The following is a 220,119-nucleotide window of genomic DNA, read 5'->3' as shown; positions in this document are numbered from 1 at the left end:
CTCCCTTTCTCAAACAAGCAAACAAACAAAAAAAAAAAAAACCCAAAATCAATAAGACAAAAAATGCTAAAACAAAACAAAAAGCCAACCCAAAATAAAACCAAAAACTATAAAACAGTGAGTTTCTTTTGTTTTGGTTTAGTCTCCAACAACACTCTATTAAAGAAAGCTGATTTTTCTTTGCCAGTGGGTATCAGTTACACATAGCTTCTTGGTTAAGGGCCAGACTTTGTGATCAGTTCTCCCTCTCAGTGCTAAAACCTCCTCTGGCTTGAAACTATGGTTTGCATCTGTGTGGCTCCTATGAATGTCACCATGGTCTCTGTGAGCTCACATATGTATCTGTCCTATTGTATCTGGAGTCATCCATCACCCATGGCTCTTACAACCTTTCCCTCTCCTCTTCTGCATAGATCTCTGCACCTTCAGAAGAGGGATTTGATGAAGACATCCCATTTGGGACTGAGTGCTGTAAACAAAGTCTCTTATTCAGGCTGTGAAGAGCATCCAACATCCCTGGCAATAATACCCTGTGATTTTTTTTTTTTTTCTGGAGAGGTCAGGAGTGTCCATGGGACCTCTTTGGACAATGATGTGACAAGATGTAACTCACTACTGGCACTGGAGATTTTACTTGTTCATGACCAACTTTTCATGTGGCGCTGAAGAGCTAAACTCCAGTACACTTGCACAGTAGGCACCTGACTGATGGAACCAGCCCCCCCAGCTCTCTAGCATAATCTTAATTGTGGTTATTACAGATCTTCCTTTTAAATACCCATTTCTTTTCCCCATAGAAACAAACTATTATTTAAACTGTCATGGGAAATATAGCATGCCACATAGTAATTCAAATCCCATTTATACTATTAATATCAAATCAAAAAATAGATTCATTGGGAGGGCTGGTTCTGCAGCCAGGCCAAATGTAAAAGTATTGAAACTAAGGAGAAGCCTGGCAGTGGTGGTGCATGCTTTCAATCTCTGTTCTCAGGAAAACAGAGCCAGGTGGATCTCTGTGAGTTCTAGGCCAGTATGGTATACAGAGCAAGTTCCAGGGCAGCCAAGGCTACACAGTGAAACCGTGTCTCGAAAACCAATAATAATAACAATATTATTATTATTATTATTATTATTATTATTATTATTATTATTATTATTATAAGAATAAATGAAATAAAATAAAACTAAGGAGAGAGCTACTGTGAGAATTGAAGTTGAAAGCTGGTCAAGAGAGACTGAGCTGCTCTTTAGGGATGATGGGAAGAGAACTAGACAAGCTTGAAATACCACCAGAGCCCTACAGCTTACTCTTTGGTCTAACCTGGCTTCCCTTGGAGGCTTCTGGCCCAGCCCTTAAGAATGAGACCAGAGTTGTACTTAAAATCACGGCATTCAGAAATTGCTACATAACAGGATAAATCAACCCTCACTTCCGTCTCTCTCCTTAGCACCTTCCCATGTTTCAATCTTAAATTTGCAGCTTATAGAATAACCTCACTAGATATTTACATTCTTCACAGTCATAGTGCAGCCATAGCTAGATAAACTGGAACACAAAAGTCAAGCCACCTTGCATCCTTACGGTCCAGTTCCGGTTTATACAGCATATGCCTCAAAGGACTTCTTGTACAGGAAGGTGCCAGCTCCCTTGAGCATGAGCTTGGACTGAATCTTGGGACCTGATTTATGAAGCATAAAAACTGGAGGCTATGGGGTGAGGAGGTGAGGAGGGGTGCTGAGATTTCAAACTTGCTTTTTTTTTTTTCTTCTAGAAAGACATGGAAACAGATTTGGGACAAATGAATCCTTTGTTCTTGAAATTTTGTTATGTAAATATACAATGATGACTGTATACACAATTAACAAAAGAAAAGGTTTGTTTAATTATATCAAGATGGATGGCTTACTTACTTGGTAGACAGGAATTTTTATACCCAAGACTTCCTCCCTGGAGGAAGTGTGTCCCTAGAGACAAATCCTCTGCATCTTGGTTCCGTTACTTTGCTCAGAATAGTTGAGGGCATTGCTGAAAGAAGATAAGGACCTGGGGCCAGAGGTGACAAAACTGTTTACATAAGGCACATTCTAAGCCCTGGGCAGGAGCAGTGCATCTCCGAGCTCCAGATGGTGAACTGTCACGTGGAATTGAGGAAGCAGTCTCCTCTGCCCAGAATCTTTCATCAGCTACAACTCCTGAGGAGTGTTCTCAGTGTTTGAACTTTCAGAAGTAGAAGCAGCATTGACTACCCCCTTCCTTTCTCTTCCTCTTTTTCCCTTTCTTTCCCCTTCTTTCTCTCCCTCTCTTTCTCCTTTCCTCCTTCTCCCCCTACCCCCATCTCTCCTCCTTTTCTCCCTGACCTTCATCTGTTACCACTAGTGGTATTATTAGCTTCCTGCTGAAAGCAAGCATAGAACTACTAGCATCAAGTTTCCCAGACTTCTGATTCTATTACTCAAAAGCAGTATCTTCCTTGCTAGCTCCTTCTGCAGCAGCACTGGTGAGGTGGTCTGAGGAGAGTCACAGGGCCTACATTACCTAGAACAAAAAGCAGATCCTCGTGGATCTGGTCAGAGCCTCAGTCCAGGGATTGGCTATTTGTCTGCAGAAAGGATGGGAGTCAGCTGATGGTCTGACCAAAGTACCTGGCAGCTAAAAACAATAGCACTTGCATTATGTGAAAAGCTGAGTAAGATTTTATTCAGCTCTTGGCACGGACCACAGCTTCAGAGCCCCATCTGGGCTGCTGCTCTCAGACAAGCCCTTTAAGGAAGGGAAGAATCTGACACATCAGAACATAAGCGCTAAGAAGGGCACACGAGTACTTGTGAATGAACATAGGATGAAAATCTGGTTTGGTTCAGTGAGGCATACTCTCACAATATAGTCCTGGCTGGGCTGTAACTTACATGTAGCCCAGGCTGGCCGTGAATTCACCTGCCTTTGCCTCCCAGGTGCTTCATTAAGAGTGTGTGCCACCACACCCACTATGATAAACTTTTACTCTTTAGTATTTTTGTTTAAAAAATAAAAGCAACAGCAGTGCTATGGAGGATACCAGGCCTCAAGCTCAGCACCAGCCTGGGCTACTGTGGAGGACTGAGTAAGAAATGTCCCCCACTGGCTCATGTATTTCAACACTCTGTCTATGGCTGCTGGTGGAGTTGGCAGAGACTTGCTAAAGGCTGTACCTCACTGAAGCAGGCTTTGGGGGTTTACCAAGTCTTCATTCTCTTCTAGTTCCCTGCCTGCTTTGTATTTACAGTGGAAATTAAGGGCACCCAGCTACCAGCTCCTACCACTGTTTCTGCCATACCTCCTAACTATGGTAGACTCTTATTCCTCTAGCAGCATAAACACAAATAAACCCTTTCTTCTAGAAACTACTTTCAGTCACAGTGTTTTATCACACCTACTAAATGTAACAAAACCAACTACATACCAAGACCTCACCATATTTTTTTTTCTTATCAAGAAAATTAACTTGAAAAGGGAGAGAAATCAGTAAATACTGTCACCTAAGAAAGGGTCATGGTGTTATCAGCTTGCCAGACAGAACATTGAACTAGGAGGCGCCATGCATACACTGACAGCTGGAGACACTGACTGGGGCTGAGATCTGAGAGGTGAGTGAGACCTGTCTTCCAGAACGTGCCCTGTATGTATATGGACCTCCTAGAACCAGGCTGACAACTGAGCTAGGCTGTAGAAATAACAGAAGGAATGTTGCCAACAATCTGCAAGGAGACAGCCTCGATGGCCTTCAAATGAACGGAGCTTCCTGCGGCCATTCTCCTCCGCTGTTGAATGTGGTTGGGTATCTAGAGCCACTGTGTTCTAGATGCTGAGTTCCGGGTATGAAGAGAAATTTTACAGGCCAGTACTAAGAGGAGTGTGAAGACGCAAAAGAAAGAAACTCATATACATGCATTCATTTCTGTTTATTTATTTATTTATTTTTCCTCCCAGTCTGGAGACAAAACCCAGGAGCTGACTAGCTGTTAGGCTACAGGCCGTGACTGAAGTGTACTCCAGCCTCCTCACTCATTTTCACTTTATTTGGAGTGTGTGAGCACATGCGTGTGGATGTTCATAGAGGCCGGAGGAGGGTTTGGGGTGTTGTACTTTCACCCTCAAACTCATTGCCTTGTCTCTAACCAAACCTGGAGCTACATGGGTGGCAAGAAAGCCTCAGAATTCCTCCTGTTTTCTCCCCAGCAAGGCTAGGGTTACAGGCACTCCTGGCTGCACTTAGCTTTTTCCTTGAGGGCTAGCATCTCATACTCAGCCGTCATGAGTATGCAGTAAGAGCTTCCTTCTGAGCTGTCTGTCTTTAATGAGCACATTTCTGTGGTAGAAAATTATACTAAAGAACACAAGCTGGGGTGAATTCCTGCATCTACCATGGTTGCTTTCTCGGGACCAAACCAGGAAGACGTATAAATGGTAACATGTTTCATGTATTGCTCATATTTATACGGGTTTTTTTGGGGGGGGGGCGGGGAGTTGGCTTCAAGATGTTTTTGAATACAAAGAAAAAAAAAACAGGAAAATGGATAGAGAGGAATGACCTAAGTGATTTAGTGTCAATTTTGTGCAAATCACCTTCTACAGGACTCCCAGAAGAACCCATACCACAAGATTCCATACTTATATAATGGGTGGGATTATGCTGGGTGTCACGTCAAGAGGCTCATAGAGATTTCCTCTAATGACACACACAACATAGAAAACCTGACTCAGTACATAGCTCTTCATTCATGTTTTGTTTTATTTACTTTTTTACACAGATAAGGATTGTACACAGGACTTGGAACATGCTAGACTAGTAGTGTTAGACTACTGAGTTATATCCGTAGCCTTTTGTGTTAATTATTGTTCTAATTCCTCCTGAATTTTCTCCAAAAACAATTTTCTCATTTTATTTTTAATTTCTATGCTCAAACACCCTGACAAATGCGACTTAGGGGAGAAAGGATTTACTTTAGTTCATGATTCCAGGTTACAGTGTGTCTATTACTGTGGAGAAATCAAGGTTGCAGGAACCTGAATCATCTAGTCACATCCGCAGTCAGCAGAGAGAGAATGAATTCATGCTTAACACCACTTCATTCACGTTCTCTATTCCTGCAGTCTGGGACCTAAATGCATTGAGTGGTGCTACCCACAGTGCCCAAAGGGGAGATGTCATGGTTTGTCCCATCTCAGTTAAAGCAATCAAGACAATTTCCCATAGATGTGCCCATAGGCCAACCTAACCTAGGTAATTCCTCACTGGGACCCCTTTCTTGGAAATTCTCCATTGTTGCCTATTCTATTTCAATTTATGATTTGAATTTCAATTTATGATTTATGATTTGAATTTACTTGTGATGAACTTTTTACCATGTGATCATGTACTCTGAAAGACATAGAGAAGACAAAGAGAAAGGTCATTTTGCTTTTCCCATTTTTCTTAAGAGAACTTTCATAGGAAACATTTTACAACTTAGAAATAAACCCAAAATTCACTTTTCAGTGTCCCCTTTTCTTCCAGTGCAGGTTGAAATTAGAGCAGCACAATTCCTGCAGAGATAGAATAAAGCCTACATTACTTAATCTCCTGTTGTTTTAGGATCAGGTGTTAAATGCCAGAGACTACAGTTTCTGGCCTCAAAGGAACATGGAAGACAGGTCAGCTATAGTAGCAAAATAACTCAGACTTAGATAAGTAAACTTTTCATTATCAAACGGCAACCCTATATATCTCGTAAGACAAAGTCTTACCCCCATATCTTATAAGATAAAGTTTGTCCCCCAACCTCTTCCCCTCCACTGCCTCAAGAGGAATCAAGAACAAGAAAGAAGACCTGCCAGGGCTGATCCCAGGCAATTTAGCTGAATATTTTTGACACTTTTCTATTTGGTTGACATTTGAAATCACTATGAAAAGAACAACAAAATGCAAACTAATCAAAATTATGGTAGCCACTTAAATGTCATGAATGGTGTTGAATGTCATCAGCATGATTTTCCACAGTGAGAAATTACTCTTGGTACATTGTAAAAGGAAAAATTATACAGTTTTCCAAAAATATGTCCAGTATTTGCATTCCTGAAAAAATTCCAAACATATTAAAAACACCATGGAAGTACTTCTGAGTATATGTAAAAAGCTGTCAAGTTCCAGGCTCAGAAAAATCACAGACGGTCCTCTCAACTAGTGGATATACACTATATATATCTAAAAGCATTGCAGGTTGTTGAGTGTAAAGCTGGGAAGCACCAGGTTGAGCCTGGCCTCTATGAACATCATATAACACTGGGGTCACATTGCAGACATTACTGAAGACTGAGCAAGCCAGGTCTGTGAATCATACAGCCTACTGCACCACAGAGCACTCACACTTGGACCGACCAGAAGGTGAGAGCACCTGTCAGAGGGCAGACTGTCCTGATGTGACCTTGTGCTGGGTTCCTGGTGTTCATTTTTTTGTGGAATGGGCCCTGGTGGCAAATGAAGATAGGGTTCAAAGAGTGGATCTCAGAATGGGTCAAAGAAAAGAAAATGTTGCTTTTAGAGGCAAGAGAGCTTAGGGGCCTGGGCTTCGGGAGGGCAGTGGGTTATTAAAGAGAAGCAAATGGCCGCTGAAACACAGTAGCAGACAAGCTGGACGGAGAACAAAGGTCTGCCACAGTAGAGCAAGCCAGATATGAAGAGAAGCTCTGTGGGTGATCCCCATGAAAGGACTTGAGCCGGCTCACCCTTCTTGTTTTCTGTGGCGCTACCAAAATCCAGTGTCAAGTATCACAGCTTAATCATAGTGGTTATTTCGGGGTGTGGTGGAAGGGGAAATGTGCCGGAGAGCTGAGAATGTGAAATGTGTCAGAGGAGAAGCCTGACGCTCATCAGGAGCAGACCTTAGAACCCTGCACTGACACTTCAAACATCAGTATCTTAATTCCCATTTTGCAACTACTGAAGCAACAAACATATAGGATCAGACAATGAAGCATTTTCATTGGCTCCTCTATGTAGAACCCCTGAAGACCCCTTCCAAGCATATGCTCCACAGGTAGCTCGTCCTTCCTGAACTAGAGCTAACAGTTTGGGAGATTTAAAACATCTCTTGAACCTCTATCAGTTAGGTCTTTGATACTGAGAAGTGGAAGGAAAGAGGGCAAAGTCACATTAAAAGTCATCCAATAGCTTCTGACGTTGTACCCAGACCTTAAACAGCTTTTGGATGGGGGGGGGCAGTTAAATTGTGGAATTAAAACCTTAAATATGGTTTGTGAAGGAGGCTCAGTCATCAAAATGCTTATAGCATAAGCGATGAAGGATGAAATTCAACCCCCCCAAACCCCCACAAAAAGGCCAGACCGGGCGGCACACACATGTAATCCCAGAACTGAGGGAGGGAGGGCAGAAATAAGAGGATGCAAATCAGACAATTCAGTGAGTGAAAAAATAAGGTAGGGAAGAACTGGGGAGGTCACCTGACATTGACCTCTGACCTCCACAAACATGTGACACCTGGATACATACATATGCATACATGTGCATCAGCCTGTGCACACACATAAACTCATACATTCACTTACACACATGCAACCAACTGAACTCCTGGATTGAATACAAAAAAAGATAAAGTTTGCTAAGAAATAAAGACATTCAAAACATAAGAGGTTTTGAATAGAAATAAAAACTAGAAATCAAAACAAGATATATCAAATTCCATCATCAGATTGGTTAGAACTTGCAACCATAAAAGAAAAAATGACAAGGTCTCTGATAGCATATTCATATTGAAAGTAGACAGAAACATACATCGTGTGTTGAGCACAAACTATATAATTTCTACAAACTTTCTAGGCTCAGTGAGCCTCAGTTATTGGCTAGGACCCACCCAAAATCTAATTTTGCGGTGGGTCAATTCAGAGTTTTGATTCTGGGCCCGGGTGGCAGCTGAGCTGGTCGGCCTATCTGCTCATCCTTATCCACACCAACAAGGTGAGCCCCCAGCTCTCCTCCAGCTAGGCCACTCAGTGCCATCATCAGCCTGAGGCAGGGTCAGCTCTCTTACTCTCAAGCCCTCGGGTGCCAGCTTATCCACAGCCACACCTCCAGAGCCAAGTCCACTGTGCTGCCAAGCCAAGATGTATGGCCCACTCTCCCATGTGCAAAAGGCTGGGCCAACTTACCAGTTCTCAAGCTCTCAGGCCGCAAGGGACCAGAGGGCAGAAGAGAGCAGAGGGCAAAGGGCAAAGGGCAAAGGGCAGAGGGCAGAGGCCCTTTCCCCCAACCCCCAACCCCCAGGCTACCTTATGACAGAAGGTAAAAGATGGCTGACCTACTCCCCTAACCACCAGGGTCAACTCTACTGTGCAGCTTAGATGAGGTACAGGGCCCAATCTACTCTCATGAAACCTGAGGGCAGCTCTTCCAACCCAGGTGGTAAGGGGGGAATTTCCTTCCTCCGCCCTCCCCTCAGGCTGCCTCACAGCCGAGGAGTGACAGGGCCAGCTCTCCCATACTTTTGTTCTCGGGGCTGGCTCACCCACACCCCTGCCACAATGGCCAGCTCCACTTTGCTCCCTGGCCAAGGCTCAGAGCCTACTCTCCCCGGTGCTACCACTACGGAGAGATGGGGTCAGCTGTTCAGAGTGCCACATCCAGTGAGATGTAGAGCCAGTTATGCACCCTGGATATTCACATGGTTCCCAGCAGCTGTTCCAACCAGGGACATCTCCAAGTTCTCTACATCTCTAGTTGTAATTCAAACCATGGACATTGACACTGATCCCTGCATAGACTCAAGACATGGCTCTCAGCAGCAGCTCAGCCTGAGACCTCACTATGGTCCCAGGTGATGGGGCTGGCCACTCACAATAGATAACTTTTCTTCCCACTCAAGTCTCCCATTACATCTCTCTGCAGAATGCTCAACCTGCTCCACTTCTTGTTCTCTCCCACCTGACCACCACATACTCACATTGTGGTATCTACCACTGCAGGCTGGCCATGTAGCTGGCAGGCTCCTGGGTGACATCTTCCATTACCACCTGCCTGTACCATGTGCTGGAGGCAGCTCTGTGGGTAGCCTGGCAATCTTCAGGTCTCTGTTTTCCTCTTCGCATGGATTTGATTTGATTATTAGTCCTAGAAATAAGACAGTTTTGGCCACAAAGCTAGGCATCAAGCTAGGATGAACAAAGAAAGGACTGCCATCAGCTCTGCCCCCAACTGTTACAAGAACAGCACCACCACCATCAAGGTGTCACTTTGCCCAATGCCAGGGAGTGTCTTACCAACTTTTACAGCCTTCTCAGCAGTGTCTTTCTCAGTGGACCACCCCCAATTACCCCACACTTTCATACTGCCTGGGCACCTTCCCTGTTTTCTCCATTGCCTCTTTTGCTTCTTCTTAATATATAATGCCACTTGATGAATTAATAATGTATTTACTCATTTATTAGTGCTGATGTGGTGTGCTTGCACATACTCACGCATCCACATGAAAGTCAGAGAACAACTTTTGTACGTTAGTTCTTTCCTTTCACCGTGAGTTCTAGGGGTCAGGGCAGGAAGTCCTGGGCAGCAAGGGCTCCCACTCCCTGAGCCAGCTCATCAGCCCATCAGGTGTCTCTGCAACACAGTTGTCCCTTTGCAAGTGAGTTCTATGACAACAAAAATCTTTATTTTGCCAGCTGATGCATTTCCAGTATATGCTATAGCATCTGACATAGAGAAGGCTGTGGTGTTTTTGCAGTAAAGGCATTCATCGATGGTTTATAACAAGAAACCCTGATTAGTAGCACAGAGCCTCTGCATTGTTTCATATGAACATCAGTGCTACCTCTGCTTATTTTTAGAAGTGGCTGTTTTAGCACCAAACACTGTCTTTTCATAAAGTCTCAAGCTGAAGAAAGGGCAAAGGGAGGAGGCAGCGCTCCTGCATGTGTGCTGTCAGAGTAGGAAATCCTTCCCAGATGCCTTCAGTAGACTTCTAAGGTCCACTGGCCAGAATGGTACCAAGCTGTCATTTTCAGATAAATTATAATTAACATATATATGAATTAGGATGTATTCCAGGGGCTAGACAGAATGCCACTTAAACAAAATTGGAAATCCACTAAAGAATTAGTGACTGGAAGGAAAGATAACTATACTTACCTGAGTGAAATATAGTTAAGTATTTATTACAAAATTATAATATACAAATAAAATATATAATGCTACTTTTGACTAATCAGTATCCTAATAACATATTCTCTCGGTGCTGAATGAATAGACAAAATTCCAGATGATGGTATTTCAATGAAAGTCGCATTTAGTACATGTAACAGAAGCATAATTAAAATTGATTATCAAAATGTTACTTTGCAAAAAGAATTTGCAAAGTAAGCAGTTGAGGATGGGATGGACAGAATGTCCCCATGATGCCACCAGGAATCCAGGCTTCATTATACTAGACTGCATACGATGTTTTTTCCTTTGTTCAACAAAATGGTTGTGTTACCTCTAGCATGTCTGCCACTCCAAGCAGAAAAAGAAAAAGAGAAAAGATTGCTATTCAAGTTAACTACATCTCCAAGCATGCCTATACAAGATTTCCTTCTTGTATTGCTTTGCCCATGTCTTGTCTGTGTTAACATTTAGTGTGTGTGTGCGTGTGTGTGTGTGTGTATGCAAATATGGTGTGTGCTTGCAAGTATATACAAGGGCCATGACACATGTCAAGATCGGAAGGCAACTTAGAGGAATTGATTCTCTCCTTTTACCATGTGGATTTCAGGAATTGAACTTGGGTCTTCAGGCCTGGTGGCAGGTGCCTTTACCAGCTGAGCCATCTCACCCTCCCCATGTTGGGGGTTTAGTTTGAACCATATAAAATTTTGGTTCTATTATCAAGAAATGCAGGGAACAATTGTAGTAGATATCTGGCAGTGTCTGAGCTTATGCCTACCAAGGGTGTTAACACTCACTACCTTTGGATGGTGAGATTGTGGTTGATTTTCGTGTGTTCTTAAATTGTTTTAACTTTTTCAACATGTGTTCTCTAATGTGAAATGAGCATAATAAAACTGTTTCTATTTTTCAGCAAGAACTAGAAAGTTTAAAGATTCACCTTTATAGGTTTCACCAAAATATCTTTGACATTAAAATGTCAGTTTCAAATGATTCTGTCAAAATATCCTAACTGAATGCAGAACATTGAGTATAAATTTGTTGAGTTTCCATTGACTTAAATATACATTAAGGACATTTTACTTAACTTCCAAGTTTACTCATAAGGAGATAAAATTCAGGCAACATGATATACATAAAATAACACAATGCTCACTAAACACTAGGGATTTTCTTCTTGTTTGTTTTGGGATATTTATTTTTATTTTGTTCTGCTTTTAATTTGTTTCTTTGACAGAGTCTCATATAACCAAGGCTATCCCTGAAGTCCCTGTATAGTTAAGGATGGCCATCCTCCTGCTTTCACTTACTAAGTGCTGGGATTACAGGTATGCACCGCCATGCCCAATTGACAGAGCATTGCTGACTGAACCCCAGAAGTCTGTTCATGTGAAGTAATCATTCTATCAATGGAGCTACATCCCACCCTAATGTTAGGTTCTATTGTAGTGCATAGACACAGTACAAGTCAGATGATTCTTTTAATTATCTCCATGATTTATTGATTTCATTGAGCTCTCTTCCACATCCACTCATCTTTACTGAGCATTTACTATGCAATAGAAACCTAGAAAACGTTGCCTCAGAATAACCAATGAGATGTGTAATATCATTATCTACATTTTACAGATAAGATACATCTTTAACTATATAGGGACTTCAGGGGTAGCCTTAGCTACATGAGATTGTCAAAGAAACAAAGTAAAATCGGAAGACAATAAAAGTAAACAGAACAAAAAAGGCTGAGGAAATGACTCAAGATTTTATAAGGGTAGAACAGAGCTTAAATTAAGATCCAGGCAGTCTGACCTACAGTTTTCATCCTTAGCTGGTCCACAACACAGATACAAAATTCCTCTATTGAGAAATTATAGAAACATCATCAGCCATGTTAAAAACTGATTTATATGCAAAACTGCTTTAGCCATTTTAATTTGCAAGTCTAGAAAAAGACAATTGTAGAATTAGCTAAATGCATTTTGAAACACACCCAGACATTCAAACATTATCTGAGTTTTTCTAAATGACAGTGTCCTGTACTAATTTCTGAAAATTCTACTCTAAGTTCTTCTCAAAGTATATTTGCTCATATTTTTTACAAGAATATGTAAAACTGTACATTCTCAAGTGAATTCATGAACTGATTACAATTTTGTTAAGTCAGCCTAGAAAAAAATCAAACAGCTGTGCTGTAAAGACAGCTTTGTTGGTAAAGTGCTTACTGCACTCAGTCCCAAATGGGATGTCTTCATCAAATCCCTCTTCTGAAGGTGCAGAGATCTATGCAGAAGAGGAGAGGGAAAGATTGTAAGAGCCATGGGTGATGGATGACTCCAGATACAATAGGACAGATACATATGTGAGCTCACAGAGACCATGGTGACATTCATAGGAGCCACACAGATGCAAACAGGGCTAGAGAGCTGGGGGGGCTGGTTCCATCAGTCAGGTGCCTACTGTGCAAGTGTACTGGAGTTTAGCTCTTCAGCACCACATGAAAAGTCGGTCATGAACAAGTAAAACCTCCAGTGCCAGGAGTGAGTTACATCTTGTCACATCATTGTCCAAAGAGGTCCCATGGACACTCCTGCCCTCTCCAAAAAAAAAAAATCACAGGGTATTATTGCCAGGGCTGTTGGATGCTCTCCACAGCCTGAATAAGAGACTTTGTTTACAGCACTCAGCCGAACATCTCGGGGTTTTGACCAGTCACGAAGGACCCTGTTGGCTCGCAGAGGATTCAGAACTGACGGCGCGGAGAGTCTAGACGCTTTTCTGCAAGGAACTCCAGTAAGCGGGATACAGTGGAAGACACCCTGCGCTGGAGAACCAGTGAACTGACAGAGTCTCAACGTTAGAGCTCCAGTAAGTGGGATACAGTGAAGGACACCACGGGAATTGGAAGCGGTCATCCTCACTCCTGCGCTGGAGAACTAGTCGACTGACGACTGACGGAGCTGGCTGAATTCAGAAGTGAAACAAAGGTGATTACATAGTAACAAAAATGGGGCAAGAAATAAGTGAGTAAAAACAGATGAAAAAGGCTTTAAAGACGTGAGGAATAAATAGAAGGCTGCTCTAGACAGAGCTAAGCAGAATGATAATGTTAATTGATTTAACTTTCAAAATGGGTGTGATTCTGAGTTGTATAATATTTTTCTGGATAAAAACTCAATGTAAAGGTTTTTCTGGTTACTGGCTTAAGAAAAGGCTAATTTGGAAAAAAAGGTTTTTCTATGAGTTTTCTGATGAGGTCATTAAGGTAGTAGTTATGTCTTCCAGAATTATATGGATCAGACATGACAGAGGTAGGCCTCCAGAACACTAGATTTCAGAGAATCAAAATAATTATCTTGATACTAAAACTTGTTTTGAGATTTGTATATTACAGAATACACAGCCTTGGTGAATGAATCTTCTTATCATCTGCATGTTCACTGATGCCCTGGACTTCCAGCTGGATGCAGTTAAGACAGACTTCAGATGCTTATCAATTTACCCTTCCCCTCATTCCTCTTCTAATATCTCAACGCCCATGTTCAGCTTGAAGAAGTTAATGAAGAGTCGGCGCCACAATTCCCTGGACTTGGGGACTGAGGTGGTTAATATTAGGCTGTCTTTATCTGTATAATTGTTACTAAGCTGATGCAAAATTCAAGGATTTCATTGGTATAAATTTGTGGGTACAAGGCTTAGACCTTTCACTTCTCCAACAGGGGAAGTTGTGTGTTGCTTTTATATCAACGGTTTAGATATTAAGTCTCTTGTCTCTCGGGTTCATGCTGTTCAAACTGATGGCTTTGGTAGAAAGTGGCTAGATCAACTTTGCAGCCATCTGGAACCATATACCCTGATGAAAGACTTGGTTGTCAAAAGCCTATAACAGCTGAAGCACACTCTGATAAATATATTGTTTATCCCACATAGCTTGTTTTGCTATTTAGTGACCTCAGCTGTATAGTGCACGTGGTAAAGTGTTTTCACCTGTGTTCTCCTGCTTGTGTATATACTTCGATCTTTTCTTACTTTAAGGAATGGGTGGGGGTAGGGTTATTTGGCTGCATGATCTTTGGGGGAGTGCTGCTTACCCTCTGGTTGCTCTGCAAATTCAAACAACAACATCAAAAGGATAAGGTGGTGATCACGAAAGCATTGTTTGCCGTGGAGCAGGGAACATCCCCTCAAGCCTGGTTGAATCTGCTTAAACAATGAGACACCATCACTTAACAGGATATCCTGAGGGCTCGTGTTCCCATTGCACCAGGTATCCTAGTGGTGGTCCTCCACACTTCCCGGGGCTCAGGTTCCTATTGCACGGGATAAAAGGTGTGGAGGGTCTTGTACTGTTTAACTGCCTTGAACGCCTATCCGTAGAACGGTGGGCTAGATCAGCAACCTAACAGTCCTCGATTGTTGTTGCAGTTTAATAAGGAAGGGGGAGATGTGAGGAGCCGCATTCGCCATTAAAAGATGGCGCAGGCTTCTGCTTCCTGGTTCTTCAAGGAAGCTTTACTTGAGAATGGGCCTGCGCATGGCTCGAAAACTGAGTATGACAATTGGATGAAAGATTTGAGCCAATGAGGGATCTGCACGTCTCCCAAAGCTCTATTTAAGCAGCAGGCTTTCTGAGCTCGGCGTCCTTCCCCTTTTCACCATCATGAGAGCTGTTCAATAAATGCTGTCAGAAGAATCCTGAGTGTGGCGTTCTCCTTATCGGCGAGGCTGTGCGCTACACATACATATACACTCACATACTTATATATACACATACATACTCACACACATACAATCACACATTCACACACACACATACTCACACATTCATACACTCATGCACAAGTGCGTATACACATACTAACTTACACTCATTCATACATGCACACTCATTCATACATACACACTCATTCATAGATGCTCATGCATACTCACACACACACAAATCAAGCAATCTATAGCAAAAAAACAATATGAATAGATTTATAGATGTTGTCCTGGTGTAGTAATAGTATCTGCTACTTACATGACTCCAATTAATAAAATCAAAGAGTTATGAAATGTTATTTTAAAATAGAAACCAAAATTATATAAACAATTTATAAGTTTGTAGTTTATATAATTTATATAGTTTTTAAGAGTGCTATATTTATTGGCAAATCATACTATGGGAAGATTAGGCAATTTTATGACAAGTAATTCTGTAAATAACTGCATTTACCAACACGTATAAATTAATTTCACTAAAATTTGATGAGTACCTACTGTTATCTTCCTGACTAGCTGAAAGGCATAAGTTATAAGAAATGATTCTTTACAAGTGTTTGTGAAGTCGGTACAGAGAAATACAGCTGAGTGAAGGACCGTGTGCAAGAAACGAGGTGAGTGTAGATAGAAAGAGCAGAATACAATGTTTTAAAAACTCATTTTAACAAAGTAAGTCACTGGCCGGACTGGTAAGAGCAGAAAGCACAGAATATAGAAAGAGTTGGTGATTTTGCACAGCTGTGCATTCTTCAGTGCCCTTAAGGATAAAATGTGAGGCAGAAGTGATAAGTTGTTAGAGGCGATGCAGGTGATGTGTGGAGGATCTCGTTCATCACAATTGCTGTCTGAGCTTTATCCAAGGTCAATACAAGGACGTTGGAAGAGACGCTGGGTGATTTACATCAGCAAAGTAATATCATCTGGTATTCCACTTCCACCGTTCCGCTTTAAAGTCTGAAACATCTTCTTTGCTTGTAATGGCACACGCTGCATTAGAATCTGTTTGACAGTAGGGCAGCCATGCCACTCTTGCTGGAACACAGTTTTTTATGGTCCAGACTATTCAACACTTATCTTTAGCTTCTCACCTCCATACATTTAAAATCTCTCCTTTGGAGGCTGAAGATGCAGCTGACTTGCTTGTAATGAATGTATGGGGCCTGGGTTTGGTCCAAAGTTTTGCAAACAAACAGATAAATCAATGTTCTTTTGCAACATTGGAGACTTTCTCTCTCCCTAACAATGTTAGTCTTGAGTAGGAATATTTGTTCATTTTTATTAATGTAATTTCCTGTTGCTGTTGTTTTTAACCCACCTGTGCTGTATTTTTCTTTCAATTCTCCTACTTCTTTGCATTAGTCAAGCAATTTTTACTCATTATTTTCCTCCTTTCCAACATTGAGTTATTAGTTATACATTTTAAAATGTTATTTAAGTTACAGATTTCTGCATAGTAATTTCATATGTTGCAATTGACTTTTTTTTTTATTAACTTTTTCAGCGCTTGAAATTAAAGTTCAGGTTTTGTACATGCTAGGCAAGTGCTCTACCGTGAACTATATTCCCAGATTATGGACAGTTTAGACAGAACAATTCTTCATTAGGATTAAGAAAGGGTGATCCATATGTACTATAGGATTCTCAGCAGCATATGTAGCTCCTGCTTACTAGACATCACTAGCATCATGCCTCCTCTGAAGTCAAGATAAGCAAAAATTGTCATGGTTTATTGCCACAAATGTCCTTGGGTACAAAATCCTCCTTCCTGAGAACTCTGATCAAAAGCCAGGCTGTCCAACATACCAGCTAGTAGCCATTTGTGAGAATGTTAGTCTATTCTAACTGGAGATGGTACAGTAAGGGGTAAACTAGAGGTCAGATTTTAAAGACTAATTAAAAAACAAACGTAAACAGAGGCCATTAAGTCTGTTGAGTAATTCTCTCTTCCTTATGCACCATTGCTGTCAAATATCTTCATTCTCAATTATATATAAGACTGATGATAGTATTTAAACAGTCAATACCCCCCACACACACATGACCCACTCTATACTCTTTCCTACTTTCTGTATTTCCAAGCACCCACTCCAAAGCATCTCTCTAACTGAGAGCATGCCCCAGTGTCCACCCACTGAATATCCACTAGAATGCTAACTCAAGTTCACCTCTCTGTGTCTTTTGATGTAGCTAGATTTTTTTTTTACTTATAAATACTATTATAGATTTGATCTGATGTGCCCCCTAAAGGCTTGGTATCAGAGGTGTAGCACTATTAGACACTGGTGGGACATTATAGGAAGGAACTTGAGTCCTGGCACCTCCTGTGTCTGTGCTTCCATGAACCTCATGCCACATTTGATTGCCTTGACTTGGGCCTCAAAGTCACAGCCAAACATGAGTTAAATGAATCTTTCTTCTCAAAAGCATTTAGCTTGGGTGCTTTGACACATGAGCAGAAAGCAGGCTAACATAAATGCTCTTATGTAACTGGAACCCAGAATAATGAAGTATATATAACACAACAACAACAATAAAACCAACAACCACCAACAAAAACAAAACAAAACAAACAAACACCCCTCCTTTTTGCAATTCCAAATCTATCCTAATCTCTCTTAAATTAGCATTGCCTGCTTTTGTTACTCACTTAACATGGTTCATAAAATACATATTTTGTGCAAAGTTTCTTTGACACAACATTGTGTCTCTGAGATTCACTGATTTTGTTGCATACAGTATCAAATTTTTGAATAATATTTCATTGTATGGATATACTACCTTAGGTTTCTCTGTTATTAGACTGATATAGATTTGGGTTGTTTATAGATTTTTGCAATAATAAACCTGTTATGATCATTCTTTTTTTTAAACAAATGAAAATTTAATTTTAAAACATTTAACTTTTAGTATATATGTTCTAACCCTATCTCAAACTAATGAAAACCCAAGAGGTATAGTGAAACGGACCACCAATGAACATTCTACACAATGACCATGAAGGGATGAGACCTCATGGACTAGGGGCAACCCAGCCTCCATTTCTCTGGGAAAAGATGTCAATCTCAGTCTTTCCAGGGGAAAAAACTGGATCCAGAATTACCCAGATGCCTTTCTCAAGTGGGGTTTCATGTGTTGCTTCCAAGTCCCCTGCTGTCAAAAAACCACATTACACTTCTTGCAGATGTAGGATCTCAAATCACGATGGATGCAGAAATGAACAGTGAGGTTGCCCTTGTGGCAGAAGCATCACCCACAATTCTTATACACATAAGGCTTCTCCTTCACATGGACCCAATTGTGACCCTGTAGGGTGGACCAGTGGGCAAATTCTGTTTGGCAGACTATACACGTGTAGGGCTTCACCCCAGTGTGGACACACTGGTGGACTCTCGGATCCGATGACTGTACAAAGGCCATGTTGCACAAGTTGCACTTGAAGGGGCTCTCACCTGTGTGTGACCTCTGGTGGAGGTTAAAGTGAGACCTGTAAAGAAACCTCTTGCATTCAGTACACTGAAACCAAGCCTGGCCAGCAAGAATGTTAACTTGTTCTACAGGCTGTGGGTTAGCAGGCTGTGGGTTAGCAGCCTCTAGCCCATCTTCTGTATTGCTCATATAGGAGGCCACTCCTTGGGAAGTGGGTAAGTGGAAACCACAAATACTCTGAATATTCCTATTCAAGGCTAAATCTCTTTCCAGAACATGGGTGAATCATGGTACAGCATCCACAACAGTGTCTTCTTGGGGCAGCACAGCACCCTTTACTCTGAGAGAACCAGCTGGCTTGCAGATGGGTCTTCAGTCTCTGAGAGGTTCTGCAGTTCCAGGCTGGCCTGGCCTTTGTTGAGAGACTCCTGGCTCTCATCTGATAGGTGCTCTTGGGACAAATCCATATGATCCCATTTATCCTCTGGGGCTTCAGCCTTCTCAACGCTGGGATCCTGAAGGAGGTATGCCTGTCTATGGGAGTAGATTATGGACCACTTGTGGGATTTCCCTTCCCTCGGCATCTTTTCCAGGTCTTTGCAGCTCTTCACTCTGCTCTCCTTCACTAAGGCCTGCAGCTCTGGTGGCATACAGATTATGAACTGCTCCAACACCAGGATCTCCTTCTTGCTGTTCAGGTTCGGCTTCAGCCACTGATAGCATAGCTCAGAGATCCTCCTCAGGTTCTGGTTCAAAGGGTCTAAAACCTCAGAACTTCGTGTGCCAAAAATCAGGGTTGTAGTTTTTCTTTTCTCCATATTTTACCTGGGATATTAGTGATAGTGGTTACCCTGATCTGATGAGGCTATCTGATGGCACATAGCCATATCTGTGGTGAATATTCCCCTTGGTTTAGGAAAACTTTGAAGTGACTCCTATGTAAACTGGCCTATCCATTTTGCCACAGAGATAGGCTCAATGTTGGTCCAGATACCTTGCTAGTCCTGTTTTCGAGTCCACAGTCTCCTGTCTTCTCAGATCTCTCTGCAAAGTGCTGGTTCTCTGCCCTGTTATGATCATTCTTGAGTGTGTGTGTGTGTGTGTGTGTAATACAAGTATATATAGTATATATAATAAAAATAGCAATATATAATAAAATAGTAATATTTAGTAATAAACTGTCTGAACTATATAGTAAACCCATTAAAAGAAACTGACAATTTTGAAAGTAGTTGTACCAATGAACATTCACATAGTCAGAGTATAAGAGTTCCAGTTTCCCTGTGTCATTGCTAATACTCAACTATTGTCAACCATTTGATTCTTAACCAGCCTTGTAAACTTATCTTTTGATAAACATTCCATATGATGTTATTAAAGTCATTGTATCAGTGTCCAGGTCAGTGCAATCACTTTGAAACTTTGTCAATATCTATTTAAGTGTACTATGTAAACCAGAAATTTCATTATTTTGACTTTGTTTTCATTCATCTTTTATCTATTCTTTCACAATTGTATATATAGATACAGTATATCTTCACCCCATCTACCCCAAACTCTGCCCTCCATGCCCCCTATACAATCTGTGCACCTCCCACCTCATCTCCTATCACCTTCACGCCTTGGTTGGTTGGTTGATTGTTTGGTTGGCTGATTGTTTGGTTAGCTGGTTGGTTAATTGTTTGTTTCTTTGGTTGGTTGGTTGGTTGGTTGGTTTTAATCTTTGTCTCTTCTTTCACTCCTTAATAGTGTCTTTTGGTGGGCATAAATTCTTAATTTAAAAGTAGGAACTGAGACATCTTGGGTAGACCAGGATGGCCTTAAATTTGTGTTGTAGATAAGAGTCACCTTGCTTTCAACTCACAAATGATGGTATTATAGATATGTGCTACCATACCTAACTCTAAACTCTACATTTTAATCTATTTTTCAGTGCTATTGTAGTTATGATATCTTGTTAAAAAAATGGTTGCAAACCACAAGACCATGGAGATAATTTATTATTACATGTCCAGAGATTTTTATCATTCAGACTCCATATTTATGCCTGTGACTTATGGTATTGTAATCTATAGGGCTGCCTTTTGCTAGCTCGGGATTCTAAGGTATTGACTTTCACTTGTCTGGAGAAGCTATAGAAAATTCGAAGCTAGGATAGCTGCCCTGTCATGTCAAAATTCAATTGGAGGTGGCAAAAACACTCTCTATATTATTCAGATCTTGAAAACGTGCATTGCTCAAACAACTGTAATGTGCAGGGTTGTGCTGTTTAGAAACAGCTATACCAGAGGTTTCAACTAGATGACAGTTGTTATTCTTGTTATCCTTCAGAGTTCTCTCTACGGTCTTGCTCTATTCCTCGTCTCTCTGAAAGGAAAAGGTGTTGATCTTACTGCTATTTTAACACATGATCATAGTCTTTGTGGTTTAAAACAACACAAAAGTGGTGCCTTCACATTCTCCAAGTCAAAATTTCAAAAGGTGTCCTGTGGGGCTATGACTCAAAGAACAGGCAAAGCTCGCAACTTCTAGTTCATGGGAGAATCTAGTCCTCCCCTCTTCAGAGGGCTGAATGCATGTGTTGACTTGCAGACACACCATCCTAATGCTGCTTCTGTTGGGGTCCACACTAGCCCCACGTTGGGAGCCAAAATAATGTTGGGGTCCACACTAGCCCCACGTTGGGCGCCAAAATAAATGTTGCAGCCCAGGCAAAATGTTGAGGCTCGGGCCAACCCACGTTTGGGCGGCCACTGTATCCTGGCCCAAGCTGCTGCTCTGGCCTGCAGGTCGGGGGTTCAGCAAGAGCAAGGGTCAGGGCAGATTCTACCTAATGTCTGATGTGTATGAATCTCTCTCTCTCGTCTCCCTAATGTCTTAATCCTACTGTCTGCCTCTGCATTTTATGTCTTACTTCTAAGCCACGCCTCTAAGTTACACCTTTAATCATGCCTTTAGGTCTTGTCTCTAACTCTGATCTCTATACTTCTAAATCATACTCTTAAATTACACACCTTTAATCTCACACACCTTTAATCTCACACACCTTTAATCTCACACACCTTTAATCTCAAGGTATCTAAACCAAGATTATTGGAGTGTTCTCAGCTGTTGTAGGCTATTGTAATCCAAGTCTCATGTCAGGGTATATGGCTCAAGATGGCTGCAAAGCTGATAGCCGCTTTCTGCTAAAAGTCGGCCCCCAACATGCTTCCACAGTTTTGCTGCCTTTTGCTCATCCCAGTATCTGCCTTGCTTTTAATAGGAGGCTGATTATATCACGACTACCAAGAGAAGTATCCACACAATCTAAGATACTCTGTCCATGTCAACACCAACACAAAACAAGCTTGAAAAGAGCTCTTGAGTAACATGCTCATCCCTAAAGCCTTCACTAAGGCAAACAGAGCGTCTGCCTGAGCTGTGAAGGAAATGTTAGAGCGATGGCCCATGATGGCAGCAAGTATTTTGAGAGGGATGCTGTCTAAATGAAGAGTTGTTAGCAACAAGCAGAACACTCTCGTCAGAGCCTAAACTTACTGGCATGAAATGCAGAACTGCAGCTTCTCTTAGATGTAGCAGCAGCATTGTGTACACTTTCTTACTGGTTTCTAGGTCAAGGTCCTGGCACAGGCATCACCTGGGCAGAGAAGGGAATTGGCATCACCTTCCTTAAGATTCTGTGGAATAATTTCCCATCTGTGTCTGGCTCCACAAGCCTCCAACGACATCTAAACGCTAAACAACAGCTTTTTTTTTTTTTTTTTTTAAAATTCCTTTTTTATTTAATTGACAAAAAGAAGTGAGGTTTGATTCCATTGTAATTAAATAAAATAACTTATTGCCACATAAAGCAGACTAAAGTCCAGTCTACGAATATTCAAATTATACCTGAGAAAAGTTTATTGGGGGAAAAACTCAGAGAGAAGAGCACAACACACACATACAGGTAACCTGTTGTATTGCTAGGGTAGCAGAGAAGGCTGGTACCTCTGGCATCATGCTCGAGAAGAGGTTTCCCAGTCCTTCATCTGTGGGTCTTTAAAGCACATCAAAGAAGTCTTGACCCCTAGCCTCAGGTGGTCAGGGACCAGAATCTTGTAACAAGATGGAGAAGAACCCTGGCTCTATCCCTAGTGCTGTGACTCTGATTTACATTTACAGGAACTATGAGTCATTTCTTGCATATGATCAGGAGCTTAAATGCAGGTTGACCAGGCTGGACTTCTTGAAGATTTAGCTCTGGCCAATATGATGGTTAATCTTGACTGTAAACTTGGTCGGGTTTAGAATCACCTACTAGACATACCTCCAGATGTGCTTGTGAAGAGTCTTGTGATGCTATTTACAGAGAGGTTTAACTAAGGAGAGAAAAACTACACTGAAAGTAAATGACACCATCCCATGGGCTTGTAAATCAAATTGGGTAACAAAGAGAAATGGAGAAGAAAGGCAGTCTTACCATTTCTAATGCTGTAATGGAACACTATAGCCAAAAGCAAGTTGGCATAAAACTAGCCAGGACAACAGACCCATCGACTACATGACATAAATAAATTACTGTTAATTCACTAGCTTTCCTTTCTTGTTCATCGCCCAGATGACACAGTAACATCAACATCACAATATAAAACGTTTTACAAGCTTAAAAAGTCCCACAGTCTACAAATTCAAACACTTTAAAATTCAATCCTTTTAAAATGTAAGATCTCTTTGAAAACCTAAAATCTCTTTAAAAAACCAAAATCTCTGTGGGCTCCTATAAAATAAAAAATAAGTTAAATACATTTTTACTTCAAGAGGGAAGAAGCATGGCACAGTCACAATCTGAACAAACCAAAACCAACCCCCAACAGTGTAAATAACTCAGTGTCCAATAGCTAGGATTCACTCAGCATCTTCTGGGCTCTGACAAAGGCCTTGGATCATGCTCCCAGCTCTGCCCCCGCAGCACACACAGGCAGGTTTTACTCCCCACTGCTGCTGTTCATCCCATGGTACAGGCATCTCCAAAATGCTAGAGTCTTCTGCTGCAACCGGGATACATTTTCACCAATAGCCTCTCACAGGCTCTCTTAATAGTGCCAAGCCTCAGCTTCTCTGCATGACCTCTTCGATCCTGGGCCTTCAACTATCACTGAGGCTGCACCATCACCAATAACCTCTCATAGTGCCGAGCCTCAGTTGTTCTCCATGAACCTGTCATTTCTTCTACCTGGGTGACTCTTACACTACCAAGTTCAGCTGCCAGCAGGAGGTACAGCCTTGGCTGCCTCTGGAGCACAATTTCTGTGTACCGACTGTTCAGAAACAGTCCCAGAAGATTTCATCTCAGCAATGCTGGTCTCTTTCTAATCACCACTAATTTCTTAGCTTCATATAACCAACATCAAATGTTCCATCAATGAGAAGGTTTCATTTCAAGGGTGCCAGTTTCTTTTGTTAATTATAGCTGACTCTTGAGCCACACATAACCAGAACCACAGATTCCCTCTGAAACTCCACAATCCAGGCCTTCATCTTCTGCAATACTCTCAACATTCTTGCCTTCCAAGTTCCCACAGAACAGCCCACTGAGGTCTCAACATTCAATGGCTTTTCTAGTCTGAAATTCCAAAGTTTTTCCACAATTCTCCTCAAACCATGGTCAGGTCTGTCAAAGCAATATCCCACTGTAACTTGTCTTATAGTTTCTCTTGCTGCAACAAAACATCATGACCAAAAGCACACTGGGAAGAAAGGGTTTAATCAGCTTACACTTACACATCATAGTTCATCATTGAACAAAATCAGGACAGGAACTCAAACAGGGCAGTAACCTGGAGTCCAGATCTGATGCAGAGACCATGGAGGGATGCTGCTTACTGGATTGCTCCCCCATGGCTTGCTCGGCCTTTCTTATAGAAGCCAGGACACCTGGATACATTGTATAATACAATGTAATATAGAATCCTGGTGAGCACAAGAATGGCACCACCTACAATGGGCTGGGCCCTCCCCCATGGATCACTAATTAAGAAAATGTTTTACAGCTCATCTTACGGAGGCATTTTTCTCAGTTGAGGCGCTCTCCTCTCTGATGACTCTAGCTTGTGTCTAGTTGACATGAAAGTAGCCAGTATAGTTTAGGAGAATCATTAACTTCTGTTTCCTGACTGAAGACTCAATTCAGCCATCTCCCTTCCACTTCCAATTCTACAGTTTCCCCACCACTGTGAACTCTATCCTTCAAGCTGTGAGCCGAAATGAACCTCTTTCCTTCAGTTGTTGCTATCAGCTGTTGAGTTACAGCACTGTGACAACCAACTAATGGGAAGCTCTGCAGACCTTTGCTCTTATTTCTTGGAGGATAGGCTGCCCAGAATCAATCTGGGGCAAGTGGATCTTACTTCTGGATTAAATAGTGCCCTCCTCCAAGTGTACATCCACTCAGAACTTGAACTTATTTATTCTTATTTGGAACTTTCAGATGTAACCAATACCAGTGAGACCAAAAAAAATGAATGAATGAATGAATGAATGAATGAATAAATAAATACAAAAACAAGAAAGGGCCAGCTTTCTGACAGTATCTTATTGCAAATAGCATGTGTCTCTTCCCAAGCTTGGGGACTTTTTTTGAAACTGAGAACTTGTTGCACACAAATCACTCCAAAGCAGTAACCATGAGGGTTAGAAGTGGGTAAATGAGGGTCTGCAAGGCTTTCCACTCTCACGCAAGGTGATACTATGGCATCAAGAGACTGAACACGCAGACAGTGGCCAGACTCTAAAGACTCTTACCTGTAACCTGCTGTGACCAGCCTAGGAGACCAACCCATTGTCTACAGAAAGTCATTCTTCTATTTGAAAATTATATGGTTGAAAGTCAAACAAAGTCTACCATATTTATCAAACAAACCCAGAAATTAAAATAATTCTCATAACAGTCACAGTAAATGAGCAGAGCTCAAGAAATAACTACAACTTTCTTACGTTTTCTTCCCATTTCCAATGTAGGATCAGTCAGAGGAAGCCAAAAATACAGACCTGATTGATCCCAGAGGACAGTCCCCATTTAGTAGTAGGCTGCTTATAGTTTTCCTAGTCCCCTAGCCTCCACTCAGAGCATAGGCCTTCCTTTTTCCTAACTACACTGTTTTCCTGCTCCAGTACTTCCTCTAAACACAAGTGATGAGTCTTTACCAAAAAACCAACAGCCACAGCTGACTCCCTGGCTACGCCAACCAACATCCTGCTACAGCCCTTGTTTTGTCTCCTGTATCAGTCTTCATTTGCTCCCACACACAGAATACCATTTCTCTGGACTTCCAACATAATTGATCCCCAGCAGCCTGCTGCTGAACTTTGCTCATCAACATTCCCGTTATTGGCATGTCCCCTTGGAGAGATATTGGTCTGTCTCGGTTTGGCCTCTTCACTTTGCCTTCTGCATTGGATCATTCCCAGTACACTGTCAGCATCTAAGTACTGGCTCTTCCGTTGGAAGAACTCAGTGGAGACAGATCATATTGAAGGAAGCCCAGTCTTAAAAAAAGAAAAAAAAAATCCACTCTGAACATTTCAGAGGCATTTAAAACTACAATTCCAAATGCTTTAGCCATTGCTTTCTTTATGTCAAAGTGTTAAAATATCTATTTTCAACAGAATTATTTATCTATTTTATGTATATGAATACACTGCAGCTGTCCTCAGACACACCAGAGGAGGGCATTGGATCCCTTTACAGATGGTCGTGAGCCACCATATGGATGCTTGGAATTGAACTCAGGGCCTCTGGAACAGCCATCAGTGCTCTTAACCACTGAGCCATCTCTCCAGCCCCACCTACTTTTTTTTAATTGTGAGACTATTATCATGGCCTATCATTTCATTAATGTAGTTACAGCATATTATTTATTTATTCAGGAAATTAGCATATTGTAGTGATTTGGATGAGAAATTGCCCCATAGGCTCATGTATTTAGACACATGCTGCTGGTGGTACGGTATGAAGAGGCTGTGGAGGTTTCGGACATAGAGGCTTCTTGAAGGGAGTATGCCAGTGCTGCCATACAATGCCTTCCTGGCCATTATGGACTCTCCCTCTTGAACAAAAAGGCAAAATAAACTCTTTGTTTTACAAGTTGCTTTTGGTCATGATATTTTATCATAGTAAGAGTAAAGTAACTGATACACAATTATAGTCATCCATTTTGCTTCCCACAGAGCTAAGAATTCAATGTATATTGCACTGAAAATACTGAAATTTGACAAGGTATCTAAAGGAGTATTATTCATAATATCCCAACTGTACTGAGTGTGGTTTACAAGAAAAGCTAATTACTTTTACACAGCAGGTGAAAACCTCATGCCTGGAATGTGTGAATGATTTTCATTTGAGTAAATTAAGAGCATTAACTCATCTTTGTTGCAAAGTTATTCATTTACTTTTAATCAGGGAATATTCACCAACACTTGGGAAACCAATAAATAAATAAATAAATAAATAAATAAATAAATAAAGCAAGCACATTTTCCCTGTAGGCTCTTACTTGAAAATTCAATTAAGATTTATTGATAAAAGACTGCTTCAGCTAAAATATATTACCCTAATTTAGGAATCAATAAGTATTTCTCTGAGTTTTATGCACTATAAATTATTTAATATGTCTATCTGATGTCCAAGTGTGCTGGCAAATGGGAAGCCTGAAGCAAACATGTGGGCTAGAAAGTCATTTGGTTAACGTGAAAGAGACGGCATTTGTATTCTAATCGTAACAGAACTCAAGAGCAGTTTTAGCAGCCTACCTCCATACTACCTCTGGCTTTATATAGTGTTCCTTCTGTCTGCAATCTTCAACACCTGGCTCAACCACCCACACACCAAGAGGAACTTCAAAAGCTTTAGACAGTTATTTACACACAGTCCCATCTCCTTTTGATTTTTTCGTTGTATGTATGCAGTGTACACGTGTTTGTATGTATGCATGCAGTGTATGAATTTGTATGCATGCAGTGTATGTACATATTCATGTATGCCCATGTGCATGTGAGTGTAGAGACCTGAGGATGGCATCAGATATTTTCCTCAAGAACTTCCCACCTTTTTTTTTTTTTTTTTTTTTTTGAGATCACTAAACCCAGAACTCATCAGTCACCAACCCTGGCTGGTCAGCATGCTCTGGGTGTCTGCTTGTCTTTGCTCTCCCACTCCCAAGCACTGGGCTTGCAGGCGCTCAGCTCAGTGTCCAGCTTTTTATGTGGGCACTGGGGATTTGAACTCAGGTCCTTATAATGATGTGGCAAGCACTTTACTCATTGAGTCATCTTCCCAGACTCTTTCGGTTTTTGCTTGTGTGACAGAGTTCCCAGTAAGGCTGAATCTAAACACTAGTGACATATAAGCAGTACCTTTTATTTAAGTGCCTGTCGCTGGTCTCTTTGGAGATCTTGTTTTGCTCTTGGTTGTGTAAGATGCTCAGGGGCCTATTCTCTTGGGGTAAGTCTCATATCCTCATGTTTGCCCAAGATCTTCCTGGTATATAACGCTTGCCTCTAGGGTATAACGAAGGGAATTTTTCATGCTAATGAAGGGAGTCTCTTGAGGAAAAAAAAAAAAAAAAAAAAAAAAAAAAAACCTGACTCAGGAGCTGAGCAACTTCTTGTTGAGATTTAGCATAGTCAACAGATTTCTAAGTTTGGGATGATTTTGTCAAAGGTTTTTAATTGGCAAATGGCATTGCGGTGCTAGCTTTTCTCATTGTTTCACTTAAATGCCTGGCAGCAAGCACTTGAGAGAGGAAGGATGAAGGATTTATGTCAGCTGACAAGACAAATCTGAGATGGTACAGTCCAAAATGATGGGAACAGCATGAAGCAAGTACTGTGGTAATTTCTTACCCCAATAAGCTCGTATAAAAAAACATGCAACTCAGCTATTTTATTGATAAGCTATATGCCTCTATTCCCCAGCTAGGAGACCCCTTGCTATTTGTGGCTTCTCCACATGGTTCTGCTTCATCTTTCTTTCACCTCTTCATCCTCCATCCTCTTCCTCTCTTGTCTCTTACCCTTCCCCCACTCTCTAAAACCTCCAGCCCCACCTTTCCCTTCCACTGCCCAACCACAGCCTTTATTTGATCAATCAAAATGGGGAAAAGGTTTACATGAAATCACCTGAGTATGTGATCCACTCCTCCTAGGGGCAGCCACTCTCGAGGAAGTAGAATTAACATCAGATACAAACAGCACCAGGGCAACGCACAACAAGCAAGAGTTGAGCCTGCTGGACACATTGGATCTGCAGTCTGGAAACAAAGAGCAGATAGGAAGTAGAGCCTGCCTACATAACCTTAAGACCCACCCATATTAACCCACTTCCTCCACTGATGCATCAGCTCATGAAGCTTCTATAACCTTCCAAAACAGCATCACTAGTGTCCAAGCACGGTAACCTATGGTGGGGTGGTGGTGGTGGGGTCCACATTCAAACTATAACACTACAAGTTATGATGCAGAAATCTCTTTTATGGGATTTGAGCTTATGAACCAGGCAATTCAAAACTTCTGGCTATCTAGAATAATCAGGTTCTACTTTAGTCATTCCTCCTAAGCAAGCCACTGTGTGAAAGGAAAGGACAAGGAATGCATAAGTCTAAACCTGAAGACTGACTATGATGTATCTGCAGGGTGGAAAGACATAACTACGTCAAGATTAAGTAGATGTCTTCATATCGGTCCTGACTCCCACTTTTAAGTTAGATGCATTCCTCTAATCCTTTTGTGCCTGGTACCCAATAGAAGGCAACTCGCCAGACAAAAAAATACGTTAGGAAATAAAATGAGAGAATGATTCCATTTTCAAAATAAGATTCTGTGATGAACATAGGAATAAACAAGAGGGAAAAAAAGGTATTGAAATGGCTTGAGAAATGTTGGAAGGTTTATTTTTAAAAATGAAAGAACATGCTTTGCTTTGCTTTGCTCTGCTCTGATACAGAAGGGTGAAGCCAGAACCAAATTCTCTCACAGTTTACTAAGTTAGTTCAATGTCATACACAATAAAATTTCGAGGTTTCTTCCTGTCTTTTTGAAGATGAAAATAATGTCATAGTTTGACAAACAGCAAAACCACACCTAACCAGAATAACTTATAAAAAACACGTGTATGAAGAGAACCAGAAAACATCTGTAAACCAGAGTTCAAAAATAAAGCCACACATAGGAAACCAGCACATGATGGATATAACTCTTCATATTGTTTAACAAATAAATTAGTCAGTAAGGTAGTTTGACTAATTGGGCTAGCGTTTTAGAATAAGCTCAAAATAAATTTCAGATGTGTAAATATTTAGTTACATTTTTAAAAGAAATAGAAAGGGAGAAAGGGAGAAAGGGAGAGGGGGGTTGTCTTTCTTATTTTATTTTCCTTAGAGTAGAAGACTTTTTGTTCTGCTTAGCTTTTTGTGTGATGAGATACCGTCTTACCACATAGCACAGCCTGCCACAAACTCACAACCTTGCTGCCTCTGACTCTTGGACTCCCAAGTCCTGCAATTACAGACACATGTCACCATGCCCTGCTGAGCACAAGAATTTTTTCAGAATGACTTGAAACTCAGATGTCATTCAGAACACATTTCCCTGCACTGAGATCCCAAAAGACAAACACCACTACACAGTTACAAGTCAAGACAAAATACAACTCACTGAAAGAAAAAAATATTTAAAATACATCAGCAAACTTCATTTCTTTAAAATGTGAATAGCTGGAATCAATAAGAAAGGAACAAACAAAATAAAAAATGACACAGGCTAGCCTGCCTATTTTAAATACAGTTAATAAAGAACTGATTGATGTACAAAAGGAACAGCCTCCCAATCCTAGCTATGATTGCTAGCAAGCAGGACTGCTACCTAGCTGGAGAGCATCTGAATAGTCATTTTTACTGCTTGTGCCTGCGGCTCAGTGACAGGTCTCTTCCAATTATCTTAAGTGACATCTCTGCAAATAGGTGAAGACAACAATCCATAAAAAAAAAAAAAATGTGTATCAGAGCTTATCAACCTCTGCAATACTGACATTGTGAAGCAGACAAGTCTTTGTGAAGTGACTTTCCTGTGCAACAAAGAACACACAGTAACATCTCTGGCTCATAATCACTGGATACTAATAGCAACTTTTAAAACCCAGTTGTTAACAGTTCTAGACCAGGGGTTTTCAACCAGGGGCTTGCAACCCCAGGGAATCAAATGACTTCATAGGGTTTATCTGAGACAAGGAAACATAGATATTTATGTTCTGATTCATAACGGAAGCAAAATTACATACAGTTATGGTTGTGGGGCACCACAATATAAGGTATTAAAGGGTCACAGCATTAGGAAGGTGGAGAACCACTGTTCTAGACACTGCCAATTGCTGCCCTGCTGCTGAGAAGTGATGTATTTATAACATTCCAGGCAGGGTGTTATGAAGAAAAATAGGGCTGGGTGAGAAGGGCAGAGCGGAAGAAGCAAGCACTGCTTTTCACCAGGGTAGTGAGGTGAAAGCTTTCTGCAAGGACAGAAAAGAAAGAACTGAATGTGCGAACCCCTGCTGACACACAGCCCAAAAGAATTCCAGGCAGAAGAAGCAGCAAGAGTGGAGACCCTGAAATCTGTACTTAAGGAGGACCAGTGGATGGGTTCAAAGAGGAAACTAGGGGCCAGATCTTGTAGGTTTTTGGGGGTCACACAAAAGAATTCTGAATATTTATATTAGGCAAAACAAACGTCCCCGGGGGCGGGGGGGGGGGGATTTTGGAGAAGATGAACAGGATCTACCCTGTGCTAACAGGGGGAAAATGAGTAAAAAATAGCCAAAGATCTTATGAAAAAATAATCAACTTCAATTTAATTAATTCAAAGAACTTTTAAAAATTGATGTAGTACTTTTTCCACTTGGGACATTAAGAAAGATTAGAAAGCTGAAATATCAGAGCTTCTTTAGGGAAACAAATGCCCTTTTCTGCTTTCCACGGATGTCAGAGCATCTGCTTGCAGGACAATTTGTCAATACCTATTAAAATTTAAAAATCGATGCAGTAATTGAATTAGCAAGGAACTTAATGCATAATTCTATTTGCATATATGTGCAAAAACATATCATAAAACTGACTAAAGCATTACATTAAAGTAGCAAAACTAGTATTTTGTTCATTGCCTAACATTGCGCTGATTGTAAGAACCATATCAAGATAATTAATAGAAATTGTACAGTCAGAAATTTAAGGTAAATCTGTGTAAGCTGATGATACATCAAGATCTCCAAAAAGTATTAGGAGTTAAGAAAGACTAAGCTATGTCCAAAGAGCTTATAGTATGAAGCCACTGTTACTTTATACACATGTGCTTGCTCTAAAACGACTCATGTTCTTCACTGAGCATAAGAAAAGTATGTTTTCTAACAAGTGATTTCTTTTTTATGGAAGCTTATTTTTTCATTTGTTCATTTTTTTAGATGCACATTGGAGAACTCTGCTTTTTAATTTTTTTATTCTATGTATATGTGTACATCCTGTAGGTATATATGTGTACTACATACGTGCATGCCTGCTTCCGAAGGAAGACAGAAAAGGTGTCCGACTGACTGGAATCAGGATTACAGTGGTTCTGAGTCGTTGGTTCTGTAGACAACCCAGCTCCTTTGCAACGCTATCAAGTGCTCTAACCACTGATCCTTCTCTCTAGCCCTTAGAACGCTCCTTTTTAAAGACATTATAAAACACTTTGTTTTAGTATAATTTTCTAGTTAAACATAATAACTTTTCAAATACAGTGTCAATGTTTCTATTATAACTAGAAGATTCCCAGAAGGCTGTGTAAGAAGGAAGCCATTACTCTTGAACCAGGCAGCCTCAGCCGTGAACAACGCAGCAATGGCCAAGATTAAGGCTCGGGACCTGCGCGCCAAGAAGAAGGAGGAGCTGTTGAAACAACTGGACAGGTGGAATTCTCCCAGCTTCGCATCGCCAAAGTGACAGGCGGCGACGCTGCATCCAAGCTCTCCAAGTCGTATGCAAATCTATCACTCGTGTTCTCACTGTCATTAACCAGATGCAAAAAGAAAACCTCAGGAAATTCTACAAGGACAAGAAGTAGAAGCCCCTGGACCTGCGACCCAAGAAGACTAGAGCCATGCAATGCTGGCTCACCAAGCATGAAGAGAAGCTGAAGACCACAGACCAAGAAGCAGCAGCGGAAGAAGCGGCTGTACCCACTGTGCAAGTATGCAGTCAAGGCCAGAGACGACAATGACAATAAAGTACAAGACTGACTGGCAAAAAAAAAAAAAAAAAAAAAAAAAAAGGAAGCCATTAGCAATGCTTGTCTCTGGAAAGTGTAAGGAGAAGTTCCTGAATCAGTTGCTTTAAGCTACTTGTCTCCTAGGATGACCTGCAGCAAATCCTAAAGCATTTGGCTCTCCTGGTCATTGTTATTTCTCTAAGGCTTTCCCTGCATGCACTCTGGCTTCTACTCCTCCGAGAGCTGTGAGCAACTACTCTTAGGCTCTGACCCGTGGTCCCTCTACACGCCTAGCCTTCTACCAACGTTAAAAAACCCTGACAAGTAAGAGCTAGAAGAGCCTGTGGGAAATGCTAGTGTGATGTTTACAAGGAGGAGAATTCATCAGAGAGCTAGAGGATTAGGGTACCTGCTGTGGGATAGTGTCTTCTAGATATGACAGGGGTGCTGCACCCACAAAATGTCAACAAAAGTTTGCCTAACAGAAGGCTGAAGATTTGATGCTCCAACAGTCGGTAGTATAGGGGCTTTCCAGGTGTTCAGCGGTCTCTATAAATTGGCTAAGTTTTAGAAGCTATGCTTAATGCTTCCCATAATTTCAGTTATCTCAGTCATTCTAGATTTCTGACGGGGTTGAAGACCTATAGTCTCATAGCCAATACTGGCTATTTACTTTGAGAGAAAAGATCTGAGTGGAAGATTTTCAGCTGACATTCATTCTAAGCCAAGAAAAAAGCCAGGTTCAAAACTAAGTGTTTTAGTTAGGAGAGACAACAGAGGTTCTGGTTAGTCAACAAAATGATGGGCTGAGTATTAGGACTATCTTGTACCTCACTGGTACAAATAGGAATAATTATGCTCTAATTGTATTTTGAGAGAAAAGTGTTATTTTAACAGGAAGGATGATATGTAGGAGGAGCTAAGGGGGAAGGAGTACTGAGAGGAAGAGATGGAGTAAGGAGAGGAGAAGATGAAGGAGAGGAGAAGCAAGGTGATGAGAGAGAGAAAGAGAGAGAAAGAGGGGGGGGGGCATGGAGGCTGATGTCCATGTGTCTCCACCAGTCAAAGACAGTTTATATATCTAGGTTGGGTATTGGGTTACACTTCTGATTGAGCATTACCAAACGTATAAAGCCTCTGACTAACACTTTAAAAAAATTGTATAAAAGCAAAAAGGAAAAGGGGACATGGGATAGGGGTTTTCTAGGGAGGGGAAATGGGGAAAGGGGGTGGCATCTGAAATGTAAATAAAATTAGAATAAAAAATGAAAACAAAACAAAACAAAAAGTTTGCCTATGCAAAACCTGCATAATGACCACACTAGATACCATGTCAACATGGGTGAGAGAAATCTCACAAGGCCCCACCAATGTCTGGAGAGCTTCAGGCTCTTGGCTAATGGCTACTGAAGAAGAGAGAATTCGTTTTCTACAGGGATGAGACCACTGAGAGGTTATCCAGTCCCAAGTGGTCAGCTCTAAACCCACAAACATACAAGAGACTCAAGAGGCCATGTGCGAAGAGGGGAGGGTGGAAGCGACGCAAATACAGTTTAGTCATGTACGATGTTCTCAAGAAAAATCTTAAAAGAAAATTCTCAATAAAAGCTGGGCATGTTGGCAATTGTTTATAATTCCAGTGCTGAGGTGACAGAGGTGAGCACATCCTTGAGGCTTTGGGACAATCAGACCAACCTATTCAGCAAGTCAAAAAACAAGATGGACAAGCACCTGAAAATCGACAACTATGGCTGTCTGTTCTTTGGTCTCTACATAGCACACGTGCACGCACACACATGAACATTCACACAAGACATATATTTTTAAAAGATGTTTAATAGCTGCTCTTTGCTTCTGGCTTTCGGACCACCGCCAACCTCGTACCTTCATTACCATCAAGCTAGGTGGCGCGCAGCACAGCCTGGTGGGAGGGATCACCAAGCGCTTCGAGCAGGAGAGATTCCACCTGGCAGCCATGAAATTCCTTCAGGCTTCTGAAGAACACCGGAACATTGAGCATCCTTTCTTCCCGGGGCTGGGGAAGTGCACGATCTCAGGGCCCATGGGAGCCATGGTCTGGGAGGGGCTCGGTCTGGTGAAAACAGGCCGAGTGATGCTGGGAGAGACCAATCCAGTTGATTCTAAACCAGGCACCATTAGAGGGGATTTTTGCATTCAAATTGGCAGAAACATCATGACAGCGATTCATTGGAGAGTGCTGAGAAGGAGATCAGTCTATTGTTTAAGCCCAAGGAACCGACTGACTACAAGTCTTATGCCCATAATTGGTGTATGAGCAGACATGAATAAACCGGAGTCCTTATTGGCACTACTCATGGCTTCCCAGACATAGATCTTCATCCCACTGACTGGATGGACCATCTTTTCTTAAACAATAAAGACTTTGGAACTGGGGGAAAAAACATAACTGCATTGCATCCTATTTATAAATAAATAAATAAATAAAAATTGGTAGCAGTTGTGATGCTACAGAGTTTTATTGTGTTATTGTAAGGCTATTACAGGTTTGCAACAGCCTCAGGCTTTGTGAACAGATGTGTCCTTAGCTTACAAGATTTATTCATCCTATAATTAAGTAAGTAATACTGTATAAAGTAAGTTATACTTTGTTACTGGTCTTCGGGGGGGGGGGCATTTTTAACAACGTAGGTCAGAGAATATGAGAATATTACTTTAGATCAAGATGAGTTAGACCATGTGCAGTTTGGGAGTTAGGAAGGGTGTTTTGTTCTGTTTTGTTTTGTTTTGGTTGAGACAGGGTCTCACCTTGTAGCCCTAGCTGTCTTGGAACTCACTATGTAGACAAACTTGTCCTACTATTATAGAGCTCTACCTCCCTCTGTCCCCAGATGATGGAATTAAAAGTGTGTTCTGCAATACCTAGCTCATCTATAACTTATAAAGACCTTACAGTCATGTGTTCCTCAACATTCCTAATGTTGTGACTCTTTAATACAGTTCCTTATGTTGTGATGGCCACCAACCCTAAAATTGTTCCATTGCTACTTTATAACTATAATTTTGCTACTGTTATGAGTTTTAATGTAAATATTTTTGGAGATAGAAGTTTACCAACAGGGTTGCAACCTACAACTTGGGAGCCACTGTCGTAGTTGGTTTCTCCTCACTGTTCTTAAATATTGCTTTCCTGACCACGACTTCCACCTCTGCCTATGTATTTGTCTCTACTGTGAGAGGCTAACCTGGGCTCTTAACATTAGGGTGTTTTCACAAGGAATAATACACAGTCTAGAGGTATGCCTGTCAGGTTTTTCTGATGTCCAAACTCATTTCATGCTTTTTCTAACCTTTATTTTCTGATTTTTATTTCTAACGTCTATTTCAGAGCAATTTTCTAGCTAAAATATTTTCTGATTTGTTGACATCTTCTGGGTGAATAACTTTCAGATTCCCATTTGGCCTTTCTACTTCCTTCAGCTGCAAGCAGATAAACACTGCAGAGGAAAAAACAGATGTTCACAATGAGCCTAATAACATATGGCTTTGGAGTGTGTGTGTGTGTGTGTGTGTGTGTGTGTGTGTGTGTGTGTGTGTTCTTATGCTGCCAGTGTCAGTAGTGGAATGGATGTACAAGTTAATACATGTGACTATCTGCTACTAAACCCAGTTATTCTTCCCATAACTGTATCAAAGCAGTATCAAAATGATTATTCAGGCCCCCTACTCTGTAAAGACTCATGGGATCCTATTGGATGTTCTGAAATGCTAATTTGGCAAAATCCTGTTTTCCATTGTATTTAAGGAATTCGATAAATATTACCATACCAAAACAAATTCTTCAGGTGGTTAAGTCAAACGCTTCATGGAGAAAACAGTTGTTGTTGTGAACACAGTTGAGCCTGGAGAGCAGTAGCCATGGATAAGACCATTGCTGCATCTAGCAAACATCTGTGTCTTTTCCTTTGAGCAGACCTTAGTGATTCTCACCTCACGTCCATTACTTCCTTCCATTGCAAAGTCTTAGAGAGCTCTGCTTTGCTGAGTATGTGCCAGTTCTACATAGACGTCTCCTTCAATCTGTCCTGTGCTTTCAAAACATACTAACTGTATTAGCTTCTCTTTTCATTGCTACAACAGAATAACTGGGGGTGGGGGATGGAAGCAACTTAAGAAAAGTTAATCTGGCTCACAGCTTAAGAGTAAAGTCCACCGTGCCAAGGAGTGCAGGGCCACAAAGATTTGTGACACAGCCAGTCACATCGCTGTGGCACAGCCAGTCACATTGCATCCCCAGTCGGTGTCTTAGTCAGGGTTTCTATTCCTGCACAGAATATCATGACTAAGAAGCAAGCTGGGGAGGAAAGGGTTTATTCAGCTCACACTTTCACGTTGCTGTTCATCACCAAAGGAAGTCAGGACAGGAACTCAAGCAGGGCAGGAAGCAGGAGCTGATGCAGAGGCCATGGAGGGGTGCTGCTTACTGGCTTGCTTCCCCTGGCTAGCTCAGCTTGCTTTCTTATAGAACTCAGAACGTCCAGCACAGGAATGGCACCACCCACAATGGGCCTTCCCACCCTTGATCACTAATTGAAAAAAAAAATGCCTTACAGCTGGATCTCTTGCAGGTATTTCCGCAAGGGAGTCTCCTTTCTCTGTGATTACTCCAGTTTGTGTCAAATTGACACACAAAACCAACCAGCAGACAACAATGGCAGCAGTGACAGCATGCTGTTGCTCAGCTAATTTCCTTTCTACTTAGTCAGGGACCCCAACTAACAATACAGTTCCACTGGCATTTAGAGTAGGGGCTCCCTCCTCCAGTACCCCAAACTCAAACCCCTCTTTCAGCTACATCTGGAGGTTTCTCTCCTAAGAGATCATAGATCCTGTCACCTTGACAACCATCATAAACCGTCATATTAACAAACAGGAACTAATGCATGTATAGCTAGGTATAGGGTACCGTTCAGGGAAACCTCTCAGCCTCTTTGACATGTTAATCCCCTACTTGAGTAAGGCTGAAAGTTTGGAGTTTTTCATATATTCAGCTATACGAATGATATCTCTTGGTAGTTCACATATGAAAAACCAATATTAATTGTAGAAACATGAGGTAGTTGCAAAAAACTCCAAATTAGTATCAAAATAGTCTTAGAAGGACTGATACTGTTGCTCTTTGTGTGAAGGCCTATTTTTCTCTGCTGGGAAAAGGAAAACATGCAAATTGTATGCCTTATCATAAAACTATTGGAAAGTGGTAATAATGATGTCATCTTTCTGAAACCTTGAAAATTCATGATTATATGAAAATTATGCTCTTTAGCATTCTAAAAAAAAAATAGGTTCTGGAAGTTAAGACACGTTTTTCCAAAATACATAGGAAGTTTCTTGAAATCTAATTTTAATTCATTACTTTGTGATCAAACCTAATAACTGGCAATTACCGATAAATATGTAATCCATCATGACCTGTATCACATTATCTGCTCCAACCAAACACAGTTCTGCACATTCGTATGTTTCTTTTCAAATCAGGCAGGCTCTTCAAAGCCACAAACGAATAAATCATTCAGAGCCAGATCTTTATCTCTGTACTTTGAACATGTTCTTCTTCTAGAACTGCCTTTGAAGTGACGACAGGATGAAAAATTGAAGAGGGAAATGGCAGAGGGAAATCAGGAATTTGCTGTTGCTAGTTAACATTATTGGGAAGTCAGTGTGCCGGCTTCAAAGAAGGATGACGGAAATTGGAGAGGAAAAGATCGGAGAGAAAAAGTAACAGCTTTGAATGGAAGATCAAGCAGCTTAATTTAATTGCACAAATTAGAAGCCAATGAAGCTGAGCTGCAGACTAACATCAAAATCTTTAGTGCTGCAAAGATGACTCAAAGTGTGCCACAAATAAATAGCAGTCAAGAAAGAAGAAACTGAATGGCCTAAGAATCTGATCAGAGTAGCCATAGGCATTACCGAATGCCTGGAGACAAGAGAGCTGTGCCACAGGGGGAAGGGAGCAGTCAAGAAACACTGCAAAGATGCTACAGTTTAGAGACAGATCGGCACAGATGAAAAAATGACAATCCCAGACTGTGTGTGTGACCAGGGAGCTGTGGGACACAGCGGAGCGTGCCTGGAGTGATAGTGGGGTCGAGGCTGTCTGAACCTGGGAAATTTCATACTAAGATCAGCTGGAGTAGAATCAATTCCCCCTGCCCTGAGTCTGTACGTTCTGGACTAAGTAGCCCTGTGCCCCCGCCCTCGCCCGCCCTTGTCTCATCAGAGGATGTTATGCAGCCAGTAGCCAGGCTAAACTTCCTTAACTTAAGGTCATGTGCTGCAGCACCTGGATTTCTTCCTCATGCAAATGAGGCATCCCCAGTACTCTGGCTCTGCCAATGACATACCCTCACCCTGATCACGATAGCCCCTACTCACCCCCAAAGGCTTAAATAGCCTTTGTTTCTCCCCATAAATAGAACCAGTTCTCTGAAGCTTCTGTCAGGTATGTGTGCTCTTAACCGTCACACTCACCGCTGACCGAGATCCCACCTGCACCCACCCATCCTGGCTAAGCTTCTCGCCCTCCAGTTCAGTCTGGTGCTCAATGGACCTGGCTACCCCAGTGGGAAAAGCAGACATAGTAAGAATGACTTTTATTAATGTGCTATTTTTGTGTAGGGACTTTTGGGGGGGGTGAATCATAGCCAAGATAAAGTAGAGGATAAGAATTATCTCCTCTACTACAAAAGTTTCCTAGGGCCATTATAACAAATTCCCATAAACTTTGAGGGTTTAAAACACCAGAAATTTATTTTCCCACAGTTTAGAAGGCTAAAGTCTGAAATCAAGCTGTCAGTATGGCCTGCCCTTCCTGGTGGTTCCAGAGAAAAATTACTGCCAACCTTTCTCAGCTTCTGAAGACTCTGAGCAATCCACAGCGTTTCCTGCCCCTCCTCGGCCCCCGCACATTGCTCTGATCCTCACCCCTGCCCCCCCCAACACACACACATACCACATCCTTTCTTTGTCCATTCATCTGCAGTTCTTATTTAAAAATCTGTCATTGGATTTAGGGCTCCCCTTGTCTGTCTGATCTCCTCTCAAGATCATGTCTGAACACATCGACAATTCTAGGCAAAGTTAGAGTTGAAAGTCTGAGTGGACATGCATATTGGGCAAACATGGCTCAATCTGCTCCCTATACCCATGGGACCAACCCTACCATTTCACAGCTATGCTTCTATGTCTTCTAAGGAGAATGCTACCATTTTACAATTTCTGGGTTTTACAAAGATGCAGAAGGAATCTATCTTGGTTCTAAGGCTCAAACAGGAAAATAACCGCTTCAATGCTTCAATAAGGATGTAAAACAGAGTGGCTTGAGCACAGTGACACAGGGCATAGAAGAAGGTCAAGAGCTCCAAGTTCTTCTGCACTTAGCTCTTCGGCACAAACCTTCCCTTGAGTAATGATTTTTGCCATGCATTATTCTGACATAGTTTTCCTTACTTCTGATAAACAAAGTCTTGCTTTTCTTATGAAAAAAAAATCAATTAAAATACAATTATATCATTCCCCCTTCTCTCAAACTTTTCCATTTCCTCACTCTCTCCTTCTGAAATTAATAGCCTCTTTTAAAATTATTATTGCTACATATAGAAAAATGCATAAATATATAGACACAACCTGCTGAGTCTGTTTAATGTTGCTTGTATGTATGTGATTTCAGGGCTGGCCACTTTGTATTGGACAACCAATTAGAGAGTTCATCACTGAGAGAGGCTAATGCTGTCTTAGTAGTCATTAGTTGCCTATGGTTTCTGCCTAGACATGGGACCCTATGAAATTTCCCCCTTCCTGTTAGCAAGTCTACTGATACAATCACTGTTTGGGTCCTGTATAGGCAGCCATACTATTGAGGCATCATGGGTAAGGCTTCTGGGTCATTTCTAGGAGACATAATCTCACAAAAGATTCTCTGGCCCTCTTGCTCATACAATCTTTCTTCTCTTCTTCCATGATTTTCCCTGAGACTTAGGCACAGGAGTTGTAGATATATTGGTTGGGACTGAGTCCACATGATGTGTTAATCTCAGCATTATGAACTATTGTGGTTTTCTGTAAAGGCCTCCATTTGCTGAAAAAAGAGGCTTCTTTGATGAAGTATAAGAGTTACACTTATCTGTGGGTCTAAGGGGGAAGTTTTACAATGTAACTAGAAATTATGGTGGTTTAGGAAAGTGATGGTAATAGGTTCTGCTTTTAGAATCATAACTTCACTAAGGCTGGGTAGTTGGCTAAGTTTCTACTACCAGACATTATTTCCCTCCTATTGAGTGAATCTTAAGTCCAATCAGACAGTTGTTGGTTATTACAAAGTATGAGTACCACTATTGCACAGTTAGGGGTATCTCGCCATGGACATCATTATAGACACATAGTTCATGGGCATCAGAGCTGGATGAGACTGTTGCTTGCTTTCTCCCTTGGCTGTTTACGTACCAATCTCTGGTACTGAAGGCTAGACTGAAGGAAGGAGGCTTTGGGATTACTTCCAGCTCAGATCTCTTTGTGTCCTCATCACTAGGGATTTACGTTCAACCTTTTAAGGACAACCAAGGACAAAAGCAATAGACTACATTGTTTCAGAAGTCCCTTGGACTACTCGGAGCACTCACTCAAATGGAAGTTTCTCAGGTCAGATCTGGAGGTTTTGTTAGGTAGTCTATGGCTCTTGGCGGAGCTTTGTCAACTCATGTGGCACACTTCATTTATGTATGAACATTTGTTGAGTATAATTTTATATAAATATGAAACAATATGATTCCTTGAAGCTTTATGAAATATCCTTGGTATTATTCATCATGGAAGAAAAACTATGACAGAAGATAGGCTATAATTCCACAGACACGCTATCTTTTTTCCTAAAACAAAAACTTTTTTCTTAATTGATGTTTAAAATGTATAGTTATCTCTATCTTTCCCTTATTCATTCTAGTTTAGCATATCTAATCATAACTAGAATATTTTCTCTGAAGCATTCTAATTGTTTATTAATGTAGAATAGAGTCTGGAGGACTGTTAAGATTTGAGTTTATAATTCTTTTTGAAGTTTGCATAAAATGGTGGGTTCTTTAAAAATTCATCACAATTTTTCTATGACTTGTATTTCTTTATTCTTAAATAAAAGGGGGAGTCATTACAGGAAGGGATTTTAGTCTTTAGTCTTTTAGTCTTTAGTCTTAAATATTTTAGTCTTCTTAGTCTTTACAGCTCTCCCACTATCATGTAGCACACACACACGCATGTGTACACGCACACATCACCACCACCACCACCACCAACAAAAACCAATTACATCACTGTAAAAACCAAGTAAGCTTTTTCAAAGTGAGGTCATACTTGTTCTACTGTCTTGGTTAAACAAGATCAGAGGACACAGAATACCAGGGGCTAATGGTGTAGACATGAGTGAAACTCTGGCCCTAACACTCAAGTGTTGAAGAAGGTAGGAATAAACAAAGAGTTGCAAAGTGCATCACATGAGGCTCACCATAGTGTCTGTGTTTACATATTGCTGTCATAATATTTGCATATTACTGTTACAGATAAGGTGCCAGAAGAAGGTGTCACTGGGAAGTGACATTTCAGCTAAATCTGAAAACATAAGAAAAACTTGGCCCAGCAGAGGGTAAGTTGGCAGAGAACATTCTAGACAAATAGACTGCTATGTTAATGAATGCTCTATGCTGTGCTCAGAAAATGGCAAAAATTGTATTGTGCCAAAGAGCAGGATCTGTGCAGGTAGGATATATATAAGAAGAAAGAGGGTACAAGAGCTAAGCAGGTTGAGTTGAGGTTTTAGTGTGATTTATCCATTTGGTAGGGATATTTTACAAATACCAATCCACTGCAGCATCTCTATGAAAGCATTTTTGCTTACATTCCCCGACTTCCAAAGTCAAACCGTAAGACCTCTCAACTCAAGATGGTGGAAACCCTACAGATAAAGTGGCTTTGGTTAGCTTTGAGTCTCAAAGTTGGCTTTTTTTAAAACCTCTTTTGGAAGATATTATTTGAGAGAGCTGTGTTTTGTAAGAGATATAAAAGGGTGTGCTGAATTCTCTGACCTCTCTCCTTAATACTTCAAAAGATCACCCTATGTAGTTTGGGTGTGAAAGAGCTCATTTAAGCGTGAAGCCTCAACTAAAAGAGTCTGTGCCTGTTTCATCTCTGTGGGCTAAGGCAGAAAGGAAAGAGACAGGAGGCAAGAAGAGGGCAGTGCCCAGTGAGTGTCTTCTCTCCCAACCTACTCACTCTCTGATGCAATAGAGGAACTGGAAGAGTGGGGGAGAAGGAACACTTGGAAAAAGAGGCCAAGGACATTGCCTGAGAAACAGCGCCAAGGAGGCCACAAGGTCTAGAAGAACCCCACTCATGTCTTCACTGCAGTGAGCAACATGGTATGAGATCAAAATACAGATGCCACTGTATGACTAGTTGACATGAGATCAATACAAACATTACCAAGAACCAGTTATGTATGACTAGTTTTCACTTTGTAGGAAAATAGCAAAAAACATGGGTAACAGAAAGGTAGTCCACATCTCAGCATGCTGGAAGATCCTACCAATTGCCTCAAACACATCAAAATGGGTAGAAATTAGGAAATCTCAGACGTTCCTGGGTGCTTTGGAGAAAGAAACTGGCTGAGGAGGCCACCAAACCAGCCAGCATAGTCTAGGTCACAGAGAGAACATGATGTGGGAAGATTCTAAGATTTAAGGCAAATGCCAAGACTTGAGCAGCCAGTGTCACCACACAACCACCGGAATTGTGTGCTTGATGGTCACCGGCATGGGGGAATATCCACAATAGATTAGCCAATCTGCCGATGCACTGATGTGGAGCTAGAGAGATGAACAAGACCAGCAGGGATTTCAGAAGGGACTTTGTCATCAGGCTCAACGTGGTAAACAGAGGGTGAAGATGTGAAGACGGCTCTGAAGTGGAATAGAGAGGTACATATGAGGAACACAATGTCAGGAGTTGACAGCAAGGTAGACAGAGGCCAGAAGACATTGTACCCTGCAGGTCATGGTGACAAGTTTTATGTTTTATTCTGATTACAGTTAGGAGTCAATGAAAAGGTGCACATGAAGGGGTAACACAACCTCATTTACCCAAGAGGAGGATAATTTTGGGTGTGAGGTGAATGGTGGCCCGGAAGGAACAAAATGGAAAACAGGGAGACAATGTGTGAGAAATGAAAAAAAAAAAAAGGACATTTATAATAAAATAGTATATAGTTTAGTATATCAATGCTTGAGTTGCAATTATGCCTGGAACACACACTTGGGAATATGTACACATCGCCAGCCATAAATACAGGCATTTATTTTGTCTAAAATTTTATTATATATGACGCAGTTATTCTTTCTAACTAATAGTTGGAAAACTCAGCATCTATATAAACTTCTGAACTGTTTTTTCCTGATCCAAACCATAGCTAAAAGCCACATGCTCCTCCTTCATTGAATAGAACAAATATAATTCAGGGTAAAGTAGAAATAAAAAGTTTAATATCTGATTATATTTTTAAAACACCTCAGAACTAAAGGATCAGAGTTTATAGAACTCCCAAGCATCTTCCAAAGGCTTGTAGCTCTGTTAAGAAAATCTTAGAGCTAACCACTCAGTATTGGCTAACCACCTGGAGGCCTCTTCCCTGGGAAATACTATTTCTCCCACTCTCAGAATTCCTTAGTCATCTGAAGTTCAGGTCATCTCTGACATTACATATATATACAAGTAACATTATACAGACTGAGCAGGTTATATTTTTATATTTATGAATATATATGCGCACACACACACACACACACACACACACACACACACCTCAACCATTCAAAAAAATGAGATTTGAGAGAGACAGAGGAGGTGCCTGGAAGGGGTTAGAGGGACAAAGGGGAGGAATGATGTGACTATATTTTAATTTCAAAAAAATCTTTTTTTGAAATTAAAAAAGAAGAAATATAAAATCTAAGTGATTAAGATATTTTGAGGTTTCAAATAACTAGAGGTGGTATGAGAGACAGAGAGACAGAAAGAGAGAGAGAGAGTGCATGAGAGAGGGAGAGAGAGAGAGAGAGAGAGAGAGAGAGAGAGAGAGAGAGGATAGTTTGCATCTGTCTCTCTCTGCAGTCCCATCTGTATGACAACTGGATACCTGCTTGTCTTGGTAGAACCCAGAGTTTATTGGGCCTCTCAAGAATAATTCATTTATTCTGATTGATGTCTAACTGATTATGGGCTATACTGCTCCAAGTGTTTTAAAAGTAATATACTGCATGCATGATTGAATAGATGAACACGTCACCTTTCTCTATTTTAATTATAATAGAGTTATATTTAGGAGCCTTCTCGATAAGATAGATGTGTTTTCAAGAATACACATTGTTTTAGTGTTAGCAAAAATGATGACTGGACAGGATTGGATTACTTTGATAATTGGGATCAGAAAAGGGATGACAATAATGGATTCAGATCTTAGTGTGTGTATTCAAACCCAAAATATTTAGGTAATGAGATCTCATTGTGAGGTTTTATTCCATTGCTCAGATATGGGCACCTAGGAAACAAGGCTGATGCAATTCTCAGAAAAATCCACCAGGGAAAATAACATCTCCAAAACAAAACAAATGAGTTGAGCCCAAGAACTTAAACCCAGTGTTAGCTCTAAAACCAATGCTGGGCCATAACAATAAAATGATCTCATGGTATCCATGTTAAATCACTCTGTTTGGGCTCTGTAGTGATTACAATAATATATTCTTTATCTGAAATTTGAGAGCAGTAGTTATTTATCTCTCTTGGTCTAACAAAGTAGTATTGTTTTTCTGTTAGCATTTGGGTCAATAAGGTATTAAAAGAGTCTGCAAAGGCTATATTGGAAAACTCCTGCTTTGGCTGTTCCCACCTAAAAATGTTAATGCAAGATTAATGTTCACAATAAATTCCACAGGATTGGAAAAGATGTTTATGGGTTTGTATAGTAGTGATTTTCTGAGAAACAGTCACACTTCTGCTCCTGCCTTTTAAAGGAGCAGAACAAAAAAATGTGTACAAGGTAGAGAAAAATTAATTAAAAACCTTTCACTAAATCGTATTCTTGAACATCCACCAAACCATTACGATGAAGTGATCATTCACTAGTTATCATGGAACGAGGGTTTTAATTTGAAGTAGCTTTCTAGAAGCATAAGGAGTTCTCAGTCTAACTTTGATCTCTAGTTTAAAATGTTAATATATGTTAATGAATCCACTTTCTGAATGACTAACAGTAAGTAATCACTCTGGTATTTGTCCCTTTTAAGGCATATGATAAAAATTTTGTTCTGTGAATTTGGCAGGATCTAAAAATCCTGGGAGACTTTCTGTATTTACAATTTGTATGCATAATTTAGTACATATATACTGTCTTCTTACATAGATACGGATAGCAACTGCACAGAGGACTAAGGAAACATGGAAGCCTTACTAGAACATGGAGAACTTTATAAGTCGTTTACCAGAAAACCTGTATAAAACTGACTTCTGAAGTATTAAGTCATGCTAAAAATAAGAGAAAAACATAGCTGGTGTCTGTTCATTTCTCACTGACCTGGAGCTTTAGACAACTGATTAGACTGGCTCCCCAGGCAACCCCTGGGGTCCTCCTAGTTCTAGAATGTACTACTAGACTGTTTCATACATGGGTGCAGAAGAATCTGAACTCTGATATTTCTGCTTGTGTACATTGTACCAACCAAGACATCTGCTCAACCCCTACAACCTATTTCTTTGACCTCCATTTTGGTCTGTTTTTAATCATTCTTTCACTTCCTCTCTCCTTTCTTAGCCACTATAATCACTGCTATATATTCAAATAGACTCTTCTCGGCATCCACAAATGAAAGGGGTTATATTCTGGTTGTCTGTCTAATGTATTTCACTAAATACAATGACCCTCCAGCTTCATTCATTTTGCTACAAAACATGAGTTATCATTCTTTTCTATAGGTGAATAATATTTCACTGTGTATATGTGCCTCACTTTCTTTAATTTTATTTCTACATTTCTATTCAGTCATTACAAAGTATCTAGGCATATTCTGTACATAATACTACATCATAGGCTGCTGCAGTACTTGGTGAATCTGTACTCAGACTACCAGAAATATGGCAGCCATACATACAAGCATATATTTCTCACATATGCACATATATGACACAGTTAATCCTATCTAACTCTTTATAATATTTGCCCCTCTGACTTAAAACACTAAGACTTGTTCTGGTAGATAAACAGTTTTATATTCTTATATTAGGATCCTATAGTAGAATCCCCCAAGGTCCTAATCTCCAGGAATTATAAATATGTTTCATCACATATAATCTGGGAATTAAAGATTTGTCTTAATTTGGGTTACTATTGTTATGGTGAAGCACCATAAGCAAAAGTAAGTTGAGGAGGAAAGGGTTTATTTGGCTTATGTTCCATATCCGTCATTCATTAATGAAGGAAGTTAAGACAGAAACTCAAGACAGGGCAGGGACCTGCTAGCAGAGCTGATGAAGAAGCCATGGAGGGGCGACTCTTTCTGAGTTGCTTTCCATGGCTTGCCCAACTGCTTTCTTATAGACACCAGGACCATCTGCCCAGAGGTGGCCCCATCTACAGTGATCTGGGTTCTTCCACATCAATCACTAATTAATTTCTGAATTGGGCCTCCCTCCTAGATGATGACTCTAGCCTGTGTCAAGTTGACATAACATTGGTCAGCATAGAACTGAAATGGAAGGAAGAGCCCTGTTCTCATGAACCTGTAATCAAAAGAATATTCTGGATTAGCTAGGTGAGTGCAACCTGTAACAGGTGTTTATAAACGAAACAGGGAGTCAAAAGAAGAAGAGAAGAACTTGACGATGCTCTCTGCTGGTTTTGTTGATGGAGGAGGAAGTTACTAGAAATGGAATCCAGGAAGCTTCTAAAGTTGAAAAAGGCAAGGAATTCTCCAATAGATTCTCCAGAAGAAGGAGCAATGATTGCCCACATCCTGATTTTAACCCAGTGTCTTAGGGTTTTACTTCTGTGAACAAACACCATGACCAAGGCAACTCTTATAAGAACAACATTTAATTGGGGCTGGCTTGCAGGTTCAGAGATTGAGTTCATAATCATCAAGGCAGGAGCATGGCAGCATCCAGGCAGGCATGGTATAGGCAGACCTGGGAGTTCTACATCTTCATCTGAAGGCTGCTATGAGGAGACTCACTTTCAGGCAGGTAGGAGGAGGGTCTTAAAGCTCACACCTATAGTTACACACCTACTCCAACAAGGCCACACCTCCTAACAGTGCCAGTCTCTGGGTCAAGTATATACAAGCCATCACACCCAGGATATCTATTTTGGACTTATGATCCTCAGAAACATTTCAGCTAACCAAATAAGCAACAGAAAAATAACTGAGACATGAGACAACTACTGTAGAGTCCAACATGGATACAAGCATCATGGCAGAAAACCCTAAGACCTGAACAACCTTGTCCATATTTTGCAAATAATTACAAGCTGAGAGTTCAAGAGTACAGTGGTCATATTATGTCCAGAGGACAGCATTCACACTCCACCCTTCCTCCAACTTATATGTTCATTCTTTCCTCTCCTCCAAGCTGTTCCCTCTCCCTTCAAAGTATCCCTTTAGGAATGAGCTGTCAACTATCACTTGCTGTCTACACTTTGACCAGTTAGGAATCTCCAGAGTGATTGTTGCCTGCCATAGGGAGAAGATTCTTTGACCAAAGTGGATGGAAGCACTAATAATGCATGGGCATTAAACAGAAACCTTTAGAAGGAGTTTTACAGCATGGCATGCTTTCACAGCAAAACAAACAGCAGTCACTTTCGCAGCAATGCCTCTGACTGCCCCAGCCATAAGATTTTTGGGGGGTGGGAGCAGGGTACAGTATAAGATATGACTCCCTTCCTATGGAGCAGACCTCAAATCCAAATAGAAAGTGGTTGGCTGCTCCTTAACAGCCATGCCACTATTGCACATGTGAACACAGCTCACGTAGCAGGTCAAGAGCATTGTGTTCAGAGCCCACACTGTTGTTGACAATTCCCTGGCACTGTGATAGAACCTTCCAGCAGTATGAAACCACACTAGCATAAGTTTTCATCTTGGTTCCTGCTTGATCTCTTTATGCCCTGCAGCCATAGCCCTGTATGCCATTATTTTTAAACAAATACATGGTTATTTTTTCTATGTGAAGGTTAGACAGACTAACTTTTCATCCCAGGAAAACTGTAGTCTAAGCAGATTCTTTCTAAACGTGCTTTCTCGTCTAACCTCTCTGGCGCAGGAAGAATGTTAATATTAGACTTGAAAAGATATTTGAGACATTTGTAGTCAAAACAACACTGAAAGTGTTGACTTTCATATCCCCATGCAGTACCAAAAATGGATCAGCAATAGATAAAACATGAAGAGAGGAAGCTAAAAAGATCTAGTCAGACTAAAATGTAAGATGAATACCCGTGGATGAAAAGCTGAAGTTCCACAGGTTCCCATGGACTTGAGATATAAAAATAAATGGTTGGAATTTAGCTTCTGAAGGTTGACAAGGACAGAAACTATCCTGGAGACATAGAGAGCTAAAGGCGTGCTTGCTGTTCAAAGGTGGTGTGTCATGAAGAACTCAACTCTTACTAAAAAATGAAAATTTAAAAAACAATGTTGTATCTGCTACTCTGGCCATAATTCATGTGAGGTTTCAGGCTTAGGCAGAAGAGAAGCCTCATTATAGATCCCTGTCTATGAAGTAAGGAAGCCAACAACAACACTGCCAAGTCAGCAAGTAGCGAGGATTCCAAATTAATGTGATAAAAAACCCTAATGTTTGTTCTTGAAGCCAAGAAATCTGGGCAGAGATAACCAGGAGACTGACAGATAAGCAAGGATGAGCACAGACAAGAAAATGTCAGCACAACACAGAAGCTCAGGGCAACACAGATGCCAGTATCCTGGGGGAGATCCCCCTTGAGGATTCCACTCTGATAAAGGCAGATATGCGACCAATCGGCAGAATTTTAGGAATCAGAGAAAAGTGGTGAGTTTATTAAGTAGAGATAAGAAAATAGTATAAATTTTATATTTAAGCACAGGAATGGGGGGGGGAGGGAAAGATACTGAGACAGTTGCATTCTATAAATGCTGATTTTTTTTGAAAAAGAGAATAAATGTTGTCAACTCACCTACTAATTTACCTGTAATATTGAGTGCTTTGAAATGCTACCTTCCGGGTGTGACACGGTGGTTACGTTCATGAACACACAGCCATCATGGCTGCCTACAGAAGACCCACAAACAAAAACAGACATGTGCTTAGGGGGACAATCTATTGAGGAAAGGAGACAGGGACATGGAGAGGAGGTGAGAGAGGGTAATTCGGGGTAGTGAATGGGATCTCAATGGTATACATGCATGGGAAAAAATATCTCACCGTGCAGGCTAGTTTTATGTCAACTTGGAACAAGCTAGAGTTACCTGAAAGGAGAGAACCTCAATGAAGAAAAGGCCTTTAGTAGATCTGGTGGTAGGACATTTTCTTAATTAGTGATGGATGGGGGCCAATCACTAATTAGCCAGGACCAGTCACAAATGTATTGATTGCGGGTGGTGACACCCTTGGCTGGTGACCCTGGGTTTTGTAAGAAAACTAGCTGAGCAAACCATGAGGAGCAAGCCAGTACACAGTCCTCCTCCATGGCCTCTGCATCAGCTTCTGCCATTTGAGTTCCTGTCCTAACTTCCATCAATGACAGACCATCATGTGGAAGTGTAAGACAATTAAACCTTTTCCCCCCTTGTAGAGAGAATCTCAAATGTACTGTGTGGAAGCACCAACAGCCAATAAAAATCCAGTGGCCAATGATCTGAAGCAGGATTAGAAGGTGGGACATCCGGCAGAGAGAGAAAAAGGAATTCTGGGAAAGAGTCAGGTGTGGGAAGGTTTGTCACTCAGACTCTGGAGAGATGGATGCATGTAACTGAGGAGTTATGGAATCATGTCATACACATAGAATAAATGGGTCCTATTAGTTAGAGCTAGTCATGGAACAAGCCCAAGGTTATGGCCTAGGCCTGCATTCATATACAAATATACACAAATAGACTCTAAGTTGATGTTTGGAAACTGGGGAATGGGTGGAAAAGAACCACAGTTACACCATTCCAACTTGCTTGTGGTATTTCATCACAGCCATAGTAACCTACCTAACACAGCGGTCACTGTCAGAACAGCATAGTGTAGTCACACAAACCCTAATGGTGTAGTCCACCACTCACCCAGGCTAGGTCACCTGCTCTTAGGCTACCAACCTGTACAATGGGTTATTGTGCTCAATAATATAGTCAGGTATAACATAAATATACTGTGTAAACATATGTAGTATTTATATATCTAAACATGTCTACACAAAACTGTTGAAGGAAAATATGGTATGAATAATTTTTTTTAAAGAAGTAAATATGTCCTGGGGATCCAGAACCTGAAACCCACTGCTCATCTTGTTACCAAAAGAAAACCAGGAGGCAGGGACTGGCAAAGGGAAATGTGTACATTTACAGTTTGGTCAGAACCAGGGGGGGAAAAGTTCTTTGTTTATCTCTGCCTTTCCTATAGAAAAGATGGAACAAAAGTCAGAGACATGCATATGTGAGTTGATCTGTAAGATAGGGAAGTCTCCCAGGAAATAATTTCCCTCTCTCTAGGGTCATCTCATTCTCCTCCAACCCCAGTATGGGATGTCTTGGGAAAACGTTAATCCTGCAGAGTCCATGTTTGCAAATCATGCCTTCGCCTCTGAGAGGGTGCCCCCCTTACATATCCCTCTACCCTAAGGCATCAATTCTCTGCAGGATTAGGTACATCCTCTCCCACTGAGGCCAGACAAAGCAGCCCTTTGCTACATATATGCTGGGGAAGGAGAGTCAGGGGGAGGGATCTTGGTCCAGTCTGTGTATGCTCTTTGGTTGGTGGCTCAGCCTCTGAGAGCTCCCAGGGGTCCAGTTGACATTGTTGGTCTTTCTGTGGGGTTCCTGTCCCCTTCAGGGCCTTCAATCCAACCCCCAGCTCTTCCATAAGGATCCCCAACCTCCATCCAATGTTTGGCTCTGAGTTCCAGTCAGCTGTTGGGGAGAGCCTTTCTGAGGACAGTTATGCTAAAGTTAAAAATTAAGACACAGCAAGCATACATCTTAGCCTAAGCCTGCATCATCAGCATCACTGACTTCTACCTCCATGTCATATCCCAAAGGAAGTTCTCTAGGCAACCACACGTGGAGCTGTCTTCTAGGGCAGCAGCATCTTCTGGACCCTTCATGAAGGACCAGCCTGAGCTCTTCCCAAGCATAAGTCTCTCTAGAGTGGTTTGCTTGTTGTGGTCTCCTTCTCACAATGGGTTTGCTTGTGATTGGATTGTGTTCCATGAATACCCAGGCCCGATTAGTGCAGACTGTGCTTGCTTCAGCCAGTGTTTCCAGACTCTTCAGTACTCAGCTAGGGGTCTGGAGAAGTTTCTTCTGAATTCTTCCTGTAAATTTTCCAAAAAGTTAGTTTTCTCTTGATGGTTATTTTTATCTTGGCTTTCCATCAGCTATACATTCACCAGGCAAGAAGAAACTGTTCTATTCTAAGAGAAACACCATTATATTCTCATGGGACCACCATTGTACACATGATGTGATCCATTGCTGACCAACTACTAGAATATGGCTCATGGCTATGCAATATAAATTCATAGAGATAGAGATATATCACTTCAGAGATATATGAACATTCTATAGCCTATGTTTCTTTAAATAGATCAAGGAATATTTCTGTCCCCACAGCATTCCAGGGCAGGCAGATTTATTTGTTCCATGAGGTTATCCAAGAATGGTTGTTTTGGTTACATCTCCAGCCAGTCAGGACAGGAAGAATTCCAGTGCAAGCATATTTTAAGAGGTTACATCATTTCAACTTAATGCAATTGTCCCAGATTTAGTCATGCCTTGCTGCATGGGAAGCTGAGAAATGTGACTAATCCACTGGCTACATGCTTAGGCAGAAAGAACTGAAGGCCTATTAAGGTTCTGGGACCCCGCTGGCTACCTCCATGTTGCTAAAATGTTTCCTTTGGGGAGACATGTAGAAATATCTACCCTTCCTTCTAAAGTTTCAGTGACAAACTGAGGTACAATTTCATCAAAATTCACTGCATCAAAGTCCATGCGGGAGGAACCAATGAGTTTATCAGGCTTATGTGCAGAATGAGTGATGGGCTGGGATAAGTGACCTTAACTTAGCCACTCTGGAAAGTCTTCATCCTGCAGAGACTAGCTTTACCATGGTTGTGTCAGTGGTACCCACTTCCTCTCATCCTTCCCCACCTATCTGCTCTAGCTCCTCCCAGAGACCCTGAGCCGGTAGACAAATAGGGTAAATTGCATATAACTGGTTCGGAAGGGTGGCCAGATACTCAAGTGAGCTCCCATGACATTGCCCATCCTCTCCTTCCAAGAGGGAATGTCAACAGTCAGCAAGCACAGCTGTAATGGTCTTTAGCCAGCAGGCTCACATGGACTCCTGAAAATGGTGGCAGTTTGGCCCATGGGATAGTCCAGTGCCACACTCTGCCACAAAAGTAAAAGGATAAATCGATAATAATATGCAAAAAGACCTAAGTAAATAGATGAAAATGTTTATAGATTTGGCAGCTATAGTTGCCATATAATACATTTGTCTTCTAGATTCACAGTTTACTAAGTATATTGTAACAGCTCAACGAATCAGGCAACATACTTTTCAAGTAATGGCCTATACTTACTTAAAACATTATAATCACAACACTTATCTAATTCTAGCTCCTGAATGAGCAGAATGAGCTCTGGAAGTTTGCAGTACACTGAAAAAGTTGTACCTGCACAAAAAGCCACCGCCCAGCCTGCCCTTGGCTTTATGGCCTTTTTGAGATTCAGTTGTTTAAGACGTCTGAATGCAAGGAGGCCTGGATGAAGAGAAGAGGGCTGGTTAGATTCTCATCAACCCGACACAAGCTAGGATTGTCTGTGAAAAGGGCACTGCAATTGAGAAAATACCTCCATCAGATTTGGCTATAGGCAAGTCTGTTGAGCATTTTCTTGACTGGTGACTAATGTGATAGGGTCCAGCATAGTGTGGGCTATACCAACCCTGGGGAGGTGGTCCTGGGTTATAGAAAAAGGCAGACTGAGCAAGGCATGAGGAGTGAGCAAGGAAGCAGCTTTACTCCATGGCCTCTGTTTCAATTCTTGGCTCCAGGTCCCTGCCTTGAGTTCCTGCCTTGATTTCCCTCGATGACAGACTACAAACTAAATGAAAATAAACCCTTTCTCTCCAAGTTGCTTTTGGGCATCATGTTTTATTTCAGCAACAGAAACCGAACTGAAACAAGGAGCTAGGAGAATATATCCTGTTGTGTGACCTATTGATAGAAAAAAAAAAAAAAAAAAAAAAAAAACCCTCCGTCAAACACATGCATTGTCTCTGCCTGGATTCAATTCATAAAGGTTGATTAAAATGCAAGATTTATACAGTTTGATCATCAGCACTGTTTTAGGAAGAAATCGATAAACTAGGGAAAAATACATCTGCTTCTCTTTCTCTATTGTAATCAGTGACAATATAAGCTTTTCAAGCATGTGTGAACTTTAATCATGAAAGTACTTATTTACATTTAGAAGAAGTATAAGCCTCGGGTAGAAGATGGATCTTAAAACACTAACATAAGCTGTGATAAGTGCTGTTATGCAAGCAATTGTCTCAAAGTATTAAAATCTGCATCAACAAACACATTACTGCATATCGTGTGTTTGTGTGTTTAAAATGAACAGTAAGGAAGCAGGCTACTCTAGTGTCTATATTATCTACAGCTCTAATGATTTCTCTGTTTTTCATTTTGTGTAGGGATATGCGTTTTCTATTTCAGTGACAAATTCCACATACATCATTGCGATTCTACAATCCTGGTGCTATTTTGTGGTGAAGGTCTTCCTTAATCTGCATGAGGTTCTGGATCCAATCTCCAGAACTGGGTGGAGGGTGGCAATTCTGGGCTCACGTTGGTTCAATCCTTTCCATCACTGAAATAGAAACCAAAAATGTATGTAAGAAAAAGACAGAGAAAGAGACAGAGAGAGACAGACAGAGAGAGACAGACAGAAAGACAGAGAGACAGAGATATATATAGAGAGAGAACTCTTAGTTCAGTATAAGTCAATTGTAAAAGAAATGATGAAAATATTAATTCATCTATAATTCTTTCCTTTGGACTGGATAATTAGGGTGATAGCTTAAATACAGTGGGTGAGTTGGTGTCAGGACTATGCAGACCTGACCTTCATCTTTTAAGCTAAAGCCTTCAATCTCAACTAACCTTAGACTGTTGCTTTCATCGTCTCCACAGGCTGGGAAGGGGGTAATGACATGTTATTGTTTTTCACTATGTTATTTAAAACTGAAAGAGGAGCTGGAAGGCATATACTAAATCCTTATTCAGAAAGCATGCTCTAGTCAGTGCTGCCTAATAAGCTATTAGATCTAGGTGACTATTTAAACTTATTGTAATTTACATTTTTTAGTTAATTATTTATTGCATCTTTGTGTGTGGAGGGGTATGAGTGCCACAGCATGGCCTGTGGAGATCTAAATTTCACCACTATGTGGATGCCAGGGATTGAAACTCAGGTCATCAGGCTTGATAGCAAGTGTCTGTATCCACTGAGCTACCTCTGCTGTCCTTAAGGTGTAGTTCAGCTTAGCCTTGAACTCATGATCCTCCTGCTGAAAGAGTTAAAAATTTTAAACCTTCCACAGATGGAGTCAAGAGTGCAGATCAGCTTGTTCTGCGCTCTGGGTCCTAGGAAACTAGCTATCCACAAGACAACATAAGTAAGATAAGAGTTCAGAGCTGGGAGTTCAGGACAGCATGACCAAGCGCTATGGGTACCAGGAACTAAAAACTGACCATAAGATAGATTGAATAGGGTTTGAGCTGGGAGTTCAAGTTAGCGTGCCTGTGCACCCTGGATACCAGGAACTTGGCTGATTACGTATAGGCTCTTAGAGAATAACCTGTTCCTTGTGCCCTGTCACAAACTAAATAATGGGCTGGGACTTTCCACAGATGCTCTCCAATAGCCCTCCCTTACTCCCCCTGGGTTGTGGTTCCCCCCTGAGTTGTGGTTTTGGGCTTTAAATTCACTCTGTCTCCAAAGCCCCAGGGTCAGACCCCATTGCCCCTGCGTGGGCTATAGGTCTTGACCTCAGCATACTGATTAAAATGTGCCTCTTGCTGATTACATCAAGTTTGGTGTCTTGCAGTTAATGGGTGGTCGCGAATTCCCGAGGCTTGGATGAGGTTCTCCATTCATAGGGGCCTTACACTGCCTCCATCTCCTCAGTATCTCCTACCAGCAGGGGCCAACACAACCAACTCAATTTAAATTAAAAGTCTAATTTTTCATTTTCATTTGTCATCATCCAAATTCTCAATGGCCACCACTTATCATTTTAGACAGCAAAATTATAAAACATGTCTACCATTGCAGGAAACTTGGTGGATAGGACTGTTATGTACTTTGCTTTTGTTTTTCTTTATCTCCAGAAAGACTCTTAACTTTGAAAATTTAAAAGTAAAAAAAATTAAAATTATAAATATTTTCTACAAAAAAACTAGGTATGTATATTGAACGATTATCTTGAAGACAAAACAACTTCATATATAACAGCTGGTCCATTAAGGAATCGGAGAAGAACTTATCTTAAATGTGATGGGGTGGATTGAGCAGGCACTGCAGGAAAGGTCAAAGCCGAATTTTGAGAGAAATTGAGCATGAAGGTAAAATTTTTAAATAATAAATTTTATCCTTGTGATTTAAAAAGAGAAAAGAAAAGTGGGTACGGAGACCTAATGAAAAGATTAAAAAAAAAAAAAAAAAAGTCAGCCTTTGTCACTCTGAGTGCTTACAGAAAAGCCAGCATGGAAAATAAGAAAATTATTCTCAGGAACACAGGCAGGGAGGGCACTGTTGGAATTGTGGCGAGCTTGCCTTACCATTTTATAATAGAAATTCAAAATAGAAAGTATAAAATTATAGGACAGAATGAGTCTTTTATAGCAAGCAAATCAACCATGACTTAACGTCCAGGAAGTGCAGTGTGTTTTTAAAGCATCTCTGAAGACATATGGCTGGCATCCTAAGCCCCGTTTCCCAGCCAGCTGCCATGCTTAAATCCCACTGAGCATTTCAGGCGAAAGCTCTCTTGACTGTGTGCTGGTTTGTTTCTCACTCTGATAAAATACATTTAAGCTGCACAGAAGCCTCAAGGACTCTTGCCGGGCCCCTTATCATGAGACCACATCAGAGGTGGGCCATCACTGCTTCTTCATAGCCTTCCAAAACAAGCAATGCCTAAAAACCCATTCAGCCTCCATCTCCTTATTCAGTGACAGAAAAAAAGGTGCAAATGAGGTGCCAAAGGGGTGGAAAGGCAGAAGAAAGCTAGAGAACATGGCTCCAATCCAGTGTGCCATTGATACCCCTGACCTCTTGCAGGCTCCTCTTCTTCCAGGGCAGAGAAAAAAGGGATTTTTTTTTTTTTTGGTGGGGGTTGTTTTTTGTTGTTTTGTTTTTTGGGGGTTTGTTTGGTTGAGTTTTTTTTTTTTTCGTTTTTTTTTTGTGGGTGTGTGGGGGGGGGGTTGTTTTGTTTTATTTGATTTGGTTTTTTTTTTTTTTTTTTTTTTTTTTTTTTGTCATTAGGAAAGACAGACAAACTACATCCATCTCCAAAACATCCCTGGAGTCAAGTGTGATAACCGTAGATGATCTATATTTTTAGAGGAGTTGGTGAGCAGCTTATCTGAATCTTGCCAGCAGGAAGGAGTCTGTTGGAAATCTAAAGATAGGTGTCGAGCTGGCAGATGTGATTCAAAGTGTTCACAAGACACCGCAGGAAGCAGAGAGGTGGGAACAGGGGGGAGAGCACTGGCTCCAGGGACAAGCAGGCAAGCAATACCTTGGAACCTGGGTATCACACAAGCTCTACTGAGAGATGCTGGTCGTTTAATCAGATACATCACGTGATCTGCAGCTCCTCTATGGATATCTATCTTGTTGGAAAACTGAGAAAATAAAGATGAATAAAAAGAACTTGGTGAAAATTCCAAGTTACCAGTGTTGGGATCCAAAGGAAAAATTATCAAAGTCTCAAGTAGCCAACTCTTATTAAAATAACAATTTTACATACTCGTTGACAAATTGCTACAAGGATGAGGAGAGAAAGTTAAAGAATCGAGTTGGCTACCGCCTAGCATATACCGACAACTGACTCCTTAAGGTCTGAGCACTGAGCCTGCTTGTGGCTATCTAGTCTAACACATGGTGTGCATGGGGCCTAAGGATGTGGGAAAGCAAGCACTACTATTTTCTCTGAAATCAGTTCTGCTGGCTACTCTTATGTCAACTTGACACAAGCTTCTGAGAGAAGAGAGCTTCCATTGAGAAAATGCCCCTCATAAGATCTGGCATTTTTTAAACTAGGGATTGATGTGGGAGGGTCCAGTCAATGTGGATGGTGCCATTTCTGGGCTGGTGGTCCTAGGTTATTAAAAAAAAAAAAAAAAAAAAAAAAAAAAAAAAAAAGCAGGCTAAATAAGCCATTGGGAGAAATCCAGTAAGCAGCATCCCTCCATGGCCTCTTCATTAGCTCCTGCCTCTGGTTTCCTGCCCTGTTTGAGTTCTTGTCCTGACTTCCTTTGATGATGAACAGCAACATGGAATGTAATGCAAATAGACCCTTTCCTCCTCGTGTTGCTTTGGTCTTGGCATGTCATCACAGCAATGGAAACTCTAACTAGGACATTGGTGTTAATAAGAACCAGCTTACTATCCATCCCATGTCAGCCCCACTTATATTAACCTCCAGGAAAGATGAAGAGACAACATTACAAATCCAGAGACAAAGTTATAGACAACAAAATGAAGAGCAATCCTTCCTGAAACATTCCAATTCCAGGTTTAGCATCAGAGCCTTTAGAACACAGGAAAAAACTGATTCAGCTTTTCGCTTTGGACAGTTTTCTATAACAAATTACCGGGAACAATTTATCTTCAAGGGGGGGGAGGTCTTTTTGAAAGGCTCACGGCTTGAGATGTTTCAGTTCACGGCTGCTCTGTTGCCGTAGGTCCGGTACATCACAGCAGTCAGCATGTGATGGCAGGAGATGTTTCAGTTCATGATTACTCCCTTGCTGTAGGTCTATGATGAATCCAGTACATCACAGTAGGCAGCATGTAATGGGAGAAGCTTGTTCAAGACATGATAGATGAGGGCAAACGTAGAGAGAAAAGAAGGAGCCGAGATTCCCCATCTCCTTATCAAGGGTACAGCCTCAGTGACATAACTTCCTTCCTTTAAACTCCATCTCTGAAAGGTTTTACACCTCCCTATAGTGCCAAAGGCTGGGTCAAAGCCTTAGTGTGGTGGTTTGAATGCTTGGCCGTAGGAAGTGGCACATTAGAAAGTGTGGCCTTCTTGCAGGAGGTGTGGCTTTGTTAGAGGAAGTATGTCACTGCACAGGTGGGCTTTGAGGCTTCCTTTGCTCAGGCTGTGCACAGTGTGGAAGAGACATTCCTCCTGGCTGCTTACAAAAGATAGGCTCCTCCTGCCCGCCATCGGATCAGGATGTAGAACTCTAGGCTCCTTCAGCACCAGGTCTGCCTGCAGGCTGCCATGCTTCCTGACATGGTGCCAAGGGACTGAACTGAAACTATAAGCCAGCCCCAACTAAATGTTTTCTTTTCTAAGAGTTGCCTTGATCATGGTGTATCTTCACAGTGATAGAAACCCTTCAAATCATGGTGTCTTTAAGAGACACTCAAGATCCCAGCTACAACATTTCATAAACAAAGCCAAACCAAGGCAGCCATAGTCTTTTGGTCTTTTCTTACATTTGTGGCCTTGGGTTTTCTCTTTGGGGCATATAAATTTGAGGTTGAGGGCAATTTTAAACCTTCTGCCCTGAAGAATACTATATCCTTTTTTCCTTTTCTTCCTCCCCTTCCCCCCTCCCCCGCCCTTTTTTTTGGTCTTTTTGGCATAGAATGGTAGTGAGAGCTCTCTATGTGGGGCTAGGGAACATGCTTGGGGCTTTATCATCATACTAGGCAAGTACTCTACCAACTGAATTACATCCTTGGCCCAAGAATGCTTCTTAAAGATACAAGGAGAGAAAACATAGAGCACTAACGATTCAGGATTGATTCTAAATTTAAGCCAAGTAAGGAAGGGGCACTTGCCCATGTCTTTCTAAATTCTCATAGCAGGTACTTGCTGAATGGTTTGGCAGTTTGGCTTTTGACACCTTTTCTGGATTTGGGTGTTCTATCCTCTGAATCTTGATGGGAGACAAAATGTTCCTTTCCAATCCAGAACTGTATACTCTCTTTGGTCAGTCTTTCCCTCCCTCCCTCGCTCCTGCTTTTCCTCTCTCACTCCTTCTAGCTATCATCTGTATATTTCTATCTTGCCCTTTCTTTGATTTTTTTTTTTTTTTGAGAAAGTGTGTTTCTGTGTAGCACTGGCTGTCTTGGGACTTTGTAGACCAAACTCTGGCCTTGAACTCAGAGAGATTTGCCTGCCTCTGCCTCCTGAGTGCTGAGATAGATGGCTATCTGTGTACTCTATGTTTGATTCTCTTGTTCTTCTAGAGACTCTGATATCCCATATCCTTTATGATATTCATGTGGTGCTATGCTTAGCAGAGCCAACTTCTGTTGTCTGTAACCAAAAATCTCAATCTACCAGGAAAGTTCATACAACATGCCTGCCCTATTAAAAAACAAATGCTCTGCTCTAGTGCTGAGGTACAGGTGATCATATCATATAGTACAGAGGTTAAGGAATAAAGAACTGTGTCTACATATGCTGAAACCCCTGCCTTTCTGAGGTCACCTTCTAAATCTAACTGTCCAGTTCTCCTGATTAACCTTTCTGTTGTATTCGAGGCTTTGTACTTCTTTCTTGGTGATGCCTGGGGATAAGTAAAGTACACCTAGGAGGGTATCTGTTATGCCATTTCCAAAGAGAGTTGGACTATAGGAATCATTCCCTGGCAAGTGGGTTAGCTTGCGGGTTTCATTAGATGGTGACATAACTGAGAAATAGTGAAACACAGGAAGTAGATCTGAATCTGAGGAAGCAGGACCATGGGGAGAGTGTTCTTCCTTGGTGGTTATTTCTTCTCTGGTCCATTCCTATGTGCTCCCTTTCTCTACCTTCTATCTTTTGTGATGGAGACTGCTCTACTTCCTGGCCACTATGAAGAACTGAACCCAAGAGCAAAACACAACCTTTCTCCCTTAAGTTGTTTCCTCAGGTATTATGGCCTCAGTAATGCAGACTTTCTTCCATGGAGATCTCTACTCTCCTTTGACATCTAGGAGGTTAACAACTGAACAGAATTAGTGTTGTATTCTCAGAACATCTCGTGTATAACTCAATAAGATTTCTATGAACAAATGAATGAGTGCATATTACGTGTTTACCGCCCCCCCCAAAAAATAAAGCACATAGGAAATATTGGTCAGAAAAAAGTCATAGTAATCCATTTTATGAAGCCTGATTTAATTATAATGATTAATAATCAAATTATATTGGTTAAGCCATGTATTTTAGCTTATAACTTAAACAGATCATCAGTGACCTTGGTCTGTGTGGTGGTTTGAATAGGCATGCTCCCCAAAGATTCATGTATTAGAATACTTAGCCCCTAGGGAATGGCATTATTAGGAGGTATGGCCTTGTTAGAGTAGGTGTGGCCTTGTTGGAATAGGTGTGGCCTTGTTAAAGGAAGCGAGTCACTGTGGAGGTGGGTTTTGACATTACCTATGTTCAAGCTCCACCCAGTGTGGATCACAGTCTCCTTCTAGCTGCCTCTGGATCAAGATGTAGAACTCTCAGCTCCTACAGTATCACGTCTGCTTACACATTGCCATGCTTCCTGCCATGTTGAAAAGGGAGTAAACATCTGAAACTGTAAGACCTCCCCAGTTAAATGTTGTCCTTTATAAGAGTTGCCTTGGTCATGGTGTCTCTTTACAGCAATAGAAACCCTAACTAATACCATTTGTTTGTTACCATGTTGATTAATCCATTAAAATCAAGACTACAAAAACAAAAACAACACAAAAAACCAAAGGGGCCACAATTCATTTGGCTGTCAGAGCCTAAGGAACTTCAGAACTCCCATGGCTACACAGCTACTTATACAGGTCTTTGCCTCAAACACTCAAAAGGCAAAAGTTTAACAATTCCATCATTCTTTCTTTGGCGTTCAAAGGTCACTGGGTTGATCCTTATCTCATAGAAAGCAAAATCTAAAATTACAAAGGTAGTTTTACCTAGACAAATATGCTCAAGATCTGTGAATTTATAATTAAATAATACTTGCATCAGAACTGGAGAGATGGCTCAGCATTTAAAAGCCCTGGCTGCTCTTCCAAAGAACTGGGGTTCAATTCACAGCACCCACATGGTGGTCCATGACTGTCTGAGACTCTAATTCTAGGGGAATCCAATGTCCCTTTTGGCCTCCTCGGGCACTGCCTGCACATAGTGCATAGGCATACATGCAGAGAAACGTTCCTACATGCAAAACAAAACAAAAAACTCAAAAAAAAAAAAAAAACCCAAACCTCATATCAAGATCAAATTTGTCCCAACATAACCAGATATGAATCTCATGGGCATCAATTTATTGGAAATGGATGTTGAAGAACCTTAGCCATTTTATTGGCTATTCCAATTTATTGGAAATGGATGTTGAAGAACTAAAAACAGTTCATCATCTGTTTTTACTACAATTTTATTGAATAAAACTGTGTCCATCTGTTCAGGTATTGTCCATGTGTGGCTGTTTTTGCAGTGTTGCTATGAGTTAAGTAGTTAGGGAGCATAGCTCACAGGAGACCTAAAATAGTTACTATTTGTTCTTTTGCAGGAGATGGTTGCTGATGCTTGCTGTCAAGAAAGCACAGAGAAAGCACAGCAGTCTAACTTCTGGAGGAAGACACTGAGAACCGTGAATGGTTTGCCCCTTATCAGCTTCAGAACTAAAACTTCTTGGTCCTTCTGCTTTCCCAGCAACATGACTGCAGTGAGGACTTCTGACTGTGCCGTTCGCATACATCCATCCCATGGCACACTATGATCCATAACCACTGGTAACTCAGCCAATTCCTTTTCCCCTGAAGTCGTTTTATTCTCATTTTCTGAAAATAATAGTCTTCTTTTTATTGACAGCCCTTCTCACAATTATCAACCCATTTATCTACCCCCCCCCCACACACACACAATCTTAAGTACAGTGGAACATACCAAAGTTCTTCCAATACATTTTCTTCCCAGCTTCCTTACTTGGTTGGGTCTCATTTATCTGCTTCCATGGCTTTCTTTTTTCCCTATTATTAATATAACATTTATTTACTTATGTATATGAGTGCTCTACTTGCATGTATGCCTTCATGACAGAAGAGAGTATCAGATCCTCTTATTGTGAGCCATCATGTGGTTGCTGGAAATTGAACTCAGGACCTCTGGGAAAGCAGCTATCGCTCTTGACCATTGAGCCATCTCTCCAGCCCCTTCCATGGCTCTCGTACAACTAATTCTTTCACTTGAACCTCCCCTTTAAAACCTTACAGTGGCATTTTCTAAGGCTGTGCATCTTCTCGTGGGTATTCAGGGTTCTGCTCACAGTTGTCTGGTTTGACATCTAAATCATAATCTAAACTAAACACTAAACAACTCACAAAATACACAGCACACTAGGCAGCTATTTATTGTTCATATTCCTAACTTAGTTGCATCGTACTCCCACAGGTTGCCAAAACCAGAAACAAGGGAATCTCTCACCAACTACCTCCCACCAAACTTGAAACTGTAAATGTTCTCCAGTTTGAAATATATTTAGCAGTTGTCTCCTCTGCACCATTTATGACCTTTTATGTCCTTGCCAACGAATAACCTTAAAATAGTTTCGCCTTGTGTTCTTGTCCTAGTTGGCTATTTCTCCATTTTCCTTACTCTTTCTAGTCTTAAATTTCCATAATATAAACTTGATCCTTTAACCAATCTCTTCAAAAATCTCCATGATTTCCCAGTGCCCTACAAAGCAACGATCATTTGGAGTGGCGTTAGAGGATAGTTATGTGCACAACTACTCTTTCAGATTTGTTTCCAGCTAAATACCATCATGAAACTTATGCCCAAGCTGGATCTTTCTCCCCCAACACACCAAGTAGGATCGCCAGCACAAATGCATTTGAAGGACAATGGCTAGTTACAGTTTGGTTGATGGTGTGTGTGTGTGTGTGTGTGTGTGTGTGTGTTTGTGTGCGTGTTGGTTGAAAAGTTTTGGGAAGAAACCCATGAAAGTTACTTTCACTTTGAAAGAGAAGCCAGAACAACATTATTAGAAAGTCTTCTGAGGATATTCTGAGTCCTAATCAGAAGAAATAACACAATTCCAAGAGACAAATTTTACAGAAAGAACTGCATTTTAGCCTGTTTTTTTTTTTGTTTGTTTCTGATTATATATGTAGTATGCCTATATTTTGAAGCAATACTTTCATAGCTGAAATTATTGAAGGACTAAAGATGAATGACTTGCGTAGAAGGTGTGCATGCAATAAATTCAAGACCATAGACTTCTTTTCAGGTAAGATATGCTTGTCTCCATCTTTATGTTGTCAATTCCTTGAGAAGCATTAATCATGTCGTACAGAAACTGACTTCTGTTTGTGCAATTGATTTGAATTCTACCTTGCTTTCTCCTGCATTTCTCCTGTAATTGCTGTTTTAATGCTGCCTCTTTGCTCTAGTCTACCAATCCTTCGTCATACAATCAGCGGAAGAGAAGAGCTGGCCCCTTTCCACCGTCCTTATCTCTACACAATCCTATCGCTGTCCACAGCATAGCACTTGCTCAGACGAGCTCCCTGAGCCTATTCATTCAGTCCCTGATCAGAAGTCTAAAGCTATTAAGATTCTTTAGAAACAGTTGTTCCATTAGACATTGTTCCTGGTACCAAACAGCTGATGCTGGATACGGCCCTTTCTCCCATTAAATAGAATTAGATATGAGATACTTTTAATGAGGCTGCTAATATTCTGTCTTTAAAGCTCTCTCTTCCACAGCAGTCAATTAGGCATGCAATTGATGTTTGAAAGGAAATCATGTCAGGCAATTGTCCTAACAGTGCTAGTCAACAGGAAAGACACAATCTTCATTATCATTGTTGTTGTATTCTAGGGCAGGAAGGAAGCACACAAATACACAAAATAACATATCAAACAACAAGACATGGAGAAAATGAAACAGGGTGATATAGTGCCTATTTTAGATTGATTTGTGCTCATTATAGAAGAGAAGCAACTAAATTCTTTTCTCAGATGCTTCATCTGTGACCTGAATGATGACGGGGCTATGAAAATATCTAAGGAAAAAACATCCCTGGCTGTAGGAAGAGCCCTTTTAGTGGCTGTAAAGCAGCAATGAACCTGGCATGTTAAGGAAACAGAAAGGTGGCTCAAAGCAGAGGTATTTCAAAAGCTGACACAGATAGAAGCAATAGGATAGATTACTTGGGGTCTTATAAGCAGGGTACAGAGTTTAGAGTTTCTTCTACGTAAGGTGGGAAATATTTGAGGGATTTGAAGCGTTACAATTAGAGGTCTAATTTACGTTTTATGATGGTGATTACCTGGTATGTTGTGATCTGATTGTGGCTGGTGTGGGTGATAGGCGAGAAAATGAGAAAGAACATCTAGGATGCTCTCGAAGTCTTGGGGTGAGGAGACATGGTGGCTTGTCTAAAGATAGCCTCGTGGGAGATATGGATGTTGCAGAACTAGTTTGAAAGGTAGTAGATTAGAGGTAGGCAGAGAGAACAAATAATGAAAGAGAAGAACCAACAACTTCCAGGTCACTGTCTGAACAAAGTGATGTCATTAAAAACTAGAAGAAGAGCAGGCTGGGAGGTAGGAAACAATCAGACTCTCCTTTTGGACCATGTATGTTTTGAATTTTTAGTATCTAAAAGAAATAGCAAAGAGATGCACATGGAGCTATGTTTGGATCCAAGATGCCAAGGCCACCAGTATCAGAGGTCAACACACTAGGTACCTGGGCTTCTGAGGAAGGAGGACGCTCCTCTACCGAGCCCCGACATTTATACCCCCTGCCACTTTTATCTTCACTCTAGACCAGCCAGAAAAATCTTCTTTCCTGTGCTCCTGTTGGTAGAAATTCTAGAATTTGACTGGGAGCCACTGGTCCAACGTGTTTGTTTATTCCAGAAACAAAAATGGTTCTGACAATTTCCTTCATGTAAATGATATTGCCTGAGCTGCAAACCACCCACCTGTCATTTCTGAACTCAGCATCGTACTGTTATCTGACTTTGGAATCTGGATGTTCAGGGTGTCTCCCATGGCACAAACCCTGTTGTGCCATTTCTTTAGGGATAACACGCGTGTTTTCTTTTTGTTTCTGGCATTTTGAACCTGATTCAATTCCATCTCAGTAATCTGAAATGCTTTATTAAGGTGGGTGTTTGGGTAGAAAGCTGGGGTGCTTGGCTTACTGGCACCCAAATACACAATAAATCTTGATGAGTGTGTGAAGCTCATTTGTCTCACTTTAGAATGTACACAGGCAAAGTCCTGGAATAACCAAGTGTGTAAGTGGGTTCCATATGTTTTTGAGTTTTTTTTTTTCACCTAGAGTCTTATCAACAAGATGTGTGTGTGTGTGTGTGTGTGTGTGTGTGTGTGTGTTTGAAGATTGCCCTTTTATCATATATATATATGAAATTTCATATATATATATATATATATATATATACATATATATGTTGTTTTTGTTTTGCTTTTTACATTTTAAATGTTATCCCTCTTTCCAGTTTCTCCTTCACAAGCCTCTTATCCACTCCTCTCTCCTGTACCCGCCCAACCACTCCTGCCTCAGCACCTTAGCATTCCCCTATCCTGGGTCATCAAGCCTCCACAGGACCAAGGGGCTCCCTTTTCAGTGATGCCAGATATGGCAATCCTCTGCTACATAACCAGATGGAGCCATGGGTCATCCCCCCCATACTCCTCGGTTGGTGGTTTAGTCCCTGGGAGCTTTTGGTGGCTCTGGTTGGTTGATATTGCTGTTCTTCCTATGAGGTTGCAAACCCCTTCAGCTCCTTCAGTCCTTGCCCTAACTTCTCCATTGGGGTCCCAGCGCTCAGTCCAATGTTTGGCTGTGTACATCCACATCTGTATATAAAATAAAGTTTTGATCAAAGCCACTCCCCAATCCCTGCCCCTCCAATTCTTTCCCTATCCCTACCGCCATTTTGGCTTCATCCCCGAGTTCATATGTTCTTTGTTGTAATTGTTTCTTAAGACTTCTTAATTCACTCGGTGTACATGTATGTACATGTGGGGCATGGGTGTGTCCATGAGGAGCATGGGTAGCTTCTCAAGAACCATGTCCCTACAGAAAACTGATTCTCTCCCACCTCCTCAGAAGCCATCAGTTGCCAATAGCTCTTCAGCAAAGGGTAGGATGTCATGAGCTTGTCCCCCCAAAATGCTGAGGTTTTGGCTTGATCTCATACATACCTTATGCATGAAGTCACAGCCACTGTGAGCACTGTCGTTTCTGGCAAATACTGTCTCACTGCAGATGTCTACTAATTTAGCCTTTACACTATTTTTTGCCCTCTAGTCGACAAGGACCCCGATCCTTGCAGAGAGAAGGTGTAATATAGATGTCCGTTTTAGATCTGATCAGTCCACCGTCTCTTATTTTCTGCATGATGACCAGTGTGAATCTCTGGCTTAACTGCTATCTATTGTGCAAAGAACCCTCCTTGAGGAGGGTTGAGATATTTACTAATCTGTGGGCATAAGGTTAAGAACGTAGAGGGCAGCTTATTACCATGTCCATGTAGCCAAATAATAGTTTTAGGTTCTCACTTAGGGACTATAACCTAACCATCATGAGTTCTTGGCTCAGATATGAGACATCTTGTGAAACAGGCCTGACATTTAATCCAAAAGTATTTGGTTACTCCTATAGCATTTATCACACTGTTGTACCAATGGGCATATCTTGCCAGGCGGTCATGATTGTAGCTTACAGGACTCACAGCTGGGTAAGACTGTTGTTTTTCTCCCATTGCACCTTACACCACTATGAAAGCTAGTCAGTGGAGCTGAAACTTTTTGGGTCAATACCAGCATGATTTCTCCATGTCCTATGACTCAAGTATATGATACCTTCAGCAATAGTGTCTTAACATTAAGTTTGCACAGATGATCAAAAGCAGTAGCAATGCCCTATAATGTTTGCAGAAGTCTATGGAACCCCATTGACCAATAGATTGAGAAAAGGTAACCCCTACCTAACACTGGGCTTTTTATTAGGTAGCCTATGATGTCTGGGGAAGGCACTGTCCCCTATTATAGTGCATTGTCACTTAAATGTCTGTTATATGTGTTCATGTATGTATTTTAGGAAGCTTCTAGAGTGAAAGGTTTCTACATGGCATCTTCAAAGATCTTTCATGTTAGTGTTCCCTCTCCAGACCCAATGCCCTACCCGACTCTCCTAGCACCACCCCATTTAACACCCTGTTCAATTATTCTTCTTTGTCCATTCATTCTACCTGTATTCTGTCTCCTTTCTCTTGAGATGCCCTCCCACGCTCCCTTACTAGTTTCCTGTTCGTTAAGGATATTCTAATATAAACATACATATCCAAAGATTCAGAGCTAGCACCCACACGTGAAAGCGAACATGCAGCGTTTGTCTTTTTAAGTCTGGGTTACCTTGCTTAGAATGGTTATTTCCAGTTCCACCTATTTACCTAAAAATTCTGTAATTTCATTTTTATTTACATAATTTACATTTTTTTCTTGTAGTCCATTGTGTAAATACACCACATTTTTATTATCTGCTGGTCTGTTGACAGATATCTAGGCTATTTCCATGTTCTGCCTATTGTGAAGAGATCAGCAGTGAACATGAACAAGCAAGTGTCTCTGTAGAGAGCGGAGTCCTTTGGGAGGATGCTTTAGAATGGAATAGCTGGATCGTTCAGCAGATCTCTGTCTAGCTTTTGAAGATGTTCCACACTGATTTCCAGAGTAGCTGCATCAGTTTGGAGTCCCACAAGTAATGAGCAAATGTTCATCTTTCCCTACATTCATGCCAACATTTTCTTTCTCTCTTTTATTCTTGGCCATTCTGTCTAGAATAAGATGAAATAGCAAAGTAGTTTTGATTTGTATGTCCCTGATGGCTAGGGATGTTTCCAAACGATATTTCTCAGCTATTTGTATTTCTTCCTTTGAGAACTTTCTGTTCCGTTTCGTGCTTCAATTTTTAATTGGATTGCTTTCTTGGTATTTAGTTTTTTAAAGTTCTTTGTATATTCCAGATACCAACCCTCCCAAACCTCTGTCACATGTATAGCTGGCAAAGATATTTTCCTATTCTGTAGGCTACCACTTCCCTCAAATGATGGCATCCTTTTCTGTATAGACACCGTTTAGTTTCATGGGATCCTCATTGTTATTTGTTTGTTCCTCTTAGTGTCTACTCTACCAGAGTGTTGTTAGGTAAATCCTTTCCTATACCAGAATTGAACCATATTCTGTACTTTCTTCTCTGTATTATATTCAGAGTATCTGCCTTGTTTGTCTTTGTTTGTTTGGGGCAAGATCTCCCTCTGAACGGGAAGCACTTAGGTCTAGCTGGACTGGAACTCCCAAGATCTGCCTATCTCTGCCCCAAGTCCCCAAAGCTGGGGTTACTGACTGACATGGCCATGACAGGTTGCTTTGTGTATGCTGGTGACTCAGACAGGTTCTCTGGCTTCACAGTAGCCATAGCTACCCACTGAGGTGTCTTCTCAGAGCTCAACACTAAGAGTTTCTATTCTCTCTTATTTGGTAGATAATAATTTTGTGTGAGAAAAAATACACTGCTGATACACACACAGACACACACACCTAGATTTCTGTCATTTGGTGTAAAGTCATTGTTAAAACCATTGCTTACATATACTTGATATCAACTAATCATTCTGCTCTGAGGCTCTTTGGTATCAATCCCCCACCTCTCCAACTGTCTCCAGAAGAATTGTCACCTTGAAGTTGTGCCTAAAGCCACAATCATCACTAGTGCAATGCATCCACATGCCTTCCTCATCCTCCTCAAAGAATGTAGTTTGCAAAACAGACTATCTAAAATTAACGATGGGAGCCAAAGGGGGAAAAATATACTTTACATTGATATTTGTTTACATCTGCAAGAATGAACTTATGCTTCACCAAGGCTACTAAAGATATGAAAAACACTGCTTTCCTCACTTGCTCTGGAACTGAGTATATAAAATAGCCTCAAGAGAGCTGGGAAGCAACACCTTCACAAATCTATCACCTCTGTGCATTACTGTGCTGAGCCGTGTGTGCTGCAGGGTGTTGCCAATGAGGCAAATGTTTAAAATAAGACGTACTCAAATAATAGCAGAGGCGTTGTAGAAAGACATAGGCTGACGGAGAAAGTCACATAGTATTCATCTCACTGACAGCCTATAGACAGGATTCCCAAACTCAAGGCGGGATAATATCTATATTTCCTGAGAGTTGACATATTCCCAGTATCCTGACATTTCTTATGGATGCCATATTTTTAAAACAGTAATATTCTTACTCAGTTCCTTTAGCCAAGGGTAACATTTCTAACAAAGATGAAGAAAACAAATGTTCTTCAGGATACTTATGCTATAAAAACAGCATTTTAAAAACAAGAATGTTCCCCTCATTGTGTAATTTTGTTGTTGGAAACAGCCTAAATATAAAAGTCTTTTAATATCGACATAATGAAAGTCTTAGAATGGCATCTTTAAAACTTAAAAAAAAAAATCCTCTGAGTACTTTCATCGGATTTAGAATCTACTTCCTTAAATTTTTTCTTAAACAGCAGTTTCTGATAAGTTGCAAGAACTGGTATTAGGATTAATACATACATATTCATTTGTTGGATTTCAATATTTTCATTGTTGGTTGATGAACTTCCACCATGAAGATGAGACCAAAAAAATGATTGTTATAATTTACCAGTGGTGCCTCCTTCCATCTAGACATACTTGTTCTGTGAGATTCCTCTTTCAACTAAACCATTCATCAAAAATGGCATGGCCATGTATTAAGCTTTAAATCAGACCTCTGACCTGCTATAACTCAAAGTATTTAAACCAAGATTTTTTTTTAATTGATGAGGCATTTTTAACTAAATTGTTTTTCCTAGACAGGTCAAAAATTATTATGCCTTTGATAAAAATAATTTCCTTTTTCCATTTGTTTTACAAAGCACATTTTTTTTTACAGCAGACCATTCCTGAGCACAAAATTGAGATTATAATTACTAAACTTAAGGAGTGTTCAAAATGTTTTCATTAAGAGTACATGATTGGAGTGGGATTTGGAGATCACTGCTTTAGTAGAGCAAGTCTCCAGTCCTTGTGGTTCCTTTCTCATCCACTACATCTGCTCTTCCACTGTCAGACTCCTCCACAGCCTTCTAAACTGGCTGACACTCTCCACCTCTGTCTTTCCACTCTACCCTGAGACACTCAGTCACAAAGAACAACAGAATTCCATTTGTCGATAACATCCTTCTATATGTTCAACAGGTCCCCTTCCTATTATCTTTGTGAATTCTGCTCAACAAATATGTTCTGACCCTTGACTCACTTTATAAGGAGAAAGAAGTACAAATGCCCTGTGCCAACACTAGGTTAAGGTTTAAGAGGGCCTGGTAGCTTCTGCTCTTGTACTTATCAGGATGCTAACGTGCCAGGTAAAATGCTCTGGCGCACTGTTAGTAAGTGTAAAAAAAAATCTAGATAATGTGGGGAGGGAGAGGCCCCCAGGAGGAAGAAAGAGAAAGCTGAGTCTTCTCAGAGCCACCAGACAGCAAATGACTCCTTCCCCAGCCCAATCACAGGCCCATATAATTTCAGCTGCATTTGAATAGTATAGCTCCAAACCCAGTCCAAATCCAGCTGGACCCAGTCAACCTACAGTATTTTGAGAGATAAATAGTTGTCTGTTATGGTATCTTAAAACTGCAATAGGTAAGACTCCTCACGTGTATACTCAATCTTCTGGGAACCTATCTTGAGTATAAAGTAACTTTCCACTGAAGGGCATTTTATCCCATACTCCATCGGGTGACCTGTGCTTCGTCCCGCACAACCCACAAGACTGATGGAGCGAGCAGCTGTTCCCCTTGCTCCCCCATCGTCTTCTTGCACAGACCTCTGATCTCTTGATGTTCATGCCATCTGGCCACCTGGGCTTCTAAATCTTGTTGCTGCCGTCTGCTAATTTCTTGGCCGTTCTTCTTTACTCCCAGATAACCTAACTCTGGTCACGCAGTCTGCTCCTAACTTCTTCATCTTGCTCTATGGTTTCAGTGATCACATGAATGACAGCCATGTATAAGCTTTCTCTCAGTCTTCTCATTGTGCAACCGTCCCTCCACACATCCCGCCAGTCACCTCTCCTACTGTCATCATCCTTTGGGATTTATAAGCCAAGCCACTTCTGCAGTACAGTTGTTAGATTTTGATGCTCTCTGTTTACATGTGCTATTATCTGTCTCCAACTCTTCTTGAACACATCAGGCTCTTGTATAAGCAAAGAATGTCATTGAAGATAATGATATAGCCAGGCTAAAAAAGCTCATGTTTTAATTATTACAAACCTTGGATGGATAGTCAATATTGTCCAGTCACAGTGCTTCAGACTTTAGGTCTCAATTCATATTTTTTCCTCCATTGATTGATGCTCTTCCCTTCCCTCTCTCTTATCCACATGCACTTTGAGATGAAGTTGTTATTACATCTTCCACCATTAGCTTCACCAACCCATCTCTACCTGCACCATCTTCCCACCTGTGACAAGGTTCATACTAGTTGCTCTTCCCTTGGACCAGCTCCCCTCAACAGTTCTTAGTCACCATCCCCCTTGCCTTCCCACAAGTTCAGTACCTGCCATTAGTCTATCCTCTTAAACCAGTGTATCACCCACTTCACTGTAAGAACAAGCTGTCAATCATTACTCCCCTCACCCCCATGTCATTCCTCTGCTCACTTCCAAAGTAAAACTTCTCTTGTGTATATAGAAATAATCCTCAGAAGCCTTCTTCAGATTCTAACCCTGACTTCCCTTCTCATTAGTCACAGACACTATTCTTGCTGAATCACCTACAGTCTTTATTTATGTTGCCAAATCTAAGGTGTAATGATTCTGTTCTTGTCTTACTTTTCCCCCCATACCTTTATATCTCACTACTCCCTTAGAGAAAAAATCGTATGCCTTGTCTGAATTCCTCCTTGACTTTCTCTTAAATCCAGTCCATCGAGAGAACCCATCCTTTCTCACTGTTAGATACCTATATCTCTTGCTTTTCTTTTCAGACTGCCCTGGCAAGAACCTTCTCGACGTCATCTTCCCATCCCTTTGTCTCCACAGCAGACTGTTCTTTCAAATCATAAATCTGTTTCTATCACTCTACCACTGATAATATTTCATTGTTTGCAGTTATAATTAAATACAAAGGGTTTCCTGACACGGAAGATTCATATCATGGAAATATCAGATCAATATATTTCTCCCTCTCTGTGCACTTCCTAAAAAGGAGAGAACGCTCGCTATAGGAAGAAAAATCACAAAAATATTTCTAGCTTCTCTCAGCAACTGTGTTCCCTCTTTTTATCCCTTGGGACTTCCATCTTACTCTAAAAGGGAAGGAGAGAATTCACATCGGAAAGAAGGGAACTGAAGCAGCACACATGGCTCCCAGATGCCTTAAATTCTCTTATTTATTTACTTAATATTTTTTCTTTTATCATTTTTTACAGTCCAGTCTTTATCCTCCTCCTGGTCCACCCCCTGACTGTTCCACACCCCATACCTCCTCCCCCTGTCCCCACACCCCATTCCCACCCCACCAGACACCCCCCACTTCCTGGGGCCTCAAGTCTCTTGAGGGTTAGGTCCATCTCCTCTGATTGAACCCAGACCCGGAAGTCCTCTCCTATATATGTGTTGGGGGGGCTCATATCACCTGGTGTATGCTGCCTGGTTGATGGCTCAGTGTCTGAGCAATCTTGGGGGTTCAGGTTAGTTGAGACTGCTAGTCTTCCTATAAGGTCTTAAATTCTCTTAAAGGGTTTATCTCTCTTCAGGCATAGCTGCCCCTGGAAGTGGTGTGGGTGAGTATGTAGTTCAGCTCTGCCTAGGTGAATAGAGGAAATAAATTATTGATGGCAATGAACTATGTATCAAGAAGACTATTTGGCTATAGCTTTTCAACCAGCAGAATCAATGCTATTCTGATTTCCATCCACTGACTCCCAAGTCCCATCTTTCTCATTGGTTATTTATTGGCACACACAAACACCCTCACCTCTATGTTATTTAAGTCTGTATTACTTCTGAATTTGTCACTCGTCCATGTTTAGTAGGTCTCAGTTACTCTGGTCCTCTCCCACTTCCCCAAACAGCCACGTTCCTGATGTATCCATGCATACAGTTCAATCTGCCCAAAACAGTCCTCCATAGGTTCCTCTCATAACTGACTCTTGAGCTGCATGCCTTGGATGGAGTGTGGTCATCTGAAAGTGGCCTTTCCCCTCTCGGTGTGACAGTGCTTCCTAGGTACTGTTTTGGTCTCATTGTCTGCATCCCTTACAATACTGATATTTTGAATGTGATGCCCATTTGCTTGTTGTTCATCATTTAAATGGCTGAAATGAAGAAAAAAAAACTGGTTCACTAGTGTGCATCCATCATGTTTAGATCACAAGTCAGAATGAATCATTACATGCAACTAGCTTGCTGGCTTGGTGATTACAAAGCATTTGCTTCAATTGATTTCTTGTGAAACGTTCTCATTCCCATAATTGTTTTGTCCTCTCTGAAAAGCTCTGGTGGCCCTGAAACTTGAAATGTAGAACAGCCTAGTCTTGAACTCACAAAAGTCCTCCTGCATCTGCTTCCTGAATGACAATACAGTGCTTTTAAAACCATAAAAGCGACTTTCAAATATGCAAGTGCTCTAGAAAGATGTTCATGTTAAGAATCCTTACTCACTGAAGTTCAGCGAAATGTGAAGTCTTTTGTTTGCTCAACTTCAGCATGTGATGATTTTTTATTTCCAAGTTCCTTTATCGTAAACTCACTTTAAAAGGATACTTAATTGGGCTGGGATGTTACTTTGTGTCAAGCACTTGCCTGCCGAGCACCGTAGCAACAAGAATTGTACCAGTGCGATGATGTTTACTGATAGTATCTGCACTTACGACTCTTTTCCAGTAGTGGGGGTAGAGCAAGCACTTTGCTACTGAGCTGAATTCCCAACCCCACATAGACCTTTATAATAGAACTTTCATAAAAGACACAAAGAACATCATAAATAAATTTATGGTGGATTTGAAAAAATAAAAATGTGTATCAATGAAATGGCTAAAGGTCACATATAGAATGAGACATATTTTCTAACTTGTCAGAGAACTTTATTTTTATCAAGTAAATTTGCAAGTATGTTACTTGGGTATCTCTATACATATAGGCTCTTAATTTTAAAAAACATGTAATGAAACAAAAATAAGTTTAACATTAGCTGCTGAGATAGGTGGAATCCTCTCCCCTCTTGGCTTATGTTCAAATTAGGCTGTCTCTGCTCTAAGTTACTCAATATTGTGAAAAACAATGGGTTTTCAGGCTGTACCTTGCCCTGAGAGACTTTACAAGCAGCATTTGAGTCCATTTTGGGATCTAAGTTCCTATTATTAATTTAAAATGGAATTAAATAACTTACATTACCAACAGTCAGCAATTAAGGGAAATCAGAACTACTTGACAAATTGCAGCTAATGAGACTGCTATAACTTGCAAATTTATTGTTACTCAATAAATTCTGATATTTTGGAAAGAAATAAAGATGTCTGTCTATATTTTGGACATAACATCATGCCCATACCCTAATGCTTGGAACCTGTGACTATGACAACCTTATAAAAGGAATTCTTGAAGATTTGTTTAAATTAAGGATCATTAGATGGGAAGGTCACCCTGGATTGTCAGAGTATATCTAACATGACCCACCACAGAGGCTTTATAATGGAAAGAGGAAAAGAGGCTGAAGAGTGAGGGGGGTGTGGAGACAGGAGAGGGCTTGAGCAAGCTGGCTGGAAAGCAGACACAAGGAATGCCTGTAGCACCTAGAAGCTGCAAGACACAAGGCCACAGATTCTCTCCTAAACCTCCCAAAAGAATACGGCACTGTCTGATTTTCGAGATTACCCCAGGGAGATTCATTTTGGACATCTTACTTCCATATCTGTAAGATAATAAATCTGTGCCATTTGAAGCCATTAAATGTGGGGTCATTTGTTACAGCAGTCATAGAAAGCTACTACAGAGGCATTAAGCGAATTTTATATAGTCCTTAGTACTTCAAATGTCTGTAGCCCTCCAGGGTCATCATTATGGGATTCAATTATCAGTGAAGTGTAAGTAAACAGACATGCTAGTCACTGAGGCTTTTTGGTTCAGAAGGTTGAGTGAGCCAGTCTTTATTACAGAACATTCATAGGTACCATAAATAACTTGATAAGGCCAGATAAGATTAAATTAGAATATAGCTGTAAAATGCCAAATTCATACAATTAGTTTCACATATAAATAACCGTAAAAGCAACAAAAACTCATTTAAACTACTTCTCAGTTATGCTTTAGGCCAATCCAGGTCAGAAAGAATGGGGAGTTTTGAGATTTGAAGAAGTGTTTTAAGTGAGTCTGTATGCACATGTGTAGGGGTGGGGCAGAGAGAGGAGATACCTTTAAGAGGTAGAGAGATAATCTTTCTATCCCCTCGCCCTCAAAGGCTCTTCAGTCTTGAGGGGAGGACTCTCACCTAGGCTATTTTAAGTTTCCCAACAATCTCCCAACTTCCTGTTTGGATTTTTTTTCCTAGCCATTTTCTTCTGGAAACAACTTAACTATAAATTTAACAACATTTTCAAACTTAAAAACTCTCTGGGATGCCAAGGATGGTGGTGTTCACCTTTATTCCCAGAGCTCCAGAGGTAGAGGCTGGGGAATCTCAGTGAGTTCAAGGTCAGCCTAGTCTACGGAGTTCCTTTCTTCCAGAACAGCCTAGGCTACACAGGGAAACCTTGTCTTAAAAAGACAAACGAAAAGCCCAACCAAACAACAACCACAGCAAAAACATCTCTGAAGATGGCTCTCTGCTGCATTCAGGTTAATATCCTCTACCTTAGCTACCATGGCCATACAAGATTGGCATCTTCTTGTCTCATGGACTCTCCTACATCTTTGCTTCCTTCACTGCAGCTATGGGAACTTCCTGCAGGTCCTTGTGTCTAGGCCTGTGCTCTGGAGCCTTCTGCCTAGTTAACAGTAACCAGGTTTTCCTTGGTAGAGTTAAATATTCCATCTATTAAGAGTTCTTCTGTAGGAGTAACAAGGGAGCAAATATGGAGACAAAGTGTGGGACAAAAACTGAAAAAGAGGTTGTCTGGAGACCATTCCACCTGGGTATTCATCCCATGTGCAGTCACCAAAAATAGACACTGATATGGATGACAGGAAGTGCATGCTGACAGCAGCCTGATATGGCTGTCTCCTTAGAGGTCCCTCAGAGTCTGACATACCCAGAGGCAGATACTCACAGCTAACCATTGATCTGATCAAGGGTTCCCAATGGAGAAGTTAGAGAGAAGACTGAAGGAGCTGATAGGGTTGGTGGCCCCATGAGGAGAGCAACAATACCAACCAACCAGAGCTCCCCAGGGTCTAAACCACCAGCCTAGGAGCACATAGGGAGGAACCCATGACTCCAGCTATATATGTAGGGGAGGATAGCCTTGTAAGGCATAGGTGGGAGAGGAGATCTTTGGTTCCATGAAGGCTGAACACTGAGGGGGTGGGGAATCTGAGGGTGGGGAGGTAGCAGTGGGGGGTAGGTAGGGACACACCCTCATAGAAGCAGGAGGAGGGGGGATGGGATAAGGGGTTCCTGGGTGGTGGGGGGAATGGGGTAAGGGGATAAAATTTGAAATGTAAATATTATATCCAATAAAAAAAGGGAAAAAAGAAAAGTTGTTAGAACCATCATCTTTAATAAAATGTCAGTCCTCTAAAAAATTATCTTGATACTAAAATTTGTTTTGAGAATTGTATAATGCAGAATACACAGCCTTGGCGTATCTACTCATCAAGCAAGCTGAGCAGACCTGCCCAAACCTCTGATGTCCTGGAATTCCATCTGGATGCAGTGAAGACACAGCATCAGAGGCTTATCAATTTACTCTTCCCCTTATCCCTCTTCTAATATCTCAACGCCTGTAATCAGCTTGAAGAAATTAATGAAGAGTCAGTGCCCCTATTCCCTGGGCTTGGGGACTAAGGTGGTGAATATTGGGCTGTCTTTCTAGAGAAAAGTAGTGGTTTTGTTGGAAAAGGGAGGATTAGCTAGGATTTATTTCATAGTCATAACCTATTGGTAGAAATCTGTATTATTATTATCAAGATGAAGTTATAATTTCTTAAATGGTACAAAATTTACTTTGATTTCAAATTTAAGGTTTTCATTGGTACGAGCTTCTTACTGATATAAAAGTGAGATGAATATTGATACTCTCATAGGCATTGTGCCTGTATAACACATTTAGGAATACAAGGCTTAGACCCAGTCCTTCTTTAACTTTTTTAACTGATTTGAGATGGTTAGCCTGTGAGTTAAGGGACTATAGCAAATTCATGGCTTTGAGTTTATTGTTAGGGTGTTTTCTATATTTTATTTAGAAGTAGCTGAGAGGAGTTAACAGACAACAGTCCAGATTACCTTACATGGATAGTTGGTTTTCAAAACATCAGAAGTCCACAGAATTGACGTTACAAACATTACTATATTAATGTTCATTTTGATTAGAGACCTGTCTGCTCCTGACAGCTTCCTGTCTTGGATTCTAAGAAGAAATTGAGCATCTTTGGAGTTACTCCAGTTGTGGTGAGACAGCCACTAGGCAAGAATTGCCTCTTTACTTCTACAGACAAATCACTGTCCAGAAAAGGACACACTTGCAGAATAGTCGACTGATTATATCTGCCTAGACAGAGTAATCAGCCTTTAATAATTCTGCATCACTAAGGTCTGTCAGATGATCCTGGGCCAGAAGGCTGAAGATCAGATGCTCCAATATTTTGTAGTATAGGGACTGTCCAGGTGTTCAGTGGCCTCTATAAATTGGCTAAGTTTTAGAAGCTATGCTTTGTGTTTCCTATAATTTCAGTTAACTCAGTCATTCTGGATTTCTGACGGGGTTGAAAACTTATAGTCTCATAGCCAATCCTGGCTATTTACTTTGAGAGAAAAGATTTGAGTGGATGGTTTCTAGCTGACATTCATTCTAAAGCCAAGAAAAAAGCCAGGTTCAGAACTAAGTGTTTTAGTTAGGAGAGATGACAGAGGTTCTGGTTAGTCAACAAAATGATGGACTGGGTATTAGGACTATCTTGTACCTTACTGGTTCAAATTGGTTATAATTATGCTCTAATTGTATTTTGAGAGAAAAGTTTTATTTTAACAGGAAGGGTGATATGTAGGAGGAGCTAAGTTGGGAGGAGTACTGAAAGGAAGAGAAGGAGTAAGGAGAGGAGGAGAAGGAGAGGAGAAGCTAGGTGATGAGAGAGAGAAAGAGAGAGAGAGGAGGGGGACATGCAGGCAGATGTTCACGTGTCTCCACCAGTCAAAGATAGTTGATATATCTAGGTTGGGTATTGGGTTACACTTCTGATTGAGCATTACCAAACTTATAAAGCCTTTGATTAACATTTTAAAAAAATTGTATAAAAGCAAAAAGGCAAAGGGGGCATGGGATAGGGGTTTTCTAGGGAGGGGAAATGGGGAAAGGGGATGGCATCTGAAATGTAAATAAAATACCCAACAAAAAATAAATTAAAATAAAGAGTTCTTCTGTATTATCCTATTGTAGCACTTGTAGCTCTGTATATGTAACTGTTTGTCTCTATTTTCCTGTACATTCTAAGATCAAGGCTTTGTTGTGCTCATTCTGTGTACTAATCCCTAAATAGAACACACATTCTCAGTAAAACTTAAATGATACCACTTGTCTTTTTTCCTCAATAGTTTTAACCATACTGTTGCATTTCTCTGAATCTTATAGTGGTTCCTTATTTTCAATTTTATCAAGTTAATATTTTTCTGTCCGGTTTTCTTCAGTCCTTCGAAGTTTGTCTCTTAAACTGAATTCCAAATCTTATTTTTCATAAGCTACTCTTTTAATGTCTCATCGGTATGATATGTGTTTTGGGTCATGATGTATCCTTCTGTTGGGATGAAATTATTTTTCCTCACCATCATTTCCCAAAGAAAAAATTCTACCCTTCCTTTAAATACCTTCTTATGAAGTCATCTTTGGCTTCTTTTCTTTCTGTTTTGCATTCACAGACTTAGGAGATTTTTGAACAGGAAGAGACTTTTAAAATAGACTGGTCTTACCCTCACTTTGCATAATACATACCTACAGTTATTTGAGCCTGTGATTCTTGCATTGTTATCTTGATGGGTTCTAGGATCACCATGGAAACAAACCTCTGGACCTGCTAGGAGAGCTTCTAGATTCACTGAGGTGGGAAGATCCACCCTAATTGTGAGTAACACTGTTTCATGGCCTGGGGCCCTGGACTGAAGAAAAGAAGAAAAGTCTTCCAGTACCAGCATCTGTCACTATGTTTCCTAACTGCAGAAGCAAATCCCTAGCTGCCCCATGCTGCCAGCATGCCTTCAATGCCACGGCAGACTGTCTTCTTAAACTATAAGCCCAAACACAAACTCCTTATCTCCCCTAACAGTAACAGACACATTAACACTGAGCTTAGAAGAGATGCCTGTTATCCAGGTGAACTTCTTAAGTCTTACGTCGGGTCTCAAAATGTAGGTCCATCATTTTTTGAAACCTATACCTATCAGTTTGAGTTAACAGACTATGAAAAAGAAAATTTAGATTCCATAGGACTCAGGAAATTGTTAATGCTCACTTAAACAGTATAGGGAACGATGAACAGGGTGTAAAATAACACATTCCAGTAGTTCAATCTGGAGGAGCCTAATTTCACTAACGAGGACTTTTAAAAAGAAAGGGTTTAGGTAGAAAACTTCCCTGTGAAATCACTCATTTTATTGTGGTAAAGTTCAGTTGATTCCTCTAGTGAGATCCCTTCAAACAATACTCCAAGCATCGTGGGGCAGAGGCAATTGACTCCTTATGACTGCTGTGAAGACACCCTCTCTTCTCTTCTATTCTCTTTGCAGGCCCCTCCCAGCATGCTTCCTTTAAGAGATTTTAATCATCTAATAGGCATTACTTAGTGAAGCTTTATCTTTCTCACTGATATTTATTTCAGTGCTTTTCCTCTCAAATAAAAACCATTTCTCAGGTCATGTCAATTTCCAAAAAAAAACTTGTTTATCCAAATGAACAGGATACAGACAGACAGATTTCATGAAGGAATCCGTAAACCTCTAAGTTGAGGGTTACAAACCTCCTCTCCACTTTCTAACAGGCCTATTCAAATCTTGCCACTGTCTATCTTGCAGTAGGGGGAATCGAACTGACTTCTGGGAGGGCCTCTTAAGGTAAGGAACATCTTCCTGGTTGTTGTGTGTGATCATGGTCAGTTGTAAGCAATTGTTCTAGTCTTTCACCTTGTTTGAAAGCAGGGACATCTAGGAACACAAAGAGTGAACACGGTGTTACACTCAAGCCAGTAGAGACCTCGATGCCTGAAACAGAATAATACAAAGTGGCTGTTATGGTTATTGAATAACTGGAGAAGTTTAAGCCTGGTTCTTCCTCTCAGCCCCATGCTCCAGAAATAAGACTCAGACTCACAACATATTTACAAACGCCTTGGCCACACAGAGAGGCTTCTATTTTATTAGATCACAACTTTTATTTATACAGTAACTTCCACTAAACATTTGCTCTGTTAGCTCCGTTCTCAGCACTGGTGATCTGATGGCAAAACAGGAAAGGCAAAAATTACTGTCTTTCAGGACTTATCTTAAATGTGATCACTCAAGAGCAAAGCACACACCATTCTAGTGATACTTTCATAGTGATACTATGAAAGAGAAATTAAGTATAGAGGTGACGATAGAAAGTGGGTGTAGGTGAAAAAGTATGTATGGAAGGGCTCATACAGATAACTTTAACTCAGAGGTTCTCAGCCTTCCTAACTCTGCCACCCTTTAATATAGCTCCTCATGTTGTGGTGACCATACATTTATTTTGTTGCTACTTCATAATTTTATTACTGATATGAATCATAAATTAAATCTGTTTTTCTGATGGACTTAGGTGACCCCTGTGACAGGATCATTTGATGCAACCCCCCAAGAAGATATGACCCATAGGTTGAGAACCACTGTTTTATCCAAAAATATTTTAAAAATCATTATATTCCTATAAAAGAAGAAGAAAGAATTGTGTATGTTGGTATAGTCCTTAATCCCATCATTGGAGAGGCCACTGGAGAACTGATATGTTTGTGAGGTCACTTGGGCTACACAGGGAGTAGGCTAGCCTGGACTATTTAGCAGGAACATACCTCTAAAACAAACAAACAAACAAACAAACAAACAAAAAGCCAAGAGGCATTACATCATTCCTTCAATGAGGCACTTCTAGGTGAAGTTCTATAGCGTCTCACTGTAGTTACCTGCTAGCATACTGGAGTTCAACATAAGCGCTTTGGCTGACCTGCCCTGTGCCTTTAACTGGTTAGAAAGTTGAAGGGATGACTTGTGGATGCAAGAGGGGCACAAATCATGTTTAAGCTAATGCCAGGTGGGAGGAAAAAAAAAAAAAAAAAAACCAGCTGCTTTTCCAATTTCAACTCATACATGCAAATGAAAGCTAAAAGATACCCTGAAATTATTGTGACATATAATTAGCCAAGGAAGTAACCGGAAACTTAAAGCAACTTGAAATCAAGAATGTAGAAGACACTTGTGAAAATTAAGCAAAGAGAGATCAAACATGTGAAGTAACAGAAAGGCCTCGGGTGGTCTTTTGCAAACATTTGGGGAAAAAAAGAAGCAGGACACGGCACATGTATGTTTGTAAGGTCTCACTGACTCAACTGTACCCAGTCATCACGCTGAAATCCCTTACACATCGGAATGCGGCCTTGTTTAGAAATAAGGTCAGTGCAGACACCAGACTCGATTGGGAGTGGTCTTCCCAATCTTCATGACCAGTGTCCTTATAAATAAGGGAAAAGTGGACACATAAACACACAAGGAGAATATGCGAAAGTTGGAGTCATAGTGCCACGAGCCAAAGAAATTACTGGAAGTTAAAAGGTGCCCTCAGAAGATGCATGGTCCCGCCCTGGTTTGTCTTCTGCCCTCCAGAAAGTCAGTAATTTTCTTGTTCGAACCCTGTTTATGGGGATTACCACAGCAGCCCTAAGAGGCTTCTGCAAGATGACTTATGGGCAAATACGAAGAGTATTTTTCTTCCAAGAACGAGGTGCTTAACGTCTGTATCAGTCTATGCCTGAGCGACTGTAAGTAGATCACACCTGTCTCTAATTATGTTGCATTTTTATCTCAGAAAAATCACATAAAATCCCAGTACCAAACATTTCGAGAGGCTCTTGTGACTGTGCCTGCAGTACTAGACTGGGTCTGTGAGAGTCACAGATGAAGAAACGGCCCTATCTGACAGAAAGAGCTGCAAAAGGAAGAGAGTCCTGGGCTTTAGCGATCTTCTTCCTACAGATCGCCATACCCCTGGGATAAAGTCCAGGTCCTAATCAACCACACAGGGGTCAGGACACGTGCAGGTCTCCTACTGCCTCCTCTTAGTGCAGAGAGCCCAGTCGGGGACCCCGAGCCCCGCGAGCATGTGGGAGTATCTCGGTCACGGTCCCCGGGCGGCTCATCCTCCACCAGGTTACCCTGGACCGTAGGTGGACTTTCAATATTTACGATCTGGGCGCCGCTCTCTTCCCGGGAACAGCGGGAGTGCGGCGGACACAGCCTGGAGGGTCCCGCCCGACGGCTGCCGGGTGAAAGGGCTTTAGGCACGCGCCCGCCGAGGGTGACCTTGCGGCCGCCGTCCGCCGGATCCGCTTTCCCGCCAGCCCCACAGGACATCCTGATGCGCCCAGGGGACACGCCCGCGGACATCTACGTCCTCCGGCTCCGCCGCCCCGCACGTGCTCGCCTGGGGCGTGCGCTGCTAAGCAGGCTCAGGGCAGAGACTTCCTCCTGGGGGGTGGGGGGGGGTCTGTCCCTGCAGCCTGGCGACTTCAACCCCTCGGGCGACAACCACCAAGCTGCACCGCTAGGGTCCGCAGACGCACGGACCCCGGGCGGGCTCAGCCTCGCCAGCCGTGGGCAGGAGGCAGAGCTGGCCGCACTGAGCATGCTCGGCGGGGAGGGCGGGGCGCTCGGCCGCGCGTCGGGAGGGCGCTCCTCGGGACGGCTCGGCGCCTCCGTGCCCGCCCGCCCGCACGTTCGCTCGCTCGCTCGCAGCCGCGCCCGCCGCAGGCTGCGCCCGGCCGCCCCGCCCCGCCCCGCCCCGCCCCGCCTCCCGCCGCTCGTCCCCGCCGCGGCCGCGCCGCCCGCAGCCGCAGCCGCTGCTCCTCCCCGGCGGCCGCCCCCCGCGGGTCCCTCCCTGGCTGCGGGAGACGCGGAGGTAGAGGGAGGACGCCGCCGAGCCCAGCCGCCCGCATCCGAACCCTTCGCCTCGCCCTGCCGGTCCTCACTCTGTGGGAGGAACATGGGTGAGTCCTGCCCGCCGTCATCGCCTGACATTTTTTTTTTTTTTCCCCTCAGCGCGCTGCAGGGTGGCAATGCATCTCTCCTGCAAAGTTGCCGGGGTCCCCGGGTCGGCGAGGGGCCGGGCGGCGGCCCTCCCCGGGGAACGCGGGCGCACGCGGGGCAGCCGGGCCGGCGGGGTCGCGCACGGGGTGGGGTCGGCGGCGGGTTCCGCGCTCGCCTCCCCTCCTCCACGCTTCCTGCCGGCGCCGGGCCGCGCGGGGCGTCCCCGGGGCTGGGAGGCCGCCGTGCTGCAGGCTCGGTCCCACCGCGAGCCCGACCACTTGGCGGAACTTCCTTCCCGTGGGCGCGATCGCTCCCTCCGCAGCCTGCCGGCGGCCGGCGCCGGTGCGGGAAGAGCCGGCAAGTAGTTTGAGAGGGCGATTGCCAGCCGAGTGCCGGAGCGGACAGCCTCCAAGGTGGAGGTGACGACTCGCCCGCCACCGTGGGCAGCGCGAGGCTGGCGGGAGCCGCTAGCTGTTGAATTAGTGTTGAGAGACAGTTCCGGTCCTCAAGCGGGTTTTCTTGATTTCTACTGTAGCTGGAAACTGTACCCTGCAACACATTGTTAAGGAATTTGCATGCCGGTTGTTCTGCCCCAGCTGCCCCTGCCTAAATCTGCATAATCTGATTCTAGTTCCATTGTATTTATAGTTAATCCTAAAAGAATGGATATTTCAGTGCACAGGTTTTATAAAACTGTTTCTGTTTGAACGTGAAATTCTCAGATATTGCCAACCTGCGCATAATTACAAAAGCACCGGATACATTCTCTTCTGTAATTAAGAGCGAAAAGTTTTTCTTTGATAGTAACAACTTGCTTCTATTCCGGTCTATCGTAATTTCCCCTTTTAAAAACTGGCTTCTTCGGCGTCCCTCCACTCGGACTTTACCCACTCCTTTTGTGCAAGTTATTTATGAGTGTGGTCCTTTCATCTGTCAGTACAGTGCTCAACGCTTAGAGTTTGGTCATGGCAATACAGAACCCTCAAGGAAGTATCTGAATCTAGAAATGATGGGGTAGCGTTTCCCGGAAGACCAAATGCTTTGAGCTTTGAGTCAGATCTTTGTCACTTAGTAGGAAGAGGACCATTGGGGGAGGAGGCGGCGGTTTTAATGAAACAAAACAGAACAAAACACCCTGAATTTTATTTTCACTTGTTTGTCTTCCAAGTGAGTACTACTGGCAATTGGAACATTTCTATAAAAGAAAGTCCCTTTCTCTAGGAATAGAATTTTTAACGAATACTAATCCAGATTACAGATTAAAATCTGTGGATTCAAAGGCTTTTAATTACAGTTTCGGGTTTGGTGTAGAAACAAGTCTCAGTTTTTTAAAGGTGAAATTTAATTAAAACTCATTTTAACTAAAAGTTCAAAATGTTGAATCAGTATTTTTTTCAGTGTGGGGGATATCCAAGATCTGTTGTTAGGGAATAAAAAGAAATTAGGGAATAAAAAGACCCAAAACAGATTAAATTACTTAATAATCTTGCAAATCTTTAATGCTGTTGGGTGATTTAAAAAGAGAAAAAGAATCCAGTTAAAAACCCATTTTATTTTGAAGGTTCTCAAAATTCTTCAGCTCCTTCCTGTTAGCACTTGGGGTACCCTGTTAGAAGTTGTTTGTTTGTTTGTTTGTTTTTGTTTTTTAAATAGCACTCACATAATGTCTAATGGAGTAACTTGTATATTTAGCTGTTTTGGACATTTAACTTTATGTTCAAGAAGATGACTTTTATGTCTTTTGTAGGAGTTTTCACACAGTAGGTGTTTAGTAAAATTTGGTCAAATTATTATTTACACTGGTGTGTACTTCCAGCTCTTAAACTTGAAAATGTAGGTCCTGAACAAATACATGAATTGGTAGACAGGGAAGTATAGAAAATGTCTTACTGTAAGGCCTTTCATTAAAAAGTGGTTACATTGTTGCAGGGTGTGGGTTTGAAGGCAACCTTAGGTATCTAGTTTCCTTCTATAATGCTATTTGCAGTGATTAATATGTTTTTGTATGATTGGGAGGTATATAAAATAATAAAACATTGAAACCTTGGAAGATAATTTTATATCTGAACCACTGAAGTCATGACAACTCCTAAGATATACTAATTAATGGCGGGGGTGGGGTTTTGTTTCTGTCTTCTTGGGTATTGAAACCCCAGAACCTTGTGCATGCTTGAGTCCCAGCTGGAACCCTTCAAAGGTATTTTTATGGCAATGGCTTTTCTCCATAAGAAAAAGAAGGATAATTTCTATGTAACCTCTCAGATCCCAGCTATTACTTTATGTGTATATGTAATCCAGTATTGATCAAAAAGTCCAAGAGAGGCAAGAATGAGTGAGACAGACACACTTCGGGTTTCCTATAATCTTCAGAATTTTATGAGCCACAAATAACTATACTAGAAATAAGTGTGTGAGTCGCATGTATGAAGGCACACATCTGTATTCTCACCACAATGGAGGAGAGGCTGAGGCAGGAGGATCAAGAGGACCAATGAATTTGAAGCCAGCCTAGGCTGCCTGGCTGGATTAAAAAGAAAAGTTATCCTGTCTCAAACAGCAACATAAAATCTTTATTCAAAAAGAAGAAATCTGCAAATGATACAAAGTATCTTTGCATATATTACAAAGATATTGATGATGCAGAGCTTTTAGAGAAATGTTTTGTGAACCAAAGGTTAGGCTTCTAAAAGGTAAAAATGAGACTGTCCACTGGGAAGAGGGGGATGGCGTAAGTTGAAAATAGAGAAGATTAGAGATGTTTCTAGAAAAGTTTACAAAAGACCTCATTTAGCTAGAGAAAAATACAGAAACGTTGGGAGACAGACGTGAAAAAGTGTTAGCAGTCACCAAATAGTGGCAGGTCTGAAATGCCCAGCTGAAGTTTGCACTTGTTGAGGGAGTCAACTGTTAAATGTATTCATGGAGCATAATGTTGCTGTTCTCTTACCTGACGACAATGGTAATTTCACAGTACTGCCTCACACTTCTTTGACATTCCCTTCTCTTATGTCTATATCATAGGATAGTATAGTTTGTTTTTTTTTAAACCTTTGTTGTATCTGTTATTGGAGATTTTGATTTAATGTTAGTTTTAAAGAGAGCAAAACCATCTAAACCAAAGTCTGTTGATTATAAATTTTATGATATTTGGAATTCAGCTTTGAAATGTACCCAGTATCTCAGATGGCTTATAGTTATTCTGTCTATGTATGATGTTTTTCTTTAGTTTTCAAATGGCAGTTTCTCCTTAACAAAGCGACTTAAGTATTTGAGTTAGTTTGTTAGCTCTACTAGGGCTGAGATAGGGACTGTATTCAGACTGTAGAGGGATAGAATTTGTTGAGTGCATTTATTTATACAGGATTGTTACTTGAGGAATTCCTGGAGTTAAGCCAGGGATGAGGATAGTGAGAAGGAAATGGTTATAAAGTGGCTGCAAGCTGTGACCAGCTGTATTTGTGAAGTTCCGAGACCCTCTGGTGATCTTTTACCCCTCTTTTCTATCCAGAATGACTTTAGATACCTAGATACAAGTTGTTTCAAAGGATCACATGACATTTAATTATAGTTCTAACTCACAGGATTATCAGGATTATAGATATTTATCAGTTAATGCAGAGCTCTAATCAATTGTATGATTTTTGTCTTTGAAGTTTTTCACATAGGTGTTGCCAGGTACAGATACATGTGACTCACACACTTATTTCTAGTATAGTTATTTGTGGCTCATATAGTTCTGAAGATTATAGGAAACCTGAAGTGTGTCTGTCTCATTCTTGACAGACGACAGACACACACACCCCAAAAACAAAAAAATCAAAAAAACTTGCTCCAACTTTGTATCTACCAGAATATTAGACAACACTATATGAAAAGTTAATTGAAATTCATTTAAGTTCAAAGTTAAACTAAATATATAATTGAGATTTAATTTTAGTGATTATCAGTTTTCTAATGTGATTATATTGTGAACTCACCATATGGAAATAATAATTTTATGGACACAAATAATAATAAGATATAATGAAAAAGTGATGTTTTGCATAATATAAGTACCCATTTTAATGTGTCTTTCTAAGTGCGTATCATTTAATTTTTAATAATGGTTTTAATAACTGTCTCAGATATTCTAAAAATTAATGAACACGTCTCATGGGCCAGTAGTCTTCAGAAGACCACTGAAGTAGTAATTGCCCACTGTGGATGCCAGTTATTATGTTACACTTTATAGAATTTAAAAATTAATCATCTTAACAGTTAATAACGTGGCACTCCCTATTTTACTGACTCAAAGAAATAGTTTGTCCAAGAGGATAAGACATTCTAAAAATCTTGATTTTTAAAGTAGTAGTTTTCAAATTTTAGCTTGCATAAGAATCACCTAGAGAACTTGTTTTAAAAAAAAAAAAAAAAACGATTGGGGCAGCTCACAGTTCTGATTGAGTAGGTTTGCAGTCTCAGGTGAGGGAGTATTAGGACCAACACCTCCATACAGCAGAGGTTAGCAGGCTTTTTCTGTGAAGGACCAGATGTTAAATGTTTTAGACTTTTAGGCCAGGAGGCAAAGTCAAGACTATTAAGCAGAAAAAAGAAATACATGACGTAGGAAAACAAACAACTGCAATCCTTTGGTTGAATTCAAAACACAGTAACATTGATTGGACAGTTTGTGTGGTACAAGTTGTTTTGAAGGATCACATGACACTTAATTATGGTTCTAACTCACCGGATTATCAGGATTATAGATATTTATCAGTTAATGCAGAGCTCTAATCAAATTTTATGATTTTTGTCTTTGAAGTTTTTCACATAGGTGTTGCCAGGTACAGATAATTTCTTTCTTATTTTGGATATGTTGAGGGTTAAACCCAGGGATATGTTGTGCTCCTCTGTTCTTAATGAGCCTAGCTCTTGTACAGGAGGCATTTAGAGAAGTCTTCTGTGTTCTTGGTAGTTCCCAACTTGCATTCAAATGAATTACTTTCAATTGAAAACTCAACTCTTAGTGTGCTTGTGAAAGGCTCTAACTGTAGTTTTAGCTTGAAAAATCTGTATTGTAGTAAATATTATTTGGGGTTTTCTACTCTACCTAGATCATTTAGTTCCCAAATCAAAGACGTAAAACATAAGACATAAAAAATAAGACATAAAACAAAAAAAAAAAAGACATTAAAAATGTATAATAGGCCTTAAAAGCACTAAAGCTGGGCAGGTACCAACCCTCTGTGCTACCTTGTCTACTTTCCTGTCAGTAACCTTGAGATATAACGTGCCACGTTCCGTCTGGGCCACTCCTACTCCAGCCAGCTGGCCTTTATTGTTATGTTCTCTCTATCCATCTACTTCATGGTATCTTCTCTCTGCTCTCTTCATTGTCTCTGTGCTCAGCTGCAGTCTGGTCATTTTTATTCACCAATCAGGGATAACTTGGGAGGCAAGGTAACATAGCATCACTTGATGTATATCCCTGGGGACAACCAGACCTTGGGGGCCAGTATTTAGCCTTACAATACATAGCAACGGATGAAACCTCAACAAATATACCTGTTAAGTTTTCTATTTTCATGGCGATCTTGTTTAACAGATGACGACACAGCAGTTGCACAAGATAGATCAGGTGATTCTTTCTAATTTGTCCAGATGACATTATTGTACTATACATTTCTCATATGAAAATAGTTTTACATTGACTTTGAGACGAGATGCATTAGAGACATCAAATGTGTAGGGAAATCTAGTTTTCAAAGACATGAGCTTGGTGGGGTGGGGTGGGGGGTCAGTTGGTTTCTTTCTTTCTTCTTTTGTGGTTTGTTGTTTGAGCATTACCTGTGTCCTAGTTTTTTTTTATTTTTTTTATTTTTAAATCAACTATAATCCTACAAATGCTAACCCGCTGGGCTCCCATGTGGTAAGGCAAGTTGAGAGTTTTCAGTTTCTACTCTGATAAGGATAGACAGAACCATGGTTAAATCTGGAAGTGCAAATGCCAATCAAGTTCTCTCCTTGTGGCACAGTTAAAGGATATGTACGCTTGAGGATTAAATGCTTTTCTCCCTAAAAGCCTGCTAATGAAGAACAGTAAGCTTCAAACACTGTATGTTTGGCAAACATAGTTTCTAAGCTGGTTAAATCAGCCTCTTTGTGTTCCTTGTGTATGTTTGATTCCACTTCAGGTTATACAAGATTATATTTTCTTAACCGAAAATACTCTTTCTAATCATTGTTTTATGTAAAAGCTTTACAGAACTAAAAGCAGTTTGGGATTGAATTCTTGAAAACAAAACAAGCAAACAAACGAAAAACCAACAAGTGAAAACAGATGACTTATGACCCAGGGAAAATCTTGCTATTACTTTTTGTTGACTGTCAGTAGACTGTATTGCAAGCCCCTGACCCCACACTCCGAGTTTTTAAGTTCTCAATTTTGTCGAGCAAGCACTTGCCAACTGAGCTGTTCCCTGTTGCACTTTTCTTGGGAGACACAAAGGAACATCTAATCACCGCAGATGGACATCCAGGATAGACCATAGTATGATTTAACCAAGCCCGACCTAGTGAGACCTGTGAGTTTGTAGGGCTTTCAGATTGGGGTATGTCTTTCAGATTGGGGCGCATGCATGACCTCCCCCACCCCCAAAGAGCTGCATCACTGCCAAGTCCAACCCTTGCAGCATGGCCACAGTATGGAAGCTGCACCATGGAGCCCTACTTTCAGTTAAGCTTCTAATTCCTATATGCTCCTGGCATCTCCCAAGATCACTTGCAGTTGGGTGCTGAATGGTGAATCCCAGGTGGGGCTCCCTTGTTTCTGTCTTCATCCACTCCCTAGGGAGTCCCAATGGCTTTAGTACCATAGTTAGTACCTAAGAGCTGGCTGTATTATTCTACTCTAGTTACCATAGCTACCAGGGGCAAGGCCCAAGATGGAATGCTGTTATGTCTAGCCCCAGACCATAAAGGGCTATTTATTCTTAAATAAGCTTGAGATTTGGCTGTGTTACAGTCAAGTATAATTAACTCACCATGGGTAAGTGATTTTTCTTGCCTGCAAAAGAAGTGTGCCATTTAGAAACTTGCTTCGTTTGCATCTTTGCATCTTTATTTTCTTGAAGGAATTCTGCTGTGACAAGATATTCTGTTACCTGTTTCATCATTTCGAGAATTGCTGTCCTGTGAGTTGAGAATGTGATGAATACCAAGATTATACCTATTTTTCTAGTATAGCTACAGTGTTTTTAATGTATAATACAACGATATGCCAACCACTCAATGACAGATAATCTATGTAACACTTTAAATTTCTTAAAAGCAAGATACTTGAAGTTAATTGGTCCTTAACTTACAATGCAATTATATTGGTTTGCTGAAAGTAACTCTGTTTTAAGTATTTCTATGTACATTAATACAGTAAGTTAGTTCTTCTAGTCTAACTTACCTACAGTATACCATAGTAATCCAGTAAACTATAGACTATCTCTTGTTAAGTTTTAGACCCATGGTCCTGAGAATAAATATTGTACTAAGGTTCATGGGTATGGGAACAGATCAAAATTAATTTATCCACAGCACATATTCCTTTTGTAATATCCTCATGTTAAAAAATATAAATTGGGGTCTGTCTAAAACTTGATTTGACATGCTGGTCAGAATGAAATGTTGACTTCTTAAATAGTTCAAAAGTGTGTCTTCACTGGGCCTGCATCCTTGCATGACAAAACTAATAAGTATTGAGTAGAAAATCCATCATCTTTAAGAGAAAGACCACTTTAAATTTCTTAAAAGCAAGATACTTGAAGTTAATTGGTCCTTGTGTAGATTTACTTTCAGCTTTTTTCTAAACCGTAGTACAGAGATTGAAGAGAAGGCTCAGTGGTTAAGAACACTTGCTGCTGTTGGAGGAGACCCGGTCTAGTTCCCGGCACCCACGTGGTGGCTCACAGCAATCAGTAACTACAGTTATAGGGGATCCAATGATATTTTGTACTTCTGTGAGCACCAGGCATGCACATGGTACATATATGTTCATGTAGGCAAAACATACACATAAAATAAATCTTAAAATAAAAAATGACATCTCTAGTATAGCCTTTGACAAGCTACTTGTATTCTTTGTGCCTATTTTATCTAAAGCCTAAAAATACTACCACTATTGACTAGAAAAGCTATGACCCATTACAAACAGGACCTCCAGGCTCAAGTGCCTAGTGAGAACAGTGTTATGTCAGACCAAGTGCTGCTATAGTCTCCCTTTATTTTTGGCTTTTGAGATTAATTTTAATTTCTAGGGAAAATAATGGGACCATCAGAGTGCTATTAGATATTTTATTATATATAATATAATCTAATAGGGCTATTAAACATTTTATTATATCTTAGAAAGCATTCACTAACATGTAAGGCAACATAAAACTGTTATCTATATAGGAATTACAAAAACAATAATATCATATTACTTTTATTTTTAAGTTACAAAAAAGACTTAAAAAATTATATAAAATAATCCCAAGTAACTACTGAGTTTTCTTCATTTTTCCTGGGTGTTTTGTTTGTTTCTTTTTAATAGAATGAATCAAACAATTCATGACCCTTTCACAAACTGTAAGCTGTGAGATATGTATATTGTCTTAGATACTCTGAAACCAACATCTTGGTCAGGTTGAAAAGGCTATTTGCTGCAAGTCTTGAAGAACATCCCCGTGTCAAGATTCACTAAGTATGTGAACCCATTATGAGCAAAGAAAAAGTTGATGAATGTATGCCTCACAGGAATGGGAATGCCAAGCGACTTTCATAAAACTGAAAAATAGGTTGGTTTAAAATATAATTAGGACAGATGTTGAATTTCATGTGAACTGATTAACTTCCTTTTACCTGCAAAGATTCATTTTTGGAAAGGTTACAATGTTAAGCTGCAAGAGGGAATCACACCGGTCCATTAAGATGTGCTTCTGGCTTTTACACAGTTTGTACAGGCGCTGTCAACAAGTCAGAGACAAGACGAGATCAGCACAGTAGCTGTTACTAGAAAGCTACAAAATAAGTGGAGCAGACAAGTCACGTCTCACTTCTGGAAAAGCTTAAACTCTTAACTGTAGATAATAATGTAAAGGAAATGGATAATAGAAGGTCCTAACTGAATCCTCGGAGGAAGCACAGACGCAGGATGGAGACGGTGAAAGATCGCAGTTTAGCACCCAATGCTGTTTCTACTCATTGCCAACATCTGGACTTCTTCCCTCGAATTTATTTCCTTTATGAATTAAATACCTGTTAAAAGCTAGAGTATACCATCCCTTTTGATACTGTGGCAGAGATTGTCCCCTGAGATATTCCACTATTTTTTGTTTTTAAATACACATTCAGGCATCTAGACAGTTGCTACCTAGTACAACTGGTTAATTGGAAATTTCCCTTCTCGAGGAGGGTCCATCACACAAAGCAGCATACAGAAAGCTCCAGCTTATTGCACAGCTCTGATCCTCACAGAATGAATTTATCTGCTCAAAGTGTTAACTGGCTGGACAGAAGAAAGGCCAGAACTTTGAATCATCCCCTGGTTGATGAATCCCCTGGTACATAGTCTAGGCATATTATTCAACTTCTGAATTCAACTTGGTTGACAGTTACTTCACAGAAGATTTTCAGGTGTTACATAAGATAATGCCCATGTGAACGTGAATGTCCATTTCCAAAACTGAAAATACAGTCATGTTTGTAAAACTTGGTCTTATATTCAGAAGTTAAACCAACAAAGAGTCACGTTTGTTGTACTTACATAACTGTGTAGTGAACATGGTTATTATAGCAGATTCTATTTTTCAAAGATGGCTGTAATTTCTTGCTCTGCAAAACTGTATACAGCTTCTATCCCCTCTGAGAGTAAGAAGCCACTTCTGTTGAATCTAAATCCACCTATGATTTGTTGTTAACCAGTAGAATGTAGAATTCAGCAGAGGTGATACTGTGTGGCTTTCTTGTCCCAGTGATCAAGACGTTGAAGCTGCTTATTTCCTTCAGCAGGGCTCTGTCTGAAAAGCCTGAGAAGTCTGAGCACTTGGAGGCTGCCATGGTGGTAGAAAGTGAAGCCTTGTGGAGAGACATTAGTGTTAGGACCTAGGCCGACAGTTCCAGGCTATCTGCACATGGAAGGGTGCACTTCAGAAGAGAAACCCCAAACTTAGGACTCTAAAACATTATACAGTTCCCAGCCAATAAATGTACATACATACCCTTATTTATTACATAAATGTTGGGAGCCGACTTTTAGCAGAAAGCAGCTATCAACTTAGCAGCCATCTCGAGCCATATACCCTGATAGAGACTTGTTTTTCAACAGCCTACAACAGCTGAGCACACGCTGACAAACATCTTGTTTATCCCACATAGCTTGTTTTGCTGTTCAGTGACCCCAGCTGCATGGTGCACTCAGTAAAATGTCTTCACCTGTGTTCTCCTGCTTGTGCTTATAAATACCCAGGATTTCCTTGTAATAGAGTCAATAGGAGGTGTGAATATAGTCTATGGGAGACAGTAAACGAGACTTGACCACACACCCTGTCTTGTCTCCATTCTTCAAGTCTCTTGCCCCTCCATCCCCACTCTCTCTCTCTTGACCAGAGCACTTAGTCCCAAAGCGTGGGGCAGTGCGGTCCTCAACACATAAATATTTTCTTGAGGAGAAGAAATCATCTCTAGTGTATTGCCTTAAAAAGAGTTAAAAACAAATCTCCAGAAAGAAGAGGGTCTTATCCAGATATGGAGTGTCTTCTGTGAGGGAGACTTACTTTTATTGTACCTTTTTTTTTTTTTTTTTTTTTTTTGCTCAGATAATTATAATGGTACATAAATGCCAAGAGTCTAGGGGAAATTATCTTTATTATCACAGAGTAAATTTTTGACATGTGCGTGTGCATGTGTGTGTAGTAGTGCATATGTGTACGTGTGCTTATAGAAGTCACTGGAAACCTCTGGCATCATTGTACATCTGCTTTCAGACAGGGTCTCCCATTGATCTGGAGTTCACCAGTCAGGCTGGAGCCGCTGGCCAGCAACCCTGAGACCTTTCTGGCCCTGCCTCTCACCTCTAGTATTAGAAGTACAAACAGCCTAACATTTTGCACATGGAATCTGAGGACTGAACTCATGTCCTCACGTTATGAGGTAAAGAACACCAGCAGCTGAGGTGTTTTCTCAGCTCAGCACCCCGTAAATTAAACAGAATATTTACTGTTAAATTGCTGAGCAGTGATAGACCAGGGAATTCTAAAAGGCAAGATAGACCCAAGAAAGGGTATCCAAGAGAAGGGAAAGGGTTTTCTAACCTTTCAGGTCAAGAGGTCAGACCCAGAGCCTGCATATACTATGCACTTGTGTATGCTAACACTAACTGTGCTGCCAGCCATCAACCAGCCTTCTGAGGTACAGTTCATTCGGGTTTGTCCAGGCCAAAGCTGATCCGTGGTCACCTGACCTGTAAGAACAACTCTGAAGAAACAGGCAGTGCTTTGGTGAGTGCACAGAGTCTTGTAGGAGGAATCGAGGAACTTGGAGCTAGAGAAGCATTCTGCAGGAACCCAAGCACTCTTGTGTATAATGGAGACAGAGACTCAGGCATATGTTCGTAAAGGGGTTCAGGGCGCTGCAGAAAACTCTCTTCTACACTGAGGTGTAGATGAGCTGTGCACTCTGTTGTGCAGAACTGTACAGAAGAAGGAGAAAGGGACAGGGAGAAGGGGAAGGAGAAGGAAAGGAGGAGGAGGAGCAAGAGGAGAAGAGGATGTGGTAAAGGCCATAGACTGCAGGCTTTTGACACTGACTGTAAGGTGAACTTGCATAGGAAATGCAAATGAGTTAGTTGATGCGTGATGTAATCTGTTAAGATTTTATTCTTTAGTTTTCAACATGTGATGTTGTTAGTGTTTTAATCAGGCATGCCTTCCATTTTCATGTAGACTTAGGGTTTCTCTGAACGTATTCTGTGGTTTTCCTCTGCTGTCAGACACATCCTTGAATCTGGGGCAGAACATGGAGGTAGGATATCAGTTGCACCTAAACCTTAAGTGCTAGGAATCAACAATGCATCTTAAACATGCACTTGAGTTGATGCTGAAGGAGTTGGTGCTCTCAGCCTCAGTATTAAGCTTAACCTCTGTGCTAACTTTTGGAGCTAAGTGGAGTGTGAGAGTAAAGAAAAAAAAATGGAGCCTTGGACAGGGCACAGGATAAAAGAGTCAACTACGGAGACATTGTTCCGGATGAATCCCAGTGAAAGAATGCTGGCATTTCGAGGTTGTAGGTGGCCTTACAGGCATCCTAGGTGTAAGGAACTGTAACAGGGTGGATGTGTTTCAAGTGGTTATTTTACCTTTGTGTTTACACAACTCTATGCTGTGAAAGCTAGCTTAACAGTTTATAGTTTGGAAGTATGCCTCTTCTATCTTGTATCCTAGAACTTCTCCCCTGTGTAGAGGTCATTTCAGCAATTCACAGAAACTTGGAAATGGCAGATTACATTCCACTAACATTGTTCCAATATGCTTCTTGGGTTTCTTTTAAAAATTTTAACATGCTGTCAAGCTTTGTTCATTTATCTGCATTGATTTTTCTTCAGTGCCTTATAATATCTTGGGTCTTGGCCACTATTTGATATGGAAGTGTAGTAAATCTTTCCATTTATAAACCCGTGGAGAAGATATTAGCCCAATATTTTTCTTGTTCAGTTCTTAAAGCATTAAGCCTGGATTTTTCTGTGACTTGCTCTGTGAATAAATACAAAAGACAGTTATTAATTTGTAATTTGTATCATGCTGGATGCTAAAACCGTATTTGACAGCTGTAAAACAGGAAATGGATCTTGAAATCTTGGTGTGTGTGAAATAAAATTTAACTGCCCTGCTCTTACATATTAAAGTCTAGTATTGAAATCATGAGGATCGGTGACATTCTTGGCCCTCAACTTACTTAGTAAGACAGCAGTATTTCTCCTTCAACTGAAATAGACTCTTCTTTTCTGATGAGTGAGGCCCGGGTTGTAGCTCAGTGGTGGAACATTTACTCAGAGTAGCTTGACCTCAAAGCCCTTTGTGAAAGCATGACAAAGAAAGGGAGGGACATTGCTCAGAGTGTCTTTTTGTTAGAAGATTGCTAAGAACCTTTTGTACCAGCCTTCCACAATAACAAGAGAAGCAACTCCACAGTGATTGGAGTCATTACCTTTTTCACAAGAAAAGTATTTCTTAGTCAAGGCAATTTACATCATAATTTGTAGCAAAATTTAAGTAAAGGTGGTGGGAAAAGTGATGTCAGGTTGTCAGGATCTATTACTATAACTTTTTCTTTTCAAACCTTATTTTTAATGATGGTTCTTAAACACTTTAACCTCCCTTGTAGCCCACCACCCACCAGAGGTAGTGGAAAAGGAAGGAAGTGGACCTGTTTTGAAAGGTTCTTTGGAGCAATTCCCATCTGTGTTGTCTGGAAATCGGCAGTTCACTTCACAGGTTAGCAGGCAACAGCAGCTCGATCCACTCACAAACACCTCACGGATACACCAGCAGTCCAGTTTGTTAGAGTCAGGTTAGCAGTAGTGGTGACATGACCTAGCAGAGACAGCCAGGCCTCTGCCTCGGCTCCAGTCAGCAGGAGGGACCAAAAGGAACACCAGAAGTTCTCAGCTGTGTCTCTCTCAGGGAAGTGAAGATCAGCGAAGACTTGAGACTTACAAGCATTGCACAGCTCGCTATACCAGCAAGCCAAGCTCTCTTCTCATCGCTCCATGGAGTTCTATTTATGCCCTCCAAACATCCATGTCCTCCATGTGCCTTGCCTCAGCCCGCGCATCCAATCAACCCGAGTGTAAAGAGTCCTGACAAATGGAGCTCAATTTTACAGTGTAAGGCAGACCAATACACGCGCCTTGTTAGCAAAGAATCTCTCGTCACCTGTCTTTTTATGTGTTTGTTTTAGTGTGGGACCATGGAAAGATGGCTTGGTTTCTGGTAGAGCACTGGCTAGAGATAGCCAGAGACCCAACAGGTGTCCATGCCTGTGAGGGATGGCACATATCTCACCATGCTCCCAGACTATAGGCTCCATTGATCCACCCCTTTCAGTCACATAGAGCAAAGCCCCTACCAGCCCCTCCACAGGTAGAGGGCGTGACTACAGGCATCAGCCCCAACAGATTTCCATATTAATAAGATACCTGAAGGCCAGAGGGTGTAGCCAATTAAGCATTCCTTCCCAGACCCTCTTCCCTCCTTCCTCCCTATTTAACTCAGGTCTGCCTTGAAAAATGGGGGGTGGGGGGGGGTGGAGGTGCGGCCACAATCATCTACTTTCCGCCATGACAATAAATCTTGTAGAACCATGGACTTCCTCTGTCTTTGGGGCCCTGCCGTGGGGAACCATGTAGAAGGCCTTTAACTAATGAGCTGCTGCTGCTGCCTAATCTCCCGTGGAGGACTTCTCTGCCGGCAGACGTCCGCCATCTCAGCCGAGCTAGCGGACCCAGCCAAGTGAGTGCAGCAACAAAGAATCTCTACCCACAGGGCACTGTCAGAGCCTCTCTCGCCCTCATTTTTTTCTTGGCTGTGGGCTGGTCCAATCCTTATGCCCCCAGTCTCTCTTCTTCCGTGGCTTCCAGCAGCATCCGGGAGCCCCAGGACAGAGACCAAAAGCCCTGTCCCCACAGGAACTTCAGGCTGAGATGGCTCCACGCTCGGGCAGAGCCCTGAGCAGCTTCTTACTCCAGCATCCACCTGGTGCCGAGTGGAGAGAACTCAGCCAAATTTCCGCACTTCTCCCCAGCAATGTCCAGCAGCCTGGGGCGGCAGACACCACGCGGGAATCACAACTCTGCCCAACAGGACCCACGCCCACCCACACGTGCGAGTTCTCAGCCCTGCACTTTAGCAGAACATCCTCTCCTGTGTCTGCTTCAGTGAAACGTTCCTTCTCGAGTCCACCTTAGCCTTTCACACCTGTGTCCACTCTAACGAAATGTTCCTTCACGTGTTTGCCCCAGCAAAACACCACCAGACCGACTTTCCAGCGAATCCTTAAGTTTCTACTTCAGATTACATTTCACTTGGGAGAGAGTGATGTGAAGATGTTCAAATGGCCCATCTAATAAAAACATATTAACAAGAGTTTTATGTAAACAAAAATATAAAACTAGGGAAATGAAAAAAAGATGCAAGATTGGAACTGTGTGAATTTCTACAAAAATGGTATGCTGAATCAGTTTACTTAGAAAGTTACTTAAGTTTCAGAGTCCGGTCACTTGGCATGATGTTCAAACTCTGTAGAAGTTGACTAGCTTTACCTGAAGTCTTATTTTGTATAGAATCGTAGCTTGAAGTGAAGAGTATAATTGATAGGAAATAGCAATTACAGATAGTTTAAGAATGAAGGAGCTCTACCTTGGAGAGAAATTAAAGATGTGCTAGTCTCTGACTGTCCTCAGACACCTGATAGAGAGCAGCCTGAGAAGACAGTGTATTTTGACCCTAGTTTGAGAGCACAGCCCATCATTGCATGGCATTGAGAGTGTTTCTCTGTAGCCCTGGCTGGCCTGGAATTCAAGCCTCATCGCTGACTGGCTTCCTCTCTTTCATTTGGACCTAGACTCCAGCCCTTGGGTTAGTGTTAGGTTCATATTGAGTCTTAGTTAACCCTTCGTAGAAACACACTCTAGAGAAATCCTTGGGTCCAGATGATTTTACATCCTCCTAAGTTGACAATCAAGATTAACCATTAACGTGGACAAGTGGCGAATGGCCATAGGGTTTTGGTGTTATTACTGCCTGCATGCACATGAATAGGTATGTATGTGCCACAGCATAAATCAAAATAAGAGGATAATTTATGAAGTTTAATTTAGAGTTTTCATTAAATGACCAGCTTATTAATTTTTTTGATAACAAGCATCTGTAGTAGGTATAGAAAAAAGAAACGATTTTCTACTAACTGTCCAGCTTGCTGTTATAGAAGTTCCTGCTTTGCAATTCACTTACTTAGCTTTCCCATCCTCAGACTCTTGGAGGATTGCAGTGGTGTTAGGAGTATGTACAGGCCAGTTTTCTGTCAACTTGACACAAGCTAGAATCATCAGAGAAGGGGGAGTCTCAGATGAGAAAATGCCCCCCAAAAGACCGGGCTATAGGCAAGTCTCTAGGGCATTTTCTTAATTAGTGATTGTTGTAGGAGGGCCCAGCCCATTTTGGGTGGTGCCATTGCTGGGCTGGTGGTCCTGGGTTCTACAAGACAGCAGGCTGAGCAAGCCATGAGGAGAGCAAGCCAGTAAGCAACACCCCTCCGTGGTCTTTGCATCAGCTCCTGCCTCCAGGTTCCTGCACTATTTGAGTTCCTGTCCTGACTTCCTTTGATGTGGAACTATCTTGTTTTTAAATAGCACATGGCTTTTTAAAGGAAGCTACGCAAAATTTTGCCTAGTCCTAAACTGTACCTCAGTGACTGTACCATTAGCATGGCCATTCTGAAGCAATAACGTTTTGCTCAGGATTGTCACTTTAACTATTATGTGCTTTCTTTTCATTGGATACATCATACTTGGTCTTATATGAAAGAGATATCTTGGGGGGAAATGTTTTGCTATTAATACTTCTTCAAGCTGAGGTATAACTCAGTGTTAGAACGTTTACTTAGTATATACTACACGCCCTTGGGTTTGATTTCTACAAAGCAAAAAATTTAAAGAATACTTCTTTTTACTGAAGGGGATTATCCATCTTCTTTCTTACTATAGTACCTTGTCAGCAGAAGGAGGTTGAGACATTTTTACTGAACAATTTCATCATGTAAATTATCAAATATGGAATTAGGATTTACACCAACAATAATTTGTATGGTAAGGATTCACACCTGAGATTTCTTATCGTAAGAAATAAACTGGGTGGTTACGGAGTCACCTTTAATCTCAGCATGCAGGAGGACAGAGGCAGATGAATCTCTGAGTTCAGGGCCATTCTGGTCTACAGAGTTCCAAGACAGCTCAGGCTGTTACACAGAGAAATCCTGTTTTGAAAAAATAGAAGAAAAAACAAACAAAAAGACCAGAAAAGAGGCTGAAGTGTACATGTCCTCTCCTCTAGCTCGGTAACTAGCTGTTGAATCAGACTCTACTGTTAGGGCTGGTGTCTTGAACTCCTGGGCTCACATGAGCCTCTCTTCTTAGCCTCCCAGTTAGCTGGGCCTACAGTGTATAGCACTGCTCCTGCCTCTTCTCAGTATATTAACCTCATCCATTATTCCTGTCCAGCCAGCAGAGGGGATAAAGGTAGCTGCCAAGTGAGGAGGCAGAGAAGGCTGGAGGTGTCACTGTGATAGATAATGCTCCATTAGGAAGCTCGAGGCCAGAAGGAAAAAAGTTGTTGGCCTAATCATTTTATTTTCCAATATGTGCTTGTAAAATTAAGAGATAACTCACATGTCCTCAGATGTACAGTTTTTAAATTACTATTAGGTGAGTTTTGACAGATGTGCTCTCGTAATCGTTACTTAAATCATGATGGGAAACATTTTAACACTGTATTATAAATGGATTCACAATAAGATTTCTTTTAAGCATTGACCTTAATTTATTTGAAGTGCTGAAATCCAGCTTAGCTTGAGCTACCTCAGGAGTAGTGGTTTTCAACCTCCCCAGTGCTGCGACCTTTAATACAGTCCTTTATGTGGTGGCGACCCCCAATCCTAAAATTGTTTTATTGCTACTCCATAACTGTGATTTTGCTACTGTTACAAGTTGTAATGTAAATATCGGATATGCGGGATGTCTGATACAGCACTGGGTCAAACCCCTCGGTTGAGAACCAGTGTTATGGATGAAGAGTTTAGCGAGTTTTTCCTAAAATGTTTTCACATTACTATAGGGCAATAGTTATTTCAATAGAGAGACTGATTTTTTAAAATTAATTAGGATTGTTTGTTTGTTTGTTTAACAGAGCCTCTCAGTGTAGTCCAGGAGGTCCTGGAACTCTCCATGTAGACCAGGCTGGCCTAGAACTCAGGGAGCCATCTCCCTCCCAAGTGCTGGGATTAAAGGCATTCACCAGGACACCTGGCCTTAATAGGAGTTCTTAAACAAACGGATTGCTCTGTGAAGAGTTTAGTTACTTTATGTCTTCAAATGCTTAAATTGTGTTGGAATTGGTGATGCATACCTATAGCCAAGATTTGGTTGGCTGAGGCAGGAAGGTTGAATTCTGTACCAGCATGTGACCTATCTCAACAAAGCAAAACAAGATGCTTGAGAGTTTCAGTGTTTAAGAGTGCTTACTGCTCTTGCAGAGGACCTGAGTTCAGTTCCTAGCATCTAGTTCTAGTGGTGCACACTGCCTGTCACTCCAGTGCCAAGAGTCTGACGCCCTGTTCTGGCCTCCAGCAGCATCCCAAACATGCAGCATGCACCAGCATATAATTAAAAGTAAAATAAATATTAAGGAGTTCAAACCCCCAAATCCTTAAATTGGCCTTGTTGCTCTCTTCTGGTTTTAAACTGTAAGATGCTATATTTTATTTCTGATAATATGGACTATATAACAAGTACTTACTAGCATCATTAACCTTTCCTTTCCTCTTGGTACACTGTAACTTTTAAGTGTTTGAGACAAAAGTCAGTAACTAGATAGCTTTCTGGAAGTAGGAGTGTGCACCTCCTTTATGCTGACTGACAAGTGTAGTGTATTAACTAACAAACAAGGTGCTGGTACAGTGTACTAGAGAGTATGTGTTAACAGTTGAGAAGGCTGTGAGGTGGGGCATTTTTTAAAAGGACCCTGCAGGGAGAAGACATAAGTCTGGGCAGGGATGGCCTCTGAGGTGATGATGGGCAGGGATTGCCTCTGAGGTGATGATGGCAGGGATGGCCTCTGAGGTGATGATGGGCAGGTGTTGAGGCCCACATTCTGCCTCAACGCTTTTGGGGCTAAGTGCTGTGGTCAAGAGAGAGTGTGGCTCTTGGGGCAAGAGACGCGAAGAATGGAGACAAGACAGGGTGTGATTCAGTCTCTTCTATTTTCTCAAGTCTCCCTTCTTGAAGGGAATTCTGAGGTATTTATATACACAAGCAGGAGAACACAGGTGAAAACACTTTACCACGTGCACCATACAGCTGAGGTCACTAAACAGCAAAACAAGCTATGTGAGATAAACAATATATTTATCAGAGTGTGCTTCAGCTGTTATAGGCTTTTGACAACCAAGTCTTTCGTCAGGGTATATGGTTCCAGATGGCTGCAAAGTTGATCTAGCCGCTTTCTACTAAAGTCGGCTCCCAACAGGCAGGGATTGCCTCTGAGGTGATGATGGCAGGGATGGCCTCTGAGGTGATGATGGGCAGGGATGGCCTCTGAGGTGAGATGATGGGCAGGGATGGCCTCTGAGGTGAGATGATGGGCAGGGATGACCTCTGAGGTGATGATGATGGGCAGGGTTGACCTCTGAGGTGATGATGGGCAGGGATGGCCTCTGAGGTGATGATGGGCAGGGATTGCCTCTGTGGTAATGATGGCAGGGATGGCCTCTGAGGTGATGATGGGCAGGGATGGCCTCTGTGGTGATGATGGCAGAGATGGCCTCTGAGGTGATGATGGGCAGGGATGGCCTCTGAGGTGATGATGATGGGCAGGGATGGCCTCTGAGGTGATGATGATGGCAGGGATGGCCTCTTAGGTGATGAAGGGCAGAGATGAACTCTGAGGTGATGATGGCAGGGATGGCCTCTGAGGTGATGATGATGGCAGGGATGGCCTCTGAGGTGATGATGGGCAGGGATGGCCTCTGTGGTGATGATGGCAGGGATGGCCTCAGAGGTGATGATGGGCAGGGATGGCCTCTGAGGTGATGATGATGGCAGGGATGGCCTCTTAGGTGATGAAGGGCAGAGATGAACTCTGAGGTGATGATGGCAGGGATGGCCTCTGCAGTTATGATGACATACACAATGGAACTTGATGAGAGGGATGTCAAGCATGTCAGTGAACACAAAATAAAAGGATGTCATCAAGAGGACATAGGTTCCCATAGCAATTGTCTGTGTAGTTGGGCAGCCAGGGATCTGTACAGAACAGGTTGGGAGAATACATTTAGAGAGCAAGCTGTGTATTTAGTTTTGGATTACTTAGTTTGTTCTGATTGTAAAATATGTAGCAGACTGGATTGAAGGCAGGAATATTGATATTTGTAGTCACGATCAGTTAAATCAGCAAATTAGTGTTTACTGAGTGGCTCTTACAGCGTACTGCACGGCTTTGTTTTGTTATTTTGAGCTATTTCTTTAAAACCATTTTTACTGGGTAGGCACAGGGTTGCATGCCTTTAATCCTAGCACTGGGAGACAGAGGCAAGGGGATCTTTCTTACCTCAGTGCCAGCCTGGGCTACATTGTAAGGTCAAGGATACCTAGGGCTACTTAGAGAGAACTCCAAACAAAAGAAAACAAAAGCCCTGTTTTTACTCAGAGTAGAAATGTTCTATTTACTTATTTTTAAAGTATTCTCCAGTACAATCTAATGTAACAACCTCTAAGTGCTTGCTTGGTATTAGGGGAGCGGTAGTACACAGAGGTCAGAAGAAAATCTGGTCATTAGCCAGAGCAGCAGTTCTCGGCCTCTGGGTCTCAACCCTTTTGGGAGTCGCATATCAGACATTTAAATTATGATTCATAAGACTAACAAAACTATAGTTATAAAATAGCAATGAGAATAAGTTTATGGTTGCTGAGCACCACAGCATGAGGAACTGTATTAAAGGGTCACGTTAGGAAAATTGAGAACCACTGAACTAGAGCTTGTTCATTTTTCTTTAACGTCTTGATATAAATGTTTTAAATTCATCTTTCCCATAGAGCACATCATCCTTCTTTTTAAAATAGGGATTCCATATTTCTAGAATTTCCATAAGCTTGCCATGTATGAAACCTGGTGAAGATGTATACCACTGGGCTGGAGACCTAGCTGAGTAGAAGAAGACTGTAGAGACTGCTGATGTGTCAGTATATATTAGTCAGATTGTATTAGTATTACAGTCTTTACCAATGAATTTTATAAGCCTTAGAAAAACTTTAAGGCTGTTCATGATAGAGTAGGTTTTTATCATCTTATGTGTATGGGTGTTTTGTCTGCATGTGTGTTTGTGTCCCTTATGTATTCCCAGAGTCTGTGGAGGCCAGAAGAAAGATTTAGATGCCCTGGGGCTGGAGTTACAGCCATTTTTGAGCTGCCATGTCAGTGCTGGGAACCAAACCTGGGTCCTCTGCAAGAGCAGCCAGTGCTGTTAACTCTTGATGCAGTGCCATCTCCCCTGCCCTAGGAAAAACATTTATTAAAAGCAGCCTTTTAGGGTACGTTTTAGAAGTTCTGCAAGAGGAAACGAACTTCACATAAGGCTCATTTATTGTGAACCGTGGTGCTTGTGCAGAGTGAGTGCAGCCATGAGTTGTTGGAAGTCCCTGTCACTCTGTGGAAACCCTGTCTCCTTCTTTGAACTAGAAAAGAGTTGACTGTCTTTAATGTGTCTACTTTCTCACTGTTAACTAGTTTGTCACTTAAAGGAGGGAAAAAAAAAACTTAGGTATATTTTTTGTTGGTAAAATAAAATTAAACCATTGGGAAACTTAAATCACATTTGATACATTGATAGCTTCCCAATATTTAATATACTTGCTTAACAATAAGATTAAATAAATTTAATAATTTGAAATAGTAAAGTCTGTGAGCACTTGGAGAGAAGCATGTCCGTGACTAATGCTTTTAAATGACTAATGAAGAAATATAAACAGCTTGTGTACACGGAAGATTTAATGGGCAAGAGACCAACAGATTTTAATATCATAGTTGGAAATGATCAAGTGTATAGGTTCTGATTTTACACGGCAGCTGTTGAAGAAGTGCAGCTTGACTATACTATCAAGCACATCCACAGTTATCTGAAGGGAGCGTAAAATACTAGCTTTTCAACTATACATACAAGAACAGTCTTTTCTGCAGCTATTCAGTCAAAACAACACACTATGAAAGATTGAATGTAGGAGATACGATGATTCCGCCATCCTCTGATAAGCTGCACATTGAGCCTATGAAGACAATGCCACTCTTTGTAGTTCTGGTTTTTATACTTTTTTTTTTTTTTTCATTTAAAGTGCATATTTAGATTACTTACAAAATAAAACCTTAAAAGGCTTAGTTCTTATATTTGTATTTTGAATAAAAAATTTTTGTTTTCCGTCTTTACAAGGGTACAGAGCTAGTGAGTTACTGGTGCTGGCCTCTGAACCTTGACAACCTGAGTCTGTAGGGTAGGAGGAGAAAACTTACCTCTTCAAAGCCACACAGGTACCTGGCATGAGTGAACACACACACACACACACACACACACACACACATATTCTCTCCTCCCTCCCTCCCTCAGTAAGTAAATGTAAAATTAGAGAATAGGAGGAAAATAGGAAAGCAAACATAATTTGTTAAACTGCTTTTATGACTAATTTTCTCACATGTATTTATTTGGTTTCTTCAGTAAGGCATAAGAATATTGGGAAAGAGTCATTGATAATCTGTAATATTTGTGGTATCTTATAAATGGAATTGCTATTTCATATTTGACTTAAATGGACAGTTTTAAAATTTTGCAGTGCTGCATCCAGGGCCACTTGAGTGTATCTGGAGGCTAATTCTTTTTGGTTTTTTCGAGACAGGGTTTCTCTGTATAGCCTTGGCTGTCCTGGAACTCACTCTGTAGACCAGGTTGGCCTCGAACTCAGAAATCCGCCTGCCTCTGCCTCCCAAGTGCTGGGATTAAAGGCGTGCGCCACCACCGCCCGGCTCTGGAGGCTAATTCTGCCCAGTGGGAACTTACACACTAGTAGCAACTGTTTACCCTCTACCGTGGTTCAACTCCTAAGGGTTCTGATTTTCTCTCTCTGTTAACAGATAATCTCAGTGACACCTTAAAGAAGCTGAAGATAACAGCTTCTGACAGGACAGAGGGCAGTTTGGAAGGATGCTTGGATTGTCTGCTTCAAGCCTTGGCTCAAAATAGTAAGTTTCATTGTTTATTCAAATTTCCAGACCAAGACCGGATCAAGTCCACATTGTTTAGAAATCGGTATATAGTCAGGCACATAACTGGAATTCACATAGTTTGTATTCCTTTGAATCTCTTTCTTGAATGTTGAAATTGTTTGGAGTATTCTGTCCGCCTACCCACCCTCCACCCGAAAGTAAAATACTGAAAGCCCAACTGATGGGCAAAAAAAAAGAGAAGTTGATTGGTGGTGGTGACATTTATACCAGCCCCACAGAGGAGCCATTATGGCTACTGCCCTACAACACCTACATTAGTGCTTTTGTAACAGGGCAAAAAATAAGAGACAAAACTGTTTCTGTGTGAGGAGGAGACGGGAGAAACTAAAGGAGCCTTGAAATACTTACCATTATTCTTCTTAACACTTCTCTTTTAGAAGAATGTTATTGTAAGATTATATATTTATGTATAGATTAAATTAGAAAGAACCATCAGCAGTCATAACAAACATTTCTCAAAACCAAGGTCCAGGCTTGATGCTCAGTGTCTAGTAAATAATTCCAAAGAGAAATCACGTAATTCATTGACTATCACAATACATGATTGCGTTTGATATAACAGATCTACTCGCACTAATTTCTGTCTTATCATAGTGAGTGGATTTGACTTAAATGTATAAAATGATCTTCAGTTGTTTCCATAATCCGACTTCATTGTACTATACTTGTATATTTGTATTTGGTTAGTCTATTCTCCTCATGGACTAACTATGTAGCTTTTGGAGAGGTCAGAAAACAATATATTGTTACAGTTTCAATTTCAAGCCTTAGATGCGATCTTTCTTTTTGACTTTAGTTTTTATTAAACTGCCTAGAAAATGTAAATTAATAGATTATAGCCATGTGCTTACCTCATCAAAAAGAACACGTTTTGAAGTTATCCTGTATTCACTGTGACAAGAACAACTTAGAGGAAGAAAGACTTGTTTTGGTTCCCTGTGTCAGTCCATCCTGGCAGGTAGTGATAGGGCAGAGTTGTTCACTGACTAACAACCAGGAAGTAGAAAAAGGAAGGCACTGGGGACCTTTAAAGGAAAACCCTTCACAATTGACCTCATTTAGGTAGTACTGACTAGAAGTTTCTACCATCTCCCCATAGCGTTGCCAGCTGGTGGCCAGGCAGCATCCACACACGAGGCTGAGGCTGTAGGGCATTTCAGATTCATACTCTAAATTATCCTTTAAAGTTGAGTTTCAGTTACCTTTCCTTTTGATATTGTAACTGTCTGTTTAATACAGAGGTTACTCAATGAGAATATTTGTACAGTGCTCAAGATGGTAAAGAAAAAAGAAAGGAAAGGTTGACTTCTGTACTGCCGCCACAGTGGGAGCATGGCTATTCATGCTTAGTGAAAGTAAGCAAAACTTCAAATGAGCTTCCTGTTTGTTTTTCAGTAGCCTGCCAGCTGACGACTTGGGAAGTTCACAGGTATAAAAGATTGCCATAACCATAGGAAGTTCTTTTGAATAGCGCTGGTCTAGGAACGAGAAAGAACATGGTGACCTGATTTTACAAGTGCTTATGTAGGCAGCTTTACATAATAACGTACTTCTCTAAGGAAACTGAGGATCAGTCTTTGTTGTTGTTGAAGAGTTGTACTGTTATAACCTTCGCTTGCTTCCCATTGTCAGTTCTTTTTTTTTTTTTTTTTCTTTTTCTCTATGTTTTTTTAGGGGAGGAAAAAAGAACTTTTAAAGAAAACCATTAGCTTTAGAAACTGAATGATATAAAGATGGTTTCCTTGGCAACCTGTGGAAAGTGTGAGTCTTCCTCTGGAAAGCATAAAAGGCCAGAGTTGAGGAAGGAAAGTGGCTAAGGGAAGCAGAGGTTAAAGCCCTTGTTTGTCAGGAGTCATCTAGGAAAGGCTAAGGCAAGCAAGTGAGTTTTCTGGAGATGGTCCACCTTTTTACATGGGTGTGATGGTTGAGCTCTGAGATGCAGGGTCCTCAGAGACTTCATCCCAGGATTGCTTCTCACTGCAGATATGCCTCTCCTGTCATTATTACACAGCCTAATAACTCCTGGGCACCAGCCTACCCTATTGGTCAGATTTCCTACAGAATCAATGTGAAGATGTACTTTCATATAGTAATGGTGTATAGACCAATTGATGAAATTGATACAATATCAAGCTCCTAATAGAATAAAAGCTGCAAATGGAGCCCTGTAATCATGTGTCACAGGCTAATTATTCTAGGATAAGAAAGTAGACTTAGAACAAATTTACTATCAAGGAAAACATTCCTTCTAGGTTAAGAGCGAGGTAACTATCTGGTAACTAAAGATTATAAACTGGGGATGGACAATGTATTGTAGGTGCAAGGACAGAAAAATAAATGGGACTAGTTTATCTATACAAAACTTCAAAACTAATAAAACAGAAGACAGATGATTTGTCTCTTGATAAAACTGGGCTAACTTGTGCCATAAAAATTATTGCTTTAAGCTTATAATGAACTTACGGATCTAGAAGATGGATAATGAATGCTTAGTCAGATACTAGTCTTAATAGAAAGACATGTAAACATTGCTGTTGTAATTTAAGCCTTATGATATGAACTATTGCCTTAATTTCCTATGAACTTAATGAATATAAGAATGTTTAGGAAATCATGTAATCAATTATCCTGTTGTGGTGGTTCTATCTAATAGTCACATGAGGTAATTTTTAGAGAAAGTATAAGTATTGAGAACAGAAATAAAGGTTTGTTGGAGCTTCTTTTTTCTGCTTCATCCAGAGTGAGTGAGTGGTTTTGTTTTGGTTTTTATTTTTTATTGTTATTATTTTTTGCATGCCTGACTCTTTCTTTTCTTTTCTCTCTTTTTTTCCCCTTTTCTCTCTGGTTCACGAAGAGTTAACAAACTTTGAGCCTCTTGCTTGGCCAGAGAAGGGGTCCATGAGCCAGAGAGAAAAGAGCCAAGTAACTTAATCTTTTTTTTTTTTCTTAATCCCTTGCCTGCTAGGAGCAGAAGTTAATTACCACCAACCAGTGGCCTTAGAATAGCAAGAGTTAAAGAAAGAGAAAAATCGCGAGATAGTAAGCAACATTCACCCTGCAGTTGCAACTTTTGCCCTGCAATCACCAACACCACCTTTTGCTGCCTGCCTCAGTCTACCCTGTGTGCTGGGCTGGTCACTGGCACTTGACCAAGAAATATTGCCATGTATGCTTGTAGGGTTAAATAAAAAACCTGCATGTTGGCTTATCTGGAGTTATTTATTGAAAATAGTGTTAGAGTGTGTAACTCAGACTCTTAAGGTCACATACCTATAATGTGTTTAACAAAACCAACAAAATAGGAACTAATGGCTTCCTAGGAAGATCATGAAAAAAGTGTTTCATTAGCTGTCTAAGGTAAAGTTTATAATGTTCTCATTTCTAACACTACTGAGAAAATCTGATGCAGGAAGCAGTTCTTACAGATGATGTTCAGTATCTGACATTTTCAAATTACGTCTTATATAATTACATCATTCTCCCCTTTTCCTTTTCTTCCTCCAGCTCTTCCCTTTCCCTTCCTGCTCTCTCACCTTCATTCCTAAATATATAGATAAAACATGTCTTGTCTGTATGTTACTGATTGTATATGATTTCCGGGCTGATCCCTGGAGGTTGCTTAATAATATGGGTGCTCCACAGTGAGGACACTGTTTCTCCTGCTTTCAGTATTCCTTAGTTGCCTCTAGTTCTATGTCTAGGTTTAGGGCCCTGTGAGGTTTTCCTTTTCCGAGTTAGCATGTCTGTCAGTGTTGTCTTCTACATGTCTTGGTTCGGCAGCCATGTTGTCGAGACATCGTGGGTGTAGGCATCTGTGACATTTCTAGGAGACATAGTCTCACAGCAGACTCCTGCTTCTGTGCTTCTTAGACTCTTTCTGCCCTTCTTCCACTGTGTTCCCTGAGCCTTAGGTTGCAGGAGTTGTGTTCAGGCAGTTGGGGCTGGGCATCACACCTTCATTTGTTTTTTTATGTCTTTATTGGTTGTGGTTTTCTATGGTGGTGTCTGTCTATTGCAGAAAGAAGTATCTTTTTTCAGGCATGAAAGCTCCACTTACCTGTGGGAATAAGGATAAATGTTTAGAAGGCATTCAAGAGTTAGGCAGCTTAGAAAAGTGATGGCTGTAGGTTCTTCCAGATTCATGACTCTACCAGCCTCAAGGAGTTGTCTAGGCTTCCAGTACAAGGTGTGATTTCCCAATTGTTGAGAAGTCCTTAAGTCCAGTTAGAGAACTGCCATTGTCACTATTACAACTTTAGGGTCATCATGCTGTGTCAGCCATTGTCGCAGTTCATAGGCATCATAGCTGGGTAGGACTATTGGTGGCTTCCCTCCCCTTGGAAGCCTGCCTGCTACTTCTGATACCATGAAAGCTAGTTCTCAGGGTAGAGGCTTCTAGGTTAGATAAGGCTCAGATCTACTGGGTTCTGTGTCCAAAGCACATGGTGTCTTCGGCAATAAGAACTTACCTTCTTCCTCCTTCCGTGTTCCCTGAGCCATGATGGAGGGGAAGTGATACACATGTCCCATTGGTCTCCGGGGAATCCCTCAGTCACTTGGTTTCTGTGCTTTGGCCAGTTATGAGTTTCTGCATTAAAATCTGTTTGCTTCACAAAGAAACTGCTTTGCTGAGGACTAAGAGCTTGATGCTGTGTCAGTTTAGCAAGATAATAGTAGTTCTCGGTCAGTTAACTCATCTCTGGGGCCTAGAAGGCCCACAGAATTGGGTTCTAAGTCAGTTAACAGTTCCACACATATGCTTTCTTCTAAGTATGAGGCCGTAAATCTAAGCAGAAAGCACCTGTTTACCCCATAACCTTTGTGCCATTATTCCCACCTTGGGTGTGTCTCATCATGCCAGGCCAGTCTTTATTGCAGCTCACAGGGTTAGTAGCTGTTAGATAGAGGACAATACTCTATTGACTGCCTCTACAATGACTTTACACTGGCTGTCTCATGCTACTGAAATTAGAATTTTTTTTAACCTTGATATATGATTTTAATGTGCATTTCTTCTTGTTTGCTTTTGTCTTTCATTGGTTTAGTACCTACGTCAGTTTTTAAAAGTAAGAATTAGAAGATATGGATGCTCACTAGAATACATTTTGCTTAAGCAAGTATTCTGTATAAATCTCTGATCTAAATTAATAACATTCACTCATATAAACACTTTGATCTCACTTTTTAAATATTTTTAGTAAATATAGGAAGGCCACCAGCCAAGAAATCAGGCTGTTTGTTCTGGTTTCGTTTTGATTCTGCTTATAGCTTCATGACCTTCATCAAGTGTTTGCTGGGTTATAGTATGGTTACACTGTTTCATTCTCATTTGAGAATTTAAAACAGTGACTAACCCACAGTATCCAAACATTTTGGAGCCTCCCGCATCTTGCAAGAGAAACTACTAGTTTAAAGATGCAGAAGTGAGAAAAATTAGTATTTTATTCATATTTTTGAAAATCCTGTTAACTTTATTCCATTTTAAAACATGAGACTGGTACTTCTCTGCTGGGTTTGGGGGTGGGGCTGGGAGAGCATGTAGGGAATGGTCGGTCGTCTGTAAAACAATCTCAGCCTGGTCTGAACCCTTATCCTGGGTAGTTCGATTGTCTTCACCTGCTTCATTCTTTGGTGTGTGTATTTTCTTTTCTAAAATATCTCAGTCACTTACCTGATGATAAATAGTTCATAATATAAAAAAAATCACAAAGTTGTTTGTTTAGTATTTACCTTTGTCTTCATGAGTCAACAGCGTTTGGCTCCGTGTTACTAATCTCACTGACTTGGTAAATTCTCAGATTATTTGGTAGCACTTGTCCTGTAGCTCATTCTACTGTTTCTTGACTTCCACCCAGGCTGTAATTCTAAGCACATGCTTTTGTGCACAAGTTGTTCGTGTAACTTCTCTAAATGTATGTCCTTTATGTCTTTTTGGTCTTAGCCTATGGTGTGCCTTTAGTAGTAGCAAATCTAGCTTCTGTATGAGGAACTGAAACATCAGATGTATACCAAAAGCCCTACGAAATTTACTCTTAATAAAGGTAGACTTGCTGCTATTTGGAGAAATGAAAAAAAAAAAAAAAAAAACTATTGTCTTACTTCTTCATAGCATTGTCTAGAAAAGATTTTACTCTTTTTTTATCACATCAAATGCAGAATAGAAGCTATTTTCTGTGCAGGCTAAATTCAGTTGTTTACTTTTATTTATATTACATTTCTTAGTTGTTGTTTCCATGGCTCATTATAAGTTTATGACTAATATTAATGATATACTACAGTTTCTTAATAAAGAAACTGAGCATTTAAGAATACGTGAGGAACTGAAGAGGTGGCTCAGCAGTTAAGAGCAGTGGCTGCTCTTCCAGAGGTCCTGAGTTCAGTTCCCAGCAACCACATGGCAGCTCCCAACTGTCTAAAGTCCACTTCCAGGGAATCTGACCACCTCAATCAAACACCAGTTCACATCTTTAAAGAGAAAAACATGTGAAAGAGGGCTGAAGAGCTGATTCCGCAAGCCAAAGCGCGTGTTGCTCCCGCAGAGGACCCATAGTCAGTTCCCAGCACTCACAGAGGCCTCATAATCACACCAGACTCCAGTTCCATGTTCTTCTGACCTCTGTGAGCACCAGACATGCACATGTGTGCATACATAAATTTAGGAAAGAACAAAAGAAAAAGATAATGTATGAATATCTCAACTAAAGTAAAGTAGTCAAATAAAAAGACATTGGTAGCTCTGATGAAGTGAGTCTTTAAGACTTCCACTGAATAATAGTCTTTAAAACTCCATGCAGCTCAATTAGGAAATAAGATAAACCAATTAATCATATCTTTGCCTTATTCAAGACTAGGAGATAGAGTTCATATTATTAGGGAAAAGTCTAGCCCAGAAAGCATGCAAGGTTCTGCAACACCCTTTCCTGACAAAGAACGTGCATAGATCTCATGTGCCAATCAAGAGGACTATTATGGGAAATGAAGAAGTTACCTGTAACTCTTGGATACCTGGTGAAAAACAGGAAGCAAGAACTCGGAGAAGTTAAGCGTCTATAGAAATAAGAGCAGCACAAAATTGTAAGACATGCTATATTAATTAATTTTGTGTTACCATGACCATAATACCAGCCTGAAACAAGAGAGGAAAAGTTGATTTTTGAATCAGGTCTCAGAATGTTCCGTCCATCACGCTGAGGAAGAGCACAGTGATGCACACGTGAAAAGCCAAGCAGCCTGCAGGGCCAGCAACAGGAAGGGAAGCAAGGCAGGGCAGGGCTGAGGAGGGAGGGGAGGCGAGGCACACTGGCCTAGGGCTGGGAACAGGAGGGGAAGCACACTGGGCTAGCTTTTTCTTCTCCCCCACCTTTGTTCCTTCTGACTCCCACTTATGGAGTGATGCCACCCTCATCCAGAATGTGTCTTCTCACGCTGCCTCTGTTGTCTCTTGAAGCACCCACTCAGACACCAAGGGGTGTTCCTCTGAGCTTCCTTGATCATTGCAAATTCAGTCAAGTTGTCAGTGAAACTCACTATTGTATGAAACTGTACACTAGTGTAGATATACACTACGTACTGCTTTTGGTTTTGGTTAGACATGAGAGCTTATGAAAAAGTCTAGGTATTCATCTCAAGTCTTTACCTTTACTGTATATAAGTTGTATTAAATTACTCATTGAATCGAAGTTTCTGCTGAGGTATATAAAGAAGAAAGCAGAAAACAAACAAAACCCAAATATTTTAGCTGTTGAAAACATTTTTTCCAATAAAAACAATTTATGAAGCAGTCACCGAAAACAAACCACCCACTGTAGCCTTTACTCATATCATTAAGTAAGCTCTTAGAAACGTAAAAAGGAAAAAATGAGTCAGAAACTTTAAAACCTAAGTGTGTAAAGACCAGGAAGATGTAAAGTGAGGATTGACCAGAAGAAATGAAAGGACATGACAAGCATGTTAGCAACTTACAGTAAATTAAATGTGGCTGAAAATATGAGAAAGAAAGGTTGAAAATAAAAGATAAAAAAGAATAAATCAGAAATGATTAATATCAAAGATAGATCTGTATTGTATCTGTAAAGGTACATGTAATTAAAATCTTAAAGACAAAGCAGTCAAAGAAAACAATACGAGATAAACTTCCTACACATAAAGGACTATCAAAAGGACTCAGCAGGTACTTGTAAAAATTGACCTATCATGTCATAGTGACCCATAGTACAATTCTTAGTATTTTTAGATTTTACTTTATTTTTTTTTTATATTGCTCATTCCGGCACTAAGTTGTTGTCGGCAAAGAGTCCATGTATCTCTAGTATTCTACAGCCGTGTGTTTGAAGTTAACTGACATCTTTAGTTGTGTACAAGAGTCTTGTTATTAGCAGATCTAGTGGCTGGTGGTCATGGTACACAAATATGAAAGCTCTATAAGTAAAGAACTCGTAGCCTTTAGAGTGCTGACTACTCACGTTAACAGTACAAGGTGTTGCTCCATTCCTCCCGGCGCACAAATCACCTGTGTGCTACCTGCTTCACCTGCTTGTCCTGTAGGAGCCGACTCAGCTTTCAGTGCCGTGTGTCTGATGAGCTTGTCCGAAAGGTTGACCCTGGTAGTATCTTATTACTTGTGCTCCAGTGACCCTTATAGTACTTAGTAGTGGCCCCCAACTCAAAACTGGTAATGTTTGCCATCTGATTATGCTTAAGAGAGCCCACAAAGTACACCCTTTAGATAAAAAGGAACGGGTTCTCACTAAACAGAAAGAAAAAAAATGTGTGCATAGGTTACAAAGGTCTGTGGTGGGAAAAACAAAACAAAACAAAACAAAAAACAAAAAAAAAACCTTTTTCACCCATAAACTGCAAAGAAGGAAAGACTTATGCTGGTTGTGCTGCTGTACCTTAAACTAGGCAAGAGAAGAATACGTGATAAAAAATAAATGACATTACATTTGTTGGTGGAATCGTGAACAGAAACAGTTCTAATGGATCAGAGTGTATGGTGGCAGATAGTGCTAAGCCTCGCTTTATCTGCCATGTAGGCAAGGTTTTATCTCATGTCAGAGAGAGAGACAGAGAGACAGACAGAGAGACAGAGAGAGACAGAGAGAATTGAGCAGCAAGATATTGTAAAAGGACAAGAGCACATCACACACCTTTTGCTTTAACTCTTCTGTCATTGTTTATTGCTAATCTCTTGCTTATAAGCTAACCTTCACCTTAGGTGAGTGTGTTTAGAGGAAAATAGCATATATTATATATTAATTACATTTTAATATAAATGTTTATACTATATCAGAGTGGCTGTTATAGTATTTCACAGCTTGTGTTAGGATGGCCTTTATGTTAACAATGGCCCCAATGTGCTAAAGTCATGATGCTAGGTAGCCATACACGAAGAAGTTACAGGTGTGTGTGTGTGTGTGTGTGTGTGTGTGTGTGTGTGTGTAGTGTAGTCTGGTACTGTCTATAATTTCAAACATTTTACAGGTCTTAGGACTTATACTTTGCACAAGGGGACAAGCTCCTGTAAGCACTATCTTAATGTGTCAGTTTGTTTTGCTCTATAGAAATATAGGTTGGTTAATTTATAAATAGCTGACCAATCCAAAATGAATTTAATTTGTGTTTGTGTGTGTGTGTGTGTGGATGTTTGTTTCATTTTGTTTTGGCATTCCTTTTATTATTCTGTTTATTTATTTAGTTTTGGTTCTAGCAAGTGAAAAAGAACAAAGTTAGGTACAGAGGGAGATGGGGAGAATCCAGAACAGGAGTTAGGGGAGGGAGAATATGATCAACATACATCATATGAAGAACACTTAAGGGTCAAGACTAAGCTGCAGTTGTTGGAAGAGGCTAGGGACCTGCTAAGACTTAAGAGCTGCGGAGACAGACATCTGAGGCTTGGAAGTCGCGTCCCTGACTGCCTGGTGCAAGTGAAGTGGCTTGAAAGCCTAGAACTCTCTCCAACTTGATTCGCCAGAGCAGTAAGCCAGTGGCTTTGAAACCGTGCAGCCGTAAATCTCGAGCTTTCACAGGCTTGGGATTATACGATGCTGAAATATGAAAACCTGGCCTTCAAGCCTGTGGCACTGCTGAGCAGTGCAGGAAGCCAACATTGAAGAAGCGCTAACCCTTGTCTATTTATGATTCCGTCTTGATAGAATGAATGTCTCTCTACCACCCAACTGTTGGTGGTAACATTGTTGTGGAGACAGAGTCAAGTAAACCCCAGAGTCAAGGTACCGGCAGGTATGGAGACTACTGAACTATCATATAGTCTTAATATAGTACCTTGGCACTCAGGGGATGGAAGACAAGTAACTCAGAGTGAGAGGGTGTTCAGCACCCTAAAGATGCGGTTAATCCACTCATGAAGACTAAAACCTGTGGTTTTGTTTTTCCTTTCTTAAAATTTGAGACATAGTGTTACATTGTAGCCCAGGCTGGACTAGAACCCACTATGTAACTCATGCTAGCCTCAAATGTAAGAGTTGTTTGTCTTGCCTCAGCCTCCTGAGAACTAGGATTGCAGGGAGATTATATTTATGAGGCAGGGCAGCTGGTTCTTGGTAATTTGATAGCTTCTCCAAAGGCAATACTGTCATGTTGCCTTGAAAATCTGGGTAAAATGCATTGCTTTAGTAATTTTGTTAGTCTGAGACAGGTTGCTTGAAACCAAAGACATTTATTTTGGCTCATAGTGTAGGGGTCTAAAGTCAAGGTGCTTCAACTGGTGATGTCTTTTGTTGACAAAGACCTGAAGTGGAACAGAGTGTCACATGGCAACACATGGGGAACATGAGCTCATCTGTGTCTTTACTGCTTATATTGGGCTGCCTAGTTTTATGTCAACTTAACACAAACTGGAGTCATTTTGGAAGACATAACCTCAACTGTGAGCCCCCACCAGATTGGCCTATAGGCAAACTTGTGGTATATCTTCTTGATTGTTGATCAGTATAAGAGAGGCCCGCTCACTGTGGGCAGTGCCATCCCTGGGCTGGGACACCTTGGTGCTATCATAAAGCAGACTGAGCAGGCCATGGTGGGAGCAAGGCCAGTGAGTAGCTACCTCTGTGGCCTCTGCTTGAGTTCCTGCCAAGAGTTTCTGCTCTGACTTCCTTTGATGTGGTACTGATGTGGAACTGTTTTTCTCTCTCCGCTGCTTCTGTTTATGGCGTTTTAATCAATAGAGAAAAAAAAAAAAAAAACATAACTAAGGCAAATCTCTCTCAAAGTACCAGGAGTTTTTCTACTCTCTGGAATTATATTTTCTTCGGAAGTTTCAGCCAGAACTCCACAAAGTGATATTCTTACGTCTTTCCCGTAAAACTAACATTGGCTTGAACTTCCAAATTAGTAATAAACAGGGAGATGGCTGGTGCTGATTTTAGTTTCTAGTAGTATTTACAGTCTTTATTAATGCTTCACCTTGATTTCATGTAAAACTCTCTTTTGGTTTTAAAAAAAAAATCAGTCTGAACAGAGTGGATTTGAAAAAAAAAATCAACTACTTTAAATATTAAGACCTTCTTAGCCAAATCAGTTATTATCAAAAATAGTAAAGGTCTAATGTGTTTATTATTTTGAGCTAATAAAATTGTTGTTGGATAACACTAACAAAAGGGGAACTTTTTTCTTAAGAGAAGAAAGTAGAAAATTATACTGACTGTAATAGAGAGGTTCAGATAATTTCCATGACCTTCATTCAAAAACAAATGCTGACTTAAATTAGTACAAAATAATTAAGATTGATAAGAATGTAATAGAGGAAATGTTTATTAATTAATTTGCCTAGGAAGCATAGTTTATGTTCCCAAATAGTAATATGTACCTACCACAGTCTTCAAAACTACATTAAATAAAGGATTAATTTTACCTGGCCGGGCAGTGGTGGCACATGCCTTTAATCCCAGCACTTGGGAGGCAGAGGCAGGAGGATTTTTAAATTCTAGGCAGCCTGGTCTACAGAGTGAGTTCCAGGACAGCCAGAACTACACAGAGAAACCCTGTCTCGAAAAACAAAAAAACCAAAACAAACAAACACACAAAAAATTTACCCAACAATTCAAGACTGAGGATAGCATCTAGCCTGGGGCTAGGGGTGGGGGAGGGAGAACTGGGGAGCTCTGGCTTAGCTCAGCAGTGGTGATTGTCCTTAGCTTGGTGGCAGTTGTGGCTGGAAGCACAGAGAGGCCTTTTACAGGAGAGTTAATTGGCAGCTTAATAGTCTAATGACTTCTCCATGACTCCCCATGGTGGATCTTGATGAAAGAGACTGTCCGTGGTTCTAAACTGTTTATCATGGAAAATGGACCTGAGATTAAATACCTTTTGCTGGGAGGAATGTCTGGGAAGGGAAACTTATTTGGCAGGGAGCAGGGAGTTGCCTAAGTCTCAGGTGTGTACCTACTGAGTCTCCAGGTGGTTCTACCTTACCAAGCTTTCTAGCATGGTTTTAGCATCCCACGGTGAGGTGACTGAGAAGGTAAGGGTGCTTGCTGCCAATATTAATGTCTGGACTTTCATCTCTAGGACTACATGGTGGGTGGAGAGATTCAACTCCACCAGATTGTCCTCTGGCTTCCACATTCATGCTTGAGTATGAACATACATTCATGCATACACAAATAATATAATTAAAAATTGAAAGTTCTCCAGCATTTAAGCATCCAAGTTAAAAAATATTTTATAGTCATTCATGAGCCTTTAAAATATACCTCTGACTATGAATTAAGCACTAGTTTATATTCAACATTGTTGATTACAATTTTTTTCATGCTTTTAAAAATGTTATTTAACCTAGATTTTCATAATGAATTTGTAATAATCATGTGAGTTTAGGTATTTTTAAGATTTAGTAAATGTAAATAGAAATCATAGATTAATGTGGAATTATTTAAGGTTCATAACATTTGCCCTTAAGAAGACTTTAACCTAGCTAGAAAAGCTGGTATTTAAACTGTTCCCCTTTGGGAAAAAAATTTGGTCTTTGCCTTAATTAACACAAAGGTCTAGATTTTTCATTAAGTAACTGAAGGAAATGCTTCATCATAAACACATGCTTCGTGCTAAGTCATTGAGAGCAAAGCCTCTTCATTTCCCTTGTTTCTTATTTACTATGGTTTTAATTCTCTCAAATTATAAATGTATGCAGATATTATCACCAGTCCTTAAATTGTAAAAATGGGAAAATAATGGAAACATTGAAGATGCAATAGAGAAAGAAATGAACTTTGGAGTTGGGAATGGTCGCACATAACTAATCATAGCAGTCAGGTATCAGGCTGGGAAACTGAGTTGGAAGTGAGACCTCACTGTTATTCCATGGTCTTTTCCGGAAAGAAAAAGAAAAGGAAGTTAACTCTTTCCCTAAAGTAGTCAAAGTGAAGGAAAGCTAGTTTCTAAATGGGAAGGACCCAAAATGACAATTGCAGGAGTACACCTTCATAGGGTGATTTATCTAATGGATGTATGAGTTGGATACATATTTTTAACTGAATATAAGATACACACACATACACACACACACACACACACACACACAGAGCCACACATGCATGCTGGGGGGCATATCATAAGATCTTGATGAAAACTGCTAAGGCCAAAGGCATTATTATTTTTTATTATCTTTCCCTCCTTTGTCTTGAGATAGGATTCATGTATCGAGGGTCAGCCTTGGACTTGCCTTGCAGCCAAGAGTGACCCTTTAACTTCTGATCCTGCTGCCTCTTCCTGCCATGTGCTAGATGAAAGGCTTCATTGTCCTGCTTAAGTTACAGGACTGGATCCATAACCTTACGCATGCTAAGAAAGCACTTGTAGCAACTCAGCTGCATCCCCAGGCTTACATGACTGATTCTTAACTCCGTGGTTGAGGTCATTCTGCTGTATCATAGGTCAGCCATAACTGAAGAAATATAAATATCCCACATATCCCCTTTTGAAAATAGATATTTTTTTCTCACATAATATATCCTGATTAAGATTTTTTCCCTTCCTCCTCCCCTCCCAACTGGATTTTTCTCCCAGCTCCTCCCCTCCCAACTGGATCTACCCATTTCTTTCATTAGAAAACAAACAGGTGTCTATGGGATAATATTAAATATAATAAAACAAAAAGTAACATGAGAATTGGACAAAACAAACAGAAGGAAAAGAGCTCGAGAGAAAGCACAAGAGACAGAGACCCACTTGTTCACAGACTCAGGAGCCCCATAAAACACTGATGTAACAGCAAATAAATAATAAGAATAAAACGGGGGACCTGACATAACATTGTGAGTCAGGGAGCCTCCAAACGTGCCATTGAATATCTCATATTTTTAGTAATCTAAGGGTCAAGTGCAAATATCTAGGCTAACATTTATGTTGGGCCACTTAATATGAAAGATCTTTAGTTATATTTCTTTTTCAAGTAGAATAGTATTTAATCTTATTCATTGCCACTTGAAAAGCAATGTCTGTTTCTCTTGTTTAAAGAAAGCTAACTTGGGTAGAGTGAAGCCTATTTCCTTTTTCTTATTCTGTTATTATGGGCTGTCAGGGAAGCGGGAGAGAATACTGTGCAGAATGTCATGGTCCTGCACATCAATTATTCATGTCTAGAATAAGAAGTAGTCTGCTTCCTGAATGTAGGAGAACCCATTAAAATATTAGGAAACAATTCAAATATAGCTGAGTTCATTTTGTGCTACAGTACTGTGGTCAAATTGTGAGCACATATGCTAAAGCTAGATTCAGAACATTTTTGTACAGTCATATTGTGCTTTTATGAAGCAAATATGTACATCCATAATCTGCTCCCCCTTTTCAAGTTTCATAGCACAGTGTTTGATGGAGCTAAATGAATACTCTTTCTGTCAGAGGCTAGAAGTTGGATTATTTGACATAGAAACTAATAAGTATGTGTAAAATGATAATTTGTCATCAGAAATGCTATGCTTGATATAGGCTTAAGACCTGATGGAGGTACACTTACTAGCTGCTGTTAAAGTAAAATTAATTCAGATCAAAAGGGAATACTCATCAAAGAATGGAAGGCAATTGGAAATATTCTGACTTTTGTAGTTAGTTCGGCTTAATAAAACTTTCAACTCGTCAGCCTTTTGAGTTTCTTTCTTTTAATCCTGTTATATAACAGTAGATGTAGTTGTTCTATTTAACACAGAATAAATTCATTTTTACTCTTTTTATATTCTAAATGACTCTTATAATGCACATACTAGTTGAACCAGTGCTTTTGGTTCATAAACTTTTTAATTTTTTTATATCACTTTATTTTCCCCTTGTGTTAGCCACAGATTCTTTTCCCATACTATATAATATGAATACGGTTTTTCCTCTACTAGTTCCAGTTCCTCTCTTCCTCCTCTCCTATCCAGACCCACTCCCTTTTCATCTCTTAGTAGAAAAAAAAAATGGGCTTCTAAAAGATAACAAGACATAACAAAATATAGTAAGATAAGACAAACCATCACATCGAAGTTGAACGATACAAACAACAGAAAAAGAAGAAGGCACAGGAGTCAGAGAGACCCACAAGTCTACCATCCAGGAGTCCCATAAAAGCACTTCCTGAAATCTGTGGGGTATGTGCAGAGGACCTGATACTGATGTGTGCAGGCTCTGTGATGGCTGCTTCAGTCTCTGTGAGCTCATAGGAGTTTGCTCAGTGATTTTAGAGGGCCTTGTTCACATAGTGATGGACTTCTCTTTTAATAACGTGGTTTAAGATTTTTTGCTTAACAATCCAGTAGACATTATGACACGTGGTGATTGGGCATTTGACAGGATAGACAGCTAACTATTATTAGAAGTTAGCTCTCATTTTAAGAACTTAGTTATAAAAACAGATAGTTACTTATTGGCTTTGATCATATAATGAAGCAGTTAACATAAATATCTATTAAACTTACTTGCCTGCTTGAAAACTTAAAGTTACTTATGTAGCTCATGTTTTTATTGGAAAGTGTGGTGGTTTACATGAGGTTGTCCTCTCTAGGCTCAAATATATAAACAGTTGGTCCCCAGTTGCAAGTGCTAGGCGAGGTGGCTCAGTGGTGACCTTGCTGGAGGAGGTCACATGGCTGGGGGCAGGGTTTCAGAGTTGATTGCTTGGCCCCATTTCCAGGTCACACAGTGGGTTTCATGCTTGTGATTGAAGAGTTGTGATCTGTTAGTTACTTGATTGAGCCACCATGTCTGCCTGTAGCTGTCATGCCTCATCTACATATTCTTCTGGAACCATAAGGCCAAACAAACTACAGTCTATAAGTTACCTTTTAGCTATGGTATTTTATTACAGCAGCAGGAAAGTAGTCTAGACTGAAATCAGTGTCCTGGACTGATGGGTGCTGCTTCAGCATTCTCACGCATGTAATTATTTGGAGATATTGATAATACACACCAGGACCTCTGGCTGTAAAGAATGATAAATAAATAAATACTAATTATTAAGTGTTAATATTAAATACTAATCAGAGTGACTCGGTGTTTCTCATATTAGAGCCTAGAATTTGCATTTCTATCTAGTGTTAGGAGGGCGCTGGATCTCACAGTCACAAGACTAAAATGTAGACAGTTAACTTTCAGTAGGAATGAAGGTACAGCTGCATAGCCATCCTTATGTAAAACATGTTGTTCTAGATATTTTCCTTCATTTGAGCATTTATAGACAAACAAATAAGAAGCCAGAGGCCCTAGAGCTTGTAATCCTGGCACTAGGGAGGTGGAGACTGCCCGGTTCCTCCTGGAGCTTGCCGGCTAGCCAGTCTAGCTGCTTGTTTGGCCAGCTCCAGGTCAGTGACAGGCCCTTCTACTAACAAACAAATGTAAACCTGTGGATAGCACTCAGTGAACTCAGTATTCATACCTGCACATAAGAACACACAAAGCAAGGAATGATGACATTGGAATGGAGAGACAAGTAAAGCAGTTAGAAATCAGAGTGAGAGGCGGAAGAATGCACAGCTGTATGTAACAAAGAGATGAAAGCACATAGGAGACACAGGAGTTTACTGAACTGGAGAATGGGCTCATGGATGTGACCATGGTGGCTACAGGGCTGCCTCATATTTGTAAAGTCCTGGGATTAGCTTGAAGCATCACATAAACTAAACAGTTCAGGTATGGAAACAAAATCTCAGTGTCTTCTAAGATATAGCTCTGTTTGGGCATTGTCCTCTCAGTTTTACCTAACTTTACTGTTTTAAAATAACATACTAACCCAGCCTCTTGTTACTAATTCTCTCCGGAAGTCTCATCATAGTCTTTACGAAAAGCATCATTTAAAGATGTTTAGTTATATTTATTGTGTGTGTTCACACAAGGGCCATAGCATGTGTGGAGGGGAAGGGAACCTCTTTCCATTATGTGGGTCCCAGTTGTTGAATTCAGGTTCTTAGGCTTGGCAGCCAGTGTCTTCACTTGATTCATCTCAAGCTAGTTCCAGCAAACCGAATGCTAAACACTACCTTCCTTGTTGCTTTTGAAACAATGTTTCTTGTTTCTGCTCATTGAATAGCAGAGTACTCTCAAATCTCTGATCAGCCTGCTTCCAACTCTTGGTGCCATCATACCTGGTTTTAAAAACATTTTTCTTGATATTTCTATTTATTAATCTTCTTCCTTGTAGTTTTTATTCATCTGTCCTGTTTCTAGCTCTTGGGTAAATGTATAAATAATGCATTTTTTTTCTGGCCAAACTTCTGTGTTGGGGATTCACAACCAAATCCCTTATTTTTTCTGTTGTAACACTAGAGTATTGTTTTCCAAAGAAAGGTGCCAGTATGTTTTCTTGATCTATCTGTGACACATTTGCATTCTTACTTGAAACTAAGTGCTGGAAGGACAAAGGTGATGTCTTCTCCAGAGCATATTGAATTCACAAGGAAAAGGGAATTGACGTGTGTAGTTACAAAGGCAGCAGATCTCAGTTGGCAGCGTGGGACCAGAGCTGGAGAGCCAAAGAGGAGCTTGTGTTCTAGTCCAGGTTTAAAAGCAACTGACTGAAGTTCTTCTTACTAGGGCAGCTGTTTGTGTCTCTCTCATGTCTTCTGCTGATAATATGAGTATACCTACATTGTAGAGAGCAAATGTGTTTTCTCAAAAGCCACTGATTTAAATGTTAATGCTCCAAGAGCATGGTCATGGAAACATCCTGGATAATGCTTTACTAAATAACCTGGACACTGGTTAACTATGACAAGTAGAATGTACATTTCTATTGAAATATTAAAATGAATTATGCAGCACAATAGATAGTTTGGAGTAATTGCTAAGGAAAAAATGTCATTGAAGTGATCACATTATATGTAAAATCTATAATTGATTTTTACTGAGAATTATTCTGACCCACTTTTCAATACTTACTGTTAAATCCCAAAATAAGGCTCCAAAGACAGGGTAATTTTTTAAAGTAGGAACATATGGATTTAGAGTCTAGATTTTAGCACACAGTGTTCTTTGAGGTGAATTTATTTTAGATGCTTGTAATTTTCTCTTCCCATAGTTGAATGTTCCATATCTTTTCATTATACCAAAGGAGCAAACAGAATGTTTTCCTTTGACTCATAATAACTTAGTCATGGAGTGATTATCTTTTCTTTGTGATGTGTGTATGTGGGAAGGATAGCATAAAAGCAAGGCAGTTTTCTACGGTGATTTCTAAAGGCATTAAGAATATTTTTGCATATGTTTGCATTTGAAAAATATGATCTAAGACCTGAGTAGTCTAATGCAAGCTAAAAAGTTCAGCCCCTGTGTGAGCTAATGACTGGTAATTCTATGAAACTTCTGTTCTTGACTTCAGAATTCTTAACGAGCTTGATGGCATGTGCAAGGCTCTAGGCACTGGGAAAAAAACTGATGAGTGAATTTCTAAAATGGAAGGTAATTTCTCTGTGAGTTCAGTGAGAAACAATTACATAATAATGGCATCAATAAAAGTAGCTCATTTGTTTGATTTTTAGTGCTCCTTCCCATAACAATTTATACATTATTTTATTGACATTTTAATGCCAGTATGTAGTCATTATTTTTTGTTCCTTTTTCATTTCTTTAATTGAAAATACTTAAGAGAGTGGATACAGTTCTTTTTATTTACCATTCATTGGGTACCACAATACAGTAGTTGGTAAGATAAGTAATATGAAACAATTCTTACCATGTAGCATTTGCTGACCTGGAACTGTGCTATCTAGCCCAGGCTGGCCCCAGATACTCTTGTCTTCCTGCCTCAGCCTCTAGTATGCTAAGATAGGTTGTGTGTCACGATGTTCTGCTCTAAACAGTTTGTTTCATTTGTTTTGTTTTTTGAGACGAGGTCTCATATATCCCAGGCTGGCCTAGAACTTGTTATGTGGCTAAAAAAGGCCTTGAACTTCTAGTTCTTGTGTCTCCACTTCCAGAGTGATGGGATTATAAGTACGTTGCTACTATATCCGGATTACGCTGTGCTGGGGATCAAACCCAGGCTCTCATGCATGGCAGGAAAGCATTCTACCAACTGAGGTGCATTCCCTCCCTTCCTCTGGTTTAATGTTTCTGTCGTTTGCTTGTTTTTGAGATAGCGTATTTACTATGTACCGCTGGCTGACCTGTAACAGTACAGAGACTGTGCTCACCTTGAACTCACAAAACTGCCTTGCTCTGCCCGAAGAGTGTTGACATGGAGGGGTGAGCTGCTTACATTACTAATGACATTAGGAAGCTCTGCACAGAGCTGGATTCAACTCACAATTTTAAGAATTTGAAGACTCATAATTTTAAAAAATCTGTGTCACAGAAGGAATGACATTTTACCTGTGTCTTGATCAATAACAGGTGTCGTGTTCATAAACTTACTCTTTTCATTCTGCTTGAGTTTCCTTCCATCCTGGACAGTGCCAGCCTTTGCTTCTTACGGCTTAGATGCATTCAGAGCACTGGCCAGCTGCTGGGGAAGAAATCACTGGGCCCACAATGCTGCTATTTCAGATTTAGAGTCTCTAGCTTGTGTTTTAGTCAGTCCTAAACATCCAGGTGTCAAGACTGGCAAAAGCAGCCTGCCTTGTGGAAGCCAAGGAAACACCAACTGTGCTGGCTCCTCCCATCTCCCTCACTCAGGCTAGCCCTCCACTTTGTTAGATGATACCACCATGCACATCAGATCAGTTCTTCCTGGAAGTTTATCTTTTTTTTTTTTTTTTTTTTAAAGATTTACTTGTTTATTTTATGTATATGAGTGCACTGTAGCTGTCTTCAGACACACCAGAAGAGGGCATCAGATCCCATTACACCATGTGGTTGCTGGGAATTGAACTCGGAACCTCTAGAAGAGCAGTCAATGCTTTTAACCACTGAGCCATCTCTCCAGCTTCCTTAGTTCTTCCTGGAAATGTCCTCCAGATACACAGAGATGTGCTTTTCTATTCTCATAGGAATGTCTCAATCCAGTCAAATGATGTACTACCCACTTCAGCCTCTTCTATATTCCCTGTTAAAACGTGTCTTTCTTCTTTTCTACTTAGAGTATATCTCACCATCCTTAAAGCCTCACCCGTGGCTGGTCAGATGACCAGATGGGAAAAGTACTTGTGTAAACATGAGCCCTGAGATTGGATCGCCAAAAGCCATGTGAAAAGCTAAGCATTGTGGAGCCCTGCTGTCTTCCCTGCTCTGATGGGCGAAGACAGGGAGACTCTACCCCTAACTGCTAGTTCCGGGTTCAGTTAGAGACCTATCTCAAAAACTGTGGTGGTATGAGGAGGTAACTCAGAGGGTAAGGAGTTTGCAGCTGAGCTTCATGGAACCCACGTTGTAGAAGAGAATCCACTCCCTCAGAGTTGTTCTCCGATCTCCACATGTGTGCAATGACAATGTATGTACAATAAATGCATAAATAAATAAATGTAAACGTTATTTTAGAAAGTAAGGTTTCGAAACAGTTGAAGAAGACATCCTGATGTCAGCCTCTCTCTGGTCTCCACAGGTGACCTTATGGGCAAGGACACTTACACACACACACACATGCACACACCCGTTTGGAAATTTTCTGTGGTGTTTATGAAGCTGTAAAAGCTTCCCTCTGTGCTTCATACATAAACCTGCAAGGTGGTAGAAATCACATTAAATGGGTTTTAAACTTATATCTTTTTCCTAGTCAGTACATAGCTTTATCTTATGTTTCACCATGAGGACTTTGTAAAAATATATTCCCACTCCTGTGTCTGAGAGCTGGAAAATAATTGCAGCATTGTGCGTATTTAGCACTGGGAGTATGTAGCAAGAGGAAATAATGCATTTAAAATGTCGTGCACTTCAGCTAGACAGAAAGGACATCTCAGACAGCAGGACAGTGGGGAAAACCTAGGCCAGTCAGAAACTCACACGATTCGCATGGCCACCAAGAAGGATCCGTGCAGGGTGGCCAAGACAGGAGCTGGGAGATGTCTAAGAGATCAAGTTATAAAAGGACTTTGAAGCCATGCTAAGACTGTTGAAAAGCAATTAAGAAATATGTATAACTTACGACAGTTTGAGGGCAAACTGGATGAAGGCCACCAAGAAGAGGAAGGTATCTTCTAATGAGGTCCTGGGCATGATTTTGTGATGGGTTGTCAAAAGAACAGTCGATCTGGGCCGTTCAAGTCAGGAAATGTGATGACACGTCCTAACTGTTCATATAGACTCAAAGTGGTCCAGGTTGGTAATGGAGATTAGAAGGAGGAGAGAAACATAAAGGTGATATGATGTCAGTGATAGGGATACAGCAGTGTCATTGGATGGTAGAGGTTGGAAAGACATGAGCTGGTTTTGAGAAAAGCCAGGAGACAAACTATCTACTTATTTTGTGTTTGGCTATGTATGCACCATGGCGCACATGTGGAGGTCAGAGGACAACTTTTAGAGGTTATTCTTTTTTGCACCATGTGGGTGGAACTCAGGTGGTCAGATGAGGCAGCAATTGTGTCTACCCACTGAGCCATCTTGCAGCCCCACATGTATTGCTAGTGAAGTGATCTGAAGTAGGGTCTCCTTTTAGTTTAATGGTGGTGGGTTTGTTACTGTAACAACAGTCTCAATAGCATGGTTACACTATTTATTTGATTTTGTCTCTTCTCAAAATGGTAAGGCTCACTTGTCCTGTTAGATATACATAGCAGTTTACCAGGTGATTGTTTAGCTAAATAAAATTATTTTATTTTGTTGTTTTAAAATACTTAGGTGGCTATCATACATTATCTCTTCTCCCCTCCTAAGTTTTCCTTTGCACTCATGTATGACTTTATCTATATAAAAATCTAGGAACCACAAATGAGCAAAAACATGGTATTTGTCTTTCTGAGTGTGGCTTAGTTCACATAGTATGACCATCCTCAATTACATCCAGTTTCCTACAAGTGACATCACTTTGTTCTTTATGGGTAAAAACAACAACAACAAAAACAAAAAACAAAAAAACCATTTTGTACATGTACCACATTTTCTTAGTCCATTCTGTTGGTGTCAGACAGACGCCCAGGTTGGGTCTGTCATGTAGCTGTTGTGAATGGCGCCATGGTAAGCATTACTGTGAGAGACTCAACTGCAGACTTTCCAATAAACACCCAGGGCTTACAAGGAGCCAGGCTGAGTGATTTGTCTGGTTTGAGGGTTTTTGGGAAACATTCATGCTGCCCTTCACAGTGGCATCACCACCAATGGTATGTGACGTGTTCCTTTCAGTCGGTGGCCATTTCAGCATTGGTTGCTGTTCTCTAAGTAATGTATGCCCTTCCTGGGGTGATGGAATCTCACTGTACTTTTGATTTACTGTTTCTCTTACAGCTAGTTAGATTGCCCATTGTTTTTGTTTTTCTCTTTTGTGTGTGATGTATTCATATATGTGTGCATGTTGTTTGCATGTGTGGGTGCACATGTGTGTTTGGGTGTGTGCACACATGCATGTACATGGAGGCTGGAGTTGGACATTGGCTGTCTTGCGTGAATACTTACCACTTTGTACTAAGGCATGTCTCACCAGTCCTGGAGCTCACCAACTCTGGTTCCCATCCCTGCCCAACCTATGTGGGGGATCTGGAGACCCCAGCTCCAGGCCCAGTGCTTGTCAGTGAGTGTCTTCCTACTGAGCACTTTCCCCCACTCTTTATTGAGTGTCTTTTATTTCATCTTTTGAGAGCTATAGTTTGTTGACTTGATTGTTCCAGTTTTAAGTTAGTTTTGTGAGTTCTTTGAATAGTTTACATATTAACTGGATGTCTTATGTGTGGCTAGCAAAGGTTTTGTCTCGCGCATTAGGCTGTTAATTTCAGTGGATCTTCTTTTCTCTACAAAAGCTATTTAATTTCACTGCATCATTGACTGTTGGCATTATTCACTGAGGGACCAGAGGCCTATTGAGAAAGCTCTGGCCTGGGCCAGCATGTTGAAATGTCTTCCCTCCTTTTACTCCAATGGCTTTAGGCATCAGATTAAAGTTTTTGATCCAGTTGGAGTTGGTTTTCATGGAGAATGATACTCATTCTTCTATATGTGAATATCCAGCTTTCCTAATTCCAAATTGTTGGTTTATTGAGAAAAACTACTTTAACCCACGTATTCACAGTTGATAGTTCAGAAGCACGGGTCATCGACAAACTTCCTTGGAACTTAGTCCCAAGGAAGTCTCCAGATTTTGAAGCTCCTCTACTTTCCCAGTCTTTCTCGTGTCTTCAGAATCTTTCAGGGAATCGGATTCTGTAGAAATCTGCATCTACTTCATCCTTGGCTCAGCCGTGTCAGTCTTATAAGAAACTGTGATTGCCGGAGCCGTAGTAGTGCTTCGATGTGAAACCACGATGACACCTGAGGTTCAGCCAACACACTGGAAGGAGTAGTGGTAAAGTCCTTTACCCTGAGACATGTAGGCTGTGGGACCAGAGCCACACAGTTCTCTCAAGGGCTCAAGCTCCAGGTGCCCAAGGCTGCACACCTTAGTGATTAACATGGATGGGGTTGGAGACACCATGGGCGTAACAGGTCAGTGACCTTCCTCCCAGCTCCACTCTTGAGCTGGGCCAACCACCAGTGTCCTCTGTGCCTGTCCCCACCCGTCTACACAACACTGCCACCATCTCTCACCCACCCCATTCCCAACCCTGCTTGCCTCTATCTCCTTCTGAATCACACCATGGCTGAGGAGCCAGCCACTACCCGTTCATTACACAGTGATTTATTTTATTTCCCCTGGAAACTGGAGTAAATATCATCTCCTCATTGGCTATAATAATAGCGTGGAATACTACTTCCTTCGATGAATTTCTTGAATTACTCACTTTTAGATCCCTTGTTAAGATGTTACTTACTTGAGATGCAGAATATAATCTTGTTAGGCTCACTATAAATATTGCTAAATTGAGGACTTTAAGGAGTTCTGCAGATGGCAGATTTCTGTAGCCTTGTTTACTTCCTGTTTCTCTCAGGGTATCTAACAGAATGCAGATGGATCTTTATCTGGAAATGCTCCTTTGCTCTGATATCCAAAAACTGTAAGACTGGAATGAGGAAATGCACTTTTCCTGTAGAAGGGACCACTTTTCTAGTAATTACTTTCACCTTGGAGATAAACAGTCTCGTTATGTACTCCACTTCCCTATGGTTATTAATGAGGTTCCTCTCGGTGTTCACTTCTGCACACACGCCTTTCATTAGTTAACCAAGCAACTTTCAATGTTTAGCAGTTGCCTTATGACCTAGTTAGTGATCATTTTAAGGAGGCACAGCTAGCACACTCCCTGCTTTTTCAAGTGATGGTTTCAAGTGCAGCTTCTACTGTAGCTTATGCTGCCCATGAGATGGAAATAACGATAAGACTATCAGAATCATCTGCTGCAGGTTTACAGGTGACTCTCACAGGTTAGTCATTCAGTAGAACCTGTTTCTAATGGTGGTATTACACAAAAGGGGTTTTGTTCTGTTCTTCATGCTTTTTCCAGTAGTATGTATATTCACTCTATATAGTACTTGGTTACATAAGAAGGTTTTTATGCAAGCATATAATGTACTTTGAGCATTGTTCTCTTTCTTATGATCATAATACACCTTTCTTTCTTTCTTTCTTTCTTGCATCTCTGCCCTTTTATTTAAGACCCATTGGGAGAAGTTTTTATGAAGGGACTGCCATTTTAACTATTTCTTAATTCCCTTTCAAAACCATTTTCAAGGATGCTCACAGATACCTGAGAACGTATAGGTAGTGTACATTTTGAGGAGGGAGAGATATCAAAGTTCACTGAAACTGTGTTTACTTGGGTATGGTAGCACACAGCTTATATCCTAGCACTTTGAAAGAAGAGGCAAGTAGAACTCTGTAAGTTCAAAGCCAGCCTGGTCTACATAATGAGTTTCAGGACAGCCAGGGCTATATAGAGAAACGTCTGAAAAAAACAACTATTTCATGTTTATTAGACATTGGCATTTTTGTGACATTGCATATTTTGTTATATTTTTAAGGCAAAAGAAAATTATAACTCTATAGTATTTAAATTCTAAACCTGTGTAAAAAATCCATGTATGTGGGAGGTTGTCACGGTGAAAGGCTTGCAGTGTTTGTTGTATGTCTTACTCCTGCTTCTGACATTGAGATGTGATACTCAATAATCTTTAACTTACATTTAAAATGAGCCGTGCTAGAATAATGTGCAGGTAATGTTTGCCTTCATAGGCACTTGCCCAAGCCTCACACCCAATCTGGATGTTGTCATATGCCCGGTTCCGGCTGTCAACCCATCATGAACAGATGGTGGGTTAGACCTGTGGGGCAGTGTGGACCTATTGTTTTCAACTGTAGATCCTCTGCAGCAGTGGACAGAAAACAAAGCATTTTATCATGGTAAAATGACTTCACCACTTCCTAGCTTGTTGCAAGCGTGTGTGTGTGTGTGTGTGTGTGTGTGTGTGTGTGTGTGTGTGTGTACATGCACACAATCATGTTTATACATATGTAATTTAAGCCAAACTTTAAGGAATAAATTTTACCTTTATGTGTACATTTGTAATTCTTTTGTTTTTGTAGGTGATAATTCTTAGTTCTCTCTCAACAGCTTACTAGTAGGTTGAAAACTATAATTTGAAAAACACTATTTAGGGTCTGGCAACGTGGCTCAGTGGGTAAAGGTTCTTGCCACCAAGCCTGATAGCCCAGGCCTGATCCCTGAAACTCATGGGGGAAGAGAACTGACTCCTTAAACTCCCCTCTGCCTTCCACAGACACACTCTAGTAATGTAAGAGCCTGCCTGTGCACGCGCACACACAGAGAAATAAGAAAATAGAAAAGTGTCTTGAAGACAAAAATCTCTTAATGTTCAGTATTAACTGTAAGGAAATACATGTTGGTACATGCTCTTGAATGACTTGAATGAGGATGATTTTCTACTTCATTATGCATGCCACCTGTCTCTTAAGAAATTCACAGTATTCTCTGTTACTTGGGTGTTCAAAGATCTACAACTTGTCAATGTATTATACAGTCAAGCTTTAATTGAAGATTTAATGAGCTCTTTAATTTTCTCATTAAACACATTTCTCCTCATTGCCTATAATCAAATAGTAACTTTTGGGCTTTTCTTTATTTGTCATCATCTAGATAACCCGTTGCCTTTTGATTTCTTAGGTTATTCTTTCAACAGTAGACACATGAAGGAGCTTGTGTTTATTTTAAGTCTCTTCAAGAGAAGCAGCTAGGAACTCTTGAATTTCTGTATCACCAATCAGAGTTTTGAATATCATGGAGTTTATTTCCTATTTCTTTATATTAATACTGATTCTAATGAGTTATATTAAAATATAGTCATCATGTGGAAGTATGTAATCTTAGCTATCACTCATTACATAAAATTTTTTGAGGTAGGGGTTTTACTCATTATAATTACTATTTTCAAGTTACTATACCATCATAGGGAATCATAAAAAAACATATAAAATTATACTGTTATAGCTCTAAGAATTCTCAAAGGATATAGGAAAAAACTTCTTGTCCTGAATCGATACCATTGAAACTAACACTAAAAGTCAGTAGTTGTCCTGTGGTTGACAGATTAAGAAGACTCTCCTTGCAGGATGACTAGAGCTAAACTAAGTAGTACTGCAGTGAATTGTGCAGATTGCTTGTGAACTAGAGGGAGCTTACCCAGCAAAAGGGGGTTTGTATGAGAGGTCCAGTGTGCACGAGTGGGCTTCTCTTGTAGAGAGGGAACGTTCTTGAATCATTTACTGTCATTCAAATAGTTGACATTTGATTTGCAGAATTTCATGGAAACTTTTTTCTTTCTTTCTTTCAGACACAGAAACAAGTGAAAAAATACAAGGAAGTGGAATTCTTCAGTTGTTTGCAAATCTGTTGACGCCACAGGCCTCTTGCTCAGCCAAAGTTGCCAACATCATTGCAGAAGTAGCCAAAAATGGTGAGGTTTGCATCAAGAGTTTTCTGCTCGGAACATCTTCAGTTTTACACCTTACTTGTCAGTATGTTTCATTAATTTATGTTTTGATTTCGTAGATTAGACATTTTCTCCTTTTCCTTTGACTTTGTTGCTGTGTTAGATGACTCCAGTTAACAGTTGTTTTCTTCGTGTATTCCCACTTACTCAGAGTAGAATTAGGGGAAGAAGCTACTGTTATCTCTGCTGTTCTTTTTCACTTTTAGTTTAGGTCTAAAATTGTTATTATTATTTTTTTTAGCTCATCATTGTTCCTCCTCTTGTCACAGGGGAGCTTGCGTTTTCTGTGTGTGTTGGTTCATGTTGTGTTGTGGTGCGTGTAGAGCCTTGCTGGCTTTCCCTACTTCACCTTTCCCTGTTCTGAGTTGACGTTGATAGCAACAGTGCAGTTGGTAGGTATGCTCCCCCTTTCACTCTGGCTTTCATAGAAAGCAAGTGTGCCTTCAATCCCTTACTGAGATGTCATCTTAACACTTTGGAAAAGCAATGATATCATACATTATATAATACTAAATTCATCCCATTGTATTATTTATACCCACTGACAGATTCCTTGGAAGAATTAAGCAAAAAGTATTTTTTTACATGATTTTTTTTTTTTATTTGATCAGTGTCTTAGTTAGGGTTTTACTGCTGTGAACAGACACCAGGACCAAGGCAACTCTTATAAGGACAGGTTTAATTGGGGCTGGCTTACAGGTTCAGAGGTTCAGTCCAGTATCATCAAAGTGGGAGCATGGCAGCATCCAGGCAGGCATGGTGCAGGGGGGCTGAGAGGTCTATGTCTTCATCTGAAGGCCTATAAGAGAAGACTGGCTTCCAGGATGAGGATCTTAAAGCCCAAGTCCATAGTGACACACCTACTCCGATAAGGCTACACTTCCAAATAGTGCCACTCCCTGGGACAAGCACATACAAACCATCACAGTTTTAGAAAACACTGAATAAGCAAAGCAACCTTTAAGCATAAGGGGAAAGCAGTAATTATAACAACACTTAGTATGTCTTCGACAAAATTTTGTATTTTGCCTTTTATTCTAATATGTTTCATAGATCAGTAGTTCTTACAGAACAATTTAAACATTTCTGATTTCATTTGAGTAATTACCATGCTAATTGATTTTGAAAAGAACTGTTGTTTGGGCTGGTAAGGCAGTGTACATTTATATAAATTACCAAAAGTGAAATTGGCACAAAACACTTTCCTTATTTAAAGCTCATCAAAATGCCTTCCAAGTGTCAGTGAGCGTCTGTATTGGTAAATCATATTTGATTTAATAGTTCACTGAAAACCGACTCTATGATTTATTTGCCGTTATCTAAGATAACCCTTTGACCTGGGTTCAAAGTGGAGCTTCCCAATTACCTGTGATCTTAAACTAACCTCTTCTGATACAAGGCAGCTTGGCTTTTAAGATGAGTAGTTTATTTTTAACTTCATCAGAGTCACAGTATAGATTTTGGAGAATCAGAAGACAAGATTTATTTTTACCAGGAGTCCTCTTTTTATGATAGCGTACACTCGGTTACTCAGGATGGTTCTGCTAGCAGGGGTTTTGTCTAGCGGTGCTCTGGAGGGCATTGGCTGTGACCCAAAGATAACAGAAGGCTCAGCACTGACACTTTGCATCAGGCAGATAAAGGACGTATTACTTTATTAGTGAAAGTAAATGGATATATTTGGATTTTTATTGCTTAACTAACATCACTGGTTTTAAAAAAATGGGTGGCTGAGAAAATAGAGAATACTCTTACTAAATGTTTTTCTTTTTAACATTTAAAAACGCTCATTAGTTGTTATTGTTTCTTATTAGAAACTTGACAATAAAAGAAGATAATCAATAGAGTTGATTTTTCCTTGTTATGTAGATTATGTAACTACAAGGAAGACATAGCATATAACCCATAAGTCCAGATACAACACAGAATGTGCTTAAATTTTATTTGCATATAAAATAGTATGTATAAATTGACATACCTGGCTGTGTTAAAAAATTCAGTGGCACATTTAAGCTTGATATGAGAGTATAGTTAATAGTGATAGACATTTAGACCTTTTAAGTAAACTCTTGTATGTGATAGGCTTAAAGCTGTTTTGAAGCAGTAGAGAAATGAGCAAGACAGTGATTCTTTCTTTTAAAACTGGACTTGTTCCTGGGTACGTAAGGAAAGGGTTTACTTCACCAGGTAAAGTCCATACATACTGCACAAGTGAGAGTTGGGTCCCTAGAACCCTCGTGGAAACTGGGCTAATGTGTTGGTTGCCTACAATCCCAGCACTCCAGAGGCAGAGATGGGATTACCAGAGCAAGCCACCTAGTCAAACTAGCCACAGTCAATGAAGTCCAGGTTCTGCGAGAGACCCAGTGTCAGAAAATAAACTGGAGAGCTATTGAGAAAATACCCAGCGTCAGCTCAGGCCTCTGTATGGGTGCACATACACTCTTGTATGCATATTGTCCCGTGCACATATGAACGTGTACACACTTGCAGTGAATAATAAAAACTAGTATTGCAGTGTCCATAGTACCATAATGAGTAATTCTCAACATTAGCTGCTATTATGTGCTTACATTGTGTTGTGTGTTATATACATTGTTGTAAATTCTTGTTGAGGCTTGTTTTAACAAGTCCTCTAGGTGATTCTGGTAAGTGTTAAGGTTAAGAACCAAATCTTGGTCCAGAGTAATACAAATCAGCAGCATGAGTCAGCATTATGCTTTCTCTTCCCGTGTCAAACTTTGTACCAGAATCCCAGAGCATTAATAATCCAAGGGGCTCGGGGAAGGCCCCACCAGAAACATGGGGACTTCTTAGTCAGTTGTAATTCAATGTATTTTAATTCTGTCCTTCATTCCATATCAGATAGATGTTTATTTTAATGTGAAATGTGTTTTTTTTTTTTTTTTCTAGAAGCAGCATCTTGAAACACCAGTGAGGAAAATGTACCAAGTTGTTTAATAGCTAAAGTTGGCCTTGACACACAAAGTGTTAGAACCTTAACCCATGACTGTGCAAGAACAGCTGTCAGTATTATCTTTCGAGATGAAAACAATAAAGCAAGCATTTATCAAAAGCAGAAGCTTGCAAACTCTCCTTAAAGTCATTCGTTTTTATTCATGCCTTACATCAAAAGAAAGCCGTTTAAAGCTAGGAGCTGACAGAGGAAGGTTGATGTAGCCCCACGCATTAAGGCATACTCTGGCACTCCCTGTACTTGGCTTGCAACTTTGGATTAGTGCTCTCTTCTTTCAAGTAGTTGAAAGTGAAGAAGGTACACATAAGTCTTGTTTTCAAGTATTTGATGAGTATACATGTAAATTTATGAATCTGTATCTTTACAAAGAAAAACATTTTTTGGTTTTCATCTCAGCCTATAGTTTATAATGACACTGAATAAATATGTAGTTGAAGTAAGTCTGACAAAGAAAAGAGTAAAAAAAAAATAAGAAATTACTAGTTTACTAAATCAAAGATTCAAAGAGGTAGAATCCACTTTGCTTTTTAACTTTTATTAACATTGAATTATAACAGTGCCTCAGAATTGAAGTCTACACATAATGCAATAAGTTATTTATGTTTTTTGACATGCATGCATATATATGCATATGTAGTGGTTTCTGCCTTCTGTGACTAACACCAGCTTGTGTTCAGTGATACTACTCTTTATATCCTTATTATACTGTAAGTACCTCCTAGTCTCCATTGTCTGGAGTTCAGATTGACAAGGGAGCCTGACCTCTCTTTTACATCACCATTGCCTTGCTTAGCAGATCTTTCAACATAGGCTCTCTCGTAGCCCTGTACAGGCTGGGTGTGTTTTAGAATCCAGCCTGGCATGGCCGGGGACAGGTCCCTGTGGAGTTGACCTAGCTGTGTGTATGCTAGGAACACCTTTGAACTTAGATGTCCATCATAGACATTCTGAAGCTTCTCCGATGTAATGTACACAGTTTTACAAACATTCTTGGTAAGTTCTGGAGTTGTATATTCGCACACGTGTGAGTGGGCATGCACACACACACACACACACACACACACACGGGAAGTAAGGAGGGATGGTTGCTTTTTCTCTCCCTTCAGAAAGGATTTTTAGTTGCCTTTATATTGACTGAATATTGGCGTCCTCAGCAGCTTTGTTCTAGCTCCATGCCTCCTAATAAAAACGATCAGAATATTTTATAGTTTTTCTGCAGTTACTTATCTTCTATCAAGTACCTATTGATTGTAGACTTCAAGTTTTGAGAAATTGATATCAGATAACCAAGTAGAATATGAGAGCAAAGAAAAAAACCGTAATTCTTTGATGTTTGCATTCTTTGAAGGCAATTAACAAAATATTGATGGAGCAACAGGTACCGTTCTTGAAATAAAAATCCAAATGATACCATTTCTAAATTTCCTATTTAAATAGTAATCAATGAAATTATCTCAACGGTTGTAAGCCAACTGAAAAAAGAAACGAATCAGGAAATAAGCGTTAATGTCAAAGGAAGCCCATCAATAGCTTGACGGTGTTGTCTCCTCTGTTCATGAGCACGTATGACATGATTCCTTTTTCACACCATATCATAGGGTATTCTGCGTTATTAAAACTGTTTATGATAAACTTAGAGGTTTAGTAGAAAATAATTTTAATCATAGGAGTTTAAATTGTAGTAAGGTTTCAGTACTATAAAGATAAGAGATAGTGCAGGAATGAAGTTCTTGAGGCCGAGCGGCTACCTCTGTCACTCACAGCTTCTACAGGGAAACGTTGTGTAGGAGTTACTGCTCACCTAATATTCGATATGCTGCACTTTGAGAATTTTTAAATGAAGCAAAAAGAGGAAGATTGCCTATGAGGATATACATGGGTTACATGGAACAGAAACAGACTAAGACTGGACCCTTTAGAAAGTGGGATTGAAAAGTTCGTGTTCTTTAGTAAGATAAATTCTACCCTGAGGAATTAGTTGTTTATTCATTAGAACACGCTGATAGCAAATTTGAAGTCCGCAAGGATAAATCTAACACTGGCTTTTGGAGAGTTTTAATCAACTACCTTTCCTTATTTTTGATTTTTGGGGTGAGGCGGTAAAAGAATGAAGTTTCTTTAATACTTTCTGTGATGGTATCACCGAAAGTCAGTCAGCAGAGAGTAGTAAACCCAAAGATAAGGGAAAACAGATTTGATTGTCAAGAAAGCATAGTATTTGGTAGATAGACCTGAAAACACATGTACATAGCATAAGAACAAACATGAGTGACCATGGATACACGTGTAAACACGTGCACATAGCACATGAACAGATATAAGTGACCCTGGAAAGACCTGTAAATGCGTGCACATAGTAAGAGCAGACTTGAGTGATCTATAAACTGGATGTTAATAAAGATGAGGAATTCAGGATTTTTCTAGGCCTGAACAATTGAAAAAAAAAAAAACTATTATTAAAAAGATTCAATGGAACCTTTCATTTTTCTTCTTAACTTTGAGCTTTTCAAGACCATGCAGTGATAAACTGTAGCACTTGGTAGCTTAGTTTATAGCTTACTTTTTAATTATCAGACTCTGCAATAGCCCTGCCACCATCACGTGCTGTTTCTAAAGCATGCCAGTTATTCTCAGGAGATAGTGCTAGCTCAGCTGTAATGAAAGGTAGTTAAAATACTATTGCTTCATGTCGGAGCTTACATACAGCGGATAGTGTGACCCCACTAATTTTTTGTGTGCTTATTGGTTTTATCAGGTACTTAATAGGGTGGTAGACAAGAAATTTGAACAGAAATGTACTTTCAAATAGTAATCCCTTTAAACTTAACAGCATGTGTTCATTTTATTAGGGGAGATGGTGTATATTTCAAGTTCTAATTAAACATGTCTCTTCTTTTCAGAATTTATGCGAATCCCATGTGTAGATGCCGGATTGATTTCACCACTGGTACAGCTGTTAAATAGCAAAGACCAGGAAGTGCTGCTTCAAACTGGCAGGGCCTTAGGAAACGTATGCTACGACAGCCGTAAGTGTCAAGATATTGGTGATACTTTCACAGTTTTTTAAGAATCATGAAATTATGATTTTCAAGTTGGTTTCAGTTTGGTGTCAGGATTGACTTTTCTAGACAGTCCAATTAGTTTTAACTTCGTTTATTTAGCAGAACTGATAGAAACTTGGGCCATCATGTTCTTAACTTAAGTAATTAGAGAGAGTAAATTCCCATTTTTTACATGAGGTATTTTCTAAGTAAATTGCTAAAACTCTTGAGACCTATAAGTTTGGTAAAACTCCATTTGTAGATCTTTAAATCAGGTCTTACTGAAGTACTATCTGAGTGAACATGCTTCTGGAAAGTTTTTAGTTTCTAAGTCTGTCCAAATGAAGTTTTAATTACTCGCCATTTAGTAAAACCATTCCTAAACTCCATAATCTCCTCAAAAGCTAGATCGGCCCACTGCATTTCGCATTGGCTCCATTGTGTCATTGCCATCCTTACCACCCTCTGGAACACTGTGCTACACAGTGGAAGCAAGAACTCGTGTGTTGATTTACTGCAAACATACCACAGTTGCTACTTCTCGTCTCGCATATACTTCAGAGTATAAAGCTCGACTTGATGACACATACTTTTAATCCCAGCACTCCAGGGGCAGAGGCAGGAGGATCACCAGTTCAAGGCTGGCCTGGGCTGTACAGAGAGCTCAACAAACAGCAGACTTGAGAGTGTTTTCAATTAATCAGGCATATCTTAGTTTTCTCTAGATTTTTATTTTTGAGCCAGAAACCGCACACTTATCATTAAGGTTTAAACGACCTACAAAATCAGTATTTGTATGGCCAGGGTAATTTTACCATGTTTTCCTTGTTGAGCCCATACCTTAACGGAGTTGTATTTTGCTGTGAATACTAAATATTTGGGGTTTTTTGCCTAACATGGTGTTTTAAAATGTGATTTGCACCTGTGAACCATACTCATATTTATAGTAAAACAAAAACCACAAAAGAAACTGTATTTATTAGCTGTAATTGTTCTGTAGCATTAGCGGGGAAGGTAGTCTCCTTATTCTCGCTCTCTTCTCTTTCCTGCGTGTAACGGTGTCAGGACATATGAATGTAAAGTGTAGCGTCCGTTTTCCAGTCCCTGATGATGCAGTTACATGTGTTCCTCCATTCTCACTCTGCTTCTTAAGGTACTAGCTTCCTTTACAAAATGGGAGTTCTTCATGTTTATAATTTTGCATCGTGTGTGTGTGTGTGTGTACATGTGTGGGTGTGTGGGTGTGTGGGTGGCTGTGTAGGTGTGGGGGTGTGGTTTTTATTAAGCATCATAGAATGTGATCTCAGCTCTCAATGATTCATTTATATAAGACAAATTCTTTTTATTAATACATATCCCTAACCTCTCTCTGCACAATAGTAGTTACTGAACGGTTGGTTATACGTACTTTCAGAATATTATAAATTATGGTTTCATTCTTGCCCTTTTGTGTTTACTGGAGAATTTAAAGCCATCAAAATTCTTTAAATATTATTCAGCTTAATTTTTGTTGAAATTTTTCTCCTCAAAACGTGGGAATTATTGCCTCTTGTGGAACTTTTCCTGAAGTCTTACTTCGTAATGGCAAAACAGAAGAGTCTCCTGGTTCTTTATGGTTTTCATGGACACACAGTGATTTCATTCCCTGTGTATTTTAAAGAACCTTGAACTCAGGGTGGCAAGTGTCAAGATACTACAGCTATAATTTGATGAAGTGAAGGTCATGTGATAGTATTTACAGTGTTCGTTCCTTTGCCTTCTGAGATATACAGTATAAAGTTTTATTGGTGCATTCGAGGCTACAACACTAATACATTTTATTTATGTATAAACATTTACAACTACTCCATCCTTCAGTAGAAATTACAGTTAAATTGATCAATAAACACAGAGACTTAAGCCAGATCCTTCTCTTCTTATGTCTTAGTTAAAGAAAATGAAGCTAAGGGTGTTAAAAATGTTAAGATAAGTGGTTTATTGCTGTGAATCATGTGATACACTGGATTCATTGTGCAGTGTTGTCACATGTGTATAACTTAAGACTGCTTTCTTATTCTTTTATTTTAAATTTATGTCAGCTTCTTAATGCTTTTCTCCAGAATTATTCTAGAAAAACTGGACTTTATTTATACTTAAATACCAAGATGTCAAAGTATGAATTTAGTACTGTCTGTAGTTACTTGTGAATTTATTTGAAGTGCATTTATCGTTTATATTGTGAAAGTTGGGATTTTAAGAAACCTGAAAGTTAGGCTTACCTGAAAAGACTATGGTGACTTCTAGTTTAAATAATGAACCAATTCCCTTTATCAAGAATATGATGCGAGAGAGAGAGAGAGAGAGAGAGAGAGAGAGAGAGAGAGAGAGAGAGAGAAGAAACATTACAGATTAGTAAATTTGAGACATGCTTCTTCAAAATACAACACATTTTAAAGTTCTTATTTATTTATTCTCACAAAATTTAACCTGTCAGACTAATTGAGTTGAGTAATTAGTTTGCTCCAAATGCCTAAGTTTTAAAGGTGTGGTTTTATTTGGGGTGGTAGTAGGCATGCAGTAGATAGATTAGATACATGGAAAGCTAGCATCTACAGAAGGCACTGTAAACAACTCACGACTGGAGGGGAAAATGAGAAATCTGTGTCTATGTGACAGACGTTTGCTAACATAACCTTAGCAATTTATTTGATAGAAATACCCATAAAATGCATGGAACTCCAGCAGAGAAGTAGGTCAGGCTTCCGTTTTAGTAACAGCCTTGTCAGTTCCCATTATAGGCATTCTTCCTAACAGAAGAAAATGTTCTTATATAATCCCCACATCACGGGACAGAGCAGCCAGCATATCTGCCAGCTTTATTGCTGGGGAAATTGTAAAGAAATCAGCAAAGTTATCTGTAGTAGAACCTGCTCAGGAATGTTATTTTAAACGGAAGTATTATATTTCAGAAATGCTTGTTCTGTGTGCACGTTCCCTTCAAAGGTTATATTCTAAAACCCAAGAGTGGGATTGCCATACTTGGAATTTTTGTAGCATTCTCTATTTTGATTGATACCTAAAATTAGAGCTGTAGACATTTTAAATTGCTGATTTGTTTGCGTGTTCCCAAAGCTCTAAAAGGTCCAGGAATGTCTCATCTGCATTTAACATTCCCAGAGATACATTGGTTGTTGGAGATTTGAGTGTCTGTATGTTAATATTACCGTTTGAGTTCAGGAAATCACATTTGATATGCACACGCCTTTAGTCCCAGCACTCAGGAGGCAGAGTCAGGCGAATCTCAGAGTTCTGAGTTCAAGGCCAGCTAGTAAACTCTGGAGTTCACTACAGAGTGAGTTCCAAGACAGCTAAGAGAAACCCTGTCTCACAAAACAAGACAAAACAAGTAAAAACAATAACAACAAAAATGATATGAGTAGGGACTAGCAGGAAATGACTATATAAAATTTAGTATTTACCTGTTTTATATGAAGAGCAAGATTAATACAATCAAAATTTAGAATTGAATACACTGCATATCATAATAAAGCAGTGCTTGCTGTTACATAATTCTATTATTAGAACGATATACATATTTTAAGACTCTTACCTGATGTAGTATTTTACTTCCACAGAAAAGAAAATTACAGTCTTCCTGAGTGAATAAAATAATCAAAACGAGTTAGTAATCCAGTTTGCCAAAGGCAGTTTTTGTGAAGTAAATTCTATTTATTTAATTGACTTCAAGTATACAAAAAAATGGTCAAACACCTGCATGTTACTAATTCTTAATATGTTGCGTGATTGATTGATGGGGAGACGGGTTGGTTGGTTGGTTGGTATATGAAGTGGGGGGATGGGTATTGCATTCACATGAATGTACAGAGGTAGACCTTGGATATTTTTCTCTGCCAGCCTCCTTATTGCCTTGAGACAGGTTCTCTCCCTAGACTAAAATCTTGCTGTTTGGACCAAGCTTGCTAAGCAATGAGCTGCCAGGATTCAACTCTATCCATCCAGCAATGCCATGGTCACAGGCACCTATAGACAAGCCCAGCCTTTTATATGGACCCTGAGGATTGGAACTCAGATCCTCATGTCTGTAAGCCATCTGCCTGGCTCTGCTGTTATATTATTTTATGCATGGGCCAAATAACCTAGTTTAAATTAACTGCAACTGCCAAGAAATAATAATAGCTAAACAATGTTTTATAATGAAAATTAGATTATTATATGTTAATATAGTACAGAAATGATTTAAAATTGTACAGGTAATCAATATTTGCATCAGCTTTATTAAATAGAATTATTTATTCTGGAACTTGGAAATATTTATTTCAGTGATCAAATTATTTGGTTAGAGGGTTTTGTTGCCTTTTTTTCAATGTTTTGTTTTAGAAGAAATTGAATTATTAGCATACAGATAACATTCATCTTTAATAATTATTAACTTACTATCAAAATATGCCATTTATAGAAGAAAAGAATGGATAACTGTTTTGCAATGGAGCTTTTAGATTTGATTATGGCTATTTTCACATGAAAATACTTCATATTCTGTGTGCATTGAAGTAGATGCTGTCTTATAATATAGTTTTTGTAAGCTCTAAAAAACACAGATGAAAAAGAACAGTGCTCTAAACATAGTAGAGAAAATATCATGGTCAAAGCAGACATAATGAGGTGATTGGAGTACATATCAAGTAAGTGGCTTTTACTACAGGAATAACAAGAGTATAAGGTCCATCTGCCTTTTAAAATAGGTCAAATAGTGCATTCTAGGGAAGGAAAGGAAATAGGTTGATAAGAGTTAGATGTAAGTATATAAAAATGTAATGTGCCCCTGGAAGGCAGGTAATGTAATAGATAGAACTTCAGCTGTACCATTTAATATAGCTGATATTTTTTAGCTCTGAATTTTGTTAGATTAAGATAGACTTTCTTCATGGATTAAATAGGATTTATTCCTGGGCATGGTAGGACACTTTTAATCCCAGCACTTGGGAGGCATAGACAAGCAGATTTCTGAGAGTTTGAGGACAGCCTGGTCTACATAGTGAGTTCCAGGACAGCCAGGACTACATGAGATCCTGTCTCACTGTCCACCTCCAAGTACGGTTTCTATATAAAAACAGAATATAGATTATAGGCCGTTGTGCAAAGGAAATAAATACTATGATAATTCTACACTGTACTGCAACCTAATCTAGCATACACACAGTATATACTGTATATTTACCATGCATATAGAAAAGACTGGAAGCTTATACAGAAAGGAAAAGAATACTATAAGAAGCAGGGCCAATATACTTGGCTATATGTAAACATTAAGTAAACCTCAGCTTTTTGGCAGCCATAGTGAACAAAAAAAATGGTTTATATGATTCTTACCCTATGCTAAAGAGGAATGTTATAATTATAAAACAGACTCTTGAAACAAATGCAAGCAGGGAATTAGGACACTCCTATGTGCAAACAATATGTGGAAGTACTGACTGGCATTAGGTGTGGTGTCTTGGATAATGGTTTACAGAGTCTGCTCATGTGCTCCACTTAATGACTTTTGTCTTGCTCTTTGACAGAATCCAAGAAACAACACTGTGTAGTTTTATTTGAGAAACATCACCCGAGTATGTTTGGTTTTGGTGGTTACCTCAAGTACGGAACTTAAATCTTTGGGGGGGGGGGGGGAATGACTTGTTTTCTACTAGTTTAGCTTCAAACCAGGATACTTTGTATGATATGTCCAGGTTGAAGTCTCTAAAAGAAGAAAGAAAAAAAAAAAGTGTGTCTTTGTTTATTAAGTTCATTGCCAGTCTGCTAAAGATCTAATTTGCATGAAAGTGAGTCCTGGAAACTATATTTGTGCCACTGCACAAGTCTATACATAAATTGCTTAGACCTGTACATACATGTACACACACAAAAGGAGAAATAATGAAGTCTGAATAGAGACCTTAGATCTTCCAGTGTGGATGCCCTGGTGGAGATGTTGTATCTATATTATGTGATAGCCTCTTGGGACATGAAAATAAATATTCAACAAGAGCATGCTATCCTTGGGGCCTTGGATGTCTTGGGTTGATTGTTTTTTGTTTTCTGTTTATGTGTGTGCATACATGCATGTGTGTACCCGTCTTGTATGTCTGGTAGCTTCCTGTGAGCCTCTACATACTTATAAAAAGCTTAAAACATCCATATGTCCAGGAGATAAACATTTTCTCTTCTATGACAAATATTCTTGCTTCTTTAGCTCTTGGGATGGAAGCTCTATCTTTCTCTTTCTCCCTCTCCTCCCTCTCCCTCTCTCCCTCTCTCCCTCTCTCCCTCTCTCCCTCTCTCCCTCTCTCCCTCTCTCCCTCTCTCCCTCCCTCTCTCCCTCTCTCCCTCTCTCCCTCTCTCCCTCCCTCTCTCCCTCTCTCCCTCTCTCCCTCTCTCCCTCTCTCCCTCTTTCCCTCTCTCCCTCTCTCCCTCTCTCCCTCTCTCCCTCTCCCTCTCCCTCTCCCTCTCCCTCTCTTCTCCTTCTCCTTCTCCCCCTCCCCCAAGCATTCATAAAATTATAAAGTATTACCTCATAATGCTATTTTTACAGTGTTTGGACAATTCAAGTAAAGAACAAAATTGCCTGCATTTTTTTGTTCCTCCATACTTTTAACAATAAATAAACAAATACATATATAAAATGAAACCAGTACCGTTGAAACTAGATTTAAGACATGGGAATAGACAGGTTTATGATTAAAAAAGAAAGAGCAATTCTGCTTTAGAGAAGAACTTGGTCAGAAGGCCAGTGTCACACAGTGTCGGACATCACTTCTGGTCTCCTAGGAAAGTATAAGTTCATAAAGCCCCCAGCACAGTGATGGTGTGAACCTTGTGTGTGGGGGGGGGTCGGGGGGGGATCAGGGGATCAGAGACGGTGTCGTGGGACAGGCTACTCACAATGGTATCATTGTTTTCAAGTAGTGCAATAGGGATGCAGTTCCCAGGTGATAAAGGATGCTGATTGGGTATGTTTGCTAATATTTGTTGTCAACTTAAAACCCTGTAAGGTAAGGATTTACTGTGCATCCTAAGGTATGGCAAGAAAAGGCTTGCAGTGTAGCTCTGATTGACATTTTCACTGTCACGGCAGTGTACAGCGTGGATATGGAAGAGACGTAGGCAGAGGTTTGGGAAGCTATCCTAACAGGCCACCTGTGGTGCTTTAAACGTGAAGCTGGTGGCTGGGGTGGTACACGGTTGGTTGGTTCTTGGTTAACATTTGTACCTGGTTTAATACTGATGTTAAATACTTCAGTAACTGATTCTTACACTTTGAAATCCCTTATGTGTTAAAATGGTACTAAGAAACCCAAACTGGGTAAATTTTTACTGTTAATAAAAATATTAGAGAAGAATGAACTAGCTGTTTTTTCTGGCTTGCTTAGTTCCCAAGTAGCACGTTAGCAAAGACATGGAGTGCTAGTTTCTGAGTAATTGTAATTTCACAGTTATGAAGGTGGAGCTGAACTGTTGGGGCTGTATTGCATATGACAAAAATTGATGATTGGGGGTGGGGGGTCAATAAGAAACCATGTATGTTCTTCACACTTGATGTTGTGTGACTTGGATGCTAGGTTGCTTCCTTGTGCCTGAGTAGGAAGTCTGAGTGTCCATGGGTTTGACACTTCCTGACTACTAAGGTTTAGGTGATATCAGAAAAATCAGTTTACAAAGAAAGCCCTGGGAAAAGGAATGTATGAGCATCAACTTCTTTTTTTTTTTTTTTTTTTTTTTTTAAACCTGCTAATACATAGTATCCTCTGCTGCATTTCAGTGATGGCATTTATAGGTCACCTGTTGCAGAAAGCTGTTTTAGAATTATCAAACAGCTGGTAAGAGACATGTGGTGGTGTGCAGAGTCTGTCAGTTCTAGCAGGCATAGCTTGGTGTCCATCCTCATTTTGATGCCATTTGTGATACCAGTAGTTGGGGATGTGCACTTATCTGCTGTTGTACAAGGAAGTGCATAACTTTGAAATTCTACATAAAGCAGCATTTAAATCTGAATATAATGTCACAAATGCAAGTTTATGCTTCTGACATGAGTATTTAATAATTCGGGTGGTTTCGTCCTCATGACTCATTTTTATAATTCTACTAATGGAATATTTATAATGTTTGATCTCCTATCTACTTTTTAGTGGATTCCATTAGCACCTAGAACATTTAAAAATATGGTTTTTGAATTTGAGAAATGATGTTAATGTTTGGTAATTTTTCTTCATTTGAAGACATAAATAAAGATTTAAACATGCTTTTAGTCACATAAAAATTCAGTGTTTTTGCAAAACGATAGAATTTAAGCATCAGAATTTAATTCTCTTCCCTAGTAGATTTATAAATATCTTTGAATTTGTCTTTAAAAACATTATGGATAAGTCTATCATTAATCCAGGAAAATACTTTCTTTTGGTAAAATTAAACAGAATTATTTATATTATATATTAAATATATATTAACACAGATAGTAATAATTTAAGGGGAATAGAAAAGTCCTTCATAAGCATACAGTTCAGAATGGCAGGTTTGTGTGGTTCACAAAACAGATTAGGTCATTGCTGGCCATATCCTTCAAGTATGAAGGCCCCTTTGTGATATCAGACATCTTCCCCTTTCTTTTGAAGATATTAATCACATAATAAAGATTGTACTTGCAAAATTTACGAACTGAGGAAATACATTTATCCTTGTAGAAGTAAAATAGGGGTGGGAATGAGATGGGCTCTCTCTATAGTTACCCCTGGTAACTTCAAACCTGTCATCTTCCTGCCTCAGCCTCCTCAGTACCAAGGCCACACATGTGCTATCACTGCAGGCTGGACTTCCTTTATGGGAGGAGGCTTCTTTGTAATTTATAAGACGTTTATCTAAAGTCCAGCCACGTTTGTCATTCCTTACAGTCAGGAGAATCATGCCACAGAAGGCGGGAGCTAAAGAAGATGGACCTGTTTTTAATCAGCCTTCTGTAAACAAAGAGAAAAATTAATCCTTATTGAGTCAGATGGAAATAGAAACACAAAGACATATTTGCAGAGTGGCTTGGGGCTGGGCTGGGGGTTAGGGGAGGTGTGTGTGTGGGGTTAAGGGCCTTCAGATGGGGAACAGTTTGCTGGTGCAGAAAGGGCAGGGGTTGCTTTGTTTCTTTGGCCTTTATTGTTACTCCTGTATGTTCTTTTTTTTTTCTCTCTGGAAACTCATAGAGTACAGTTCTTAATTGACACACGCAGAAGGAAATAGTGGGTGTTCTTCTTTGATCTCTGTTGCTTCAATTTTAAAGCACTGACTTAAAGCAGCTGGGGTAGGAGAGGGTCCATTTACACTTTTAGGTCAGTCCATCCTGGAAGGCAGGCAGGGCTGGGGCTCCCACCGGAGCCTGAAGCATAAAGTAGGGAGCAGTGCTGGCTTGCTCAGCTTGCTTTCTCATACAGCCCAGGACTACCTGCCCACGAATGCTGTCCTCTACAGTGAGCTGGGCTCTCCTGCATCAGTTTATCAAGACAACCCCTCCACAGACATGGCCATAGGCCAACTGATCTGTGTGATCCCCCAGTTGAGGCTTCTCTGAGATGACTCTAGACTGTGTCAGGTTGACAGTTAAGGCTAGCTAGGACACAGGTCAGCAGTAGTTTTATTTTTGTACATTTTGGGGACGAATATTCAAAAGGTCAAAATTATTTCTCACTTAGCAAAAGGTTCAGATCTTTCTATTGAGACAGTGAAGGAAGCCATGACTAAGAAATGGAGTGAGGCTCCCTAGAATCCATAGTGTTTCAAGTGGAGACTCCTGTAGAGATGGCTCAGCTAAGCGCTCTTGCAGTTCTTACAGAGTAAGGATTCAGTTGCCACCCCCCACATGGCAGCTCACAATAGTCCAAGTCCAGTTCCAGGGCATGCGGTGTTCCCGTTTGACCTACACAGACCCCAGGCATGCATTTGTTGAATGTTCTACCGGCAAAACACACATACATATAAAGTAAAAGTAAATCTTTATATTTTGTGTCAACTTGACTGAACCACAGACTAAACTGAATTTGGTCAAACACTGCACTGTGTGACCCTGTAAGGTACTGTGGAATTACTGCATTCAGTAAAGTATTTTGCCTTCACTCATTCACACTGTTGAGGCCCCATAGAAAATAAAAAAACTCTGGCCCTCCCGGAAAGTGGGAATATCTGCTGCAAACTGTGATCCTGAGACAGTGGTCTTAAAGAACTCATTTATTTTTAGTAATATATTTTATTTGAAACATCCAAACATTTATACAATGTATATTATATAAATATTTACAATGATATCCTCCATCTTTTAAAGAAAAATAGAGCCTTTTAGATGTAACCTGACTAATCCCTGCCAAATTTTAAAGACACAGAGACTGAATTTTGATAGTTTAATTTCAGGATCAGAGCTTCATCAGAGACCTAACAACCGTGTCCCTGGTTCATTGTCTCTGTAAGTGCTGTATTTCTAGAAGTAATTACAGATACATAAATACTCTGACATTAAATAAATACACTTATACACCTGAACAGTTTCATTCTCCAAATGAAAATGCACGAATATACATGTCCTGAGAATTTTTCTAAAATTCTAAAAAAATCATTTCTAAAATCTTAAATGAGCATTCTGTTCAATATGTTATAAATTACAAAAATAAATACTATGATATGGATGAATATGAGTAAAGTCAGAAGAGGAAGGAACATTTTATATTAAAACAGAATCTTCCTTGACAAATGTGTGAGCGTGCTTAGCTTTACTTGACCCTTTATTCTTGACAAGTCTCTCAGCATAGAAGGAAGAGTTGCATAAACACCACTTGCTTTATTGAGAAATGAAGGATGTTTTGATTTGATCAAATTTTTAGTAATAAAGTAATCTAGGTAGAAATTTGACAGTTTTGCTGTTATTGGTACAGCAGAAAAATAGGTATATCCTTCAAGTTCTCACACATATAACTATGGTTTTATACTATTTCTTCTGCCCCAAAACCATAGATGATAAAAACTGAAATGTTACCAGCCTTATAGTTGCTCTGGATATTTTCTTCTTTTTCTGGGATGAAGAATAAGGCTGAAGGCATTTGTATAGATCTTAACTAGTTTTTATAAATAAACCCTTCAATCTCGATCTCTCTTAACTGAACACTTTTACTGAACACCCTTTTTATACTTTAACTGGATACCGTTTCCTGTTTGTCACATTTATTGACACGACAAAAGTGAGCTTTGTTCATTTACTTCTGGAAATTGTTTTTCCCTATATTTAAAGTGAAATGAAGTTGAGCTGAAAACAGCAAAATCTTATTAACATGCCAGTCAGAAGCCAGGAATGTTTTCCATGGATCTGTTAAGAAACATACTAGTTTGGGAAGCAGATAGGCCAACTGTTGATAGTCTCCTCTCCCTCAGCCCCTCCAAATCCAAGGTCCCAGCCTCAGTCCCCAGACTGCAGCAGATGACCTTGTTGTGGGCTTCCTTCAGCACTGCCCTCGTCTGCATGTGTCATACAAATCTCTCACAAACACCCTTCCTTACCCTCACCGCTTTATCCCTGCCCCCAACCTCAACAGACATGCCCTAGAAACTCTGGCCACTGGAACCAGGGAAGCCAGTAAGCAAACCACAGATCTTCACCTCCTCTAAATCATCCCCCAGTCTCATCCCCAGCTCTGCAGCGTTTGCCCCATCATATGTGGATCGCACAAATCTTCCCCCTAACTTCCTGCACTTCCTGGAAACATGTAGTCCACTTTGCTAAGGGAAACAGGTAGACTAGTGTAGACGTTCGCCTCTCCTCACAGTCCTCCACATCCGACCCCCAGGCTCATCCCTAGCCCTGTAGCACACCACTTGCTATAGCTTCTCCATCCACATGCCTGTAACCCCCATTACCAGTGGATCACATAGATCTCCTTCTGACTTCCCTGCCTCACACATTGCTTTATTCCAGCTCACAAACCCAGCAGGCGTTTCCTGGGAGCCCACAGGCTACTCTGACAAGGGAAGCAGGTAGCATAACTGCAGATCTTCACCTCTTCCTTCTGCATTCCTCAAAATCCAATTCCCCATTTGAATCTCCAGCTCTGTAGCAGGCTTTCTGCTGTCACCCTTCCCTCTCTAAGCAGATTCTGATAGAACGTCTTGCTTTCCTCCCTCTGTGGATTCCTTCGGCCCAGTCCTATTAGCCCATCCCTGTTCCTAAGTGTTACCGCTTAATACCTAGAAACACATTTGGCCAAGAACCCCCAGTGGCCATACCTATCAGGATCCCCAAAGAATTTCCTACCCAGCACCACACAGTCCCCACCTCCTCACAAGAACCAGAGACCACAACCGAAGCTAAGGAACAAAACACCTACTCAACAAAGATAAGAGCAGATATCATCAGGGAGAATTACAGTGTTCCCAAACCCAGATGCCAGCATAAAATCACATTAACAGCCAGGACAGTATGTCTCAATTAGAGCCCAGCAGCCCTTCCTCAGCAGGCTCTGAGCGTTGTACTATAGCTGAAGCACAATATAAGACCTTAAAATAGGCTTTATGAATATGAAAGAGGCCCTCAAGGAGGAAATGAAAAACTGTTTTAAAGAATTCTTCTGAAAACAAACAGTTGAAGGACATGAATAAAACTGTTCAAGACCTGGAGGTGATAATAGAATCAAAAGGAAAACACAAAATGAAGGAAGTCTGGAAGTGAAAATGGAGAAACTCAAAACAGACATCTCAGAGGTAAGCCTCAAAGTAACAGAATAATGTAGCTAATGGATGCTTACAGAACATCTCAGCTAAACACAACACCTTCTCACTGCTTCATGGGGGCCTTTTTGAAAGTTGACTACATACTCAGATGTTAAGCTGGTTTCAACAGATACAAGAAAATAGAACTAACACTCTGCCTCCTATCTGACCACCACAGGTTAAAGCTAGATATTACCAGTATTAAACATCAGAAGGCTTACAAACTAATGAAAACTGAACAGCTCACTACTGATTGAAAATGTGTCAGGGCAGAAATTAAGAAAATGAAGGGCTTTCTAGACACAACATGCGCAAATGTATAGAACACAATTAAGGTGGTTGTAAAAGACAAATTAGCACTAAGTGCCTACATAGAGAGATTGCATACTTGTAACTTAACAGAACATCTGAAAGCTCTAGAACAAGAAGAAATCAGACCTAAATGGAATAGAGACCAAGAAGTCATCAAACTTGGGACTGAAATCAATAACATAGAAACAAAAAACAGTACAGTGCATCAGTGAAACAAAGAGTTGCTTCTTTGAGAAAAATCAGTAAAACTGACAAAGCCTTATGCAGATTGGCAAAGGTACTGATGAAAGGGGACACAGTGGAGCCAGTGAGGAAATCAAGAGAATCAGAAAGATGTGCTTTAAAATCCTGTGCTCCACCAAACTGGGAAATGAAAGAAAAGTCGATAATTCTCTTGATATGCACCACTTACCAAAGTTAAATCAATATCAAAGAAGCAATTTAAACAGACCTATCACCCCTAGTGAAATAGAAGCATTCTTTTTTTTTTTTTTTTAAAGCTCAGAGCTAGATGGATTTAGTGCAGAATTCAACAGACTTTCACAGAGGAGTTAATGCCAGTACTCCTCAAATTAGTCCATAAAATAAAAACAGAAGGAACGCTGCCAAATTTGTATCACATGGCCGCAGTTATCCTAACACCTAAACTACATAAAGACCCAACAAAGAAAGACAATTACGGATTAATTTTACTTGTGAACATATGTTGTGTTGCGAACCTTTTCCTGGGGAGATAAAATGCCCCCTTTTGCTCATCTCAGATAGGAAACCCACTGTAGCAGGAGGTGTTACAAAAAGCAGGGCAGCTAGCTCTGTAAGCGTGTCACCAGCTGGCCTGGAGCATCAGCCCGGAACCACAAGATGTTGGCGTGGCTGTTGCCTCCACCAGTCAACTCCATGGACTTCAAGGCTCTAAGGATGGCCTTTGGACCAACTCCGCCACCTTCATAGTGCTCGGCTCAACCCCATCCTCTCAGTACTTGGTAGAAAAAAGACTCTTAATGCTTAAAGATTATCCAATAGATTTATATATTAGCAAATACTCAATACACAAGATGCCCACACAATTAGAACTGTAACCCCAATTGCCTAACCTTGAATGAATAACTACCTTAGACTGCTAGAGCCATATGGACTTCTGTAGACGTGTTCTCTCCTCTCTCCTCCTTCGTTCCTTCCTCCTCCCAACTCCTAGCTCCACTTATCTCTTCTACTGCCCAATCACTGAGCTTCACTGTAAATATAATGGGCAGGAGAAGTCCTGCCACAACCCACAACAGACCAAAGTTCAGATACCATCAAAGTCCAACTTGGTGATCCAGTGAGGTTTTTTGGAGTTACAGGAGTAGAAATGAGTCAAAGACAGCCGTGTCAGCAAGGTACGCACACGTATATGCACACTGCACACACACACACACACACACACACACACACACACACAGCATGGGTGAATGCATACAAAAGCTGGCAAACCCACACATCCTTCATGCAGTCCAACGAGTATTCTTCACAAGTGCCTCAGTTGCCTGTACTGCAGGGCAGCTCAGCTGGTCTGCTGCTTCCAGGCAGCTGCTCTGCTCTCAGGTCTTATATCCCTTCCCCTCAGTTTTTATTTTTTTATTAATTTTTTTATTGGTTATTTTATTTATTTATATTTCAAATGTTATCCTCCTTCCCAGTTTCCTCTCCACAACCACCCTCTCCAACCCCTCTCCCCTGCTTCTATAAGGGTGCTCATCCACCCACCATCCACTCCTGCCTCACTGCCCTAGCATTCCCCTGTACTGGGCCATCAAGCCTTCACAGGACCTTCACTTCTCCCATTGATGCCAGATAAGGCCATCCTCTGGTACATATCCGGCTGGAACCATGGGTACCTCCATGTGTGCTCCTTGGTTGATGGTTTATTCCCTAGAAGCTGTGGATGGTCCAGTTAGTTAATATTATTGTTCTTCCTATGGGGTTGCAAATCCCCTCAGCTCCTTCAGTCCTTCCCCTAACTCCTCCATTGGGGTCCCTGTGTTCAGTCCAATGGTTGGCTGCAAGCATTCTCATCTGTATTGGTAAGGCTCTGGCAGAGCCTCTAAGCTCAGCCTTACTTCTGAGAGGGACAGGTTTTATTGTATACTCTGGCAGGGACTGGCCTACTGATTCTGGGTTGTTTCAGGGAGTTCCTGAAGCTAATTTTTAATAGTTTACCCCCCTGCTTAAACTCCCCTACAGGATGGGAATGTCTTAGTCTTAGAGGGGTGTTACATAACATAGAGTTAAAGGTACTCAGTACAATATATGCAAACAGAAAAGAAAAACACATCAAAAAGATCATCCAGTATCATCAAGTTACCTTCATCCCAGAGATACAGGAATGGTTCAATATATGAGAATCAATAAATGTAATTCACCATATAAACAACCTGAAAGATAAAACCCACACATCCTCTCATTGGATACAGACAATGCTTTTGATAAAAATCAGACACCTTTCATGATAAAAGTCTTGGTGATTATAGATACAAGAAGTATACCTCAATATAATAAAGGCAGTTTACACCAAGCCTGTAGCCAACATCAAGTTAAATGTAGAGAAACTCAAAGTAAGTCCACTAAAATCAGGAACAAGCCAAGGTTGTCCACTCTTTTCTACATAGAAATATAGTGCTTGAAGTCTTAGCTAAAGCATTAAGACAGCTAAAGGAGATCAAGGGGATACCATTTGGAAAGGAAAAAGTCAAATATCGATTTGCAGGTGCTATAATAGGACATAAGTGACCCTAAAAATTTCACTAGAGCACTCCTACAGCTGATATATTCTTTCAGCGGAGTAGCTGGATATAAAATTAACTCACAGAAATCAGCCACCCCCCTGTATACAGATGACAGACAAATCGGCTGCAAAAGAAATTAGGGAAACAACACCTTTAGCATCAAATAGTATATCGGGGGGCAACTAAGAAAGCAACTAAAAGACTAATGTGATAAAATCGTTAAGACAATGAAAAAATTGAAGCTAATCAAATGATCAGAGATCTCACATGCTCATGTATTGGTAGGATTAATATAGTAAAAATGGCCATCCTGCCAAAAGCTGCAGAACCCTATTAAAATTCCAACACATTTCTTCACAGATCTTGAAAGGACAATTTTCAACTTTCTGTGGAAACAAAAAACTAGCATAGCTGAAACAAAACTGCATGATAAAAGGACAACTAGAGGTGTCAGCATCCCCAATTTCAAGTCCTTTCAGAGTTACAATAATAAAAACAGCATAGTATTGGTGCATAAACAGACAAGTCAATCAGTGAAGTCAAATTGAACACCCAGACATAAATCTACACACCAATGTACACCTGATTTTTTTTTATAAAGAACTCAGAAATACATATTGAGAAAACTAGTGGTGTTGGTCACATTAGATGTCTGCTTATAGAAGAAAAAATGCAAATAGATTCTTACTTTTCACCATGCACAAACCTCAAGTCTAAATAGAGCTAAGTTTATCAATAACATAAAACCAGGTACACCAAACCTCTTGACAGAAGAGGGAGTGGAGAATGACCTTGAACTTATTGCACAAGAAAATACTTTCAGAACAGAACACCATTGGCACAGTCACTAGAGTCAGTGGTGATCTCATGAAACTGAAAAGCTTCTTCATGGCTGAAGACACCGTCATCAGGACAAAGCAGCATCCTACAAATTGGGAAACATTTTTCATCAACTACACGTCTGATAGAGGGCTAATATCTAAACTATATAAAGAACTTAAGTGCATAGATGTAAAAAAAAGCCAATTAACAATGGGGTATAGATCTAAATAGATAATTATCAATAGAGGAAACACTTAAAGAAATACTTGACATCCTTAGACATCAGGGAACTGCAAATGAAACCTACTTTGAGATTTCATTTTCCACCTGTTAGAATGGCCAAGATCAGTGAAACTGATAGCTCAGGTTGGTGTGAATAAGGAATAAAGGACACACATTCATTATTACTGGAGGGACTGCAAACTTGTACAACTTTGGAAATTAGTGAAGTGGTTCCCTGGGAAGAGTTGAACTGATCTTTCTCAAGATCCAGCTGTACTACTCTGCCATATGGCCAAAGCGTGTTTCATTCTACCACAAAGATACTTGTTCAACCATGTCCATTACCGCTCTATTCAGAATAACTCAGATGGCCCTCAGTTCAAGAGTGGATAAAGAAAGTGTGGGACATTTACATAATGGAGTATTATTTACCCATTTTTTAAAGTGGCATCATGAAATTTGCAAATAAATGGATGGATAGAGTGGGAGAAATCATCTAGAATGACCCAGAATGATGCATTCACTTACATGGGGATTTTATCTGTTAAATCAGTGAAATCCAATCTGTAGCCCATAGAACCACAGACATTAGGTATACAGTAAGTACTAAAGGGGAAAGATAGATCTCATCAGGAAAGGGAAGTAGAGTAGACTGTTCTGGATGGAGGCGGCTGGTTCGGGAGGAGTGGGAGTGTTAGAGTAGAGGGAGTGATGGAGGGAGTATGGGAAAGACAGTTAAAACTCTGGCACTTTGAGGGGCTGGATAGAAGCCCAATAGAATAGAAGCTTCACATACATACATATATAAAGGTGATAAGAATTATGGATATTCAAATAATAGAGGGGACAGAGCCCCAACTGGACATCTCTTGTCACCAAGTGAAGTTTCTAGTCCCTGGATTAGGTTATATCTGAGTTGTTGACCAAAGGAGTCCCATGAGAATCCACCACCAACCCAGAGCATTGTCAAGACTATACGTAGCTTTCTACAGACTGAAGACAGCTCTTATACATCTCACTGACCAAGGAGAAGTCAAGCTGGTTCCTACAGTCTTCACCCCTATTTTAGCATTTTTGGTTCAGTAAGGTACTGTGTAAGGTAATAAAAGAGAAAGGAAACATCTATCCAGCCACAAACTATCTGATCTCCAATAGTGTGCTGCCTGGAAAGTATGCTAATGCAATGGTGGCACAAGCTTATGGAAGCAACCAACACCTGCTTTGACTTACGGCCATTCCTTCAGATGGAACCCAGTGCAACACTGCTTGACTATAGGCACTTGATAGCCCAGGGACCTAGGATAAAACTTGATATTACTACTCTACCTAAAACCAAAATAGACAACAATAAATGAGTCCTAATGACATCCTGCTATAATCATAGATCAGTTCCTTGCTCAGCCATCATTGGAAAGTCATCATTCCTCTAGTAGCAAATGGAAATAAATATGGAAACCCACAACCACACAGCATGCAGAGACTGAGAGAACTTGGAACAGTCCATCCTATATGGCATGTCGCGTTAAATTCCTCCTCTGAGGGCTCAGCAAACCCTGCAGAAGAAGAAAAGGAACAACTGTAAGAGCCACAGAGGATGGAGGACAGCAAGTAAACAAGGCCCTCTAAATCAAGATGATCAAAGTTTGTTTGAACTCACAGAGACAGAGGTAGTATGCACAGGCCATGTTCATGTCTGCGCCAGGTTTATGGCCCTGGTGTAGTTAGTGTTTTTAATGGATTTCCACAAATGTGAATGGGTGGGTCTCTGACTCTTATGCCTTCTCTTGGGCTCCTTTTCTTCTGTTTGTTTGCTTTGTCCATTCCAATGTGTTAGCTTAGTTTTATCTTATATTTTATATTGTTACATCGTATTTCACTTATCATTATCCCTTATAAGCTTGTTTGTTCCTCATGGCAGTCAGAAAAGGAGTTGATCTGGGGGGGGGGGGGGGGCGCGTTTGGAGGATATAGGGAAAAGTAAGAGGGGAAACCATGACCAGGATATATTATTTGAGGGAAAACAGATCTGTTTTCACTAAAAGGAGAAAAGAAAGAAACATATCAGTATAATTTCACCTTACTTAGATCCAATATTATGTAATTCTTTGTGAGAAGGAAAAGAGTAGTGATGACTTATTTTCCAATTGGTATGTATTTCATGAGTTCATAAGTCAGTGAAAGTCAGTATTTTTTTTTTCAAAAACTTGCTTTTGATGTTAAAATTGGTTGACAGTCAAGCCTGGTGAAAAGAAATAATGAATTCTGGAGTGAATCCAGTTCTATCACCCTTGCACAATGGTCCAGTTGTTTATTTCTGCATTGTAAAATCTCCTTTGTTTCTACGATCTTATTTCTCAACTCGTATTTTTTTCCTAGCCCTGAATTTTAAAATCATAATTTATACAATCGGACTATTTTCAAACCAATTACGAGATGTATAGATTTACAGTGTAGTAGGTCTGATGCTTTTTTGTAATTTATATGGTTTGGGAATGAATCAAGTAAAGCTTGAGGGAATTTGGAGGTGTTTACTTCACACATGAGGCTGTGATTCCCCTGTCTGCATTGCCTAGGACCTTCTTCTTTTCCTCATTGCATGTCTGTCCTAATGACCAGGAAGCATCTACTACATTTGTAAATAAATGTGAGGGGAGTTATTTCAGGAGTAGGCTGGTAAAGCGTCTGATCTCTCTTTCCCTTCTCTCCTTCATGCTTGTTCTTTTCCTTCCCGTTGTCCGTGGAAGGCCGTCACAAGATGCTGGTTAGATCCCATAACTATGCTCTAATACCTTCAGAGTCCTGAGCAAGAGCAAGCTCTTATCATTCTAAATTGCCCAGTCTCAGATAATCTGTTACAATTGAGAATAGGCTAACACAGAGACACAGATGGATTGTGCAGTCCATAGACATAACAGCTCATGTAATGTAAGAATCCATTTCTATAAAAAGCCAAATAATCTGTAGCGACAGAAAACAGTGATTCCTGGAACCAGAAGCCAAAGGGGAGACAGCCCGCAAACGAACAGGAGCAATCAGTCGGTTACGATGGAAATAGCCAGTGTTTTGACCAGTGATGATTTCTTGATTATATAGAAATCTCAAAGCTTATCAGTTGCATACTTTAAATTCTTTTGATTTGTGTGTGTATGTGTGTGTGTTTTCACTAGCCAAAATCTACACATGAACACACTTCTTTTTATATTCAAGCTTTAATGTCATTTTGAGAAACATGACCATGGGTCTGTCTTTGTACTTCCTGCTCCCCTTTACCCAAATAAAACATTGAACTGATTATATTTGTGTTCACAGTGTATAATTTACTACATGAAATACAAGACTTGCACAAAATCTTTGATTAGTGTAAGAGATTAAATACTAATTTGTCATAATTTTCTGAGATACCACGTTAAACTGACTATTCGGCACATGTTGCTATCAGTATCTCCGATAAGGAAAGTTATTCCTATTAAATATTATTTAACTTAGATTATAGATGAGGTAGAAGTAACAATTTAATTACATACAAATCTACAGATGCTCATAGATTTATTACTTAAAGATGTTAGGTAACTATACTTACATTATAAAAATTTTATTCCTATAAAGTTTTAGTTAAGACTGTTTCTCTGATGGGCGGTGGTGGCGCACACCTTTAATCCCAGCATTTGGGAGGCAGAGGCAGGCGGATTTCTGAGTTCGAGGCCAGCCTGGTCTACAGAGTGAGTTCCAGGACAGCCAGGACTACACAGAGAAACCCTGTCTCAGAAAAAAAAAAAAAAAAAAGACTGTTTCTTCCATTCATCCCTTCAGAAAATATGTATATTCTTATGTATAACATAATAATTATTAAAGCCTTTGTATGTTTACTGCTCTATCTCAGTAGAGTAGAAACTCTGAAAGCAAAGCCTCTCAGCACTCGTGTGTGTTCAGTATCTTGATAAAAGGGTTCAGCAGTAAGCACCTGTTCTGTAATTGTGGATATGGCCTGGCTCTCCAAGTTCTGTTCATTTTCATTGTATACATTTTGAAGTTCTGTAGTTTTTTGTTTGGTTGGTTGGGGTTTTTTTTTTTTTTTTTTTTTTACATGCTTGTGTGTTTTGGATTAATCCCATATTGCTCTTTAACTGGGATATTAATTCCTGTTTTGATATCTATGTCTGGTAGTATAGACATACTAGCTTTCATTTGTTTAGTGTGTATCTTTAACCAACCTTTACTAATATTGTGGAGTGTTCTTCTACTCCAGGTAGGCTCCTTGTAGACAGCGTGGGTAGAGCTGGCTCCTCTTTTAGGTCTAATCCTATCAGCCATGTCTTCTAAGTGAAAGGCTTAGACCTGAAGTCTACAAGCTTCCTAGCTGCTTTCTGATCATCTGAGCTGTTCTTTGTTCCTTTACCTTCTTGCTCTTGAATGTTTTGGTGATGGTGTAGGTAGATATGGTGACTGACATTTAATCTCTGGACAGGAGCCCGTTTTCTTTTACCGTGGATTGTTGGGTCAACTCAAATATACTCAAGAGTTGAACTGGGTTTATTTTGTTGTTCCCATTATACAAACCAAACCCTCCTGTTTTCCTGTTCTTGCTGCTGTCACCACGGTAGTAAACAGGACAGATTAATATGAGTAAGCTAGGACTTGGTTTGATATCAAGCATTTATTCTGTTTATTTTTCCTAGCTCAGCATAAAAAGTCATTTCCCTTCCTTTCTTGAAAAAAGAATTCCTAATTTACCATGACTGTGTCTAGGAAAAATTATTTTAAAAAAAAAAATAGAATTTGACTTGCAATGATCAGTGACTTAAAAGCTGAAAGTAGCAGAACTCGAACGTTTGCTTCCTGTTAGCAGACACATAGAGTCAGCACACATTAGGTTCTTTCTGTATATCCACCATGGAGGTAGACACAGTAGGGAAAGAGAGAAGCAAGAAGCCCCATAGCTAATATCAACTCAATGTGACCGCTTCCTTCCTGCTCCCCTTCCAGACCAGGGCACTGATAGGTGCTGAAATACTGTGTAAAGGTAAAATACTGTGTAAAGCTCATTAGCATGGGGAGGCTACACTTTAATTATTTTATGTTGGGAATAATAATTTTCCTAGTGTTAAATTCTTACTGAAATTCTTAACATTTTGAGTTTAAACAAAAGGAAAAAAGAGAAAAAAATGCTCTTTCTAGCAATGAGGAATAGTAACAGGGTTCCAGTATTTTCATTAGGTTCTTCAGAGACCTTACTTGATGACAGCACACCTACAATTCTCCTTAATTGAAATGTCTTAGGATCTGCTTAAAGTAAACCATCTCACTTTCTTTTATTTACTATTAGCTATAACTGAACTAGAAATAGTTAAATTGGGTGGAAATTGCATCTAAAAACGGTCACCACTGTTATTCTCCTCAAGTCTTTTGTTTTCTCTGTGAAGTAGGAAGGATTTGCGTTGTGGCTTGCATAGCTCCACCTCTGTGTCCTCTATAACCTGGACAGTGTACACCTCACACTGCACTCTACTGAATTTCCATATTAGTGTACAGACTTGTTACGGTGTTGTGCCACTTTGAGCCCTGAACTAATGAAATAATGTGTCAGTCAACTCTGTGCGTCATGTGCAGTTTAGACTGTTGTTGGATGACTTCATATTGGATGTCCTAAAATGATTTCTTAAAAGGGGACCAGATAACTTTTCAGAAATTAATCTTTTAAAATATCTGCTCAATTGGTGGCTGAAAACTAAACAGCACAGTTATCATCACCACTGTGTGTGGTGGCACATGCATGTAACTCCAGGACTGAGACCATGGAGACAAAAGGATTGCTGGTAAAGCCCAGCCTATGCTACACAAAATCAGTAAAGAGTCAAGTGCTATCATCTTCTCTAAATTAAATGGGAAAGGAAAACACTTCTTTAAAAAGATGCTTACTAAGAGAACATGAAACTAGACTCCAGACTTTCCAAATTCTACTTAGTGACATTTAATTGTGATGACTTCTTTAAGCCAAGTGTGAGTTAAAACAAAAAGCAAAAGCTATGAATTATGGTTTCTTAATTTACCAGTCACTATGTTCTTAGCTCTAAAAAATATTCAGAATCAGAGGTATTTGCATATAAGTTTCCCAGTGCCTAGTTTCCGTTCTGGCTATCAGTAACTTCGAAAGTATCTGTCTGCAGTTCTGTGCTCTATAGCACACACACAGCATGTACAGAGCTAGTGTCATTATATCCTGCAGAGTTTATGTGCAGATACTTTTGTTTAAAACACAGTGGATAAGGCAGTGCATTTATAAACACAAGACACTGAATGTGTAAAAGAAACTCCTTGGAGCTGGGGAGGCAGTCTGTTAGTAAAATGACCGGCACACATAAGGACCAGTTCAGTCCCCAGCACCTATGTAAATTGGTGGTATTTGTTGTGTTTTATAAACAAGAGAAGAGACCAGGATATGTTTTGGTGGAGCCAGGTGTGGTGAGGTGGGAGGGGTGCCCTGGTGGGCCCGTGCTGAGGTATCCCTTCCCCCTGAGGGACCAGCATTATGATGGATATAGGATGGAATAGAGTTTATTTAGGGCATGGGGAGGGAGTAGACACAGAGAGAGGCTGGGCTGTGGGGAGGGAGGGAGAGGAGAGGCCAACCAGGAACATGTGGGAGGGCCATGGGAACAGATGGAGAAGGGCAGGGAGTACGGAATGTGGTCATGGTCTTTAGCTACTTCCTACTGACTTTGGGGTGACTTGTCTCTGGGAAACCTAAGGAAATGGGTATGAGGATGCAGGTCCAGCAGTATTGGCTTGTAATCCAACATGAGGGAGATGGATACAGGACATCCCTGGGGCCTGCTGGCTCTCTGGCTGTGGTGCTTTGAATGAGGTGTCCCCATAGTCTTGGACACTTAAATATGTTGTCCCCAGTTGGTGGAGTTTTTGGGATAGGTGAAGGAGGTTAGGAGGTGTGTCCTTGCTGAAAGAAATATGTTGCTAGGGGCAGGCTTTGAGGAGGCTTCAGAAGCTGTGCACCCTTCCCTGTTTCTCCAGAACAAACAGTGAGTTCTTGGCCACTGGAGTCAGCAAGCCTGCCTGCTGCAGCACTTACCTGTTGTCATGGAAATGGAGTCCTTTCCCTCTGGAAATGGAAACTCAGATAAACCCTTCTTTCTATAACTTTCCTTGTTCATGGTCTTTTATTATAGCTATAGAAAACTAACATACACCAGACTCATCTACTACGTAAGCACAGGGTCGCAGTGCGGGATCCTCTCAAAACAAGGTGCACGACTCCAAGATTGCTCTCAGGTCTCCACACTTAAGTGCATATGAAGCCATACATGCATGTGGGCACACACATAAACACACATGCACAAGTGCTTTTTACTTGCTAAAACTTGATTGCAAATAAAATAATTGGATCAAGTATCACCTTATATGTACACTTTTTACAATAATTTTATTTTTTCTCAGTAATTTTAAACAAAGTTTATAGATGAATGTTTTTAAGACTGAATAGTTCTTACTGTTTATTTCTCTCGCAGTCTTGGGATTTTCTGCTGTGCTTTTTATAATATCACTGCAGTTATGATGTTTACTTAATTATAAGCTTATTAAGTTTCCTAATTTGATGCCTCTAGCTCTCATCTGTTTAACTGACATAGTAAAAACAAATAACCCCACATAGTACAAATGTTTGGTTTAATAACTGGCTGATCCAAATAACATGAAGTCAAAGACTATTGCCTGATGTCACTAAGGCACTAGCTATGGTCTGCAATACAATGTGTAGCCCAGAGCAGGTATAGTGCAGTATTTTATTCTTTGTGCAGTGCACATAGACAGTACATCCATATTTTATCCACAAGAATACTAGCCAGTCATGAGGCTGTGAGGCAGTGTATATACTGTGTGAAATGAGCGAAACATGGAAAGTCACACACTTCATGACTGCGCTCATGAGAGATGGCTGCATTTTATAGCTGATGGACGGAAAAAGGAAACATCCTCAGTCTCTTAGACTCTGTATAACTCATACTTGAAAACAAACCACCAACATCTGTGAGACATAATCGTGACATTCAAGTTTTATTGTTTTTTGCTTTTGGTCACAGAAAGGTATTAGAAGTACAGTTCCTTTACTTTTTGCTCTTAGACAGTGTTAATATGAAACAATTATCATCTGGGAACTGAAAACTATATTCTATGACATATTATCATTAAAGAATAAAGTTAGGTTCACAGGTGTTGGTGGATTCCTCCAGTGGCTTTATATCTCATAATTATGAAGAATTAAGATGTAAATTATAATTAATATATATACTAATTATATATATATATACACATACATACATATATATATATATATATGTACAAACATGACACAAAAATGTTAAAATTGAAACAAAACCCAAAAAATCCATAAAAAATTACGGAGTTTATTTTGTGTGACTCCTGGGCGTGAGGCCTATGCTGGGGTAGTTGATACTCCCAATGACACTACATTAGAACGAACTGACTTTGCAGTTGTTGGAAGGTATCAGTTGCAAATTCTTCTTGGTTAAGTATGGGCCCTCATCTAACTTGAGTCTTCACAGGTCCTGTGCATGCTGCCACAGTCTCTGTGTTCATCTGTGCACCAGTCCTGTTATGTCTGGAAAACACTGTTTTGTTGGAGTTACACACCTCTTCTGGCTCTTTTAATCTTTCTGCCTCTTCTGCATACATCTTTAAGCCTAGAAGGGAATATAGACATCCCATTTAGGATTGGGTGCTTCAAAGTCTCTCACTGTGCATTTTGTCTAGCTGTAGATGTCTGTCAGTTAATTCTTACCAACTTCAAGAAGCTTCTCTGGTGAGGGCTGAACAAGGCATGGATGTGGGTACAGCACTACCGTATTAGAAGTCACATCATTGCCATGCTCCTTTAGCAGAAGAACATTAGTGGGTTTTCCTGTAGATACTGATCTATCTAGTCTAGGTTCCAGCCACTTGGCTGTGTTGAGTGTGGGGGTGGGTCTTAAATCTTGTATAAAAGTGTTTAGTTAATGGCGTAACAGCTGTGTCACCGCTACACCAGGGTATCCTGCAGAGAGCCGGCTGTTGTAGGTAGCAGGAGTTGTAGCTGGGTGGTGCTGATGATTACCTTTCTCCTTCCACAGTGTCAAGAGTCTCTTGAATGACTGGCACCATGAATGCTGGTCAGGAGGTGAAGCTTCTGGGTAGTTAGGCACCAGCTTGACTTCTTCATAAGTAAGTGTTGCCTTCAGCAGCTGAGTCTTACCATCAGGTTGTAGAGGGCAATCAATAGACTTGGCAATATAGCCTGTGATGTTTGGGTATTCCATGAGAGCCTTCTGACCAACAACTCAACTAAATGTAGCCCATTCCTGGAACTGGAGCATAAGATGTCTAGTCGAGGCATTGTCTCTCCCCATTACTGCCATGTTTTCTGTGAGGCCTTCAGTGTTGGTTGTCCCTCCCCATATCCCTTCCTCTAGCCTGCTCTCTCTTCCCCTCCCTTTTAATCCTACAATTCTGGTTTCCTGTTTCCTTTGTATAAACCTATTTATAGGTTTTATTTTATAAACCTATTTCCTCATTCTTTGGAGAGCCTCTCCTACTTCCTAGTCCATTACTCCAAACCCAACCTCTCATTATTCAGTGTGTAGGACACATGGGAAGCTTAAGATTTAACATCTGCATATTAGAGAAAACATGCAATATTTGCTTTTTGGGGTTTGGGGGCAAGGTCTGGGTTACCTCACTAAGGATGATTATTTTCTAGATTCATCCATTTATCTGTGACTCTCATTTTTTAAACAGCCAAGTCATACTCCATCGTGTAACCCAGAAGTGAACACGGATGAGCATGTGCTTCCGGAGTGAGGTGCAGGGGCCTTGAGGTGCAGGGGCCTTTGGGTGCAGGGGCCTTTGGGTGCATGCCCAAGATCTTCTGGTAGATCTGTTGTGAGCTTTTGAGGAAACTTCACTCTGATTTCTATAGTGTCTGTACAAGTTTGCACTCCCATCAGCAGAGAGTAAGTGTCGCCCTTTTCTGGCATCCTTGCCAGCATGTGCTGTCGTTTGTTTTATTGAGCTTGGCCATTCTGACCATGTAAGATGAGATCTCAAAGTGGCTTTAATTTTCATGTCCATGATAGCCTAGAGTGTTGAACATTTAAGTACTTTTCAGACGTTTGTGTTTGATTTTTTTTTTTTTTGAAAAATCTCTTTTTAGTTCTTCTGTACGCCAGTTTTAAAATCTCCTTGGTTTTGTGTCCCATTTTTAAGTTATTTTCTTGATGTTCTGGGTTTTGGAGGTAGTTGTTTGTTAGTTCTTTGTATATTCTAGATACTAACCCTCTATCAGATACATAACTCTTGAACACCTTTTCTCATTCTGTAGGCTACAGCTATGTCCAATGACAATGGTGTCGTTTACAGAAGTTTTTTAGCCTCGCGAGTTTCCACCTATTAACTGTTGGTCTTAATGTTTCTGCTCTTGGTGCCCTGCTCAGAAAGTCCAGGAGTTGGAGCCTGTTCTCCATCTTTTTGACTAGACTGAGGACTGGTCTTGTGCTGACATCCTTGAACCTTTCAGAGTTGAGTTCCATGCAGGGTGACAAACATGGATCTATCTGCATGCATCCGTATGCAGCCCTCTACTCTGACCAGCACCATTTGTTAAAGGTGCTGCCATTTCTTGAGTTTGTATTTTTGGTTTCTTTGTCAAAAATCAGGATCCATAGGTGTGTGGAATTATGTCTATATTTTCAGTTTGAGTCCATTGATCATCTTTTTTAGGCGAATACTATGCTGTTTTGATTACCATAGCTTCATAGTATAGTTTGAGGTTGGGGGTGGCAATGCCTGCTGCAGCAGTTATTTTATTATCCATGTATTTTATTACATTATTAAGTATTTATTTGTTTTAGCTATCCTGGGTTTTTTGTGGTTCCATATGAAGTTGATTCTCATTTTAAATTTCTGTGAAGAGTTTTGTTTGAATTTTGTTGAGGATGGCAAGCATTTCCCACAGTATTAATCTTTCCCATCCCTGAACTTAGAAGGTGTCTTTCCATCTTCTGGTGTCTTCAATTTTTTTATTCGATATCTTAAATTTTTTCATTATAAAAGTCTTCTCCTTGGTTATTTATATATGTATGGTCTTGAGACTCTTTTGAAAGGTACTGTTTCCCTGATTCCTTTCTCAGTGTTTGTCATTTGTATATAGGAAGTCTACTGATTTTTCTGTTTATTTTCTACCCTGCTACCTTGCTGAAAGTGCCTATCAGCTATAGGAGTTTCCTAATGGAGTCTTTAGGGTCTTTTAGGTGTAAAATTTTATTGCCTGCAAATAAATTTGATTTTTTTTCCTTCTTGATATCCAGTTTTCTTTTTGCTCTAAGACTTTAAGAACTATATTGAATAGGTATGGAGAGAGAGTGGGCAGCCTTGTCTTCCTGATTTTAGTGGAAATTCTTTGAGTTCCTCCCCATTTAGGATGCTACAGACTTGCTGTTAATTTCCTTTATTATGCTGAGGTATGTTCCTTGTATCCAGCACTTTTCTCAGGCTGAAGCATGATTCAGAGTAATTCTGGAGAGACTGGAATAAAGGACAGGTTGCCTGCCCCAGTCCCAGCCTAGTGTGACCATTGGGACTCTCTGGTAGAGAACGTTTCAGAGTGTTGTAGGGAGTCAAAAAGGAGTGGGGTTGAGCTGCTAAGGAAAGGCCCAAAGGGTCAGCCTGAAGGAGCTGTTGGATGATTTTTTTTTTTTTAATCACCAATGAACTCTGTTGATACGGAGCCAGCTTTGCTTTGAGCGAACTGTGGTCGGCCATGGTGACTCAGGTAATACCAGTACCCAGGTAGCTGATGGAGTATCGCTAGGATTTCAAGGCCAAGGTTGTTTATAGAGTGAGCCAACTCCACACCAGCCTGAGATACAGAGTGAGACGCTGTCTCACAATCAATTAAATGGGCTCATCATTGCTTTGTGTACTAGGGAACTGGGGCTGAAACTAGCTTTCTTAAAGATTTCTTCCATGGCTTAAGCACACACAAGTCACATTTTGAAAGCTCACATTTGCTCAGCAACTGAAGTCGAATTCTATTTGAGTTTTGTAAATGTTTGGTCGAATATACTATATATCCATATAGTAAATATTTAAATTATCAACTATAAATAATCATTTTCTAAAATACTATCCATATACATATTGACTAGGTTTTACTTTTTTGGTGGTGGTGGTGTTACTGGAAAATATCTTTACTTTTTGCTTTAAGACAGGGTCTTGCTCTGGCAGGCAGGCTGGTTAGAACTTGACGTTCTTCTGCCTCAGCTTCCTAAGTGATAGGTTCCAAGTGGCTGGAAAGCAAAGGGATATGTGTGTGAGTGACTGTGTGTAGTTGTATAATGTGTTCATGGGGAGGCCTGGGGTAGATACTGGGAACCTTCCCCTATTGTTCTCTACCTTATTCATTGAGGCAGCATCTCTCAGTTGAACCCAGAGCTGACCTGTATGCCTAGTATTCGTAGCCAGCTTGTCCTGGGGAATCCCCTGTCCCTACCTTCTGAGTGCTGGAATTACAGGTGGGCTGCTATGCCTACCTACTGTTTATGTGGGTTCTGGGGAATCTAAATCCAGGCCTCAAATTGCATGGTGAGTATTTTATCCACTGAACAATCTCCCTCGCCCTGAAACAGAATCTCTAAGAACACAGCATTCTCAGCCCTGTAGGCATAGAGTTTTCTGCAGTTGTAACTGTTCAGCATTGTGCATCTCTGTAACTATTATGACATGGCACGGAATTTAAAAAATAAAATGAGTTCCATTTTAACCTGCTTCCTTAATTTTTTAAATTAAGAAACTAGCGTGTTATATGTGTGTATATGTTTTTTTTTCAGTTTTATATAGTCAAATGATTGAGCATCATGTATAAATATATGGCCTTAGCCCAGTACTTTTATTAATAAAGAAAGCCTTTTATTTAGTAATGTCATGGCACTTTTCCCCTGTGAAGTGCACTTCTTGTACTGACCCTTCTGTTAGTCCCTTAGCTAGACTGTCCATTCTGCAGTCAGTTGCCAGTTTGGTACTTGAGCCCACTGAAATATGGTTAGCTTGAATTGAGGCTGCTTCCTAGGGTAAAATACACATGTATTTTGAAGATTTATTATGAAAAATGTAAATATTTTACTAACAACATTGATTACAGATTAAGATGATATTTTAGACATTTGGTTGAATAAAATTATATTAAAATGTACTCCTTATCTTACTTTACTCTTTAAGGTGGTTCTCATAAATCCATATTACACACACGACTTACACATATTACCATCATGATTCTGTTGGACAGCACTAGTCTATTGACTGTCCTTTATATGGAGAGGTCAGATTGTAAAAGGAGCATATCCTTTTAACTTTCCATTCCTGTCTTCAAAGGTTGGAAAGTATTGTAAAGCTGTTTGCACAGCATGCCAGCAGCTGAGTGGCAGTTCTCTTGTGCCTTGGAGCTTTACAAGTCTGTCTGACCATCACTTCACCACCACTTAGAAGTGGAAATGCAATGGTGTAAGCTGGAAGAGAGGATAAAGAGAAATAAAGGACAGATCAAGAGCAAGAGGACTGTTTGTGCATCAGAGAAAACGCTGCTGGACTCTGGGGCTAGTACTTCGTAGTTATATACTGTAACCTAGAATTACACTGTGTCCCATCCACTCTTTGTATGAATGGACTTTGAAAAACACTCATAGAAAGATATATTTACTGCTTTCTGAGTTAAGAAACAAAGGCTTTCACTAAACAATACTACTCAGGAGGCTATGGGCACGGCTCAGTGACAGAACACTTGCCTAGGGCGTGTGAGGCCCTGGGTTCTCTTCATCAGGAACCCTATCCCTTCAGAAGAAAAGATCATTTTGTTCCTGCTTTTAAAAAAACAATCTTAACAGTTTCACTGGGGGTGGGGGTGAATTTTCTCACCATAAAACACCCAGACGCTCATCAGGCTCCTGTTTTGTACCAAGAGGATGTTGTTTTCCTCCTAACGATTGTCTCCTTACCCCATCCCACTCCCATGGTCATGTTTGTTTTGGTTTCCTTCTGTTTGATTTCTCAACAAGACATTTGGTTACTCCACTTGGGTTTATTTTCAATTTATTAAATGAAGAGTAGCAAACCCTGTTATGTTTTGTATTTGAAATTGCAAGGTACGTTTCCTTTTTATTTTATTTTTAATTTAACTCTTTGTTTTACAGATGAGGGCAGAAGTGCAGTTGACCAAGCAGGTGGTGCACAGGTTGTAATTGACCATTTAAGGTCGCTGTGCAGTAGAACAGACCCCGCCAGTGAGAAGCTCTTGACTGTCTTTTGTGGCATGCTGATGAACTATAGCAATGAGAATGGTAAACAAAACTGAACACTTGCTTTATCTGTGGGGGAAATTCTAAAATAATTTTCATTATAATATACAGCAGTTATTTGAAAACTGAACAGATTTACAAGTGGCACATGAGAATTCACTTTACGGTGTTGGGAAATTACACAGTAGTCTGAGGTGCAGAACTGGAAGTAGGCTTTGAAGGTTGCCCATGGTAATACTTAAATGTAAAAATCAAGTGTATGGTATAGTTGACATTTTCTTGCTGTGAACATTTTAAAAAGAAACAGTGTTAAAGTAGGCTCATGTTTATGACTTTAAATACCAAGAGTAGTTTTAAACAAACATTGTGTTTAGATAGAAAAATAGCTGCTATGTTTACTTAGAAGAATAAATATTCTGAGCTTTAGAATATCAAAGTTCAGAGTAAGTGTAAATAGTTCATTGTAGAAATTCATCTTTAAGATAATTTGTTTTCCTATATAAGGCATTTTTAAGACCTAGCAACAAATGGCAAACTTTCACACGGCCTGTGATTATTTATTTATTACAGGAGCATCCACCCATGCAATGATAGTAAGTTTTCATAATGCTTTTATGTTGAAAGCATCCTCTGTGTAAAATGCTATGTGAATAAGTGATCTAGTTCTAGAATGTTCTTGGCACGTAACAGAGGTCCTTCTGTGATTTGTTTCTTGTGGTATTTTAAGTTTTGCAGTTGTATATTGAATATGTTTCTTAAAAATGGTAGGTTCATATGGCCAGTGACTTCTTTTTTCTTTCACCTTTGCTGAATCCATTTTGAAGGATTCTAAACATAAATAGAAATAGAACAGAATCTGGGTAAAAACTCAGTTTGAAGTTTCTATCTGGAGTTTAACTGTATTACACAGCTATCTGAACTACATTAAGAAATTACATTACAGTTGTTCATGTGGCTTCCTTTTTTTTTTTAACTTCATTTGGGAATTAACCCAGGAAAGTAGAAAGATCCCAAATGGAACATTTCAAAATGCCACAAAAGAAACTGCAGCTTTGGATAGAGTAGACATTTTATGCATCTAAACTAGGAATTTTAGTCTTTTGAGGAAGCTGTTTTAAAATGTATGTTTAAAAAAAGTAAGTAAGTTGGAGAAGTCGTTCCTCTGGTAGCTGAAATGCTGGCAGGGCACACATGGTGACTGAGTTTGGATCCCCAGCACCCACGTTAAAAGGAGACAGAGCTTGAGGGCTCAATGTTCAGTCCATCTAGCTAAAAGGGGAGCTCCTGGTTTAGTGAGGGACCTTGCCTCAAAAGGTACAGTGAAAAGCAGTTGAGGAAGACATCCTAGTGTCAGCCTCTCGCCCTTTCTCAAGACACAGACAAATGTCTGAAGGAACCTCCAAAACATGATGAGGCCTGTGGTGGAGCATCACAGTGTATAGCAGGGTGCAGATGATGAGGCCTGCGGTAGAGCATCACAGTGTATAGCAGGGTGCAGATGATGAGGCCTGTGGTAGAGCATCACAGTGTATAGCAGGGTGCAGATGATGAGGCCTGTGGTAGAGCATCACAGTGTGTAGCAGGGTGCAGATGATGAGGCCTGTGGTGGAGCATCACAGTGTATAGCAGGGTGCAGGTGCACTGTGTGTTTTCTAAGACGACGGCTTTCATGGTAAATACGCTTGAGAAATAATTTAGATATTATGAGAACCTATATTAACTTATTCTCATAATATTGGGCAAATAATGTTATTCCAAAAGCTACAGAGAAGTGCCTTTTTCAAAACATGGTAGATAAACAGAAATTATTTTTAGACTGTTAAAGAGACATGGCGAAGGTCACTTACTCTTCATCCTTCCTCCCATGCCCTGAGCACCCTTTAAAGTGATACGTAATGCTAGTGCTATAACTCAAGTGCTGATCCATCCTTCCGTGTTACTATCAAGCATCGTTTTGTGCTATTAGTTACTGTTTTACTTAAAATGTCTGTTTAAAGACTTGAATACTAGAACTTCTCTACTGACAGGAGATCACTTACCATTGATTCTGTGTACCCAGTACCCAGAAGAGTCACTGAGACCCAAGAAACTCAGGAAGTACTTTAGGTCATCACTCAGTGGGAAGTTTCTTTTTAGATGTGTTTACCTTTGAATCTTAGTTCATACCCCTTTGCTAAATACCTCCCTTCTGTTCTGGCAGGAAAAAAAAAAGGAATTGTTTCTTTGAACACAATTATTTAACCTTTTTATCCATGGTGAAGAAATTTTCAGTCATATTATTATTTTTTTAATTTTCAGATAAGAAAGTATAGAAACTGATCACAGAAAACTCTTAACATAGGCATCCTCATGAAGGCAGTTTTTTGAATTATGTATTCATTATGTATCCTAAAATGCATTGACACTATGCAGTATATTCATTCAAATACTTATGTCAGTGTCAGGAGACTTTCAGTATATCAAGATTTAAGTTCAATAAATAAGGAATGAAACAGTTTTCTAAATACAAGGAGGAGATCTGTACTGTGAATTTACTTGTTCAATAAAAGCATTTCTGTACTGCTTGATAAAACTGTGTATATAACTGAGAGTTACTGGTTTATTATTAGACTAGCTTAGGCCTATGCTTTTAAGCTATGGCCTATTCCTGTTTTTTTACCCATTGATGAAGCAATTAGGACTTTTTACAGTAGAGTGCCTGGGTTGTAAAAAGTATATTGCAGAGCCAGAAATGTTAGAATAATAATTATAAAACCATATTTAAATGTGACAGAAATAGGTTTAGTTACTAAAAGTCACTTAAAATTTTAAAAAATCATAATTATTTTTTTCCCACTTAAATCGGAAACACCTTTATGGACAGTTTAGGACAGTTAAAATACACGCAAAAACAAAGAGCACAGCAGTGTAAAGTTGCAGCCCATGGAGTTAATAGCCTTCACCCTCATCGTCTCCTTCAGCACTGTCTGCCCCAACCTCCTCATAATTCTTCTCCAGGGCAGCCATGTCCTCATGGGCCTCAGAGAACTCCCCCTCCTCCATGCCCTCACCCACATACTAGTGCACAAAGGCATGCTTGGCGTACATCAGATCAAACTTGTGATCTAGGCAGGCCCAGGACTCAGCAATGGCTGTCGTGTTGCTCAGCATGCACACAGCTCTCTGGACCTTGGCCATGTCACCAACAGGTACCACAGTGGGAGGCTGGTAATTAATGCCAACCTCGAAGCCAGTGGGACACCAGTCCACAAACTGGGTGGTATGCTTGGTCTTGATGGTGGCAATGGCAGCATTGACACCTTTGGGGACCACATCATCACAGTACAGCAGGCAGCAAGCCATGTATTTACCATGGTGAGGGTCACATTTCACCATCTGGTTGGCTGGCTCAAAGCAGGCATTGGTGATCTCTGCTACTGTAAGTTGCTCATGGTAGGCTTTCTCCGAAGAGATGACAGGGGCATAGGTGGCCAGAGGGAAGTGGATACGAGGGTAGGGTAGCAGGTTGGTCTGGAATTCTGTGAGATCAACATGCAGGTCCCCATCAAATCTGAGGGAAGCAGTGATGGAAGACACAATCTGGCTAATAAGGCAGTTAAGGTTAGTGTAGGTTGGGCGCTCAATGTCGAGGTTTCTACGACAGATGTCATAGATGGCCTCATTGTCTACCATGAAGGCACAATCAGAATGCTCCAGGGTGGTGTGGGTAGTGAGGATGGAATTGTAGGGCTCAACCACAGCAGTGGAAACCTGGAGGGCTGGGTAAATGGAGAACTCCAGCTTGGACTTCTTTCTGTAACCAACAGAGAGCCACTCCATCTTCAGGGAGGTGAACCCAGAGCCAGTTCCCCCCGCCAAAGCTGTGGAAAACCAAAAAGCCCTGGAGACCCTTGCACTGGTCAGCCAGCTTTTGAATCCTGTCCAAGACAAGATCAATGATCTCCTTGCCAATGGTGTAGTGGCCATGGGCAGAGTTAATGGCAGCATCCTCCTTGCCTGTGATGAGCTGCTCAGGGTGGAAGAGCTGGCGGTAGGTGCCAGTGCGAACTTCATCAATAACTGTAGGTTCCATGTCTACAAACACTAACCGGGACATATGATCGCCAGCTCCTGTCTCACTGAAGAAAGTGTTGGAGCCATCTCCTCCCCCAATGGTCTTGTCACTTTGTATCTGGCCATTAGGCTGGATGCTATGTTCCAGGCAGTAGAGCTCCCAGCAGGCATTGCCGATCTGGACACCAGCCTGGCCAACTTGGATGGAGATGCACTCACACATATTTCATCCTTGAAGTAGTCCGAGAAAACTGAGGGAGTGAAGAGAGGGTGACAAAGATCTCCTACTTGCAGACTACCAAGGAGTCTGGGGGAGAGGCTATGTCCATAAATATTTTTTTAATGTGGCAAACAACATACCAGTTGTATAGCCCTGCAAAATAATCTGAATATTGATTTGATAGAAAAGCTTGTAAAGGATTTGGCATTCAGCTTGAGGAACTGTGGTAGCCTTCTTTTATCTGGATCCAACTCAAGTTTTAAGTGAGGAATTCAGATCTATAATTGTAGATATTTTATATCATTTTTTTGATGATTTTTTTTCTGGTTTGTTAACACTTGCTAAAATGCTGCAGATTAAGAACACTAAGTATTCTTGCTCAGTTGTCCAGCTGTTAACACAGGTGCTCTCTGACGGGCAGAGGAAGTACATTCCAATCAGCCCATCATAAACTTGACAGTGGCATACGTGGGCATTACACTTCATACATTTAATCTACTGAACATCCTGTTGAGCACCTCAGAGTTCCACTTATTTAGACCATGATCACATAGCTAATAGAACACTGTGGTCTATTGCTTCTCATGCCCAGCATCCAAAAAGAGACGTCAGTGGCTTGGGCAAAAACCAAAACGTCAAGGTCTGCTAGGTCCTCCTGAATCCATTCCATCATCCATTTTAAGTCAAAGATGATCAGTAGTACAGTTTGGGGTACATAATTCTTTTCATTATATAGTATCCAGATACTAGATCCTTTAATATTACTTAAAGTTTTATTAATAAAATCAGTACTGAGAGGAAAACTAACTGTGCTCTTTAAAAGCAATCCTTCATTATATAAGTTAGAAACACTATAAATTCTTTATTCTTGTATTAGCAGATATTCCCTATTAGATAGAGCAGGAGGAGGGACACTGGAAACAAGTTACATTTCTCATGTTATCCACAAACTTAGTCTGTGTATGTGTACCTGGAAACTACAAACATTTATTAAGCAAACCACTTAGAGATCAGAATAACACCTTGTGTGGGAACCTGCCAGTTCATGGTTGTCAGTTACAATAGGCATGTCCAGTCAGTAAGTGACAGAAACTCTGCTTAAAGGGTGAATACTTTTTCAGTTGGTTAGTTGATTAATTTTGATACAGAGTCTCTCTGTGTAACCCTGAATGGCCCAGAACTCCCTATATGGGCCGCACTGCCCTCAAACTCATAGAGATCCACTGCCTCTTCCTCCCTGGTGCTAGGATTAATGGTGTATACCACCATGGCTGGCTTAATATTTTTCTTAATACAGTTTTGTTAGAAACACAAATAGAATGGAAAGATTGTTACAACTTTAAAACAAAGTTCTAAATGGTGATAAGTAATAAAACTAAATTTCTTAAACATAAACTGTGCTATAAAATAAAGGTAATAAACATGCCACCAGGAATTAGTTTCTTCTCAATGTATTAATATACAGTCAATGGCTTTTTCATGTGACCTTATGTATTCATATGGCCACTATGTATTTGAATATATTCTTTCAATAAACAATGGCACTAACGTTCTCTAATCTCTCTACTGGTACCATTGGCTGAAGGGAGGGCTGTTTTGTGACATAGAGAACTTTATTCCTTTGGTACTTTACTGAAGAGTTTGTTACTGAATTTAAGTATTAAGTATTAAATGTAGTCCTTAAATCAGTTGACTAAAATAGGTCTCTGAAGTATTTCCTGTCTCAGATTTAAAGATTGTTGTTGGGCTGACTAGAATGCCCAGTGAGTAGAGAGGTATGTGCTAGCAGTCCTGACAACCTGACTTGATCTCTCTCTGGATTCCAAAAGGTGCCAGGAGAGAACCAACTCCCAAGAATGTTCTCTGAACCCACATTGAATAGTGGCCACACACACACACACACACACACAAGAATGTTTTGTTTTAAATAACTTTTATCATAGTAACCATACTTATTTTATGTTTTTAAAAGAAGATATATATCATTCTCGTCATAGTCCAAGTGTTATGTGTATATGAGAAGTAGTTATGTATAATATCTGGTATAGCCCAATGGTGTAGAACAGTGGGCTAGAATGATCTTAGAGTGTGCTATTAGGTTTTATCAGCCGAACTCCAGGGAGAGTCATCTAGAAGAGGGAACCTCAACTGAGAAAATACTCTAGTAGGCAAGTCTGTGGGTCATTATCATAATTAATGATTGATGTAGAAGGACCCAGTCCACTGTGGGTAGTGCCATCCTTGGACAGGTGGGCCTGGGTTTTATGAAATGTCATATTGTGTTAAGTGAACATGAACAAGGCAGTAAGCAGCATTTCTCCATGATCTCTGCTTCAGTTCCTCCCTCGAGGTCCCTGCCTGAGTTCCTGCTTCAGCTTCTATCAGGGATGGACTGTGATCAGGACGTGTAATAAATAAACCTTCCCTCTACCCCCTCCCCCCAAAAAAGCCAATTTCTTTTTATTGTGAAGTTTATTTCCTTGGTGAATCTAACCCAGTGACTTGGATTAGCCTCTTTTGCTTCACATTTAGAATAGGAGTAAAAATTAATTTGGAATGATACTGATTAAAATACATTCTGTCCTAAGTTGTGTTTATCCCTGTGTTTTAGTGTTCATTGATCACAACATACAGGAGCATTTCCTAAATGTTGGATGAAATTCTTGCAGTGTGTGAGACATTACTTCTAAAGTTTAATTAACAAGGTGCTTCTCTATATTTTCTACATTTTAGCTTATATATTTATATTTATATGCACACACACACACACACACACACACACACACATGTATATGTATAACTGTAGGCTGTAGGACAAAAAAGAAAACCCTCAAAATGTAAAATTGTATATTCCAGTGTAGTACATTGAATGTATTCTCTAAACATTTTCTAAGTTTATAAAGACATGGGCCATATACTTACCTTTAAGTTCACGTCCTTTAAATCCGAGTTTGTCAATTGAAATGTCCTAGTGTGTTAGGTGGAGGTCATTTGGGAATTTCTTTTGTGTGGCTGGGTTATTGGAATTTTTATGCTATGCTAATGACTGCACTTGATTAAGTACTACCTACTAGCTGTTGATTTTGATGTTAAAAGAATTCTGGATTTTTACTTCTTGTGTAACAGTGCTTTTGAATCCCTTTACTGAATCGGGTAGAATTCCTGAAGTTGTACTGCAAATGCCTTTTTTATTTACAAATGTTTTGTTTGAATTCCTGAAGTTGTACTGCAAATGCCTTTTTTATTTACAAATGTTTTGTTTGTAATCCCATGTGGTCAAGTGTTGGCCTTACCCATCATAGCATCAACTTCTGAGTACAAAGATTTTAAACTTTATCTTAATAAAATGCAATGGTTGAGCTCCTTTGTCAGCAATTTTGATAACCTCATATTTAAAGTTTGTTGTTATATTACAAGAATAATATTTTGTTGGCATTGCTAGCCTCTAAGGTGCTCTTGTAGTTGTTACTGGATATTTAACATTGTAATGCTGTATACATATGTAACGTAATGCTGCACACGTGACCACTGAGGGCAGCGGAGGAGCAAAGGTTGTGTGGGTCTGTATCTCTAACCTGTTTGTTTTCTGTTTTCTCTGTATTTGCCTAAAGTTTGGATTTAAGACAGTTACTCAAGGCCACTGGGTGTGATTTTTCAGGATTTTCACATCATGAAAATCCACCTCCACCACATCACAAAACCTGAGAATTCCCAAATTGAACTTTTAGTTACAAGACTCATTGTATAAATGGGATTAAGTAACTTTTAAAAATAAGAAGAAAAATAAAAGTTTCTTAGGAATGAATAGATGCTCTGAACTCCAGCCAGGGAAGCAGATAGGCTAACTGTAGCTCCTTACTGTTCCCTCAACTCCTCCAAATCCAGCCCTCAAGTCTTATTTCCAGCTCTGCAGCAGACCACCTGCTGTGGCCTCCCCCTTCAAACCCTCTTTTCAGTGAATCACACAGATCTTCCCCTCCCCCGACTTACTGCTTTATCTCAATGTCAACTGGCACTCCCTGGGAAGCCACAGGCCAAATGGACCAGGGAAGCAAGTACTGTTAACACTTCACCTCTTACCCAGCTGCTCTGAATTCATCCCCTGCCCCCCAAGTTTCATCCCTAGCTCTGTAGAAGACCACTCTCTGTATTCCCCAACTCCACCCCCGCACAACCCCCATCCAAACACAGCCCAAACACAAGGGAGCACACAGCTATTCTTTTTGTGCAATTTTATCCCAGCTCCCAGCCCCAGCAGGCATTTCTTGGGAACCCAGAAGTCATTACACCCAAAGAAGCAGGTGGGCTAACTACAAGTCTTTACCTCTCCCTACACCTGCTAAGTGTAATCCCCCAGTGTCATTCCTACCTCTACAGTAGAGTACCTACTGTTGCTCCCCATTTCTTTGTGCCCCATTTCCAGTAGATCACACAGATCTTTCCCTACAAATTTTTTTCACCCAACTCATGCTTTATTCCAGTCTCTCTGGAAACCTGCAGATCAACTTTGTGAGAAAAGTAGGTAAACTACCTGCAGTTCTTTACCTCTCCTTTCAGCTCTCCAAGTCCAGTCACCCATTCTCATACGCAGCTCTGTAACAGGCTTTCTGCTGTGGTCTCTGACCCCATTCCCAGAGGACTGCGGAGATTCTGGTGGAACACCTGCTTTCAGGGAACTCCCTGACCTCCTAGCACATCCTCATTCCTAAGTATCACCATTCAATACTTAGAAACTCATTTTAACCAGGAACCCCCAATGGACACACCTGTCAGGATTCCAGAAGAATTCCCTACCATATAACACACAGCCACCCACAAGAACCAGAGACCCCGACAGAAACCAAGGAACAAAACACCCACCCAACAAAGATAAGACCAGATATTAGCACCTAGAAGTACAATGTTCCCAAACCCAGCTGCTTAGATGCTACTGTAAAAACACATTAACAGCCAGGGCAATGGAGCCCAGCAACCCCACCACAGCAGGCTCTGAATATTGCACCATAGCTGGAAACACAATAAAAAGACCTTAAAATAGCCTTTATGAATATGATAGAGGTCCTTAAATAGGAAATGGAAAAATGCTTAAAAGAAATCTTATGAGAAGATGCATTGGAAGGAATAGAATAAAACCGTTCAATACCTCAAAGTGGAAATCGGATCAATAAAGATAACCCAAACTGAGGGAAATCTGGAAATGAAAAATTTAGGAACTCAAACAGAAACACCAAAGGTAAGCCTCAGCAACAGAATACAAGAGAGTGAAGAGAGATTCTCAGATCTTGAAGACACAATAGAAGAAATGGATACCTCTATCCAAGAAAATGTTAAATCTAAAGCATACCTGGCACACACACACACGCACACACACACACACACACACACACACACACACACACACACACACACACATCCAGGAAATCTGAGACACAATGAAAAGAATAAATGTAAAAGTAATTAGAATAGGAAAAAGGACACTGGATAAAGTCACAGAAAATATCTTTAGCAAAATCATAGAAGAAAAATCCCCTAATCTAGCAAAGAGATGGCTATTATGATACAATAAGCATAGAGAAAACAAGAGAGGACCAGAAAAGAAAGTTACCCTCAGCACATAATAGTCAAAACACTAAATGTACAAAACAAAGAAAAAAATATTAAAAATGGAAAAAGACAAACCTATTAGAATAACACCTAAGTTACCAATAGAGACTCTAAAAGCCAGAGGGGACAGTGTGCAGTCTCCAAGAGACCACATATGCTAGTCCAAACTGCTACTATACCCAGCCAAACTCTGGATAACCATAGATGTAAAAAATAAGACATTCCATGATAAAGCCACTTAAGCAACATCTATCTACAAATCTAGCCCTACAAAAGAGGCTAGAAGGAAAACACCAACCTAAAGAGGTTAACTACACCCAAGAAAACATCTACACCACAACAGCAAACACTATTAAGAGGATTGACAAACCCTGCTCGCTGATAAGTGAGACCTCAATGGTCTCAGTTCCACAATAAAAAACACACAGACTAACAGAATGCTTGCAGAAAAAGGATCCATCCTTCTGCTATGCTCAAAATACACACTTCGCCATCAAGGATAGATATCACCTTAGGGAAAAGGGTTGAGAAAAGATATTCCAAACAGATGAACCCAAGAAGCAAGCATGTAGTCAAACAAAATCCAATCAGAAAAGATAGGGAAGGACTTACATACTCATCAAAGGAAAAAAAAAATTCACCAAGAGGACATTGCAATTTTTAGTATATATGGTCCAAACAGTAGGGCACCCAAGTTCATAAACACAATTACAGCTTTAATCACATATCAATGCTTGCATGCTGATACTGAGAGACTTTAATACCCTACTCTCTCCAATAAACAAGTCATCCAGATAAAAACCAGAACTGCAGAAGCTAGCGGATGTTATACATAAAACATTTCACCCAATCACAAAAGAATATACCTTCTCTACATGCCCAATATTGACCACATACTGGAACAGAAAGCAAGTCTCAAGACAGATACAGAAAATTGAAATAACACTCTGAATCTTACCTTGACTACCATGGATTAGAGCTGAACATAGCATAAAAAACAGACAGCTTACACACTCATGGAATTGAACAACTCACTACAGAATTAAAAAAAAAAATCAGTCAAGACAGAAATTAAGAAAGAAATTGAAAACTTTCTAGAATTGAATGAAATTCAATATACAGCATATCCAAACTTACGGGACACAATGAATACAGGTCTAAGTTGCAAATTCATAGCACTAAATGCTTAAATTTTAAAAAAGGGAGAGAGAAAGACAACTCACGTTAGTAACTTCAACAGCACACCGGAAAGCTGTAGAAAAACAAACAACAAACAAAAATCATGCCCAAAAGGAGTAAACAGCAATAACTCATCAAACCCGGTGCTGAAATCAATGGAAATAAACAGCAGCAACAAAAATCAATAAAACAAAGATTTGATTATTTGGGAAAAATCAGTAATATTGAAAAACACTTACTCAAACTAAGTAGAAGGTGAAAAGAAAATATCCAAATCAACAAAAATAGAAATAAAAGGGGGACAAAACAGCAGACACCAAGGAAATCAGAGCGCCAAAAGGACATACTTCAAAGAACAAATTGGAAAATTTAAACAAATGGGCAATTTCCTCTATATATACCTCTTACCAAAGATAAATCATGATTGGATAAGCAGTTTAAACAGCACTATAACTGCTCATGAATTAGAAGTAGTAATTAACAGTCTTCCAACAAAAGCAAGCTCAGGGCCTGATGGTTTTAATGCAAATTCTTCCATACTTTGAAAGGAAAATCAATGCCAATACTTTTAAGATATTGAACAGAGTGGCTCATAAGAAACATTGTGCAGCTTGTTTAATGAGGCTGCAGTTGCTCAGATACCAACCCATAACTCAATAAAGAAAATTACATACCAGTTTCCCTTATGAACACAGATGCGAAAATTCTTAATAAAATGCAAACTGAATTTACAAATATATCAAAATTATCAGCTACCATGATCAACTAGGCTGCATTCCACAGATGAACATAGGTAAATCTGTAAATCTAATCTATCATATAAACAGACAAACGTCACATGATCATTTCAGTGGATGCAGAAAGGCCTTTGATAAGATCCTTCATGATAAAATTCCTGTAGACTTTTATTCAAGGATCATACACCAACATAATAAAGGCGGTTTACAACCAGCCCATAGCCATGGCTAACATGAAATTAAAAGGAAATAAACTCAAAATAGTTCCAATAAAATCATGAACAAGTCAAGGCCGTCCACTGTCTCCTTACTAGTCAGTGTAGTACTTGAAGTTTAGTTACAGCAGTATAACAACTGAAAGAGATCAAGGAATAAAACCTGGAAAGGAAGATGTCGAAATACCTTTATTTTCAGATAATATGATTGTGTATAAAAACATCCCTAAAAACTCAACTGGAAAACTACAGCTGATAAACATGTTGAGCAGAGTCATTAGATATAAAATTAACTCAAAAAAAAAAAAAAAAAAGTAGCTTTCCTGTAGACAAATGACAAATAGACTGAGAAAGAAATCTGGGAAACACCACCTTTCACAAATAGCCTCAAATAATACAAAATGTCTTGGAATGATTCTAAGCAAGCAAGTGAAAGACTTATATAATAAATGTTCAAGACATTGAAGAAAGTGAAGAGAGCTGGAGAGATGGCCCAGTGGTTAAGAGCACTGACTGCCCTGCCAGAGGTTCTGAGTTCAATTCTCAGCAACTACATGGTGGCTCACAACCATCTGTAATGGGATCCGGTGCCCTCTTCTGGTGTGTCTGAAGACAGCTACAGTGTACTCATATAAATAAAAAAAAACAAACAAATAAATATATTTTTTTAAAAAAGCAAGTGGAGATATCAGAAGATGAAAAGGCTGGGTTGAGTAAGATTAATATACAATGGGCATCCTACCAAAAGCAATCTTCAGATTTGTTTCAGTTCCCATCAAAATTCTAAGACATTTCTTCACAGATCTTGAAAGGCCAATTTTTCAGTTTTGTATGGATACTCACAAAAACCAAGATAGCTAAAACAATCCTGAAAAATAAAAGAAATGCTGGAAGTCATTATCCTGAATTTTAAGTTGTACTACAGAGCTGCAGTAATAAAAACAGTATGATACTAATATAAAAACAGACGTGCTGATCAGTGGAATTGAGCTGCAGATCCAGATATAAATCCAGACATGTATGGACACCTGATTTTGATAAAGAAGACAGAAATACACACTAAATAAATGTGGAAAAAAAAGAAAACCCTTCACCAAATGGTGCTGGTCACACTGGATGTCTACATGAAGAAGATTGCAAATAGACCCATACTTCTCACCCTGCACAAAACTCAAGTCCCAGTGGATTAAAGATCTCAACATAAAACCAGATACAATGAACCTAATAGAAGAGAGAATAGCCTTGGATGTGTTGGTACAGGGAAGAATTTCTGAACAGAAGAGCATTAAAACAGGTACTAAGGTCAACAATTAATAAATGGAACATTGTGAAACTGAGACACAGTAAAGGACACTACCATATAAACAGCAGCAACCTGAAGAAAGGGACTATATTTTCACAAAACTACATATCCAGTAGAAGGTTAATATCCAAAATACATAAAGAACTCAAAAAACAAGATATCAGATAAACAGTCTAAAATATGGTCTACATATGTAAGCAGAATTCTCAAAAGAAGAAACTCAGATGACTAAATGCTTAAAGAATTGAGCAGCATCCTTAGCCATCAGATAAATGCAAATCAATACCACCAGCTACACCACTCTTGAGCATGTATCCAAAGGATGATTCATTCCATCACAGAGACACTTTCTCGGTTGAAAAATGTTCATTACTGCTCTGTTCATAATAGCCAAAAACTGGAAACAACCAAGATGTCCCTCAACATAAGACTAAATAAAGAAAATATGGTAAGTTTATATAATGGAGTATGATTCCCTTTATTTAAAAAAAAAATTGCAGGTAAATGGATGGAAAATCTGTAATTTTAAAGTGTAAAAACTACATTATTCTTGGATAATTAATAAAAAATACTTTTAAAAGGCAGTATCTTGTTTTTATAAAAACTAAGTAATTTATACCCTTGGTTGTAAAGTACTCATGCTAAGGTATACATTAACTTGGCATGTAGCTTAGTTTGCTAAACAAAAAACTGAGTTTATTTTAGCAGTGCCATATGAGGGGGGAGCTGCATTTTTCTTAATGAGTTTTTTTTTTTGTTTTGTTTTGTTTTTTTTTTTTTATGTTACATCTACTAACCCTGCTCTGAGAAGAGTTTTAACCTTAACAGCCAGCCTGTTTCTGAGATGAGAACATACTTTTAAAATCAAAGTAGACAGGCCCTTGGAACTAGCGTTTGTTTGCACTCGATAATTTAACCTAAAGATGGTATTGAGAAAAATTGACTAGGACATAAAGAGATAATCGCCACATATCATTGTGTTGGGAACACAATTTGGGCTGGGAATAATGGAATACTGTCCATTTCCTCTTACAAGTCTGTTGCTGGGGTTGTTGCTACAGTTTCTGTCCTGTGTGTGGTACCACACATCCTTAACAGTTACAACTTTCAGGAAAGACACAGCATATTATGTTGAGACTACTTTATTTTCAAAACCCTGAAAGAACTTCTTTGAATTCTCTTTTCATTTTATTAACTTTTATTTTATTAACTTCTAGCATGAGTGTATTGGTTAAGCTCTCAGTATTCTCAAGACTAAAGCATCTTGATTTGCTTTTGTTCTTTCTGATATTCCTTCCTATGTGTCACTGAAATACATAACCTGGGGATCAGTGGGGCATTCTGAATGTGAAATACATATGCATGTTTCGTTTTTTAAAACCTCTTAAAATAATGGATTGGAGGTTGGTTTTTAAAATACTTAACTTATACCCTTAGCACTGGGTTTAGAATAACATTTTCTTTCTTCCCTGTGTCCCTGGTAATCTGTAAAGTGGAAGAAGTCTTTACCTACACAAGTACATTTGTGTAGTCAACTAATACCACTCAACCTTTTAGTGCCTGTATTGACATCAGCTTTTATTTCAGTATTAATGAGCTGAATCCAGCCTGAGGTCTGAAACATTGCATCACTGGAAGCATTTCTGAGTTTTACTATTCATATCCTAGTATGGGGAGTGCAGTCCCATTGAGTCATGGGTGGCTTTCTTCAGTTCTGTTATGCTCCCTTGTTTCTTAACCAGTCAGCAATAGAGCATTCCATTGAGACTTCTGCCTCTTGACTTTTCACTGCACCAGCTGGCTGCTCGTTTACTTTAGCTTAGAGTTTGAATCCAGTATCCTACCTGTACTCTGTGATAGAAATACCATATATACAATACTAATGCATAGGCTGTATTTCTGTTTGGTGTTTCCTTAATAAAGTTTCATCTTTAAGCCTCACCAATAGGGTTGATAATCTTTTAGTATTGTCTGTAGAAGACTTAGCTAAACATGTTCTAAACTTAGGAAACCTATTTTTAGTAATGGATTAATATAACTGAGTTATTGGTGTTTCCACATACTTTTGTGCACCTATAAGCTATACCAGTGTTTTAACATTAAACTTAAAACTCAGGGGGATAAAAGTTCCTCAACTTGAGATCTTCTCTCCAGATCTCCATTCTTTGGAGTTTCCATGAGTGTGACCTGAAGAACTTGGAACCATTGAAATTCAAATGTAGGTAGGTAAGTGTTCACACCAGCGCATGCATTGATTGCCTCCTATCTCTTTGTATTTGCATCTGTATTGCACCCCCTCAGTGCCTTTACTCCTCTTCCTTCCATAGATCATGTAGGGCCTGTGTCATCTTGATACAGTGTGGTTTTGTAAATCTGTACTTCGGTCAGCATTTGTCTGTGTTGTATGTCAGGAGCAGTTGCAAAAAGTCTTCAGACATTTCTGACATTGTGTTGTCTAAAGGCTGTCTCACGCATACATGTTTGCTGTCCATGGGCCTGGGTTGTATCGTGTGTTTCTGTGTTTGTAGATTCTCTGATACAAATTCACCTAGAGTTGTTGGTGATGGTTAAGGGGTGCAAACGTCACAGTCTTGCTCTTGTTTCATGTACTTTTCGGTGTATTCAGAAAATGTTAATTACTTGTGGTTCTACAAAGTCCTGCCTGTTGGTCTTTAATTTAAAACTCTTGCTCCAGCTTCGGTTTATGAGAACATGGATGTCAGATGTCATCTGTTGAAGAACATTTACAAGCTTTCTTTGGACAAACAAAAAAATACCAGTTATAAGGTGTTTCCATTAGTAAAAACATCCCACACGAAAAAGATATCTACTTAATTGAAGACTTACTTAATGGTAACATACATAGTTAGTTATATCTGAAATAAACTAGATCTGTAATAGTCTTCTAGGCCCAAGGTGTAAAGCCCATTCAAGTAAACAATATGAAAAAGTAAGATGCTTTAGTAAAGTAATTTCTTTCAAAATATCTGGAACCATAACCTAGTTATACCATGTTTTCTCTTGTTGCTGAGTTTTCCCCCCCTTGTATTTATTATATCTGGCAAATATTTTATTAACAATCAGATTTTTTTCCCATGATTTCTTCCTCTGCACCCTCAACTCTTTAAAAAATTGGGTAATTCTTTTACAATGACTTAAATGTCTGATCTCTGAGCCCTTTTTGCTGTAAAAAGTATGAAAGATCTTTTTATTGTGTAAATTATTACTAGCAATGCTTATAGTAATAAGAATTAAAGTTTAAAGTATTTCCTATAACATTTTAAAGTGATATAAGCACATTATATGTTAACATGAACAATCTATGAAAAGTGTTTTCAAAAATAATGTTGCTGACAAAAACATAGGATTTTTACTATGAATATTGTAACCAGAAAGAATCTAGAAGTTATTTAAGTGCCCCTGCCTGGATTCAGCCAGGGTACGAGTTTTTACCAGTCAATCTGTTACAGCGTCAGTAAACATGTCAACATTGAAAACAACAAACAAAGTCCTGGCATTTTTATAAGACAGATTTTTCTTTGGTAACTTTTCTGGAAGGGCTTCAGCAATTCCACTAGTGAACTCTAGGTGTTCTAGAACACCTCTGTCCGGAAAGTGAAAGTTTGTACCTGCTTATTTAAGTTCATTTTTTCTCCCCTGGGTCTTCAGTATCTAAGGAGAATTTATGTGCACTGTGAAAAAGTTTTCGAGTTATTTGAGTATGATTATTGCTTTTAGTTAGCATCAGAGAAGTAGATATAAAAGAATGCACCCAATTGGTCCAAGTGAGTCTGTCCAATTGGATGACTGTACATTTTCTCTTGTGTGTGGTATGTATGTTTTATATGTAAGTATATAATTAATTTGGCTCCTGAGTAGCTTTTAAACATGTTTTTAAAAGAGGCAGTTTTTGCTAATCATAGTGATTAACACCACCGTTTGGCTGTGCTGCTCTTCCTAGTGACCTGCTCTGATTCAGATGTTGCCCGTGCAGTTTGTATTTTAAAGGCTTTGTTAAGCTCTACTTCCTTTTTTTTTTCTCTTTTAGCCTGAAACCTAAATTTATGACATTTTAAAAGTAGTTCAAGGCAGTGATAGAGATGTCAAGGTAGGGGAATGTGCAGACCCAGAGCCTCCATCATCCTGTCGAGTTAGTTTCCTTACTCGGAAGATGCTGTTCCTCTCATGTGCTGCACTGCTGTTGCAGTAAAGCTCGTCCCCACAGTCCTGAGGGGGCGTTGACGACTCACACTCGATGCATGCGCTAGTGCTCACGCTTACATACCTGAGAGTCGGTGTCAGGCTGCTCTGCGGTCTGACGGGATACAATGAGTAGATACAATGCTAAAAGAGCAATGATGTGCAGGGTTGGTCTACCTGTACCAAATGCTACTGGTAACCGCGATAGATTCTAACCCTGCAAGGTTCTCGGTGCATGATCTTACAAATAATAGTCTATTTACAGTGGAGGTATTCAGCCCGTCTATCACGTACTGCGCTGTATTCTCTAACATAAGCCTTCTGCCTGTAACTGTTGAGAATCATTCATGCTTCATGTTATAGTCAGGAAAGGTTTCACATTAAAGCATAAAAGCACATTATTTCATTGAGTGAACATATTACTTCATTTAGAATAAGCTTCACTGCCAGTTTTAAAATGTTTTATTAGGTCATTTGAACTGTAAATGTGGCTCTCCCATTTTCTCAAGCCTACCTTCTATTCTTGTTTTGATAATAGGCCCTTTTCTAGTACAGACTGGCCCCAATAATCATAATTAGCTATAATTACCTACTCGGTTTTCAGGGACAATTATTAGTCTTTGACCATCTCTTCATAATTCATTCTAAAAGCCATAAAGAGTTAACAACAAAGACCACCAGGCAAGTAATGAGCTGGCATGTTCTTTGCATTTGTTACTGAGAGTCACCCTGTCCTCCAGGTGAAGGGCTTTGAATAATGGGATGGTAGCTATCAAGGGATTTGTGCCATGAGGAAAGTGTGTTTTGAAGAGGAAAAAAAAAAAAAAAAGCTTTATCTTTACATCCCAGATCACTTTAAAGAATTTTGAGAGAATTATTGAGAAGGTTATTAGCTGTTAAATAGCATATCATTTTAAAGTTGGAAAGAGTTCCTGACTTAACATGAACCCATTGCTGATAGTAGCGTGTTGTATAAATGCCTGAATACTTGCCGTATTTCTCAGCTTATTCTAAGAGGTACTACTTCGGGTTTTCATTTGGATTTATTTGCCTTTAACCTTGCTACAGGTATTTTATTTATTATCACTGTCCATGAAGAAACACTGTGGAGATGCAAGGCATGTTCAGCGATTTAAAACTAGTTACTTAAGAAATGGATGCCACAATGGCAGTGGTATCTCACGCTTTACCTCTTGCCCTCTGCCCCCCTGAGGTGACCCCATCTCTGTAATTAAGTAAAACCAGTAAAGAATACTCCCCCCCCCCCCAACCCCTGTTAGAACTGCATTCCTTCCTAGTAGTCAGGGTAGAACACTCTGATGACAAATACTCAGAACCAGTCAGTTTACTCGTTATGTACTTTTGATGCTTTTTCTGATTATGAAGGAACTGTATTTTAAAGAATCTTTTCTTCTCTCTTGGTCTCTAGACTTCTTGTTTTTTCTTAGTCTTTGCATATATTCTGTGAGTTGTTGTTACACAGATGTTTCTAACCGTTTCATTTAAAATCAATGCTGGGTTTATTTATCTGTCTTACAAGCCTGATCATTAAATGTATTAATGGTATATGAAGAAAAAAATCATGGTTTGATAGTACTTTTAAAACTAATTCATTTCTGAATTTCTGCTAATCATTGAAAAGATTAAAAATTCAGGTCTTCTAAACTACTGTGATTTAAGTGATCAAGTCAGTCTGATGAGTGTACTGGGACAGGAGATTGCTCAACCACTACAAGGCTCACAACCAAAATGTCAAAGAGTGGACTTTTTTGTTTGCCTTCACTGTAATTCAAAAAGAGCTGAGTTCCAGAAAGTAACGTGTTTGCTAATATAAACACTTCTTCCCATTTTCCTTTCTGTTTCTACAGATTCCCTTCAGGCTCAGCTTATCAATATGGGTGTTATCCCAACCTTAGTGAAGTTACTGGGCATCCACTGCCATAATGCAGCCCTTACAGAGATGTGTCTTGTTGCATTTGGGAATTTAGCAGAACTTGGTAAGTCTACACCACAAGTCACAAGTGTCATTAGCCTATTAATACTCTTACAGTATTGTGACTATTTCTTTATGAACCTGAAATCCACTTAAATTATTTTAGTTTTTCTCTAGAGTATTCAAGATACTTTCTTCAGTGTTTAAAAAATAAATAAAATTAGATCTTTTTGTAATTTGTTTACAATTGTAACTATTTGGTTTTAGGATTTAAATTTTAGGAGCTTTGAGTATATAGCCCAGAAGTAGAGTGCAAAGGCCTGTAGCTTTGCTCACATCACAACACACTGAAGAATAAACATTATAACTTCTTTTTAAATATAAATTATTTGATTATAGAATCTTAAATGTATTAGCGAACCTTATTCCTTCCCTGTCTTTTCATGAAATGCCTAAAAGTGACAGGTTTTCTATATATTATGAAATATACACATATTTTACATTTAGAGAACATATTATGTGTGTGTGCATGCTGCACAGCGTAAGTGTGGAAGTCAGAGGATCACTTGCAAGAATTGCCTCAGTCCTTCTACCACATGGGTCCCTGGGTTTGAAGTAAGGTTCCCAGTTACTTGCTGAGCCATCTTGCAGACTCCTATGTATTTGTAAGAGTGTATAAGCAAAGTCTGAGAAACTTTGACAATAAGAAGATAGGTAGAACAAGACCAATGCTACAGACATCCCTTTGTTATAACAAAAGGACTTCATCTCTTCTACTGTTCCATTTTTTTCCATGCTATTTTCTGTATTTCTTCTTTCTCCTTTGCTTCCCTTCCAACTTTCAGGATGAGTCATTCCCACAGCCATGTTTATAGTTCCTTATGTTTGCAGGAAGGTCATTAGCATTTTGCCCCAATGTAATAGTTAAAAGCATAAATATATTTATTAATCTTCTATTGTATAATGAAACAAAAGGCACTGGTATGTGACTTTTGATTTTTCTAAAAGTGTGTTCTTTACACACTATAAATTGAAAACTGTTCAGGACTTTAATTTTACTCAGAGTTTAAAATAATAGAGAGGTGTGTGTGTGTCTGTGTATCTCTGTGTCTGTCTCTGTGGAGATTTGATGGCAACTTTGGTAAATCTCCCCAATGTGGGTCTCAGATATCAAACTTGGGTGTTACATACCTTTAATCGCTGCACCTGGGAGAAGCAAGTGTATCTCTTGGTGATTATGAGGCTAGCCTGGGCTACTATGAGGTTAGCCAAGCTATAGAGTAAGACCTAATCTGAAAGAGAGAGAGAGGGAGGGAGGGAGGGAGGGAGGGAGGGAGAGAGAGAGAGAGAGAGAGAGAGAGAGAGAGAGAAGGGGAGGGGAGGGGAGGAGAGGAGAGAGGAGAGGAAAGAGGAGAGGGGAGGGGAGGGAGAGGAGAGGGGAGGGGGAGGGAGAGGAGAGGGAGAGGGAAGGGAGAGGAGAGGGAGGGAGAGGAGAGGGAGGGAGAAGAGAGGGAGGGAGAGGAGAGGGAGGGAGAAGAGAGGGAGGGAGAGGAGAGGGAGGGAGAGGAGAGGGAGAGGGAGAGGAGAAGGAGAGGAGAGGGAGAGGAGAGGAGAGGGAGAGGAGAGGAGAGGAGAGAGAGGAGAGAGGAGAGGGAGGGAGAGGAGAGGGAGAGGGAGAGGAGAGGGAGGGAGAGGAGAGGGAGAGGGAGAGGAGAAGGAGAGGGAGAGGAGAGGGAGAGGAGAGGGAGAGGAGAGGGAGAGGAGAGGAGAGAGAGGAGAGAGGAAAGACTTTAAAAAATATTTCCAGAGCAGATAAGGTAGCTCAGCAGGTATTAACTAGACATGCTGAGGGTGAGGCTTCAAGAGTGCTCGTGGGTTGGCCTTTAAATAGTACCTGCGAGCTTCTGTCTTAATGACAGAGGAAATGCACAAGGCCTGAGATTTAATCTCTAACACTGCAAAGACAAATAACAAAAATACAGTGGTCATGTCAGAACCAATACAAAAGCACCTCAATTAAGGGACATTAAAGATACATTGGTGTCATCTTTTATTCAGCAATGTAAAATATAATTTGTTCAGAACAGTTTTCTTCTTTGCATGAAAGCCTTGAAAGTGTGAATTTATGACTTAGTGATTTTATCGTTGCTATGGTTACCTGTATGTTACACAGTGAACAATTTTTATGGCTTCAGATGTAACTGGGTCAGAACATTTTCTCTATAAAGTTTTAGACATTTTCTTCTTCAAGGGCATTAAAGGTCAATTTAATTGTTTCCTGTGTGGGATGAGCATTTGTGTTCAGTAACACTACAAATGGCTGAGTACCAAAGTAACAGTAAACAAATTTCTGCATTTAATTTTGATTGCTTACTCTAACTTGTTCTTCTATTTTGCAGAGTCAAGTAAAGAACAGTTTGCTAGCACAAACATTGCTGAAGAACTGGTAAAACTATTCAAGAAACAAATAGAACATGATAAAAGAGAAATGATTTTTGAAGTTCTAGCTCCATTGGCAGAGAATGGTAAGGAATAAAACACCTTTTGGTGTTTGGTTGTGTAGAGGTTTTTTTTTAGGTGCTGCGATACCAGTTCTTAATTCAAAACCCTTCTTTCCGCTATTAATATTGTTATATTGTTTATTTTTATTGACTTCAGCTATATTATGTATTCCATGACTGTATCTAAATTTGGAGAAGCCTCTTTCCAAGTTTGATTTTAAAGTCTTAGCAAAGATGCTTCCACAATTATTTTTGCTCTGATATAGAAGATAATGAATGAGGCCTGTGGAGATGGCTCAATGGGTACAGTCTTTGCCACTCAAGCATCAGGTTGCAGAACCCGTGTAGAAGTCAAATGTGGCAGTGGGAGAGATGAAAACAGACCCCTGAATGCTGGTTTCTAGACAGTTAGCTCAGTTAGTGAACTTTAGGTTCAGTGAGCCATCCTGTCTCAAAAAATAGGGTAAGCAGTGGTTGAGAAAGACTCCCAGTGTTGACATCTGGCCTAAATGTGCATTGTTACACACAGACACATGTAGAATGTTAAGAAGACAAATGAGGTAAAGAGATTAAACTCCCATATGAACCCCTCTAAAGACACAAGAGGACAACAGCCAGCCTTTCTAGGCCTGTCAACAATGAGAATATTGATGAGTCATGCCTTCTTAAGAGATGGACCCAAAAAGAGTGTATCAGGAAACAAACTGACTACATTATAAATGATAGTTCAAATATAATGTCTTCTACGTATTCAGAATATGACAGACAAGACACTAATAAGACAACATACTAATATTATAGGACATATAGCATTGAATCTCCAGATACTGGAATTATTATCCACAGATTTAAAGTAAGGATGCTAGGAGCTAAAAGGATGGTACTTGCTGAGTAAAATGCTTGCTGGGCAAGTGTGAGAACCTAAATTCAAATCCCGGAACCCACATAAACCAATGCATGTGGAATCCCGATGCTCCTGCAGCAAAACGGAGGACAGTAGCCTGCTGTGCCCAGCAGTGAACAAGAGAGAGATTGTCTTAAACAAGGCAAAAGGTGAGGGCCAATGATGGAGGTTGTCCTCTGACTTCCATGTCTGCACCATGAATACCCGCACTTACGTTCACACACACACAAGATTAAAACAGGTCAGTTAGTTTAGAGAGATTTTTAAATAATAAAAATGCAACACAGCAATAAACAAATAAAATTCTAAAATTGACATTTCCAACCTAAATTAAACACTTGCTGGTAGGCAGACTTAACAGCAGGTCACATATTGTTAAATTAGCGAAACTTTGAGCTAAAACACAGGAAGTCTGAAGAAAAGAAGAAAAGGAAGAAAAGGAGAAAAGTTACACAGAGGAAGAGGGATCATCTAGCTCCTTTTTGGTTGTGGTGTGGTGGTGGTGGTGGTGGTGGTGGTTGTTTTGGTACCAAAAGAAACTAGATGTTTTGGGAATGGGTAGTGCACAGGCAACATTTAAAGACAGGTAGGCAGAGAACATCTAAAATTACAAAAGCTACTACCAGGAGATCAGCCTGGTAGAGCAAGCTTTTAGTCAACCTCAGAGATGCCCTGTCTGACAAAGACTTCCATAAGGATATGCACATTATTTAAAATACAACACAAGGAAAAGTCAGACTCTTGGCTAAGCAAATCTGGAAACGTGGAACAGTATAGCCGGAGGTGTGCCCATTGCATTTTTTCCCTTGAGACAGGCTCTCTCTATTATGTAGCTCTGGGTGCCTTGGAACTTACAGGCTGACCCTTCTGAATTCAGAGTCCACTTGTCTCTGCCTTACAAGTGCTGTGATTAAAGACTTGTGCCACTATTCCCAGGTCTGCATTAATTTTTAAAATTAATTAAAAATTAAAATTAATTTTAGACAAGGTACTGGCTTTAGTTTGTAATTTGAAACTAGAAAGTTTATCTTAAAATATAGAAGGCTGTCTTGACACCAAGCCTAAAAACCTGACCTTAATCCCCAAAGCCACATTTGTAAGTAGAGCCAATTCCTGTAAGTAATCATCTGATCTCTACATAAGCATACATTCCCCTCCATTTATACGCGCACACACACACATACATACATACATACATACACACACACACACACACACACAGAGAGAGAGAGAGAGAGAGAGAGAGAGAGAGAGAGAGAGAGAGAGAGAGAGAGAGAGAGAGAAAATAAGAAAAGAACACAAACTAGCTTTTAGGAATGTTTAGTGAGATAATAAAATATGCGAGAGATTTACCATAACAACCAGGGTAGTTACATGAGACATAAACAGGAGGCTTATGATCAGAAAGGAATTTATAGAGGGACTTGGATTGTTGCCAATTTCTTGATCTGGATAATAAAGAATAATTTAAACATAATTGCTTATGTTTAATATCTATTTTCTGCAAGTATGGCTTTTCTCTGCCTTTTAAATAAAGGTTATGTCACAGATAATCTTGGTTGCCAGACTGATAGGCTTAGGTTGAGAAGTTTCTAAGGTTAAAGGGGTAGAGACTGTCCTTACTGTGTCCAGCAACTTCCTATCGATGCTACCCTTCCTCATTCCTGAAACACAAACATAAGTATCATCTGGCCTTTACGTAGTGTACTGCAGGCTATTTAATATGTATATGTGATGTAGCTTGTACACGTGCATACACATTCAAATAAGTGATAAAGATAGACTTGTGTGTTGATCAATGTGCTAGGATGTCTGCCTAGCCCAAATGTCTGGCTGGTCTTAACTAAGGTTTCTAAATTGGTAATTACAGTCAAACTGTGAGAAGAAAGATCTGTAAGCCTCCGTCTTTGCATATTTTACCCGTCTAAATGCCTTGAATCTTCCCCTTCAGGGAGAAACTTCTTTTTCATCTCATTCCTTGGTTCTACAAAATGAAATGTTACCCTGATCTTGAAGGATTATGCCTAAGAGTTACTGTAACTTCCTACAGAGCGTCTGTATAGTAGTGGTTCCACATAAATCCTGTTCAATAACTGCAGGGCTAAGAGTGATCGGCCTTTGAAAACTTGTTTCTGTATTAATTATTCCTGGCTATGATTTGTTTTCTTTTGCTTTGTAAGAAGAGCAATTGTAACTTTGTGTCTGTGGTTCAAGGCTTTAGAATTTCTAAGACTTTATCATAGTTTTAGTTCTAGTTTCTGGGCTTCTCTAGACCTAGTGTTCAGTGTGTAACCAAGGAAACATCCTACTTAAGTTTGGCCCAACATAGATGCATTTTTTAAAAGTATTTTGTGTATTTAAATATATTCAAAGGAAAATTAATAATTCTTGTGATAATATAAAGTTAAATTGTTCCATGCTAGCTAACTAAAAGAATAAACATTAAGCATATGTACATTTTAATCTCTTTATTCCACACACCAAGAAACTGCCATTTCTGTGTGTGACTCATATGCAGCTTATGGAGTCCAGTGACCAAAGAAGTAAAATCCAACCAGAACAATAAAATTACATTCTTTGATAGTAGGAGATATGGCTACAGATATAAAGTCCTTAGAATACGGTGGTATAGTGATAGAATAAGATATTGGGACTGTAAAACAATAGACTTACTGTTGGGGTGAAGTTACTATTGCAGTCAGGCTTTTTAAAAATGAAACTATTGGATTTTTTTTTTTTTGAATACTATAGTTTATCAGTTAACCATGGAAGGTATAATTTTTTTTCTTTTCAACCGTATTGTGAAGATTTTAAAGACATATTGAGAAATAAAATTAAATTAAGTGTAAGGAATCACCATGTACTCATGATCCAAAGATGGTTTACATTAATGAAAACTTGAAGCTCTTTTTAAAAACAAGACTTACAAATTTGTAAGTCACACTAGAAAAATTGCATCTATACAAATACCAATCTAAATATATTTATATGTATGTTCAGATTTTCTAATAGTACCATAATTTTTGATAATTTTTATTCAAAACCCATAGTAGATGTATTTTAATTTTATATAGCAAATATGTATGTGTATTATAGACATGTGTATATACTGTTGTCTTTTAGCATAATCATAATATCTAAAGACATAGTGATATTGGTTGTCAGAGCTAAGAAAGACCTGTTTTGGGGAGGATGCTGTAAGATATTTTAAGAGATAATTTCAGATAGAAAAATGAAGTTTTTGTATAATTAGTCTGGACTGTAAAATACTTCATCTTGAAACTCAGGTGTTCAGAGGTGGGTTTTTTTTGTTGTTTTCATGGTGGTGGTGGGTGTTTTGTTTTTTGTTTTATCTAAGTTGCACATTAACTGATCTTAAAATATACTAGTTAAAATTCATCATGACAGGTCACTGTGCCAGAGGCCCTGTGTCATCGAAACTTGTGATTTTGTCCACATTGTTCTTTATTCAGATGCTATTAAGCTGCAGCTGGTTGAAGCAGGTTTGGTAGAATGTCTCCTAGAGATCGTTCAGCAGAAGGTGGACAGTAACAAAGAGGATGACGTTGCTGAGCTTAAAACCGCGTCCGACCTCCTGGTTTTATTACTTCTTGGAGGTGAGTCTTAACTCCTGCAAAGCAGAGGACATGGCCAGCAGATTTTTTAGACCTATTGTGCCTTTCGTAAGCAGAACACTAGGCCTCTCCTTGCGTTTCTATCTTCTTTACCGTTACTGTGATGGTTTTGAAACCTTGTACACACCGTGAAAGGAACAAGAAATGACAAACTCAAGGAAACGTTAAATCCTTGCTGTCTTCAGTGTCTGAAGACCTGTCACATGGAGCAGAGCACCGAAGGCTGGTGGTTCTTGGAAACTGAAGCTGCACAGTTCATAAACCTCACTGTCTGATTGCTACTAATGGCCCATTATAAGATTATTATATTATAAGATTTCTAGTTTGCTCATTGAATATTCACTTTGGAACGTGGGTTTGTCACCCCTAATCATAATTCTTTAACTATTTATTTCATTTCCCTCCAGATGAATCCATGCAGAAACTTTTTGAAGGAGGAAAAGGCAGTGTGTTCCAAAGGGTGCTTTCTTGGATTCCATCGAATAACCACCAGCTGCAGCTTGCTGGGGCATTAGCAATTGCAAATTTTGCCAGGAATGGTATGCATACTAGTTATTCCTTGTGAACCAAGTGTTCTGCATTTTTTAAGTTTCTGCTTTATCCATCACATATATCTAAAGTGTTCCATTCAGAAATGTTTGTATGTTGTTTCCTTAATCTTTTGGAAATCTGTACTGACTTTCAAACATAGAACATATTTTGTATAGCCATCTGAATTCTGGTAAGATCAATGATCATACAGTGGTTTTGAATACTTTACACTTCAAGTTTAGTGACTTGAAGCATATCTATCTGATGGGGGATACGCTTCTCTCCCAATCATGTTATCTTTGTTGTAATAATCTGAGTATTCATTTTTTAAGTTATTGGGTTATATCCTTATATCTGTGTTTACATATCAATAATCCTGTGGGTGTACAGTATTTAGTTTAAAAATATTTCAAAGGCACTGGACCTTGTGAAGTCTGGTATTCTTGATAACTAATCTAAGAACTCTTATTATGTCTAGAAAATATGGACTGTTTTTCTAATTCAATTTGACTCCACTGTAAACTAATCATATATAACACAGGTTAAGTGTCCCTTAATCCAATTTGCTTGAGACTTAATGTGTTGGATTTTTCAGGTTTTGTAATATGTATATAGACATTAGACAATGTCTCCGTCAGAAGACCTGCACCCAAACATGAAATGTATCTGTTTCCTATACTGTTTGTCCATGTATCCTGAAAATCATTTAGGTGATATTTTTAGTGCATCCTCATTGTAGCTGGTTGATGACATGAATTCAGTTACAGTGTTTCTACTCACAGAATCATGTCAGTATCCGAGTATTTCAGACTTTAAGGTTTTGCTTCAGGAATGTTCGACCTTACAGACAATCATGGCTGACTTATTTTGTCCTCGCTTCTCTTTAGAAGAACTAGTTAGTAAAAGATTTGAGACTGGCAGAATATTAGGCTTCTGATATGTGGAAAGTGTAAAAGATTTTAGTGCTATAGGATTTTATACACTTTTTTTTATAAAGGTAGAAATTTGCCTTTGTTTTGTGTAGATGGAAATTGTATTCATATGGTAGACAACGGGATTGTAGAAAAACTCATGGATTTGCTGGACAGACACGTCGAAGACGGGAATGTGACGGTGCAGCACGCAGCACTAAGTGCCCTCAGGAATCTAGCCATTCCAGGTAAGTGGCTGGAGCACAAGGGGAACAGCTACATGTTACACATGCCTTTAGCCCCAGCCCTTGGGAGGCAGAGAAGTTGTTAGTGGCCAATCTTATATAAATAGTGAGTTCTAGGCCTGCCAGGACCACATGGTGAGATACTGTCTCACAGGGGTGAGGTGCTAGGAAGAGGTTTAAATTACTCATCCTATTCCTAGCTAAGAAATGGAGAGTGTATATTAAATATATTTTCCGTGACAATACAAACTGATCTCATAAGATAGCTAAAAGAATTATCAAGTTTATGAGCTCTTTGCTTTTCTTTATATTACACACTTAAGTGTTCTTAGGTATCTTGAAGTGAAGTAAGACATGACATATATGAACAGAGTCCCCTAAAGAGTCATTATTTAAGGTCGTGGGCTCTTTTTTGATTTGTTTCATCCCATATGCAGATACAGAGTTTTTGAAAAGACCCTTGATGTATCTTTGGATCAACAGTTTTGAGCCATGGAGAAAATCATGTAGATGATTGTTGTTTAATTCTCTTGTCTAAACTTAAATTTCTGACAAATCAATGTAGTGACACGAAGCTCCAATTGAAATGGATCTGATTCATATAGCATATCAACAGTATCTGATAATGTCTGTCACATTTGTGTTAGTACAGTCGAGTCAAATACAGGAACAAAGAAAAACACTAGAGTGAGTGAATGAGGATTTTGTAAAATGTAAACATTCTCAGATTTGTTTTACGCATTTACAGTAAATACTTTAAAATTCTGTTTTAAAAAAAAAAAACTAGTAAGATTTCTATCTGCCATGTTCCTATAAACAGGATACCTTCATATACACCCAGTCTCATGTTTTATTTGTGCCCCTCACAAACACCTTGGGCAGGAGAGTTAAGATAAGCTGTATCACAGGTTAGTCTCAGATTTGTTCCACAGATTATCAGGACCTTGAATTTCTGATTTTCTCCCCTCAGCATCCCACACTCTCACTGCTGGTATACACCAGTGTGGCCAACAGCCCCACTCTTCACATTCTAAATAGAAAGTTAAAAATGGGGCCTTAAAGCCAGTAAGTACCAGATGTGTGTTGTGTGCATGTTTACTGAGAATGTTAGCACCATTTTAACCATAGCCTCTTTTTCTTTCTAGTTGTAAATAAAGCAAAGATGTTATCAGCTGGGGTCACGGAGACAGTTCTGAAATTCCTTAAATCTGAAATGCCCCCAGTTCAGTTCAAACTCCTGGGAACGCTAAGAATGTTGATAGATGCACAAGGTAAAAGAAATGGCTTCCAAGTCACATTCTTGGTGCAGTGTTCTTGCTTGTATGCCCTTAACTTTATAAAGGGCCTTGATTTTCTACTTGTCAGAATTAGGGACTTGTAAAATGGAAAAAGTTTAAAAGTGGTTGATTTTAGACTTAATTTTCATGCTAAATAATTTTGAGTAAAAATCGCATTGTATATTATTATTACCTAAGTACTGTGTATGTTGATTCATTACCGGTTCCTAAGCATCCTGTGTGCTTAGATGTTTCATACTCATGTTCGTCTTGTCTGGAAAACCAGGTTTTGTACAGTGACAGTCAAAATTTTTACAGATTTATTTTGTATTTTCTATTTAAAGACACAATAATAAAAACCACTTCTAAGAGTGCCCCGGTATTTTGTTTGTTGTTTTTATGTTTTTGTTTTTGTTTTTTTTTTTTTTTCAAATTCTTAATCCTTCTCTGTTCTGATTGCTTGGAGTCCTTTTGAAAACCATTTGTTACCGTCTGCCAGAGCATTAACAGACTGTTAGGCTCAACCAGGATGTGAAGTTACCTGATCATGCATCTGTGTGAAAGCCTGTAACGTTATCAAATATGCTAAATAGCCCATCAGGCAAGGACCACTTACAGTAATTGCTTTTATAAAATCGTTGCACTCATTTTTAGACCTATAACTTTCCTCCCTACACCTGTTTTCATGTCAGCTGATTGCCTGTCAGTGATTTGCTCTGTTTCTGGTTTGCCTTGTTTTCTACAGCAGAAGCTGCTGAGCAACTGGGAAAGAATGCTAAATTGGTGGAGCGCTTGGTTGAGTGGTGTGAAGCCAAAGATCATGCTGGTGTGATGGGCGAGTCAAACAGACTGCTCTCTGCTCTCATACGACACAGTAAATCAAAAGTAAGTCTCAGAGGATGCCATACGCTGACAAGCATCAGCGTGGCCACTGTGGAAGCTAACACTGGGGATTCTGCACCTCATGCTTACATAGTCATGGATTTCCTATAAGTATGCTACTCTCCAATGCCAGAAGGAAAGAAGATTGAGGTTTTTATTTAATTCTGTCTGAAAAAAGAACAGACGGACAGACACAGGGTTTTATGTAGGCTTAATTATAAAAACAGTGTGTCCCCTTTTGTTGTTTTGTGGTTAACAGCATACATTCAGACATTTCTAATCAACCTCCTGTAATCCTCTAGTAACTGATTTGTCCAAGAGTTTGTGTTTTAAGTTGCATCTCCAAACTGTATACTTACCATACTTTGGGAAAGGCATTAGAATAAAATTTTGAAATAATTAAACAATGAATACATCACTGTAGAGTTTTCTGAATTGTTAGTTATCTATCTCTTGTTTTGTTTTTTATATAACTGTTGCTTTTTTTTTTTTTTTTTTTTTTTTTTGGTCAATTGGCAACATTATTACTGGTCTGGGAGTGAGGGATTACAAAGTTTCATTAAGAACTGTTTACTGTTCTGGTTGGGGGTATGAACCTGGGAGAGTGGGGCCCTTAAAATGAGGTGGACTAAAGTCTCATGCAATAGCCACCTTTATTCATGAGACAATTTTATACTCTGAGGGTTAAGAAGAGTCACCCAAATCAAGTTTACAACCACAAAGGCAAAACATGTTTTTCTTTAGAGGCATATGAATTATAACAGCTGATATAAACTCTCTCCTGTCTGCTCCACCTGGGAGGAATACAAAACCACATTCCTAGACCAATTATGTGTTTAGAAGAAACTAAAGTTACAAGACTAGCTTGGCTTCTTAGAGTTTTCTCACAAGCGCTCAGAAGTCTCACATAACTCCATTTTTTAACTATATTCCAGCGAAGAACAACTAGTTTCCTAGCGCCTCACACTTCTTCAAATCCTTCTCATTTTGAAAAATAACTCCATTTTTTAACTATATTCCAGCGAAGAACAACTAGTTTCCTAGCGCCTCACACTTCTTCAAATCCTTCTCATTTTGAGGTGGTTATTAATGCTTTGGGTCATTAACCAACCAAAATAAAGCAAAAATGTAGCCATCTTTAATTCTCAGGTTAGTTAGAAGTGGATCTAAAGTGAAAAAAGATATGTTAACGATCCCAGCCAGTCACTGTACACCACAGACTTGGGAGGCCAAGGCAGAGGATCACAAATTCAAGACCAGCCTGGGCTACTTAAAATTAAACAAACCCACACCAAATTATTACATATACAAAAACCATAAAAGAGTGAAAGGCTTCCAACAATGCCCTACAGTTCTGAATACCAGGTTTGGGGCTAGTTATATAGTGACAGCTGCTACCTTATAAACCTAGGACTTGGGACTTGACAAGTGTTTGATATACATCATGAGTAAGAGAGTACTGGTTTGAATCCATGCACTACCAATTAATAGCCGTGTGAGTTCGCATGTTCCAAACCTATAAATTATTAATTGTTCAGAGTTATGAAGGTTACAATGTGATAATTTTTTACACACACACTGGATAATATATCAGGGCAGTTAACATTTCCTTTAAACATTTTTAAATATTTTACTAACATAATCTTACATATTTATGACTTAGTAGATAGAATTTAGTATGTGTATATAGTAGGTACTAGTTGGTATAATTTATATATCTTTTTTTATCATGTCTAAAGCTTTTGGGCTCCTTACTAGTGGTTATTTGTTAAATATATTCAGTAATTGTAAACTCCAGACATGTATCCTCACTGCCACCGCCATGCTGTAGAATAGAGGAACTACTATTTCTACCTGCATTGTTACCCAGTGACTCGGCTTTTCCTGTAAGCCCTCTAAAGGGCAACTGATTCCATTGTGTGTCTACCTACGAATGGGGTACCCAAATTATTTCCTATTTCCATTCTTAAATTCTTGAGACACCTCTGTAGTGTTCTCCTCGATAGCTGTATTTAGTATTAGTTCCACTGATGGTATATGAGACTATAAATGAAAATTTACTTTCCTTTTCTCCATATCATTGATTGATAATCATTAATTAATTAATTAATGATTGATAATCATTAATAAGATGGTATCTGTGCTTTTTTCCATAAATTTATTGGCTATTTGATTTCGAGAATTATGAATTCGTATCATTTGTCATTTTTGATTGGAATGAGCATTTTTAAATACTTATATATTCTGAATGTTAACCTTGTCTTACCGTGGAGAGTCTTTGCCCACTTTGCCATTGAGCTGCTTGGCTGTGCACAGACATTTCTCTGATTTTGCCTTGGGTTCCTGTGTGTTGGAGTCTTATAAAGACAGAAACCACCTGTTCCATTCCCCAGTGCTTTGGGATTTGTTCTGTGTTTTCTTCAAGTATTTTCATAGTTTGGGTGATATATTTAGGTTTTTGCCCCCCTCCTGTTAATTTTCATGTAGAAAGAAATCACAGGTATTGCCTGTAAATAGCTTTCCCAATGCCATTTGCTGAAGAGTCCCTTTCTCCAGTGTTCATTTTTGATGCCTTTGTCGATGATTAGTTGTCTGTGAATGCAGAGATTTGTTTCTGGGTTTATCTTTTGTTCTGTTTGTCTGTGTCTACTTTATGCCATTATCATGAAATTTGAGTTTCTCTACTTTGAAGTATGCATTTGGAAGGTCGGGTAACATGATACCCTTCAGCTTTATTTAAAGGTTGCTCTGTCGGGCCATTTTTTGCTTCCATATGGATTTTATGATTTGTTTGACTGATTGTGTAGCTATGTGAAGAGATCACAGTCTGTGGCCAGAGGCTGCACATAGTAAAAGAGCTTCCCTTCTTGCTGTGGTCCCCATGTGCGTGTGCGGAGGATGAGCGTTTGTCTAATTCCGTGAGGTTTCCAGGTGTGGCTCACAGCAGGTTGATGTTGGCTTTAGTCTCCTTGCAGGACTTGTAAAGAGGCAACAATTCAGTAAATGCCTTCGCCACAGATTGCTTGGTTGGATGTGTAACTAGGGCCTTAGAGAAGAGATCTCCACTCACAAATCCTTTCCTCTTCTCATGGTTTCAACCCCATATCCATCGCCTATAACTCGTATTTGATAACCAGCTCACACAGCATTCAATTCAGTTGTCAGTAGCTGCTGTTTGGACGTATTCTTCCTTTTCTCCCAAAGGAGATCTCTGTCCAAGAGATCCTAGGAGGGAGCCATGGACTTCAGTGAGGATTTCAGAGACTCTCAGGTCAGGTTTAGCATTAGTATTCTGTTTGCAAATTCGTCTTGTCTAGTTGAATGTGAAATTTTGTATTGTGGGCATACTGAGCTGTTCCTTTGGTAGTGCCCACGGATGCTATACCTGACAGACATTCCCGTGGCTGGCAAGCCTGTGATCAACCAGCATGGGGCAGAGTGCATGCATGTTTGCACTGACCGGTGTTGTCATACTTTGTAATATTTCATTTTTTTTCAGAACTGTTTTGAATTCTGTCTTAAGATTTAGCCTTCCATAAGTCTCCACTGACTCAGGTCTTACATGGTTAGTCATCTCAGCCATGTGCAGTGACTTCCTGTGCTCATACCGTTAGGTGAGTTCATACTTTCCAACAGCAGGGAGTGAGAACGGAAGAAGTGGAAGCTGCCTTTACTAAGTCGCCCACCTACCAAGTAGGCATACTACTTCACACTTGAAAAGTATGATGTTCCCTGGTTCCTAGGTCTTTTAAAAGCCTATCCAGACAAGTGTGTTTAGTCATTGGTTCACTCATCCACATTTATACAAGTTTCCGAGCAGGCACTGATACAGCGTTGAAAAATGAAAATTTTTATTGCATGACTCATAAATTGGTGATCTAAAAAATCCAAGCCTATCACAAAACATCAAATTGTACACATTGTTATAAAGTTTCAAAGTCTTACGCTGGGCTTATTTCAGTAATTAAGGAGAAAGCGACTGTAAATGCTAGAGATGAGGCTGTTAATGTAGACCAGGCACCTTTGTTCTCTGTGTTCCAAAACTTGATTTTCTATTTGAAACAAGACGGGGAAAAAAAAAAAAAAAAAACCTCATTGAAAAATAAAACTGTAAAACATCCTTTTAAACTTAGTAAAGTATGTCTAAAATTTCTAGAGGCTTTGCAGATATCCAGGACTTAAATAAGACCCCTTACTTAGTTTATTCATTGTAATTGAAATGGTTTAAGAGAAGTGAACTGAATAGCTGGATTTATTTTGTGAAGATTATTATTTAAGTTACACTCCGTGGACAATCTTGGTTTCTGAAATGCTGGTAGTAGCCTTTATTCCTGGAAAACAATCTTGAAGTTAAAACATAACTATAAATACATTTGTGAAGCCTCTTTGGACCATGTAAAGCGACTGACGACTATATGGCACTGTGAACATAACATGTAAAGCGACTGACTATATGGCACTGTGAACGTAACCAGCATACATTTGCTTTGTCCATATTTGGTTTGGAGCAAGGATCTGGACACTAGGCTTCCTGGGTTTGAACCTTTGCTTTACTTTAGTCCCAGTCTGACTTGGACAAATACCACTTTTCATTTATAAACTGGAGACTGTATCTTGCTCAGAGAATCTTCTGCAGGATAAAAATGAGCTGTGTCTCCAAGCCCTTATCATAGTCTGTCAGAAAAGCCAGCCATATGGAGAAGCCATTGAGTAAACGTTAGTTTAAGTACTTGGAGAGATGGTGGACATTTGAAAAAGAAAATGTGCAAACATCCGTTCTGCTGAGAATTGGCATGCCTGAACTACGTGCTTGAACTTAGAGACTGTGTCTCATTACAAGCTTCATTCATTCATTCATTCATTCATTTCCTGCTATTCTGCCATAGTGCACTATTGATTTAAAAAGACAAAGAAAAAAATCGCAGACCTTCCTTAGGGGACGACATGCGTCTGCTAGTGTTTCCTGGTCTTCAGTCAGTAAGCTCCTAGGAAAGTTCCCTGAAACTCTTGAATGATTTTTAAAATTCTATCCAAGATTCTAATCCATTCTTACCTTGTTAATAAATAGGTAATGCTTAGGATTTTAGGAAAGGTTTTTAAAGCATCATTTTCCTGGAACAAGTGAGGTGGCTTAGTGGGAAGTGGGGCTAATGGCAGGTCTGATTCCCAGGATTGTTCTCGGACCTCGGTAAGCACACTTGCACTTACATGCACAAACACAATAAGTAATAAAGGGGAAAGATGTAATAGCCTCCAGAGCACGGCTGCCCATAAGAACTGTAAGTCTTAGGTGCCGCTTGTGATCACTGGGAATGCTTTTCTATAAATGGTTGGTTTAAAAGTTTATGTGAGATAATAGCATAAAGGAAACCGTTTTTAAGTAGTTCATAAACTTGTATAAGTAGTTGTAGTTACAGTTAAATTTGTACATAATTGAAGCTAATAGGAAGTAACTTAATTATGCTGAAATTTAGATTTTCCACAAAATTGCTATGAATGTTAAGTTATAAGCTCACAAAATTTGTAGCAGAGTGAAGACAAGCTAGTTCCTAGGAAGAACTGTAACTGCTCCTGACTTGTTACCACGTATCTTACATGTCCTTTTATTTAATAACTTTATGGTTACTACAAAACATATGAAAGATAAATCATGTTGCAGACGGAGTCACTTGACAGAACACAGGCTCCAGTTTGCTTTGTCAAAGTCGGTGTTGATATTAGGACTTAGCTACACCAGAACTCCCCACCGCCTCCCCCGTGGACAGAGAGAAATTGTGAGGAATTGTGTTGTGAGGAATTGTGGCAAAAGTTCTTTTTATTTAGGTTTTGTTGTTGTTCGTTTTGTTTTTCATTTTGATCGTGTGTGTGTGTGTGTGTGTAAAATCAATGTATATGCACTATTTTTTTTTTTTGCAATTAAAATCCCATTCCCTTCCCTCCAAACACGCTCATATACTTCTCTCTCTCAAACTCATGGTTTCATTTCTCATTAATTGTATGTGTGTGGTGTTTGTGTGTCTGTGTGTATGCGTGTAATGATATATGTTTATATTATGTTTTCGGGACTGACTGTATGGTATTGGACAACTAGTTGGTGTGTTCTTCCCTGGGGAAGACTATTTCTCCTGCTCTCAGTTTCCTGACATGCAATTTTCTCAAATCTGCCAAATCAAACAAAGGAGTAAAAGATAGTTTTAAAATGTTTTTCTAATTATTAAAAAAAAAGTACAAAACCCTTTACCCAGAGTTTCTAGAGACCTGCCCTGGGGAAGAGGGGGGAAATGAAATGGTACTTTTATTTCTTTAGTTTCCGGAGCTTTTAGGCTTCCTTGATAGGAAATGCAATGGTCTTTTTCACTTAGGCAATTTAAGTTGTCATGTTTTGAAGAATTTATTTAAAGCTAAAAGCTTTTCTTTAATGTATGGTTAAAATGCAGTGATTCCTACAGGACACTGTCACATAAGCACCCAGCAATGGGCTGACTGACTGGAATGCCATCTCTTTATGTGTAGAATTAAGGTTTATAATGCTGTGATATTTATTTATTGTAGGATGTAATTAAAACCATCGTACAGAGCGGTGGCATCAAGCATCTAGTTACCATGGCAACTAGTGAACATGTAATAATGCAGAATGAAGCTCTTGTTGCTTTGGCACTAATAGCAGCTTTGGAATTGGGTAAGTACCTTGCTGACAAACTTATTCTTTCCTATTTTTATCTTGAAAGAAAGGAAGCCCAGGAGTGGAACTAAAATCACAGAGCCTTGGCTGTGGAAGCAGTTTGCTAGTGTGTACTTACCTCTGAATCTATGGAAAACCCTGTGTAAGTTGCTGACATAGGTGTTTCCAGTGGCTGTGCTTTGTGTGACATTTTAAAATCACTTTAAGGCTTAACTTTTAAGTGATATTTTACTTAGAAGATACATAACACATTTTCAACAGAGTTTATAGATAATCAAAGTGATACCTGGAATATCACAGCAGGACCTAGAACTGGGGTTGTAGCTCAGTTGGCAGAGTTCTTGCCTAGCATACATAAGGCCCTAAGTTCGATCCTCATGTGCCTGTTAATAACCTCTATAAATGTTTTCTACCATCTTATCTGCCTTTACACTCTCATCTGTGTCTTCTGTATATATGTGTTCATAACTTCCCACAAAGCAGAGTTAAAGGGAACTGTTGGTTTCTGTCTGTGCTTGTGGGTGGCTATGTAGTATCCATGTGGGCAAAATTCTCCATGAGAAGCCAAGACAAATAGTTTATATGCACCACCTTTTGGCTCATTAACCAGACCCTGATGTATCATCAGCCAGGAATGGCATATTAGAGCCACAAACCTTTTGGGTAAGACCTAGAACTGCTTCATGGCACCCCCTGCCCATAGGGTCCTTTAAGTACAGAATCATGTTCTCTGAAAATAGGGATAATTTGGCTTCTTCCCTTCCTAACTGTATCCGTTTTTACATCTTTCTCTTACTGCACCAGCTAAGACTTCAAGCACTATATTAAACAAGAGTGGAGAGATTCTGGATTCTAACAAGACAGGCTCCATGCTTTTCTTCAAACTTAGTATAGCACCTTAGCTATGACTACAGTGTGTAGCCTGTAATATGTTAGGGTGTGTTCTGTCCGTTCCTAGTTTCTTGAGTACTTCTGTTGTCAAGGAATGTTGAACGGTCTCATAAACCTTTTCTTTGTCTATCATGATGTCCTTAGGTCCTTTTCTATCATCTGTTTATTGGTTTTCGTATGTTCACCAAGCCTTGCAACCCTGGAATGAAACCAAAGTATTCGTGGTTCATAATCACCTTAATGTATTCTAGGATTCGGTTTGCAAATACTTTGTTGAGACGCTTTGGTTGTGTGTTTATCAGAGCAATTGGTCTGTACTTTTCTTACATTTTGATCTAGTTTGGATGTCAAGGCTATCCTAGTTTGAGAAGTGCTAGCATTAGATCTTCCTTACAAGCTTGGGAGAATTTGACAGCCTGTGTCTTTTCAGTACTGGGTACAGTGTCATCACAGGTTGAACAGTTTAATTTTGGTAGGGTACATGAGTTACAAATAATCCACTTATCTGAGTTTTCCACCTTTTGGAATCTAAGTTTTCAAAATACCCCCAAATGATCTTATGGATTTTGTTGGCATGTGTTTTAACAACTCCCTTTTCATTTTAGATCCTATTAATTTTCCTATTAATTTGGTTCTCTATTTTACTTTGGCTAAGGGTTTCTCAAACATCTCCTCCCCTCCCCAAGGAGTCAGGTCTTTGATTGATTATGTACATTGGTGGGGTTTTTTTGGTTGTTTTTTAGTCTTTTGTACTAGCTTCTTCCCTAATAGTTATTATTTTCCACCATATGTTGGGTTTAGTAACTTCTTTGGTTTGCTAGAACTGTGAGAGATCACTTGTGCGTCTGTCTGTCTGTTCATATCTATAGCCTTTTCCTTTTAATACACCTTCACTGTATCCCAGATGTCATGATGGAGGTAACAGTTATTTAGCAAGATTCTAGGAATTTTATTTTTTGTTTCTTCAATGACTACTGTTGATTTAATAGTATAATTTTTGCATGAGTATTTGTATAGTCTCTGATGTATCTCTTGCTGTTGTTGTCTAATTTTGCTTACTGTGGCCTGCTAAGATAGAAGGAGTTATTTCAGGCTTTTTTGTTAGGTTGGGTTTTTTTATTGTTGTTGTTGCTTTTGGGCATCTGTTAAGGCTTGTTTTAGGATCTATAACATGATCAGTTTTAGAAAAGATTCCATATGGCACTAAGAAAACTGTATGCATATTTCTTATTGGTTGGATGGAATATCCAGTTGGTCTGTGGTGCAAAATATAGTTTTGAGGTGTCTTTGCTGGTTTGTTTGGAAGATCTCTCTTAATATGAGAGTGGAGTGTTAGAAGGCTGTGACTGTCAGGACCCATGTGATCCTTTTGCCTTCCTGTGTGTGTTGAAATTTGAAGCACCAAGACTTGGTTCCTAGACTCCATCTGTCTTCTTGATGGACTCCAGCCCAGAGATGGTGTCTACTTAACTAGAATGCAAGGACAGGTTTGTTCTCTGCCAGTTAAAGGACTAAAAGCAGGAAAGAATGTTTGCAAAGCCAGATTTTATTCAAAGTGAATGCAAGAGAGAAAGCAGCCCCCTCTCAAGGAAGGTAACAAAACTGCAGTCCACCTTTCTCCCAGGGAAAGTGAGTGTTCCATTTGGTTGAGTATCTTTGTCAGAGAAGGGTAAATCTTTCCTATGCAGTCTCCCTTTTGGTTTACTCAAAGACAGAGGGCTGACTAGTGTGCAGCCTGTGGCCAGCTGCACATGCTGGGGTAAGCAACCCTGCACAGTCTAGCCAGCTTCAAGGAAGAAGACAGAGGACGTAGGTGCCATCCCCATTATTTTAGGACATGCCATATAGAAACTATCCTCCCCAGGGCTCCCTTTCCCCTAGCTACTTTACTTTCTGAAAGATTAATCCCAGTCTCTGTCCCTTATAGCAGCTTGTCCCTTGTCCCTTACAGCTGTTTGCCTGGTAGTCTTATACATCCTGTGACCCTCCGTGTTGTAAATCTTAACTGTGTTCCTTGGAGACAACAGATCATCTTTATTTAATCAACTTAATCTGAGACTTGTAACTGGTGGATTCAGGTCGTTTGCATTTAAAGGTATCATTAAGGATCTGCTGACTCCTATGACAGTGTTAGGTGATGGTGAGATTTGTTGGATTGTCCCCCATCTGTTACTAGTAGCCATTTGTTGCACTGGTGCAACTGGTTCCCTCTGGGCTCTCTGTTCATCTGTTCCTCTCATGAGATATGTGTTCCTGTGTGCCTCTGCACAATACTGGCTGTTTTTTCTATACATACTCCATTAAGAATCTGCTACAGTGGTGGCTTGGTTGTCATGAATTGCCTTAATTTGAGTTTGTCTTGAACTGTCATTTCTCATGAGTTTTAAGAAATAATTTGTTGGATATAGTAATTTTGGTGTTAGTCATTTACTTTCAGGGCTTGAACTGTATTGGTTCATGCTTTCCTGGTTTTCTCTGATCAAGTTGTTGCTTCTTTGGATTAAAATTGTCTGTCTCAGCCTCTCCTGTCTTTGGATTCTTAGGTTTAAATTCTTGTATTTCCCAGATTTCTTGGGAGTTTTTGGTCACGTTTCTTTATATATATAAAGAAATATGTCTGAATTTATTATTGTCAGGGTTTGTTTGTTTGTTTTGCTTTGTCTTTTCTGCTGCTGATTTTCTGGTGAGATCACGGTTAAAACACAAGTATGGAATAGTAAATAATAACTAAGGCACAAGCCTTTAATCTCAGCACAGAGAAGGCAGGCAGATCTCTGAGTTCAAAGCCAGCCTGATCTATAGACCAGGCTTGATCAGAGGAAAACCCCTCCATGATATATCACAGTCAAGATGTCAAAAATACAAAGAAACAATATTAAAAGCTATAAGGGAAAATATAGTATCTGTCATTAGCATCCTTAAGAAACAGGAAAGCATGGAATAATACAGTTCAATAATGTTTAAAGGAACCTTGTCTGGAAAAAACAGCAACAGAATAGAAAAACCAGTTACAAATTTTAGGGGTTGTTGTTGTTGTTGTTGTTGTTGTTGTTGTTGTTGTTGTTGTTTTAAAGTAGCTTACCCAGAATTTCAGCTTTGTTATTTCCCCTACCCTACTCTACCCTACCATTTTCTAAGAGCTCTTACCAATCCTTTTAGGGAAGTCCCCTATGTATAGTGTGTAGAAGGGAAACAGCATTTAGCCTGATGGCACTGCTGTACACAGCGGCTATGACATGCTTTGTTTCCTATTAAAGGTCCTGCTGAGAAAGATCTTGCAAGCGCTCAGCTTGTACAGATTTTACACCGCCTGCTAGCAGATGAGAGAAGTGCCCCGGAAATCAAGTATAACTCCATGGTCCTGATCTGTGCTCTCATGGGATCTGGTAAGGCTTCCTCCTCCTCTCTTCCAGTATCAGATGTGGTTTCCGTCAAATGTTAAATGTATAGTCATAATAAATGGTGACTTTGGGTTTAAAAAGAAGAAGAAATTAGTTCGAAAGAGGATACAGGAATCCCTCAGAGGACAGAATGGGACGTCAGTACCTGAAGCTGTAATCATAGACAGTTGTAAGCTGCCAAATTTGGGTGCTGGCAGCCACACTCAGTCCCTCTGTCTTGCAAGAGCAATTGACTGCTAAGCCAGCTCTACATTTGAACCAAAACTGTTCCCAAAAGTTTCTTCTGTAATAGAAGGTGTCGTAAACTAAATACAGCAAAAAAGTAAATACTTCAAAAATCAAATTATGTTTATTAATGCCAAGGTAAATTTTATGTAAAGAACAAGTTTTGGTATTATAAAATCATTGAGATATAGATATAGATATATTCCTGTATTCTTGCTGATTTCCTGAGTGTTGTTAGTTGTTGAAAGAGGAATATTAGAAACGCCCCCTCCTCAGAATGGTACATCTGTATATGGGTCCTCATAGCTGTGTCAGTTTTTTCTTAGAATGATATTAAACAGTGTTGGTTGGCACATACGACTCTAGGACTGCTGCCATTTCTTGGTAGAATAACTCTTCTGTCCCAGTGTAATGTCCCCCTCAGTCTCTGCTAGCCTCCTTGCTCTGAAGTCTGACTTACGTGGTGTTAACATAGTTAGTCCTACTTAGTTTTGATTAACATGGTCATGAATTCTCTCAGTTTCAGTCTATGGTGTTGGTGAGTTTGAAGTGTTTGGTAGGTAGTCTTTGCGGAGTCATTAGATAATCCACTCTGCCAGTGCTAATTTTAATTGGTATACATACACCATTTATATTTAAGGCAATGTTATTTCCTTGCTACTCAGATAACTATCCCCAGCCATTCTAAGTTATCCACTAGCAAATATTCAGTTTTTCCTCATTTAAGAATGCACTTAATTAACCCCTTCATTCAAACACACACAAAAAAAAATTGTGTAGTCAAGCGATTTTTGTTCCTAGTTCTTTTTCTACCTAACAAGAAAGATGTGTTCCTTTCATGGTTCCTAATGAGAAATCCACTGTGTTCTTTTTGTTTTCTCTACCATATTTCTGTCTTTCAATTTTTTTAACTGTAAAATGTGTCTTAAAATATATTTGAGTTCATCCTGTTTGAAGTTTTTCAGCTTTTACAATCCATATGTCTCTTACTAAATTGTCTTTAACTGTTATTACTTACGACTGTTTAAATGTTTTCTTCTTGCCCAAGGCCCCCATGGCACAGATGTGAGATCTTTAGTGGTATTGCTGTAGGCTTTATCTTTTCTACTTCATTTTTATCTATTGCTCAGACAATAACTTACATTGCCTTATCTTAGAGTTTCACAGTTATTTCCTCGGGTTCTTTTATTCCAGTATTAACTGCATCAAGTTTTTCAGTTTTCTAAAATAGTTATTTTAGCTCTGGAGTTCCCATTTGATGCTTCGTTGTGTTCTATTTTCTTCTTGAAATTTTTTTCAGTTGTGTCAAACATGTTCAGAACTTTCTGTTGAGATAGGTGCTTTGTAATTAAGTATAGGAAAGCATAGCTGTACCCCACCAACCATTTTTCAGTGTTCAGTTCAGTAGCAGTAAATATATTCACATTGCTTCTTCACCACCATCTGTCTTCACAATTTCCCATTGATCCTATGTCCACCCAGCAGGAGCTCCCAGGTGTCCCTATCCTTGCCTCTGGCTGCTGCAGTTCTGTATTCAGCTTATCATTATTATTATTGTCATCTTTTTTATTATTATAGGCTTATTTCATGTAAGTTGAATAATAAAATACTTGTTCTAATATTAAGTATTGTCCCACCGTGTGTGTATGTGACAATTTTATTCCCTCCATGATGGGCATTTGTCTTATTTCTGTCTCACCTTTAGAGTAAAGCCACTTAACACTGGTGTAAAAACCAATCTTCAAGTCTCTGTTTCAGTTCTTTGGGGAGCAGACAAAGAAACGGGAATATGGGGCCCTGTGAGAAACCTGCTCACTGTTTTGCGGAGCTGCAGTACTGTTTTCCACTGGGGTTTCTGCCAGTCATGCACAAGGGCTCTCATGTCTCAGAATCCCATCCAGCCCATTGTTTTTATAGTCACCACTCCAGTGACTGAAGGCTGATGGTTGTGATTTGCCTTTCTGCAGTCATCAGTGATGCTGGGGAGTCTTTTCATGTGCACATTGGAAGTTGTCATGAATATTGAGTTGTACAATTCCCTAACATGTTCTGGACATTAATCTTATATCAGATGTGTGACTTATAAATATCCCTCATTCCACTGGTTATCTTTTAATTCTGTTGATAAGGCTCTTTGATATATAAAAGCTTTTTAATTTTGTTGAATACCATTTTTTGATGAAATTCATTTTTCTGTTTGTTGCCTATACCTTTGTTGCATAGGCAAGAATGAAATCTAAGTTTGTGTGTAAGGCAGGGCATTACCTTCATTCTCTTACATATGACAACCTGTTTGTTGGAAAGCCTGGCCCTTCCTCAGCAGTCTGGATGCCCTTATCAAATCATTTGACTGTGTGGGAGAAGAATTGATTTCTTCTCTCCCTTCTGTTGCTCTGTGTCTGTCTCTGTAACAGAATTACACTAAAGTCAAGAGTGGGAGGCTTTGGTTTGTTCTTTTCAAGATTATTTTGTAAACTTAAGGTCTTAAGATTCTATGTGGCTTGTCGTGCATGGTCCTACACACCGTTAATTACAACACTTTTAAGGATGAATGCGATGGTCTACATAATGAGTTCTAGGACAGGGAAACCCTGTCTCATAAAAAAAAGAAAAAAAAAACCATTCTATGTGACTTTAGGATGGATTCCTTTTTTCTGTTTCTAATAGGAGATTAATTTTGATGTTTGATCTTGGACATACCAAAATTAATACATCAAGAACCAAGGAGCTGCCTCCATGGATAAAGGCACTTGCTACAGAGCCTTCATGAAAGCCTGGGTGTAGTTCTTGGGATCCACATGGTTGAAGGAAAATCAACTACCACAGATTGTCTTCTGAGCACAACACATGCTCTGTGTGGGTGCACGAGCACACTAAAACACACTCGTGAATAACAGAAATAAAAAATTACAAACCCCAATGCTTTGTGTGTGCACGAACACACTAAAGCACAGGCATGAATTATGCAAATAAAAAGTAAAACCCCACCAGTTGAGGAGCACTGATTATATTAAACATGTTAAACCCCTTTCTTCCCAATAGGTTCTTGGTCATACTAGGAGTCCTGTACTTTCTAACAGTTAAGGCTACATGTGTAAGAAAAGGCAGGCTAGGAACTAGAACAGAGGTGACTTTCACAGAACTTATTAAAAGTATATGAAGTTAAAAAACTTTCATCTGCCACAAAATTTAACAAGTTTTAGTAAACTAGCTCTTTGCTTGAGCTGATGATGGTTAAGTTGTAGATTACTGCATGTTGAGATTACGGTAATATAATAAATGATGATGAGCAGTGTTTAACTGTATCTTATTCTAAACAACCGTGGGCAGTAGAACCTAATGAAAATCTTTATAAATAACAATGTACTCCTGAAAAAAACCTTGCTAGATCCTATTGGGATTCTTTCCTGAGTTATTCCTAGTTTTACAGCTCTGTCTAGTCAAATAGTAAGGTCTATGTTTTGGGTAGATTATATAGTGAGATTAGAGCAATCCAGCAGGAAGATTGGAACAGTCTAGGAATGTATGCATTGTCTTGCTTTTCTCTTCCAGAATCTCTATACAAGGAAGTCCAGGATCTGGCCTTTCTAGACGTTGTATCCAAACTTCGAAGTCATGAGAACAAAAGTGTTGCCCAACAGGCCTCGCTTACGGAGCAGAGACTTACAGTGGAAAGCTGAGAACTGCCCCTCCCCCTCCTGGCACCAGGCATCGTCCCAGCTCTGCCTACCCCACTGTTCTCTATCCAGCTGCTTCTTCAACTCCATTCTTTACTACATCACCTGTGCATGCGTGTAATGTTCCAGTACCAATGGAAGAACTGCTATAGGTACCTGCCTAATAAGATTTCTAAACCCATAGTTAATGTGAACATGACTGTCAGAACAAGTCTCCACCCATAACTGTTAAATCCTGTATTTCTGATGCTTGAACTACATTAAGTAGAATGTGCATGTTGTAGTCCTATGATGATGTAAACTTGGTACTACATGCTGACTTGCTCCTCACATGCAGTAAGCTACATAATAATGTACTGGTAAATTAGAAACAAAGAACGTGGCAGGATCTGTCTAGCTTATTTAAAGATGAAACTGAAGAGTCAGAAGTAGCACCCTATTTTTTTGGTGCTTGGGAAACACAGTGATCAGAAAACCCTGTATGGCTGTTCATTCATGAGTCTCTGCCATTGTCAGGCCTGTTACACCTAGAGTGGAATAGGTTCATACTCATTCTTTCCCTGTGGTTTCTTCTTTTTCTGAACTGTATCGGCAGTTTGCCAAACAACACGGCAAACCTCCTGAAGCTCCTGTTTCCATCTTTAACAGACAGTGGTACAGAGGCCCAGTGTGAGCGGAACGTAGGAAGGAGTTAAAGATGCCCTAGCACACTGAACCACTTTGGACCTTGCCTGTATTTTAGATTCTGATTTGTGTGTAGTTACATCTAAAACTTCTATCAGTTAACCAGCATTGTCAACATGGGTCTCTAAAACGTCCATGGCATTTGTTCAGTGAAGGGAAACTCAGGACGGCTTGTTTGATGGAGAATGGACTTTTTTTTTTCCCCCGGTTTTCATCATTCAGGATGAAAGCAGGGAGTTTCGTCTCTCATACTCCTTTCCAATGTGCTAATTCTAGATAGTCATAAGAGGAAACCTGAAGTGAGCTTGTCTACACTAAAGAAAGGAAGGCCGGTTTAAAAAGCCATAGTAGCCAGTCCAGTACATTCTGCAGATGGCCTCATAGCATTCATTGTTAGTTCGTCACCTCCACTTTCCCACTGAGAACCACAATAATCTCCCAGGCTGCAAGCCAGGACTCAATGTAAAGACTCTTCTTGGCAAAATGTAGTGTGCTCGCCACTGCCACTAACCACCACCAAGTGAGTTTTTAGAGCTTTGACACACAATCTTTATAAATTAATCGGGATTCCCTGTGACCTGCCTGCCTCCTCACACCCAAGTTTGAGCCCTGCTGGTGTCCTCGGAAGGCTGGGCTCCATTACAGGAACAGAGGGCAGTGAGAGGCTGCTGAAGAGAGGACCAGCTCCTTCCTCCCCGACAGGAGATACATGTATCTCTGTATTCTCTAAATCAGACTTTGCTTTTCACACTTTTAAATTCAAGAAAGATTTACTTAATGTAAGTAAAAACCCCAACTGACAATTCCCTCTGATGTCCAAATAAGGGAACTTTGGTGAGCACTTGTACTTGCTCACTGTAGAAATGAATTCTTTATTGTCTTTCTCCTGGGCTGGATAAGTGGACTAATGTTGCATAATATTGTCCATATTAATAACTTAATAAATAAATAGTATATGAAACTACAGTGGGATCACTTGCTTTCTTTGTGTGTTGTCTGTATCTTTACTTCAATTAGGAGGGTTCACTCCTAATTGGTGCTGTGTGTTGTTGAATGACTTGCTCACTCAAAGTTGCAGACAGCCATCAGAAAATTTCTAGATAGACTGGTAGCTGAGATTTGGATAGTTCTACTTCCAGATCTTTCAAAATAAAAACAAAACACTTAGAGATTGCTTTCTTACTGAAAATCACTATAGAGTAAAGAAAAGGAAAAAAAAAAACTCAGAGAACATCCCAAGATCGTAGATTTGAAAGATGGTACCATGTAACTCGGCTACCAGTAGTCAATTCAGACGAATAGGAGATGCTAGCTCCAGCAAAACCAAGCACAATCCAACTGTGCACTTAATTACAGAGGCCAACAAATTAGGAAACTTACTGCTAAGCCCAGGTAGACAAATGAGGACCAGATAACCTTGCATCTCCAACTAATTAATCTCAGCTTCAAAGGGTTAACATTAAATTACTTGACTGCCCCACAGACTGCAGTTTAAAAGAGATAGTAAGAGACATTTACAGAAAGCCAGGAAATGTCCCTTCTTCCCCTTGCCGCCTCCCCCCAGAAGCATGGAATCGTCTAACCACCTTCCCACACTGTAACCACGTGTTCAAAGCAAATTTTATAAAGACTATTCCAGATTCTGATGCTTTCCATG

General features: G+C 39.9%; 1 protein-coding gene, 1 non-coding gene and 4 pseudogenes across 8 annotated transcripts; 3 read left to right on the top strand and 3 right to left on the bottom strand.

Annotated features, from left to right (window-relative positions):
- Positions 1-9,134: 9,134 nt before the first annotated feature.
- LOC117707992 (small nucleolar RNA SNORA48) lies at positions 9,135-9,285 on the bottom strand. Its single transcript, XR_004606729.1, has one exon. It is a non-coding gene; the product is annotated as a small nucleolar RNA SNORA48 (small nucleolar RNA).
- Positions 9,286-18,029: 8,744 nt separating this feature from the next.
- Positions 18,030-26,432, bottom strand: LOC117707448 (zinc finger and SCAN domain-containing protein 5A-like; annotated as a pseudogene).
- Positions 26,433-32,249: 5,817 nt separating this feature from the next.
- LOC117707509 (large ribosomal subunit protein uL29 pseudogene) lies at positions 32,250-32,658 on the top strand (annotated as a pseudogene).
- A 1,307-nt stretch (positions 32,659-33,965) lies between these two features.
- LOC117707447 (putative nucleoside diphosphate kinase pseudogene) lies at positions 33,966-34,937 on the top strand (annotated as a pseudogene).
- Positions 34,938-84,515: 49,578 nt separating this feature from the next.
- Positions 84,516-219,428, top strand: Rap1gds1 (Rap1 GTPase-GDP dissociation stimulator 1). Of its 7 annotated transcripts, none has more exons than XM_034501124.2 (15): positions 84,516-84,716; positions 107,709-107,816; positions 135,159-135,281; positions 141,195-141,320; positions 172,468-172,614; positions 191,952-192,080; positions 194,416-194,541; positions 198,895-199,038; positions 199,464-199,595; positions 200,612-200,746; positions 201,889-202,014; positions 202,769-202,905; positions 209,455-209,581; positions 213,733-213,861; positions 217,654-219,428. In XM_034501124.2, exons 1-15 carry the CDS (start codon positions 84,713-84,715, stop codon positions 217,779-217,781), a joined length of 1,821 nt encoding a protein of 606 aa, XP_034357015.1. In that variant the 5' UTR covers positions 84,516-84,712; the 3' UTR covers positions 217,782-219,428. The 7 variants fall into 7 exon arrangements, with proteins under 7 accessions (XP_034357015.1, XP_034357014.1, XP_034357017.1 ...); XM_034501123.2 differs by having other exon boundaries at positions 202,766-202,905; XM_034501126.2 differs by lacking the exon at positions 172,468-172,614.
- Positions 175,501-176,848, bottom strand: LOC117707668 (tubulin alpha-1C chain pseudogene; annotated as a pseudogene).
- Positions 219,429-220,119: the final 691 nt, after the last annotated feature.

Source organism: Arvicanthis niloticus, chromosome 4 (genome assembly GCF_011762505.2).
Source record: "Arvicanthis niloticus isolate mArvNil1 chromosome 4, mArvNil1.pat.X, whole genome shotgun sequence".
NCBI classification, from domain to species: domain Eukaryota; kingdom Metazoa; phylum Chordata; class Mammalia; order Rodentia; family Muridae; genus Arvicanthis; species Arvicanthis niloticus.
This window is presented reverse-complemented; position numbering and strand designations above follow the sequence as displayed.

Excerpts from the sequence above, each read along its gene's own strand:
- Rap1gds1 (XM_034501123.2), top strand. Across the intron at positions 172,615-191,951 it reads GAACTATAGCAATGAGAATG|ATTCCCTTCAGGCTCAGCTT; the intron begins GTAAACAAAACT and ends CTGTTTCTACAG. Across the intron at positions 209,582-213,732 it reads AATAGCAGCTTTGGAATTGG|GTCCTGCTGAGAAAGATCTT; the intron begins GTAAGTACCTTG and ends TTCCTATTAAAG.